This window comes from Cimex lectularius, unplaced genomic scaffold (genome assembly GCF_000648675.2).
Source record: "Cimex lectularius strain Harlan isolate CLEC.00 unplaced genomic scaffold, Clec_2.1 scaffold116, whole genome shotgun sequence".
NCBI lineage: Eukaryota > Metazoa > Arthropoda > Insecta > Hemiptera > Cimicidae > Cimex > Cimex lectularius.
Genome location: NW_019392765.1, coordinates 1,855,131 through 2,115,952, shown reverse-complemented (window position 1 = coordinate 2,115,952; position 260,822 = coordinate 1,855,131). Strand labels below are relative to the sequence as shown.

Sequence of the window (260,822 nt, the reverse complement as noted above, 5' to 3'; positions counted from 1 at the left end):
TAGATGTGCACGGGGGTAATGCAACCTTATGGAAAATCGGAGTTTGGATTTGCATCGGGTAGCGTCGCATGGCGTAGCATCGGGTAAGTGTGTTTCTGGCTTAAGGCTTATATGAATTCTTATATGAATTTATATGAAATTCAGCTCCGGACCCATATTCGGTTTCGGAATTATCTGTAAACCAGACACGGTCAGCATTAACTGGGATTCCTTACATCCAGTCTGCTCTACAAGGTATTTTGGTTAGAAATTTTTTCACAAAACTGAATTTTGGGGTCATGGCATCTGTAGGAATCCCAAATATCCTGTCTAGCTGAAAGCTCCCCTCGAAGCTTTACTTGCTCCTTGTTATGTGAGTAGGCTATTGGAGCCTGTCCCTGCATTAGTCTATGATTGTGGCCCCGGCCTCTCCCTAGATAAAGATGTGTAGTGGTGGTACTCAGAAGGACTTCCATGGCAGCTTTGGAAGTTGTTCTCATTGGCCTAGTGATGCTCAAACCCGCATACCTCTGAACAGTACTGAGGATTTGAACCGCTCTTAGCTGTAATATCTTAGTCCACCAAACCACTGATCCGTAGGCTGCCATGGGTCTAACAACCGCTGAGTACAGCCATAGGGACATTGTTGGATCCAGTCCTCAACTTTTCCCACGAAGGCGTTTGCATCTGCCAATGGCAATCTTTGCTCGTTGTGTGAGTTTTAGTTGTTGATTCCATGAAAGTCTCTGGCGAAAATAACTCACAGATATTTCGCGTCCTTAGAGAAAAGAATTACAACTCAATTTAAATGGCGTTTTCTCGGTAAATGGTAATATCTATCTTTTAATAGATTTTTGAAACTTATATATAAAAATAGTGTGTTCGTCCAGTTTTTACTTTCAGCGAGTAAAGTAGTGAAGTGTCAGATCAAAATATATGTTAAATGCAGTTTTTGTAGGCTGAATTTTTGTAATTTATTAACTTTCATATTGTCTTAGTTTTTCTTTTTGTTTAAAGATTAGAGAAAAATTAAATTTAAATCTTTAAACGAAGATCCAATAGGTTAAACGTCAACCACAGTGGATTAATAGATTTAATTATTTGTGAAAAATTAACCAAAGGGATACAATTTGCAAAGGCAAAAAACTGGTCGAATGACATTCGAGTGAAGTTTTCCATCCAAGCCATACAAAGTTTTGTTGTATATAGTGTATTTTACTTGGAGTCAGACTTGTCAAACGGCAGAAATTTGATATTTAGCATTTTTGTTGGCTTTGATGACATTTCCGAAATGAATCGATAAACAACTGGCGACATGTATGATGTTTATATCACTTGTTCGTTAGGTTGGTGAACAACTACTGCAGCATGGAATTTTCTTTATTAACAGAACGTTTTCGACATCATGACATGAGTCCTCTTCAGTGTTAATTACATCTGTATATCTATTTGACTTCCCAATATGTGGGAACAACAACAGGGAACATCACACATCGTGTGGAAAGTGGGATATACAAATGAAATTAACACTGAAGAGGACCCATGCCATGATGTCGAAAATGTTCTATTAATAAAGAAAATTCCATGCTGCAGAGTATGTTTAATATCGTAAAATACTAATAATAAATTTTTAAAAGAAACATCAAACAGATTTCAATCTTATTTAAAAAAATCTCAGATGATTAAAGTAAACTCATTATTGCAATATTCTTCAAAAAGTTTATTTGTTTATGTATTTTTTTTTTGGGGGGGGGAGATCAAATATGACTGTACTTTTAGACGTTGTCTCAACCTATAAAGATAACACTTAATTAAAACTCTAACAGCTGCTTGGCAGATTCTTAAGAAGAGCCTCGATAAACATTGATTCAACAATCGTAAAAAATTCATTTAATGAGATTGACGTTTTATTAGTAAATACGTCCCAACAATGTCCATTGAAAACCTTATTTTCCAACCAATTGACTAATGAAAAACTTTAAATTACAATTGAATCTAATTACATTTATTACATCACAGTGTTTTTTTTTTAGTATATCGAATGATCGATTGTGTAATTTGTAAAATCTATCGGTAGTCAATAACTCGCTCACCTGAGACTTTCTTCCAGCGGGAGCAAAAGGAGAACTGTTTCTCTGCTGTCAGCTTCAGGATAAAAGGCAATTGCCCCCGGTGTTTCAGGTTCGCCGCTTCCGTTACCCATTCCAGGTGACAAAACACAATGAGGTACAAAGCAATTTGGGACTGTTAGTCAAAACCGTTGCATGTCATTTCTTAACCAATGGAATAATGCGACATGCTTAATCTAGACGTTTAGCGGTACGCAAATATAAGAAGAAGAAGAAAAATAACTTTATTCTGGGACTGGTGTCCCCTTAGAATAATTTACATGAAACAAAATATAATAACCTTCTATGAAGTCACATAATTTAAAAAAAAAAAGGAAAAAAAAAAGATAGATAGAAATCGTGGCACAATGTATGCCAGTAAGGCGGGCCAGAAGAGAAAATTACGAGGTATATTAAACAAAGACAAAAATAATAAATGTTATCGTGAGGTCTCTGCTTGGAGGGAGAGGAGGTGATTATAAAGATGGGATTTAAATGAGGAGAAGGAGGCAGCGTAACGAATAGATAGGGGAAGGGAGTTCCAGAGTTTAGGGGCTCGGATCAGAAAGGATCTTTCGAAGGTATGGGTTGTATGTTGCGGAAGGATAAGGTCGATTGGGGATGAGCGGGTTTTACGGGTGTGATGTGAGGAGTTGAATTGGAGGGATTGGATGATATAAGGAGGACGACGAGTGTGGATGGACTGGAAAAGAAAGCAACCTAGGAAATACTGGGCACGGAAGGAGGGGAATAGCCAGGAAAGTTGGAAATACAACCCCGACACCCGGGATCCCCGAGGGGTGCCGTACACAAATCTTACGCAACAATTGAAAATACGCTTCAATCGCGCGTTCTCCCTCTCCGAGAGACCACCGTATGCCACACAGCTGTAATCGAAGAAGGGAAGTATAAGGGAAGATACAAGGAGTTTGCGGGTGGAGAAAGGTAAGAGAAGCCAGGACCGACGGAACAGGCAGAGGGAGGCGATGGAATGGCGAGAAATTTGGGAAATGTGAGAATGCCAGGAAAGGTTTTGATCAAAGACTACTCCTAGGTTTTTAACCGAGGAGCAGAAGGGGATGGGGTGGTTATTTAGCATGAGAGGTGGGATGCTGGGGAGGGAATTGAGGAGTTGCTTGGACCCGATAATTATGGCGGGGGATTTGGACGGGTTGAGGACTAAGGAATTTTTATGGGCCCATTCATTGATGGAGTTTAGATCTTTTTGGATCTTGAGAATGGTCGAGTGAAGATCAGAAGGGTGAAAGGATAAGTATATTTGGGAGTCATCGGCATACAGGTGATAGTTACATGACTGGATGGAGTCGGGCAGATCATTGATATACTCTGATGGACGAATTTAACGCACCGCTCAATTTATTTACTTTAAATTAAATCCATTCAATTGATACATTAATTGTAATTAGGAGCTATCGTAGTCAAAATAAGCGGTAAATAATGCTTTATTTTTATATTGATTAATCCCATTTGCACAAAAACTAGTATTATTCCCTTCCATTCTGCTACGTCCGAAGATCGCTTTCAGTTATCCTTTTTCTTTGGTTGATTTCATTTGATATTATTCTCAAGCGGGGAACACACTTACCCGATGCAACGCTATGCGACGCTACCCGATGCCTTGTCACGTTTTGGTAGGGTGTGTACATCTATGCGACGTCAAGCGCACACCTCGTACAGTCAGTCATACAGCGTGTATCACAAATCAGTATCACAATCGCAACGCCTCTTTTGTTCTTAATGCATTATTTTGTACAAAACAGTGTAATAAATTGTTAGTTAAATTTTATGAGCACAACCATGTAATAATTTGTTATTTAAACTTTATTGTTTTAAATAAAGTGATTCCAGTATTTTGATAAATTTTCTTCCTAACCTTAAATAATTTTTATAAAAACTCAAACTTAAACTTCTCGTTTAATTTGGTTTACATTAAAATAGTAATGTTGTAATTAATATAACGACAAAATTACATGTACGTAGTTCGAAATAAACTTCAAAAAATATGAGTGCCCGGTTCTGACGCTACTCGACGAAAATGGCGTAATTTTATGAGCAAAACCATGAAATAAATTGTTAGTTAAATTTTATGAGCAAAACCATGAAATACATTGTTAGTTAAATTTTATGAGCAAAACCATGAAATAAATTGTTAGTTAAATTTTATGAGCCAAACCGTGTAATAAATTGTTAGTTAAATTCATTATATACAAAAATTGTATTCCGGTGTTTTGATCAATTTTCTACCAAACCATTAAGATTAAATTTTTTTTCAATAAAAACTAATGAATTTTTGATCTCGCTTATTTTGGGTTATATTAAAATAAGTATGTTGTCATTAATATAACGACAAAATTATATATACTTAGTTTGAAATAAACTACAAAAAATATGAGTGTCCGGTTCTGACGCTACTCGACGAAAATGGCGTAATTTTATGAGCAAAACCATGAAATAAATTGTTAGTTAAATTCATTATATCCAAAAATGGTATTCCGGTGTTTTGATCAATTTTCTACCAAACCATTAAGATTAATTAAAAAAATAAAATAAAAACTAACGAATTTTTGATCTCGCTTAATTTGGTTTATATTAAAATAAGTATGCTGCAATTAATATAACGACAATAATACATGTGGTTTGAAATAAAAATATGTGTGTCCGGTTCTTTTGTCTTTGACTGTACTCGATGCGACCCGACGAAAATCTGGACAGTGGGGATCGCGTAGCGTAGAGTAGGGTAGCGTCGCATCGCATCGGGCAGATGTGCATGGGGAAAATAGAATCTTATGGAAAATTGGACTTTGCATTTGTGTCGGGTAGCATCAGGTAGCGTCGCACAGCGTTGCATCGGGTTAGTGTTTGCATTTCCCCGCTATATGTAACTATTTGAAAACCCATTTGGACTACGGAATGGCATCGAACTTCAACACAACTTTCCCATCTCCAATGTATCCAATCCCTACAATCAAAAATCCTTCGATCCATCGTCAATACTCCTTTCTATGTATCTAATCTTACCATTCACAATGATTTTATTATCCATTATGTTCTTGAAATAGTGAAAACCCGCTACAAGAAGTGTCATAAACCCATCCTTCACAACCATCTTAAATTTTTTTCAATGCTCAGGCATTTGAGTGAGCATGACAATGAACGGTTCATAACATTACTGGAGGAAAGATACAGCCATTTCGTCAAAAGACTGAGTGTATACCACTCTACAATAGGAAGGGCTCTTCTGTGCTTCAGAGACACAGGACTTCACATTAGAAAGACAGGTCAGGGTCGACCTAGGTCATCAAACCAGATAGACGATAGATTCATCTGTCATCAGGCTGTACGAAACCGTAGCGTTTCGGGAAATGAGATAAGAAATCTGATAAGACAATAATTTCCTCCAGGGCTGTAAAAAGAAGGCTCAATGAAAATATTTTTAGGCATCCGGCTCAAGGGCCTCTTCTTACAACAGCTCAGAAAATGACCAGGGTTCAATTCGCACGGGAATATGCGAATTGGACATTGGAAGATTGGGGACGAATTCTTTTTACATATGAGGTGAGAGTTGGCCTCAAATCTTCAGATGGGCGTAATTTCATATGGAGACGCTTAGAAAAAGGTAAGGTTCCATGCTGTATGGTTCTTCCAGGCGGCATTCCACGGTGGGTCATTGATGTTTTGAGGTGGCATTTCTTTGCCGCACCGAATTGTTGGTGTTACAGCTTCCTTACTGTGGCTGCACCGTAGCGGTACTGGTTGGCAGTAGCTCTCTAGTTGAAGGGAGAGACAAGTGATGGTCGGTAAGGGATGATGCAAGTTTATTTACAGATGTTATGTTGAGCGCCTCGGTATTTTTGGAAAAGGATAAATATCGAAACCAGGGAAAAAAGGAAAAGAAAAGTAGAACAAGGGAAAAAAGTGAAAAAGAAAAGAAAGCACAGATACGGTTCTCGTGTTGAACCTCAGAAGACACATGTAGCGCTTCTTGCTTCTCTTCTTCCTGATGAAGTCGCGCTTCCACCCAAGTTATAATATGGGAACTAAATAATAATTTCTTCCTTTTCCTACCGGGATCACCACCTTCTCTTCGGAGGAACCCTCCGAACCCGTAGATGAACATCACTGGAACCCGACACAGGCCACACACTCTTTTTTTCAATCTTTTCTTGTCCTTGACCAACTCTTACTCCGATCGTCTAGCTCGAACTGACTGCCGCTTTCTTTTTTTTTCCAATCACGAACCCCGAGCCTACTAGCCTAGAACCAATGTCCTCCGGATCAAGATTTTGCAGGACTCGAAATGCTTCCTGCTTCTCGCCTCGGTTCAACCCGCCACTATTTAAGTTTCATTTTTTTTCCAAAGAAGAAAAGAAAAATGTAATCTCTAACTTGACAGAGGTACTTACAAGACATAATCGAACAAATAGGCCATTTGCCCCTTCCTCGGTGAGAGATTCTTGCTGATGCCAGGCCACATAGTGGGCTTATTGTGGATGACCTGGCTGAGGTTGGAATTGAGTGGTTGGTGCCAGCTCGAAGTCCAGATTTGAACCCAATCGAACACCTTTGCTACTAACTGAAGCGACGAGTACGATGGCGAAACCCAGGTCCTTTCACCCTAGAATGGGGGGAATAGAATCTTAATAAATGGGAAAAAAAAATTATTCCTCAGGGTTTATTTATAAAAGAAATATTTTTTAATGACTGCAGAGGAGTTTAACGGATTTGATTAGTGCCAGAGGTGAAATACTTGTTATTAAAGGGGACGAAAACTTTTTTTTTAAATATATTTTCTTATTTTTCTTTACTCAATAATTCTGCTTTTATTATTAGGTAATAAATATTTTCTTTTTAAATTCTTATTTTTACAATCAAACCTACTTTCGGTATGCAAAATAAGAATAGCCTTAAATACATTAAGATTTAAGGGTGGTGTATGTTAATTTTGTCCATCTGTGTACGTAAATTTTAAAATTTGTATAAAGACAAAATTTTATTTTCAATAGAAAATCGAAAAATAATTTTTTTAAATCGACATAAATCAGGCTAGAGATTATTTTCATGGGCCGAATGTTTACTATTATAAAATCATAAACCTGTTTTTGTAATAGTTAAAACCTCAACGCCTTAAGGAGAAAATATTCTCATCCACTGAGTCAATATATCTAAAACGTTTTTGACACTTAACCTTACACCACGCATCAAGCTAATGAGCATGGTCAATAAAGGCAGCATGGGGCGATGCTTGGGAAATGACCAGCTGAACCAAACAGTATTATGTTCTGATCCACTCTAACATATTTTTTCCCACCTCCATTCTCGTGTTAACAGCGGTCCGACTAATTTTTCGCCCTATATACGTCAAAAATTACTCTTTCTGGTATTATTGTAACACAAAGTTTAAGAGTTTTTCAGACAGTTTTTCTTTTTCTTTATACAATTGAAGCAATATTATATTAAGCATTCGATCTGTATGACGAATATTATTAAGTATCTAGACGTCCGTCCTAGACCTGACCATTTTTGAACACATTTCTCCGTAATTTTTATTTTTATTTATTTATTTAACCATCCCTAACCGTACCGCAAGTCATGATGAAGGTTGTAAACAAGGATCGACAAATTTTCACTTCTCTATCCAAATCCCTTATTAATCTTGTAAATAGAAGGTGGATTTGGACTAAACAACTATGTTTAGTACTGCATCATGTTAAAATAACGATTTTATGATTTAATATGCGCGCTTAAAATGCTTAAAACATGCAAAAAGCCTGGAGATGTGCAATTAACATTTGCTTCAGCCGAGTGGTGTGGCGTCTGACTATTTGCCACACTAGCGGTTCGCGGTTCGAATCCCGACACAGCTCGTAATGATTTTTCACCACTGTTCTTTATTGACAAATTAACAAAAATTGTAAATATATTTAAGTCCTCTGCCACAAGGATGTATAAGTCCTAGACATTTCCCCTTTTATTCATTTTTTTACAAAATGTATGAAAAATTATCTATTAAATCCATTAAATTTCGTGGTCCGATTGACTAAATAACTTCTTGCAATTAATTAATGCAAGGTATTGGTCGAAATGAAAAAGCTAGTGTCACGAGCGGGATTCGAACCCACGACCTTCGGCTCAATACCCCGCTGCTCTAACTATTTGAGCTATCGTGACTTCGATCCACCGGACACCAACTTCCCACTTCAACCTACCTTTCGAATTTTCCCTCCTTTTTGCCATTTTTTAATTATCGTATAATCAGGATTCGATTCTCGGCAACAAATAAAATGGCCACGGAGAGCTTTAGTGAAGATTTTTCGTTTTACTTATTAAATCAATTATATTTCGTAGTCCGATTGACCATATAACTTCTTTCAATTAATTAATCTTTATGTAAGGTATTAGTTGACATAAAAAAGCTAGTGTCACGAGCGGGTTTCGAACCCACGACCTTCGGCTAAATACCCCGCTTCTCTACCACTTGAATTATCGTGACTTCGATCTTAATTATTATATATTAAATAAACTCCAAATTCCTATTCCAATTCCACACAGCTCATAAAATTTTAATTGATAATAATATGTAAAAGGTACTGTTGCAATAAGTAACAAGTTTATTTTAAATCTATTTTCCCATATTTTCTTTTTCTTATCATTCACTTTCCTGCTGTATACATCTTATATTTCCTCATTTGTTTTTTTTTTGTTTATAATATATCTATAATTACAAGTATTATCATGCAATTAACCCAGTTGCTCAGCTACTTTGTACAATTTCTCGTATTTCTAAACCTTAATGGAGTAATATTTTTATTATTATTTACTGTGATATACAAAGACCACTTATTTTAGATCCTTGAGAAAAGTTATATGAGTTACTATTTAATTTTTATATTACCCTCCGTTTTCGTGAAAAGTCGCAATGAAATAGATTCGAAAACATTAAGGCTAATAAGATTAGACAGACATTTTGATCAATATCCATACAAAAAGATTATCACGAGATTATGATTCCAGGAGCGTTTTATAATTATGATTTTTTTAAATTTTGAAGCTACTTGATAATTATGGTCTGCGGTCTGATAAATTTGTAACACTTCTCTTCAACGGAAATTGAACATAAAGCTCCTTCTAATCAAAGTCTGTACAATAAACTTAAGACAATGCTTTGAAAAATAAATTTGACATCGCTAGGAACACGCTACACTGTATAATTTACAGAAATATTACGCAATTAGGTATGGTTTTAGGTATAGAATTTTTCAGTCCAATGAAACTTTTTTCAAACAATTGAAACCTTTTTCCAAACAAATGAAACTTTTTTTTCATACAAATAAAACCTTTTTCCAAGCAAATGAAACTTTTTCAAACAATTGAAACCTTTTTCCAAGCAAATGAAACTTTTTTCCAATCAAATGAAACCTTGTTCCAAGCAAATGAAACTTTTTTTCATACAAATTACATTTTTTTCCAAGTAAATGAACCCTTTTTTTAAACAATTGAAACGTTTTTCCTAAGCAAATAACCCTTCTTTCAAACAAGTTAAATCTTTTTTCAAGCGAAATATTTTTTTAAAACATTTTTGTGGTAATAAAAATGTATATATACATTATCAACGTTATAATTACTTTTGCCTTTTTATAAAACACCCTAATTTTTGGATTTCATTTGCTTGAAGTAAGGTTTCATCTGCATGAAAAAAGGTTTCATCTGCTTGGAAAAAGGTTTTATTTGCTTGAAAAAAAGTTTCAATGTTTGAAAAAAGGTTTCATTTGCTTGGAAAATGGTTTCATTTGCTTGGTAAAAGGTTTTATTTGCTTGAAAAAAAGTTTCACTTGTTTGAAAAAAGTTTCATTTGCTTGGATAAAAAAATTTTATTTGCTTGAAAAAAAAGTTTCATTTGACTGGAAAATGGTATATCATTAAATGATTTGTTTTATAGATCTTGACTAGAAGGACCTGTTTGATCAAATTCCATTCAAGAAAAGTGTACTGTTAAACTCTTTATTAAATTATGAATTTGTAGTTTGTTTCTTAATTTTGATTTGCTTTCTTCTTCTCTCTTAACGACATTATTTTAATTTATATTATATTCTTTATAGTTGATTCTTAAGCATATATATAAAACACATACGTTATTTAATATGATTTTTCATTTATAGGCATGGAAAAGACAAGCGAGATTAGACGGATCGTTTTAATAAATCCATTCAACAGAAGTTTTTCTGTTAGGCGCTTTTAAGCATTTTTATAATGATAAATTTGTTCTTCATTTCTTTTATTCTACTTTTTTCCTATCTTATCAACAGTTTTTCTCTTAAGATATATTATTTTATTATTGATTATGTATTCTGCTTTGGTCAGCAAGATGATTACATAGACATGGTGAAGAAAAACTCATGGGTCATCTTCAGGGCATAGGCAAATTACAAAACATTTGTTGATTGGAAAAAATACAATATAAGATGTAAATATAAATTTTGAATATTGAATGAAATTGTATTTTTTCCAGTAATCTTAGGTTTTTTAATTTACCACTGAAGGGCCTGAAGATGACCTGAATAAAGCTGGAAACGTCGACAAAATAATGAAAAGTGTTTTTCTAAACTATCTCATTCTTGACCGCTCCTCACGACTTCGACGAGGTTTTAAAGCTTTTTGTAATTATAAATTTTTAGTGCATTTCGTAATTTTCTTCTTTTTTCTTATCAAGGTCTGCTCGTTTCTCTTAGTTTTTATTTATTTATTTTTGCTCTTAAGAATACGTATTAGTTCATTATTTAATAGCTATTTCACTAGTCAACAAAAAGACTACATTCAGTGCGGTACTACTTTTTTCCTGTCCTATTGACATTTTTTTCTCTTAATCTTGTATATTATTTTATTATTTATTAGAAACTGCATAGTCAGCAAGAAGATAACATAGACATAGAGAAGAAAAGCGAAATTAGACGGACCGGTTTGATCAATTTCCAAGAAATAGAATGTATTGTTAGTCATTCAGAAAGTTTCTTGTAATTATACATTTATTGTTTATTGATATTCTTCTTCTCTGATATTCTGTCTTTAGCTTAAATTTCGGAATCGTTATAGACAATTAATGTAACAAAGTGATACATATACTTTCCCAAGGATGAAGAAAACGATAAACATAGAAAACTATGGTACAAGCAAGCTTTAAGGTTATGAAGCACATGGCCAGCATAAAACTAAAATTACAGCTAATTACAGAAACTAATTTTAATCCTTTGTACACAGTTTGTGTAAACAACTGTAATTTTAGCTTTAAATATATAAAAAATTAATTTTTGTAAATATTCCCTGTGATCACAAAAGTACCTGTAAGAAATTGCTAGTCAGAACAAAAAAATAGATGGACCTTTAGTTATATGTATTTTTGGCGAGGTATTGTTTTACTTTACCATAAATTATTGTTTTCATTGTCTAATATAAATATTGTATGTTAATAATTACTAATAATTTAATGTTTTCACCTTCGAAAATGTATTACGCTGGCCATGTGTTCCATAACCTTAAACCCAAAACGTTCGTACAATAGTTTTCCATGTTAATCGTTTTCTTCATCCTTGGGAAAGTATGTACATCACTTTATTACATTAATTGTATGTTACTGTGTATTTGTTTGAATTTGTATTAAAATAGGCCCTGGAATGGCACTAAAAATGCCGAAAGCCTCGTGAACCCAGCATTTAGTATTTTCTTCGCCTAATGACCTCTACGAAAATTGGAGCCTTACATAGATTATCTGCAGGTCGATCAACGTACATCATACTATCAACTTCATTTTATCTATTTAAAACTAATTTTAAGCTAAAGACAGAATATAAATGCACAATAGTCAACTAAAACTAAAAACTAAAAAAGCCAAACGAATGTCAAAAACTGTATTTTTCGAACGTAACCTATCAAAACGGTCTGACTCATCTAGTTAATTCATGTTTCTGTAGTCGTCATTCATCAGGTAACAAATATTTAACGTTTTAATGTGAAACAAACTTAAGTTAAAAATGAAGGTGAAAGCTATTGTGAAAGTAATCAGTTCCTTCGAAGTGCTTTCGAGGAATGTATCCCCTTCATCAGGACTTAGTTGTCAAAAAAACTTAGTTTTCAAACTCCCTGCTTGCGTAAAGGTACAAAGATTTATTCTTTTTAACCATTGTTCACCGGTGCTTAGAGCGGTAGAGTGCGAGGAGACGGATTGATAAGCATTTTCTATCCTTTGCCGCAGTTCTTCAACTGAGGTCGCTGGGTTATGATTGGCGTAGGCACTGTTTCTTAACTGGCTCTATATAAAATGGTCGAGTGGAGTTAAATCGGGTTACCGAGGAGGCCGACAGATGCCATGAGGCCCAATCCAACTATCACGGAAGGAACGATTCAAATAACGTCTCACCTGCAAAGAATCCTGCGCTGGGCATCCATCAAACTGGAGAATCATTCTTTGTCGTTGTTACAGAGGAACTTCTTCTAATAGGTAGAATATGTAGAGGTAAAAGCTCCCTCAAAAAATTGAGGTACTGAGCACCATTTATTTTCATAGAAATAAGGCCCAATTGATTTATTTCCGAGAATTCACACCAAACTTTGATACTGTGAACCACCTGATGATGATAAGAGTACAAAATTCTCGGATTTATTTGAATTTGTAATAAAATAGGCCCTGATGATGGCACTATAAGATGCCAAACGTTTGAAGTAAAAAACATATTTTCTGTAAATAGCTGTCATTTTAGTTTTATGCTGGCCATGTGCTTCGTAACCTTAAACGCAAAACGTTCGTACAATAGTTTTCCATGTTAATCGTTTTCTTTATCCTGGGGAAAGTATGTATAACACTTTATGACATTAATTGTTAATTGTATGTTATTGTGTATTTATTTGAGCTTGTAATAAAATAGGCGGGGACGTCGGTGGCCGCAACGTTTTAGGCATTGACACGGCGCTCATCACTGTAAGGTAAAGGTCCCGGGTTCGAATCCAGCGGCCCTGCAATCGAACCCGAGATACTTACATGGGCTTTTTTTTCAAAAACACCGGCACCCCGAGGGTTGATATAACCTCTGCTGTTGCGAACCCTCGTAAAAAAAAGGCCCTGATGATGGCACTATAAGGTACCGAAAGCTAAATGAACCCAGCATTTAGTCTTCATTTTTTCACCTATCTTATGACCTCTACGAAGATTGGAACTCTACGTAAAAGTTGATAGTGTTCGGGCAATATTCATTATGAGAGAAATAATTCTTATGTAAGATAATCTGTCTGTGCCCAATGTAAGTACACGAATCACTGGATATTGAAAAAAGGTAGCAAGGTGGTTTTTTTAAAAATAATAATTAGGAAAGTATATCCTATTTAAAATCTTTCGTTCAAATTGACGGTCCTGAGGTTTTTTCTCAATAATAAATGATGCGAAGTGGCGTCCCGTGGAAAGTATAAATCGACGGACAAATTGAATTTAAAAAATCCGAAATGATAGATGTCGGTTTAGAGATGATAAAGAGGGCGGTAGAGTCTCTTTGTAAGAGGTGGAATAATACAAATGAATCTGTTTTTACCCCCCGGCCGACCGTGCAATAATAGCGGGGTAAAGCGCGTTGAAGATAATTGAAGTGAGGGGGAGCTAAACAGATTTTAGCGTGAATCTGTGAGAGTATACAGGTGTTTAGGACATTACCCATTTAGCAGGGTGAGATGGACTATACATCAAAAGAGGTGGGCCCTGGTTGGAGAAGCTTGTGCGCCGGTCCCACCCGATGGCCAATCCAACGCAACCATTTTTGACAATACCTAATGGACCGACGCCTACGGACTTCTACGCTAACACCTTATGCCCTTACTTGATCACCTATTACACCAACTCTTATTTAACGCTTAATAAACATTCTCTATAGCCAAAAATAAGAAAACATAATAAAAACTTAAAGAAATAAAGCCCAATTTTAACAAAACAACAACTACAAAACAGTATCCTTCGGCTGAACAGAACTTTTCAAAACGGTCCGTCTAATCTCGCTGTCCTTCGTGTTTATATTTATGTATTTATATTTTGTGGAAGTAAACATTCAATTCCTTCGACAAGCTTTCGGGGAATATATCCACTTCAATTTTGGGACTTTGAATCTTGAAAAATAATCAACAAGGCATTGGTAGAGCTAGGGAGGTTATTCAAAATCAGAGATCTACTTTTTCTCAATGGTGCTCCTTTTCAGGATAAAAAATGTAATTTGTTCCTTATACAATGACCGTGTTAAATAGGAAATAGTGCATCTTATCTAAGATTCGGGTTCTGCATCTAAATTTTGTTAAATTAAATAAGACACAGTTTATTTACTTCTTGTTAAACGAATTCAAAAATGTAATTAATTATTGGCACCAAGAGTTAACGTTAGACTTTAATTTTTAAACATTTTAAAGCTTATTCATTCCAAATTGTTGGCCATAATACTTTATAATCTATATTTATTGTAAATTAAACAAAAAAATATAGTTTATAATTATGGTTTGTTAGTAAGCAATGTAATTATTAAAAATTAAACTATTAATTTTAATATTTAGTTGATGATTAATTGTATTTTTGTTTTTCTGAGCCTAAAATTTAAGAAAAATGCAAAATCGACCTCCGGAATACGTAATCTCATGCCGTTAATTTACTTTAATTAATTATAAATTACAAGGCTAACATATTTATCTATAAAAAAATCTATTTTTTAGATAAATAGCCACGCTTGGCACCAAGATTTAACATTAGAATTTAATTTTTAAATGTTTTAAAACTTTTTCATTCCAAATTGCTGGCCCTGATAATTATAAACTATATTTATTGTAAATTAAACAAACAAATATGGTTTATAATTATGGTTTGTTAGTAAGTAGGGTAATTATTAAAAATTAAACTATTAATTGTAATATTTAGTTATTGACTAATTGTATTTATTATTTTTTTCTGTTGTAAATTTAAGAAAATTGTAAAATCGACCTCCGGAATACGGAATTTCATGCCGTAAATTTACTTTAATTTAAATTTATTTTAATTAATTATAAATTACAAGGCTAACATATTTATTTACAAAAAAATCTATTTACAATATTAAAATTTATGGTTTATTATTACGAATTAAATTTACAGCAAGCGAGACCAAAATCCGTCCATTTTATCAGAAATATATTTGCGAATTTTCACTGATTTATTGCACTTTTTCACAAAGTTTTTATGTACGAAACCATTTATCATATTTTTTTAAACCGCACCTTTTTTTCATTTGTTTCAATCTGAAGAGGGTCAATAATTTAGTGTATAAACTTGGTTGAAAAAAATACCGTAATAACACTAATAACAAATAAAAACTATAATACAAATACTTGAGGGTTTGATCTCGTTCACTGAAAATTCAATTTGTAATTATACTTAATTATTTCATTGGATAATACAAATATCTTCCGATAGAAATTCAAAAATTGCCCTAATATTCCCAAAAGTTAAACGAATGAATAGATTTTTTTCTTTTAAATTGGCGTTTTGATTTTAGTTTTAACTGACCATGATTCTTAATAAAAAAATATATAATTGGGAAGGCTGAAATTAATTATCTGAAAATAGAAACAAATGATTAAGAGTTGGACTGAACAGACTGACTATATTAAAATATTACTCTTGTGTTGCACGGAAATTGATCAAAATGGTCCGTTTAATCCCGCTTTTCCTCTCCGTTTCTATGTAGTCTTCTCGCCGATTGATGAAATATTATATTATAAACAATTAAATAATAATTTACTTAAGAAAAAATTGTGATAGGAAAGGAGAACAAGAAGGAATCTGGATCTCGGTATGGTCTGAATGAAAAAAAAAAATTGTACTTCTATCAAGCTTTCGACCTATTCATGGACATCATCAGGTCAAAAACTTAAAGTAAATGTCTGTAAGATGTCTAGAAATTGACATAGGTATATATTAACAAGAATTTTCAAATTTCCTTCAAAATAGACTCATTCCAATCATTGCCAAAGGATATCGCACTTAGAATAGTGGGTAAAAAAATGGTCGATTCAACTAACAAGACAGAAGAAGAAAATTAAGAATAAAAAATGTATAATTACAGAACTTACAACGACTAACAGTACGTTCTGCATGAAAATTAATGAAAACGATTCGTCCAATCTCTCTGTTCTTCCACATGTGTATGTAATCTTCTTGATGACTCATTAAATCCATATTAACTAATGTTCAATAAGTATTGTTAAAGCAAAAAATAAAATAAAAAGTAAAAACTAAGAAAAACAAACAAACAGAAAAGTATTATATTTTTTCCACATCCTACATGAATTTGTAAAATTTAAACAAAGTTTATAAATCCCAGGCACTGAAGACGATCTCAATAAAGGTCGAAACGTTGGCACGATAAAATGTTTTTCTAAAACCACGTCACACCAGATCGCATTTCAATCCATTTCGATCTCCAAATTATTATTAACTAACGGTCACTAAACGCCACACATAATATTATAAACTTAAATTACCAAAAAAAAAAATTACAAGAGAGGAGAAAAAGAATATCAAGAAGAATAAATGTATAAATACAAGAAGCTTTCTGAATCCCTAACAAAACATTCTATTTCTTGGAAATTGATCAAACCGGTCCGTCACACTTCGCTTTTCTTCTCTGTTTCTATGTAATCTGCTTGCTGACTATGCAGTTCCTAATAAATTATAAAATAATATACATGATTAAGAGAAAAAAATTGTCGAAAAAGTAGTAAAAAAGTAGTAGCACACGTGAATGTAGTCTTCTTGCTGACTAGTGAAATACCTATTAAATAATAGTCGTGGGTTCGAATCCCGCTCTTGACACTAACGTTTTCATTTCAACCGAAACCTTATCTAAAAAGATTGTTTCATTGAAAGAAGTAATTTGGTTAATAGACTACTAAATATAATGGCTATTAAATAATGAAGTAATATGAATTCTTAAGAGCAAAAGAATGAATAAATATAACTATAAAAACTAAGAAAAACAACCAAACCTTGATAAGAAAAAAATAAGAAAATAAGAAATGCACTAAAAATTTATAATTATAACAAGCGTTCAAAATGCTGAAATATCATATTACATAATATTATATACTTAAATTAACAAAAAAATATTAAAAAATAAACCTATATCTAATAAATAAGAAAGGAGAAGAAGATAAGAAAATAAATTTTCGCTTTTTATGGTATATAATACTTCACAGATTCCTCGTTTTGGTGGTTGAACCCTAAGAGGCCAAAAAAGTGGCCACCCTTAATACTTTAAATTATCTCTTAAACAATCCATTGATTACTTAACAACAATAAACACACATAAAATCAGTACCAAACGGATCTTTGAATAGACAATCTCTGCTTTGTTGGTTTTTCTGTAGTTTCTTTCTCTGACGCTCCGTTGGTTTGATTTTTTAAATTTGTACCATTTTTAAGTTTCAAATTTGTTTAATACAGATTCGTCTAGAATCCATTGTTGGAAGATGGAATACGGAAGAAGACAAACGTATGTGATCAGGGTGCTTAACATTCCCAGAACAACCCAATGGTCTTCCATCGCTACCAGCATACTGGAGGTTATTCAAGAAGGCATGGTTCAGGTAACTTATCAGCGAGATGATCGTTTTATTGTTTCCATTGTACTATTAAATCGACATTCTACTGCGGTTGAGATTTAACGACTTCAACAGTTTATATATGCTAATGTTAGTTTACGCACTTTCAAAAGCTGGATTACGTGAGAGAAGGCCTGCCACTGGTCCAGAACTTCTCAAGGGACAGAACAGCTCGGTTAAGAAATCACATCAATTGGTCTGAGCAAGATTGGAAATCTTGTTTGGAGAAGAACGGTAGATATATCCGCGCAATATTTTCACTCCGGAGAAGCTATGTACGTGGTGGTTTGGGTAGGCATTTCTTTGGAAGGTCGTACAAATTTGATCTTCATCGAGGGTTCCCTAACAGCTGCGCCATACATTGAAGATGTGTTATCAGAAGTTGTTCCTTGTATGCCACTAATTTACGACGGTTTTATTTTTATCCATGACTGTACAACGAGGGTCGTTGATGACTGCTTAGAACGGGCTTCAATGCAATGGTTCGAGTGGAAAGCATATAGTCCCGAGTCAAACCTTATCGAACACTTTAGCTACGAGTTGTCTATGAGGGGAAAAAGTCGCCCCGTGATGCCAGAGAATTTCCAGGAAATAAAAATGGCGCTATTGGTGGACTAAGAAAATATTCCACATCACTATATTCAAAATGTCATAAAATCGATGCCACAACGAATGCAAACATGATAAACGCAAAAGGAAATTTATTTTTAATTTAGTAAAACTGGTCTTATTGGACCAACCATTAATTTTACAATAATATCATAGAATAAATAAATGATTACATTTTTATAAACCCATTGGTACAATAAGATTTACATTTGTCTATTCACTATTCATTTTTAACTGCACAAGTTCATATGGCTTTGTTATTTTTAATCTTCTGATCATGTTTGGGTTATGTAAGAGTAAGGTCGCTTCCACATTCTCGTGCTGGCTGAGGCGAGCCTGGTGTTTTGCGGCAAATCTTTGTATTTCCGCCATGACCTCAAGGATCTTATGTTCCCTATGTAAGTCCTTATTCCTTACCAAGGTGCATTGACCATGTTACGTAAGATTTTATTTTGGAGTGTTTGTATGATTTTGATATTGCTGTTTGGTACACCCCCACAGTTGAATACCATATGTCCACAAAAGCTTTAAGACTTGTTTGCATAATAATATTTTATTTTGTATAGGAAGGTTGGAGCCACGTCTTATCAACCAGTAAGTATAGTTGTCTATATCTTAAACCTATTTCTGTCCTTTTTTTCTTCACGTGTTCCTTCCATCTCAGCTTGGCATCTAAGGTCATTCCCAGATATTTAGCTGTATCACTGTATCGTATAGTAGTTCCATCGATTGTGAAGGAACATGGTCTTCTTTTTTGTTTGTAAATATTAGATGAACTGATTTATCCTGATTTGGCTTGATTTTCCATTTTTTTTGTCCATTCGTTTGTCTTACTACATGCATTTTGAGGATTTCGGTTGAATGGGTGATAGCCGGTCCTAGTGATATCACCGCTGTGTCATCTGCAAACGTTCAATTTTTACTCCATCTATTTTCGGAAAATCACCATTGTTTCATAGCAACATTTTTGATAAAATTGTTTTCTTCAGTTTATATTTTTTAAATTTTTTGAGTGGCCACGTTTTTCCTCTCAATGTTGTCACTGAATGTATTTATTAGGGTGAATGTGTAGTGCGAGAGGGCTGATAGCGTAATATTGAATCCCACCACCCTCAATTAGAATAGTTAAACAATGCTGTGCTGGAGGAATATCAAATATAGGTCAGTACTAATTACAACTTTTTTTCTGTCAAAATAATCCGTTTTTAACTTAACATTAACCATCTTACGTTTTATATATATAACCTTTTGATATTATTAGTTAATATCGAGATTATCGACTATATAAAATAAAAGCCTCTACGCTCCTCAACCCAATATCGTTGCTTAAAAACACCAGTTTTACCTATCGAATTCTTATTTTTTAATTATTTAAACTACTCAAAATGTTTCTTCGTTGTATTTCCAATGAATTTAATTTACAATAAATTAACTTTCTTAACGCTTCTATAAATATATATAATTACAAATGTTGTTTGTTACTATATTTTTTTAAAATAATAATTACAGCAAGTTTAGTTTATTGCAAATATTCCATAAATTTATAAAGAAATAAGGTTTATTTCCAAATAAATTAAAATTAACAATAACAAATAAATAAACATTTAGAGGCAAATTCACACGGGCACCTTCTAGCAGGAAAGCGACCGCAAAGGTGCCCATTATGCAAAGATAGAGTATCAGTCGAGCACCTTTTCAATTGTAGAAGGCTCTTTGTTTATAGGCAATATTTTGGAATATCATCGGACCTGTGCGTAGTCTTGGGGCATGGCAGCAGGCACAAATCGCTGTACCGGTACCTCAGGGCTATTGGGATCTTCAAATGTATATAGCTTATGTGTGTTTGTGCTGTGCTTGTGTTGGGTCTGAAGTGTTTGTGTGGTGTTTATGTTAATACATTAGGATGAATGTAATTTATTTGCGTGAAAGGAAGGGGTTATTTACCCCGCCCCGAGGAATAATGANTATATATATATTTAGAGGCAAATTCCATGACATTATGTTCCTCTACTGTGTAATCTTCACTTGACTATTGTTCTCCAGTCTGGAATCCATACACTGCTCATGCGAAATTAGTAACTTCAGAGAGTACAAAATAAATGTTTAAGAATGGCTGCTTTTAAGCTCGGAATAAACCTTTCCGATTAAACCAATTTCAATTAAAGTTAAATTTAATCTCTTTAAAAACACGCAGATTACAATTCGACTTACTAATTATTTTTAAAATTATTAAATCGTACATTGAATGTACTACAATTATAAATAATATTAACTTCTCCACTAATCCTTATCAGCTCAGATAGCAGAAAAAATATATTCCACACCACAATACTTCACAATGCACTAAACAAACCTTGACAATTTAAACATATGTATTCATTGTATTTACATTTAAAAAAATTATCTTCTATCCATTTTTTTATCTTCTAGTTTATGCATTCATAATAGAACCAAAAAGTCCTAATTAACTATCGCTCGAATCTCAACAGTTCCGGAGTTATTCCCGTTTTTCGGATTTTTTTAAGATTTCACTACCTTGCTTCAAATAAACAATGACAACTCCAAAACCAAAACGTTTTGGACAAATCCGTCGATACCAATAAAAACTAAGTTGAATTTCCAATAAGATGTAATCAATACTAAACTTGTAAACGTTGTGGAAATAAGCTTTTTAGTAGCCAGAACTTTGAAAAAAAAAATTTTCAAAGTTGAAGAATTTACTATGATGAATCTAAACTTTTACATATTTCCAAACCTAGAAACCGGCAAATTTCAGCAAAAGTACTCCATTTAATTTCTTTTTAGTGGTGTAATTACTTTTTTAATTATTTTTTTCAAATATGAAGAAATTTATGAAAGAACAGAAAAAATCGAGATTGACGTCAGGTGGAAAGATTAAAAAAAATAAATTAAAAAAAAAACGTCACGGCTTTAACTTTGGTTAAAGGATTATTGTATTACTATTCCCAGGAATAAAAGAGTTTTAAAATTCAAAACGTTTTTAGTTCATCAAAAATTTCCTTAAGTTTTATTTTTTATCTTTCCACCTTACCAATCCCTCAACCACGGTTTTTTCCGTTCCTTCATCAATGTCTTCACCTTTGAAAAAAATAATTAAAAAGCAATTACACTACTAAAAAGGATATTAAATGGAGTACGTTTGCTGAAATTTGCCGGTTTCTAGGTTTGGAAATCTGTAAAAGTTTAGATTCATCATAGTAAATTCTTCAACTTTGAAATTTTTTTTTCAAAGTTCTGGCTACTAAAAAGCTTATTTCCACAACGTTTACAAGTTTAGTATTGATCACATCTTATTGGAAATTTAACATAGTTTTTAATGGTATCGACGGATTTGTCCAAAACGTTTTAGTTTTGGAATTGTCATTGTTTATTTGAAGCAAGGTCGTGAAATCTTAAAAAATCAGAAAAACGGGAATAACTCCGAAACTATTGAGATTCGGGCCATAGTTAATTAGGACTTTTTGGTTCAGTTTTGAATATAGAATCTACTGGCAAAGTTCATAACACGAGTAGCCAAACACAGTATAAATAAAAGATGCGGTCTTTGATACATTTTGATAAGTTCGTGGGGAAACTCCAGCACTGCGTCCTATTACCTATATTTTATTTTTTAACCAAGATAAAATGTTAAATAATTAATTACAAAACAATCACAAAAGTTTCATCCATATGATTATAAATAAATGTTCATGCGTGAAAAGCTCAGTGTTTTACGTTGGGACGATTATTCTTATTTTTAACAGTAGCTCAACATTAGAAATACATAATAATTTATTATATCGATTATTTCGTTTAAATTTGTACTGGTATTCCCATGCCGAGGTATTAGCTTCACAGTATCATAGAATCGTGATGGTTGTAAAATATTCCGGGAGGGTAAAAGACGAAATGAGTTGAAAGGGTGAGATGGGGCAGTACTTTGGAAATGGGAAAAGGGGAGGGATTTGCCAAATAGGGGTCCATTACCCCTCCCTCTTCGGCTAAAGGCGTGAAAATGTATTTTAGAAAACGTTTACAATAGATTTGAGTAATGCGCGACGTCCAGAAGGTGAGGACGAGAAGAGGGTGGTGGTTTCTCCAGCGCTCCTGACGGCCACTCCTTCCAAGCCGGATCACATCTCACCTCGCTCCTTCCAGGGTGGTATGTTGCCACTTGTCAATGGATTGTTACAAGGACGAGAAAAAAATCGTGGATGACGAGTCGCCCTCGGGACGTCAGAAGCCCTTGGAAGTCAGCCCTTTTTCGATCGAGAGCATACTCGGACCGAGGGCCTGCAGCCCGCTTCCTCCCCGGCATCCGGCCGGGCAAGAACAAATTTTTCCTGATAATTTACCAGGTGATGATAGCTTTATACACTTTAAAAAAAAATATTGTTAATAAAATAAATAAAATACATTATATTAATTAGTCGAAAAAATATCGTTAATACATCATACATCAATTTATTCTATATTTAAATTTATTTAAGCAAATTCACACTACCAACACTACGCACAACCGTGGCACATCTGCACAGAAAACACACACTTTGAGCCCTGAAGATGATCTAAATAAAGATCGAAACGTTGGCACAATAAAGAAAATGTTTTTCTAAACTTTGTTGAAGTCGTGAGGAGCGGTCAAGAAAGAGGTAGTTTAGAAAAACAACTTTTTTCATTTCTTTGCTGGCGTTTCGACCTTTATTCGGGTCATCTTCAGAGCCTGGCTAAATTATTTTTTTCCTACCTAGAACTACCTCATTCTTGGCCGTTCCTCACGACTTCAACTAATTATGAAACAACAGGTCACTAAAAAACACACGTTTTTCTAAACCTACATCACATAAGACGCAGCTCAGGATCTCCAAATAATAAGTTTAACAAAGTTAAAATAATAATTTTTTTCTAGATGCTGAAATTCTCATTTTTTTCTGGAAGAAATGACATTCTTTTCTATTCTTTGATTTTGATATTTTTAATCAGTATGTTTGCTTCTAGTCATCATTAATTTATTTCTGAATCAAATCCAATTCTAAACCAGTTGTTTGATCGAGACTTGCCGCAATGAAATATCATTTTTGAAGACTTCCAATATTTTATTTTTTGGTCAAAAAATAATAATAATAAACCTTTGGATAAATTGTGGTTCTACCAGGTGATGTAGCTTCATACACTTTAAAAAAAATATTATGAATAAAATAAATAAAATACTTTATATTTATGCAGAAAAAATATCGTTAATATCATACATTAATTTAGGCTATATTTAAATGTATTACCTACATAGTACTATTAAATAATTTTAGCAAACATAAAATAATAATTTTTTGTAGATTTTTTTAAATCTATTGATATACAACGATACTGAGGATAAAATCTAAATTTGACCTATTCCATCTCAGTATTCTTACTCATCCTATCATACTGAGCTGTATATTCAACGTGTATATACCAAAAAATCCTTTTAAAATAAGTGTAATATAATTGTTGTTTTTTTCGCTTTTTGAACTTAAATATAAAGGAGAAAATATGTATGTAATAAAAGTGTGATAAATGGTCGCCTGGGCTACTGAAATTCTCAGGCGACTTTTTTCTGGAAGAAATGATATTCTTCTCTATTCTTTGATTTTGATATTTTTAATTAGTACGTTTGACCCTAGTCATCTCTCAGTTATTTCTACAATAAATCAAATTCTAAAACTGTTGTTTGATCTAGACATCAATTTAGGTTATATTTAAATTTATTACCTGCATAGTGCTGTTAAACAATTTTAGCAAACTTAAAATAATATACTTTTTGTAGATTTTTTAAATCTATTGATATAGAATGATACTGACGATAAAACCTAAATTTGACCTATTCCATCTCATCCTATCATACTGAGCTGTATATACCAAAAAATCCTTTTAAAATAAGAATAATATAATTGTTTTTTTTTTTTTTTTTTTTTTTTTTTTTTAAAGGAGATAATATGTTGCTTTTACCATTAATTCTTTTTATTATTATTATAATTTAATCGTTTTTTTCTTCCCTTTTTGAACTTAAGTATAAAGGAGAAAATATGTATGTGCGTAATGTAAGTATGATAAACAGTCACCTGGCCTACTGAAATTTTCATGCTTCTTTTTTCTGGAAGAAATGATATTCTTCTCTATTATTTAATTTTGATATTTTTAATTAGTAGGTTTGTCCCCAGTCAGCATTCATTTATTTCAGCATCAAATCAACTTCTAAATCAGTTGTTTGATCGAGACTTTCCGCAATGAAATATAATTTTTGAAGATTTCCAATATTTGATATACTTATTTTAGTCAAAAAATGATAAAACCTTGGTCGCCTAATGATAAATGGTCGCCTGGCCTACTGAAATTCTCAGGCGACTTTTTTCTGGAAGAAATGATATTCTTCTCTATTCTTTGATTTTGATATTTTTAATTAGTACGTTTGTCCCTAGTCATCTCTCAGTTATTTCTGCATCAAATCAAATTCTAAAACTGTTGTTTGATGGAGACTTTCCGCAATGGAATATCATTTTTGAAGATTTCCAATATTTGATATACTTATTTTAGTCAAAAAATGATAAAACCTTGGTCGCCTAACGATAAATGGTCGCCTGGGCTACTGAAATTCTCAGGCAACTTTTTTCTGGAAGAAATGATATTCTTCTCTATTCTTTGATCTTAATATTTTCAATTAGTACGTTTGTCCCTAGTCAACATTCATTTATTTCAGCATCAAATATAATTCTAAACTTGTGGTTTGATCGAGACTTTCCGCAATGAAATATCATTTTTGAAGATTTCCAATATTTTATTTACTTATTTAGGTCAAAAAAATAAAAAATAATCCATTAGAATTCGTGGTCCGATTGACCGAATAACTTCTTCGGATTCGAACCCACGACCTTCGGCTAAATACGCCGCTGCTCGACCACTTGAGCTATCGGGACTTCGATCCACTCGGACACCAACTTCCCACTTCAACCTACCTTTCGAATTTTCCTTTCTTTTTGCCATTTTTCAAATACCGTATAATCAGGATTCGATTCTCGGCGACAAATGAAATGGCCACGTAGAGCTTTAGTGAAGATATAATTCGTTTTACTTATTAAATCAATTATATTTCGTGGGCCGATTGACCAAATAACTTCTTTCAATTAATTAATCTTTATGTAAGGTATTGGTTGAATTAAAAAAGCCAGTCCACGAGCGGGATTCGAACCCACGACCTCCGGCTAAATACGCCTTAACAAGGACCGATATAAGGTCGTGGGTTCGAATCCCGCTCGTGACACTGGCTTTTTTATTTCGGTCAATACCTTAAATAAAGATCAATTAATTGAAAGAAGTTATTTGATCAATCGGATCACGAAATCTAATGGATTTTTAACTTAAGGTTTCAATCCCCTAAAATAATTAGGCAAAATTCAATTTAATCTTATAAATAATTAATTGAATTATTAGTGTTCCTGGAAATAAACATTTTACCATTTAATACTTTGAACCGATATTATATTTCTTGGCAAAACTTCAATATTTCAATGAATATGACTTTAAGGTTTTACCAAAGTAAAACGAATCTTTTCTTTCAAAGTTTTATGAATTAACATGGTGGAAGGAATTATTATTGGTTTAATTTCCGTTGATGTCATTTTATAACTATTGTCTCAATTCTTCCAGGCATTGAAGTTCTTCCAAGTGTAAGTCACAGCGTCCCATCTAGCAATATATACAACAACCTTCAATATTCAACTATACTTTATGGCAGTTGGTTTGCAGCCGCGTCGAAAACTCAAGCGCTTTTTGGATTACAAGGTGAGAGTTTGTTTTTAATTGTGAAGTTGGTGGAATACAATAGACGATAGGAAATAAGTACAACAGATAAGCCATGAAATTTGACTGAAACGTATTTACAGAGAACGTCCATGTCCCAGGGATTAAAAGAGGACGAATGTCGTACGGCATTCCTTCTCACAAAACGATTTGTTTACAGTCGGATTAGCTCGGAAAGTAAATAGTAAGAAAATATTATCACCCATGTAACACCTGTATTTTGGTTGACTCTACAATAAGGACCCGGTTAGCGGCTCATTAGGGTCTCGGCTTGTTTGAACTGTGTTAATTTTTTTACGAGTCACCTTTCGGTGTACGTAAATCGGATTTGGAGCCGGTTTCTGTTTCAACTTTCTAATTTACAAATCATATTTATGTTGACGTAAACCATTTCATCAATGACATAATTATAAAGAATCGATGGCTAGGATTAGCTGCTTCGAATTCGACAGAAAACACCAACGAAACTACGAGGAAAGTCGACCGAAAACAAGGCTCTGATTTTAATTTGATTTAATTAAAACTCAAATTTAAACTAAAGTCCCTGTCCAAAATCTATACACTTAGTTTTATATTACTTTCAGCGCCAAAGCCGATCGGAAGGAGATCCAGAAAACCGGGAATGGACAGGAAACCACGTCAGGCATACAGTGCGAAACAATTGGAGAGGTTGGAGTCTGAATTTAATGTAATTTTTTAAATATCTTTTAATAGTAATATAATAAATTTGTTTATTGTCTCCTTTCTAAATCGACTTTTTCTCTTGTGAAACACTTTGATTTCAATTAATTAGAATTAGAACATACAAGTGTCTGGTGGTTACCTACAGTTCCCACAGTAGCTGATAGGTGCCACTACCGGTTCTGGAATAATAGCGCCCTCCACTTCACCGAATCAGAGTACAGCCGGTGCGTATAAAAGCACTTAAGCAGGGCACTGCCCAACAGGCCACAGGTCTCACTCATACCTTCAGACTCGTCAATCCGACGAGGTCTCACTCTTACCCTCAGCCTCGTCAACCAGACGACGTCCCACTCATACTGTTACGTTCGTAACAGAGTATGTACGCATTATTATTATTTAACCGGGGATGCCTCCTAAACTAAAGTTGGCGGTGAGTCAATCAAAATTAAGACGCCCTAGGATAGGTTTAGAGGAATGTAGAGGAGCGAGTCGAAGGGAGGACAGCGTGCGTCGAGACGGATATCCCTACGGCCTGGCCGGATCATAGAAAATCATAAATTCCTTGATCAACGAAGGCGACCGCAGACCCACTAACTTCAGAGAAGGTGCTCCACATTTTCCTGGAAGCGGGGATTTTCAATCGTTGGGAAAAAGAAGCAGATGGACACTGGCTCCCAGGAAAGTTTAGTTATTTAGATTTTGAGATAATTTAGGTTCATTAGTGTGTAAGTCTGTTAAAATGTTACTCGCAGAGAATTAAGATTGATCTATGTTTAATATTTTAGTTTCCTTTGGAATAAATGTGATTTTTTTTTGTTTCTTTATGTAAATATTGTGTTCTTTTTTTCTTAGTTAATTTTACTTTTATTGAATTTTCTTGGATTTATTTTCTTTTATTTACTTTTTTTACGGTTCGCTGTTTCCGTGTCATATTAAACAGCGTGGCGCCCATTTTAATTTAATATTACATTAAGTAACCCCGCCCGTCACCACGGAGCGAAGCCGGCAAATTCTCGGCGTAAGAATACCTCAGACTCGTCAACTCTACGAGGTCTCACTCATACCGTCAGACTCGTCAACCTCACCTCTCACTCTCAAGCTCTCACCAATCACTAATCGATGACAGCAGACTCGTCTCTCCAAAAAGTTCGTGCTGATCACTAATGAAGCACCTACGACGATGGCAAGGATACTCTCAGCATTTTCCTCGAACTCACCTTTTCAACATGGCCGACTTGGCTAAAGGCAAACCTCTGCACCACAGTCCCTTCAACCGATGTAGTCAGCTGACTCACGTCCCAGGACCTCACCCAATGCTCTCTCTACCAACAGGCATACGCACTTGGTCTTGACCTCGATACATCGTCCCAGTCACTAAATGTCTATAGCAAGAATAATGATTAGTAAAGCACTCAATTAAAATTTGTACCGTCATGATACAAGACGAAGTCCCTTCTGAGTCTGCCACTCTTGCAGGCTGATCCTTGAGATCAGCACCATCAACTTTATCAATTTTTTTCCCTATTAATCCAGATCAATAACAAACAGGAGTTAGTACCCTGTGACTATGGGCTGAAAAGAAAGCCAGATTTTTAAAATTTTCCCCCAAATATTGGCATTAATAAGTTATTTGTTTATTATTTATTACCACCTACAAACAAATACATTATGTAATTTGATAAAATATTTATAATTTGTAAATATCCTGAGGGGAGCCAGCAACCATTGTTGCTTTCCCAGCTTTCTGAATAGTTATTTTTGAACTATGGAGCGTTGATTATGATTCTGAGGACTTTGGATTGGAAGGACAACTAATTGGATATTGTTAGGTTTAGCAGTGCCCCACAGTTCTAGCCCGTATGTCCAAATCAATTTCAGTAATGTTTTGTGGAGTTTGTATTTTGTCGACATGTTGGATTTCCATCCAAGTTCATATGTATTATTATGTTCTTCACTGGAGTTTGAGGTTAGACCTATGTCTCGTTTGTCCTCCCTCAATTCATGCTTCAGTGAATGCTATCAACACATGCAAGTTATAAGCTATTTATACATATATTTATACATCGCTCTATACTAGAGACTAGGAAGTGGTGGTTTGTTCCCCAAGCACTGCAACCTTCTAGATTTATTGTACTTTCCATCCATAGTTCAGTGCCATTGATTTGAGCTTTCTGTTAAGGAGTTCAAGTTCACTGATCGTTGTTGCTGCAATTCCTTAACCTGGATTTACTTTGCTTCTCAGGTTATATCTACATTGAGCAGTTGCTTTGCACTCAAAGATGACAAGGGTGACTATTTCTTCCTTCTCATTGCATAACCTACAAATGGGGTCATCATTGAATATACACACATTATGTACATGTTTCCTCAGACACCAGTGACTGTTAAATAGTCCTATCATCACTCCTCCGAGTTTAACTCTAACTGACTCTAGCATTGAGTTTGCCAGTTTTGGTTAGGGTTGTTTTAACATAAGTTTACTGTATACAGGGTGAATTGCTACTCGTGCTACAAACTTCTCCAGTAGATTCTTCACCCTAAAATGAACAAAAAAGTTCATATTGTCCATGGTCCGATTCTCAACCATTTCAGAGTAATTTCGCTTTTTATCGATTTTGAAAGATATCACGTCCTGGCGTCGGAAAATCGTGATATCTTTTAATCTAAACATTTCTCTTAAAATCTATAAGCACCGTTGAAATCCCCGTTAATTTTTAGAGAGAATCAAAATCATAATTCCATTGAAATTTTTTAATTTAATTTAATGCCCATTTAGTATGTAATGCTTAAGAAGTTTACAAACAGCTAGAAGGTCAAGGAAGAAAGACCCAAACGTTTTGCCACCTTCATCTTCTTATTGAAAAATTAACGGGGATTTCAACGGTGCTTATAGATTTTAAGAGAAATGTTTAGATTAAAAGATATCACGATTTTCCGACGCCAGGACGTGATATCTTTCAAAATCGATAAAAAGCGAAATTACTCTGAAATGGTTGAGAATCGGACCATGGTCAATATGAACTTTTTTGTTCATTTTAGGGTCAAGAATCTACTGGTGAAGTTTGTAGCACGAGTAGCAAGTCACTCTCAAACATTAGCAATCCTTGAACCACCATTTTTTCTCTTTTTGTCATCAACATCTTGGTCTCACAACCACTAAATAAGAAAATGACGAGTGCGTTGGAAGCGTTATTAAATCAGGTAGTTTTCCTCAAATTTGCTGCCTTCTGAGACTAAAATTAGAAACTCTGGATTACTTTATACACTTTCCGATTTACACAATTTTCCACTCTTTTTGTAGTTCTGGCTGAAATAAAACACAAAAAATTAGCCCAAACATTTTGCCACCGTCATCTTCTTATTGAAAAATTAACGGGAATTTCAACGGTGCTATTAGATTTTCAGAGAAATGTTTAGATTAAAAGATATCACGATTTTCCGACGCCAGGACGTGATATCTTTCAAAATCGATAAAAAGCGAAATTACTCTGAAATGGTTGAGAATCGGACCATGGACAATATGAACTTTTTTGTTCATTTTAGGGTGAAGAATCTACTGGAGAAGTTTGTAGCACGAGTAGCAATTCACCCTGTATATCTGTATCTAGCGCAACCTAGAGGTTATCTATTTATCCTTTTCTCTGTTATGGATCCATTCTGTGATGGAGGATTCAATGTTTGATTTTATTTTGAATCTCATCTGAGAGAATCTTATGTGTGTTATTCTATTAAGAAAAGATATCAAGGAAGCGCTACAAAAATTGAGATATGAGTTGGCAAAATTTACTAGTTAAATTGAGTATAAACTGTTTTTAAAAATGTCATCTATTTACAATATTTGTTTATACACTGTTATTCTTAAAATAAATTAACCTTGTTAAAAAAATAATATTTTCTAATAAATAAATTGTTAACTAAATTATCGACTTAATAATATTTCACAATTTTAAGCCAATTTTTCTTGCAGACAGATAAATATCTAAGTGTGAGCAAGAGAATGGAGTTGTCCAAGGCGTTGAATTTGACTGAAGTTCAGATAAAAACATGGTTCCAGAACCGAAGGACAAAGTGGAAGAAGCAGTTGGCGTCCCGGTTGAAGATAGCGCACAGGCAGACGCCGATTTTCTTCCCTCATCAATATTCACCGGTTTTTAGCCATTCATCATCGTTTTATATGTCAAACCCTCTAACATGCCCGATCCCTGATTCACCAGATCCTATGAAACCTCTGTCTATGAGTCAAGACAATCTAGATATGTAGACATTTCTGTACATACCCGGCCATTTATTGTAAATATAGCTGTTGTAATTTTGTTGAAATTTGTTGAAAAAATTATTCGATAAAGTATTAACTTAATTTTTTCTCAATTTTTGTTTAATTGTGCAATAAAAAATTGAATTCATGAGGTACTGTATTAAGTATAAATCCTCAATTTCCTATTTTCCATAATATTTATTTGTTATTATACTACAAAAATTGCACTTTTATATATGCTGAATTTGCTGTTTGGCTCACTTGTAGGAGAAGTTGCCCAGTGACAACACTCCTGCACACTGACACCTTGTCATTTGTCATTACTGAGAATTTTCACTTTATCTTGGGGACTTTCTGGTATATTGGAAGTGACAACTGTAGTTCTAGTACATTACTGTGGATGCTCAGCACTTAACATTTTTTATAGAGGATTTTGACGAGGTACAATTGGGATGTGCAATTTGTCACGAATAGTATGATTTCAAATATAAAAAGGAGCATTTGTTTATTTACAATTTGACATTGAATTTTTGAATGAATTGAGTAAAGACAACGAGCACTGGAAATCTTGCCCCACACTTCACATTTGTATGCCAAGAAGGTGGTCTTGTCTCGTAGTCATGTAAATCAAAAGGTTTGTTTTCAATGTTTAATTTTGATCGTGAGTCAAGTAGTCTTTTCAACAATTTAATTAATAACGTCAGTTTGTTTCTTGCCTTTCTACTCTTGTGTGGTGTTATATATTAACTTCCATCTAGTTCAAAAATGCTTTACTCTTTCGAGATCTGTACTAATATATTTTTGGCAATCAAAATAATCCTCCTGGAGAAATAGTAAATTGCCAGTTTGCAGCATGTAAGTTTGGGAAGAGCATTTAGAAAAATACTAAAATAGTGTTGGGCCCAGAATTGATCCTGGAGGGACGCTGGCTTTTATAGTGACATATTAAGACATGGAGTTACGAAGGGTGAGACGAAAAGAGATAAAAATGCACCATCTTGATTTCATACTTTGGAAAATCATACTAAATCATTATGAAAAATAATCCCATCATGCCATACGGTGTTGAAGGCTTTATCCATGTCAAGGAGAACAAGAATCATGTGTTTTTTAGTATTAAAACCTACAGTAATGTACCTACTACTCTACCATGTTATAAATGAAAAATAATTTATCATAAACAAAACAAGTAGAAAAATATAAAGTTAAAATGCACAAATTTGAAATAAACATTCTTATTTAAAATAAAACTTATATGAATCTTGACTTTTAGCATCTGCAACAGGATAATTTTTTCATTTAAAATTATTAAGTAATTCAATATTAAGTATTTACCACAAGTAAAGTACAAAAAAAAAATTTATAGTGCACTGCTGGACTGTTGTGATAATTCATGTATCATGGAACAGTATGATTTACGAAAACGGATTACGAATAGCAAGTCGACAGCAAGTACTGTAACACTGTTAGTAGTTCACGGTGGTTTTGTTTTCTCAAGTCGTTATGAGTCAGACTGCAATCCTGTCTCACAAGGGGCTGATCAGTGAGTACAACATGGGATCATAATTAGGACATCAAACCAAAAATTAAATTTGGAATGCTTTGACGATAGTACATAATGAATTGTCGATGACCTGGCAGTTCTTCTGAAGAATGTAAACTCCAGCTATTTATTCTATTGTAGGTTTCTTAAATCTACTGGTACTCTACCAACAAAATGAAATCAAGTTAAAACTTTCATTTTGCGTTGCTTCGGCTGCAGTCCAGTCCAACTCCTGGAATTTCTTTCATTGGCAGAAAAACAGGCAAATGCTCTTGCTCTTTTGTAATTACGTATATTGTTTATAAAATTGAAACAATTAAGGAAGAGTTCCTTTAATCCAAACTAATTTTTTGTTCTGGGAGCAATTAAAGCCATTGTGTCAACAGATGATAAAACGGCTTCCAGTTTTCTCGCTCTCAAAGTGTTTAGCAATTTAGTGAACACATATAACATCAACTGAACCTAAGATGTGCTCAGGTTTGGAGGTTTTGTTCAACATATTTTCCTGGAAATAATATACTGAATAAACAGCTTTTGTGTGTGTGTGTGTGTGTGTGTGTGTGTGCGTGCGTGCGTGNAGAGCGTGCCAAATCGCGTACAGTTCTGCCGTGTATATGCTGCAATGGGGGGGCAGCGACCAGGAGGTGGCCACTCCTTTGCTATACACGGCACAGGCCACACCATCGCCAGTCTTGGACCCGTCTGTAAAGACAAGACCAAAACCGGCGTACTTGTTCCTAAGTTCAAGGAACTTAGTCTTATAGAGGTGTGGCGGTGTACACGACTTGGGCAAGCTCGCCAGGTCGTCGCGGACGAGTGCGGCAGGAAGGGTCCATGGAGGTGTCGGTCGGTTACCCAGCCGAAGCACGGTCCCCAGAGCCAGTCCCGCCCTCCCTAAGGCCTCGCCGATAGTTCTATTGTTTAATTAAATTTGTATCATTCCTTGTCTCTTCCTGTATATTTGTTTATTTATTCCTGTTGTTTAATTAATTTGTTATCATTCCTAACCATTTCCTCATTCCTACCCATTTCCTTTATATATATTTCATATTTCTGTTATTTAATTAAATTTTTATCTTTCCTCCTCACTTCTTAGGACCCGTGTATATTAGGACACAAAACAATATTTTATTTGTGTTTGTTTGTTGAATATGTCCATATCTTTTAATAATTGTTATACGAACATTATTATTTATTACAATTAATTAAGGTTTTTAGTTGAGATAAAAAAGTAAATGGCACAAGTGGGAATCGAACCCACGATTTTCGGCTAGATACGCCACTGCTCTACCACTTGAGCTATCGTGACCTTGATCAACTCAGACACCAACTTCTCATCTCAACCGCACCTTTTGAATTTTCTCTCCTTTTTGCCATTTTTGAAATGTCATGTAATCAGGTTGGATTCTCGACGACAAATGAAATGGCCACGGAAAGCTTTAGTGAAGTATACTTCATTTTTAATCATTAAATTCACTAATTTTGTGGTCCGCTTGACCAATTACTATATTACAATTAATTAAGGTTTTTAGTTGAGATAAAAAAGTCGAGCGGGATTCGAACCCACGATCTTCGGCTAGATACGCCGCTGCTCTACCACTTAAGCTATCGTGACCTCAAACCACTCGGACACCAACTTCCCATCTCAACCATTTGAATTTTCCCTCCTTTTTGCCATACTTAACTAATGCTCTCCGTGGCCATTTCTTTTGTAGTGCATAGCTCGAGTGGTACAGCAGAGGCATATCTAGCCGAAGATCGTGGGTTCGAATCCCGCTCGTGCCATTGACTTTTTATCTCAACTAAAAACCTTAATTAATTGTAATATAGTAATTGGTCAAGCGGACCACGAAATTAGTGAATTATTATTTATGTTTCAATTATTCATTATTACTTATGTACAGGTTAAACTCTTATAGAACTTGTAACTGGGTATATTTATTCATACAAATAAATAAATAAATAAATAATGTGCTGTTCTTGTTTTGTTTTTGACTAGAAGAAGGAGAAACTGTTGGTTTTTCTTTTGAATGAATCCAATGTGCAATCATTCATCCGTCATTGGGCGTTTCTTGAGTGGAAGAAACCACGCTAGAACTGCACAACCTTAAATAAAACGTAAGTCATAATATTGTTAAATGTTTAAACATGTAAAAAGATCAATTGGTAGATTGTAAATCATAATACAAACTTACAGAACATAATGGTGGCAAATAAGAAAATAGGAATGGCGCAGTTGTAATCTATGAGGTAGCCGAAGAAAAGACTAGCGACTAAAGTTCCCACTTTTCCAAGACTGAGGCACACACCATTTGCCATGGCACTGAAATCATCATTACAATAAAACAAAGATTTCATTTAAAAAAATTGTGGCATTTATTACCATATTTGTGAAGGGAAGAGATCTACCAAACTGCAAAACATTGCCATAGTGCTTATCGAAGCAAACGCTCCCAAAAAACATGAGAGAATCAGATTTTGAAATGATGAAGTGACAAAATACAAAGCGAGACATGATAACCCTGCAACTCCCATGCAAAACACTAAAAAATTTAAACAAATATTTATTAAATAGAAAATGCCATATTTAATCTTCCGTAAACTAAAAAAAAAACTTTTTTATAAAGGATGAATTTTGCCACATATTAAATTTGATTTTAAATCAAATGAATACTTACAAAGGAAAAATTTACAACCTAAGCGGTTGATGCACATTGAAAGCCACAAGCTTGTCGGAATGGAAGAAAGGCCAATGATCACAGAATTCTTGAATATTTCAGGATCCACTTCATTGCGGCATTTATTTGTCGTTTCTACGAAGATAGAGGCCACTTCGCACATTGATGTCGTCTGCCCAGGATGTTGGTGTTCAAAAGTGTTAAACCGCGAAAACAGCTCAGGAAACCACAACATGTACGTATAATACCTAAAATTTAAAATTCCCCTCAGATTATTTTAAAATGTTAAAATGTAAAACTTACACTCCAGTCACTCCGAATGATATTATCCCGACCAATGAGATATTTAGGAAATGCGGTTTGACAAAGAGAAGTTTGGTCTGGGTTTTCATGTCATAAAAAATCGACTGAAACGTACGTTTTGGCTTAGCAAGTTGAGGGTTGTTATTAGTGCTAATGACGCTTATGCCTTTTTCCTCCATGAGATCACACTGAAATATTAATGTTAAAAATATTAACAAATAATACATAGAATGTTTTTAATAAATGAAAAATTTATTATCTAGTTATCCTTGTTACAATATCATAATTATTCCCTCAATCTGTTTTTAATAATAGATTTTTTTTTAATTTTTAATTTAATAAATCTTTCCTTTTTTGGTATTTATTTGTCATCTATTTGTCAATTATGAAATTAATATCCAAAAAATCTCTACTCTTTCAAAACAAAATACTTAAAGTTTAATCAACACGGTATTTATAATATGTAGTTTTCTTCTTAATGTGAGAATTTGACTTGTGCATTCATATTAATTTATCCTACTTGTTTTCTTATTGTGGTGCTTTCACATTCCTATTAAATAATAGGTAACTCTTTGTAGAATATTTTTTTGATAAATGGTAAACTTTCCAAAATGATTTCTAATTTTTTATACATGCTATTTGAAAATCTTATAGAATCTATACACTATATCAATTAACGTAAGAAAGAAATTTTTTAAGTTTCTTTAATTGTGTTGTCCTGTTATTTTTATTTGTTTTTTGACTATGAATATTGCAATTACCCTTTACCTTTATAATTTTTGTCAAATGTTATTTTAAAACTTACCATAAAGAAAGATTGATGGCAACCCGTGTTGACGGAGTAGACGTATCTTAATACTTCTATGGCTTTCTCGCGTTCCCCGATGTCTTCGTAATATTTTGGACTTTCAGGAAATCCCATCGCAATGAAACCCAACATAATCATGACGCTAGCATTTGTCGCGACGTACAAATTCCAAGATGCAAAGTTGAAATATTCGCTTTCGAACCTCAAGTTTGTTGGGATGATCGCCCATGCTAGGCCTGAAAGTTTACTCATTTATATGATCAATTTTATAAATTATGGAAACAATTGGTTATTATTTCTCTTACAAGGAGACAGTATGATGCCGACTGACCACCAAAACTCCATCCAACTGACGGCCTTTTCTTTCAGCTTTATGGGTTGAAATTCAGCAAGGTAGGCTAAGCATACACTTAGAATACCTGCAAGGCTGAAAATTCCATTAGAAATTTTGAAAACAAAACAAACTTATGTAAACAATGAATCATTTTAATCGCATACCCTACTGCACTAATAATCCTAAACACCATAAAAATGATGAAGTTCGGTGCAAAACTGGACAAAAGGCTGGAAAGCCCCCCAGACAACATTGTCATGACATATATCCATTTTCTTCCATATATGTCGGCAAGAGTACCCCAAAGAAATGCTCCTATAATTGTACCTGGAATGTTAAGACAGATGAGTTTCTTTTCTTAGCATTTAAACTCTAGATCAAGGCGAGATATAAAAATTTATTCAAACAGGCATAATGCCTCTTACTAAATGTCCATCCATAAAAATGAATTAAATAATACGATACTATAAAAAAAGAAGTGATAAAACTATAAATGTGACTAAACAATAAGTTATAAAAGTGATAAACCATTAAAAAAGTTACAAGATAAATGCATACAAATTACAAATAACAATGAAATAACATACCTAGTTGAGGAAATGCAGACAAATATCCAGCATCTTTTGATGATATGTCGAAATCACATCTTGCAGCAGGTATAACAATGGAAACCACTATGGTTTCCATGCCCATAGAGCTGACCGAGCAGCCAACAAGAAGAAAGAGCAAGTATTGAAATTTGCCATATCCTGGAAATAATAACGGATGAAAAAAGACAAGACCATTTCTTTGGTTTCTTTTAAATTTGCTTTTTTAACTGCCTCATAAGTATGTCATTGTTTAAGTGAAAATTATTAAATACACACAATAATTATATTAAACGAGATAACGAACAAAATTTGCTGCTAGATAAATGATAAAATCCATTACTATTTTTTTCTGCATAATTTACCCTACTATAACCAAATGATCATTAGCATAAATTTTATTATAATTATTTAATATATTTTCCCCAATTTTTTTTTTAATTATAGAATCAGTGATAAAATCATAATAAATCACATTTCGATGAAATTTTACCTGCTTTTTCAAGAGCTGCTTCGAAAGGCACATTTACATGTGCCTCCGTTTCTGAAACAGACAAAGAATCAGATTAAAATTCAGTTTTAAAAGTTGTTTTTCTTTCCTCCTGTGATGGAAACCTGTATAAAAGATCAATTTACATATTATACTCAATGCAATTAGACTAATTTATTAATTATTGAAATTAGACTTTGTAATTACTGGTAGGCATTTGACAATGAAATTAGGCCAGATTGTTTTCAGGACAAACGTTTCCTTAGAAGATTTTTTTTTAATATGTGAAAAAAAGGAGACATGGTGCGAAGCCCGAGATATTTTTAACAATTGCCTATATCAGCAGTTTTTCAGCTCCATTTTACTGCTTGGACTTTGGATTTTGATTAAATTTGGATGTTAAATTTCAACCCAATGAGACCCAACAATAGGATTAATAGTGACTGGCACAACATCATCACCATAAAACAAATTTTTTATGCTTGTGATACTCCCAAGAGCAGAAGGGATCTAAATAAGGAAAATGGTTAAGTAAGGATTCCTGATCGTTGTCTATAATGACCGGTCGTTCTATGTATTTTTCCTATTTTTCTTCTTCTTCTCTGTTCGATATATCTGCCCGTGCCCATTCGCATTTTGTTTTATAATTTGCTGTTTTTGTCTGCTGGGACAGTCTTGTTGATATTTTGTCTCAGAAGACGTTAATTATCAAATTGTCAATCATCCAAAGATTTGTTAAAGGGTGGAGCATACGTTTTATTTCTTTACTTTTGAGTATGATTTATTATGTTTGTTTTTCCTGGGTTCACTCCTGATGACTGCCTTTCTTCTATGCCCTGTAGATGTATTGTGGATTGGACCATCCTTTATTTGAAACACAAGAATTTGCTTTAAGGTAGTTGAGCACTTTCTAGTGTTTCTCTTTGCTTATTTCTCCAATGGTTAGTGCCGCCTTTCCGCTGTACTGCTTCTGCCCCATTTGTAGTCACAAAATACGTTTCAATGTCCCTGCTGAACATTGACATTGTCTCAATTTTTCCTATTGCTTTTTTTTTTCTCGTATAGTTTATAATAATATACAAGTAAAAATTGAAACTGAATCGACGAGAGCATGGAAAGACGAAATAACGTTAAAATCGGTGACAAAAAATTTCCCGGGCCTGGGAAATTTTGGGAAATGGGCCAATTTTCTTTTTTAATGCAACAGTTTATACTAAAGTAATATTATTTTTTCCTCTCAGTTAGAGCCCTGCTTGGGCAGTAAAGTTAGGATGGATTGGAAGCTTGGGGTCGAACTTATGGATGCGGGATCAGGTTAATGACATAGTAATGATCATTGACAATTCATCTGAGGTCTTTTTGAACAGATTGGATGCCTTGGCGGAACGTCCGTGGCTTGTAAGGAGTTTCTGTCCTATAAGTCATTGTAGTTGTCCAAGTCTTTTTTAAATCTATGAGGATTCGACGTCAGACTGCTACCTAGGTATAGTCTTGTGCATTTGTCTGGAAGACGGTATTCCTTGTCAGCAAGACTGTTATTGAACAAGTACACTGTGGATATTTTCCCTTTTGCACTCTTGCCTTCCATTTTTTCAAGATTGAAATTAACTGGTATTGGTCAATATAAAAGCTTATTATTTTCCTTAATTCCTGCCTTCTGAGAAAAGATTTATTTATCAGGCTCGAAAGACATCAATCTCGAGTGAAGACAAAATGAAAGTTTCAATGTAGAGTACTGTAAACTCCAGACGATACTGTCAACCAACTTAAACTTTAGCCTCAATTAAATTCACTAATTTCGTGGTCCGCTTGACCAATTACTATATTACAATTAATTAAGGTTTTTAATTGAGATAAAAAGTCATTGGCACGAGCGGGATTCGAACCCACGATCTTCGGCTTGATACGCCGCTGCTCTACCACTTGAGCTATCGTGACCTCGACACTCGGACACCAACTTCCCATCTCAACCGCACCTTTTGAATTTAGCCTCAATGTCCACCATTTTGTTTGTCACAAAATTTGCTCCACCTGACAAGTACAGGCTAATTGAGCGTAATCACTTGGCATTTTGGCCAACCGACTTAAACGACTGGACGAGCACGCCATGTCAACATGACGTAGCCAACTGCTGTTCCGGCGAGTGTCTTGATTCATGAAGCTTCGGTTAATTTACCTGCATTTATAACTTCATTTGAGACCTGGAATATAACTTTGTTTTCAATAAATGACCTTTATTGAGATCTACGTCAAGGGCTGTTCATTTTTTATCTGAAAAATAGACTTAAATTCGCTTTTTTATCTCTTTATTTGCATGTCATTTTCTTTAATTGTTAAGCAAAAGTAAGTAATCCAAACTTATTTTTTATGATTCGGAGATACTTTCGTTTAAATTTTGAAGAACTCTGATCAACCTGAACGAACGTCCAAGAAGACGAAGACGCTTTGATTCTCAAGATGGTAATTTTAATTTTTTGTATTTGTGTATTATTAGTTTTTGATTTTTTTTTCAAAGTTCTCGTTTTACAAACGTATATTCTTCCAGTTCGGATCAGCCAAGGAAGAATATTAACACGTCTAAGGAGAGAAAAAGCATTATAATAATTTTTTGTTGTAAATAATTATTATAAATAGATAAAAATGTTGCTATCGAATAGTTGTTTTTTCAAAATTTCTGTTTTCAACTTATATAAGAAAAGTAGGTTAAATTTTAGTGAGCCAATATTACCTATTTGCCTAACTATCTTATCGTAATTCTGTATGCCATGTTATTATTTATATAATTGTTTTCCTCTTGGTCAGAGTACTGCTTGGGCAGTAATGTTGGATTGGAAGCTTGCCTTGGTACTTATGGATCTGGAATCAGGTTTGTGTCGTAGTAATGAGCTTTGACAATTAGTCTGAGGTCTTATTGGACAGATTGGATGATTGGATGAGCTGGATATTGGATGCCTTGGCGGAACGTCCGTGGTCGTAATGGCTTTTGATTGGACAAAAGAGATTTCTGTCTTATAAGTCATCCTAGTTATCCAAGTCTTTTTAAATATGTATGAGGATTCCATGTCGTTCTGCTATCTATGTACAGTCTGGTGTATTTGTCTGGAAGAAGGTAGTTCCTTGTTGGCAAGACTGTTCGTTATTGAGAACAAGTACACTGTGGATATTTTCCCTTATGCAGTTCCATTTTTGCTGTTGTAAGTGGTGTACTTGGATGTTGGAGGTTGGCTGGACAGGAAACGGGTTAGTATAAAGAATTGAGGTGTTGTCTGCATACGTGGTAATGATTGGGATGGAAAGTCTGTAGCGTTAAATGATACTGGGTGGGGACCAAGAGTGCTCCCTTGTGATACGCAGGTTTTTTGTTATCTAAAGGTGCCCCTACACTATCAAGCGGCTTGATCAAATGCTTGAACCTCCGGTTGATGGGAGCTTCAAGCGTGCTTCAATCAACCCTTCAATCTTTCGGTCAAAACATCACTGGAAGCCGTGAACTGGAGCAGTGCGTTTCGCTGTTTGATTTTTGTTTTGTTTCGGTGCTGAATGGTTTCAAATACAGATTTGGGCTTCCTAGCCTTAACATTGGTTGCCCTGAAGCAGAAAAAACAGCAAAAGAAAAAACGACGGTGGGCTAAGGAGTGATACAAACTGAGAAACCGCTTCACTCATGAACATCTTCTAAACTTTCTGTGTGAATCGGAACCAGAGGGCCTTGAACTCCCTGTTGAAGTTTGTTCTGAGAACATTAAATTTTTGTTTCAATTGCTTTACATTTTAATCCGGTTTTAGCACTTTCAATACCCCCACGATTTTCCCTAGCGCCGCACTTTTTTTACTTCTATTGAAATAATCTTTACTCTTTACTTTCCACAATTCGGGACAATCACGATATAATTCTATCAACAACTGATGAACTCTAAGCAATCATTGCTGCCCCTTACTCTGAAGCTTAAATTAAACCTAAAAGTTAAATCTCAAGCTGGAAATAAAACACTAGAGTAATATCTACGGCGTATGAGACAAGAGTAAAATTTTATTTACAGAAACGTGGTGTTACATTCTTCATTTTTAAGATTTTGACTCATTAAGCGACAATTTTTTAAACAATTTTTCAAAACACTCTGGTTGCTAAAACGATCTGGAAACAGAAAATAATTTTTCATCAAAAGTCACTTTTCAACCCTACATGGAAAATCTCATCAAGTAAGCAAAACTGAATGGTTCGTTGGTGAAAAATTGTTTCGGTTCATCAACGAAGTTCTACCCCATTTATGATAATAACTAATCCTATATAAACTAATAAACTAATCCAAGAACGATTTTGTACTGCATTTATTATGTCAAATGTTAGTTAAAAGAATTATGAAAAAAATTAAAACCATAACGGATAGCGTTCTAAAATTTAGCATCTATCGTCAGGATAGACGTTAAGATTACAAGTTCGGTTGAAATTATAAAAAAATACTACGTCAATGAAAATAGACATCTGGAGCATGAATTTTTTTAATATGTATTTGGAATAATCGAAAACTTTTTTGATATAAAAAATAACTCAAATTAGAACAAGAGGAAATAATTTGCACACGAGACAACTATAAGACAAAGGCAAGTAAAAAAATTATAAAAATGGGATTAAAAAATTTTTATACAAACACTCATGTTAATAGTTGTTCATAAATATAATTATTGACTTATTGTTTTGAATATTTAAAGTTATTGAGTTTATGTTTATGATTTTATCAATTTTTCTGTTTATTGCATCATTGTCATTTTAATTTTGTTAATTTTTTTTAAATTAATGAAATTTTTTAAATATAGTTTTTCATTCACGATACATATTTTCAACTATTGGAATATATTCCCAATTTTCATGAAATAAGAGATTCATTGGTGCGCTTGGGATTTAAACGATGGTAAAATGATTGGTAGCTTAAAACCGTTCAATAATTTAATATATAATTACTCACTGATGACGGCAAAATTTTTATCCGTGCTGTTAAACCCGAGGTCCCCTTTGAAAACATATGTGCCCGATGACATGCTGGGTGGCATCTCGACCGTACTTGTGTTTTCAGGACGAAGCCCCAGTCATTTATGGGACGTCCCCACCATAAATCTTTAAAAACGGGGGTTCTCCTTCAGCCCGTGAGCGATTAGCCGGTTCAGTTTTCAAAAAAGTACCGAGATATCGAGGTGGTCGGGGTGGGAAGTGGAACGTACCGCGAATCTGATCAAGAATCCGCGGTTCCACAAGTTTATTCCAGGACAATTGGGTGTCAGTTATACATTTCTGTAATTGTCTGGTTTCCCACGATTTTAACTTCGTTCACCCTTCACCCTACACTACAAATCGGATAACTTGTGGCAAATCGTATTCATTGTTTCGAACTGAGAAATCGGTTTTTTATCAGTGAAAGAAACCAAGTTAAAATATTACTTAATTAAATTTAATTATGAATAAATAAATTAAAATTAATTTAAAAAACTGTTATTCTGGATTATAAAGAATTTTTTTAAATTTTTAAAATTTATTTTCTTGGTGTGCCTTACAGTTTTAAAAATTTTTACCGAACAAAAGTAAACCAACTAGTTAAACAATTAAGGTAAAATTACACAAAATATGTTATATCATCCCCATAAAATCAAGAATTTTATTAATTTAAATCATTAGATGTTACGTATCTGTACGTATTTTTATATTTGTATATTTTTTATTTATTTATTTATTTTTTTTTGTAACTGGATTCTATGTTTTTCAAATGGTGAAAGGTTAATACATTCAATCGTCAATGGCCTTCTAACGTTATTGCATTTGTTAAAAAAAAAAAAAAATAAATAAATAATAATAATAATAATAATAATAAAAACATTAAAGAATAAATCTTTTTTGGCTATGATTTCATAAGTGTAATTTCAGTCGAACAAAAACTTCAAAAAATTTAATCATAAAGATAATTTAATTTAAAATAATTGTGCTTATTTTGTCTGTTTCTTCAAGTGCTATTATAGTCGGAAAAAATTCTATATAAAGGATGTAATTTTTTACTGTGTAGTATTTAGTGACCGTTAATTAATCGTGAGATGCAGTCTGGTGTGATGTAGGTTTAGAAAAACATTTTCTTTATCGTGCAAACATTTTGAACTTTATTGAATTATAAATGTATTTTAAATCCCAAGCCCTGAAGATGTTGCCAATAAAGATGGAAACGTTGGCACGATAAAGAAAATGTTTTTCTAAAACCTACGTCACACCAGACCGCATCTCACGATTTCTGAATAATTATCGATTAACGGTCACTAAACACCACACAATTTTATTAATTTAAAAAAATTAGATGTTACGTATCTGTACGTATTTTTATATTTGTACATTTTTTATTTTAATTTTTTTAAATTAGATTCTGTGTTTTTCAAGGGTTAGTAAAGGTGAACACATTCAATGGTCAATGGACTTCTAACATTATTACATTTGTTCAAAATAAAAAATAAATAAATAAAAAACATCAAAGAATAAATCTTTTTTGACTGTGACTCCATAAGTGTAATTTAAAATAATTGTGTCTATTTTATCTGTTTCTTCAAATGTCATTACAGTCGAAAAAAATTTTTGTTAAATTTGTTTACTGTGTAGTATTTAGTGACCGTTAATTAATGATTATTTAGAGCTCGTGAGATGCAGTCTGGTGTGATGTAAGTTTAGAAAAACATTTTGTTTGTCCTGCAAACATTTTGATCTTTATTTATAAATCCCAGGCCCTGAAGATGATGTCAATAAAGATCGAAACATTGGCACGACAAAGAAAATGTTTTTCTAAACTTATATCAAACCAGAACGCATCTCACGATCTTTAAATAATTGTTTTTAATATTCTGGTAGTATTATTACAATTGAAAGATATCATTAAAAAGTGGTTTAATAAAGAATACATTTTTGTTATGTTCTTCAAATACTACTATAAATGAAAATTTTTTTCTGTTTAAGAATAATTGATTCTTTTTAAACTCTAGTCATCAATCAAGTTTATGTAGCAGTTAAAGGAAATTAGATCTCTTAAAGAATAACGTTTTATTAAGGTTATACAGTTGTATGAAATCTGAACCAAAGCCTGCTAAAATAGGTGTTTAGGTTCTGCACCTTTTAGTGTCGTTGCATTTGAAGGAAAACAAATTTCATGTGTCATCAATCTATATATGTTATAGAATAAGTTTGTTTTAGAGTCTAATATTAAAAAAACACGACTTTTTAAAAAGTAAAAAATTGTTTCTTAAAGGACTACTTTTTTAATATGTTTCCTCGAGTGCTAGTGCAGTTGAAAAAGAATAAGGTTTGTATATGTTATATGTTCTTTCAAGTGTTAGTAAAGTGTTCAAGTTTAGTGACCGTTATCCAATGATTATTTGGAGACCATGAGATGCGGTCTGGTGTGACGTAGGTTTTAGAAAAACATTTTCTTTATCATGCCATCGTTTACCGTTCGACCGTTATTGAGATCATCTTCAGTTCTCAAAGTGTTTGTTGACACTCAAGAATGACACATCTACACGGAAAACAACCACTTTGAACCCTGAAGATGATCTCAATAAAGATCAAAACGTTGGCACGATAAAGAAAATGTTTTTCAAAAACCTACGTCACACCAGACCGCACCTCACGATCTCTAAATAATTATACCTACAGTGATTGAAGATGTTTAGTTAATTTAAAAAAATTGAAAGGAATAACTGAAAAATGATCTATTAAAAAATACGTTCTTCAGGTTTTATTACAGTTAAACGAAATCTGATAAGTGGCTGTTAAAGAATAATTTTTTTAGGTTCTACTCTTTCAATATTACAAACCATAAAAAAACAAATTAAAAAATGGTCCTCTGAAGATAAATGTTTTTCGTTTTTTGGTTCTTCAAGTGTCATTACACTTGATCATTAAAGTAATTGATTACACTTTAATAAGGTTTCTTTGTTGTATTTTCAAGTGCTGTTACAGTTGAAAAATATAATTGTATTTCAATTAATTACACTTTTAATCTAGAGCAATTACCGGCGTATTAAACCGATGGTCGTGGGTTCAAATCAGGTTCGAGACACTTGATTTTTCATCTCAACCAAGACCTTAGGTTGTGAAAGCGTGATTACTTAAAATAATTAGGTTCAATTATGACTTAATGTTTAATTGTATGTTAAGCAATCTCGATTTTTTTAAGATCTGATCATCATTAACAGGGTTATCATAATCGAACGATATCATTAAAAAATGTCTGTTACAGAACTACGTTCATTAGGTTAAAATTTCCCACGTACTATTAAACTTTAGCGAAGTTTTTGAAAGGAACTGTCTGTTAAAGAGCGTTTTTCCTGGCTTTACAAGAGTTATTACAATTGAACGAAATCATTAAAAAAGTCCCTTAAAGGATAAGGTTCATTAGGTTTAGATTCCTGTAGAGATTTATTTCTCTTTTATTTATATTAAATATTTTTAAAACAACTGTCAGTCAAAGAATAAGGTTTTTTGTTCTAGTTAAAATTGAACGAAATCATAAGAAAAGCCCATTAAAGAATAAGGTTTTTTGTTCTAGTTAAAATTGAACGAAATCATAAGAAAAGCCCATTAAAGAATAAGGTTTTTTGTTCTAGTTAAAATTGAACGAAATCATAAGAAAAGCCCATTAAAGAATAAGGTTTTTTGTTCTAGTTAAAATTGAACGAAATCATAAGAAAAGCCTATTAAAGAATAAGGTTTTTTGTTCTAGTTAAAATTGAACGAAATCATAAGAAAAGCCTATTAAAGAATAAGGTTTTTTGTTCTAGTTAAAATTGAACGAAATCATAAGAAAAGCCTATTAAAGAATAAGGTTTTTTGTTCTAGTTAAAATTGAACGAAATCATAAGAAAAGCCTATTAAAGAATAAGGTTTTTTGTTCTAGTTAAAATTGAACGAAATCATAAGAAAAGCCTATTAAAGAATAAGGTTTTTTGTTCTAGTTAAAATTGAACGAAATCATAAGAAAAGCCTATTAAAGAATAAGGTTTTTTGTTCTAGTTAAAATTGAACGAAATCATAAGAAAAGCCTATTAAAGAATAAGGTTTTTTGTTCTAGTTAAAATTGAACGAAATCATAAGAAAAGCCTATTAAAGAATAAGGTTATTAAGGTTCATGTGGTTTACATTCCTTGAGTACTACTAGTAAAACAAAAAACTACGACTTGCCGCACATATAAAATTATCATAATAGAGAGAATAATAATAAAAGATTCTGATCCTTCAAGAATTCCTTTAAGAATGAAATCATAAAAAACTGTCTGTTCATAGGTTTAGATTCTTGGAGTATTATTTCAATTGAATAAATATTTGTAAAAACAATTGTCAATCAAAGAATAAAGTTTTTGTTCTAGTTACAATTGAACGAAATCACAAGAAAAGTCTGTTAAAGAATGAGGTTAATAAGATTCATGAAATTTACATTCCTTGAGTATACTAGTAAAACAAAAAACTACTCCTTGTGGCACATATAAAATTATCATAATAAAGAGAATATTAATAAAAGATTCTCATCATTCAAGTATTCCTTCAAGAATCAAATCATTAAAAAATGCCTGTCAAAGGATAAGCTTCATATGGTTTAGATTCTTCAAGTACTATTCCAATTAAATAAATATTTCTATAAAATACAACGCTAGCCTGTATTGTAAGAAATCGTACTGGCATGGTTTTGATAGATACCCAAAAGTCTTTTGACGCTGTTTGCCATTGTGGCATAATCGGCAGGATGGTGGAATGTATCTTCCCCACTACATAATAAAAATTTACAAAAAATTATACTCTTAGCTTTTATCACACAATTCCGAGTTTCCTTTCCATCATCTCTTCCCCTAGAGAAATTTTTACTCCCTTGAATCCTGTTCCTTGGATATGTCAACAAAAGACCTCACCCAAAGAACGTAAAATGGCTCTTTACGCTGACGATTTCTCTCTTTTCCTTTTTTCCCTTTTTTCTTTTTTTTCCCCCTTGGAGGGAAGATACAATACTGAATAGATTAGGAAGCGTAATGCACTGCATAGGAAGTTTGTGCAACAGGTGGAAAGCGTTGTTGTATAAAAAGATCCAAATTGAAGGTGTAATTGTTTTCTGGCCTCAATTCTAGCCTTAGCCGAAGGTTCTGGTTTCGAATCCCGCTCGTGACAATAACTTTTCTCGACCACGGCCTTACACAAAAAGCATAATTAATTTACATTTTTTATTTCAAATTTCTCAAACCAATGTACTTCCTCCTTTTGTTGAGAATATACCATTGTTGTATTTAATTATTATATTTAGCATCCATTATCTACCTATTATGTTTAGCGGTTATAATTAACCTTATAAATTATTTCAATTAATTTTCTTTTTATCTAAGATCTTGGTTGAGAAGAACAAGTTAGTGTCACTAGAGGGATTCGAACCCATTGGAAAAATGTCAAAAATGAGGGAAAAATTGAAAGGTTGTTCACAATCATGAGGTAGAGATCGGAGTTGGTACCCGACTGGATTGAAGTCACGATGACTCGCTAGAGCAGCGGCGTATTCGGCCAAAGGTCCTGGGTTCGAATCCCGCTCGTGACACTAACTTTTTCATCTCAACCAAAACCTTAGATGAAAAGAATAATTGTATTTAACGATTATTTAAAAATCGTGAGATGAGGTCTAGTGTGATACAGGTTAGATAAACATTGTATTTAATGTGTGGTGTTTAGTGACCGTTAGTCAATGATTATTTGGAGATCGTGAGATGGGTGTTAAAAAAACATTTTCTTTATCGTGCCAACGTTTCGATCTTTATTGAGATCATCTTCAGGGCGGATATTGCTATCTCACTGGCACTCTCCAAACGACTCACAATAATGACACATCTACACAGAAAACACTTTGAGCACTGAAGATGATCTCAATAAAGATCGAAACGATGCCACGATAAAGAAAATGTTTAAACCTACGTCACACCAGACCGCATCTCACGATCTCCAAATAATCGTTGTATTTAAAGTAGTATCCATAACCCCAAATATTTCTAAATATTATAATTTAAAACCTTTCCCCTTGTTCCGTCTTCTCAAGATAAAGGCTTACCGAAACCCTTTACTCCCACCAAGCTAAATCCACTCCTAGACCTCCCACCATAATAGGAAAAATATAGCAAGCGACGAGTCTGTTTCCCGTAAGGCCTCCTGTACGTATTATATTTCAATACATAAGTTAATCTTCCTTTTTCCGTGTAGTTCTAGTTCTACCCCAGTCTCGACCCCACAATCATGAGGTTAGTTATCACATTAAATTGTAATTGTGTATCATTTAGATGGTCCTTAAATACAGAAGAATTTGTTCGATTTAAGCTAGTGTTCTTTAACTCTCGTTTTAATTTCTCTGCCATTTTGTCCTATATGTATATAATAAATCAAGCATTACAATTAAGTTGGGTAAAACGTGCTTTTTGACTAGTTGTCAACCTTGTTTTTATGTTTTGAGAGAATGTTTCTAAGTGAACACGTACCTCTAAAAGCTACTCGCCTTCTTGTTTAAGAATTACTTTTTCTGATAGTTCGCCAATTTATGGCAACCAACGAAAACCTAAAGATTCATTTATGCCAGGTGGCTGAGTCAGATTGTTGATTCTTTTAAAGTTAATTTTTTTATTATTTTTACTAGCAACCTATCTATAAGTATATTTCTTTATATCAATTGTTTTTAGCTAATGTTTTAATTGCTTATATTTTTATAAATAGCAGGTGTTAATGGAAGTTTCAACATAAGGTCTATGAGAATGAATCCAGCAGCTTTTTGGGTCCTTTGTTGAGAAAAACATGCTGGTACTGTGGTGTCAGTAGTTGTGGGTTTTCTATATACGGCTAATCCAATTAGGTTATTTTTATGGACAGTTTTAAATCTAAAAAGTTTAAACACCCGTCTTTATTTATTTCCAACGTAAAATTTATATGTGTGGTGTTTAGTGACCGTTAGTCAATGATTGTTCGGAGATCGTGAGATGCGGCCTGGTGTGACGTAGGTTTAAAAAAACATTTTCTTTATCGTGCCAACGTTTCGACCTTTATTGAGATCATCTTCAGGGCCTTGGATTTAGTTAGTTTAGTTTTTCAATTCACAGATTTGTTGTTTACACGATACTGATCTTTTTTGTTCTGTTCTTTCAAGTGTGATTATAATTGAAAGAAATAAAACTAAAAATGGTCTGCTAAAAATGAGTAATTGTTGTGTTCCTTCAGGTGTTTTTTACATTTTTTTTAATCATAACGAAATAATTGTCCGTTAAATGATTAGGTTCATTAGATTTAGAATCTTCAAGTTCAATTACAATTTAATACATGTTTTCAAAAACAACAGTCTTTTAAAAAATAATGGTTTTTTCTGTTCTTTCAAGTGTTATTAAAATTGAGAAAATCGTGATAAAAATGGTCTGTTAAAAAATAAGTTTTTTATTCTGCCCCTTCAGGTGCCTGTTACAGTTAAAAAAAAAATTCATAACGAAATAATTGTCTGTTAAAGAAGGTTCAGTAGGTTCAGAATCTTCAAATTCTATTACAATTTAATACATGTTTTTAAAAACAGCGGTCTGTTAAAATTTTTTTTTGTTATGTTCTTTCAAGTGTGATTACTATTAACGAAATCATAAACAAAATATTCTGTTAAAAATCCTAAATTTAATATGACTCCTTAAAAAATATTTGTTCCAATGTTATGCTGACATAGTTTTCTTTTCCTCTATGTTAAGACAAGTTTTGCGAATCTATAAATGAACACGATATTCTAGTTAAATTTTATTGCTTTCCCCCACGCGATTGCATTCAATAAAAAACTACCTTTACAAAAATACTAGCCAAATACTTTGAGTGTTGTCTTTCAATTGTGTATTCCCCCAAACAGGTCACAAATTTGTAGCTATCCTTTTGCCATAGTTTTGATCATCTTATACTTGCTCACTGCGGACTGATTTGGCTTCTAGCTATCTTCAGGGTAGAAAACGACCAGGATAACCCTCAGGCTCAAAATAAAATATTTGTTATGGAATCGTATTTATTGTTTGTTAAATAAAATATTTTTTAATAACACCCAATTTTAGGAGTCTAATTTTTGCAAGCCTTTATAAATTAAAAAAAAAAATAAAATGTTGAAAGAAATTAATAGAAGTGCCGGTATTTTTATCCTATAATCCTAAATTTTTGCAATATATCTTTATTTTTGTTAGTAAAAATATTATAAAATTATTTGTTAACAATTCCATTACTATAATAATTTACTGTCCATCAAAAAAAAATTAATTAATTAAAAAAATGCATATTTTCTCAGCCTTTTAAGTCATAGTCCTGCGTTAGGTCTCATTTTTTAGACAATTTTACGCTGAACAAAATGTTTTTTATTTCTTAGCTTCAGTCATTCATCAGTAAATTCAAAAATTCGGGAACATGTTAATTTTTGCACTTTTTTACGAAAATTTCAAATTGAGCTGTGGAGCCAGGAAATCGTCCTTGAGCGGCGCCCTATAGCAATCGATAAGAAGTTTTAATTAGCTTTCAAGTGGTCACCTTCCACTTGGCAGATTTCTCAACCGTTTTGAGTAATTCGCGATTTTTGAGGAAAAACGTGGTTTTTTACGTACTCATCGATAAAAAAAAACCGATCACTCTCTCTCCGATTTTCAAGAAAGTACAAATTTCCTTTCTCCACAGCTCAATTTGAAATTTTCATAAAAAAGTGCAAAAATTAACATGTTCCGGAATTTTTGAATTTACTGATGAATGACTGAAGCTAGGAAACAAAAAACATCTGTTTCTGCGTAATATTGTCTAAAAAATGAGACCGAGCGGAGGTCTGTGACCTAAAAGGCTGGAGATATTGTAAAAATTTAGGATTATAGGATAAGTGCAAAAGTGCAAAAATTAACGTGTTCCCGAATTTTTAAATTTACTGATGAATGTCTGAAGCTTGGAAAATATTGCAAAAAAAGCCATCTTGTTCAGCGTCAAATTTTCTAAAAATGAGACCTAACTCAGGACTGTGACTTAAAAGACTGAGAACAAACCAGGTGGTCGGTTTTTTTAAATTTTAATGAGCAGTGTAATTTCCTGAGTTAAATTGTAGATAGAGCAGCACTATATTTGTATTGAATAAAATTTGCAGTATTGAAGCAAAATAATAGTTTTTTAATTGTACGACTTAATTTGATTTTTTGAAAATAAAATTATCAAATGTTGATTAGTAAAGAGTTAATAAAGAGGCACAAGCAGATTTTTAAAAAAAGCGATATACAACGACCTAGGCAGGACAAGCAGGTTTCCCAGGTTCATGTATGTATGTATACGTTTGACAGAACTTACTCATAACGATGGGATTTGCGCTTTCTGGATGTTGGCAACGGACTGAATGGCAACATGAAAGGATGCCACCTTTTATCCTTTCTCACATTTGGTCTTTAATTCAAGGCCTTGAGCACATCACTCCTTATCTATTCTGTAATGATATTTAAATGCACGATTCTTCGTCGTCCGCTGGTGGGAGGCTTCAAACGCCATTACCTACCCCATTCGGACGTTTCCAAATTTCGGATAAAAATTTAACCACTTTCGCCTCCTCGAGTCAGCCCACTTATTAGATTGTTCGTCTACTATCGATTAATGTCGTTTTTATAGGAATTAATTATTTTAGCTGACTATAGTCTATGAAGTATCGTTTGATAAAGTGTTTTTCTTGTGGGAGATGTAACAAGGAAATCAAATCAAAATATTTACGTTGTATATTTATTTAGGTTAATCATTTTCGCCTCTTCACGTTAGACCACTTACTAAAATGTCTGTCTGTATCAATTAATTGTTTTTATAGGAATTGATTATTTTCAATATTTTCGCCGATTATAGTCTATGATGTATCGTTTGATAAACTGTTTTCCTTGTGGGAGATGTAAAAACAAAATCAAATCGAAATATTTAGGCGGAAGCATTTTCTTATTGGAAGCATTTTATTATTATTTAAATATTTGAATTGAAATTAGATTCAATAAACGACTTAGGGATAATATGTGGATTATGATCATCGTTCGAGTTTTTCCCTATGCGTTATTTGAATACAATCATCTTTGTCCCCAATCTACCTTTTGGAAAGAAAAATATTTAAACTGAGAAGGCTGATCAATCACCAAAGAAGATATTTGACACAATCAACGTCGGCAATGACATCAATGACCGACATAGTTTCATTTTAAAGAAAGAGGATTGACACGGCACTCACTGTAAGGTAAAGGTCCCGGGTTCGAACCCGACATACTGACAACACTTACAATTGGGCTTTTTTTTTTTTTCATAAACATTGGCGGCACTGCGAGGGTTCATATAACCTAGTTGAAATACCCTGGTTAATAAAAGGTCTTGAAGGAAAAAAGGCTTTAAAAGTTCTACCCGAAAGCTTAAACCTAAAATATTCCGGAGAGGCGTTTCACCATTTAAATAAAATTTAGATTAGTTGTATCACTTGTTTGGAAAACGCGAGTGGCTCATTTTTAAAAGATTGCGTATTGCAATAAAGTCAAAGTGATTGAGACTAAACATAAATTTTAAAAAAATTAATGGCATTCATTTCGAGAGATTGGACAAGAAAATGTAATGAATTTAAACAAATGGGATCATTTTTGCGATGACAACAAGTTGTAAAGTTCTGTTTGTGATCCGGAAATAATTATGAAGATGCCGAGCAACACATTCAATCAGTCTACAATGAAATTTCTAGTTTCCCCGCTACTACCGATATTTATTTATTTTTTGACAGGGGCATTTGACAGCTTGGTCATTTCAGCCCCGAACCACAAACAAAATACTCCTACACACTCTATACACAATCAAAACAATAAATACATTCATATCTATATACATTGATCGCACTCATTCTGTTTGGTAGATGGAGTACTCGATATTTCTCCATCTACCTGTTCCCTACAACAAACTAATCTAAATTGGGGTCGATGTGGTACTTTAAAAGTTGTCCGCCGTAGACCCAAGTCAAGCACGCAACATGAGCTACTTCACCATCAGCCACTCATCATTCACACTAATAAATACATTCACACCAACATACATTGATAGCACTCATTCTGTTTGGTAGATGGAGTACTTCATATTCCTCTATCTAGTTGTTCCCTACTAATAAACTAATCTAAATTGAGCTACTTCGCCATCAGCCCCTCCCCATTCACACCAATAAATACATTCACTCATGCAAGACACAGAAACACAAAACACATAACTTAACATACAAGTTAAAATACTTAATATACAATCAAAAATTCCCAATTACCCCAAAGGGCGGAACAGGGGATCCTGAAACTCGCTACCGTGTTCGAGAACCATTCTTAAATCCGGCGGCATACCTACACGCTCTCTGTATGGAGCCAAGGCATGATACGCCTCTATTATGTGGGACACTTCGAGCTACCTTTCCCTGCATAAGGAGCACCTGCGCGGGCTTTGGACCAAAAGCAGGTGCCCGTGTGTCAACCGCGTATAATATTGTGATCAGTTGATGAATACTATTTCTTAATAAATTGAATGTATACAATAAAAATATAATTTTATATTTTTCAAAGGAATAATTTAGTCGTCTGTGTGAGTTAAGAATTTCCCATCGAATAATGGCATGAAGCCGAAACGCTCGAAATAAATCTAAACCCGCGAGTCGTTACGGATCCAATAAAATGATAAAATGATTATTTAGGATAATAATCCGTATATGTTTAGCAGACATAATTGACCTATTATTTCAATTAATTATACTTTTTATCTAAGGTCTTGGTTGAGATGAGAAAATTAGTGTCACGAGCAGGATTCGAACCCACGACCTTCGGCTAAATACGCCGCTTCTCTAACAACTTGAGCTGTTGTGACTTCCATACACTCGGATTATTTCGGATATTTTTAATATCAGCCTTGAATGTTATAATTGTATATTAAAAATCAGAGGTAAGACTGATTGTAAAGAAAACCCTAAAAAAGGAAAGCTAAGTTCTTGGAGCTTAAAATTAGGGCGGCGTACGCCGGTTTTCGTCCCGTCTTCACCTAAGTATCTTAACGGTTAGGGTGTGGAGTGCGCCTTGGTTAGTCACATCTTCAACGTTGAACCCCGTCCCCCACATCCTGGCATATCAATAAATAATAGTCATACAAATTCAGGTTGTTAGACACCCTCCACAGCCTTGCCAGGGGCTCCTTAGCGTAAGGTCAGGCTTGCACCTTTTCCTCTCGTTGTTGGAAGAATGTATACCTACATAGAGCCTCACCAAAACATAAAACTTATTCCGCGGTCTCTTCTTCCTGTCATTATCTGCTCAGTGTTTCTTTTGTCAATACTCCTAATAGGTGCGTTTGTCTTCTTAGTTGGCTGTGCCCTGTCAGGATTCCAACCAGACTCTTGGTTCTGTTTTGATTACCAATAAGTTTGTAAGACTTACGGTTGGTCCTTCTATGAATTTTTCAGGTGTATCACGCGTGGGTAGCTGTTTCAGGTTTTTAGACTCATTAAGGATTCATTTTTTGTGGCAGGATGCTAATTCACAGGTACGTTATTTTTGGGCAACATATCTCCCTCACCCAGTGCCCATTCTTCCCTTTATGGTATAAGTACCTTGTTTTTTGGAGTAATGGCGTCGATCGGCAAGCCTACTGAGGCAAGGCGTCTTCCATATAACCTCAGTTTACGTCGTTCGTTGACATGGACTGTCCTTGCAGATGGTCGTCTTTACTAATGGATTTATGAGTATGTGGGCCGCTGCTCTGACTTCTCCTTGGATTAGAAAATGGAGCGGTTTAACAGCACCTCCAAGGACGTAGTTGGGTCGTACCCATGGTTCCAGTGGCACAGGAAAGCGTGTCCTTGATGCCACATAATAACTTTACCTCATATTCGTGAAGTTTTTCCATTTCTTACAAACAAAAACAAAAAACAATTTATTTAGCAAGCGATTTTAATTTAGAATGAAAAATGGCCCCTTTCTATTGATTGTTCTACTTTATTGTTCATATTAGATTACAAATTTATCTCTCACTGTATGCAAATTTTATTGGTGTACAATACGACAATACCAATGTCAAATGAAAACAAAGAAAATTATTACATACTCGATAATACGTTTGAAAATGCTTTCGCTCATCAAATAAAAAGGCCTTCAAAAGTAATTATTTATTTTAAATGTTATTGCACAAAAACATACAATTTTGATAACCACTCGAATATATATAGTCCATACCTAATTAATTTGATGCGTAGTTAGAAATATTGACGATCGGTCATCCTCCATCGGATTTTTGAATTTACCTCTATTAGACTAATTAACGCATAATTTAATAGATAAAACGTTCAATTGACTAACAAAGGGCGTCGGTGGCAGGGACGGTTAAGTCCTCGACAGGGCTCTAATCACTGTAAGGTAAAGGTCCGGGGTTCGAATTCAGCGGCCCTACATTCGAACCCGGCATTCCAAATGTGCTTTTTTATTCAAAAATACCAACAGCCCGAGGGATGATATTTCTGCTGTTGCGAATTTCCATAGAAAAAATGCTTTGAATTTTTCTTCTTGCCTTTTACTGGCCTTAGTTCGTGTTTTATGTGCTATTCTTTGTATTTTGTTGTCTGATTTTCTTCAACTGTTTTGACGAACATTTTTCCAGGTCATAAAGATCTTACGTCGAGTGATGAACATGGCAGCAGGATGAAAAATACGCGTGAAAGACCAGGAAAAGAAATCAAATTACGCAGATAGCCGGCGATGACCTCAGCTGTTTGTAATTATTGCGTGTTTGTACTATTTGAAAGAAAGAGCAGTAACCACTATTAATTCAACTTTTGTTTTAGGTCTAGTCTTGGTGCCGAATGGGCGAGAAATGTTTATAAAATTAGATGGCTATTACCAATCTGACAATTCTTCGCACGAGTTTAGAACACATTCTACCGATTGCTTGATGTAGATGTCTCGCTTGCTAAACGTTACATTACCTGGTATATCAAAAAAGATTAGTTTTAAGAACTGGAATTAAAATTTTACTGGAGTCTCATGTTGGCAGTCATACAGTTCAAATCATTCTACACTCTGTTATCTTCCGTGTGAGAATTATCAGTGGTCCTGTGTTAAAATTCATCTAATTTTTAAATTACTTTAATGCCTTACGAAATAGTGATAATGTTGTGGCTTAATTATAGTGTCAAAGCCCGTAATTAGGCACCGACTGCATAAAGTAATAGTGAATGCAATCGTAGTCTGACCAAAGGTCAAGTTGCAAACTGACTGCTGTCAACAAGCGTTGATAAAAATATCACGTCCCCGATTGTACACACTGTTTATATTGTGTACACACCTTGTAAATATTGTTGTAAATAATAAACTTTTGTACATATATTTTTTCACTGAATAAATTAAACATCGGCCCATTATGGGCCTTAGGGAAACAGATGTGGAAGTACAACTCCTTCCGTGATGATGATGCTCCACTGCTTCATCCCGTGTTGCCCAGAAGGAATAGCCTACCCCTGCGGGAAATTCCTCTAATAAGATTAAAAGGATGATAAGCACAAAGCGAAATGTCAAAAATCTCACTGTCAGATTCTTAGTACCAGCATTGCCAGCCAACTTCACTCTTCTCAATAAGTGACCTGACCTATTGGACTATCATGCCGAAAGATCTGACGGTGTAACGGCAATGCTTATTCGTAATTCCGTCTCCCTTCCTTAACCCAAGCATACCTTCCGTCTCCTTGTTGTTCTCTTCCGTCACCTTAGACACATTTTCTTCCACCTTGAGCAGCCGTGTGGGTCCTCCCAACGAACCATTCTCTAATCAGCAATTCTTTTACTTTATCCAATCTTTAGGTACTCCTTTCTTGGCGGGCGGTGACTACAAAGCCAAGCACCTACAGCGGGGATGCCGTGTTTCCATCAACGTAAGCGGACTCTTCTGAAGGCACCATCCACATCAACCTATGGCTTTATTTCTCACTCTGACCCTACCTTTCAGCCTATTTTCTCTATATCTGGTTTTTCCACTTCTCACTTTGACATTCTGACTTCTCAAGATTTACCCTCTGACCACTGCCCAGTTCTACTAACCCTAAATTCCCAACTTCTACTGTTTAGACGACCACCTTCTTTAAATACGGGACCTGAAAACCGTAACATGTTCAAATACATCACAGACAGATATATCAATTAAGTACCAATTTCAAGACGATAGAAGATATCGTTGTTGCAATAGAGCACTTAACTAAGACTGTTCAAAGAGCTGCTTGGGCTGCAGCAATTCCTCAACAAACTTTGGCATCAACACGGGACTTACCTTACCTCCTCCTGGCTTTGCCCGTCTTCTCAAGTTGATATTTAAGAGGACAGTGGCCTGTAAAGGGGCCCATAATTTTCGTCAAATCATGCCTTCTGAGAGTTAGAAGTTCCTTCGCCTTCCGTTTTGAGAGATTTATAAATCTCTCAGCTTGCCTAATATTTGGTGCGTTTGTCCAGTGTTGTGAGTTTTTCTCACTCCATTTTTCCAGTTCCAACTTAAGCATACACTTTGGTGCACTTAGTTGTGGCTTTGGTCCCATTGGTAAGAGAGCTGCCTCTTTGTTTGCTAGTTCGTCAGCTTGTTTATTTCCTTCATATCTGGGAATCCACTTTAAGGTCATCTTATTCTGTTTTCCCAGAGTCATTAGGCGGTTTAGGTACTGTCATACAAGTTTCTAGTTGAAAGCCCACGCATTGCCTTTATAAGTGCCTGGCTGTCTGAGATGTAAATCTGTGCACCTTTGATGTTGCTGTTTGTTATCCCCTGTTCACAGAGTTGTATTGCTTGGACTGCAGCTTGAAAAATCGTGGGGGCTTTGCTAGGGTGTAGTTCGGCCCTGTTATCTCTACGCCCACTTACTGTTATTCACTCCATCTGTGTACCATATTACGACCTCTTCTTAAAACTTGGAGCTACCTTTCTTCCAAAGGTCTCTATTATCTATATCCACTTGGAAGGGTTTGTCAAAATTGACTTTTCTCTCATTTTGTCAGATACCGTTATAGCCATCTCAGTTATTTTAATTCTCTCTAGATTTTATAGAGGCTCATCCTTAAATCTGGTTTTATTTTCCTATATCTGAGGAGTTTATTGACCTTTAAAAGCCTCCTTTTTTACATAAACATGTAAGGGTCGAGTGCTTTTTCCATTGCTGTAGTGGGGCAGGTATGCATTAGCCCTGTCATGTTGAGACACGCTAGTCTCTGCAGACTTCGTAGAGACAGCTCTTCTTGTTCAGTGTTTGGTCACCATGCTAGAGCTAAATATGTGACCAAGGGTCTGACTGTTGTAGTGTATAACCAGTACGCCATTTTCGGATTTATTCCCCAGTTTTTACTGCATAATCTTTGGCCAATGCTTAATAGAGCATTGGCTTTACGCAGGTTGTTGCCTATGTGTGTTCCCCTTTGGTCAACGGTTATATCAAAGTACTTTGTTTCTTTGGAGAAAGAAAGGCAATATTTATTATTTTTACCTACGATCTTGTAAGAACACGTCAGAAATTCCACACTACACCCAAACAACCTCGCACAACAACTTTCCACACGAAATCTACCTGCAAATCGGCGTCGGCTGGAAGCAATGGTCTAAGGATTTGCTTCACTGATGTGAAGCGTGTGCAGTGTGAGGGTGTCAGTGGTTGGCATCTCCCATAATGTTTAATTATATTAGACAATGAATTATCAAATTTACTTATTGTAACTAAAGTTGTATGTGTAAATAACAATAATAATAAATAAATTTATATTTTTTATGACAGGGGGCCAGAAGTTTCACCATGTTTACGCTGATGGTTGGTTGATTTCTTCAGCTAAGCTTTAGGCAGAATCGACGGGGATCAAACATTTATAGGCAAGGCATTTATCATTATTTAATTTCCAATTAAACAATTTTTTTCTACTTTTTCACAAATAATTTTGTATTTTTTAAATATCCAAACGTTCGAGATCTAATGGGTGGACATTCACACTCATAACAATAATATTTATCACATTTATTGTTATTACACTTACAAGTTCTAGGAAAATACTCAAAATCTTAGAGAAGACAAATTCTTTTCCTATGGTTAGTATACTTGTAGGGAGGGACCAATAGATTATGGGGATACATTACATAATATATTATACAAATACACATACATATTCATCAAACATCAGAGTTTATAGAATGAAAAGCTTTTCTGGAAATGATAAAGGTGGGGTGAGTATGTTGTTTAATCTCTTTAAAAGACAGTTCTTATACACAGTTTGTTGCTTGCAATATCCGTTTTTCAATCTTAAAGCTCATCAACTACTTGACCGAGTTACAAGCACGTCTCTCGACATGAATTGTAAGAGTGGTTGACATGTCGAGAGACGTGCTTGTAACTCCGTCAAAATGCTGATGAGCTTTAAGCTTGAAATGCGGATAGTTTAAAACAACAGTAAGAACTCTCTTTTAAAGAGATCAAAAGTTTATCTTCTTAACATGTAGTTCTGCTGCCCCCTACTAGTGACAAAGGAATGATAATAGAAGAAAAGAAAGAGGACACTTCATCTCATGATTTGTGGAGAAATCCTTCAAGAGTAGTGGTATCTCGTGTAGACGGTGGTTGAAGGGTTGGTGGTTGTGGTTTGAATTCTTAACTGTTGAGATTGCTGCTTGGTTGATAGTTCATTCAAAAAGTACAGGGGCTTTTGCATTTTCTGGCTTTCTTTCCAAACTTATCGTGATACCAGCAAAACCCGTTAGGTTGATGTCGCGAATGTGATTGTGAACGTGATCGTGGACGGTTTCGTAATTCAAGTTTTTTAATAGAAGAACTAAGTTGCGCAATTCGCTGTTCAAGTTGAGAAAGCTGATTTTGGAACAAAACGGTTTGTGAGGGAGGGGGTAGAATATTTTTGGTAGAGACACAAGAAGTATTCAAATAATCTAGGATTCTGTCTGCCATTATAGCCAAATTATCCAAGCTGTCAGTACTTGACTCTAGTACGTATCTTATATTAGCAGGCAACATTTGCATGAAGGCCCAACGCAAATCTTCACGGTTTATTAGAGATCCAGCAAGCGCGCGAATTTCTCTTAACAACTGACTAGGCCTTTTATCTCCCAACTCTATTTCTGTTAATAATTTCGTTAATTCTAGTCCCTGAGATTCCCCAAACTCTTGTTCGAGTCTGTCCATCAAGTCTGAATAAGGTTTTTGGGTCGGGGCTCGACGCAAGAAATCCGTTATCAGCCTGACCACTTCCGAGTCCAGCGACGCAAGGACGTAGTTAAATTTCATCGATTCCGTAGTGATCCTATGTGTTGAAAATATAGCTTCTACCTTTATTTTCCAAAGTTTGATGTCTTCCCTCCAAACAGGCGGTATTTGTATGGATCCTCTGTTGATTTCGTCCAATAACGTGGAGTCGTAGGTATTATTCGAGTCTGCACCATCATGCGGCATCGTCGTTGTTTCAGAAATTTGTACTTACTAAGTCCTAAACTCGGTGGTTACTTATGCAGATGTACAATAACGTACAAATATAGTCATATATCGAACAAAGTTTATGCTATGAAATGCACGTGGTGGCAGAAACCGTTAGAACTCTCTTCTTGACAGCAGTGTTGCCGCTGCAGTGCCGCCACAAGACTCCTATTTATTTATCTATATTTATTTATATATACATACATACGAATCAAAGATCCTTTTACAAAGAATATAAATCAGGACATAATTACAAAATAACAACAAACATTAATAATAATTCACTAGTTTTCGTGGTCCGCTTGACTAATTAATATCTTTCAATTAATTAAGGTTTTTAGTTGAGATAAAAAAGTCAGTGTAACGAGCGGGATTCGAACCCACGACCTTCGGCAGATACGCCGCTACTACTTGAGCCTTCGTGACTTTGATCCACTTGGACACTAACTTCCCATCTCAACCTCACCTTTGAATTTAATAATAATAAATTGATTAATAATAATAATAAACAACAAACTGTATTTATATATTTTATATAACAATATATGATATTTTATATAATAGAATAATTAAATTTTATATAGAACAACCCATTGAGCACAGTAAGACTTTTTTCAATCTAACCATTAACCGTCCACAATATAATACTGCGTGATTACTTGTCTTATGTGATCAAATGTATTTATTAGCGTGAATATATTGTGTCACTGGGTCAACGGTGAAATGCTACTGTCTAACTTCAACCCTAACTTAGGTTATTTTTGGGTAAGTTGTATAATGTAATGAGTAACAAAAATTTTGCTACATATGATTTTTTTTAATGCAACTTATAATGGAATAATTAAAAAGGAAGTTAGTTATACACTTAGAATGTCAAGTATGTACCTTCAAGGAACCGGATCAGGCGTTGTACATGCCCAAAACATCAGTAATCAGACTTATTAAGTAAGGACACCTTAGTCTTTCAAGCTGAAACTCATGCCATCAATAGTTGTGCTTGAAAAATCTTGAAAGAGGTTGCAATGGCAAAAACCCTCATAAGATAAGCCAAGCAGCTTTTAAAGCAATAGCCTGTAAAAAATCATATTGAAATTAATCTGTAAAAGCATCCAAAATCTCCAAAACCCGGAGAAACACAACAACCTGGTGATATCTTGGGTGCTAGAACGAAAAATAAAGAAAAAACAGGCACACTGACCAGAGAAGGACCTGCAATACAGTAAATACACCCTGACCTATACTTGGGATAACAAAAACAAACATAGAATCCTCATCACAAATGGATCCAGAAGAGGCAAAAGGAGAAATGGATAAACTCTAGGGCGCTAGACACAGTAAACTTATGCTAAAGCAACCCTCACCAAAACTCACTGCTGCAGTTAGATAGGGCTAAAGTCGGAGGCCTGATAGGACCATTTACCTATCCCTGGCATATGAGCAAACATGTACATAAAATTCAACGATGACCTCATTTGTAGGTTATGCAATGAGGAGCAAGAAACAGCCACCTATATAATCTAAGATGAGCAAAGCAACTGCTCAATGGAGACATAACCTGGGATACAAAGAAAACCCAGGGAAAGGAATTGTAGCTATGGCAGTCAATGATAGTACTCCTTAAAAGAAGGATCGAATCAACAGACTGAACTAAAGACTAAGAAAATAGGAAAATACCAGAAGGCTGCAGTGCTTGGGGAGCATAAACAACCATCTCATAGTTTCTTTCATCATCATCATCATCATGTACCTTCAACCCACTAAAATTGATAAGTACAGAGCAATGCATAGATGAGAATGAGGGTTGTGTTTAGCTTTATAACATGCATGTGTTGAGGGCATTCACTGAAGCATGATTTTATGTAGGACAAATATAATACTGACACATGTTTATTATTGATTTGGCTTAGTCTGAAAGAGAATTGACAAAGTTGACGGTGGGTGTTGGTCTCTGGGGTCAGCCTGTGAGTGTGACTCACCCAAAAGCAATCCAGTGCCAGTTCAATAAAGAATTGACATTATGAAAGTTTGGTTGGCATTTTTCCCACATGCGATACAGTTGCATGAGCTGACAAAATTATCTGGTTATATCATTTTTATTTATTTATTTTTTAGTTTAAATTCTGCTAGAAGGTCTTCTATTTACAATATTTGTTTATCCACTGTTGTTTTTTAAAATCAATTAACCTGGTTAAAAAAAAGTTTTCTTATAAATAAATTGTTATCCAAATTATCAATGTAATAAAATTTTACAATTTTAAACCCATTTTTATTGTAGACAGATAAATATCTGAGTGTCAGCAAGAGAATGGAGTCCTCTAAGGCACTGAAATGACTGAAGTTCAGATAAAAATGCAGTTCCAGAACCGAAGGATGAAATTGAAGAAGCAGTTGGTGTCCTGGTTGAAGATAGCGCTGATGCTGATTTATTTCCCTCATCAATATTCACCAATCATCAACCATCCATCATCAATTTATGTGTCACACCCACTAACATGTCTGATTCACCAGAGCCTACGAAGCTACTGTATATGAATAAAAAAAAAAAGTAGCCATTTTTGTACATAACTGGCCATTTATTGTAAATATAGCTGTTATAATTTTGTTGAAATTTGTTTAAAATATTATTTGATAAAGTATTAACTTTTTCTCATTTTTGTGTTTATTTGTGTAATTAAAAAAAGAATTAACAAGGGACTTTTTAATTGTAAACCCTCTATTCCCAGCTTTTGATAATATTTTTTATATTACATTTATTGGTTATTGACAACACAATAATATACAAAAATTATATTAGGTAAATAATTTCTACATACTATTCTGAATTTATCGCTTGAGTCACTTGTAGGAGACATTGCCCAGTGACTACATTTCTTCACACTGACACCTTGTCATTCATCAAATAGTGAGAAGACCTCGGGACATTTTTGCTTTAATTGTCTTGGTGGATTTTCTGGTATGGCTGGATGTAATAACAATTGTTCTAGTAGATTATTTTGGATGCTCAGTGTTTGACGAAATTTTTTTCTAGCAGATTTTGATGAGGTTATGCGCAAATGGGGTGTTTACGTTGTTATGAATCATTTTATTTCAAACATAAAAAAGGAGAATTTATATTTGATGGAGATTTTAGACTAATTTGATTAGAGACATTGTGAATTGGGTCCTTGGTCGAGCCCCACACTTCACAACCATAATTTTGATCACTTGACCGTCTTTTAAATAATTTATAAGGTCGGTTTGTTTCTTGTTTTTTCACTCTTGTGTGCGGATTCCAAGACAGTCGTTTTTCCAAGAAAAGTGCAAGATAGTGCACAAGGTCAGCTGTAGGCAATGGGAAGTTATTCTCACTGATAAAATTTATCTGTTATTCATTTTGCTAGGTTTATTTTCATTCTTCGCTTTGTGAACCGTACTGTTAATTCATTCATGTGTTGTAAGTGCTGAGTGTTAATGAAGGGGTCTGAATTGCATGCAAAAATCGCTTTATCATCAGCGAAAGTATGTGCTGAAATGTTAACATGTGTAGGAATATCTGCAGTGTATACTGAAAAAAGCAATGGGCCAAGAACGCTTCCCAGAGGAACACCTGGTCTAATAAGGTTAGTGTATTATTGAACTGAAAATTCAGTTCCCTGTCAGACTTGGCAAAATCGGTCCATCTGATATGATCTCAGCATGAGACAGTACGCATGAGAGAGGATGTTCTTCAGTTTCCAAAGCAGGCCGAGTGTCAGGCTCGATCCTTTTCTGAAATAATGTTTTAAGGAGTTTTTCTATAATTTTGGCAAGGATATATAGGAGGACTTAATTGTGTATATCTGATGGGGTAAATTCTTTAGGTGGAGGAGAATTACAAGTGGGTACTTTTTGGAAGCAAAACCCTGTTTTTTGGTTTAAACAGGCAGAGACTAGTTTTATTATCAATTTAAAAACAAACAAAAAAATCAGTAAAATGGCTTAATTATAAAATTTGTTAAGACAACAATATAATTGCAATACATATTGTCCACATAAAAAGAACAAAATGGCAAAAGTTAAATAATGAGGAATTTCATAGGAGCATACAAAGACAAAATACTTTTAAAAAAATGTATTGCTCACAATAAATAAACAGAAATACAAAATAAAATTTAAATCTAAGTTCGATAATTTATTATTAACAATATAAATTTGGTCTTTTCTTACACGAGCCTCTGCGTTTAAAGTTAATTCAGCCTTTAAAATTTGTTGACATATTATTTACATAACATTACCTTGAATTGAGATTAACCGTTTAACAATCATACTTTTGTATCATGCAATCATTAAGACATATATATGTATGGCATATTTAATATATAAATGAAAAATAATTTATCATAAACAAAACAAGTAGAAAAATATATAAAGTTAAAACACACAAATTTGCATTAAACATTCTTATGTAAAGTAAAAATTATATGAAACGACTTTTAGCATTTGCAGCTGGATAATTTTTTCATTTCAAATTATTAAGTAGTTCAGTATTAAGTAATTTACCCCAAGTACAAACCAAAAAGAACATTTTGAAAAACGTTTAAAGTACATCGTCCTTCTTTATTAGCAGCTGCAAAATTCAAGTAATGTACATTTTTCATTTTATTTCTTAGGAAGTCTATAAGAATGGGGATATTAACTGGTACAAGTATGAGTACCTTCAGTTCATTTGGCAAAAACAAAAAACCGCGACTGTGTCAGTCAGGGTGCATTCTCTCATTTCAGTTCTCACAATTAATGTGAATTTAAATTAACTAGTCTAAAAGCCTAAAATTAACTTAAAAAAACTTAAACTTTAAATCTTAATAACACAGTTTGAAACAATATTGCAAGATGACAAACAAAATTCTCTTAGATAATCAAATGTGTTATAAATATAACTGAAGAAATATATAAAATATCATCTCTAAAATAATTAAATGAGTAATTAACCTATAAATATAACTGAAAAAAAATCAAATTATCAGTGTTATTGCTTCAACAAACAAAGTTTTTTTTATTATTTATTTTTGATGAATGTGTCAGCCTTTGATGATATTTCTTTTGCAGTTAGAGTACCGTATTATTAAAAGACTTTTACACCCAATTATCTAATCTTCAAAAAACAAACATTTTCATATTTGAAATTAACAAGGTGTTTATTTTAATTTTTATTCTTTTTTTTAGATTATTGAATCATTCTTAAATGAGTTGTTTTATGATTGTTTATTTTATTCTTATTGTTGCTTTTGTTGCTTATTTTATATATATTGTTGTTCTTGTTTTGTTTTTGACTAGAAGAAGGAGCAATGGTCGGTTATTCTTTTTAGTGAATCCATTGTGCAATCATCCATCTGTGATTGGACGTTTCTTAAGTGGAAGAAACAATGCTATAACTGCACAACCTTAAATAAAACATAAGTCATAATGTTGTTAAATGTTTAAACATGTAAAATAAAACCTTGATATTAAAAAAAAAAAAATAAAATTAATTAGTAGGTTGTAAGTGTTAATGATGTACAAACTTACCTATCATTATGGCAGTAAATAAGAAAGTAGGAATTGTGCAGTTGTAATCTATGAGGTAGCCGAAGAAAAGACTAGCGACTAAAGCTCCCACTTTTCCAAGACTGAGGCACACACCATTTGCCATGGCACTAAAATCACCGTTACATTAAAACAAATATTTCATAAAATTTGCGGCATTTATTACCATATTTGTGAAGGGAAGAGATCTACCAAACTGCAAAACATCGTCATAACGCTCAATGAAGCGAACGCCTCAAATAAGCATGACAAAATCAGATTTTGGAATGATGAAGTGACAAAATACATAGCCAGGCATGATATCCCTGCTACGCCCATGCAAAATACTAAAAAAACAAAATTAAACAAATTTTTAATCGATGGAAAATTCTATATTTAATCTTCCATAAACACCAAAAAAAGCTTTGTATAAAGGATGAATTTGGCCAAATACTTAAATTTGGTTTTAAATAAAATGAATATTTACCAAGGAAAAATTTACAACCCAAACGACTGATACACATTGAAAGCCATAAGCTTGTCGGAATGCAAGAAAGGCCAATGATCACAGAGTTCTTGAATATTTCAGGATTGACTTCATTGTGGCATTCATTCGTCGTTTCTATGAAGATAGAGGCCACTTCGCACATTGATGTCGTCTGTCCAGGATGTTGCTGTTCGAAAGTGTTAAACCTCGAAAACAGCTCAGGAAACCACAACATGAACGTGTAATACCTACAATTTAAAATTTGCTTCAGATTATTTTAAAATGTTAAAATGTAAAACTTACACTCCAGTCACTCCGAATGATATTATCCCGACCAATGAGATATTTAGGAAATGCGGTTTGACAAGAAGAAGTTGGGTCTGCGTTTTCATGTCATAAAAAATCGACTGAAACGTACGTTTTGGCTTAGTAAGTTGAGAGTTGTTATTTCTGCTAATGACGCTTATGCCTTTTTCCTCCATGAGCTCACACTGAAATATAATTGTTAAAAATATTAACAAATAATACATAGTATGTGTTAATTAAATTTAAAGTTGATTATCTACAATTATTAAATTCACTAATTTCATGGTCCGCTTGACCAATGAATATATTGCAATCAATTAAGGTTTTTAGTTGAGATAAAAAAGTCAATGGCACGAGCGGGATTCGAACCCACGGTCTTCGGCTAGATACGCCGCTGCTCTACCACTTGAACTATCGTGACCACGATCCACTCGGACACCAACTTCCTTTCTCAATCCCACCTTTTGAGTTCCCCCCCTTTTTACCATTTTTCAAATGTCGTATAATGAAATGGCCACGGAGAGCTTTAGTGTCGCCAAGAGTCCAATCCGATTACACGACATTTGAAAAATGGCAAAAAGGAGGGAAAACTCAAAAGGTGGCGTTCAGAAAGGAAGTTGGTGTTCGAGTGGATCGAGGTCACGAAAGCTCAAGTGGTAGAGCAGTAGAGTATCTAGCCGAAGATCGTGGGTTCGAATCCCGCTCGTGCCATTGACTTTTTTATCTCAACTAAAAACCTTAATTAATTGTAATCTGTAATTATCCTGGTTACGATATCATATTCATTCTGTTTTTAATAATAAAAATTGTTAAATTTTTATTCAAAAAATATTGAATCTTTTTTCTATTTGTCTATCATGAACATAATATCCAAAACCTTCAACTTTTTCAAAACAAAATACTTAAAGCATAGCCAACACAGTGTGGCATTTTCGAAACTTTATTGAAAGATTAAAGTTTTTTTTATATTTATTGTCTTTGTAATTATTTAGGCCTTCACACACTGTCTTATTTTTGTATTTTATGTTACAAAAAGAATAGCCATTGCAAAATTGGTTTTATATGGAGTCTGGTGAAAGTTTTTTTTTTCCTTTTTACTTTGCCTAACTGTGATGAGCTCCGTGTCAATGCCTAAACCGTTGCGGCCACTGATGTCCCCTATCAAAGTTTATTAGATGTTCCATTCAATGTCAAAATTCGAATATATAAATCAGTCTTTCACTCAGTGTTCTGTTATAGTACTCAAATCTGGTTTTGTCCAGCAATATGAGACACTTGAAAAGTGTCAGCGATTTTATTACAAAAAATTACTTACTGTACCATTAGTCACCCAAAACTTTTTGGTCATTGAAACTACCTTGTCGGCTATTTTCATTTTCTCTCTCACTTCATATAAAATACTGATTAAAGTCTCTATCGCTTCCAGATTTCCGTTTCCCCAAAATTACTAAGCTTCGTATTATAGAAAAGAAAACCTTCTAGCTCAAAGAGTAGATATCATTGTCCCAAAAACATTGTAATTTGTTACATACATCCGAATATATGTCTTTATTGGGTGCTCAATTGTCACTACTCCAATCTTAAATAAGTACCAATTATCATGAAGAGTGTATGCAGCGGGTTACATTTTCTGATCAATTTTAATTGTATAAGACAATTATGACAGATTATAAAGTTCATTGCTGGTGGTACAAGAAAACCTAAATCTAGTTGAGTGAATTAGGCCCAGTTCACATGGAGGCAATCTGTACGAGAAACGCGTTTGCCAAACTGGTATGAGATACAAAAAGTATCCTGGTGACTAGATTTAATCACCTCTACTCCATCTCTTCTTTATCCTCTACCAAGTGTTTGAGGACCTATCCGATCAGTCAATACAGAAAAAGTATCAAGTAACCAAAAATCCCAAGTAACTAAAAATTGGTATCTCATATAGGTCATCTGTCAGTATCCCCATCTGATAACCTGAAAATTCTTCAAATGTCTAATATTTAGATATTCTGTATGTCTGTCTTATATGTTTTTCCTTACTATAAAAATACAGATTATCTTTAGATGGAAAATTTTCAAATATGTCAAATATTTCACTCTTTTTTTTCTTCTTTGACTAAGAGTATTCGATTACCCTTTACTTTCATAATTTTTTTTTTTAAACATACCACGAATAAAGATTGATGGCAACCGGTGTTGACAGAGTAGACGTATCTTAATACTTCTACGGCTTTCTCGCGTTCTCCGATGTCTTCATAATATTTTGGACTTTCAGGAAATCCCATCGCAATGAAACCCAATACAATCATGACGCTTGCATTTGTCGCGACGTACAAATTCCAAGATGCATAGTTGAAGTATTCGCTTTCGAACCTCAAGTTTGTTGGGATGATCGCCCATGCTAGGCCTGAAAGTTTACTCATTTAAATGATTAAATTTTATAAATTATGGAAACAATTAGTTATTTCTCTTACAAGGAGACAGTGTGATGCCGACTGTCCACCAAAACTCCATCCAACTGACGACCTTTTCTTTCAGCTTTTCAGGTTGAAATTCAGCGAGGTATGGTAGGCATACACTTAGCACTCCTGCAAGGCTGAAAATTTTCATATAAATTTTTAAAACAACGGAACTACTTATGTTAATAGTGAATCGTTTTAATCGCATACCCTACTGCACTAATAATCCTAAACACCATAAAAATGATGAAGTTCGGTGCAAAACTGGATAAAAGGCTGGAAAGTCCCCCAGACAACAGCGTCATGACATATATCCATTTTCTTCCATATATGTCGGCAAGCGTACCCCAAAGAAATGCTCCGATTATTATACCTGAGATTGTAAAATAGAGGAGTTTCTTTTGTTAGCATTCAATTCCAGAGCAAGGCGAGATAGAAAAACTTATTCAAACAGGCCTAGTGCTACTTACTAAATGTCCATCCATAAAAATCAACTAAATAAAACTACAAAAAGAAAGAAACGTTAATGTTATATTACAATTAATTAAGGTTTTTAGTTGAGATAAAAAAGTCAATAGCACGAGCGGGATTCGAACCCACGATCTTCGGCTAGATACACCGCTGCGCTACTAACTTTACAACTAAAAACCTTAATTAATTGTAACATATTAATTGGTCAAGCGGACCACGAAATTAGTGAAGTTAATGTTATATATTTTAGCATTTTGTTTTTTAACACTTTCTGTTTTAACAATTTTTTCAGCAAAATTTTTTGCTATACAAATGAAGCAAGATAGATGCATAAAATGTAAATGTAATAATGCAATAACGTACCTAGTTGAGGAAATGCTGACAAATATCCAGCATCTTTTGATGATATATCGAAATCACATCTTGCAGCTGGTATCACAAAGGAAACCACTATGGTTTCCATGGCCACAGAGCTATATGAGCAGCCAACAAGGAGAAAGAGCAAATAATGAAATTTGCCATATCCTGGAAAATACAGCATGTGAGAAGTCACGAGACCATTTATCTGGTTTGTTTTAAATTTGCTTTATTAACTGCCTTAAAAGTATGTCACAGAATTTTGTCATTGTTGAAGTGAAAATTATAAGGATAGCAAACAAAATTTGCTGCAAGTTAATTGAAAAATCAATTATTATATTTTTCTGTATAATTTGCTGTACTGTAGCCAAATGAAGAGGAGCATACATTTTAATATATGTAATTATTTAATCTATTTCACCAATTATGTCATTGTTGAAGAGAAAATGGTTAAAAACCGAGATACTAGCAAAATTAAAAAAAAGGACATTTAAACCAAATAACAAACAAAATTTGATGCAAGAAAATACTATATTTTTCTGCATAATTTGGTTATTCCATAACCAAATAATCAGGAGTGTAAAAGTTTTATTAAAATTATTTACACCATGTTCGCGATTTTTTTTTTTTAAATTGATGAATCGATAAAAATGGATGGAACCGTAAACTGATAAAATCACACTGTTTGAAATTTTACCTGCTTTTTCAAGAGCTGCTTCGAAAGGTAAACTTGCATGTGATTCCGTTTCTGAAACAGACAGAGAAACAGATTAAAATTCAGTTTTAAAAGTTTTCTTTCTTTTCTAAACCTACTTAAAAGTTTCATTTATATTATACTCAATTATAATTAGACTAATTTAATAATTATCAATATTAGACTTTTTAATTAGCACAACAATTTGGCAAACATATTAAATTGAAATAAAAAGGCATATGATATTTTTTCGTTGAGGGTTTTTTTTTTTTAAAGTTTAGCATTGCAGCTAGTAATGATAAATTTTTTATGGGGGTGCACGACAGCAGTGTTCATATCAGGCCCCCGGGTGCAAGTGTTTTTGAAGAAAAAAAGCCCATTTTGTCGAGTTCGAATGCGAGGCTGCTGGATTCGAACCCGGGAATTTTACCTTGATAAGCGCAGTGTCAACGCCTAACCGCGGGGAACACACCCGATGCAACAGTATGCGACGCTACCCGACGGCTTGCCACGTTTTGGTAGGGTGTGCACATCTATACGACGTCAAGCGCACGCCACGTACAGTCACACAGCGTGTATCACAAATCAGATCACAATTGCAACGCCTCTTTTGTTCTTAAGGCATTATTTTGAGCAAAACCATGTAATAAATTGTTAGTTAAATTTTATGAACACAACCAAGTAATAAATTGTTAGTTAAAATAAATTGTTTTAAATAAAATTATTCCGGTGTTTTGATAAATTTTCTGCCTAACCATCATAATTAAATAATTTCTATAAAAACTCATGAATTTTTGATCTCGTTTAATTTGGTTTGTATTAAAATAAGAATGTTCTAATTAATATAACGAGAAAATTACAAATATTTAGTTTGAAATAAACTATAAAAATATGAGTGTCCTGTTCTGACTCTACTCGACGAAAATGGTGTAATTTTATAAGAAAAAACATGAAATAAATTGTTAGTTAAATTTGCTGAGCAAATCCATGTAATAAATTGTTAGTTAAATTCATTCTATCAATAAATGGTATTCCGGCGTTTTGATCAATTTTCTACCAAACCATTAAAATTAATTTTGTTTAAATAAATACTAACGAATTTTGAACTCGGTTAATTTGGTTTATATTAAAAATAAGTATGTTGTAATTAATATAACGACAACAATGCATGTAGTTTGAATAAAAATATGAATGTCCGGTTCTTTGTCTTCGACTGTACTCCATGCTACCCGACGAAAATCTGGACAGTGGGGCAGAGCGTAAAGTAGAGTTGCGTTGCATGGCATCGGATAGCATCGGTTGTGTTCCCGGCTTAAATCGTACCACCTACGCCCCTAAGATGGTAATTTTAATTTTTTTTTGGTGTATATTATTATTTTTTGTATCTTTCTTTTCAAACAAATTTCTTGTTTTAGAAATGTAAGTTCTTCCAGTTCGGATCGGCGTAATGAGGATCAACGCGTCCAAGGAGAGAAAGAGCATTATGATAATTTAATTTTTTATTGTAAATAATTATTACAAATGGATACAATATCAAATGGTTATTTTTTCGGAGTCGAATTTTAGTTAGCAGTTATTTCCTATTTGCCCAACTATCCCCATCGTAAACCTGCAATGTTTCTTGGTTTGTATTCACTTTATTCTGTATGTCATATTTATTTCAGTGAGCAGCTATTACTTTTTTTTCTTCTATAACAAAACACTAGTAAAAATTGAAATTGAACTGACGAGAATTAAAAACGAATTTGCCGGTTTAGTATAACCTGAGTAACAAAATTCGCACTTATTCGGTGAAAAAAAGTTTAATAATTTTTTAAAATCTTTCCTGATACAGCAAGGAAACAAAAAATTTACCCAGCCTAGGACATTTTGGGAAATGGCCATTAAAAGTGTTAATGTTCTTTTTTAATAAATCGTTTATTTGTAACCAGTGTATTTTTTCCTAGTCACAGCACTGCTTAAGCAGTAGGGTTAGGATGATCACAATTTAGTGTGATACTTTTGGATGCGGAATCAATTCGTCGATAAAAAAAAAATCCATTTCGTGGTCCAGTTGACCAAATAATTTCTTTCAATTAATCTTTATGTAAGGTATTGGTTGAAATGAAAAGTTAGTGTCACGAGCGAGATTCGAACCCACGACCTGCTCGACCACTTGAGCTTCTACAAGCTTGAGTAGATCGTGACTTCGATCTACTCGGACACCAACTTCCCACTTCAACCTACTACTGCTCGTGACACTAACTTTTTAATTTCAACCAATACCTTACATAAAGATTGAAAAGATTGATTAATTGAAATCAATGTTGAAGTTGTGGATAGTGAGGTTAGTGACGTAGCTTTGACAATTCGTCTGAGGACAGGGTGAAAAGTTTGGATGTGTTGGATATTGGATGGCTTGGCGAAACTTTCCTGATACATATTAGAAAATAATAATGTCTTGTATAGAGTTAGTTGAGTTTTGGTGTCCAAGTCTTCTGCTAAGTTGTCTCTTAAGTGCCGTATGGGGATTCCACGTCAGTCTGTTGATAATAGTATTATAATTAAGTGGAAGTCGGTCGCTCTTTCTTAAACAATTAATGTAAATTAAGATTTCCCTCTTTCAATCTTGTCCTCAACAGTTTGCATCAATCTTTGATAATTCAAGGTGTTTTTTGGATGTTGGAGGTTCTTGGATTGGATTCGGGTTCAAAGACGTCATTCGAATAGGTGGAGATTTTTGTGAGAAGTATAGAAAAGTCAACAGTATAAATGATTAGTCCGATAATTCCCCCTTGTGAAACGAATGCTTTTATCGGTCTGGCATTTGTGCATTCGTTCGGCACCCACACTACACTTTAAATTTACAAGTTAAATCTAAGCAGGAAATAAAACTTTAGAGCAATATCTAAGATGTATAGGACAAGAGTAAAATTTTACTTACTGGAACGCGTTGGAGCAGTCTTGATACTTAATTTTTTGACTTGTTTAGCAACATTTGTTTTATATATTATTTGGAGATCGTGAGATGCGGTCTGGTGTGACGTAGGTTTTACAAAAATATTTTCTTTGCAGTGCCAACGTTTCGATCTTTATTGAGATCATGTTCAGATGGTTTTCTAAAACCTACGTCACACCAGATCGCATCTCACGATCTCCAAATAATCATTAACTAATGGTCACTAAACATCACACATTTGTTCCAAATTATTTGAAAACCCTAAAACGATCTGGAAACTGATTTTTCATCAAAACCCACTTGTCAACCCTTGGAAAATCTGATCACGTAAGCAAAACTGAACAGTTCGTTGGTGAAACATTGTTCCGGTTCATCAAAGAAGTGCAACCCCATTTATGATAATAACTAATCCTGTATAACCTAATAAACTAATCCATGAACGATTTTGTATTGCATTTATTGTGTCAAATGTTAGTTAAAAATATTAAAAGCATAACGAAAAATGTTTTTAAATTTAGCATCTATCGTCAGGATAGACGTTATGCTTACAAGTTCGATTGAGATTAGAAAAAAATACTACCTCAATGAAAACAGATGCATCCGGAATACCAATTTTTTTTTAAACATGTATTTTGAAAAATTGAAAACTTTTTTAAAAATATACTTAGAACAAGAGGAAATACGCTGGACCAAAGCCCGCGCAGGTGCTCCCTATGCAGAGAAAGGTTGCTCGATGTGTCCCACTTAATAAAGGCGTGTCATGCCTTGGCTCCATACAGAGAGCGTGTAGGCCTGCCGCCAAATTTAAGAATGGATCTCGGACTCGGTAGGGAAATGGTCCCCTGTTCTGCTTTTTAGAGGAATTGGGAATTTTTTAAATTGTATATAGCCGTCAAAATATATGTTTTGTATGAGTGATTGTATTTATTAGAGTGAATGGGGAGGGGGTTGATGGGGGAATAGCATGCCCATCGCCCCTCGGGCTGTGTACGTGGTTTGGGTCGATGGCGGGGGGGGGAGGAATTAACACGAGACAACTATTAGGCAAAGGTAAGTAAAAGAATTAAACAAATAAGATTAATAATTTTTGTACAAACACACTTGTTATAGTTATTGAGCTTATGTTTATGATTTTATAAGTTTTTCTGCTTGTTGGTTCTATAAGTCTTCAATTCGAATTTTTCAAATTGTCATTTTAAGTACAATTTCGTTGAATTAAAAAAAAATCAATGTTTTTTAATATATTTTTCATACATAATACATTAATACTAATGAACTATTGTTATTTAAAAATTCGAACTATGTGTTGGAATATGTTCACAATTTTTATGAAAGAAGAGATTTATTGGTGTGGTTGGGATTCAAACTATGGTAAAATTGTAGGCAAGTTAAAACCGTTCAATAATTTAACATATAATTACTCACTGATGACGGCTAATTTTTTATCCATGTTAAACCCGTGGTCGCCTTTGAAAACGTATCTGCCCGATGACATGTTCGGTGCCATCTCGACCGTACTTGTGTTTTCAGGACGAAGCCCCAAACATTTATGCGTCGTCCCCACCATAAATTTTTAAAAACGGGGGTTCCCTTTCAGCCCGTGAGCGATTATCCGGTTCAGTCTAAAAAAAAGTACCGAGAGATCGAGGTAGTCGGGGTGGGACAGAACGTACCGCGAATCTGGTCAAGAATCCGCGGTTTTTCCGCTCGCGGTTCCACAAGTCTTTTCCAGGACAATTGGGTGTCAGTTATACATTATTGTAATTGTCTGGTTTCCCACGATTTTATCTTTTAATTTCGTTCGTATACCCTTCATCTGTAATTGCACGAACGTCGAATTCTTGTTTTACCAATGTCGTAATTATTCGTCCAGTCGGATAATTTGTGGCATATACTCCGTTTGTCCACCGTATCCATTGTTCCAAATCGAGATATCAGTTTTTTAGCAGTGAAAGAAATTAATTTGTAAAAACATACGAATCAAAATTTAATTTAAAAAAAAATATTCTGGATTAAGATTTCAATTTTTTATTTTCTTGTTTTCAGCCTTCCCGTTTTAAAATGTTATACTAAATGAACATAATTACACCAACTAGTTAAACAATAAAAGTAAATTGGTACAAAATATTTTATATCATCCGTAAAAAGCCATTAATTTTATTAATTTAAAATTTCTTCATAAAACGTTACGTATCTGTATATACCAGAAATTCAAAACGTTTTTTGTTTTAATGCGTATGAACAAATTACTTTCTTTTACAGTTCTCATTGTAAAAGTGTACAAAATTAAACCAAATAATAATTGATTTTTTAAAACAACTGTTTAATTAAGTAGTATCTAGAGAAAATTAGATCAATTGTCTTTTATTTTATTATTATTATTATTTCTTTTTCAAATTATTAGATTTTACGTTCTTAAAGTGTTAGTAAAGTTTGACACATTGGTCTGTTAACGAATAGTCGTCCAAAAGTTATTTACCGATATTAGTAAAAAATCCATTAAAAGCGTATTTATTTCGGTTTTAATCCTACATATGTAATTACAATTGGATCAACTGTTTTTTAAAATGTTTTAATCTTTTATTTAATTTAAAAAAAGTTTTTTTATCTTTTCCTTTAAGTGTTATTATAGTTTAAAAAATCAGACAAAATAATCACATGTTAAAGAATAATTGATGTTTTTTAAACTCCAGTCCTCATGTTGTGTAGCAGTTAAACGAAATTAAATCTGTTAAAGAATATGGTTTTTAGGTTACTGTCTTCAAGGATTATGCAGGTGTATGAAATCTGAAAAAAAAACCTGTTAAAAAAAGGCTTTTAGAATCTGGTAGTCGTTATTTTTGCAGGAAATCAAATAAAAGTTTTTATGTTATAGAATACAACTTTTAGTTTCAGATCTTCAAAGTACACAAAGTTTTTACAAAACTATCGGGTTGTCCGGAAAATAATGCAGGATTTTAAGTTTTCATTAAAAAAAATCTATATAAAATATTCTGTTTACGTTTACAGGATTACTCATNTTTATTGACTTTATCAATTCTAAAAATTCTGAATTCTACTCAGACGGAATTAATAAGTTACCAACACGTTGGGAGAAATGTATTGAGAGTATGGGAAATTATTTTCATTAAAGAACATTGCTTTAAAGTAACTAGTTTCTTTTTTTTTGTTTAATACCAAAATCCTGCATTATTTTCCGGACAACCCAATAAAATTTATTTCATAAAGGATAGGTTTTTAAATATTTCTCTTCCAGTGCTAAAGAAAAGTGGCAAAATCAAAAGTGGTCTAATAAAGAATAAAGAAGCAGAAAAATAGTTGAAAAAAGTCTGTTAAAGAATAATTGATTTTTTAGAATTTAAGTGCACAATTATATTGAGTAACAGCGAAAAGAAATTATGTATGCTAAAGAATAGGGTTCCAATTGGGAATTTCAGAAAAAATGATCTATTTAGAAATAACGTTTTTTTTTCTTTAAATTCTGTTCCTTTATTACTACAATTAAATTAAAACCTTGACAATTGATATATTAAAAAATAACGATTTTGTAGGTTTATGTCCTTCACGTGCTAACAGTTCAATTAAAAATTTTCAGGTTTTGATCCTTCAAATGTCATTGAAATTGAACAAATTTAAAAAAAAATTACCCCTTAATGAATTAGCGTTTTTTTTTTACTGTTCCTTTAAGTGATATTCTGCCCTGCTAAGACGAAATTCCGCATCTACTCTTCTCATAGTTTTAATAAATTAAGCTTTGTAACTTTTCATGTTGAATGACCTCATTTAAATTTTTTAAAAAATCTATTTCTAAAAATGTTATTAAATTATCGTTAAAACAGATTGTATGCCAAAGAAAGCAAATTTTTTTTAACACTAAGGTCATTCAAATGATATTGCAATGGAACGAAATAATTAAAAGTGGTTTAATAAGTAATAAGATATTTTTTGTTCTGTACCTTCAAATGCTATTAGTTTAAAAAAATCAGAGAAAATAATCGCCTGTTAAAGAATAACTGATTTTTTTAAACCCTCAATCATGTTCATGTTGCAGTTAAACGAAATTAGATCAGTTAAAGAATATGGTTTTTTAGATTACTGTTCGTATAGGATTATACAGGTGTATGAAATCTGAAAAAAAGGCAGTTAAAAAAGGTTTTTATGATTTGGTCTTCGATATGTTTACGGAAAATTAAATAAAAGTATATATGTTATAGAAGAAGTTTCTTTTAGATTCAGATCTTAAAATTGCACAAACCTTTTACAAAACCAAAATTTATTTGATAAAGAATAGGTTTTCAAATATTTCTCTTCCAGTGCTATAACAATTGTAAAAAAATTGTCCGTTAAAGAATGTAAATTGTTTTTTAAAGTTCAGGTCCTTCAAGTTTTATAACGATTGAGCAAAATGAAAAGTGGTCTAATAAAGAATAATCTCTGTTTATTTGTTCTGTTCTTTCAAGTAGAAAAGAATATTTGAAAAAGTCTGTTAAAGAATAAATGATTTTTTTACAATTTGAGTGCACAATTATATTCAGTAACAGCTAAAAGAAATTATATCTGCTGAAGAATAGTGTTTCAATTGAGAATTTCTGAAAAAAATGTTCTATTGAGAAATAATTTTTAAAAAAATTATTCTACTAATCCTTTATTGTAAAATTAAATTAAAACCTTGACAATTGATGCAGTAAAGAAAAGAATTTTTTTGGTTTATTTTCTTCAAGTGCTAACAGTTCAAATAAAAAAAATTCAGGTTTTGATCCTTCAGGTGTCATTAAAATTGAACAAATTGTTTTAAAATAATTAGCTCTTACAGAATAAGGATTTTTGACTGTTCTTCAAGTGATATTCTATCTCGCTAAGAAGAAATTCAGGATCTGCTATTTTGATAATTTTGAGAAATTGAGCTTTGATGTTTTTCCTGCTGAGTGACCTCAGTTAATTTGCCATATTTTGTTATAGTTTTTGGCCTAGGGGCCTAATTTTTTTTTAACCCTGAAAGCTTTTTTTTATTATAATTTATAATTTATTTATAGATTCACTTTTATTTTATGTATTTGTTGGGTTTTTACGTTTAATTTAGCCAGCAAAGATTTGTGATAATAACTTACGAAAAAGAACGTACCAGAAAATAAAGTATTTTTGCCAGCATAAATTGTTTTTTTATTACAATTTGTTTTACAATGCGATAGAAATGTAACTCATAATGAAACAAATATTTAAATAATTGAATTTCCATTCACTTTGTTCGATATAATACATCTCCCGTTACGTCGGAAACGAGTTTTTCTGCCGTAAAAAAAGTGGAAAATAACATTGGCACATGCTTTAATTTCACCTTGTGAAACGAGCACTTTTTTTATTAAGTTACGACAAAATTTTGGAAATACGATTTTTTGGCTAGTATTTTCTCCAAATCGTTTTATGTACACGCACAGCACGTCTTAATTTTAAACTGAATTTTTTTTATATTTCTGGCAGGATTTATACAGATTTTATCATGTTTTCAATAGGAAAAGTATCTAAGAATGCAATGGTAAAAAAGGGAAATTCGAAAAATCTGGAGGTACGGCATTTCTTCATAGCAGGGCAGTATTACAATGGAAAAACATTTTTTTGTAAAGAATCTTAATTTTTTATGTTCAGGCGTAATGACCCATAGTAGTTTATGGCCTTTCATTAATTAAAAAGAAGTGCTATTACAATTGAACGAAATAACTAAAAAATGTTCTATTAAAAAATAATTTTTTTTATTACAGTTATAGGCATCAGATTAGAACTCGTTAAAGAATGTCTTTTGTTTGTTCTGGTCTTTCAAGAATTATAATCGGTTGAAGCCATACAAAAAAAGGTAGATTGAAGAATAAGGTTTTTAGGTTATGATCCTTGAAGTGTCATAGTTGAATAAAATCATTAAAAAGTCTGATAAAAAACAAGGTTCAATACGCTTAGATTCTTAAACTACTATTACAATTGAATAAATATTTTTAAAAACAATTGCGCTAGCCTTTAATGCAATTAATCATCATGGTATTGACTATGATACATGTTTTAGGCACATCCTTGCAGGCTCGGGAAAGATTACAAACAAATTTCATATATAACTGGAAACATTCTCATTTTATTGTACTTTATTTTACATTTTACTTGTTAATTTTTAATTGTCGCTCATGAGGGGACGAGAAATCTATACGAGTTATGAAAAAAAATGGTTGATTCGTAACATGTTTTTAAAAACCTGACGCAGATTAAAAGAACAACAACTTTGGTAAAAGAACGGGATAAATCTACACTCGAATCGATTGTTTCCCAGCTGGTAAAGTTAGTTTTTCAAAGATTCTTGAACAACCAGAACCAATCAAAGAATTGTTGATGGGTTCACATCCGTATTTTTTAAATGACGGTTTGGTGCAACGTGATGGTAATTTTATGCCAAATTGTAAAAATCCAAAGGAAAGTTACCATTCAATTTGGAGTTTACATCCGGTTGAAGGCGAAATCACTGTACTTACTCAACAGGACAGAAGGCGCATATACATAGGATTCTAATGATTCCAGTCGTTTTACCGTTTACATTTAAGAGATTACAATTCCATATTAAACTCTCTTTAACTTTTAACTCGTATAAAACACAGAGAGATACCTTTTTTTGAGGGGTGAAATTTCCTATCGCTAGATTTGTCAATATACCAAGAACCAGAAGTAAGGATATCAATTTATTTTAGCAAAAAAGGAGGAATAGTCAGAAGCATTGCAAAAATAAAAAGAACGTAATCAATAAATAAACTCTCTGTACAAAAATACAAATTTACAATTAATTATTAAAATTGTCATTTTTTACCAAAGGGGTTGGGGGTTGATGCGGGAGACAGTTCTTTCCTCCACTGCGACATATACAGGACTATTGTGGAACCCCTATAGCTTAAAACTATACCTTGGAAAGTGCGCTATTGCTTAGAAAACTGAGCACTTTCCTTGGTGCGTCTTCGTGGATTTCCTTTGGTTTGAGAAGTGTGCTGCCGTGGTTGTACCGGATTCTCAAAGGATCTTTGGTTCCTCCTGACATAGCCAGCGCGTTTCCACCTCAGCTTTACCCACCTTCTTAAAATGATAGTTAAGAAGACATAACCGGTAAAGAGGTAATTTATCTCAAATCGTGCCTGCTGGGATCGATTTACAAATCTCTTAGCTTGCCTCATACCTGTTGACACTGTTTGAGATTTTATTTCTCATGCCATTTTCCCAGTTCCAACTTGGGCACACACTCCGGAGTACTTAACTATGTTTCTGGTCCAATGGGTGAGAGGCTTGTTTTGGCTAGTTGGTCAGCCTGTTCATTTTCTTCTATGCCTTCATGTCGGGAACCTACTTTAAGGTAATATTTTTTCGCTTTCCCAGAGACATTAGGCAGTTTCCCCAGACAAATTTGGAGTTGAAGCTAAAAGCATTTACTGCCATTATGGCTGCCTAGATCTCTGATAGAGTGTGAATTCATATAATATAGCGAAACCGAGCGAAGCCAGGACAACTGCTAGTGTATCATATATAAATAATTACAATAAATTAAGGTTTTTAGTTGAGATGAAAAAAAGCTAATGGCACGAGAGGGATTCGAACCCACGACCTTTGGCTTGATACGCCGCTGCTCTACCACCTGAGCTATCGTGACCTCGATCCACTCGGACATCAACTCCCCATCTCAACTCCACCTTATGAGTTTTCCCTCCTTTTGCCATTTTTCAAATGTCGTGTAATCGGTTTGGATTCTCGACGACAATTGAAATGGCGACGGAGAGATTTAGTGAAGTGTACTTCATTTTAATCATTAATTTCACTAATTTCGTGGTCCGCTTGACCAATTAAACATTACAATTAATTAAGGTTTTTAGTTGAGATGAAAAAAGCTAATGGCACGAGAGGGATTCGAACCCACGACCTTCGGCTTGATACGCCGCTGCTCTACCACCTGACCTTTTTTTCATCTCAACTAAAAACCTTAATTAATTGTAATTATTTAATTGGTCAAGCGGACCACGAAATTAGTGAATTATATATAAATGTTTTCTTTCTAGCTGTTTGTTTTAAAATGTTTTTAAATTTTTTAAAAAATGTTTTCATAAAGCATTTACTGCCATCATGGCTGCCTAGACGTCTGATAGTGTGTGAATTGATATAATATAGCGAAACCGAGCGAAGCCAGGACAACTGCTAGTGTATTATATATAAATGTTTTCTTTCTAGCTGTTTGTTTTAAAATGTTTTTAAATTTTTTAAAAAATGTTTTCATAAAGCATTTACAACCATTATGGCTGCCAAGACGTTTGATAGTGTGTGAATTCATATAATAAATAAATGTATATATATATATTAGTATATAATGTATATGTATATATATATATATAATGTGCAGTATTAAGAGTGCACTTTTCAGATCGTTTTTTGCCTTAATAGCGCACATAGTGTGCATTATATATATATATATATATATATATATATATATATATATATATATGTTACATAAGAATGTTCAACTCGAATTGGTGTGTTTTAACGCTTTATTTTTTTTTCTGCCAAATATATTCGATATATGTTTTAATGAATGCAAGATAAGAAAATGTAAATAACATTTTAAAGGCTGAATTAACTTTAGGCGCTGATGCTCTTGTTGTTAACTATAAATTATTGAACTTAAATAAGCTTAATTATAAAATTTGTTAATAAGTTCATTGACTATAAAACTCATTCCAAGAAAAATTAACTACCCTATATACAGTCTCTTAAGATAAATTGTTATTAAGCAGCAAAAATAAAATTTGCAGCATTGCACCAAAATAATAGCGTTTAAAGTGTACGACTTAATTTGATTTTTTGAAAATAAAATTATCAAATGTTGATTAGTAAATAGTTAATGAAGAGGCACAAGCTAATTTGAAAAGAAGCGATATACAATGCCCTAGGCAGGACGAGCAGGTTTCCCAGGTTCATGTATGTATACGTTTTGTCAACATTTGACAGAACTTACTCATAACGATGGGATTTGCGCTTTCTGGATGTTGGCAATGGACTGAAAGCCCACATGAAAACTGTCACCTTTTATCCATTTCGCATATTTGGTTTCATATTCAAGGCCTTGAGCTCATCACTCCTTATCTATTCGGTAATGATATTTAAACGCACAATTCGCGCGGAGTCCGCTGGTGGGAGGCTTCAAAAGCCATTACCACCCACCCCAACCCTTCGGACGATACCAAATTTCGGAAGAAAATTGAAGCATTTTTGGCTTCTCACATAATTCTACTTATTGTAATGTGTGTCTAAATATCATTACCGAATAGATATTATTAATTTATGGCGTTTTTATTGGGATTAATAATTTTTATTTTTTTTAGACCATAGTCTAAGAAGTCTCGTCCGACTTAATTATAATATGCGGATTTAGATCATCGTCGGGTTTTTCCCTATGCGTTATTTGAGAACGATCAACGTTGGCAATGACGTCGAAAGCTTGAACCTAAATTATTCCAGAGAGGCGTTTTGCCATTTACATAAAATTTACCTTAGATGTATCACTTGCTTGGAAGACGCTAACGACTCATTTTCAAAAGATTGCGTCGTGCAATGAAGTCAAAGTGATTGAGACTAAACATTAAATTTCTTGTTTGTTTTAATGATGTTCATTTCGAGAGATTGTACGGGAACGTGTAATGATTTTAAACCGGAGTGCTTTGAATAAAAAGAAATTGGATCATTTTTTTACATGACAACCTCCTCAAGTCGTAAAGTTTTGTTGCCCAGAAAATAATACGAAGATGCTGAGCAACATAATCAGTCTACAATGAAATTTCAAATTACAACTAATAATCATAAAGTTAATATATTTTTGCTATAGGCAACGCCACTGATATATCATGTTGTTAATGAACAATATTTATTAATAAAATGTATGTATACATAAGAACATAATTTTGTATCTTTAAGAATTTCCCATTGAATATGGCGTGAGCCGAAACGCGTTTAGCCTAGGTCCTATGGCGAGGGGCTTAACGAGCGTACAGACTTATGATATGTCGTATTCCAACCGTAAGCCGAATTTGGTGAATCTCTTGCGCCACTCATTGCCTAATTTTTGTTTGTTTGTTGAAGTTTTGAAGAACATCACTAGTAAAGTGTTCTATTATGCAACTGCAACAAACCACAACAGGCCGTGGGAACGGATGGTCGAACCGTACTGAGGCTTGTCATCCGTCAAGGACCAAGTCTTTGATGTCGGCAAGCCACACCCCGTGGGAACAAGGGTGAAGCATAAACCAGCAAGGCAATACGGACCGATAAAATGGTGAAGCGTCGACCACTGACTCGCAGACCATCAAGCATCACCTATATAGCAATTATTTAGGGAATGATTAATATCAGCCTTCAGTGTTATAATTTTATATTAAAACGCCAATTTAAAAAACTCTAAAATAAGCTTTAGGTAGGTAGGCACGTTTTCGCCTCATCTTCACATACGTGTTTTCCGGGCGAGGGTGTAGCGCGCACCGTGGTGGGTCACCACTTAACAGTGAAAAGAGGCGTTCACAAGGCCATCTGCAACTCTGCCTGAATAGATCTATTGCGCTCCTCTGGTTTTTATAACTCACTGGCCAGCTTCAGGTTGTTAATTAGCCTTCATAGTTTGCCAGCGGCTCTTTCTTGTCCTAGTTGCAAAAACCTGCACCTGTTCTGCGGCCTCCTCCTCTTCCTGGCAGTATCTGCACAGTGTTTCTTGTCTGTACTTCTATCCGGTGCATGTGTTTTCTTATGTGGCAATGACCTGGCAGGAGACAAATACCATCTATGGCGGGTAGACCTCCGGGCAGGAGGGGTCTGAGAATCCCCGGAGACACCCGTTACTCGTAGGGGATAGCCTGACCACCTCTCCCCCTGAATACGCCCTTGTGGAGAAGGGTATCTGAAAATCAACAGCTCCTATCCGAGATGTGTGCCGGGCGGTCACACAGTCCTACATACGTTCCTGGTCGGGATAGGTGGTCGATTCGTTCGACGCTTTAACGGCCATCTCATTTCTTTTATCCACCCAGAGGAGCCATAAATGTGGGATTACGGTGACAATGGGTGGTACAATATGGCCTAGGCGGGGGTTGCAACCTGAAAAGGTGAGCCTCGTGTCTTCAGTCATTTCCCTTTCTCAATCCAGGTCCTACGGGATACTTCCTTGAGACCTATCATAACCATTGGTATCCAGGCGCACCATAATGGTGTAGCCTTGAAAGCGTGGCACCCTCTCTAAAGCACAAGCTAGATTCGTGTCAGCAGCGGACGGTGGGTACTGCATCAGAGGAATGCGTAGGTTAGGGTACCAGATCCTGTCTGCATAGATGGGGAGGGTGCATAACCATCTGAACTACGGGGTAGCAGAAATCCGGAGGTTTCGACGCTAGCGGAGCCCCTATACCCAGAGAAATAGAGTAGTCTTCTCTATCTAGGGAGTGCGTTGGGATACTTGGCTGATGCATTTGGGCCACTTTTGTCGGTTCCCATTACGAGCGGCACTGGTTAAGTGCACAACGTTAACCACCCCCTCGGAAGGGGCAAGCGGGAGAAGTCGGCATGTCTATTAGTCTGTGGATTTGTGGGCTTCTACACCGAACCTCGCGGAAGAAGCACATTTTCGCGCGCGGAGGTGAGTCTCTCCTAACTTGAGAATCTAAACGTGTGATAAGGCCGGAAGGCTAGGTGCGCACACTAAAGAACCTCAATGATATAAGACAACGCTCACGGGGGTAGCAGAAAATGTTCCAAGTCCAAACCCTGCTAAATTACCAAATGGACTCGTAGTAGCTTAGACTGGCAAGAACTTAGTGTGAACCTATAACTCAGGGGTACCATTATCGGTTTCCTTCCCAGGACAGATGTTCCCATCTTTACTCATGGGCGTTGAGACCCATGAGGATCTTGAACGTTCGGACTTATCCCCAAGGGGACTTCTCAGACGCCTAGTGTTGTCGAAAGAACACCAGGAAGATTTTTACATGCATGAACTTGTCACATCCCTTGGCCAGCGAGGTGGTGCAATACTAGCCAAGTTCAGAAGTGCCCTGATTGGGGCACATCCATACTGTGCCTTAAAAAAGGCAGTTTTGTGATTTCCAGCACAGCCTTTTAGCCGTGCCTTTCACAACCCCCGAACAGATAGAGAAGGCACTCTAGCTCCAACACCGGTTGGCTGGTACCCTCCAGCTAAGATAAATTTGTTTACAAACCACGCCACCACGAGTCCAACCTCAATTAGTAGAGCCGCTTGGATACTCTACTCCCGTGGTTCAGTATTACTTTTAAGGTGGGACTGATCGCCCACCCGGGAGGTCATACGAACTCCCTACTGATGCACCCGTTACCTGAGGGGTGCGGGTTCAGTAACCCAGGAATCCTCTGCCAAAGCAGAGGGGGAGGGAGGGAAAAGGAAAGGGGTAGGAAAGGTAAGAAAGGTAATAGGTCTCCATCATTGGTTACCCCCAGGCACCAGGGTTGATGGCCCCTGTGAGTAGTCCTTCCCAGGACAGTGTTCCTCTAAGGGGTGGTTAGACATTCCACTTTAAACAAAACCGCGGCCGGAGCGAATCCGGTAGTTTACGCTGGACGAGCCCCAATACTCTGGGAGATCTAGGGAGCTCGGCGGGACGACCCGATAATATTGAATTTACAGTGGTCCATATATTTGTCACACAACTTTTTAAACAAAAATCTATTATCGTATTCATGGCCTTAGACTCACACTCCGTCGATATTTCTGGTGTCCGATTTGTATCTGGATATTAATTCGTTGCCAGGTTGGGCAATAATATATAAAATAAATTTAATTATAGTACATTGGTTTTAAATTTCATTGCAAGAGGAATCAACATTTTTCTGTAAAAACATTCATTTGGAAAGACTTAACATAAAGAGTTAGTATTGCATAGTAGTATCAAATTGGTAATACGAAAAATCGAGGTTTTCTGTCAAATTAAAAAAGCCCTTTTCAAGCATAGTCATGAGATATCTGGCGTATAATTTAAAAGAACTATAGTCTAATTTTAAAAACATTTATATTAGGCCGTTGATGACGAATTGTTTGGCAAACAAATAAAAGCAATTATGTTTGCCATAAAATGAGAAATAAATCAAATTTGCTATTACATATTTAAAAAGGGGAAGACAACATTATATAACATTAGTAAAACAAGCGTGTGGCTCTTTTTACATAACATTAATTAATCTCCAAGAAATGTTTTACAGGAGCAAATATTTTTCGGGTTGACGTCGTCAGATAGCTAACAACAATAAAGTGACTCTAGATATGTAAAACGCCCCTAAACAAACTGTAAGCCGGCGGGTTTTGAAATAATTTACCGGCGAGCAGTGTGAATACGATTCAATCTGCTCTTTCACAATTGAGTTTATAGATAGCAATAAAGCCCCTTGAAATGGGGGTCGATCCGTCTCCTCTGGCTTCGCTCTTCTCTACCAGCTCCAATAAAAACACTTTCTAAACCGGGCTTTAGGAAGCAATGTGCAACGCAAATCACAACACATCATTTTTCAATATATTCGATATACAAAAATGCTAGAATATTTGTATAAATACTAATGATCTTCATGATTAAAATAGTGGCGTTTAAATAGTTTATAGTACCACTTTTTAAAAATGAAAATAAAAGTAATATTTGTAATTATAGGCCAACCTGCTGTAGGCAAAATTTTTGAAAGAATTCCTTAAACTCAAAATTTAAAAACTTTATTGTTCCAAATCAGCATGGTTTTCATTCACAAATATCTACATTAACCAATTTACTAATATTTAAGATAATAAATTACAATCTTTTTCTGTAGGACTACAAGTTGATCGTATTTACACTGACTTTTCAAAAGCTATTGATAGTGTTGATCATACGATTTTCCTACATAAATTACGAAAATTAGACATTCTTGGTAATTTAAATAATCGGTATTGTCGCATAGTTTTCTAGCAACTTCTGTAGTTCCTCAAGGGTCGCACATAGGGCCTTTTATTTTTAAAATCTATATAAACGATATCTCAGCTTCTTTTCCATCAGCGTTATGACCCTACTTTGCGCAGATGATTTAAAAGTATTTTTAAAAATGAATTCTGTTTCTGATTTCTTACAACTTCAACATGCCTTAATAAAACCTAAAAATGGTGTTCAATGAATAATTATAATTTAAATTCTGACAAATTTTTAGTTATGACTTTCCATAAAATAAAATACGCTGTCAAATTTAAACGATTCTACTACATAAATTACAAAAATTGGGCTTACATGGTATTTTAAATAATCGGTATTGTCGCATAGTTTTCTGGCAACTTCTGTAGTTCCTCAAGGGTCGCACATAGGGCCTTTTCTTTTTAAAATCTATATAAACGATATCTCAGATTCTTTTCCATCCGTTATGACCCACTTTTGACAGATGATATAAAAATATTCTTAAAAATTAATTCTATTTCTGATTGGAACAACTTACAACTTAGAACTTACACCAATACAACAACTACAACTACACCACAACTTACAACTTCACCACGCCTTAATAAAACTTAATAATTGGTTTTCAACGAATAATTATAATTTAAATTCTGACAAATTTCAGTTATGATTTTCCATAAAATTAAATATCCTGTCAAATTCACTAATTTCGTGGTCCGCTTGACCAATTAATATATTACAATTAATTAAAGTTTTTCGTTGAGATAAAAAAAGTCAATGTCACGAGCGGGATTCGAACCTACGATCTTCGGCTTGATGCGCCGCTGTTCTACCACTTGAGCTATCGTGACCTCGATCCACTCGGACACCAACTTCCCATCTCAACCGCACTTTTTTTTTTAATTTTCCCTCCTTTTTGCCATTTTTCAAATGTCGTGTAATCAGATTGGATCCTCGACCTGATCTACACGGAGGCCAACATTGTTACTTTTGATGCTATTTATTTTTATTGAAGTTATATACAATAGTAGCCATTAAATTTTTTGAGTTCTCTTTGTTGGCTGGTTTGTACAACATACGTGACATCAAAAGTCTGATCGAAAAAACATGAAAAGGTACCATCAGCGACATTTGGCGGAGGGTTTATCATGTTCTGGGAGGTCATTTCTTGGGTGACACAAACCGAGTACCAATCCAAGGCGGCCTTGAATGTCTTAAGATATGTGGTTATGCATGATCGGCCACATAAGGCAACATGTGTTTTTAAGTACCCGAACACCTGAAATCCATACCTGTCTATGGCCAGCAACCTTCCCCAAAGGAACACATTTGGGATAACTGCAAAAGAAAGGTTCGGATTAGATTATTTCTGTTATTTTATTTTGTTACTTTTTTAAATGAATAAATTCGCAAAAGTTTCATTTATTAGTTTGCTAATTGGGCAAAAAATGTACGCTTAAAAGCAGCCATTATTGCCCCTGGAGGAAAGCGTGGAAGTCAGGGGAATTCTGAACATGCCAGTGAAATGAAATGAATGAAGAGGCTTTCGTCCCGTACCAAGAGTAATTGGGCAAATCAGCTTAGATTCTCCCCTTGAAAGGTCTGTAGGTTTAAGAAAGGGAAAGGTCTTTCGTTCAAATCGAAACAAAACCGACTCAAACTATATCAATTCGATAGATTTGTTTTCATCGTAGCCCCTCTTTTTATTAAGATTAATTTCATCTTTATTAAATTAATTAATTGAAAAATGTTAATTGGTCAATCAAACCACGAACTATAATGGACTTATTAAATTAATTGTTTAACAAACCAGACGTTAAAAACAAAAACAATTCGAATATTGCAATATGTGATTTTTATATTAAAATCCATTTGTTTTTCAGGAAATCAGAAGATTAAATAAAGTTCGTTTGAAGTATACAGGAACTTGATTTAGAGAGGAAAGTCAATGACCATATTGCTCTATTTGACGATTTCATAGACTGGAAAGAAAACAATTCGCCTGAAATTTATCCGACGAATCAGCAATGGCCTCTCCCTGCTTATAACCTAAGCGCAGCTAACAGATTAAGGCCGAGTTGACACGGGTAAAAAGAAAGAACACATAAATAAAAAGAGAAGGAAGGTTAAGAAACACGTCGGTCCTTGTCCAATGAGGGGTCGAAAAGGGAAAATGTCATACTGACAAGACTACGCATAGGGCATACAAGAATAACGCACCGGTACCTTCTGGCTGGAAAGCGACCGCGTAGGTATCCGTCATGCAAGGATAGAACAACGTAGCATTTTTCAATTGCAGAAGCCTCGATTTATTTAGCCAATATTTTGGTATTTCTTTGGACCTGTGCATAGTCTTGGGGGAAGGCGTGCACAGATCGCTGTTCGGGTTCCTCAGGGCTGTAGGGATTTTTAAATATGTACAGTGTTTGTTTTGTGTTTATGTTTAATTTATTAGAATAATCAAGTTATCAGGTTAAGTAATTTATCAGCGTGAAAGGAAGGGGTTGTTTAACCCCACCCCGAGGAATATCAAGTACTCTGAAATTTCTGGTGATAGTACACCCTATTTGCAGCAACTTGCAACGTATAGTCCTTATGCCTATCTTCAGCCCCTTACGAATTGTTTTTCCATGCAAACGCTACCTTACTTGAGAAAAACATAAATATCTATCATCAGGATGCCACAGTCATTGGGGTTAAGCTTCTCGTAATTTTTGTATTATCATTGTATATTATGTTTATTAATATTGTTTATATTATAACATATTATTAGAGTGAATAAAATAATGTTAAACTATTTTACCAATTAAATTAGATGGTTTAAGAAGCAAGTTAGTACGTAGGTAAAGTAAGTAAGTAAAGTAAATAAAGTGAGTAATTACTGTGAGTAGGAACTATCTTTTTAAAAAGGATTGAAAATGCCAAAAAGTGGCCATATTTTAACCCTGAGGAATATAGAGCACTCAGGGGTAGTGTCAATGTAATTTAATAGTGTGAATGAAGTCGATAATCGTCAGTTACCCTGAGGAATAACGAATGATCTGGGAAATGTGGGAATGAAATTTATTAGCGTGAATGTAAGGGCATATCCCCAAAAACCCTGAGGAATGTCGAGTACTCTGAGGAAGTTTGAATATAGTCTGGTGTGAACGAAGGTGTGTTTTATTTTATTTTGTTTATTATTATATATTATTTTGTTTATTTTAACCCTGAGGAATAAAGAGCGCTCTGGGGTAGTGTCAATGTAATTTAATAGTGTGAATGAAGGGGGGGGGGAATCCTCAAATACCCCGATGAATATCGAGTACTCAGGAGTAGTGTGACTGTACTCTGGTGCGTGAATGTAATTTATTAGCGCGAATGAAATGACATATCCCCAAAACGACTAAGGAATATCGAGTACTCTGGCGTAGTGGGAATGTAATTTATTAGTGTGAATGAAGTCGATAATCGTCAGTTACCCCGGGGAATAACGAATGCTCTGGGGAATGTGAGTGACTGTGGGAATGTAATCTATTAGCGTGAATGTGAGGGCATATCCCCAGAAACCCTGAGGAATATTGAGTACTCTGAGGAAGTGTGAATATAGTCTGGTGTGTGAATGTAATTTATTAACGTGAATGAAATGGGTAATCCTCAATTATACCGAGGAATGTCGAATACTCTGGGGAGGGTGAATGACTGTGAGAATGTAATTTATTAGCGTCAATGTAAGGTCATATCTCCAACAGCCCTGAGGAATATCGAATACTCTGGGGCTGAGTGAATGTAGTCTGGTGTGAGAATGTTATTTATTAGCGTGAATGTAAAGGCATTATCGCCAAAAACCCTGAGGAATATCGAGTACTTTGGAGTTGTGTGAATGTAATTTATTAGTGGGAATAAAAAGGGTAATCCCCAATTACCTCGAGGAGTATCGAATAATCTGGGGATGGTGAATGAATTTGGAATGTAATTTATTAGTGTGAATGAAGGGGCTTACTATGGGTTAGTTTGAATGCTAACCAGATCATCATGTTTTATCTTTCTCTTTGCTTCCGTTTATTTCTGTTTTTATTTGTGTTTTCTATTGACGAGGTCTGAGGTAAAGAGAGAATATAGCAATAGAAGAGTCCCCACCTTTTCAATTTTCCCTCCTTTTTGCCATTTCCCAAATGTCGTGTAAGATGGGAAGTTAGTGTCCGAGCGGATCGAGGACACGATAGCTCAAGTGGTAGAGCAGCGGCGTATCTACCGAAGATCGTGGGTTCGAATCCCGGTCGTGCCATTGACTTTTCTATCTCAACTAAAAACCTTAATTAATTGTAATATATTAAATGGTCAAGCGGACCACGAAATTAGTGAATTTAAGGAATTACAAAAAAATGTTGTGTTGGATTATGTTATAATCGTATGTTTTAATGTTCAGATAGCCTAAATAGAAAAAAATAGACGTAAATTCCAGCATAAGATTAAAAGTTGACCTATTTTAGTTAAAATATATTGAAAATATTTTAATATTGTCTGTTATACCGAACTTTGTTTTCCGGTAGACCGACTAACCCGAACCAATTTTTTTCTTTGAGAAACCGCCTGCATCTGTAAGGAATAATGTAGACATGGTGCTGTTTTCCTCCTGGAAGGCCTTGGTGACGCGGGAAACTAATTGCACCTGATGCTACATTAATCACCGTGTTCTCTGGGCCCATTGCTCCGAAATGATAAAAATCATTTAAACAAAACGAAAAAGAATTATTAAAAGGTGAGTCGCATTGCAAGAGTTTTTTCATCCCCGATCATTTGAAATGAACCAATAAACATATTGTTACTAACCGGACGGTGAGGTTTATTTAAATAATGCCGAAAATAAAAAAAAAATAAAAAAAATGAATACAGGATCTTATATCTTTAAACCGGTCTCAAAAGCTAGTAGCCTCTTATGCCCTTTGTAAACAACAAGTAGGATATGGCATTGGATTCTGGGCGTGCTTCAAAAGATTTTCCAACGTCAAAATTATCTTTGAGAGTCATTCTTGGACTGGGATTCTTTAACTTGAAACAGCTCAATATAATTACAGTTCTTGGATCCTGTAAACTATAAAAACAGTTTGAGACCATAGAGACAAGTTTAAAACTCTTATCCCGCATCATGAAGGCTCAAGGCGCAAGACAAAATTCTCTACACACAAGCACCGCACAAAACTTTTTGAGCATTCAAGTTTGTAGCTAATGCTAGCGGGTAGCGCAAGATGTGCGACCTAATTAAATTTAAAATCAAGCAGGATTTAAAAAAAAAAAGCCAAAACTTGCTTCTTGAACCATGTAATTTAATTGTTAAAATAGTTTAAAGTTATTTTATTCACTCTAATAATAGTTTATAATATTATAAACAATATTAATAAACATATATACAATAATAATACAAAAATGACGAGGAGCTTATCCCCAATGACTCCGAGGAATATCCAATAATACGGGTAGTGAGCACGAAGGTGAGTTTTATTTTATTTTGTTTATTATTATATATTATTTTGCCTATTTTAAAAGCGTGAATTTTCCAATAGCCCCGATGAATATCGGTACTCAGGGGTAGTGTGACTGTCTATGGTGGGTGAATGTAATGGAAGGACATATCCCCAAAAACAACGTGGGATATCGAGTACTCTGGCGTAGTGGGAATGTAATTTATTGGCGTGAATGTAAGGGCATATTCCCAAAAACTCTGAGGAATATTGTGAACTCTGAGGAAGTGTGAATATAGTCTGGTGTGTGAATGTAATTTATTAACGTGAATGAAATGGATAATCCTCAATTATCCCGAGCAATATCGAATACTCTGGGGAGTGTGGATGAATGTGGGAATGTAATTTATTAGCGTGACTGTAAGGGCATATCTCCAATAGCCCTGAGGAATATCGAATACTCTGGGGCAGTGTGAATGTAGTCTAGCGTGCGAAAGTAATTTATTAGCGTGAATGTAAGGGCATATCCCCAAAAACCCTGAGGAATATCGAGTACTTTGGAGTAGTGTGATTGAAATTTATTAGGGGGAATGAAATGGGTAATCCTCAATTACCCAGAGGAATATCGAATACTCTTGGGATTGTGTATGAATATGAAAATGTAATTTATTAGTGTGAACGAAGGGTCTTACTGTAGGTTACTGTGAAGGCTAACGAGACTATCATGTTTTTATCTTTCTCTTTGTTTCCATTTATTTCTGTTTTTTATTTCTGTTATTTTATTTACGAGGCCCTGTGGTAGAGAAAGACTATAGCAATAGAAGAGTTGGTTACCGTTTTATAACAAAACATCAAAACCTGGCTGGAGGAATAGAAAAAAAGAACAGTAGTAGAAGAAAAAGAATTAAAAATAATTAGTAAGTTTAAATCGCAAGTGAGAAAAGAAATAGAGTCTAGAAACTCAAAGAAGGAGATGGTAACGATGACTCATTTAGTTTATCTGCCCTAAAACAAAAACAAAAATTGAATACATATAAACAATAATATTACCTACTAAAAAAAGTAAATAAGACGTCTTTAAACACGCGACTTTATCAATTATGTGGGTTACACTAAACCAAGTGGTTATAGTAACTAGCTCAGTTGCTCGTCTGGCGCGGTAGCAGCTTAGATGCATAAATAGTATTTTAACTAATTATGTAATATGACGCAGTTGTTTGATTTGCCGAAAATTACAACAATAACTGAAGACGACGTGACCATGTAAAAAATGGTCAAACCATGAAACTGTGACACCAGCTGGTGGCGCAGGAAAAATGATAAAATTTCATCTCTCTGAGCTATTTAGAAAGTGTTAATTCATAAATCAAATATATGAAGCTTCATGAAATTCAGTATGTGATTCTTTCAAAAATATACGATTTTTTTAAAAGTTTTGTATACGAAATTTTTTCTTGCGAAAAGAATATCAAGATAAAATTATATGAGGGTTAAGACAAACAAAAAAAGTCCGTTTTGCATCCGTCTGATACCTTTATTTTTATTGTCAACTGGCCATAAATGTTTGGCTTTAGTCGGGATCACGGCAGTGTGATAAGACATGTTTCTTAGCTCTAGGAGTCCGCTCAGTTGGAACAACTTTTTAAAATTTATTCATCAGCGACTTGACAACGATAAAATCGATTAAATGGCACGTTATTACTGAGAATTCAGCAAAAAAGCATTTAATGAGTGGCTTTTTTTTCAGAAATTTCAATTTACTAAAGAGCTGCTCAATCGTACACCTGAGTTTTCAGATCATTAGCTTCTATCAACTGCTCAATTTGCTGATTGTTCTTTTATGACTCCTTACAATAATAAACTTGTATTTACCTTTAACTATTTTCAAAGCACAAACTATAGTAATGAATTGCGTAAAATACAATTTAACGATGTTGCTTGTTCTGTTCTGACAAACCTCGCTGGTTTTGTCTATCAGACATATTCCGCATCCTTCCAACAATGGTAGGGTTCGATTGTCATTTTCTCAGTCGTGTTCCATTTTTGGCTAATCATTTACTGAAGGTGGTAAAAATGTAATTGCATCAGGGTAACAAAACCAGCGAGAACAGGGCAGGTCTATCAAGTTCATCACTCCACAAATTTCACAGACAGTTAAAATGTCGTTAATACTAACTATGCTACTACATTATTTTTCCTTTGCAAACTTTAATGCATTAAAGAGTAAACGTGGCAATTCATCGACACCCTAATTTTATTTTTAAATAGCTGGTTATTATCGACACGTCCTTTATAGTGGCACGTGGATGGCCATATCTCGCTAAATATTATTTATTGTGTCTATTGTCCATTATTCTGTTTAAATTGTCGAGTAAACAATTGTATAAAGTCCACATTTGAACAGATGTTTACTTTCAGCATATACATCCGCGTACCGTGTGTCACATCTCAAATTGCCTACCTTATCTTAAACAACTTTAACTATATTTAAACTCTTTTTACTTCCCCCTACGACCTACATTTCACCGATGTATCCCTCGATGTGTCTCCCACACCTCTTATACCACATCCTCTTTTTATTCATTTATGTTCATCTCTCTCACCCGCTCTTGCATTCTTTCTTAAGTAAAAAGTGCAATTACTTTCTAGACTACATATACACATAAAACAATGTAAAAGTATTAAAAAAATTTCCAGAATATCCTTAAAAATCACCTCTTATCCCGCTATGATCGATACTAAACATTCACTGTCGTAAATTATACTTTTTTTTAATATTACTATTTTGTGACTATAACTTTTATTTCCAGATTTATATTGACAATGTATAATCCCGTATTGTATTGAAAAAGTCTTTTTGTCCAATTATTGTAATTTATTTTTTAAATGCCCAATTATCCTGTTAACTAGAATATTTCTTTCAGAAGGCAAATAAAGCGTACATCATCATCACTCTCTCCCTCCTTCTCTGTCTTTAACCTCCAATCCCTCATCAACTCCTTAATATCTATTTATGATTTTCTGACTCTGCTTCTTCTTCTTCTCACTCACTCTCTCTCTCTCTCTCTATACAGGGTGAATTGCTACTCGTGCTACAAACTTCTCCAGTAGATTCTTCACCCTAAAATGAACAAAAAAGTTCATATTGTCCATGGTCCGATTCTCANTCTATCTACCTATCTACCTATTTATCTATCTCACCCTATATATATATCTATCTATCTATTTATCTATCTCTCCCTATCTCTATCTCTCTATTTACCTTTCTATTTATCTATCTACCTATCTCTATCTATCTCACCCTATCTCTATCTCTCTGTCTACCTTTCTATCTATCTATCTACCTACCTATATCTATCTATGTATCTATCTATTTATCTATCTCTATCTATCTATCTGTCTACCTCTATCAATTAAGCTTTCAAATAACATCTTGTTAGCAACTTACAAAAAAAGTCATAATCATATAAACGATTAATTAACAACTGAAAACAAAACCGCAATCAGAACTAAAATTCAACTACAATTATACAATTAAACTAACAGTTAACATAGAGGGACTTGGTTTGGATAAACAATATAGCACCAAACAATAAACACACGTCTCGTTAGGAAATTGTATACTTTCAGTTGTAGATTGTTAAATAATGATATTTATGTTGATTTTTTATATTATAAGTATTCGCAATAAGCATAATTTGTATATGGCATATGTCTCAACCTACGAATATAGTTATTCAAATCACAATCATATTTTTTTGTAAAGTTTATTATCTATCTGGGCTTTTCTACGCAGGATATAGTTGGTAATATGGTTTTAGAACAAAAGTTTGTCTGTTTCGATAAATTAATTTTTATTTGGGCCGTTGCCCTTTTGTTTAAACCGAGCTTTTCCCTTCTTTTTTCGATTTTAAAGCACCTGCAAACAAATATTTTAAAATTAAAATCCAGAGGTGTAAAGTTTTAATTTTAATTCGTCATAGCGTAAGAATATATTAATTTTCCCACTATTTTGTGACACACTGCTGTTCGTCAGAACATTTCTAGAAAAAAAAATCGAACCGTATCCAATAAAGTCTTTTAATATGGTCAGCTGTTTATTTTAATTAAATGGGTAAAAGTGTTTATGTGGGCGGGAAAGGCGGTCGTGGGTGGCGAGGGGTGCTGCAACCCCCTGGGGGTGGATAGAAGCCAGTCGGAAACGAGGCGACGCTTTGAGCGCATCGCACCCCCATTTCAGAAGACTCGATACAAGAATCGTAAGTACAAGCAATCAGACGAGAGTGGATTTAATTGAAATATCTACTTTAGACTTTATTAGAATACATTTATGCTCGGCTTCCCTCATAAAAATCCGAATTATCGATGGGCAATTTAAGCCAGGGGGATGTTGATTACGTAACTGTTTTTCTCTTAAACGGATAACCGCCTAAACGAAATAGTGCCAGCCCTTTGTAAATGAAACTACAGTGGGTCGAGGACTCACTTATTTAACCAGGGAAACTCAGACAAATACAATATTTCAATTTTACTTTGATCCAACTAGCCTTTGTTTCAAAGAATCCAAACTTTGAGCTAATTTGCATTGTGCTGTGTACTTACAAGAAGGACAAATTACTACTAAGTCCGTTAAATTGGGCGCTAAAAATTAATTTTGGAACTGCATTATTTCATTTAAGTTATGTAAATTTATAGAAAGAAAGAGTGTACATGAAAAAGAGATGGAGATAAAAAGAAAAAAAGAACGTTTTATTTGTTGATAACTCACGATTTGGTGTCAAGGTCCACTCTTACACAGGGTGTTCGGCTACTCGTGTTACAAATTTTGCCAGTAGATTCTGCATTCAAAATGTAACCAAAAAGTCCTAATTAACTATGGGCCGAATCTCAACAGATTTGGAGTATTCCCCTTTTTGTGATTTTTTAAGATTTCACGACCTTGCTTCAAAAAAACAATGACAGTCCAAAACTAAAAGCTTTTGGACAAATGCATTGATACCATTGAATTCTAAGTTAAATTTTTAATAAGATGTGAACAATACTAAACTTGCAAACGTTGGTGAAATAAGCGTTTTAGTAGCCAGAACTTTGAAAAAAAAAAAAAAAAACCAGTTTTTTTCAAAGTTGAAAAACACTATGGTGATTCTAAACTGCTATTTCCAAACCTAGAGACCAAAAAATTTCAGAAAACGTACTCGATTTAATATCCTTTTTAATTGTGTAATTTCTTTTTTAATTATTTTTTCAAATATGAAAAAATTGATGAAGGAAAATAAAAAACGGGACGGATTGGTAAGGTGGAAAGATTTATCAAAAAAAAAATTAAATAAATAAATAAAATAAAATAAAAAACAGACTTTTTTTTAAATTTGGATTCGAAATCGAAATAGTGCAAGTGTTTACTTATTTACCAACACGACTGCAACTTTGATTAAAGGATTAAGGGATTATTATTCCCCGGAATAAAAGAGTTTTAAGATTCAAAACGTTGTAGAAATGTGTGCTGATTAGTGACCGTTAATCGATAATTATTCTGAAATCGTGAGATGCGGTCTGGTGTGATGTAGGTTTCAGAAAAACATTTTCTTTGTCGTGCCAACGTTTCGATCTTTATTGAGTTCATCTTCAGGGCCTGGGATTTACAAACATTGTTTACATTTAACAAATACATTTGGGATGTGGAAAAGTGAATTTATACAATGCAAAATATTTTTTATATATTCAATCAAAGTATTTCTACTCACTCAAAGTGTTTGTCTTCTGTGTAATAGTGCCATTCTTGCGAGTCGTGTTGAGAGTGCCAGTGAGATTTTGCTGTTTTATGTTTATATATGTTGGATTTTGAAGGGGTGGGGCCTTATACAAAAATGTACTTTCTATACCGACTTCCTTCCCCACTCCTTCAAAATCCAACATATATAAACATAAAACAGCAAAATCTCACTGGCACTCTCAACACGACACGCAAGGATGGAACAATTACACAGAAGACAAACACTTTAAATGAGTAGAAATACCCTGATTGAATATTAAAAAAATATATTTTGCATTGTATAAATTCACTTTTCAAATCCTAAATGTATTTGTTAAATGTAAACAATGTTTGTAAATCCCACGCCCTGAAGATGATCTCAATAAAGATCGAAACGTTGGCACGATAAAGAAAATGTTTTTCTGAAACCTACATCACACCAGACCGCATCTCACGATTTCTGAATAACTATTCAAAACGTTTTTAGTTCATTCTTCCAAAATTTCCTTAAGTTTTTTACTTTATTATTAATCTTTCCTATTATATTAATCTATTATATTAATTTATTCAAATAAATCTACCAATCCGTCAACCACGGTTTTTCCTTTCCTTCAAAAATTTCTTCATTTTTGAAAAAATAATTAAAAAGGGAATTACACAACTAAAAAGGATATTAAATGGAGTACGTTTTCTGAAATTTTCTGGTTTCTAGGTGTGGAAACAGTTGTTTAGAATCACCATAGTGTTTCAACTGCAAATTCAACTTTGAAAAACAAATATTTTTTCAAAGTTCTGGCTACTAAAACGCTTATTTCACCAATGTTTATAAGTTTAGTATTGATCACATCTTATTGGAAATTTAACATAGTTTTCAATGGCATCTACTGATTGGTCCAAGACCTTTTAGTTCTGGAGTTATCATTGTTTATTTGAAGCAAGGTAGTAAAATCTTAAAAAATCGGAAAAGGGGGAATAACTCTGAAACTTTTGAGATTCCGTCTATAATTAACTAGACTACCTATAGGTATAGTACCTCCTTGACCAAATAACATCTTTCAATTAATTATGTAAGGTATTGGTTGAATTGAAAAATGGCAAAAAGGAAGGAAAATTCGAAAGGTTGGGTTGAGATGGGAAATTAGTGTCGAGTGGATTGAAGTCAGGATAGCTCGAGTGGTAGAGCAGCGGCGTATTTATCCGAAGGTCGTGGGTTCGAATCCCGCTCGTGACGCTGATTTTCCGTAAGCAAGAGGCCATTTTTTTAAATTTAGTAAACGAACAACAATCTTGCCGAAGCGCAAGAAGTTGGATAGATAATCGCTTAATCACTCGCACTCCCTGAGAGTAGGTCTCGGAGCAACTGTCTTTTTAGACGTCAAGGAGGATTGTTGAGAAGTGATCGGGAGGAAAGTTGTTGTCCTAGTTAGAGTTGGATTGGATGTCAGTGTTGACTTGTTGTAGCTGGTTTTCGCAACATCGTTTAAAAAGGGAAAATTTAGTTCTTTACGGGTGGTGTTATTGGAAACATACAATTAACGATGGATTCTGCAGAAATTAGAAGATTCCAATACTTCTAGTACGTTCATATTGGTTTCAATATGAGTTGTATACGACTTTTTTTTTTTTTTTTTTTTTTTTTTTTTTTTTTTTTTTTTTTTTTTTTTTTTTTTTTTTTTTTTTTTTTTTAGCGAGAGTTTAGATCTGTTGTAAAATCGGTTGCCTACATGCGGCCTCAGGTAGAGATGACGTTTTTGGTGGGAAGAGGGGGCATTATAGATTGGAAGTGAATGATTCGGCGGTGAAGGTTATGTTTGGTACTTTACGGTGTTTAGTTTGATTCGCCATTTTTTGAACCATATCATTGGAATATAGGTGCGTCTGGAGAGTTCAATGAGCTATGACGGGAATGGCAGAGTCATCAGCGTATGTTAGGATCGTGGTGTCGGGAGGAAAGGGACAGTGTATACAGGGAGTACAGTAGCAGGCCGAGGACACTACCCTGAGCTACTCCCGCGCCCACCTTACAAGTGAGGATCCGACTCTAAAGTTCCTGTCGACCTGGTAGGATTTAAGGATGTGTAAGTGTGTAGAGAGTAAAATACCATTGTCTTTTCAGAGCAACCCCAGGTGCCAGAATCCATCAAAAGCCCGTTCAAAATCGATAAAGACTCCCGAGCGGTATTTTTTCTTCTCGAAAGAGGATGCGATGATGTCCACAACGCGATGCCTAAATGCAAACTGAAGGTCGGGAATTGAATTAGAGGATTCGAGATTGGGGTGAATTTGTTTATAAATGACTTTTTCACGTTGATCTAGAATTGACAGTAAACCAACGGACGGTAGAAATTGGGAAGGCGGTGTTGTTTCTTGGGTTCGGTAATTGGGTAAACCATGGAAAATTTCCACGGCGTCGGGAAATGAATTGTACGGACAGCTGCATTAACGGTGGTTAGGAAACTATGGCTTTTTGGAAGTTTACAAAAGATGGAAGGGATAATGAGGTCAAATCCTGGAGCTCTAGGGTGGGTTTTTAATTGGACAGTTTTACATCGGAAGAAGTTAAAGGTTAAAGGGGACTGATAGAAAACTAAACACACCAAACAGATTACTAGCTGCTTTCTATTATTAAAATTATTAAATATTAATGAATTTTATAAAGTCTACATTTAGTAGAGCAAAACAATTTTACAAGTAATAATTTGCCAATACAGGAGAGATTGTTCTCAAGCTGTAATTCTAGATATTTTTTTCATATTTTAGGCTGTCATCGTTGATTTTAATACTGTTTAAACTTTAAACCATGCTGTTATCACTAAAAATAAGTGTTTAACATTTGGTTGGATTATTAATTAGTTCGTGTTAATTTGCACCATACTACGTTTGCTCAGTCAGCTCCTATTTAAAATTTCTAATATCCTTAATATTTTCTACTTGCTGATTTGTAGACATTTAGATCATCTGCGTACAAAAAAATAATACACTGTTCTAATGCATTTGTAATATTATTAATATACATAGAAAACAACAGTGCTGAGAGGGTGAAGCCCTGAGAGACTCTATGGTCCAATTTTAGAGGGAAATAGAGAGAGGTAGGTAGATAGATAAAGATGGGCAGAAAGATAAATGATTTTTTTTGCACTCCATGCACTATTACTTGCATATGCATGTTAAAAAATGTTTAATTATTTAGACAATATAAAATTTACAATTAAACTATATTTTTGTTTTACTTTTTTGTTAATATACATATATACATGTACATCTACTACATCTACACGATATATATACCAACACTTTTAAGAATAATGTGAAATTTTAAAATAATAAACAAATGAGAAAAACGCTTGTATTAATTGATGATAATAAAAATGTACTAATAGATCATAGACAACAATGCACTATATTCAGGCACTTCATTACTTAGTTCTTTTTAGAATTGGGTTTTTCTTGTTCCGGTCACTAAGAACGTCGACACACGATCTGTTTTTCCTTTTTTTTCTGATTTTAATAGGTGTAATTTCGACTATTTTCAGCCTAAAATAGAGCACTGGAATCATGTTGTTTTTAGATTTAAACAGCCGTCTAGTTTGAACCTATTTTTAGATCACAATGAACATTAATTTGAAAACGGCTTTTTTGAGTGCTAGCATAAACGTCTTGATTCAGTCACTTTTTAAGTTAAATACATGATCATTATTTAGGGATCGTGAGATGCGGTCTGGTGTGATGTAAGTTTAGAAAACCTTTTCTTTATCGTGCCAACGTTTCGATTTTTTTCAATTAATTAATCTTTATGTAAAGTATTACAATTAATTAAGGTTTTTAGTTGAGATAAAAAGTCAATGGCACGAGCGGGATTCGAACCCACGACCTTCGGCTTGACACGCCGCTGCTCTACCACTTGAGCTATCGTGACCTCGATCCACTCGGACACTAACTTCCCATCTCAACCCCACCTTTTGAATTTTCCCTCCTTTNAGTGGTAGAGCAGCGGCGTGTCAAGCCGAAGGTCGTGGGTTCGAATCCCGCTCGTGCCATTGACTTTTTATCTCAACTAAAAACCTTAATTAATTGTAATATAGTAATTGGTCAAGCGGACCACGAAATTAGTGAATTTAATAGCGACAATATTCTTCGATCGAATTAGTAATTATTAAATCAATCTATATTGTTAAAAAAAGTAATTATTGCTTGTGACAATCGGATCCTTCGTTTTCCCTTGATTTCATTTTTACTTCTTTTGAAGATAGATTCCTATTTTTATTGAGAGAACGGACAATTAAAACCAAATAGTTTCGAAATGTTCGGAATAAAAAATTTAATTTTTCCAATTTTCAATAATATTTTTATATTGTGAAATTTATTGTTGAATGACTACTTTCCAAGCTATATTCTGTCCTTCGAATTAAGAAGATTTTTAGTGAAGTCGGTAGTGTACAGCGAAAAATTTAATTCCAACCCAATAATAGAATTGTCGAATAATATAATGGTCGTTTTTATTTTGAATTTGCCGTGATAATGCTTTTTTAAAGAATCTGCATTCCGTTGTAAATCATTAATATTTCAAAGTCCTGATGAAAGCTTGACGAAGGAATTTGGCCCTAATGGATCTAAATTGTAAATGAAAATAGAATAAATTTACGTAAGCAGATAAGTAAATGTGTTCCATTTTCATACTTAAAAATGATTAAAAATAATTAGTCTTAAACTTAATTATGTTCAACTGATAGCCTTTAACTCTTAAGAAAGTATCTAATTATATATGTATTTCAACTCAAATATTTATCTAATTTATAGGTTAGTATTAACACTAAAATAATGCTAAAAAAATTAAAATTAATTTTCTGTGTCCAATGCCTCTCTTAAAATAGGATAAGAGTTAGTCCGCGACCTTCGGTACACATCGCTTATCGAAGAGAGCCGGCACTAATCCGTTGCAAAACAACACACAACTGCAGTTTCTTTAGTTAAGTACGTTCTTCTTATATCGATAAATCAGGACGGAACAGAGTAAGAGTCATGTTTAGCTCATTTCAAGCAGTGAACATGTTAGTTAGCTCTGATTTTCTGAAAAGCAAAAATATAAAAGCGTACATCCCGTCCTTTCTTCTAGCAAGGGAGGGTGTAATCCGAGGAGTGGACCCGGATCTTACTGACACTGAACTTTTACAAAGTTTAAAAAACGGAAATCCGTACATTCAAATATTATCAGCTAAGCGGTTTAAGAGGAAAGTCGACAAGCAAAAATCTGCCATGGAACCCGGTAATCTGGTTAACACTGGGACTGTTCTTATCACTTCAAAGGACAGACATTGGCCGAATATGTTACTATACATTATGTACGTTGCGAGGTCGAACCTTTTGTCAAAAATGTGGTCCTTTAACGTTAAGGAGCACTGCAAAGGATCTCTAAGATGTGCTCATTGTCTAGGAAAGCACGAACAGAAAGATTGTGATCAAAAGGATATCGAGGTGACAAGTATGTTGTAAAGGGGCGCACTCCGTATTCTCCCGAAAAGATTGCCCAGAGTATGAAAAACAAAAAAAGGTAAAAAAAGTAATGGCGGTGGAAAACATATCTTATAATGACGCCATTCGAGTTGTAACCAAAAAATCATACGCAAAAGTTACAACTGCTCCAGCTAGGAATGATCCATCAATATTCTTTGATAGAAATGTGTAGAGATTAGTGACCGTTAATATAGTTATTCAGATATCGTGAGATGCGGTCGGGTGTGATGTAGGTTTCAGAAAAACATTTTCTTTATCGTGCCAACGTTTCGATCTTTTATTGAGATCATCTTCAGGGCCTAATGGGGTGAAANACATTGAAATAAGTCCAAACAAAACATCTGGTTTAACATTGAAATAACTCCAATCAAGACATCTGGTTTAACCGTAAAATAAGTTCAATCAAAACATCTGTTTAGTTTATAATAAGTCCAACAAACCATCTGGTTTAACATTAAAATAAATTCAATTATGACATCTGGTTTAACATTAAAATAAATTCAATCGTAACATCTGGTTTAACATTGAAATAAGTCCAAACAAAACATCTGGTTTAACATTGAAATAACTCCAATCAAGACATCTGGTTTAACCGTAAAATAAGTTCAATCAAAACATCTGTTTAGTTTATAATAAGTCCAACAAACCATCTGGTTTAACATTAAAATAAATTCAATCATGACATCTGGTTTAACATTAAAATAAATTCAATCGTAACATCTGGTTTAACATTGAAATAAGTCCAAACAAAACATCTGGTTTAACATTGAAATAACTCCAATCAAGACATCTGGTTTAACATTGAAATAAGTCCAATCAATACATCTAGTTTAACATTAAAATAAGTTCAATCATGACAACTGGCTTAACATTAAAATAAGCCCAATCAATACATCTGGTTTAACATTAAAATAAGTCCAATCATGATATTTGGTTTAACATTAAAATAGATTCAATCAAGACGTCAAGTTAACCATAAAATAAATCAATCTAGATATCTAGTATAACCTAACCTTCTGTATTCTATAACTTGCTTCTTCAAATATGACACCTCGATATGCCTGATTCAAACTTATAAAATGTCCAATCTAGACACCTTAAAATTAATCTTCTATATCCGATAACATTACTCTTAAAGTAGAACAAATTTTGCTATGTATGTTAACGTAAAAATTGACAGAATTTAAAAGTTAGTTTTAACCTTAAAACAGGTTCAATCAAGACGCCTTATTTACTCTTAAAATAAGTCTAATCAATATAACTGGTTTAACATTAAAATAAGTTCAATCAAGACATCTGGCTTAACCTTAAAAAAAGTCCAAACAAAGCATCATTTTTAACATTAAAATAAGTCCAACCAAGCCGTCAGCTATAACCATAAAATAAGTCTAGAAATCTGGTATAACCTAACCTTCTTTATTCTATAACTTGCCTCTTCAAATATGACATATCTCATACGCCTGATTGAACCTTATAAAATGTTCAATCTAGACCTCTTTAAATTAATTATCTACATACGATAACTTTACGGTTAAAATAGAACAAATTTTCCTATGCATTTAAAGAAACATCTTCAATCTAGACCCCTTAAAATTACTTATCTATATTCGAAAACTTTACGGTTAAAATAGAACAAATTTTCCTATGCATTTGTCACGTTTCGATTTGAGTGTACCGCCATGCCCCTCCACACACATCTGACAGTGAAAGGAGTAGGAGCTAGGAAAAGGCTATTTTTTCCAGTCAAAAAGCAATTTCTTTTCTGACGTTGTATTGGATCTTCTTGAGGTCATTACAGGTGAATAAAGAACATCACTATTGGGTTTCACCAAGCTTACGGCGAATGTTCCGCCATCATCAGGGCCTAATTTATTAAAAAACAATTTTTTATTTATAATTAAGAAAATTGGGTTTGCACACAATTCAAGTGAGTAAATTTTATATTTTGACGTCAAAAACTAAAAATAATAATTGTATTTTAATTTAAAAAAGGGTTATAACAAAAAACATATTTTTATAAAGAAAACTAAAAGAGATAGCATTTGATTTTAAAAGTTATGTTAAAATATTAATTGTATTTTCTAATTGGTGGACAAAAATTAATAATAATAACAATAATAATTCCTTTACTTTTACCTTTCTTTATAAAACGAGAATTAACTTCGATTTTAAAATTAATGTTTGAGATCTGAAATAGGTTTTATTATAGAATAAAAGATTCTTTAAATTAAAAATAATAATTAATAAAAGAAATTGTAATCTTTTTTGAAAATAAATTGTAATAAAAGATCTAAATTTATAGAAATGATAAATGATGGAGTGAGTGTTGTGTTCAATTCTTTTTAAAAAGGATAGTTCCTACTCACAGTAAGTTGTTTTGCAACGTCCGGATTTCGAGCCTTTTAGCTCATCATCAGGTTGAAGGACTTCTACAACCACGTCTCTCGATATGAATTGCCAAAGTGAACCGCTGATACCTCCGCCAACGCAACGTTCCAATTATCAGCTGATTTTTTTAANATTCTAATATTTATTTGTGTTATAATTTCCGCGTTTCGCACGTTCAAATTGAGCGTCATTAAAAAAAATCAGCTGATAATTGGAACGTTGCGTTGGCGGAGGTATCAGCGGTTCACTTTGGCAATTCATGTCGAGAGACGTGGTTGTAGAAGTCCTTCAACCTGATGATGAGCTAAAAGGCTCGAAATCCGGATCGTTCAAAACAACTTACTGTGAGTAGGAACTATCCTTTTTAAAAAATATTGATCTAAATTTAATTAATATTTTGGTCTCGTATTTATTTTGGTTTGAATTGAATATTGGAATTTTGTATATTAAAAAAAAGGTGCCTGATCAATAAATTAAATTATTGCAGTCCGGTCCGATCATAAGAAAACCTCTGGGACCTTGTTTTCGGTTCTCCGCCCAAAACCGAAGAGACGCGCTTACACATTTAATGTAAAATCTTCAATCTAGACCCCTTAAAATTAATTATTTGTATACGATAACTTTACGGTTAAAATAGAACAAATTTGCCTATGCATTTAAAGTAAAAATTGTCAGAATTTAAATGTTAGTTTTAACCTTAAAACAGGTTCAATCATGACGCCTTATTTACCCTTAAAATATGTCCAATCAATGTGTCAATGTGTCCAATAAAGTAAAGCAGTAAAAAAAGGGATGTTTTTCATTCTAAATGCTATTGTGTGGATATTTTTCTACTTGCAGGATTCTGCTTGGTATATGCGCTTGTTAAAGAAATTATTATTATTATTATTTTCTTTTACAGAGAATGGAAAAACTTCAGGAATATCAGGGCACATTGGGCAGGCTCCACTCATTCAGGGATGAATTAAGAGAACGATATCACTCATGGAGAGAAGATAGGCTTTCAGGCGGCACGAAACAACCACCTGCCCGGGAAGATCAACCCGAAGATCAATATTCGCACATTTTCAAGTGTGTTTTAACTTATAGCATATTTATTAAAAAAAGAAATTTCTCGGTGATTTCGTTTCAGGAAAAAGACGGCCGGAGAACTTTTAAGAATATCAGCCGTGGTCATGGGGATCGAGTTTTCCTATGCTGCTGAAACGGCTTTCGTCTCTCCGACTTTGCTGACTATCGGGGTCGATCATACGAGGATGACCATGATGTGGGCCTTGTCCCCAATCATCGGGCTGTTTCTCACCCCGGTCTTGGGTTCGCTGAGCGACAATTGTCATCTATCCCTTGGACGAAGAAGGCCTTTCATAATCCTTCTATCCCTTGGAATTTTATTCGGTCAGTATCAAACACCATTTCAAAAATCTCTAATCACTAGTATCGCAGAATAATAATAATACAGTGTATGCAACAGTAAACATTACCATACATCATTTATCGATACATAATACATAAGTTAGAAGGATTATGTATATCTAGGCCTGTAGATTAGACACCTCTGATCAAAACAACGAGGATACACGACCAGTTTCAATTTTCCTAAAAGACTTAAGAAGAAACGCTATCGACTCCTTCCCCCAAGACCAATGGTGACTACTGGTCCTTGGTGTCATGGCCCAAGACTTTGCAGGCTAAGTAGCATATAAGACAAGCTTATCACTTGAGCCATGAGTACACGCCAACTGCGGCCTTGGTGCTGTTAAACCTTTCACCGCTCCATAATCGAAGGAGAAGCCAGAGCAGTGGCCTAAAGGCTCGTAAATGGACAACCATCTGCAAAGATAGGCCAGTGGCAAACTGAGGCGGGAGATACATATGTAATACTAGGCATGCCAATCGATGCCACTACTCGAAAATATAACTTCACCAACAAGTACAAGGTAATTTCACCAGAAGGGGAAGCGTGAGCACTGAGGATGAAGGACAGATACAATGGGAAAGTGGAAATTTCGGCCAATAAGAGAGCCAATATGAATCATCTATGCCCCAGAATCCTTGGCTTATAGCACCTTGACACAAAACCTGATGGAACAATACCCCAGGCATGACACAATGAGTTTCATAGAAAAGCCACCCGCAAGACTTACAAAATTACTGGACGGTAACCGCAACAGAACCAGAATTCTGGTTGGATCCTGACAGGGCACTGCCGCCTAAAAAGCACATATATCGAGTAGGAATAAAGGCAGAAGAAACACTGTACATATACTGCCAGGAAGAAAAGGAGACAACAGAAGTAATTTTATGATTTTATCAGGGTAGGTGTACATTCTTGCAACTTGGAAAGGAAAATGCGCAAGCATGAACCAGCATTAAAGAGCAAGGCTATAAAGGTTGTCTAACAACCTGAAACCGGCCAATGAGTTCTAAAATATGAGGAGCACAATAGATCCACTCGAGATGTCTCTTGTGGCCACTTCTTTTATTCTTATTCCTTCTTATATAAAATAGACAAGCACAAGAGAAAACAGCGGATATCTACATAACAATAAACACAACTACCTAACCGTTCTTCCAGGATAAACAAACACAAAACTACTGGCAAATTGTGTGAGAAGGTTATACTACTACACGATGGGGCATTGTGTTCTCACAGAAAAGAATTATTTCAATAATTATATAAATTATGTAGCATATCGTTCAGCCATAATTTGAAATTATTACAAAACAGCTTTGAAAATTTTTAGGCTTGCCACTACGCAATCCTCTATTCCCTCAAGAGGTTCTCTCTATTCGAACGAGATCCTGAGCTTGAAGAAGAACAGGTTTTTCACCCCTGCAATCAGACATGCTGCGTTGTACGAGATCGTCCGGTATCCTTCAATAACCCTCGATAGGAAAGCGGTTGAACCCGCTCGATTTTCTTTCTTAGTTTTAGTTAGGTTAGTAGGTTAGTTTAGTAGGTAATTAGTTTCTTAAGTTTTAAAGCAGAATGCCAAATTGGCACTGCATAAAGCAGCATTGGTAAAAAAGCGCCCTTATATTTTATTAAATTCACTAATTTCGTGGTCCGCTTGACCAATTAATACATTACAATTAATTAAGGTTTTTAGTTGAGATGAAAAAAGCTAATGGCACGAGCGGGATTCGAACCCACGATCTTCGGCTAGATACGCCGCTGCTCTACCACTTGAGCTATCGTGACCTCGATCCACTCGGACATCAACTTCCTATCTCAACCCCACCTTATGAGTTTTCCCTCCTTTTTGCCATTTTTCAAATGTCGTGTAATCGGATTGGATTCTCGACGACAAATGAAATGGCCTCGGAGAGCTTTAGTGAAGTGTACTTCATTTAATTCATTAAATTCACTAATTTCGTGGTCCGCTTGAGCTCAAGTGGTAGAGCAGCGGCGTATCTAGCCGAAGATCGTGGGTTTCAATCCCGCTCGTGCCATTAGCTTTTTTTCATCTCAACTAAAAACCTTAATTAATTGTAACTTATATTTTATATTAAACACCTCGCCATCAATTCCCCAGTGAATTTCGGTTCTAGACAACAAATTAACGAATTGCCCACTCTTCTGGTAAACAGGCTCTAAATCCAGGTCCTCTATCATTCTCTCTCTCTCTCTCTCTCTCTCTCTCTCTCTCTCTCTCTCTCTCTCTCTCCCCCTCTCTCCCTCTCTCCCTCTCTCCCTCTCTACCTCTCTACCTCTTCTATGTAAAATTTTCAACTTGTTTTTCATTTTCGAACAAATCACTTACCAATCCGGGATTCAATGGTTAATTTGAAATTGAAAGCTTGGAAAATTGAGACAAACCGTGGAATACTAATTAACGCATATTTTTTAAACGGCCTCCTTAATAGTCAAGAGCACGACAGGAAAGGAATTAATCCAATTGACGTCAAAATTTCCAGCAGATCGTAGTCTTTTTATTTCATCAGTTTTCATACTTGGTCTATATTTGAGATAAATGTACATTTCACGTCTGGAAAAAAATGTAAACAATGTCAGTTATATTTTAACTCATTGCATTTCGCTAATGGTGGGCATCTGAGAACAAAATGCAACTAATTTGGTGTTCAATCCCTTGTCACCAACGACTTTAAATTTTTAAATTCCTCGATCTTCAAGAGCTTTAGTTTTGTTCCCTGAAATCTCAGTCATAGTTCAATGTTAAATCATTCTGTTCTCACCAAATGCTTTGTTTTGTTTGTCTTGATAAAAAATGCGGATAAAATTGAAACGGCGACTAAGATTGTAGCTATAGTGCTTATAATTAATGGGAAGAGAGTAAACAAACAGGTTTTTGAGTTTATTGGTCCCAAATGGTCCTGTAAGGAAAGATTCAATGATACTCGACTGCCCAACCCGATATTTTATGCATTTTTTCCTGCCATGGCAAGCCTAAGACGCCAATTTAGAACGAAATGGCACATAATAATAATACCACCGGCTTGTTTATACAGCACTGATTGATCAGAACGAGCATCCGAGCGGACCCTGTTCATCCGGTTGTGGAAGGGGTTCCAATTACGTTATCAATCATGCTAGAAAGTATCTTGAAAAATAATAATAAAAATCTAATAGTTGGATGTAGCGTCAGATGGGAAATCCGAAAATTATTCCCCGTTAATGAAATCTTTGTCCCTGTCCCTCTAGCTCTATCTCTCTTTACACATCTGCAATTATTTATGAGAGTAGACGTTAATTCGTTTCGTGGACGTCAGTGGAACATAAACTACATATTCTTCCTTGTAGGACCATTTGTGGGGGAAGGAAAGGCGACCTTGCAGCTTGCAGGTTGAGAATTTTCCTATTTATTTCCTTAACTTTGCAAGTAGGAAAAATTTAGTAAAATTCTCCGGTTAATTTCCTTTCCTCATTATTACCCGAGGATTCAACAACTTTTTTAAACATTGATAAAAATTCACTAGTTTTCCTGGTCCGCTTGACCAGTTAATATCTTTCAATTAATTAAGGTTTAGAGGTTTAGATGGGAAGTCAGTGTCCGAGTGGATCGAAGTCACGATAGCTCAAATGGTAGAGCAGCGGCATAGCCGAAGATCGTGGGTTCGAATCCTGCTCGTGACACTGACTTTTTTATCTCAACTAAAAACCTTAATTAATTGAAAGATTTTTAAATTTGTTGATTCCTTGGATAATAATGCAGAAAGGTGGTTTTAACTGTACAATTTTTGAGCTTCATTTAAATACATATGAATTTATACTAATATTGAAATTAATATTTTTCGAAAGAATTTTTTTTTAATTTAAGCTCATTATTGTGGATGATGAACCACAGCAGTGGGAGTAAACAGATCAAAAATGAATGGTAACAGCAAAATGAAAAATTGTTTAGTTTTCAAACAAAATATTTAATAGAACAATTCAATTAAGGTTTTATCTCAACTAAAAACCTTAATTAATTGAAAGATATTAATTGGTCAAGCGGACCACGAAAACTAGTGAATTTAAGTAAAAATGAAGTATACCTTCACTAAAGCTCTCCGTGGCCATTTCATTTGTAGCCGAGAATCGAATTCTGACACGACATTTGAAAAGTGGCAAAAAGGAGGGAAAATTCAAAAGATGGAGTTTAGATGGGAAGTCAGTGTCCGAGTGGATCGAAGTCACGATAGCTCAAGTGGTAGAGCAGCGGCATATCTAGCCGAAGATCGTGGGTTCGAATCCTGCTCGTGACACTGACTTTTTTATCTCAACTAAAAACCTTAATTAATTGAACGATTTTTAAATTTGTTGATTCCTTGGATAATAATGCAGAAAGGTGGTTTTAACTGTACAATTTTTGAGCTTCATTTAAATAATCAAAAGTTCATTAAATAAAAAGTTACTGTAATTCCAAAAGATGATTAAAAATAAAACAAAAACATGACAAATATGGTTTTGACAATTTCAAAAAATAAAAGTAAAAATAAATAAATCGTTAAAAAAATAATAAAAGTTCCAAATGATTTTCCAGAACCTTTGGGACTGCATGACAGAAAAGACATAGGAACGATTTCGTGACGTCCGAATATTGAGCCTGCCTGCAGACTCCATGTATAGAAGCATGGACCCGAATATAACATCCAAGAATTTTCCCTGTAGAACCATATGCATTTTCTGTCATCAAATAGTTTTGTAAAATCAATTGGGCCTTTTTTTTTAAATAATTTTTATATCTGTAATTTGTTGCTTTGTTTTATTGTGAGATTTTTCCATGTGGTTTGCAAGATGATGAACCTGTCTGATGTGGATTGGTCAGATCATTGGTTAACAAAGTACTATCGAAGGGGCACATGCAGCCAGGCAGCCGTCACCACTCAGGGAGAACCAACAGGTTTCTCTGTCTTTGACACATACGTGACTGAAAGGAGCCCACGAAGTCACGATAGCTCAGGTGGGAGAGTAGCGACGTGTCTAACCGAAGGTCGTGGGTTCGAATCCCGCTCGTGACATTGACTTTTTATCTCAACTAAAAACCTTAATAATTGATTGATAAAAATAAAATAAATTTGCGACGAGATAACTGTGTTAAATTCTACTTAAATAGAGTTTTGGGATTGCAGTCAATTTAAGAGTCCAGTTTTTCACTCATTAATATATTTAAATAGCCTGTCTAGGGATGGTATTGGCTATATTACATAGTGCGTATGAGTGAGTAAAAAACTATCAATCCCTATGTCATATTAAATATTTGGCTTGAAAATTAAACCATTTGGCAATCTCTGCTTTGAAAGGATGGAACATCCAATGGAAGGATTCGACAGGCAACATGTTGAGAATGATTAAAGATAGCATACATCCTTGGAAGACGACTTGCCAAATGAACAGAAGAGGCGACGTGGTCATTTGCAGACTCCAAATTGGCCATGCATGCTTGACACATGAGTTCCTTATGAATAATATGTTGTACTTGTCGTTGTGGTGATCGCATAAGCGTTTTATACCCTCCAAAACACTGCCGTAGATTCTATACATCATCCTTAACCGTTCCACTGAGCCGAATTTTACAAGACGACCAGTAAAAAAGGTATGGTTATTAAATATGTAAAAATAATAAAACTATAAGAGGACCCAGAGGACCTCAGGGCAGAATGCCCAGGACCTCAGAGGATGTGGACTTCCCCATAGGTGTATGTTGTAAATGGTTTTTAACCACATCCTCCAAAAGGGGCTCCTTTCAGTCACGTATGTGTCAAAGACAGAGAAACCTGTTGGTTCTCCCTGAGTGGTGACGGCTGCCTGGCTGCATGTGCCCCTTCGATAGTACTTTGTTAACCAATGATCTGACCAATCTACATCAGACAGGTTCATCATCTTGCAAACCACATGGAAAAATCTCACAATAAAACAAAGCAACAAATTACAGATATAAAAATTATTTAAAAAAAAAAGGCCCAATTTATTTTACAAAACTATTTGATGACAGAAAATACATATGGTTCTACAGGGAAAATTCTTGGATGTTATATTCGGGTCCATGCTTCTATACATGGAGTCTGCAGGCAGGCTCAATATTCGGACGTCACGAAATCGTTCCTATGTCTTTTCTGTCATGCAGTCCCAAAGGTTCTGGAAAATCATTTGGAACTTTTATTATTTTTTTAACGATTTATTTATTTTTACTTTTATTTTTTGAAATTGTCAAAACCATATTTGTCATGTTTTTGTTTTATTTTTAATCATCTTTTGGAATTACAGTAACTTTTTATTTAATGAACTTTTGATTATTTAAATGAAGCTCAAAAATTGTACAGTTAAAACCACCTTTCTGCATTATTATCCAAGGATTCAACAAATTTAAAAATCTTTCAATTAATTAAGGTTTTTAGTTGAGATAAAAAAGTCAGTGTCACGAGCGGGATTCGAACCCACGATCTTCGGCTATGCCGCTGCTCTACCACTTGAGCTATCGTGACTTCGATCCACTCGGACACTGACTTCCCATCTAAACTCCATCTTTTGAATTTTCCCTCCTTTTTGCCACTTTTCAAATGTCGTGTCAGAATTCGATTCTCGGCTACAAATGAAATGGCCACGGAGAGCTTTAGTGAAGGTATACTTCATTTTTACTTAAATTCACTAGTTTTCGTGGTCCGCTTGACCAATTAACATCTTTCAATTAATTAAGGCTTTTAGTTGAGATAAAACCTTAATTGAATTGTTCTATAAAATATTTTGTTTGAAAACTAAACAATTTTTAATTTTGCTGTTACCATTCATTTTTGATCTGTTTACTCCCACTGCTTTGGTCCATCATCCACAATAATGAGCATAAATTAAAAAAAAAATTCTTTCGAAAAATATTAATTTCAATATTTGTATAAATTCATATGTATTTATTAGTCATAATTAACCATATTAATTATTTTAATTATTTATACTTTTAATCTAAGGTCTTGGTTGAGATGAAAAAAATGATTACTATAAATATTCAAAATTAATTTGAAATATAAATAAAAACAAAAAACAACTCATATGTGGACCAATAATGTTTTTTCTATATCTTATCATAGGTTTCTACAAAAAATAATTAAATATAAAATTTCTACAATAAATGAAGTAAAAAAAGTTTCAGCAAAATACAATTAATTTTTGCAGTAGAAACATATTTACAATCAAAAACTCTGAACCTATCCGGACTATCCAGTGTTTATAACAAAATTGACTATCAAATAAGAAAGAATAGAAATGAAAAAAATTTGACTATTACTTGTTCATTCTTCTGTATTAATTGAATTTTTATTTTAGGTCTAGTATTGGTGCCAAATGGGCGGGAAATCGGTATAAAATTAGGTGACAATTACCAATTGAACAATTCATCACACGAATCTAGAACAAATTCTACCGACGACACAACGCCCATTTCAAATCCCAAACACCCCTGGGGGGTTCTTTTCACCGTCTTAGGGACAATATTGCTCGACTTTGATGCAGATGCTTGCCAAAGCCCAGCAAGAGCATATTTGCTAGACGTTACATTACCTGGTATATTGACAAAGATTTGTTTAAAAAAATTTAAATTAAAATTATTTTATTTGTGACAGAGGACCATGCAAGAGGTTTGACTATGTTTACACTGATGGCCGGACTGGGCGGCTTCTTCGGCTATGCTTTAGGCGGAATTAACTGGGATCAAACATTTATAGGCAATGCATTTATCATTATTTAATTTCCAATTGAACAATGAATTTTTAATTGTTTCAAGTTTTTTCAAAATAAATTTTGCATTTTTTAAATCTGCATTTGTAGGAGATCTAATGGGTGGACATGTTAAAGCAGTATTTACACTCATAACATTAATATTTATCACCTGTGTTGTTATTACGCTTACAAGTTTTAGTGAAATACCTCTAAAAATCTTAGACAAGACAAATTCTTTTTATATGGTTAGTATTCTAGAATTAATTGTTTCTGTAGATCAGTAATTCATATTTGTCTAATTCGTATGTTTTTTTGTTTTGTTTTTTTCAGAAAAGAAATTTGCAGACAGAAGAAGCGGAAATATCAAGGAATGCGGAATCATACGGTACAATTAAAACTCCAACAACAAATGTGATGATGGTAAACTTTGCCTATAAATTGATCAAAAATTATTATTTCCAGACAAAATTTTTATTTCTAACATGAGAATTATGGACTGCGGTAGCTGACTGGTTAAGGTATCAGACTCTTGGCTAGTAGATCCCATGATCATGAGTTCGATTCCCATTGTCCCCTTTGCATTTTTCTCTGTTGGCCAGAATGAAAATTGAAATGACACTCATTAATGTATATATATTACGCAGGGCGGGTGATCAGGACCCGAGGGGTTAAAAGCCTGGGTAAGCCCGTACCCCATTCTCATTAATGTAAGGTTTGGCACGATCAGGTCTCAGAGACTCTGGATTCAGACCCCTTTCAAAAATAAGGTTCTTCGTTGGAAGAACAGAAGCACATCGGGGACTTAATTTATACATGTGTAGTTATGAGGTCCAAAAATGAACCAGGAAGAGTACAGTAAGCTGTAAAGCTCCAGTGTTCTGGAGGAACTACTCAGTTCTAGTATCCATAAACATTTTTTTAAATTATAATAAAAAAATTATATATAAGAATTCCGAGAAACTCCTCATATTTATATATTTAAAATTAGGTTTTATCTATTTCCATATTTAAACTGTTCCATAAATATTTTTAAAAAAGTGATTTATTGAAAAATAACCAATAAAAATTTGATTGTTGAAAGTAAAATTCCCCTAACAATTTTCGATGGAAGAACACAAGTACAACGGGGGCTCAATTTACACATATATAGTTATGAGGTCCAAAAATGGAACCAGGAAGAGTACAATAAGCTGTAAAGCTCCAGTGTTCTGGAGGAACTACTCAGTTCTAGTATCCATAAACATTTTTTTTAAATTATAATAAAAAAATTATATATAAGAATTATGAGAAAATCCTCATATTTATGTCTTTAAAATTTGGTTTTATCTAGTTCTATATTTAAACTGTGTTTTTAAAAATATTTATTGAAAAATAACTAATAAAAATTTGATTAATGAAAATAAAGTTGCCCTAACAGTTTTTGAATGATACACATCAATAAAATACATACATGGTGGAATTGTGTGGTGATTTGGCACGTGCTTGAGGTGACTGGAGACAATGGTGTCTCTACCAGTAGGGTCTGCGCTGACTTCCTCAGCACGAGTACTGCTTTACTCCACCATCTCATAGGGCTCTTATTGGGAGGTACCATGAGCTGGAGCGTCTCGGCAAAACGGTGGTTTTGTCTGGGTACTGGTCACATAGGTCTGGAGGGTAACAAAAAAGCGGATGAGGTGGCTAAGGTCAGGGCACCCCAACCTCCAGACTTAATCCAGCCCCATGATTCTAAAATAAATTGAAATAACAGTAAAAAGAAAATTACAGCATTGGTGAGCCAGTTTGGCTAAGACGCTCTTCCCTATCAACAGCATTCTCAATAGGTGGCCCTCAGAGGATCTGACTCGTAGAAGAAGGGATCATCCTCACCTGATTAAAAATAGGTTGTGCAACACATCAACTTGAATTTGGGCCAATGCATGTGTATGTGTCCAGCAAGTAGAGAAAGTCAAGTAGAAGTGTCCAACATAGTTGAATGGTGCCATTCCTTGGCTCCATATCGAGGGCGTATTTTTTTGAGAATTGTACTTGAGCTGGCCAAGCGAGTATTTGGGTCCCCAGTTCAGATCCTTGGAGGAGATAGGATTGTTTTATTATATATATTGATAATTTTATGTCCCTAGCATTTATTGAGAGTGAATGTATTTATTGGCGTGAAAGTAAAGTGTGAGACCGATGGCTGAATATTGAGTATCCCATCGGCCTTCAATTACTGTATTACAAAAGCTGGAATTGCTGGTGGTGCGAGAAGTAATTGACTCAACGTGTATGTGGTTTTACATCCATTTGAAGATTTCAGTTTATAGAAATCAGTAATTCAGTAATTAATGCCGATATTTTTTTTAAAAACTATTAATCAAAGTTAACTTCAGAAGACTGTTTCTTTTTAGTTATTTTATAATAATAATTATTATTTTTAGAATGAGACACAATTTCATACTGATGTGAAGGGCGTACAAATTGAGAAAGGAATAAATTCTGGAATTGAAGAACACAAAATTATAAAAACAACGGTAAATCAATTAATTTCTACTTTCTTGTGCATTAACTACTTTCTGTGCTGGTAAATAAATAGATTTCATAAAAATTATAACAGTTTTATCCAAGAATTAAAAAAAATTATCTACTTGAACAACTTGATTGACCGTCTTCTTAAATAACTTTGTGAGACAAATAAATACTTTCAGGAGTCAGACCTGACACTCACAGACTACCTCATGTCCATTGTGCACATGCCCCGTTCGATTTTAATCCTCTGTCTCACGAATCTATTTTGCTGGATGGCCCATGTGAGCTACTCGTTGAATTTCACTGATTATGTTGGAGAGTCAGTTTTTGGTGGAAACCCAATGGTAAATATGTTTTTTTTAAATATATTATTTGAAAAGTACAATACACGGGCATTTCAAGCATATTTCATTAGGTAGAAAAATAAGCTAACGGAAAAGCAATGCATATTACTATATTAGTTATTGGACAAAATAAAGAAGTATAAGTATTTGATGTATAAATCTCTTTTTTACTCATGAATAATGTAGACCTCCGTAGGGTCTGGACGAAAAAAAAAAAAAAAAAAAAATCAATTGTTAACTCCCATGCTTTTGACCTATTTTAAGGTCATCATTAATAAGTTTCCAATTTTTCTGAAGACTGACTCACCCCTACTGTAACACTAGTGTTGGTAAAAAAATTCATCAAATTTTTAAACATTCTATTAAAAACTTGATTATGTTAATTTGTAGACATCTTTAAGATTGATTTGTCCTGATGATGACCTTAAAATACGTCAAAATCTTGAAAAATAACAATTGATTTTGGTTTTTCATCCAGTCCATACCAAGATCCGGACTATTCTTGAAAACAAAAAAGACACACACCATGAAAGGACTTTGTAAAATTTGTATATATAATTGTATTTGGAAGAATTTAGCATTACAATATTTTGTTGAGGAGCGTTGATGAGGCATCGGTGGCTGGAACGGTTAAGGTGTTGACACAGTGCTTATCACTGTAAGGTAAAAGTCATAGGTTCAAATCCAGCAACCCTGACCCTTCAAACCCGACATACTTACAAATGGGATTTTTTTGAAAAACACCGGCACCCCGAGGGCTCATAGTACCTCATAATTGAAATACCCTCATTAAAAATAATATATTTAGTAAATAAATAAATAATCGTTTACACAATATGATAGATGTATAAGACTTTGACAACACATAAAGCAATTTCTACAGATGATATATGGAGGATTTATGGACTTAGGGATAGATAAAAGAGGTGGTCACAGGCCTTCTGCAACTTTGCACTGCCCTATTTTTTATTTTTATTTTTATTTTTTATAATTCACTGGCTAGCTTCAGGTGGTTAACCAAACCTCCATAGCCATGCCAGCGGCTCCTTAGTGTAGGATCTTGCTTGTGACTTTTCACATCCTAGTTGCAAGAATCTGCATATATATAGTCCTGCACAAAACATAAAATGTGTTCTACTGTCTCCTTTTCTTCCAGGCAGTGTATGCACAGTGTTTCTTCTGTTTGTACTCCTATCTGTTCTTAAGTGGCAGTGCCCTGTCAGCAATCCATCCAGAATCCTGGTTTGGTTGCAGTTGCCTTCCAGTAATTCCTTTGTAAGTTTTGCGGATGGCCCTTTGATGAATCTCTTCACATGTCTCATTCCTGTGGTATTGTTCCACCAAGTTTTGAACTCGTTAATGAGTCATTTTAAGTTGTATCTGTTTTGTGGCAGACGACCGAACGAAGACACAGTAAAATTCAGGAGCTCCCTCTTTGGCCACCATGTCAACCTTTTTATTGTCTCTATGCTCCGAATGCCCAGGGACCCATGCCAGTGTCAGGTCATTAGTGTCGTTGACCGTTGACTTCTGCCTGGGCCTCCATGCAGTTCCAAACACATTTATGGACTTAATTTATATTAAACTTTAATTTTTATTTTTATTTTTAGGCTTTAGAAGGGTCTCAAGAAAAGCTCATCTATGAAGAAGGTGTCAGATTCGGCTGCTGGGGAATGTCAATGTATTCACTATCTTGCTGCGGATACTCTTTGATCATTGAAAAGTTAATTAAGAAATACAAGTATGTGAAATGTATTTAAGAAAGTGCCATATTTCACTTTATAATTTTGTTGTTGCAGAGTTAAAATGACATATATTGGAGGATTGTGCTTTTACGGACTGGGCATGATCCTGATGGCAGTAACAAACTGTAAATTTTCCGTTATATTTTTTTCTTGTACAGCCGGGGTCTTGTATTCCACGTTGTTTACAATGCCCTATCTTTTAATAGCCCATTATCATTTGAAAAAAATGGTGAGTAGTGTCATTAATTTATAATATTTGATTTGATAATTTTTTTATTGTTGTCTCTGGTTAAGTTTGATAGCGAAGGAAATATCTATCAAAACCGAGGACTCGGGACGGATGTGGCGATAGTGAGCAGCATGGTTTTCGTTGCACAATTCACCTTATCTATGTTCATCGGTTATTTTGTAAGCGTTGCGAATACAACTGCTGTCACTGTCTATGCTTCGGGCGTTTTGGGATTGTTAGCAAGCATTTCAGCAACACAAATATTATATTTAGATTTATAAATGATAAACTGAAAGTAATTTTTCCATCTTGGGGACCACTTCAAAACACAATGTAATCCATCAATATGTTTAAAGCTTAAGTTTAATTATTTATTAAGTAAGAATCTTCTGATTTTATCCATGAATATTCCTTTTTTTATATGTGCTTCATGTGGAATAGAAATAAATTGGCATTTATTATTATTGTAATTTTTGGAAATGACCAATATAAATTATGTTCAAAAAAATAATAAAGAATAATGGAAAGTATTTTAGCCAATATTGATTTAAATAGGTAATTAAGGCATAAATTAATTTTTAATAATGTTTTTATTACAATTAATTAAGGTTTTTAGTTGAGATAAAGAAGCCAATGGCACAAGCGGGATTCGAACCCACGACCTTCGGCTTGACACGCCGCTGCTATACCACTTGAGCTATTGTGGCCTCGATCCACTCGGACATTAACTTCCCATCTCAACCCCACCTTTTGAATTTTCCCTCTTTTTTGCCATTTTTCAAATGTCGTGTAATCGGATTGGATTCTCGACGACAAATGAAATGGCCACGGAGGCTTTAGTGAAGTATACTTCATTTTAAATCATTAAATTCACTAATTTTGTGGTCCGCTTGACCAATTAATATATTACAATTAATTAAGGTTTTTAGTTGAGATAAAAAAGTCAATGGCAAGAGCGGGATTCGAACACACAATCTTCAGCTAGATACGCCGCTGCTCTACCACTCTACTACTATCGAGGCCACTATAGCTCAAGTGGTAGAGCAGCAGCGTATCTAGCCGAAGATCGTGGGTTCAAACCCGCTCGTGCCATTGACTTTTTTTATCTCAGCTAAAAATTAATTAATTGTAATATATTAATTGGTCACGTGAACCACAAAATTAATGAATTTAATGTTTTTTATGTTTCTTTCCCTAAAATCATGAACCATACATTGTAAAACCCTAATGATCAGGGGATTGACAATAAATACGTATAATAATATGTCATTATAGCCAAAAGTTCAAAAAGTTTTAATACAAAAACTAATATAAGATGTAAATAAAAATGTTTTGGCAGAAATTGTAGAGGTAGAAGTGGTGACTTTTTGAACATTGTAATTTATTGCCTCAATAAAATTATTCCTCTCTCTTTGCAAACTCATGAAATAAATTTATTAAATGTTATTTTTGTTGTATATGAATATATGGATCTTTTATTTAATTTTAATTAATTATACTTTTTACGTAAGGCCATGATTGACATTAAAAATATCTAGCGGGATTCAAAGCCGAAGGACTAGGTTCGACTCCTGCTTGTGACACTAGCTTTTTCATCTCAACCAAGACCTTAGATAAAAAGTTAATTAATTAAAATAATCAATACTACATACTAAATACATAGATGTACTTTTATTTAATGTTTATTCTGGTGAAATTCCAAAATACAAAAAGTAAAGAAAAGAAAACAGTTAATGTATCAGGTCAACGGGGTTCTTACATAGAATAAAACAAATGGTTTTAACACAGTTTACACATTTATTTGAACGACAGCAAATACAAAATACAAGCATTCGGCTTAAACCTATGTAAGGGGTTGTCGGTGGCCTCAACGGTTTAGGCGTTGACACTGCGATCATCACTGTAAGGTAAAGGTCCCAGGTCCGAATCCAGCGGCCCTGCATTCTAACCCCTGACATACTTACAAATGGCTTTTTTTTTCAAAAACATCAGTACCCCGAAGGTTCATATAACCTCATAGTTGAAATACCCTCGTTAAAAAAACATGGATCAGCTTCATTATTATATCCACCTTGTTCAATTACATATTTATTATTCGGAAATCGTGAGATGCGGTCTGGTGTGATGTATGTTTCAGAAAAACATTTTTTTTATCGTGCCAACGTTTCGATCTTTATTGAGATCATCTTCAGGGCCTGGGATTTACAAACATTGTTTAAATTTAACAAATAAATGTATGTTTGTAAATCCCAGGCCCTGAAGATGTTCTCAATAAAGATCGAAATGTTGGCACAATAAAGAAAATGTTTTTCTGAAACCTACATCACACCAGACCGCATCTCACGATTTCCGAATAATTATCGACTAACGGTCACTAATCACCACACATTACAAATTTACTTATTATTTTATACCACTTGCGCTTTGATTGTTTAATCCATAAATAGGCTTATTTACTTGCACACTTTTCCACTTTCTTCTAAAAACATTTCTGGCTACTCCACGGATATTTCGTCTGATAAATTTGGTTGAACATATGTCGAGACTACATCCATTTAATGGACATCAAGGAAAGGTTAATGTCCATTTTCTAAAGGTGGTAGCTTCAACTAAGTCGTATAACTTTGTAGGTGATATACCCCCAGGGGGAAAAATAATAATAAACCACCCTACAATAAGTTTTGAATAGTGGGCTTTTTCTAGACAAAGTGAATCTAATGAGGTTTCTAGAACGATGCTCAGAAATAACATCTTAAACCAATAAAATAACTTAGACTTACCAGTTATCTGCAAAACGAGTGTAGTGGATTCTACTCTGTTGTACTGCTCCGATTCCTGGGGACCACACAATTAAAACCATCTACATAATAAACAATACTATTATAAGGCAAATAATAAATTGTCTCTGTTGGCGCCAGCCATCTTATTTTAGAAATATGCTTCGTTTTAGATTAGTGTAATCTCTAATCCAACTCCCACGCTCCTTACAGTCCCAGTCCTGCTCTACTCCTAGATAGAAAGTGTCCTTATGCCTCTCTCTAATGTTGTATTTTTCTCTCCTTTATTAATTCAAAAGATCAAAAATCACTCGACTCTCTGAAAACCATCTATGCTTCTACATCATTCTCTTCCACATGAAATCATCGATATTTGGTGCTGAGGTCAGGGGAATCGGGCCCGAGCTCCCTACGCTTCGTGCATCCGTCATCTGAAGGAAGGTGGTAAGTCCCTTATAAATTTCACCCTTTGTTTATTTTAATTTAGAATTGTTTTCATAAATTTATTTTAATAACTTTTCATAATCATTTTTTTTTTTTCATTATTATTTTTTCTTTCTTTCCTTGGCATTGTCCATAACACTCTCAATTTTTTATCTAACATAATGCTTTATTAATAATATTTGTATTACAATAGAAATATTTTTAAACCATATAACATAGAAACTATGACAGATGATAATTGAAATATGAGAAATATATAAACTGTATGTTAATGATGGAAAAGACGCAAATTTGTATGAGCAAGGACGATATTATGTTTGTTGCAGGCCTCAATAACATCGTCATCATTGTTCGATCCAGCCGGGCTTCCAATATAGCTTACACCACTCTGTTTAATTAAGAAAAAATAGTTATAATAAAATTTAATAAAAATAATTAAAAATGTTTGACGTACGAGTACAGCTCTGTTGATGTTGTCGCTAAAAGGAAAGAAAGCGTCAGAAGAAAGAGAAACGCCCTTTAACTGTTTGACCCAGTCAGCCCTCTCCTGATCTGTCAGCAATGATGGGACTTGATCGTACTTAGATTCCCAAGACTTTAGGTCCATGTCTTTCCCTGGAGGAAGTTATAAAAAGATTAGAGCTAACTTGTACTTGACGAAGCTAAGATTTTATCCGTACCAAGTGAACCGTTTACATAGTTATCAATAGCGTTCGATATCTCAGCTCTTGTAACACCTTTTTTGAACTTCATTCCAAGGACTTTAGGGTGTTGCCTCAACCACCTATCGACATAATTTAAATACAAAATTTCATTAACATGTTCACTGATTTTTAAAGAGGCTCAAAAAACGGAGAAATTTTTTCAGTTTTTAAATCTATCTAGTTTACGAATGACCCTAAATTAGAATTTTGGTGAGAATATTGTTGAAACAAGTCCATATATGAGGAAGGTGAGGTTAGTCAAACCAACAATTGAAACAACTAATTAAGGTTTTTAGTTGAGATAAAAAAGTCAATGGCACGAGCGGGATTCGAACCCACGATCTTCGGCTTGATACNCATATATATATTTCAATTAGGTTATTTATTATGTACAGTTTTAAGTCTAAAAAGATTAAACAACCACCTTCATTTATTTCCAATGAAAACTTTATATTATGATGTAAATAATTAATTTATTGGAGGAATTTTTATAGATCCTCTAGTGTTCCCGTATAATCGTATACATAGAATATCATTTCCACAAAAGGACAGATATAATTAATTTATTTGATTTGAAAAGAATTGTTTTAAAGTTATCCATGGAATTTCGGCACTCTTCATTTTGGATTTGGATTTATTAAAGGCTCAAATCCGCACATGTACATACATACATACAAACATAGTTGAGCCTATTTGCTTCTCGTAGTCCAGCAATTCCAGCTTTTGCTACAGTAAATTATCAGCAGATTTGAGAATCGTCCACCCTGGGTGTTGGCAGTCCGGGGGTAGACCTCAATCTTATCCATCGAGCAAGTGAGCTTGGGATCCAGGGAGGCTGTCAACAGCTAGTTCAGTTCAGCACCAAAACCAATTTATATTCACGTTCATTCTTAAATACATTCAATTCTAGTTACATAACCATGCAATTAGGGTGATGTAGTACTCGTTATTCCTCCATCACCATTTACACATCTTATACAACTAACCTAATTGAGGGTCATGGGATACTCAATTTCTGCCATCGACCCTCTCCCATCACACATTCATGCTAATAAATACATTCACTCTCAACTATTACTACTATGTACAATTGAACAACCCCGTTTTCTCCAAGAATCTGAACAGAGGACCCAAGTACTCGCTACTGTGTTCAAGCACAATTCTCAAATCAGGTGGCATTCCTGCGCACTTTCTATATGGAGCCAAGAAATAAGGGAATTGCATCGTTCATTGAGAAAGGACATACCAAGCAAGTTTTCTCTGCATGCTGGACATACAAGGGCTTTGGCCCAAAAGTAAGTGGCCTTGACCTATTCTTAATCTTCTATGAGTCAGATCTTCCGAGGGCTACCCATCGACAGTGCTCAGCCCATTGATGCTGCCTTTTAATCTTTTAATCATGATTTTCATTACATTCTTAGTGTCAGAGGGCCAGGTCCTAGTGGTTAAGTCCAGAGGTAGGGATGTCCCGGCATTAGCCACCTCATCTGCCTTTTCATTACCTTCCAGACCTAAGTGTCCAGGTACCCAGACAGCAACCCATTTTGCCAAGAAGCTCCAGTTGTGGTATCTCTCCAACAAAAGCACTACAAGAGGGTTGACGGAAAACTTGTCACTAACCACAGTAACCGTGCTGAGGGAGTCGGTGCAGACTAGGTAGGCAGAGCCACCACTGTCTTGAATCACCCCAAGCACTTGCTAAATCACATACAGTTCTCTGCCGTGGAAATGCTACAGTGCAGTGAAAGCAACCACAAAGTTGCGATACATGGCGCATGCCACACCTTTGTCAGTCTTACACCTTCTGTAAAGACGAGCCAAAAACCAACTTCGTTCCAAGCTTCAAGAACTTAGCTCAGTAAAGGTATGGCGGAATAGACTACTTGGCTAACACTGTAAAATCTTCCCGGACAAATACAGCTGGGAGGACCCAGGGCGGAGGTGGCCGGTTGCCCAGTTTGAGAACCATTCCAAGTGATATCCCTGCCCTCCCTAAGGCTTCGCTGAAGCATATTCCTAGAGGTTGCGCCCGGGTCTGAAGTCACTCGTATATTCTACTATACTGGCATCTAAGGTTCTCACCCAAAAGCGGATGCCCCGGTTGGGCAAGGAACCCCAGCGCATAGCTGAGGGTGAGCTGCTCCCTCGAAAATTCAGCAGCAACACTCTTGCACTCCTCACTTGCAAAAAGGCTGGCCAAGGGTCAAGAACAAGCCAGCGTCCGCTGACCCTGAAGATTCTAATAGTAGAGCCTATCAAGCCTCTGCAAGTGCATTTTTTTTGGGCTAAAGTCCTTTCATTTCATAAAATCTCTTATTAAATTTATATCAATTAGATAGTAGACATATACTGAAAAATTCTATTATATCATTTTTACAGTTTGTTGATAGAGTTCTACATACATTTTTGTATTTTTACTTTACTTTATTTGAAATAAATTATTAATGTCAAATGACACTAAAACACAGTTGTTAGGTACATCTGTGTTCTTTAACTGTTTTATCAATCCTAAAGAATTGTTAATACCAAATGTAGGCTTGAAATTGGTGGTTTGGAGAATTATAAAAGGACACTACTGGTCTTATAGGTTTGTTTTCCTTGTGAATTTTGATCGTATAACATTGGGGGTTTCAGGTTCAGTGGTATAAGTTTTTGATTTGCCTCCTATTTTAAGCATGTACCTAAATAATATTTGACATACAAATTAATCACTAGTTTAACATTATTTTCTTAGAGATTTTGTTGGGATAATATTTAGACAGGTTATAATTTACGCATTTTTTCACACATTCAAAATAAAACGGCATAAAAATCAGCTTCGCTTTAGAGCATTAGAATGTCGCGTTGGCGATGGATCACCTGATTCACTCTTACAATTCATGTCGAAGGATGTGTTTGTAACTTCTTCAACCTGATGATGAGCATTTAAATCTCAAAATCATTTACAAAAAGTTGACAAAGGTAGAGACCTATGAAACTGACATTAATCATTATTGGCGGGCGCTTGAAGAACAAGCTTTGTCTAGAAGAAGTGTGTCATTTTGAAACAAAGTCCGTATAGGGACAGGTATATTGGGTCCTAGAACAATGTTCGAAAAGAACGTCTTAAACCAATAAAATAACTTAGAATTACCAGTTATCTGCTTTTTCCCCTGCAAGACGAGTGCAGTGGATTCTACTCTGTTGCCCTGCTCCGATTCCAATCACCTGTCCATCCTTTGCATAGCAGACTGAATTGCTCTGAGTGTATTTTAAAGCAATGGTTGCGACAATGAGGTTCCTCATTGCATCATCTGGCAACTGCCAATTTAAGCATATTGTAAAATATGATTGATTTTGCTATGTACATTTTTTTCATTAACATACTGTTTTATTTTTGGTGACAATATTGGAGAAGACGGATTTATCAATAACGCAGTCGTTCCTCCTCTGTTCCATCGTGAGGCCAAAAAGGACTCGTCTTTCAATTGGATCTGCCTCATACGTGGGATCGATTTGCAAAACGCAGTAACCTCCGTTCTTCTTCTTTTTCAATATGGCAAGGGCTTCGTTTGTGAAACCAGTTGCAATTATACCATCCGAAACCTAAAATTTATTTAAAATTTAATAATTGAAATAATAAAGCTTTTAAAATACACCTGTACCTCTCTGGAAATTATTTTAGCAGTGATTTCATCGCAAACATCAGAAAGGGCGACAAAATCACCGAATGATGACATTCTATCAGCACCTCTCGCTCTTGCATACGCTGTAGAAACCGGAGTGAGTTTATCATAGAGATCATCGACCATGCAAAGTTTAGCCTTTAAAATGTCACAGTTTTAAAAATTTTCGTACAAAAGATTTTTAGTACAAATCTTACATGTTCCTTTGAAAGTGGGACACCGACAGCAGCCCCAGCCGGGCTCACATGCTTGAAAGATGTGGCAGCCGGCAAACCGAGCGCCGATTTAAGTTCCTTGACCAGTTGGTAACCGTTGAGAGCATCGCATAAATTGATGAAGCCGGGGGCACCGTTCAACACTAAAGCATTAAATCAAATAATGTTTCCAACAAACCAAATTTTAAATTTGTTTTACCTGTCAAAGGCAATTTGGCTAGAGTGGTGAATATCTGTGCTGGCTTCTGATGTGGGTTCATTCCATAACGTAGCGTCATTTGGGAAACTCCCGCACTGTACTGTTTACGAAAATAATCACTGATTGCTTGGTCATATTCGCAAGTGTGGGTAAAAGCTTTGAGAGCTAATGTTTGCCTAAAAATAAAACCTCAATATAATAATAATAATCCATATTGTCTAGTAAATAAATATATATAAATAAAGGATTTAAGGACATCTTCATTAGTGCAACTGATTTTAATTTTAGATAACGAAGAAAAGCTTTACTGTTTTATTCAGACTTTTACCCTGAAGGGTTGTCACTCATCGATGTGCTGATCTTAGTGCCTACACATCAGGGAGTTCACTCACCCCATGTGGCGGGGTCACTAGTATCTCTCTTAAACCAAATGCCCAAGAGATCGTTGCTTCCCTACCAACAGAGTTAGGCTTTGACAGGAGCTGTCGATATCTAGGTCATTTCAGCCTCAAACGCATGCAAACTATAATTTAGCCTAATACCAATGAAATTAGATAAGTCAGTCGCACAAATAAATACATTTTTGCATTGTACTCATTCTGATTAGTCAGTGGAGTACTGGTTATTTCTCCATCGACCTATACACAGTATTAATAATCTAACCTAAATTAGGGTTGATGGGATACTTTTATAAATATTCTGCCATCAACTCTAATATTTCTGGAAGGGTGATGGTAGCGCTATATTTTACCATCACCGCTCACCGCTTACACTAATAAATATTCAAACAAAACACATCGAATATAACTAAATACAGTAAAATTCTTCCAAGTCCCCTAAAAAATGGAACAGGGTACCCAGAAACCGATTGCATGCTCAAAAACCATTCCTAAATTTTTCAGCATGCCTACACACTCTCTGTATGGAGCCAAGGCATGACACGCCTCTATTAGGTGGGACACATAGAGCAACCTTTCTCTGCCCAGGGGGCACCTGTGCCTTTTGGAAAAAAAGCCTGTGTGTATGGTGTATGGCCAATCCTCAATTGGGTGAGGATGATCTCTGGTTCAGGTTCTCTCAGGGCCGTCTACTCTTTTATCATGTTTTCCACTGTGAGCTTGGCATCAGAGCGCCTGATCATAATGGTCCCATTTGGAGGGTGGGACATCCTGGCTTTCGCCATCTTGTCTACATGTTCATTACTCTCCAGGACAACGTGTCTAGGAACCCAGATAACAATCACTGTTTTTCCAAGGCCTCTAGCTTTTATTGTTTTTAAGTTACCGAAGTCAAATGTCACCAATGATGATTAATAAATTCCATATTTCAAGTTATTTTGTTAATTTATTTCACAACTGCCTACATAATTGATCATGGGGCCAACACACCTTAATCGCCAAATAGGGTTATTGGGAAGAATTCGTGAGGAAAGATTATGGATTAAAGGACTGTAGCGGTTAGTTAATTTTGAGTAGTTTTCTATATAGGTATTGGACTAGGTCTTTAACAAATGGGATCAGGATCAGAGTAGTCTGTGAGGTTAGAAACATACATGGCAGTGTTAACTGTTGTTCTCAATACTTTTTTAAATTAATTTATTTTTTATTTTTTAATGGCCTTATGAACTTTGTATACTAGATAAGGAATTAACATATCTCATGTGTGATTATCTGCCTAAAATTTCATTATTGGCGATTTTTTGAATTAGGAGGTGAAGGGGTACACTGACATTTTTATCGAAAATTCACAACTTCGATTAGCCATTCAGAATTTTCGTACATTATTTCATTCAGTAAGGGGTAGAAAACAGTTCAAGTTGTGAATTCTCCATAAAAATGTCAGAAATGGTGAATTTTGTGTACCCCTTCACCTCCTAACTTCGAAAAATTGCCAAAAATGAAATTTTAAGCCGATCAGGCTGGTTTTAATCTCATTCGATGCAGAAATTAATCCTCTACAGGTGTTGTTTCGAGCTGTTTTACGGTCAGGATAACGGTTTACTAACAATTTCACGAATAAAGTCAAAAAACGTGGTTTTTCATGGTTTTTTGCCTGTAGCTAAGGGTTTGCGGCTGAATCGATTGGGGCCACCTTGTATATTTTTCTTGTTTAGTAATGTCAGTTTGGATCATTTATCAGCAAGTCTTTTCAACATTTTATATCTATGCTTTAGTAAGTGTTGGTATTCCGGGTCATTCGTTTGTATATGAAAGTCCAAGATATTGCACTTGTTTCTTATTTTGGATAGGATAGTTAAAATAAATAGGTGGGATGATTTTTCTGAATGCTATGTGTTTGGATTTTTGTTCTTTTACCTTGATTCTTCACCACAGGACACCGCAGCCAGGGTTCACGGGCAAGATGTTTTTGTAGATTATAGATTGCTCTGACTGGATCGTTATGAAGAGACAGAATTGTATCGTCAGCGAAGTTAAAGGTATTCTGGGTGGGGTCAGCCGTATAAATTGTGAATATAAGAGGAGCAAGGGCCTTCCCCTGTGGGACTCCAGCTCGAACAGGGTAAATAGAGGAAGAAGAAGATATTTGGGTGACATAGAGATATCAATCAGAGATATTTAAAGATGAGGTACATAAGGCAGTGGGTAGGATGCCTTTTAACTTATACAGCAGCCAAGAATGCCACAACATTTCAAAGTTTAAGCTATATCAAGGAATACACAGTGATGTGCTCGGTGGAAGTACTTAAATTATTTTTTATGAATCAGACATTCTCAAAATTATCCGTTACCAAAATATGTAAAGTAAATAATATTGTACCTCGTTGATAATGAGACTTCTCTTTTAGCACTATTTTTTAACTCTGAGGTGACTTTGTCATAATCATCTGGATCGCAGAGAACTGTCACTCTGGCATGATTCTTAGCTGCTGCTCTTAATAAAGTCACACCTCCTGAAATAATAATAACAACAATAATAAAACAACTAACATGAAAAAAAATTGATTCTTGCCTATATCAATGTTTTCGACAGCTTCAGGAATAGTGACATCAGGCTTGCTCACTGTTTTAGTGAAGGGGTATAAGTTGCAGACAACGACGTCTATCAATTCGAAGTTCATTTTTTTCATGTCTGCCGCATCACTATCTGTGTCTCTTGCGAGGATGCCTATAAATTAAAATTTTCAAAATAAATTATGAAAATTCAATTGTATAAACGGTCCTACCGCCGTGGACAGCTGGATGCAAGGTCTTGACTCTCCCTCCGAGCATCTCAGGAGCCCCTGTCACCTGGGATACATCTTTGACTGCGAGGTTGGCATCACGGAGGGCTGTCGCGGTACCTCCGGAGGCCACTAGACGAAATCCCAACTCATGAAGTTGTTTCGCGAGTGGGACCAGGCCTCTTTTGTCTGAGACGCTGAGCAAAGCTAGATTAACAAAAAAAATAGTAATATTTCTTTAATTTTTTTCAAACAAAACTCAAATGCAAGGCTTACTACAAAGTAGATTTTAGGTTATAGACCTAACCTAATAATTGCGAAATAGTAGCAGTCTATTAACTAGTAAAAAGGAAAAATTAACTTTTATAATAGAGATGAATAAAATGAAAGTGTGGGCAGAAAAACCATAATATTAAAACATCAAATACAATAAAAAATAAACAAGTACTTTGTCATTGAGAAACACAAGAAAGTTACATGGGATAAGCAAAACTAGTACAGTAATTATTTAATAATAAGAGGAATTGTATGAAATGATATTGGATGTATAAAATGTTAAGGAATAAAAACAGATGCTTCCTGTAAAGTAATTCATTTTTCCTTCAACCACTACGGGTCATTTGGGCTTGTTTCTTGATAATGGGGTTAAAATGTTCCTGTTCAAAAAGAGGAGGAAATGAAGAGGCTGTCAGTGAACAAACACCACTTAAGCACAGCCCACAGGATGTGTAAGCACTCATCTTTTTGAGGATCCGTGCTCTTTTAGGATTCCGGGCAGTTTTTGTGAAATGTGGATAAAAACCACTTACATCACATGCATTATGGAAAAAGTCCACATCCACCCAACTGATGCGGGGTTAAATCTGCCCAGGGTGTTTACCCATTCGACTCGCCAAGTATCCCTGACTGAACCACCCACCTGAGGATGCACTGCCCCTCTATTGTCACAAGTCTATTTCTTTTTTAAGCTACGTTATCTCTCCTTATACAACAATTAAGCGACTCGAAGTGAGAAAGAATGACATTTCCGTAATAAAAATTATTAACAATTAATAGTTACATTAAATATATCATTATAGATTAAATAGATTTAAGAAAAGAGCAAGAAAACATTTTAATTGCACTTTTTTTTGTCGAACTACAAACTCTTTTGATTGACTATCTCATAATTCTTTATCAAAATAATATCTACTATTTTTAACTACAGAATTAATTGGGCTGAAAAATATATAATTAACCTCTTTTTCTTAGGATTTCATGCTAGTCCGAAGCTATTTTTGACGAAAAAAACATTGGCTTAGGATTTTTATCTTGAATGTATTTATAGGTAAATACAAAAATATTTCTACACTTTTATAGTCAGATTTTCAACTATAATCCATTAATTTTTATGTTGAACTGGCACAGGGTCACTTGCTAGGTCTGTCTTCTTTCGTGGTTATGCATTTTTTTAAATGTATTTTTTCTGGGTTAGTTCGTACCAGAAAAAGTTGAGATTGTTTTGTCTATGGTGGTTGCGATGTGACTTTTTGTCCTTGTATGACTGAAGGTAGTAGTCCTGGCTGTTTCTGTCTATTATGGCTTGGATTGCTTGAATTACATTACGTTCTGTGTTGGTGGAATTTATGTTGTGTTTTAGTGCTTTTTGAAATAGTTTGGTTTGGCTGATGTTAAATTTTGTTTGTATGATGTTTATGGGTTTGTGCTTACTGAGGATTGTTGGATTCTTTTTTAAAGTTGTATACTTCTGTTGACAAGACCCAGTACATAACCCCCCCCCTCAGCCGGTTCAACCGTATTAATTATTTTAATTGATTCTACTTTTTATCTAAGCTCTTGGTTGAAGTGAAAAAACTAGTGAGATGAGCTGAATTCGAACGACCTTCGGCTCAATATGCCACTGCTCTAACCACTTGAGCTATCGTCACTTTAATCCACTCAAACACAAACTCCTCGTTTCAACATATTTTGTATTTTCTCCCTTTTTACCAAATTTTCAAATGTCGTGTAATCAGGATTCGATTCTCAGCGACTTATGAAGTGGCCACGGGGAAAAAAAGTATTTCTGTAATTATTATATTAATCCGTATATGTTTAGCAGTCGCAATTGACTTTATTAAATATCTTAATTAATTATAATTTTTTTAGTCTAAGGTCTTGATTGAGATGAAAAAGTTAGTGGGATGAGCTGAATTCGAACGATCTTCAACTCAATATGCTGTTGCTCTAACCACTTGAGCTATCGTCACTTTAATCCATTCAGTCACAAACTCCTCGTTTCAACATATTTTGTATTTTCCCCCTTTTTGCCAAATTTTCAAATGTCGTGTAATCAGGATTCGATTCTCAGCGACTTATGAAGTGGCCACGGGGAAAAAAAGTATTTCTGTAATATTATATTAGTCCGTACATCTTTAGGAGTCGCAATTGACTTTATTAAATATTTTAATTAATTATACTTTTTTTAATCTAAAGTCTTGGTTGAGATGAAAAAGTTAGTATATTATGAACCCACGACCTTCGGCTCAATTCGCCACTCTTTTACCACTTGAGCTATCCTGACTTGGACACCAACTCAATTTTTTTTTTGGCGTTATGAACTATGCATATTAGCCATGTGACAAATTCGTATATGTGTGTTCAAATTTGGGGGGTTATTGGGAAAAAAGGGCCAGGGGCAACGGTGGGAATCGAACCCACGACCGCGGCGTGAGAGTCTCTCATGCTAACCACTCGGCTACCGCGGTCCCCTTGTAATCTTTATCATCTCACTTAATTCTTTATTGGTAATTATTATGATATTTGGGATAATTACTAATTAGATTCAGATCTTTCTGATTTATCAAAAGAGTTCTGCTATGAAAAACTAATTAGCATTTTCTTTCAGTTAACTGTTTAATTTACCAACGATAAAATACAAGTTTATATTTTCAACTCATTTTTATCTCTTCCACCTTACCCTTATATATTATTATAATTTTTTTCTTAAAAATTTACAAAAAATAAATAATGAAAAATTAATCTTATTTCAAATATGTGACGTATTAACATATTTATTTTTAAAAAAAAGGTGTCAATTATTGATTTACTTACCAAGGTTGGGACTCATTTTTAGGAGAATCTGTCTTTCTTGGCACCGGCTAGAGATAGAATAAGAATCTTCTCGCTATCTAAAATCAGATACAGACGTAATTGCGGGGTTATCAAGACCTTATACAATTATATCATGTTCATTTGATTCCATATAACACATAAATGGTTATTCAATAAACAGATAATAAAAATCCTTGAAAAAGGTCAAAACCCAACCTGCAATTGTTAAACGTATAAATGAAAATTATTTATTTAAATGTTTTGATCTAAATGTGTTATCCATAGAATATATGTATGATGTATGGTTTTTGTTTTAATTATTAAATATTATACATTCAATATGTAATCAAATTTCTTCGTAAAAGTATGAAGGAAAAAATGTAGTCATCATAATTTAATAAATATAATATAATCAACAGATGCTCTCGTCTCTAGAGAATAAAGACTATTGCTTGGGTGCATTCCTAGATGTAGCTCAGGATTTTGATAGGGTCTGGCACCTGTGCATGTTTTATAACGTTACAAGCTTCCTAGCCATTCCTTATTACCTTATCATATCTAACTGACCGCTGTTTCAGAGTGAGGCCGTAATGAGTTCCCAGAAGTTAGACAGATACGAGCCGGCATCCCTCAAGGGAGCTTTCTTGGTCCCATACTTTGTATGCTTTGTACTACTGACCTGCTTATGTACTCAAATGCAATCACCACAATCTAAGCAGATGGTAACGCAATGTTGTCCTAACTCGAATCGCTATCCAAGCTACCTCCAACATCCAAAGAACACCCTGAGCTTATTGAAGACTGGTGAACAACTGAAAACTGAATGAACAAAGAGACACCAACTTCCTAGACAGCAGACTGGCGTGAAATCCTCACACCAGATATAAGAGACAACAAATTAACATAAAATTTAGACAACTACGAAGATTTCTAGGACCAAAATTGTACTTCAACACTAAACTAACCTTATACAAGACTTTTCTACAATTACTTTGGACATGGAGAGAGACACTGGGGTTCTGCCAAACCATCTAACATTCAATGAATCATCAACATTCAATCCTTCCTATCAAAAGTCCTCAGACATCTCATCAAGAAATCATGATGACTTTACCATTTCAATCATTAATAGGATCCCTCATGTACATAGCGGTCACTACACAACCTGATATAGCCTATACGGTGAACTCTCTCAGCCAATTCAATAACTCCTATAATGAGGAGCATTGGAAAGCCGCAAAGTGCGTGCTACGCTACCTGAAAGGCACACTAGATTTTGGTTTAAATTGTAAGAAGACTGGCAAACCTATTGGGGCATGTTGTGACACAGACTGGGGCAACTCATTAACTGATAGAAAGTCATACACAGGACCCATATTCAAATTAGGAGCAGCAATTTCATAGGAAGCCAGAAAGCAACAGACAGTTTCACTATCAAGTGTTGAGGCTGAATACATGTCGTTGACAGAAGCAGCAAAGGAGGCTGCTCATTTCAATTCACTCCTGAATAACGTGTTGGAAAATATATCTCCAATCACAATAAAATGTGATAGCCAAGAAATCCTATCTACCATTCATGCACGAAGCACATCGACATAAGACACCACTACATTCGACAAGCCATTGAAGATGGGAAGATAAGGATTGACTACCTGCCCACTGAGAGGATGCCAGCAGATGTAATAAAGGACTTCCAAAGAAGAAACACGATTTTTGTCGCAAAGAATTGGAAATTAAAAGGATAATTAATTAAATAATGGAGATTTGATTGAGAGGGGGTGTTGAAGTTGGTGACGTTACACCAGCTGATACAATTCTCTCTCCATTGTTTGGAATGGTTACGACTAGTAAAATTAGAGTGTCTGGTCTTTAAATGTATGTAACTTGTAATATTGATGTACAATTAAAATTAATAATAAATCTTATTTCTGCTTTTCACTTTTGCCCCTTAATATCGGTTATCTCATCACTAACTCCACTATCCACGATAACCTCAACATTCCTTCTGTCTACGAACTGATGCATTCCCAAAACCAAAAGTTTCACAACAACCTCTTGATCCATCCTAACCCAACAGCTTGAGCCCGCTAAAGACCTCCTTGACCCTTAATTCGTCTGAGGCCAGCATTGGCTGGTTTCTCATGGCATGTCCTTCGAATACAGCACTGGCATTAATATTAGTGCTGGGCTCATATGCAAAAACATGTAATACATACAAATATGTGTAGAGTACAAATAAAATAAAAAACAAAATATCAACAGAAAAGGGGACCATACAAGAGCTACTAACTAATTGGTTAGGTTACCAATTAACCTGATCTACCAGTCCTTGTGTGTTTTGACTTTTCATCCCCTTTAATGATGACTGATGCTTCTGGCTGGTAAAGATAAGACAGACCATCTATGGAAAAGGGGAAAACTCATTTTTCAACAGAAAAAGACCGGCTAGGAAGTAAATAACCAACTACAGGTTCATCTTCCAAACCACAAAAATACACTGATGGACAAAATTTATGCACCACCTTTAAATTTTAATGTTTTTAGGTTTATTTATATTTGCAAATATATATATAACAAATGTGAAATGTTCTACAATTAGCACATGTAAACATGCCAAAAGAGGGTGTTTCACCCCTTTTCCCTATTGTTCACAGTTATCAATATTTAAGGTACATTATACTATAATCTATTCATTTGGCATAGAAACTACAAACTGTGGAATAATAAACCACAATTCTTACTATTGCAATAAAAAAAAAAAAAAAAAAAAAAAAAAAAAGGAGGATAAATAAAAAGAAGGTTTATTGCTGTTTTATTTTTATTATTATTGTTAAGTACCATTAGTGCAGATAACGATGAGCCTGTGTTTATTGTAGGCCATGGGGCTTTGGGAAATGTTTAAATTATGGGACAAAAATTCGAAATTCTAATTAAAGAACAGGAATAAAGTTTATAATTTAAAATGACCTTTTTGGATACATTTGGCCTGCCAAATTAAAGCTTTGAATGGCAATAGGATAGATTAGTTTGAGTGGATTTGGAGCTTTGTGGCATTCAACAGAAGAGATATAGCTAACCTAAGATAAAAGGTTTAAATGTTAGGGCAAGAAATGATCTTAGCCGTTAATACACCGTTAAAAATTAATAATAATATATATAAATTTATGTATATTAATAATAATACTCTATGGTATATATGCTTTTGTATTGTAGGTATTGATAAATTACTGTAATATACTTATATAAATGGCAGAGAAAAAAAATGCGCATCCCCCGTATGCGCATATATATAATGCTTAAATATAATAAAAAATTCTCTATTCTCTTCTGAATAAAGATTTTTAAAGTAATTAATTTGTACCTAGATAGAGAAATATAGAAACAAAACCATCAAATTATGCAGATCACCACCTTGCAGACTTCAACACAATATTTGAAAATAAACAAGACAATTGTACAAGTATTTGTATTTATTTGTATTTGTACAAGACTCAAAAAAAAATAAAATAAAAAAAATAAAAATTAAATAAATAAAATAAACATTGCAACTTGGATAAAATTGCAGTTAAAACAGTTTTAACCCAGAAAATGTGACATACAAGAAGAGACAAATATTTTAGACATTTTAAATCAAAATTTTTGCATGAAATTTTCAAGTCAATTCTTGCCATCAAAGAGAATGAAAAGCTCAAGTAAGGAAAATTAATAAAATCTGAAAAAAAAAACCCTGTAAAAATGAATTATTCTAAAGAAGAAATCAACTTAGCGCATATCTGCATAGCCACAAGACAGTTAAATGATGGATTTTCTGAGTTAAAAAAAGAAAAAAAAATTGAAACAAAATTCAATATTCTAATTAACGAACAGGATAAAACTTTATAATTTAAAATGGCTTTTGAGGATTCATTTGGCCTACCAAATTAAGTATTTTGAAAGGATAAGTTAAAGCTTTGGACGGCAATAGGATAGATTAGTTTATGAGTGAATGTTTGGAGTCAGAGCTTTATAGCACTCAGAAAGCATATAACTGACTTAATTTAGAAGTTTTAAATATATCGGTTAGGGTATCAAATGACCTTAGCCATAAAACGCCCTTAAAAATTAATAATAATAATTAAAAATGTTTATAAATTTATGTATATTTACAATAATACTCTATATGCTTTTGAATTGTATATATTTTTGGAATTGATAAATTACTGTAATATACTTATGTAAATGTCAGAGAAAAAAATGCACATCCCCATATTCGTATATATATATATAATGCTTAATACAATAAAAAATTCTCTATTCTCTACTGAATAAAGATTTTTAAAGTAATTAATTTGTACCTGGATAGAGAAATATAGAAACAAAACCATCAAATTATCCAGATCACCACCTTACAGACTCCAACACAATATTTGAAAATAAACTTGTACAAGACTCAAAAAAATAAAAAATAAAATAAACATTGCAAATTGGATACAATTGCAGTTAAAATTGTTTTAACATAGAATATATGACGATAAAGAAGAGACAAATAATTTAGACATTTTAAATCAAAATTTTTCCATGAATTTTCAAGTTGATTCTTGCCATCAAAGAGATGGAAAACTCAAGTGCCAAACGAATTAATAAAACTGAAAAATATTTTAAAAATGAATTATTAGACAGAAGGAATCAACTTAGCGCATACCCGTGTAGCCACATGACAGTTAAATGATGGATTTTCTAAGTTAAAAAAAAAAAAATGGAAACAGAATTCGAAATTCTAATTAAAGAACAGGATAAAACTTTACAATTTAAAATGGCTTTTGAGGATACATTTGGCCTGCCAGCTTAAGTATTTTGAAAGGATAAGTTAAAGCTTTGGACAGCAATAAGATAGATTAGTTAATGAGTGAATGTTTGGAGTCAGAGCTTTATTCGCACTCAGAAAGCATATAACAGACTTAACTTAAAAGTTTTAAATATATTGGTTAGGGTGTAAAATGACCTTAGCCATAAAACACCCTTAAAAATTAATAATAATTAAAAATGTATATAAATTTATGTATATTAATAATAATACTCTATATGCTTTTGAATTGTATATATTTTTGGAATTGATAAATTACTGTAATATACTTATGTAAATGACAGAGAAAAATGCACATCCCCCATATTCGTATATATGTAATGCTTAATACAATAAAAAATTCTCTATTCTCTACTGAATAAAGATTTTTAAAGTAATTAATTTGTACCTAGATAGAGAAATGTAGAAACAAAACCATCAAATTATCCAGATCACCACCTTGCAGACTCCAACACAATATTTGAAAATAAAATTGTACATTATTCAACAAAATAAAAAATAAATAAATAAAATAAACATTGCAAATTGGATACAATTGCAGTTAAAATTGTTTTAACATAGAATATATGACGATAAAGAAGGGACAAATAATTTAGACATTTTAAATCAAAATTTTTGCATGGAATTTTCAAGTCAATTCTTGCCATCAAAAGGAACGAAAAGCTCAAGTGATGAAAAATTAATAAAATCTGAAAAAAATACTCTAAAAATGAATTATTCTAAAGAAGAAATCAACTTAGCGCATACCTGCGTAGCCACAAGACGGTTAAATGATGGATTTTCTGAGTTAAAAAAAGGGAAAAAAAATCTAGGTGTAATTAGAGAGAAAAAAAAGGGGGCGCCAAACGATCTGAAAAAACAGGTTTCTCTGGGAGTGGGACGTCGTTCCTCATCCTCCCGTAATCCCTACCACTTGATGAATTACGCAATTTTTGATATCAAAAATCCGATTCATTATCGATTCTATAAACCAAATTTAGTCCTTTTTTTCTCGTTTTTTTAAGTTTAATGAATGATTTTTGTATTTGTTTATGTTGTCGATGTTAAATTATGAATAAGTCGGTGTTTAGAATCAATCTGATTGTTACAAGATTGAATATTTTATTTTTTGTTTTTAAGTTTAATATTTGTTTTTTATTTTTTTATTTTCAGTATTGCAAGTCAATAAGGGGTTTATTATTATTGATTAAATGAGATATTTAATAAATTTTTTTTTATCTCTTATCTTTGGTGGTGTGCGTTTTCCCGCTTAAAGGCGGGCCGACCTCTCGTTTGGCGCTAGGCTAAATGAACAAGCAACAGGTTTCTCTACTCGATATCGTCTCTTGTTCATTGTTCCTTTTTATTTAAAGTTCTGTGAGCTTTTAAGTTTTTTATTTTATTTTTTGAAAAGTAAAGGAAAAAATGGACATAGCCGAGGCTCAAGAGGGTCAGTCGAAAATTAGAGACGAAGTCGGAATCCGGTGTCAGAAGCTGTTCCAAGATTTCTTGGCCGAGTGAGTGATTTTTTAAACTTTGCCTTTTCCCCGATTATATTTGTACTGGAAATAAAATAATATCTTTCCAGGTACCGGGAAGACGGTGAGATCAAATATCTAGATTCGGCGAAGGAGCTTCAGTCATTGGAGAGGTGTACACTCGAAGTCAGCTTCGAAGACATTGAGAAATACAATCAAAACCTTGCCACTGCGATAGTCGAAGAATACTTAAGGTATGCTTTGTTCGATTGGAGAAACGTTCTTCTCTCACTGAAAGCGTTTTATTTTAGACTCTACCCATATTTGTGCCAAGCGGTGAAGAATTTCGTCAAAGACCATGGAGAAGTCACGGGCGACAGGGATTTCTACGTCGGGTTCACGGATGTACCTACGAGGCACAAAATTAGAGAATTGACGACGACTAAGATCGGCTCGCTAATAAGGATTTCGGGCCAAGTCGTAAGGACTCATCCTGTACACCCTGAACTCGTTGCTGGCACATTTACCTGCCTCGATTGCCAGACAGTTGTTAAAGATGTGGAACAACAATTCAAAGTAGGTTTGATATCGTTTTGACGGTAAACTGGTGAGATTTAGTTTGCATGATTATTCTGCTGATGCTCTGTTCTTGTTCCAAAGTATTAATATAGTCGTCAAAATGTGTGGTGATTAGTGACCATTAATCAATATTTATTTGTAAATCGTGAGATGCGGTCCGGTGTGATGTAGCTTTCAGAAACATTTTCTTTATCGTGCCAACGTTTCGATCTTTATTGAGATCATCTTCAGGGCCTGGGATTTACAAACATTGTTTACATATAACAATTGAATTTATACAATGCAAAATATATTTTTTATATATTCAATCAAAGTATTTCTACTCACTCAAAGTGTTTGTCTTCTGTGTAATTGTGCCATTCTTGCGTGTCGTGTCGAGAGTGCCAGTGAGATTTTGCTATTTTGTGTTTATATACGTTGGATTTTGAAGGGGTGGGGAAGGATGTCTGTATAGAAAAGACAAAGTAGAAATACTTTGATTGAATATATAAAAAATATATTTTGCATTGTATAAATTAACTTTTCCACATCCAAAATGTAATTGTTATATGTAAACAATGTTTGTAAATCCCAGGCCCTGAAGATGATCTCAATAAAGATTGAAACGGCACGATAAAGAAAATGTTTTTCTGAAACCTACATCACGCCAGACCGCATCTCACGATTTCCAAATAAATAGTCTTCAAAGTCGTACTTATTCTAATTGCTTGACGACCTTTTGTGTGGATGAAGGTAAGGTTCAAAATCCAACAGGTCAGAGAAATATTAAAAAACATTTATAATTTATTGAAGTCATCAGTAGCAGTCAAGAATGAGGTAGTTTAGAAAAACGCCTTTTTCATTTTTTTGTTGATGTTTCAACCTTTATTCATGTCATCTTCAGGGCCTGGTTAAATTTCAAAACATGTTGATAGGAAAAAATACAATACAGATGTAACTATAAATTTTGAACTAAGTATTTCATAACATGAATTTGTATTCTGCTGTTTTTATATTTTTGTGACAGGGTGGGGGACAAGGTAAATCTGGGAAAATTTCTTTTATCATAGGCGGTTTTATTTAACTCAAAGAAGGTCGAGGATGTAGATTTTCTAGATTATTCAATATTGGAAAGGAAGTTAATTATTAAGGACGATAACAAAGGAAAGGGAAATATAAAAATAAATTAATCCTTAATTGTCTAGTGGTCACAATTTACCATATTAATTATTACAATTAATTATTCTTTTTATCGAAAGTTTTGGTTGAGATGAAAAATTAGTGTCACGAGCGTGATTCGGTATTGTTATATAGATATATATTAAAAATATATTACTTTCTTTTGTTACAGTACACACAACCAACATTATGTAGAAATACGACATGCACGAACCGAAGGAGGTTTATGATCAACGTCGACAAATCTAAGTTTGTCGACTTTCAAAAAGTCAGGATACAGGAGACCCAGAGTGAACTACCTCAAGGGTGTATTCCTCGAAGGTAAGGCATATTTTTATACATCGGGTATTTCAGGTTCGAAGCTATTGTTTTTGTTTAGCGTCGAAGTAGTATTACGTGGAGAAGTTGTAGAACTTGTCCAAGCGGGCGATAGGTATGACTTCACTGGGACGTTGATCGTTCTGCCTGATGTCGGAGCCATTGCACTACCTGGAGCGAAAGCTGAACCTTCTAGAAAGAATAGTGAGTACAATTAAACCTTTTTTTATTTTTTTGCCTTTTGTCCTTGTTTTCTATGCAGGTACAGTCGACTCTTGATAACTCGTACCTTACTAACTCAAATTTTTTTCAAATCCCCCTTATTTTCCTATAGTTTTTGCTCACTTTTTTACCTCTATAAGCTGAACGTTTCAATGAAAACTTGGATTAAGCGGGGAACATGAAATGCTAACCTACTCTATGCTACACGATGCAACCAGTTTCCCCACTGTCCAGATTATCATTGAGTAGCGTTGAGTACAGTCGGAGACAAAAGAATCGGGCACTCATTTTTATTTTAAACTAAATGTATTTTCATTGTTATATTAATTGGAACATGCATATTTTAATGTAAACCAAATTAAACAAAATCCAAATTTCATGAGTTTTTATCAAAATTATTTAATTTTAAGGGTTTGACAAAAAATTTATAAGAACAACGAATTCCATTTATTGATAGAATGAATTTAACCAAAAATTTGCAGTTTTGCTCATGAAATTTAACTAACAATTTATTACATGGTTTTGCTCATGAAATTTAACTAACAATTTATTACTCATTTTTGCTCATGAAATTTAACTAACAATTTATTACACGGTTTTGCTCATGAAATTTAACTAACAATTTATTACACGGTTTTGCTCATAAAATTTAACTAACAATTTATTGAACGGTTTTGCTCATGAAATTTAACTAACAATTTATTGAACGGTTTTGCTCATGAAATTTAACTAACAATTTATTACTCGGTTTTGCTCATGAAATTTAACTAACAATTTTTTTTACACGGTTTTGCTCATGAAATTTAACTAACAATTTATTACATGGTTTTGCTCATGAAATTTAACTAACAATTTATTACACGGTTTTGCTCATGAAATTTTAACTAACAATTTATTACACGGTTTTGCTCATGATATTTAACTAACATTTTATTACAACGTTTTGCTCAAGAAATTTAACTTAGAATTTATTACACGGTTTTGCTCATGAAATTTAACTAACAATTTATTACATGGTTTTGCTCATGAAATTTAACTAACAATTTATTACACGGTTTTGCTCATGAAATTTTAACTAACAATTTATTACACGGTTTTGCTCATGATATTTAACTAACATTTTATTACAACGTTTTGCTCAAGAAATTTAACTTAGAATTTATTACACGGTTTTACTCATAAAATTTAACTAACAATTTATCATGGTTTTGAGGAATGTGTGTGCTGTGGAAACCCAGCTTTAAGCCAGTAGAAGGCATTAAGAAAAAGGGCGACATTGCTAAAGGAGGACGAAATTTTTTCAACTCCCACAAGAATACAAGGCTTCCCTACATTTGGCAGTTTGGAAGGAAAAATAGGAAAACCTCTTTTATTTGAAAAACATGATAACTCCAATTTTTGAATTTCTCCGAGTTATCGAGAGTCGACTGTGTAAGGATAATCAGTGAGATAGTATTAGCCATGAAGCAAGAAAACTTTGCATTAAATTACTTCTATTGGTCAAATGGTGTAACATTTAGGCCTAAATTAAAACCTAATCCTATTTATGAGATTATTTGCAAAGTTCATTAAATTTCTGACAGTTCTAAGTTTAAAGTTATGGCACTATGGCTATTGTTCTCTCAAAATTGTGACATTTATCAGTTATTCCTTTATTTTTACTAATTTTTTAGATTAAAATAAATTGTTTCATTTAATTTTTATTTTTAAGAATATGGCTCTGATGGTGTACGAGGATTAAAATCCTTAGGTGTTCGCGATCTAAAGTATAAAATGGCCTTCCTTGCTTGCAGTGTTACTCCAACAAGCCCAAGGGTAGTTAACTGGAAAAAATCTCTTTTAATTCAATATTTCCCAAATAATTAACTCTTAATGTAATAGTATTCAATTTTCAGTTCGGTGGCTGCGGTGAACTTTTAATGGAGGATGTAACGCCTGAAATGATGAGGAAAAATATGTCTGAGGCCGAGTGGGCTAAAATTTATGAAATGAACCAGGACAAGAACCTATACAAAAACCTCATTAACAGTCTTTTCCCGTCGATCCACGGCTGTGAACAAGTCAAAAAAGGTACATCAGTCATTTTTAAACTGAGCTAGTCTAATATTTCTTTTTAATCTTGTTAGTCATATATTTAAAAAATTAAATTTCACTGGTTTTTTTTTTTTTTTTTTTTTTTTTTTTTTTGTAAAAATAGGTGTTATGCTTATGCTTTTTGGGGGTGTCCACAAGACAACAACTGAAGGGACCCAGTTAAGGGGTGATATAAATTGTTGCATTGTAGGAGATCCAAGTACTGCTAAATCGCAATTATTGAAACAGGTATTAAAACATTTCTATTTAAAATAATTATTTTTAATTGTTAACACGTGACTTTTTCAGGTTGCTGATCTATCACCAAGAGCGGTTTATACATCTGGTAAAGCTTCTTCAGCTGCTGGTCTTACAGCAGCAGTTGTGAGAGATGAAGAATCAGGTGATTTTGTAATCGAAGCCGGAGCACTCATGTTGGCCGACAACGGTGTTTGCTGCATTGACGAATTCGATAAAATGGATCCACAAGATCAAGTCGCCATCCACGAAGCCATGGAACAACAGACCATATCCATCGCCAAAGTCTGTTTTTAAAAATTATATTTTACATTCAAGATTTCAATGTTCTTTCTTTAAACTTTTTAGGCTGGGGTAAGAGCCACTTTAAATGCTAGAACTTCAATATTGGCTGCTGCTAATCCAGTCGGGGGGCATTACGATCGTACAAAATCTTTACAGCAAAATGTCATGATGTCGGCACCGATTATGTCAAGATTTGATTTGTTTTTTGTTCTGATCGATGAGTGCAATGAAGTCAGTTTTTAACTTAATTTTTTTTAATCTCCCCATTAGAGGCGAGAGTAGTTTTATTTTTTATTTTATTTTAGGTGATTGATTATGCCATAGCTCGTAAGATCGTTGGCTTGCACAACAATATGGAAGAAAACGTAGACAAAGTCTACAGCCAAGAAGAGGTTTTGAGGTATATCACATTTGCAAGGCAGTTCAAGCCTATGATTAGTGAGGTAAGAACATCAAGCGTATTTGAACTAAACTCATAAACTAAATAAATGTTTTTTGTAATATAGGAGGCTGCAAATGTCATTGTTGAATTGTACACCATTCTCCGTCAGAGAGATGGTGCCACGGGAGGCAAATCGACATGGAGGATCACTGTGAGACAATTAGAAAGCTTGATACGTCTTTCAGAGGCAATGGCAAAATTGGAATGTTTGGATGAGGTACTGATAGTATCATTCATTTTATTAATTATATATATTTATTTTTAATTAGCTTACTAAACACTTAGTCTGATTTGCCCTCTAACATCCTATTGTTTCACACTATTTTTTTCCCCAAGGAATACTGACACAAAAAAATTGCTTGTAGCAACAACAAACTAATAAGGCTTGAATGAAAATTTGAAAGACAAAATAAAATAAACAGAAACTTGTATTAATTTAAATCCCTGTTGGCCAACTAATTAAGTAAAAAATAAAATAATACATGTAAGCAGGAACGCACCCGATGCAAATCCAATGTCCAATTATTCATAAGATTCTATTACATGTGCACATCTGCCCAATGCCTTGCAAAGCTACCCTATTCCACACTAAGCGATGCGACTTAAGTTCCCTACTACTGTCCAGATTTTCGCCAATTAGCTTTGACTACAGTCGAGGACGAAAGAACTGTTTGCACATATTTTATTTGAACCTATATGTATTTTTGTCCTTATATTTGCTTTTGTAATGTACACCAAATTAAAAGAAATCAAAAATTCTTAAGTTTTCTACAAATTATTTAATTTTAATGGTATGGTAGAGAATGTAATCCCATTTATTGATAGAATGAATTTAACTAACAATTTATTACAAGGTTTTGTTTATAAAATTTAACAAACAATTTATTACACAGTTTTGCTCATAAAATTTAACTAACAATTTTTTACACGGTTTTGCTCATGAAATTTAACTAACAATTTATTATACGGTTTGGCTCATGAAATTTAACTAACAATTTATTATACGGTTTTGCTCATGAAATTTAACTAACAATTTATTACACAGTTTTGCTCATGAAATTTAACAAACCATTTTTTACACGTTTTTCTAATAAAATTTACCTAACAATTTATTACACGGTTTTGCTCATAAAATTTAACTAACAATTTATTACACGGTTTTGCTCATAAAATTTAACAAACAATTTATTACACGGTATTACTCCTAAAATTTAACTAACAATTTATTACACGGTTTTGCCCATAAAATTTATTACACGATTTTGTTCATAAAATTTATTACACAGTTTTGCTCATAAAATTTAACAAACAATTTTTTACACGTTTTTCTAATAAAATTTACCTAACAATTTATTACACGGTTTTGTTCATAAAATTTAACTAACAATTTATTATATGGTTTTGCTCATAAAATTTAACTAACAATTTATTACACGGTTTTGCTCATAAAATTTAACAAACAATTTATTACACGGTATTACTCATAAAATTTAACTAACAATTTATTAAGCGGTTTTGCTCATAAAATTTAACTAACATTTTATTACACAATTTTTCTCATAAAATTTAATTAACAATTTATTACACAGTTATGCTAATAAAATTTAACTAACAATTTATTACATGGTTTTGGTAATAAAATTTAACTAACAGTTTATTATGCGGTGGTCTTGCTCATGAAATTTAACTAACAATTTATTACACGATTTTGCTCATAAAATTTAACTAACATTTAATGTACACTGGAGATGGAGGGGATCGGCACGATATGCCTTTGTCAACTGCAGTGCCACTCAAAAAATTGAGTTGAAACTGTAAAAAGTTGAAGGAAACTCCTTTCTACCACAATAAAGAGAAATAGAAAAATATTAAGATGGCTTATTTATGTATTATTATGGTTTATTGAAATACTTGCATTTTTTATTTACACCAAGTTAACTTATGGTAATAAGTTAACATTTTTGAGACACCAATTTTGTACATAAATTAAAGTTAATTTTAAAAAACTTGAAAGAACTCACTTTTACATGTTAAAGAATAGAAGCCAGTCATTAAAAAATGGGAGATTTTATCAGGTCCAATTTTGGAACATACATAAAAAAAAACAATAAAAAAAAAACTTGTGAGGCAAGGGGTTAAGTTCTGATTATCAATACAATTTTTGTAATGACAGGTTCAGGCGAAACATGTCAGAGAAGCTTTTGATCTACTGAACAAGTCAATAATCCGTGTTGAACAACCTGATATTCACCTGGAAGAAGAAGAAGCCGACGATGCTCTGGGAACGGAAGAAAGTGGGCTAATTGCCTTTTAATTTGATCATTTATATTTACTGGTTTTATATTGTTATAATTACAGCTGCGATGGAGACGGACCAAGCAGAACTTCCCAAAAAGAAACTCACCCTTTCATTTGATGAATACAAAAAACTATCTCAACTTCTCATTACTCACCTCAGATCCGGAGATGTAGAAAGTATATATCTTTTAAATAATTATTTATTTTCTGTTATTTTATGTAAATTTTATTTTTAAGAGAATGGAATAAGAAGAAGTGAATTAGTCAATTGGTACCTCGAACAAATAGGCAATCAAATTGAATCCGAAGAAGAACTGGTTGAAAAGAGAATACTCATCGAAAAAGTCATAGACCGACTTATATACCATGTAATTTTTGATAAAAGAATTTTTATATGTATTTAATTGACTGTTTTACTAAAAAACGTTATTCTTTGTTCCAGGATAATATTATTATTTCGTTAACACAGTCAAAGGAAGAAGAAGAAAATGATGCTGATGGAAAGGAAGATGAAGATATGATTGTTGTTGTTCATCCCAACTACATTCTTGATATTTAGGATAGAAATGTGCTTTTTTTTGTGTAATGTGTAAATCCATCACATTTCTTTTACAATATGTTTTTGTACTCAGTACTGTAAATAAATCCTTTCAATATACTTTTTACTAATGTGTTCAACCTTTCTTTTTTTAAATTTACTTTATACCTTTCCTCTTAGTATACTGGAGCAATAATAAATAAACAAATCAATCGGTGGTTAGAGGGTGAAACTAACATAAGCCTAACTTCAATATGTCAAATTCATAGTTAAGTCGTAACAAATTATCTGATAATAAGGTTAATAAATCTAGAAATACCAGGAAGAATAATAACTGAGAAAAGTGGGCTTTTGAGAGGACATCCATTTCCATTAGTCCAACTCTTGACTGGACAGTCATCACTCCTATGAGTCAGTCAACTTTAATTTTTTACAAATTTATAACTTATTCTACTATCATTATGCAGCCATTACGCCATAGTATCTTGCAGTTTGCCTCTTTCCCCCATTGTTCGCAAACTTTTTTTAAAAATTAAACATTTTATTTGAACCCTATACATATTAAACATATGATTGCAAAACGTTTTTTCACACGGTGACAGCACTAATGCCAACAGGTAAGCCAAAACAATACTCACCTATGAAAAGACTGAATGGGCTATTGACAACTGCAGCCCATACAAATCTCCAGGAACAGATGGAATATATATTATATAATAAAAACCCCTTAATAAAATATTAACATGGCTATCAGAAAGGAAAATCCTGTGAATCAGCACTACACCAAATAAAATAAATAAATGATACACATAGAGGGTTCACTGAACAACCAAGAAAAAGCATTAGGAACCTTCCCAAGAAGGTTGCATTGAAGGAGCATTTTATAATACTACTTTGAAGCAATGGTTACATCATGCAAACAGTGAGGAACTGACAAAACCTGCTGCAGATGGACGGAATCAATGCTAAAAAGCAGAAAAGTGCAGGCCTCCATGTTCAACAAAAAAGTAGAAGCAATGGTGGCGAGAGGATGTCTGCAAGGAGGAATACTCTTGCCTCTGCTGTGGATTGTGGTAGTGGATGACCTCATGTGCAAACTAAATGAAAGTGGAATTTGTATCCAAGACAACACCCAAATAAGGAGGAGGAAACAGCCACCCGCATCATCTTTGAATGCGAAGCAACTGCTCAATGGAGATTTAACCTAACATACGAAAATAGTCTAGGGAATGAAATTGTAGCGGTGACAGTCAATGACCTGATACTTCTTATTTGTATACTTCGTATTTGTAAAATTTAAACAATGTTTATAAATCCCAGGCCCTGAAGATGACCTCAATAAAGATGGAAACGTTGGCACGATAAAGAAAATGTTTTTCTAAAACCTATGTCACGACCTCCAAATAATAATTGTAATTTTTTTTGAAAGAACAAACTTTGCTTGGAACTTTGGGGATGGGGTTAGGGATGGTTAGGGGTTTTTTTTTAATGGCTTTAGGTACTGTGCATATTAGCCAATGCCAGACAATATATTATGTGTAATTCGTATTGGGGGTATCGTGAAAAAAGGGCTATTGGCGACGGCGGGAATTGAACCCACGACCGCAATGGCACCATCCTTTGGTACACAGATGGATCTAGAACGCAGGAAGGTATGGGGGCAGGAGTGTTCGGACCCGGAACCAAATACTCAGAACCCATGGGAAAGCACACCAGTATCTTCCAAGCTGAAATTCATGCAATTGAAAGATGTATCCAATTCAATCTAAATAGAGGATACAAAAACAAGAATATAGCTATCATGTCAGATAGCTAAGCAGCCATCAAAGCACTAAGCTCAAATACCATTAGTTCAAGGATGGTGCTGAACTGCAAAACCAGATTAAATGTATTAGGCTCGCAGAATAAAGTCAGCCTCTGCTGGGTCCCAGGACACATGGGAGTAGAAGGCAACGAGAAAGCGGACACCCTTGCAAGAAAAGGGGCTGCCACACCGCTAATAGGACCCGAACCCTTCTGTGGAATAGGAATACACACTATTAACAAATACCTCAGACAGAAGGACAAAAAGAAAATGAGCGAACTTTGGAATTCACTTATTGGACATAGACAATCCAAGAATCTTCTAACCAATTTTGGCAAGAAAGAAATCACAGAATGTGTCAAAGGAAGCAGGAATAGACTGCGAATCCTAACAGGATTCCTGACAGGACACTGTAGATTAAATGAACATCTAAAGAAAATTGGAATAATCCAAGATGGCACATGTAGATTCTGCAAAGAAGTAGAAGAGACACCAACACACTTACTAACAAACTGCGGAGCTACACTAGCCCGCAGGAGGAAGTGTTTTGGGATGTACAATGTGACCATAGAAGAACTACAACCACTGAAACCGGGCCTATTAATCAAGTTTCTTGATGAAATAGGACTCACCGATGTGCTTTAGGCAGAGCACAGGGGATACAATATCTCTTAAAGGGCGCAGTATACCATACCCTGAATTATTATATCTCTATTGGGGGTATCGTGAAAAAAGGGCTATTGGCGATGGCGGGAATTGAACCCACGACCGCGGGGTCTTCGGGGGTTCAATTCCCGCCGTCGCCTCTGGCCCTTTTTCAGTCTGGAACTTGAGTTAGTTGTTTAGGTCTAGTCCTGTACTGTACATGACGGTTTTCTGTTTGTTCCTTCAACTTTAACCCGTTTTTGAAGTAGCTTATAAGTACCGGGCACAACGGGTTGTAGATCTACAATAAAACTGAAATCGCGAAAAAATCGAATTTTTCGTACATGAGGAGTTTCTGAAATGACAGATTCATTTTTTGTATTTGTTTGTAATGGTTTTTATTTCTTATAAAAATCTTGAAATTCATTTTACTAGGCAAAAATTTATGGATTTTGAAAATAATTTAAGCGTTTGGTTATTCGAAATTATGCCTTATTTTACCGCTTATTAGTAAACATCATGGTATTATTATTATTGGGAAGTTCAAACCAAGTGTTTCGCTATCCCTGCTTTGCAGAGGCTCTTGTCTGTGTGGCAAAGGCTAACAGGTTCTCTGTGACTAATTTATGCAGCAATATACCATAAGAGAAGATCAAAGATGGCTTCTGCCTCCCCCCCCCCCCATTAGTTATTGTCACAATGGATCCAGCATCCCGAATATTGCCCGCATCCCTCTTAGCATTAATTCGCTTACATCTAGCTATTTGCTATGATTTATCGGCGTGATATGAAGCAACAGATGCCTTGCACATTGCAGACGTCCGTTACGCCCGAAGGCTTCTGTGATGCATGCCCGGGATTGGAAGGGCGTCGTCACGGGACCCTTGTTGCACCTAGACAAATAATTTTATTGCTTAATTAAACAATTGTTAGATAAATGATAGAGGATCTGGGTTTGGTAAGGACGCCTACAGCCACAGGCAGACCAAAGTGATCGGAAACTACCAAATTTTGTTATGATTTATGTCAGAGTACCATCGAAATTTGTAAATCAACATAAATTATTTAGTGATAGTTTTATGATTTTAAATTTTAACTGGAGCAAGGGGATGCTGAAGAGCAAATAAAATAAAGTATTTGGGACCGTGCCAAGCTGAAACTATTGGGTTGTCCGGAAAATAATGCAGGATTTTGGTATTAAACAAAAAAAAAGAAACTAGTTACTTTAAAGCAATGTTCTTTAATCAAAATAATTTCCCATACTCTCAATACATTTCTCCCAACGTGTTGGTAACTTATTAATTCCGTCTGAGTAGTATTCAGAATTTTTAGAATTGATAAAGTCAATAAATGCATTTTCCAGTTCCGTTTGATTTTTGAATATTATGTGTTGTAAGTAGTGGTCCAGGTGTCTAAAAAAATGGTAGTCAGTAGGCGAGAGGTCCGGAGAGTAGGGTGGGTGAGGCAAAGTTTCATAGCCAAGCTCCAATAATTTTTGTGACGTTACACGTGACACATGTGGTCGAGCGTTGTCATGCAACAAAATGGGCCCTTTCCGATTGACCAAAGAGGGCTTCATTACTGCCAATTTCTGATGCATGGTATTAATTTGGTTACAGTATGATTCAGCATTGATGGTTTCGCCAGGATTTAAGAAGCTGTAGTGTATTAAACCAAATGAAGCCCACCATACCGTAACCATTACCTTTTTTTGATGAGTTGGGGGCTTTGGAAAATGTATTGGAGCTTCTCCTTTGTCGAGCCACTGTCCAGAATCCACTTTTCGTCACATGTAACAATTCTGGCCAGAAATGGGTCATTTTTGTTTCGACAAAGAAGTGATGCACAAACATCAAAGCGCTGATTTTTTTGGCGATCGTTTAATGAGTGTGGAACCCAATTTTCGAGTTTTTTCACTTTTCCAATCGCCTTGAGGTGGTCAGCGACGGTCGTTTTACTGACTTTGAGTTGCTCTGCAAGTTCTCGAACAGTTGTTTTGGGGTTTTCTTCCACCACTGATCGCAGAACATCATCATTAAGAGAGGAAGGCCTTCCACGACCTTCTTCATCTTCAAGGCTGAAATCTCCCTCCCGAAATTTTTTAAACCACCTTTGCACAGTGCACTCATTAACACAACCCTCGCCCCAGACTTGGTTAATGTTTCTAGCCGTTTGGGCTCCGCTTCGGCCGAGTTTAAACTCGTAAAAGAAAATCGTACGAAATTCTCGCTTTGACATTATAAGGATGACTGAATTATTTCCAAGTAGCGGAATGCTACAGAGGTAAACAAACAATATCATTTGGAAGAGGATTAATAAGTGTTGACATTCATACAAATGAGTAATCCTGTAAACGTAAACAGAATATTTTATATAGATTTTTTTTAATGAAAACTTAAAATCCTGCATTATTTTCCGGACAACCCAATACTTTGAAGGTTTATTTATTGGGCTGAAAATAATGCCCTTACTCAATATTTGGGGCCGATAAACTTTAAGTTCCTACTTGCTCACTGCTAATTACTTTTTAATTCATATATAGTCGACTCTTGATGGGGTACCCAAAGGACTACAGAAATAATTCGAATTATCAAGTGGAAAGATTAAAAAAAATTAAGAGTTGATATGGGTGGTAATCCCTTCAGAGAAGAATGCAGGTTTGGTTTGTGGCAATCAGATGATTCCGTGTATGGAGAAGATGTGAAGAACGCTTTGCTTCATGTGCCATGCTTGAGCCACAAAATTTTCAATGAAAGTAATGGTGTAGCCGGGAACACCTATGCGCCTTGGTAGGGTGTGCCCATTATGCGACGTCAAGCGCACGCCACGTACAGTCACACAAAGTGTATCACAATAATCAATATCACAATCGCAACGCCTCTTTTGTTCTTAATGCATTATTTTGAGCACAACAATGTAATTAATTGTTAGTTAAATTTAATTGTTTTAAATAAAGTTATTCTGGTGTTTCGATAAATTTTCTGCCTAACCATCATAATTAAATAATTTTTATTTAACTCATGAAATTTTGATCTCGTTTAATTTGGTTTCCATTAAAATAAGAATGTTGTAATTAATATAACGACAAAATTATATATACATAGTTTGAAATAAACTACAAAAAATATGAGTGTCCTGTTCAGACGCTACTCGATGAAAATGATGTAATTTTATGAGCAAAACCATGAAATAAATTGTTAGTTAAATTTATTCTGTCAATAAATGGTATTCCTGTGTTTTGATAAATTTTCTTCCTAACCATCATAATTAAATAATTTTTATAAAAAGTTATGAATTGTTGATCTCTGTTAATTTGGTTTATATTAAAATAAGCATGTAGTAATTAATATAACGACAAGAATACATGTATTTTGAATAAAAATATGAGTGTCCGGTTCTTTTGTCTTTGACTGTACTCGATGTTACCCGATGAAAATCTGGACAGTGGGGCAGCAGCAGATCGTAGAGTAGGGTAGAGTTGCGTGGCATTGGGCAGATGTGCACGGGGGTAATACAATCTTATGGATAATTGGACATTAGATTTGCGACGGGTAGCATCGGGTGTGTTCCCCGCTTATTCTTTCAGGAAAAGGTTCGGTTTTTTGCCTGGCGAACAACGAAACGCATGTCTCAAGGTGCTTTAACTGCTGTCGCTCAGTGAGCTCATGAGGGTCCATAGATCAAGTTTTTTGATTTTCCCTCTTCCTTATTTGTCTTGACACGGTAGTTGCGCGTGCATTTAGTTCTGCTGCGAGTCCTCTGACTGTTTGATAGTGGCTTTTATCCACCTGAAGCTTAAGGACATCGTTGTCAATTAAAGTTGGAGGTGTTCTGAATGGCTGGTTTTCCAATTCAGTATTCCCTTCCTCAAACCCTTACTGATGTTTCTTGCAGTCTCAAGCTGCCGAATGACCGAGTTTAAACTCGTAAAGGAATAGTACACGAAAATCGCCTGTTTCCATGACTAGACTAAAAAGTCTGTAATGTATTGGGGAACTCATCATTATAAACAAAAGTGGATAATTAATAACTGCTTAATTATAATATGTAAACAATTGGAAGTAAACAACAGAAAACCGATATATCCTCTCTGAATATCTGAAACTATAAAACCGGACATTTCATGTGAAACAGCCCAATATTTTCATACATTTTCTCCAAGTTGTTCAGAAAATTAACTTACTACTTTAAGGCAGCTAAATATTATCAAAAGATTTTCTATTTATCTATTCTGCCATCCTACACGCAAAATTAAAATTAAAAACAAAATTCTTTTAAATTCAATATATACTTGGCTTCAGTCAGGTGGCAGTTTTATTTGATTTTTTATTATTTTATTTTAATTATTTTTTTTACAACTGCATTGTTAAGTGCAACTAGTAAAACATATAGTCTATACAAAATAATAATAATTAATAATAACAATAATAATAAATCTTGGGTCGTCCGTGGCCCCATCGGTTTTGGCGTTGACACGGCGCTCATCAACGGTCAAGGTCCAGGGTTCGAATGCAGGGCTGCTGGATACTTACAAATGGGCTTTTTTTCAAAAAACATCGGCACCCTGAGGGTTTATATGACCTCTGCTGTTGTGAACCCTCGTAAAAAAAATCTTTATTTGTAAAAATGTTCATTACATATAAATTTACAACAAAAAATATTATTTTGGTACATTCCTGCCTGCTGTCAAAAAGCAACTAGACAGCAGGGATTTTCGGAGCTCATCAGAGAAATAAACAGAATATATCTTTATAAAAGTATAAGAAAAACAAACAAATAAACAAACATATACAGAATAAACATGTAGCATGAAAAACAACAACAAAAAAACAAAATTAAATCTTGGCTGTAAAATGTCTTAACTACAATTTAAAATTTTTTGCCTTCTTTGTACTTTTTGAAATTTGGAATAATGATCCTCTCTTTATGAAAAAACCACGTGCCATGTTCAATGAAAAATTATAATATTGCGTGTTTTTGACATTGTAAAAATGTGAGTTAGCCAATGAATTGTGTCTTGTGTTTTATTCACTGATATATTTAGTTACAAGTTTATTTTTATATATACAAACATGAACATTTAAGAAAGATTTGGTATAGATTCATGACTTTAAATTCACTGTATAATTTTTTCGTATTATACCTATACGGTTTACGTAAAATAATTTTAAGAAGTGAGTTTATAATTACATCCAGAGTCTTAGTGTAGCATTTATTAGTAAACCCCCCCCCCCAAAGGAAACAATATCATAGGCTATTATGGATTGTGCAAGTGAAAAATATATTGCCTTTAAGATTTCAATTTTCATAAAGTTGTGTAAAATTCTAAATTTATAAAAATGCTTTCTCAGACAGGAAACCAAAAAATCAATATGTAAATTAAATCTCGAATTTGAGTCCAATGTTACACCAAGATATCTAACACCGTAAGCAACATATAAACAATAACATTGAAACATGAACAGCAACCGTCAAGTAATCGATGCCGTTATTACATCAATATTATTAGTGAGATGGATTCCATCCTAGGAGACCGACGTCAAATGTTGTCGGGGGCCATCTTAGTCTCCTGTCAGGATGATTAGGTAACCTGGAATGGACCAACTTTTGGTTTATGTAACAGTGATGACTTCAAAAAAATATTATTATATCATGAAGTACCTCGGCTAATAACACATTTTCCCGAAGAAAGCGGGTACAGGATCTAGACGGATATCACATCATAAAAGAATACCGTGCTCCTGGAAGAGTATTTCTACAAAGGACGTGGGTTCGAATCCCGCTCGTGACACTTCATTTTTCATCAATGTTTCTAACATGGACAATTATCCGTCGGTTTCTCAAGAACCAAATCAATAAATAAAGTTTCTGTAAAATAACAAATTTGCAATTAATTAATCAAATTTTCATACTACCCGAGCGAAGGGGGCGACTGCTGGCTTTTGTACTGTCGTTTACTCATAAATTTCTGATCTCGTTTAATTTTGTTAACATTAAAATAAGTACGTTGTAATAAATATAACGATAAAAATACATTTAGTTTTAAATAAACATCAAAATACATATGATTAAATAATGTGTGTAAAAATTGAGTAAAGATTTCAACAAGGAAGTAAAATTGTTTGGTTTTTATTAATCAAATTTTCATACTATAAAAATATTTCGGTTTCTCAACCAAAGACTTCAAACATCGTATAGACCGAAGGGTCCGTCTATCATCGCTGTTTTTTTCCCGGCTTGCTGCCAGGGCCATTGCCGGCAGCTCACGTTTTTTCCACATCGCGTTTTTTGGATAATCAATAAGGGAAATAGGGCGCTCCACTAGAGTAGATAGGTGATTTATTTTTCTGATAGAACTGGTATAATTTACAGTCGGTAATGTTTAACCCATTCACACGTAGTGGAAAGGCCCTGAAAAGCCCAAAGTAAAAAAAAAAAAATAATAATAAAAAAATAATAATAATAATAAAAATACACTCACATTATGGAAATCACAGTCTAATTTCAGTGATATTCAGGGTATGTCATACTTCTAAATGAACTATTCTGTACCTTAGATGTGAAAAATCGTTCTTTTTAATGATCGGATCAAAACAGCTCACTCAGTGAAATAAATCAGCTCTTTTTCATGCCCCTCACAGCTCGCATTCACCAAATTTATCAACTTTGGTTTTTCGAATTTCGGTATGCCATCGCCAGAGCCAAATGTAAATTGGGTCATATCATCTCTCTGTCCCGTCAATAAATACATTCATTGCAGACGTTGTGGCAACACTGATTGGTGGCGTTAGTTTCCAATTTTTTAAACTACTAAATGCAAAGGAATCGCGAAGAAGGGCGATAAAGTCCTTGATGATGCTACATTAGCTAGAGCCATAGGCAGACTGGTTGTTACAATAAAATGTTCTAAATTTTAAATCACCGACTTTGTCGCTATAAAATGGGCGTATCAATAAAGGAAATTCTAATAAAAACTTTCTAAAAGTTATTAGAAAAATGGAAAGTGTCGGTACTCTTTGAAGATCGATCCGCGGACTGCAGGGACTGCTTAATGCTTCGGTTACTATGGATGCGAATTCTGACGAAATTTTGTTCTGACAAGTTCTGACGAGTTCGTCCGAACAAAAATGCTTGTTTTCCAATGGGAGTGTTTAGGACATGAACGACAAAAAATATCACAACAGAGCTATTTCTCGGCCATAGTGGGTGAAAGTGGCTCAAGAAATCAACACTAGGAATAAGCCATATTTGGTTAGTAGTCATAACTGACCATATTACTTATTCTAATGAATAATTCTTTTTAACCAAGGTTTTTGGTTGAGTCGAAAAATTAGTGTCACGAGCGGGATTCGAACCCACGACCTTCGGCTCGATACGCCGCTACTCTAACCACTTGAACTGTCGTGACTTCGATTCCCTCGGATACCAACTTATCTCAACCTACAACCGTTCGAATTTTCCCTCTTTTTGCCATTTTCAAATGTCGTATAATCAGGATTCGATTCTCGGTGACAAATAAAATGGCCACGGGGAGCTGTTAATGAAGTGATACTTCTTTTACTTATTAAATATAAATCCATTTATGTTTTAGTGGTCAATAGACCAAGTTACGTCTTTCAATTAATTATTTTTTTTATGTAAGGTCTTGGTTGAGATAAAAAAGTGTATAAAAAATAGTAGTCATAATTGACCATATTAATTATTTTAATGAATAATTCTTTTTAATCAAGGTTTTTGGTTGAGACGAAAAATTAGGGTCACGAGCGGGATTCGAACCCACGACCTTCGGCTCAATACGCCGCTACTATAACCACTTGAACTGTCGTGACTTCGATCCCCTCGGACACCAACTCATCTCAACCTACAACCGTTCGAATTTTCCCTCTTTTTGCCATTTTCAAATGGCGTGCAATCAGGATTCAATTCTCAGCGATTTATGAAGTGGCCACGGGGAGGTGTTAGTGAAGTGATACTTCTTTTACTTATTAAATATAAATCCATTTATGTTTTAGTGGCCAATTGACCAAGTTACTTCTTCCAATTAATTATTCTTTTTATGCAAGGTCTTGGTTGAGATAAAAAAGTGTATAAAAAGGTGTCGGAGAGGATCAAAGTCACGACAGTTCAAGTGGTAGAGCAGCGGCGTATTTAGCCGAAGGTCGTGGGTTCGAATCCTGCTCGTGACCCTTACTTTTTTATCTCAACCAAGACATTACATAAAAATGAAAATTAATCGAAAGAAGGGACTAGCTATAAGTTTGAAACCCTCCCTTCTCGTCTCTTGTGGTAAATAAGTGGTTAACATGCCCTGTTTTCCCACGACCTATCAACAATAATTTAATCAACGGACTTTTAAGAAAATAGAACTCAATAAGTTTCTTCCATTTTGCTGGGAGGCAGAAACGACTGACTATCAGCAAACGCGCACAATGTAACCACCAAACCGAGGATTTCGGACATACTCGTCAGAACAAAAGTTCGTCAGAATTCGCATCCATAGTAACCGTAGCCTAAAGCCAGAAACACACTTACCCGATGCTACGCCATGCGGCGCTACCCGATGCTACCCGACGCAAATCCAAATTCCGATTTTCCATAAGGTTGCATTACCTCCGTGCACATCTACCCGATGCTATGCCACGCTGACGTACCCGACGCTCTGCGATCCCCACTGTCCAGATTTTCGTCGGGTCGCATCGAGTACAGTCGAAGACAAAAGAACCGGACTCTCATATTTTTATTCAAACTACATGTATTATTGTCGTTATATTAATTACAACATACTTATTTTAATTTAAACCAAATTTACTGTGATTAAAAATTAATTAGTTTTTATTTAAAAAATTAATTTTAATGGTTTGGTAGAAAATTAATCAAAACACCGGCATACGATTTTTTGATATAATGAATTTAACTAACAATTTATTGGCGTAATATACTAAAATTAGAACAATTTATTACACGGTTTTGCTCATAAAATTTAATTAACAATTTATTTCATAGTTCTGCTTGTAAAATTACATCATTTTGTAATGTCGGGTAGCATCATAACAGGACACTCATATTTTTTGTAGTTTATTTCAAACTAAGTACATGTAATTTTAATGTAAACCAAATTATACGAGATAAAAAATGCATAAGTTTTTATAAACATTGTTTAATTATGATGGTTAGGAGTAACTTATAAACAAACTTATAAAAAATTAAGTTTAACAAACAATTTATTAGATGGTTGTGCTCATAAAATTTAACTAACAATTTATTACAAGGTTTTGCTCAAAATAGTGCATTAAGAACAAAAGATGCTTTGCGATTGTGATAAACGCTGTGGACTGTACGCGACGTGTGCTTGCGTCGGATAGATGTGCACACCCCACCAAAACGTGGCAAGGCGTCAGGTAGCATCGGGCAGCGTCGCATGGCGTAGCATCGGGTAAGTGTGTTCCTGGCTTAAATCAGCCAGTGGCGAGAGAATAATGCCAACTGAAAACTTCAATGAAGACTCAATTTAACTTATTGACAGTGACGTACAGAGTAGAATCAGTTTATTTAATTCAAACGTACAACCTCGGAGACATACTGAAGATGTCGATATGACGAAACGCGTCTGAAAAACGCGCGAGCATAGGCAGACCTATAATACCCAATCTTTGTATTTTAGGATTTTATTTTTAAATTCGACCATCAATTGTAAAATCCTCGCTGTGTTTCAAAAGTTGTTTAAAACCTTTAGGTAGGCCATAAGGTAAATTTGGCATTTCTACTGCCTTGGAAGGTAAAACACTCCACCGAACGGACGAAGGGGGTCAAATTGTTAAAGGCAGGATTTCCCCGTCCTATTTCCGATCGTTCTAATTGGTAAGGGAAAAAAGGCCCGTTGGGGCAATCCCTTCGGGAATTTTAATGTTGCCCCGGATCTACATAACTTAGCACTCACACACGCGCCCAAGCGTACACATTTACCAACGTTCGGTCCTAGGAATTAAGGTAGGGACAAAAAACTCTTAAAAAAGATACGTACAGGGCTACAGCCTTTCTTTCCTGTCGAAAGTATTTTTATTAAGACCCTTTATATCCGTCTAAAAATATGACTAAATACGTGGATTTTTTATTGAATAATATATAAAATATATCGTTGAACGTTGAAACTTTCGTTTGTAATCATAACTGAAATATTGTACTGTTAACTTAAATAGGTATATCAAGAGAAAATGTACGGACTTTATTGCATGTTGGACGTAAAGTAATTAAGCACGGGAGATACAAAGAAACCGACGAGTAGAGGGTTGTTAATGGCAAGGGGGTTTAACAGGGCCTCAGGGTAGTTCTCTCATTTCACAGACAACTACTTTCCCAAGGTTGAGAAAACAACAATCTCACGTTGCAAGTTTAAGCCGGATTATTGGTGTCTATTCCAAAGGGGAAACTTAATACATCAAGTAATTAAATAACGATTAATCAGTATAAAAAATGAGTTTTTTTTAAACAAAACAATATAATAAAAAATTATTATTGTTTTAGGTAGAATGATAGTTTTATATCACATCTAGCAGGGAAAAATATTTTCTTTCTTTTGTTTAGGTTGTTTTTATCGGTAGCGTTGAAAAGCTAGTATGGTATTTGACGCTGAACGAGAAGGTGGATATTTCATGAAATCCCTGGCTTTGCCCTGAGAGATTTTCATGAATAACATCGCCCATCTTGGCCCATTTATTTATACGGAATTTATCCAACAGTTCGAAACCGGTTTGATCCAAAACTTAATAAAGTATGACGTGGTATGTTTGCCCAGTAGGCGAATTCTAGCAGTAATCAATTGTTCAATTCACTTTCTGAAATCGCAAGTTTCAGTATTGTAAGTAGATGCTCATAATTGTTAACATTGCGAATTGTTAATAGTAGTTTCAAATTCGAAAGTCCTCGAAAGCTTGACGAAGAAATTGAGTGTATTCCTTTTCTTTCAAACTGACCTTGTCTTTAATTTTTCATCACAAAAGTATAGTCACAACGCAAATATAATAAATAAAAAATATAATTTTAACTTATAAATAACTCACTATTACAAAAGTCACAATAACTATATATAATATTCAAATTATTTATAACTTTTCTATAGTTAAAATGAAAGCTTCCATCTTTATTTGATTTCTTTGATTACCCTTCTATCAATATTTGTTTGCCCATAATATGGCGGTACAAGAGGGGCAATTCAATTTATATTAAATTGATATTACGAAATTATATCAGAGATAATTAGGATTATAAGCGTAATCATAAACACAAAGCATTACCATAAAAAAATTAATATCGTTCTGACAACTTTCCTGTTTAAATTATCATTTCTAAGAAACTTTTACTTAACAGAATAAGGAAAATTTTTATTTCAATATTTGGCGATTTTCAATAACAACACAAATAAGAAGGATTAATAGAATAATATCACTGATAAAGATAAATATTAGGTAGATAGTTAGGTGGTAGATAGATAAAATGGATAGATAGATAGGTAGATAGATAAATAGATAGATAGATAGATAGATACATATATAGAAAAAGAGAGAGAACAGTGTGAGAGAGGGGGAGAGAGAGAGTGAGAAAGAGAAAGAGAGGGAGAGAGAAAAAGAGGGAGAGAAAGAAAGAGAAAGAGAGAGAGAGAGAGAGAGAGAGAGCGAGAAAGAGAAAGAGAGGGAGAGAAAGAAAGAGAGGGGGAGAGAGAGTGAGAAAGAGAAAGAGAGGTGAGAAAGAAAGAGAGGGGGAGAGAGAGTGAGAGAGAAAGAGAGGGAGAGAAAGAAAGAAAGAGGGAGAGAGCGAGAAAGAGAAAGAGAGGGAGAGAAAGAAAGAGAGGGGGAGAGAGAGTGAGAAAGAGAAAGAGAGGGAGAGAGAAAGAGAGGGAGAGAAAGAAAGAGAGAGAGAGTGAGTGAGAGAAATAAGGATGATTTTCATTTCAGTATTTGGCAATTTTCAATAACTACCAAATAAGTGGCATTAATAGAATAATATCTCAGACAGAGATAAACATTTAGTTAGATAGATAAATGGTTGGTAAAATCCTTTTTTCAAAAAGTTAGTTCCTACTAACAGTAAGTAGAGAATAGAAGAAGAAAACAATCTATTAAACAAAGGCTTAAAATTTGTCCCTAAAACAGAATTGTATACAAAAAAAAACTACTATCCCTTGGTTCATCGGCAGATTGTTGTAACATAAATACAAATATAAAATATAAATGTGCTGAAATAATTAACTTACTATAAATAGGAACTATCTTTTGTTAAAAAAGGATTGAACACCGCAAATCATTCATCATTTCTATAAATGAATAGGTAATTAGATAAATAGTTAGATACATAAATAAATAGAGATAGAGATTGAGGTAGAAATAAATAAATAAATAAATAAATAAATTAAATAAATAAATAAANACGGACTTGGTCAAATTGGTCAAATGTATTCAGCATCTTGTGATGGTTGATTAATGTCCTTCATTTTACGAAACGCATTTAGCCTCCCCATTTCAAATTCCAGCGGTTCACCATAAATCATTTTGCCCCAAGGGCGAACACTAATGTTCCCAGGCTAAGGGTGAAAATCACCGTCGAAGTTAAAGGTGCAATAAATAGAGCAGTTTATGCCCAATAAACGTCACGATTCTAAAATGATGTTTGGCCGAGGTGTGGGAACAATCGCAATTTATTTATAGCAACATCAATTCGACGTCCGGTTTCCAGGAACCTTTAGCAATTTAAGTATTTATTACTGCAGAGTGAACACAACAATACATCTCCATGACGATGTAACAGAAGTACCATTTAAGGAAATTGATTTTATCTTTTGCATATAGCTTTAATATTATCAGAAAGTAATAGAAATAAGCGGCTTACTATATACAATATCCAACAAAAGAAATTGGAAATCGTGACTTTTTAATATTACTTTTTTACGTTAAATGTTATATTTGAATGAAAGACATAAAAAATATGTTTAGATACAAAAATCTAGCTGTCTATACACCCCATGGGATTGGGCTGAGAAAAAAGGATCCGTTCGGATGAGCGCTTCCAAAATCGCAGCAGGTTCTTCGTAGGAATCAAGGTAAACCCGGAAAATAATCGCCGTGTATTATGTAAATCTAACTTTCATGGACAAATAGGTAGAAAAAACCGTTCATCAGTCTAATAGAAAAAAAGCGGCTAAGCTTTGCGAAACGACACGTTGCTGGGCCGAATTCTTTCTGGGGTTGAGATCATTTTTGTGGATGAAAAAAAATTAACCTCCAAGAAACCGACAGTATTAGAAGTATGGATAAGAGTTAAAGGAGAATTCAAACATCAAAATACTCTAGTATTATAGCAGTAAAATAATACTCGGATTTATTGCTTTAACAATCGGGTTTTACGCAACTTTCCGCTCGCTCGCTCTCAGATTGACCTCAATAAATTGATGTTTGGGTTAGCCATAAAGCGAAACGTACCAACAGGGGGCGTAGCTCAGATGGTAGAGCGCTCGCTTAGCATGCGAGAGGTACCGGGATCGATACCCGGCGCCTCCAAAGCGTTTTTTTTTGCCAAACAGTAATTGTAGGAAAAATATTTTAATCATTTTTTTTCCAGTTAATTGGGTCTAAAATTTTAAACAGAAGAACTTGTAAAACTGCGGAAGATTTATGACCGTATGGCGCCATCCCTTGCTTAATACTGACTCAAGACCAGTGCGTATTTTCGCAGTTCTATAATCGTCTGTGTTAAGTACGCCAAATGTATTTTTATATAAAGTTATGTTTAGAATTATCCATTTATTTTGACAACATGTTTTTTTAGCAAATGTTAACTTACTTTAACTGGTTCACCAATGACCATCCGAGGCAACTAACCAGCCTCCTAACCGTTTTAATTACCATAACAATTCTTTAACAGTAAATAATAATAATTTCATGATGTCACAGGTAGTCTAAAATTATTCTTCGAAAAATCTGCTGTCCATTCGATAGGGAAAGAAAATGTTCAATTTCAGGGAAATCGTAAAGCTAGGACCAAAAGTGATTTAGTTTTCGAAACGAAGCTAAATTTCAAGGTAAATTCAAAGACAAATTTTATCGTGTAACGGTATTTAATATAGTGTTATTATTTAATTATTTAATTTAACTGTGATATCATAATTAGGGAGAAGACCTCCTGTTTTCTGCCTGTACTATGGAGCAACAATACATAAACAAAAAAGGATTTTGTATGTTGAATAAGGATTTTAAAAACTTTCTACCACTACGATCTACTCAGATCTTTGGTAAAACTCCTATAAATTATGACCATACCTTCGACATTAGAGAGTTAGTGTGTTAGTTGTGTGTCGGACTCGTTGTCGCAGTTTTCGTGTATTTTGTCAGTATGTTTGTGTCAGTAGTCTCTTTGACAAAGACGAAGGGATACAGGTTTATTATATAAAAAGAAAGGTGTTGTTATGTGTAGCATACATTTTTTATTCTCCATGTTTATCTATCTACCTTGTTGCTCTTACTAACTACTTGTTTCTAATTTTGAAAATAATTTTTATTATATAAAAAGAAAGTTGTTGTTTTTTTGGAGGATTTTAAAAAAACTTTCCTCCACTGCGACCTATTGTATATAGTTTGGAACCCCTTTAAATTGTAGCCATACCAGACATTGGAGAGTACAATTTTTCTTAGTTCTATTTTCCTAAACTAATTAAGATTTTTAGTTGAGATAAAAAAGTCAATGGCACGAGCGGGATTCGAACCCACGATCTCCGGCAGGATACGCCGCTGCTCTACCACTTGAGCTATCGTGACATCGATCCACTCGGACACTAACTTCCCATCTCAACCCACCTTTTTGAATTTTCCCTCCTTTTTGCCATTTTTCAAATCCCACTCGTGCCATTGACTTTTTTATCTAAACTAAAAACCTTAATTAATTCTAATAAATTATATTCCCACTACAAAGTGTAGCGTAGGGTCACTTGTTCGGTATATCTTTACTCGTGGGGTTTTTGAGTTATTCAATCGCCATTTCCTAAATGTCGTGTAAGATGGAAAGTTTGTGTCGAGTGGATCGAGGTCACGATAGCTCAAGTGGTAGAGCAGAGACGTATCCAGCCGAAGATCGTGGGTTCGAATCCCGCTTGTGCCATTGACTTTTTTATCTCAACTAAAAACCTTAATTAATTGTAATATATTAATTGGTAAAGCGGACCACGAAATTAGTGAATTTTTCTAAATCCTTTCCTTGGTGCCTTCGCGCACTTTTGGTATGGGAATTGCTAAGCCGAAATGGGTGTACCGTAACCGGGAAAATGCTTCACATTCGCAAAGGTATTGTTCGAAGTAAATCAAAGTTCATGTGCCCTCATCTCCGGAATTCGATTAATACAGGCTTAATCGTTAATTTCTACTGTCGCCAATGCTATGATAAACTTCTAGGTGATAAATGTTTTAATATGGATCAAGACCATAAAATCAGATATCTAAGCCTGGTTTTAGACGACCGTTTAAAATGGTACAAAAACGATTTCAACATCGATTAAGAAACATTTATTTTCAGTGTAACAAACAACTTCTCCCTTCTACTTAAAATATATTAGCCCTCAACAATCTAAAATTCAGCATACCTTTGTATGCCGGGGAAGGCATGTAAAAATGCAAACAAACTAGTAACAGTTATATAGAAAAAAAAATGGTGCTATGCTTTTTGCCATACAAAATGGAACACTTACTGCCACTCTTCCTCAAATATCACATTTTACCAATACCGTACATTTAGCTTTTCTGAACAGTGAGGATGTTTTTGAATAGAAGTGGAATAATCCATTTATGTTTAGTGGTCTAATTATTTCAAATAATTATTCTTTTTATGCAAGGTTTTAGTGTCACGAGCTATGTCGATGGTGGCAACACTAACTTTTTATCTCAACTAAGACCTTACATAAAAAGAATATTTAATTGAAATAATTAATCGATATATTTGGTAGGATGAAAAAAAATGTTGAACTACAGCTGGTCGGATCACCTTTACATCATTGAAATAATTAACGTTTATTTTGAATTGTTTTCTCTATGTAGGCCCTAAGTGGTTCCACTTGATCCTTAATGAAATCAAGTGTGAATTAAAGCCCAAAACATTTTCTAAAATAATCAAATACTTGGTTATTTGAGTATGTGCCAATAAACCAAAATAAAAATTAGGACCTACTATTTAAAAAGTAAAATTCTCAGTTTTTCATATTTGTTTAAACTATTCTCACTACACTTTAGTTGTAACTATTATTATTTCTATTTTTTTTTCTCTCCTCGTTTAATAACGTTATGTTCCATTCACTTGCTTCCCCTGAACCCTTATTTTTATAATCATTTTACTTCTGGGAAGCCTTAAACAGGATCCACCTCAAGGGTGCCTGTAGCCCCAACTTTCATTATATAAATGTATATAGGTTTCTATTGTACTAGGAAATTTGTACCAACTGTATCTTTTTTCTAGACTATTTATTAGTCTAATAAATTTGGTGAAAAAAATCGGTTTATATGCATTCACCACTGTCACATATATTCAAATAAGTTTTCCCAATAATCGTTGCAATTCATTAAGACTTTTTTCATCTGAGGGTAGGTCACATCGTTTTGTATGGATTTTTAAATGTATATTATTACTGTATATTATAGGCTGTTAGTCGTATATGACCGTATAACACATATCTGATATTTATCATCGCTTTTTTTGTACTAAATGATATGCGATAGACTGAACACATAAAATAGACGTTCCATGTTATATCAATTCAATTTATACGATTTTTTAAAAATGTTTCTGAATTTTTGCCCGTCGCATCGGCGGAATTTGTCTCGACCTCTTCCGAATCTCCTTTGCTTTAATATTTAAAGCCGAGGGATCCAATTTTCTTTAAGTAGTACTTAACAAGGGCCTGCTTTCTCATAAGGTCGCTTAAATATACTTTCGGTTGAACGCAAAGCTGGCACGGTGTGCTTTCAATAGTGGGCAAATTTACTAAATATATGAACCAATTAAACTTTTAAATAAATATTGAACAAATTGAACATAAAGATTGGGTTTTAAAAACATTCTAGTTGTTCATTTTAAGAAAAAGAAAACCTATTCAACATTAAAGATAATCCATTTATATTTTAGTGGTCAATTGATCAAGTTAGTTCTTTCAATTAATTATTCTTTTTTATGTAGATCTTTGGGTGAGATAAAAACAGAGAAAATTCGAACGGTTGTAGGTTGAGATGGAGAGTTTGTGTCCGAGAGGATCGAATTCACGGTAGAGCAGTGGCGTATTTAGGTCGTGGGTTCGAATCCCACTCGTAACACTGACTTTTTCATTTCAACCAAAGACCTTACGTAAAAATAATTAATTAATTGAAACTAGAAAGAGTGTTTAGTGGAGTTAACATATTTTATTAAAATTTTAACTCTCAGAGAATCTTCATTAATGAAAAACTTAGTGATAACACTGATCACTGCTTGAAAAACTGATATATGACGAAATGCTTTTCTATTGAAAAAGTACACAAAATATATATTTTCCCGTAAAATTTCATACTTGTATTTGTTTTATTGAAAGGAAGCTATTTTCGGTTTTCGACTTTTAGCTTCTAGTTTTTCTTGTGGTCATTAGCAATAATAATTAATTCATTAAAGATAAGCCTTAGTATGTAAGTTCTTGGTCGAAATGAAAAAGTTAGTGTCACGAGGGGGATTCGAACCCGCGACCTTCGGCTAGCCTAACATTTCCTAACAGAAGATGTCCCAATGGCGATAAGCGTTTAAGTAGTTCAAAAAACCCGCGAGTGAGGGCGGATCCAATAAGTGACCCTATGCCTGTTCAGTATGAAATCCTAAGGCACTTTTTCTACCGTCTTTTGAAATATTTAAACTCTGTTACCTCGTTAAAGGACATTCACCTTAATTTATATTAGAGAAGATGTTTTTAATAAATAAAATTTACGATTAAAATGATTTATTAATTAATACAAAACTATGCGTGAATATGAAATTTGAATTCACAATTCGATATCATTTTTATTGATTAAGTAGAAGATTTTTTGTGTATTATCCTTTTAATTATGATATAATTAGTTATGAATATTAAATATTATATATCAATTACTAATTATACTTTTTATGTAAGGTCTTGTTTGAGACCCACGACTTTTGGCTGGTTCGAAATCCGCTCGTGACATTTTTTTCATTTCGACCAAGACCTTACATACAAATAATAACTAATGGAAAGAAGTAATTTGGTCAGTCAGACCACTATATATAATGAATTTCATAATTAAAGATAATGCTTAATAATAGTTTAGCTTCAAAAAGTAAAGTAAAACTTTCAATTAATTAAGGTTTTTAGTTGAGATAAAAAAGTCAGTGTCACGAGCGGGAATCGAACCAATGATCTTCGGCTAGATACGCCTTTCTCAACTAAAAACATTAATTAATTGAAAGTTATTAATTGGTCAAGTGGACCACGAAAACTAGTGAATTTAATAAGTTAAAATGAAGTATACCTTCACTAAAGCTCTCCGTGGACATTTCATTTGTCGCCGAGAATCAAATAGTTTACACGACAGTTTAAAAATGTCAAAAAGGAGGGAAAATTCAAAAGATGGGGTAGAGATGGGAAGTTGGTGCTCGAGTGGATAGAAGTCACGATAGCTCGAGTGGTAGTAGAGGCGTATCAAGCCGAAGATCGTGGGTTCGAATCCCGCTCATGACACTGACTTTTTATCTCAACTCAAAACCTTAATTAATTGAAAGATATTAATTGGCCAAGCGGACCTCGAAAACTGGTAAATTTAGTAAAGTAAAACAATTTCGGTCATGCAGGACAAAACAAAATTTTTGTTAATTTATAACTTTCTAAGGTGGAGTCAGAGGAGATTAAGAATTTTAATGCAATATCATATTATCGTCAATATATTGAACATTAAATTGACGGAAATGATGCTGGGCTGATCCCCCAAGATGCAAAATTAATTCACAATAAATTAGCCCACGTCTGCTGACTTAGCTGAGGTCTACATGTGGAATAAAAAGAAAGCATTTAATAATTGCATTATTGATATTAGCTTTAACAAGTAAGAGAAAAAGAAACGCAGATGGAAGAAGGAATGGTTAAGAAAACGTCATCAGCACACTCACTAAATCCCAGGCCCTGAAGATGATCTCAATAAAGATCGAAACGTTGGCATTATAAAGAAAATGTTTTTCTGAAAACGATGTCACACCACACCGCATCTCACGATTTCTGAATAACACTTATTAAAATTGTGTAAAAAGTAAAGTAATTAGAGGGCTTAATGTCCAAATTCTCTCGTTGGGTTCGCGACGAATCGTTAAACCACTTTACAATACTTGTTTCATACTATTCTGAATTAAAAATCTATGGTCCGTGCCGGTGTTCGAACCCGGAACCGCTAGCGTGGCATGTGGCACATCGGTCCCATTTTAATAATAAAAATTAAGTATTTTTTGTTAAATGTTTATATAAAGATTACAGAAAGAGAGAGGAAAGTATTTTTTTTATAAAACTTTATATAAAATGACATTTCTTTTGTGGTATTAGATACACCGAAGTAATGGTTTTCTTTCTTAACGTGAAGTCTGTGTGGCTTATTGTGAGTCCCAATAGGCCGAAAGACATAAAAAGGACAAGACAAGGGCTATAAGGTGTTAACACGTAATTGAGTAAAGATGGTGAAAGGTGGGCAGTTTTTGCCCGCATGCCCCCTTTCACCCACCCCTTAATCTCTAAGGGGCTATTTGCATTGCAAAATCCCGAGTACATTTAATGTCGACTGAGAGGAAATATCAGTTTTTCCGTTCTGGGCACTGGCCAACCCTTTACCATCACTGAAATATTTATGAGAACCTATTGGTAAACCCATGGAATTTTAATTAAGCGGAGTGAGTAAAGTCAACATTTTTCACCAGTTGTTCCAACCTGAGGTCGAAGTTTTTAAAACTCTCCCAGCTACATTGGCAAACTATTCAATAACAGGCTACAATTTCATAGTATTTACTTGTACATTCAACGAGTAAAACAAATGTGTAAATAATTAATAATTTTTTCTGAGCGAGTAAAATTATTATTAAAAATATATAACACAAAACTTACAACAAGATAAATGTTATTATTGATTAATCCATACATATTAAGCGGTCATAATTTTTGACCATATTATTACGGCAAAATACGAAATAGTTGAAAAATGGCAAAAAAGGGCAAATTCGAAAGGTTGTAGTTTGAGTTGAGCAGTTGGTGTCCGAGTGGATGCAAGTCACGATAGCTTAAGCGGTTCGAGCAGCGGAGTATTCAGCCGAAGGTCTTGGGTTCGAATCCCGTTCGTCACACTAGCTTTTCCTTTTCAACCAAAACCTTACATAAAAATATTAATTAATTGAAAGAACTAACAGCTATCGTGACTTCAGATGAGTGAAAGCTCAGGTGGTAGAGTACCGGCGTATCAAGCCGAAGGTCGTGGGTTCGAATTCCGCTCGTGACACTGTCGTTTTATCTCAACTTAAAAACCTTAATTAATTGAATGTTATTAATTGGTCAAGTGGTCGCGGACCACGAAAAATGGTGAATTTAAATGAAAGAATTAATTTGGTTAATGAACACAAAATATAATGGATTATTATTTTATATTATTCTTTACAACAATATTTGTTAATATTAAAATGGTAAGCTTTGAAGTTGTATTTTTGTGTGTAAGTTGTCTATTTTCAAGGGTTTTAAGTGATGAATTAGCGAGATTTTTGATATTTGTTCTTCCTGACTATTCAGTTTTTCTTTAAATTTGTTTATTTAAATCCATCCATTTTGTGAAAGGAGGAAATTTCCATGCAGCAAACGTAACGAAAATTTGAAATATAGTAAATTGTACATTTAAAAAGTCAAACAGTCATGCACCATGTATTTTAAATCTGGTTCTATTTATCTATGGTCGTAGTCATTTCATAATTATCAAAATAATATATAAATAAATAATGAGAATTAGGACGTTTTAAGTAGCGTGTGAGCTTTGATTAAGGGTAATTCAGCTTGATTTCTAGAAAACTTTTGAAATATATCGAGAAAGGTTGTTAATGGTCAAATCAAATTGATCGATATGTTCCGATTGATCAAAAAAAGCGATTAATTCAGTTTGAGAACAGTGGCTACTTTCTAATAACAGCCGATATGTTAACAAAGCATATCCCTCTTTTCCTTAGCAATTAAGCAATTGCCCCTTATGCAGAGAAAGGTTGCTCGATGTGTCCCACATAATAGAGGCGTGTCATGCCTTGGCTCCATACAGAGAGCGTGTAGGCATGCCGCCGGATTTAAGAAGAGTCCTCGAGCATGGTAGCGAGTTTCAGAGTCCCCTGTTCCGCTTTTTAGGGGAAATTGGGGTTTTTTATTGTATATAGTATGTCTTATGTGTTATGTGTCTATATGTTTTGTCTGTGTGCATGTATTTATTAGCGTGAATGGCGAGGGGTGAGGGTGAATATAACGTCATCATCGCCCCTCGAACGATGAAAGCGAGTGAGTGTGTGTTCGGGGTCGATGGCGGAATATTTATAAAAGTACCCCATCGACCCCAATCTAGTTTAGTTTAAGTGTAGGTCGGTGGAGGAATATCAAGTACTCCACCGACCAAACGGAATGAGTGTACTGTATGGATGTATTTAAGTGTATAAATGTATTTATTTGTATGAACGTGTATAGAATAGACTTAGTGGGGGCTGAAATGACCTAGATGTCGGAAGCCCCAGCAAAAAAAAAAAAAAAAAAAAAAAAAAAAAAATTAAGCAATTAAGATTTTGATAACAGTGGTGCAAAGTGGTTTGCAAAACCGCCAGCATTAGTCCGGCTGAAGATAGGAAACATCCGGTTTCCATGTTCCAGGGGTTAGAAAATAGTTTTCAATTTACGTCCTTCGGCTAGATTGTCATACTTTTTCAATTTTTTCAACAGCTTCGTTAATAAGAACCATAATTAACAATTGTTCACCTCATTCACACAGCATAACCATTTTTTGACTTGCCGATCCAAAAACATGTCTATTTGTCGTTGGAATTTTCTAAAAATAAAAATCAAATAAAACAACCTTTTATTTGTTTTATGCATTGTAATATCATTTGCAAATGGTCTTTAAAGTTTGTAACGTAAAATTGTTTTCATATTTGACTTATTGGTAATTAAATAATCAAATAAAGTTTAATTTTTTAAAACCGCATAAAACCTTTTAGAAAAATTCACTAGTTTTCGTGGTCCGCTTGACAAATTAATATCTTTCAATTAATTAAGATTTTTAGTTGAGATAAAAAAAGTCAGTGTCACGAGCGGGAATCGAACCCACGATCTTCGGCTAGATACACCGCTGCTCTACCACTTGAGCTATCGTGACCTCGATCCACATGGACACCAACTTCCCCTGTCAACTAACCTTTTTGAATTTTCACTCCTTTTTGCCATATCCCAAATGTCGTGTAAGATGGGAAGTTTGTGTCCGAGTGGATCGAGGTCACGATAGGTCAAGTGGTAGAGCAGCAGCGTATTTAGCCGAAGATCGTGGGTTCGAATCCCGCTCGTGATACTGACTTTTTTATCTCAACTAAAAACCTTAATTAATTTAAGAAAAATGTAAAGCATTTTAACTTATTGATAATACACAATCAGTTTTATTGTTTCATAATTTCTATCATCTTGATTTATTTATCTTTGCTGATCTTGTTGGTTCAGACGCGTTTTTAACACGTTTTTAAAACGAGCTGCCACCCTGTATATATCAGATTAATTTCTCTTCAACGACTCAGTAAAACTTTATTACTGTATAATTAAGCTAAAAAGAATTTGATTATAAAATTGTATAACGTATAAGATCAATACTCGACAGGGTTAAAAAATAAGACATCGTTTTATTAAATAATTATTTTATTATACATATCAAACGAATGCATTCTTAATTTAGACAAGTCGATGAGATACCAATTGATTGATTCACACAGCATAACCCTTCTTTTGACTTGCCGAAGTCAAAATCAATGTTTTTAATTAAGATTAGCTAGGCGAAAAGAAAACATATGAATCCTGTTTAATAAATACATTTATTATATAACTATTTGTTTGAAATACGAAAACAAAAGAAACAATGCGTCTGGAAGTTTGATTTTCATATATTAAAAACCTGTAAACACTTTTTGTTTATATTAACTTAATAATGTAAATCATTTCATATTAAAAGTCAGAGGAATGGCAAATTTGAAGGAATACATTCATTTCCTTTATCAACTGTTATTTCCTTTTTTCATTACATAAAAAGGGGTTAAAATAAATGCTAAAGCCTTCCCCCCATTAGGAAGTAATGTGTAACCCTAGCGAAAGGAAAATCAGAGAAAATAAAGCATGCAAGTGATGACCGGTCATATATAAACTAGGATTGATTTTCTACAAGAAAATATTAACTTAAAAATGAAATCAAAACGGGAAAATTGTGAAAAACAACTGACGAGGATGATAAGATGGCATAGACAGCAGACAAGTCGAGTCCGGCCCTACAAAACGGACTAAGAATAGGTTTAGCCGGAGTTTCATCAAGGACGAATTTCCTACCAATGCAATCCTTAAATCAATAAATTATTCTATTAATTTATAATAAGTGTAGAGGGTAGTGGGGAAACATAGAGTACTCCACTACCTTTGAGTCAATGATGTATATACCAAAAAATAAAGAATCCATTTAAGAATTAGTGAGAAGGTGCCTAGGTTTAATAATTGCATATGTCAGGGGCTGAAAAGGCCAAGCTGTCGATTGCCCCAGGAGGGTAGATTGGATTATAGATAATATTTTATAGAAGCCTGTCTCTTTATGGCCTGTGAACCGCGTCCAGTATTGGTCTATGTGCTTCTTCATTTTTTTATCTAGGGGTCCTCGTTTAACTTAAGGCTTTTTAACAGACACAAAAGCTTTTTCAAGAACTCCCGTGTATATCCTTCACCCCAATAAAATATGGCAACATCATAAAGCCAATAAAAAATTGAAATAAATTAAAAAATTATATTATTTGAAATAATCAGGATTTGTAATCCAGAGAAATTGGTTATAGTTGGATTCCTTTTTTGGAACTGATGGCCATTAGGGAGTGAAACGTCTGTCAAAGGCCTAGAAGATTTATTTGATTTGGATTCTTTTCTGTTTGTTAGGCAGGATCTTCTTGACGGATAAAACCGAGATTTGTAAGCGAATAAGGGGAGCTCTTCAGGTAAGACCTATTCTCAACCAAATATGGCCAATTTTGTTCGGTCCGTTTACAGAAAAGTCATTAGCTGTTGGTATAATCAACCAAATATTCATTATATTTAATCGTATTTTTTCTTTCCCTTTACAAATCTTTGTAAATCTATAGGGTAATGTAAAATTACCGAAAAAAAATTCCCTTCTTCTGCCTAGTTCTTTGTGTTCTATTTCTAAACGTTTTCTGGCACATCCGTTCGTTCAGTAACAAAGTAATGAAAATACTTGACTGATAACCACCTTCACTTACTATTTCCACAAGTACGTTTTAATGAAAAGTAAAGCAAATTAAAAAAAAGGATAAAAATTTGGCTTTTATAATAATAATAATCACAATAAAATGAAAATTATTTTCAAAATTAGAAACAAGTAGTTAGTAAGAGCAACAAGGTAGATAGATAAACATGGATAATAAAAAATGTATGCTACACATAACAACACCTTTCTTTTTATATAATAAACCTGTATGCCTTCGTCCTTGTCAAAGAGACTACTGACATACTGACAAAATTCACCAAAATTGCGACAACGAATACGAGACACAACTAACACACGAACTCTCTAAAGACTATAGCATGGTTATAGACCATATGGGTTTTACCATAGATCTAAGTACATCGAAGTGCAAGAAAGTTTTTAAAATCCTTATTCAACACTCAAAATATTTAAAAAAATGTATTGTTGCCCTATAGGACAGTCAGACAACAGGGGTGTTCTCCCTAATTTTTATATCACAGTTAAACTAAATTAAATACCGTTACACGATCCAATTTGTCTTTGGATTTACCTTGAAATTTAGCTTCCTTTCGAAAACTAAATCACTTTTTGTCCTGGCTTTACGAATTCCCTTAATTAATTTTTCTTTCTCTAGCGAATAACAGCAGATTTTTCGAAGAATAATTTCAGACTAATTGCGACATCATTAAATTATTACTATTTGCTGTTAAAGAATTGTTATGTGAATTAAAAAGTTAGGAGGCTGGTTAGTAGTCACGGATGGTCATTGATCAACCAGTTCAAGTAATTTAACATTTGCTAAAAAATATGTGGTCAAAATAAATGGATAATACTAAAGATAACTTTATATAAAAAGACATTTGGCGTACTTATGAACACAGACGATTGTAGAACTGAAAAAATACGCACTAGTCTTGAGTTAGTATTAAGCAAAGGATGGCGCCAGACGGTCATAAATCTTCCGCAGATTTACAAGTTCTTCAGTTTAAAATTTTACAACCAATTAACTGGAAAAAATGATAAAATTGTTTTTCCTACAATTACTGTTTGGCAAAAAAAAAAGAAAAAAAAGGCAGTAATGTAACACTGCAAAACCACTAAGTGAGGCAGAGGAAATTAAGAAATTGTTAGATGAATTAAACTATTGTGAAGCGAAATAATTATAATTGTGGATAATTTAAGGTAAGGAAGCAGCTGTCCTACTCTTTAACCCGTGACGCCCCCTTGTATAAGAAGAGAGAAAAAAAAATTTGGAGGCGCCGGGTATCGATCCCGGTACCTCTCGCATGCTAAGCGAGCGCTCTACCATCTGAGCTACGCCCCCTGTTGGTACGTTTCACTTTATGGCTAACCCAAACATCAATTTATTGAGGTCAATCTGAGAGAAAGCGAGCGGCTAATGGCGCAAAACCCGATTGTGAAAGCAATAAATCCGAGTATTATTTTACTGTTATTATACAAGAGTATTTTGATGTTTGAATTCTCCTTTAGCTCTTATCCATACTTCTAATACCGTTGGTACCTTGGAAGTTAAATTTTTTTCATCCATAAAAATGACCTCAACCTAGAAAGAATTCGGCCCAGCAACGTGTCGTTTCGCAAAGCTTAGCCGCTTTTTTCTATTAGCCGGTCTGATGAACAGTTGTTTTTCTAGCTATTTGTCCATAAATATTTTCCCGGTTTACCATAACTGCAGAAGAAGATCTGCTGCGGTTTTGGAAGCGCTCATCCGATCGGATCCTTTTTTCTCCGCACAATATCATGGGCCGTATAGACATGGAGATTTATGTGTTTTTTTTAAAGTCATTATTTTTTCTTCTAGAAAAACAACGTTTTTCCATCGAAGAAACGTTGTATATTTTCGGCATTTTTTTTATACAAACGAACGGCCGCACGGAAAAACGAGAAATATAGTCTTGGCTATATGCAATAAATACAAGAAAACTAAACGAAAATCAGTAAACGAACTCTAATTCCAATTATTTTTCTGGTCTGCTGATTGTATCCACATTTACTTTTCCATAAATAATTAAAAATAATGCGAATACCCCTAAGATATATATACATGTTTTATACTGGAGTAACGAGAAAGTTATAATATTTGAAGGCGACAAAATGGGTTTTAATATGTTTAATTATACCTTTAGCAATGTTAGTAATTTTGGAATGATTGATTATGCCTCTCCTATTTGAGCTGTTAATCAAGCCACGGTGATGGCATAGCGAGGAAATTCCTCTTGTTGGAATAGACGGATCTGGATATTCTTGTCTACAAATTCGAACTGGCATTATTTACGACAATATCTCGCATTCGTTACGTAAGAAAAATTGTATATTACAGCAATTTGAGTTTGCATAATTTAAATGTTGTAGTTATGATGCAAGCCCAGGAAATGCGTTCTCCCCGAGTCGGTGAGGAATTGCTATTATAATACTGAGTAAGCATTACAATGTAAATAGTCCTTACCCAACAAAGCCATATCCATCCTTTTGTGCGTTTCCCCTGCGCTATTCCACGAGGACCTGGAAAAACGCGATTTTTTACCTTCGTTCCTTTTACGGGTTTCGTTCCCGTTCGAAAATAAAGTTAAATAAAACTTTCCTGTCGTTTTCACGTTCCGACCGGGGAACAATTAAAAGAGTGTATCTGTGCCCTGGGGAATCGTCCCATTATTAGCATATAGACTACTAACTTTTGACAAGTGTTCATCTACATTAACATCGCTTTTTTTTTTATCGATGATCACATGTAACAAACATCCATTTAATATAATGTAGATGAACACTAGTCGTCAAAAGTCAGTAGTCCATGGCTTTCACAATTGGGTTTTGCGCACTTTGCACCTTGTTTTCTCTCAGCTCTCAGTGTGTCCCAATAAATTGATATTCGTTGTAACCATACAGTGAAATGTACCAACCAATACCAATGTGTTGATTGATATANTCTCATCGCCCCTGTGATACATAGGTTTGCTAATCTTTGTAAGCTGCCTAATGTTTGGGTAGCTACTTTTTGCTGAGCTTTGTTCCACCAGATTAGTGATCCGTAGGTTATTCTGGGTCTTATTACTGCCGTATATAGCCAATAGGCCATTTTCGGTTTTAGTCCCCAGGATTTGCCTAAGGTCCTTCTTGTGGTCATTAGCGATATTTTGCTTTTTGCTACTGTATGTTGCAGGTGAGGATTCCAGGTTAGTTTCTTGTCAAAGATTATTCCTAGATAATTGACCTCATTTTTTAAAAACAGCATTTCATTATAGAAGCGTAATCCTTGTATTTCTATATTTCTTTTCTTGGTGAAAGCAATTAAGGTGGTTTTTGAGGGGTTTACTTTAAGTCCCCGCTTTAAGCACCATTGTTCCACCAGGTTTAGTGCTCTTTGGGTGAGCTCTTTTAATGTTGAGTTGAATTTTCCCCTGACTAGTATGACAATGTCGTCTGCATAGCCTTGGGTGTAAATTCCACTTTCATTTAGTTCGCTTATGAGGCTGTCCACTACCACATTCCACAGCAGAGGCGAGAGTATTCCTCCCTGTGGACACCCCCTCGCCACCATTGCTTCTACTTTTTCGTGGAACACGGAGACCTGCACTTTCCTGCTTTTTAGCATTGATTCTATCTATCTACAGCAGGTTTCGTCTGTTCCTCGCTGTTTGAGTGATGTAACCATTGCTTCGAAAGGAGTGTTGTCAAATGCTCCTTCAATGTCTAAGAAGGTTCCCAATGCTATTTCTTGGTTGTTCAGTGAATCCTCTATCTGTATTGTTAGTTGGTGTAGTGCTGATTCACACGATTTTCCTTTCTGATAGGCATGTTGATGTTTATGAAGGGTTTTTTTTTGTAAAGAGCTGCCCCTTACATGTTTTTCAACCAGCCTTTCAAGTGTCTTGAGTAGAAAGGATGTTAGACTAATCGGTCTATACGATTTTGCATCTGTGTAGTTGTTCCGAGTTTTTCCAGTTAATTGGTTGTACTGAAGAACTTGTTAATCTGCGGAAGATTTATGACCGTCTGGCGCCATCCCTTGCTAAATACTAACTCAAGACTAGTGCGTATTTTTTCAGTTCTATAATCGTCTTTGTTAAGTACGCCAAATGTCTTTTTATGTAAAGTTATTGGGTTGTCCGGAAAATAATGCAGGATTTTAAGTTTTCATTAAAAAAAATCTATATAAAATATTCTGTTTACGTTTACAGGATTACTCATTNGAGAGTATGGGAAATTATTTTGATTAAAGAACATTGCTTTAAAGTAACTAGTTTCTTTTTTTTTGTTTAATACCAAAATCCTGCATTATTTTCCGGACAACCCAATACCTTTAGTATTACCCATTTATTTTGACCACATATTTTTCAGCAAATGTTAAATTACTTGAACTGGTTGACTAATGACCATCCGAGGCAACTAACCAGCCTCCTAACCTTTTTAATTCCCATAACAATCCTTTAATAGCAAATAATAATTTAATGATGTCGCAAGTAGTATGGAATTATTATTCGAAAAATCTACTGTCCACGGTAGAGAAAGAAAAATGAATTAAGAGAATACGTTAAGCCAGGAAAAAAGTCAGTTTTCGAAAGGAAGCTAAATTTCAAGGGAAATTCAAAGATTTAGTTTAACTGTGTTATAAAAATTATGGAAAAAACCCCTGTTTTCTGGCAGCCCTGTAGGGCAACAATAAATTTTTTTTTAGAATTTTGTATGTTGAAAAAGGATTTTAGAGACTTTCTCCCACTACGACCTTCTTAGATCTATGGTAAAACTCATATGGTATATAACCATACTACAGACGTTAGTGTGCTAGTTATGTTTCGTATTCGTTGTCGCATTGTTCGTGTATTTTGTCAGTATGTTTGTGTCAGTAGTCTCTTCGTCTAGGACGAAGGGATACAGGTTTATTATGAAAAAGATAGGTGTTGTTATGTATAGCATACATTTTTTATTCTCAATGTTTATTTACCTTCTTGCTGTTACTAATACTTGTTTCTAATTGTTAAAGTAACTTTCATTTTATTGTGATTGTTATTATTATAAAAGCTTATAAAAGCCAAATATTTAGACTTGTTTATTACATTTTGTGTATTTTGCTTGCGGAAATGGTCAGTGAAGGTGGTTATCCGTCAAGTCTTTTCGTTAACATTACTGAGCCAGAAAACGTTTCGAAATAAAACACAAAGAACTTGGCAGAAGAAAGGGAATATAACATTGGGTTTTTTGACAATAAACCATTTACAAAGATTTGAATAAATAAATAATACCAACGGCTAATGACTTGTCTGTAAACGGACCGAACGAAATTGGCCATATTTGGTTGAGGTCTTACCTGAAGAGGTCCCCTTATTCGCTTACAAATCTCGGTTTTATCCGTCAAGAAGATCCTGCCTAACAAACAGAAAAGAATCCAAATCAAATAAATCTTCTAGTCTTTTGACAGACGTTTCACCCCCTAATGGCCATCAGTTCCAAAAAAGGAATCCAACTACAAGTTCAACTACAACCAATTTCCCTGTATTAAAAATCCTGATTAATTCAAATAATATCAATTTTTTAATTTATTTTATTTTTTTATTGGCTTTATGATCTTGCATATTAGCTAGCGGATAAGTTGTAAGATGCGTATATTTTTTGGGGGCCCTACACCAAAAGCCAGGGGCGATCGTGGGAATCGACCCAAGACCGCGGGTTGTACATTACTCCCATTAAATATTTAATAATTCTTAAATCATTATTTGTGAATAATTAGCAATATTATTTAAAAAAAAACATTTGGATATACATGAAATATTAATGGAATATACAAAATGTTGTTTGCACCCAACTAATTAACTTAAATGTTTGCCAAGCAAGCAGGCAATTTCTTCAGCAATGAATTTAGTTTAATAGAACGTCAGAAATACAAGCAGTAATTAATTTCATGAAACTACCGTATAATAATTAATATTCATTTATCGGCCGAAGCGTCAATGGAACTATTCACTAATGAAAACTTACGATAAGTCGAGAACGATCAGTATTGATTACCCATTTGTATCATTAAACACTATCAGAACTTTCATGACCCTCACCGAATGAAGTAACAAATCAAAAAATTTTTTTTTGTTTATTTGAATTTGCCGGCTTAAAAACTAATTTTTGCTTTACTAAGTTGCAATAGTGCTACAGCTCGACATGCTTTATTGTTTCTTTTTATCAATTTTGTATTATAGGATTATAACAGTCAAGAAATTACTCTTTGATAACAATTCTCAACATTATTTACATTCCTCAATAGGAATTTGCATGAAGGTCCAGGGTCGTCTGCAAAATATGAAAGGAGGGTAGATAGAGGGTGCATTTGGGAGTCTGAGGTGTAGATGTGATACATGAGTGGTTCGAGGACACTGCCCTGTGGCACTCCCGCTCCCACAGCACAGCTTTTTGATTACCCATTTGTATCATTAAACACCATCAGAACTTTCATGACCCTCACCGAATGAAGTAACAAACTAAAAGAAAAAACATATAATTTTTTTGGTTTATTTGAATTTACCGGCTTAAAAACTAATTTTTGTTTTAGTAAGTTACAATAGTGCTAGAGCACTGCAACCTTTTTTTTAAAAATGATTTTGTATTATAGTATTATAACAGTCACGAAATAACCCCTAAAAAGAAATAATAATAAACTCAACATTTTTTACATTCTTCACTAGGAATTTAGTTGAAGGTTCAGGGTATTCAAACTTTTGATTATTTTTTTACCCCCAAGAAGTTAAGTCTCTTTGTTAATGGAATTTTCTAAAAATAAAAATCAAATAAAACAGCGTTTTATTTGTTATATTTTTTGTTTTATGCATTGTAATATCGTTCGTATATGGTTTTTAAAGATGGTAATGTAAAGTTGTTTTCATATTTGACTTATTCAGATCAATTTCTCTACATTGACACAGTAAAACTTTATTATTGTATAATTAAGCCAAAAAAATTTAATTATAACTTTGTATAACTTATAAAATCAATATTAGACAGGGTTAAAAAATAAGACATCGTTTTTGTTAAATAATTATTTTTTTATTTTATAACAAACGAATGCATTTTTAATGTAAACAAGTCGATAATATACCAATTGATTTATAAAAAGAAAACAATCGACAATAAATTTAAATTCTCAACAAAATTGTCAACATGGTTATTCTTTTTAACAAAATATAAACTTGTGTGCTATACTCTCTCAATAAAAACAGACACGTTTTGTCATCATTATTGAAGAATCATATATTACTTACTATATACACAAATGCATTTTTTTATTTGTTTAATATGTACATCCATACATGTACGTGTATAATATGTATATGCATATATAGTTATATAGCAAGTATGTACAACAAATACCGTGGCACAAAAATATCAAACAAATAAATAAGCAATTTTTTTTTAATTATTTTTTTTTGTAGAACTAAAACGAACATTCATGGCATTGTCCTAATTATTCAAAAAATGACTAAAATAAACAATTCGTCTGCTAAAGTCTGATGAATGTAAGAATACATTCGCAATTTATTTTGCTGTCCATCCTTATGATACATTGTAGAAAATCATCTATAAAAGTCCCAATTCTAACCAGAACATATTATGAACTACACGATTTTTTTCTTATCTTTTTCTTTTTCAATGTGACAAATGTGTGTTTGCACTTAGGTTTGCATTCCATTTGTGTAAAAATTCGTCCCTTATCACTTATAGTAACGTTTTTACTTACCTAATACCAACACACTATTAAACATTTGCTCAATTTAACTAAGACCAACATAAAAACATACTTTTTAAAAATTAATTAACACTTTTTAACATTGCTATAAAGTAATTATTCAGAAATCGTGAGATGCGGTCTGGTGTGATGTAGGTTTTAGAAAAACATTTTGTTTATCGTGCCAACGTTTCGATCTTTATTGAGATCATCTTCAGGGCACAATAAAGATCGAAACGTTGGCACGATAAAGAAAATGTTTTTCTGAAACCTACCTACCAGACCGCATCTCACGATTTCTGAATAATTATCGATTAACGGTCACTAATCACCACTCAATGCTATAAAGTTTGATACCAAACCAATATTCTTCCGTGTATTTTTTTAGTGTTGAACTTTTTAAATGAATTAATCTTTTTATGTAAGGTTTTTCGTGAAATGAAAAAGTTAGTGCCACGAGCGGGATTCGAACCCAGGACCTTCGGCTAAATAGGCAGGATCGAAGTCACGATAGCTCAAGTGGTTAGAGCAGCGGCGTATTTTTTAGCCGAAGATCGTGGCTTTGAATCCCGCTCGAGGCATTGACTTTTTTATTTCAACCAAAAACCATAAAAAAATAAATTAATTCAAAGAAGTAATTTGGTCAATAGACCAGTATAAAGGATTTTTAATTGAACTATCTGAAGGTGATGAGTTCCCTGAATGTGCTCAGTCGTTCATTAAGCCCGATTAACTCCTGTATTATTTTAAATTAAAAATAAACAATCAAAAAAGTATTTTGCATTTTACGAAAAATTTATCTAAGTACAATAATTTTAAAATGACAAATTAATTTAACAAAGAAAACTAGCCTTGTTGCTTAATGTCGATACCAACTACAAGACTTCTGCCACAGTCATTTCAATTTTTTCTATAAATATGTCATAATTGAGGATTTATTTACAATTCACCATTGATTGTTAAAGGTTTCTTTTATTAATAACAACAAAATATTTTTGCACATGCAATCCCTAATTTCCGGTTTCATTTTGATTTGAAATAGGAGTCATACAATTATAATAATGAGCGAATAGGAGTCATCTAATCACAGGTTATAATGCGCTTTCAACAATAATCTGATGTCAACGACAGTACTGAGGGTTATTACAAAAATATTTACACGCTTCGTCGTACAAAATGGCAACGTTTTATCATTACTTTTTTTTTAAAAACCAAAATAACAATATAAAATGTACATTTGTTTTATGTGTCAAAGAACCTTTTGAATTTTTTTTCCTTTTATTAAGACGGAAACAGAGATGTTGACTAGAATTAGTCAAAATGAATTTAAAAATCGATTTTTCATTTACAAAAATCATAGCCCGATGGTTTTGACTGACTTGATCAGATTAATACAGGAGATTGGACAGAAAATGAAGTTTTGGACCAGTAAGAAACAAGTTTTTTCTTTTATAGTTTTTTGTGTGAAATATTATAATATGTTTATTGAAAATAATGTATTATCATTTAATGGAATATAAATTTTCAACAAAAGCTTCAACTTTTCTGTTATACTGTTGATCATGAAAACGATGGTTGTTTGTACATTACTGTACCGTTTTTGTAATACCATAATGATCTTGTTTGACAAATAAAGAAAAGTTTTACCAATGGGCATTTTTTAACAATTTAATAATTAATTAGTTTATTTTAAGTCAAGCTAATATTTTTTTGAGTTAAGCTCAATAACCTTCTGGCTTTTATAAACGCTTTTGAAAATGATTTACATGATTGTGATTTTACTAGTGTAGTGATCGAGGTTGCGGCCAGGGTTGGCGGTGTTTCTTAACTGAAAGACAGTTCTGCCATGCTTCCGACTTTAATTGAAGTCATCCTCAACAAAAATTACAAAAACAGTGAAAACAAACATTTCAGGATATTGATAGTACCATAATTAATTGATTTTTATTTCAATAAATTAATCTTTATGTGAAGTATTGGTTGAGATAAAAAAGTCAGTGTCACGAGCGGGATTCGAACACACGACCTTTGGCTAAATACGCCGGCGCTCTACCACTTGAGCAATCGTGAGTTCGATCCACACGATATTTGAAAAATGGCAAAAAAAAATGGAAAATTCAAAAAGGTTGGTTGAGATGGGAAGTTAGTGCGATCGGTAGGGGGTTCGAATCCCGCTCGTGACACTGACTTTTTTATCTCAACTAATACTTCACATAAAGATTAGTTAATTGATAGGGGTTATTTGGTTAAACGGACCATGAAATCTAATGGATTGAGTTTTATATTTTGCTTATATATTGTGTTATAAATAATTAATTACAGAAATTATCTTTCTTCTCGTTGTAATTAATCTACTCTTTTACTACTAATAAAATAGTAATTATACAAAGTAATCCATGACTAAAGGTAGGCTCTTTAGAGAAGATAATGCTTGGTTAAAATTTTTTAGATTTAAACTCAAGAATGGAGGTGGTCATCTCATTCATTTTTTCAACAACAAATTTCTTTTTATTTTTAGATGTTGTTCTTTGTTGTTATTGTTAAAAATGGAAAATAGTTGTTGTTTTACTGGCTTTTCTGTTTTACCATAAAGCCGCCGTTTTTATTAAGGTAGTTTTAAGTAGTTAGTAAGTTCGAATTAATCACACAAAGAATAAAATAATTTATATATTTACTTATTTATAAAATATAATAGAATATAAAAATTAATTTAATATCGTATTATTAGTGTGCTGAAGTAGCTGAAATTGTTTTTATTTTTGTAAATCAGGCCCTGAGGACGACTTCAAGGAAAGTTGAAATTTTGGCAGAACTTTCTTTGGAGAACTTTTTTCTATATTAGTATAATTTCAACTGTTGGTCGATATTAGCAATAATTAACCATTTCTGATTTGTCATTATAACGTATAATTGTTAGTATTTAAAAAATATAAAGTATGGGTTTGTAAAAGACAATTTTTTGCTAAAAATTTTTAAATTAAATGGGTGCACTGTAGAAGTTGATATACCGTGTATAGGAGAGCCTGTTAATGAGTAGTTCATCTTTTTTCGGTTTTATGTATATTTTGGCTTTATTTTTTGTTATTTTACTCTGTAAAATTCTATCAAAATTTTAAGGGCACAATTGAGGCAGGTATAAATAAATGAAGAAGATAAAAAAGAAGTATTTATTTTTTGTTGGATTATCTTGTTAGATTCAGTAACGAATAAAGTATGAAAGATTATGCTGTTGTTGCGTAAACATACTGAGTGTTATGTTTTAAGGAGGAATTATTTTTCTTTCTTTCAAAATCGCTTTATCCCTGATTTTTTATGTAAGCTTGTCATCAGATATAATGTTTTTTCAAAGTATGATTAGGAATTTTTAACCAAGCAATTTATTAATGAAATTTGTAAACATTTATTACAAGGTTACCAACATAGCCGCAAATTTTACAATGTCGTCGTAGAGGAAGTAATGATTTTGTTCATTTGGCCGTTGATGGGCATCTTGAAACCTGGGGTTGACGGAGTCCCATTTTTCTCTTGGATCCTCTCTCTTTTTCTCTCTCCCTTTCTCTCTCTCTCTTTCTCTCCTGGGATAGCTTGGAGAAATCTCATGGACGGTGAAGCGAGGGCACATTTGTCGCCGGACTACCTCAATAATCAACGAGCCGGCCGACGAGCAGCCCCGCTGTCCAATTTTCTACCTTGTGTTTATTGCATATTCCACTTTATGGGTGGCACGGTTCTTGCAGAGGATCTACCGCTTTTTGAGGAAAAACTGAAAATTGGCCGGTTCTTTTACTCGCAGAAAAGGAAAGAATGCGTTGGATTACAATTCCGGTGAAAGTCGCATCGAATTTTATTTCAATAAAAAAGATCCATTTATTAAATTAGCCCGATAAAAAAATTTTTATTTGTCAACAAGTTTTTTCTACAACCTGCGATTTCTCATGAATTTTAACAATCAAATTTTGTAAACATTTTACTGACAAGAAAAAAATTGTTAGGTTTTTATGTCCAGATTTATTTTATGTCATCTCCCTTATTAAAAATAGTCTATGCGATTAAATTTAATTCTGCTCGCTCCTGCATTCTCGTTATAAGATAAAATGAAATTTTATTTATCACAGAAACGCTTAGAAAATCAGCTTCTTTGGTCTATCATCGTTGAAACAATTAACATCAATGATCTGAGATTTTAAATTCAGGAGGGTTTTTAAAGATCAATGGAAATTCAATTAGGTCTGATTCAGTTGTTAGTCGCCCTATTGTGTTAAAGAAAGTAATTGCGCTAATGATTTTAATTAAATTAAACGTTGTTTGTAGTAAACATCTCTGTAATTAATTAATCAAAGGGTTGTCAATTTGGTAGTCGTTTATACAAACTTTGCATTTCGGAATAACGCAATTCACATTTTTGAAAGGTTATTGTCTTAATATTTAAATTATCAGATCAAATTGAAAATAATTTTTATATATAATTTATATTTAATTTTTTTGGAGGGAGAAAAAGTAAGACATTTGGATTTTTATCAAATAACTATTTTATAATTTACAAATTTGATCTAATTGAGCATCGATGACACTAAATGTTTTTTAAAATTTTTAGTAAAGCCGAGTGTTTCTATTTCGAGTATCTGGAATCATGTCACTATGTCGTGTGCTACTTGAAAAACGTGACTGTATTAAAAAAAAATGAATGACATAAACATAAAAACATTTCTCTAGTTTTTATTTTAATTTTTTAAGAGCATGTGCTTTTAAAATTATTGAGCTTTTACCATTTATCCAATTGTTGACTTATTGAAGGCAGTGAAATATTGTGAGACGCTACTACACGGTGTTTTCCAGTTCGAGATATGTCACATAGTGTCTTTGAGGTTTTATCAAACATTTTTTCATAATTTATGTTGATCTTTATAACGATTGTCGGTCATACAAGCGTTTCGCTCCTTCGCGGGCCGCGTCTAGTACCGGTAGAAATAGGTGCGGTCGTAGGCGGTCGGCTCCGGTGAAGGAGGTTCCCTCTGCTAGCTCACGAACGAAGATTCTGCTTTGAGCGCTCTCGTCAGCGGAGGAGACTGCTCCGTTGGAACCTCCTCCCGAGGCTTTCTTCAGAGCGTCAGCACGCCCGGGTTGACGAGACGCGAAGGGAAAATCGTGAAGATGAAACAGAATAGAAGGAGGATGAAAGCCCCTCCGAGCAAAAGGGCCGACCACCACACTTGACAGCTCCCTGAAACAAAGTTTTGAAATATACCATTTAGTTTATTTTACATAATAAAGTTATGCTACGTAATTGAGAGATGTATTCAATTCAATTTAAACATAGGATATAAAAGCAAACTTATAACTATTTTGGCGGATAGCTGGCTGCTTAATGAGCATTAAAATTTAAACATCTTTAGGTCGAGAAAGGTGATTAATTGCAAAACCAAACTCACAAAGGTGCAGAAAGTTGCACTTTACTTACTCTCAAGACAAGCAGGAGTTGAATGGAACATATATTATAAAAAGGAATGAATCTGCTACTCTGCCGATAGATTCTGAGCTCTTTTGTGCCATAGGTATTCATACTATTATCGATTCTTTTGGGGCTTAGGGATCCATATTATCAACGACTGTTTTGTAGTAAAGGGATCCAAACTATCAACGACGTTTTTGTAGCCTAGGGATCCATACTATTATCGACTCTTTTGTGGCATAGGGATCTGTACAATCAACGACTCTTTTGTGCCATAGGGATCCATACTATCAAGGACTGTTTTGTGGCATAGGGATCAATTCTATCAACGTCTCTTTTGTAGCATAGGGATCCTACTATTAACTACTCATTTGTGGCCTTGGGATCCATACTATCAACCACTCTTTTGAGGCATAGGGATCCATACTATCAAGGACTGTTTTGTGGCATAGGGATCCATACTATCAACGTCTCTTTTGTAGCATAGGGATCCATACTATTAACTACTCTTTTGAGGCATAGGGATCCATACTATCAAGGACTGTTTTGTGGCATAGGGTTCCATACTATCAAGGACTGTTTTGTGGCATAGCGATCAATTCTATCAACGTCTCTTTTGTGGCATAGGGATCCTACTATTAACTACTCATTTGTGGCCTTGGGATCCATACTATCAACCACTCTTTTGAGGCATAGGGATCCATAATATCAAGGACTGTTTTGTGGCATAGGGATCCATACTATCAACGTCTCTTTTGTAGCATATGGATCCATACTATTAACTACTCATTTTTGGCCTAGGGATCCATACTATCAACTACTCTTTTGAGGCATAGGGATCCATACTATTATCGACTCTTTTGTGGAATAGGGGCATAGGGATTCATACTAACAACGTCTCTTTTGTGGCATAGGGATCCATACTATTATCGACTTTTTGTAGCATAGGGATCCATACTATTATCGACTCTTTTGTGGAATAGGGGCATAGGAATTCATACTATCAACGTCTCTTTTGTGGCATAGGGATCCACACTATCAATGACTCTACGACGATGCTACCCGACGCAAATCCAAAGTCCAATTTTCCATAAGATTGTATACCCCCGTGCACATCTGACCGTCGCAAGCACACGCCACGTACAGTCACACAGCGTGTATCACAAATCAGTATCACAATCGCAATGCATCTTTTGTTCTTAATGCATTATTTTGAGCAAAACCTTGTAATAAATTGTTAGTTAAATTTAATTGTTTCAAACAATGTTATTTAGGTGTTTTGATAAATTTTCTGCCTAACCATCAAAATTAAATAATTTTTATAAAAACTCATAAATTTTTGATCTCGTTTAATTTGGTTAAAATAAGAATGTTGTAATTAATGTAACGACAAAATTACATATCCATAGTTTGAAATAAACTACAAAAAATGTCCTGGTCTGACGCTACTCGACGAAAAAGGTGTACTTGTTTGAGCAAAACCATGAAAAAAATTGTTAGTTAAATTTTGAGAGAAACCGTGTAATAAATGGTTAGTTGAATTCATTATATCAGAAAATGGTATTCCGGTGTTTTGATCAATTTTCTGCCAAATCATTCAAATTAATTTTTTTAAATAAAAACTAATAAATTGTTGATCTCGCTTAATTTGGTTTATATTAAAATAAGTATGCTGCAATTAATATAACGACAATAATACATGTGGTTTGAAATAAAAATATGTGTATCCGGTTCTTTTGTCTTCGACTGTACTCGATGCGACCCGACGAAAATCTGGACAGTGGGGATCGCAGAGTGTAGAGTAGGGTAGCATTGCATGGCATCGGGCAAATGTGCACGGAAGAATACAATCTTATGGAAAATTGGATTTTGGATTTGTGTCGCATAGCGTTACATCGGGTAAGTGTGTTCCCGGCTTAATTGTTTCACCGGAAAGCCTGAAAAATTTTGTCTTTTTTTGTCCTGAATACGAAACAGAAAGAGAAAACGTTTTAAATAGAATCGTTTAGAAGAGTGAGGTGATTAAATCTTTTACTAAGAGTGCTTGTTGGCATCAGGGTTTAAATGATTAAACGTAACTGATGCAACCTGCGGTGGTCGGGTGGAGGAACGCTCAGGGCGAATTTTGCTCTGGTTGCGTGGAGGAAGTGGATTCCCACAGCGCAGTAAAGCGATGTAAGTGGTTTTTATCCACATCCTCCAAATGAAGTTCGGAAATGTTAAAAAATGTAAAGTCTAAAAGGCGGCGCTCTGGGCTACTTCTTGACTGCGGTTTTGGTCGGCCCACACGGATCGGGCAGGTGAGGTCTCGGGCAACGAGGGTCACTGGTCATATGTATAAAAGAAAAAAATTGGCTGCTCACATATTTCAAGTAGTATAATTACATATGTAAATATTAGCGAGAATATTGGTTGAATGACTCTCGACAAAGCAAAAAACAAAAAAAAAACTTTTTCGATTTCAAAATTGTCTTTTCTCTTTCTCATAAAGTTTTGTTCAAGTTCACTAACAGAAAGCACTACATTTTTTTCGTTGGTACACAATCTTGTAGTAACGATTTTTAATATTGGAGGCAGTGTAACTTTCCATAAGCTTTTATCTAGAGAACATAGCAAGAATATTCCCAACTTGTACGTCCAATAGATTTAAAAAAAAATTTTTTAATTATTCCTTTCAAATATAGTAAAAGAATCTGGCACATCGAGGGCACAGAGCTGTTCGGACACTCGGGGTTATAGGGATTTTGAAAGTTGTATAGAATTTATGTTGCGTTTTTGTTAATTTATTGGCATAAATATAATGTATTACCTTGAAAGGAAGGGGTTTGTTAACCCCACCCGGAGGAATATCGACTACTCTGAAGGAATGAATGTGACTAGACTTCTATGTTTTATTTATTAAATTGAATGTCATTTATTAGCGTGAAAGTAAAGGTTGTTAACCCCGCCTCGAGGAATATCGAGTACTATGGGGAGTGAATGTGAAACAAAAATCTATATTTGTTGTGATGTATGTATGTATGTATTGTAAGTTATGTGTTTGTCCTTTCTTTGACAACCTGAGGTACAAATGAGAAGTTAGAATTTTATGACATCGACTTAGTTTTTATATAAAAGCACAGACTGAGTAACAGTTCGAGACGCTCAAATTGCGTAAAATTCTCGCGAAAAACAAGAAAAAGGTAAAAACGCTTAGAGGAGGACATCACTATTATAGTAAAATTGTACTCTGTCCATAAAAAATATTCTCGTCGTGTTCAATTTTTGTTATACGCAAATGAAAGAAGTTGCATACAGCATATAAATAATTTAGCCTTTAGAGAAATATTTAATTTATTAAATCAATTACAATTCGTGGCCCGATAGGCTTAACTTTTTTTCCATTTAATTTATTTTTGAACTTGAACCAATATATAGGCTTTCCCCACTTCTTTACAAATATTTCAAATTGAGCTGTGGTGCCGGCAAATCGTCCTTGAGCGGCGCTTTATAGAAATCGATAGGAAATTTTAAAAATTGTTCAATTGATCATCTTCCACTTCGCCTAATTTCCCAACCGTTTGCGGGTTATTCTCGATTTTCGGGCAAAAACATGGTTTTTTATGTGCCCATGGAAAAAACCGATCGCTCTCTCTCATTTCCTGGTCCCACAGCTAAATTTGAAGTTTCCGTAAAAAGCGCAATAATTAACATATCCCCGAATTTTTTAATTTAGTTATGAATAACTGAAGATAGGAACACATTTACAAAAGCCATCGTGTTCAGCGTAAAATTTTCTAAAACAATGAGACCTAGCGCAGGTCTGTGACTTAAAAGGCTAAGAAAATATGTATTTCCAAAGTTGGCCATTTTTCCTGCAAAAAACCAGGTGGTCGGTTTTTTTGATGGACATTGTTTATTGCTGATTGTTTTGTAAGAACAAGGTTTATAAATATTTTTGAAATTTGTAGTTGTGACCTTGAGAATTCGCTCTGTTGCTCTTGTTTGTGTTATCCGCCAACTGGTTTTTTAAAATTTAAATGGCTTTAGGCATAGTTTTAAGCGTTTGTATACTTTATTCCCATTTTGAAAATCTTAGCTGTCCAAAAGTAGTGTGTAAAATAGACCAAGTGCGTCCAAGTGTTTTAATGAACAATCTGGTGAAAATTTGTTTGAATGATGTGAAATCTCTATTTTTTATTCATTCAGATGTTCAGGATTTGAACCATAAATAATGGGTTGTTATCTGTTCTGAGAGATATTCATTGATTATAATTGTTATATTCTCAGAGAAATTATTAAAACTACCATGATGTTTGATATTCATTTGGAAACTTGTATATTTATAACAGCAATATAAGTTATATAGAAACAAATAATTAATGGTTTTCCATGGAATTGTCTATATTGTGCAGTATGTCGCTGCAAGTCTCGGATGGTTCAAATCCTTCGGAATTCGTCTTATTCCTTACAGTATTATTTGCCGAGGTGTATATTACAGAAAGGATATTGCCGTCTGTCGTTCAAAGGGAACGCTTCTCCAGATTCAAAACCGCACAGTGAATAAAGCGACGATCAAAGGATTTCTAGTCTTTAACATGTGCTTCTGTCTTGTTTACATTAACCGGTTTGCTGAATAACAAAACCAGTTAATAAAACGGTAAAATGCTACGACTAATGTTAATGGATGTCGGTTGTACAATCAAAGAAAAATCGTAGTTATGTTACGAATGATAAAAAATAAATTAAAGTTAAAATCATTCAGTAAGCTTGTTGATGTTTTGACAACCTTATCATTTTAATTAATCGAAGCAGAGCTTTTTCAGTGAGCTTTGAAAATCGCCAAGAAGTATCAACGGCTGTCGAAAGCTTCTACCCTTATTTCATTCACCGGCTGATATCCCTCCTATAATCAATAATCATCTTCAATCCGTTATATCGTCCTCTTCATCTAATTTCATTTTGAAGGTATTTTAACGTCTAATTCATAAAACTTGAATTTCGTAAGGTAATTGTACGCTTATTACTTGTACTGGCTTTATGACGATCAGTTTTTATAATACATTTTAATTACTGTGTAGTGTTTAATGACCGTTACTTGATGATTATTTGGAGGTCGTGAGATGCGGTCTGATGTGACGTAGGTTTTAGAAAAACATGTTCTTTATCGTGCTAACGTTTCGATCTTTATTGAGATCATCTTCAGGGCCTGGGATTTATAATCATTGTTTAAATTTTACAAATACATGTAGGATGTGAAAAAATTGAATTTATACAATGGTAGAAAATTTTAGATAAAAAAAAAGAATTTATACAATGCTAGGAAATTGTAGATAAAAATAAAATTTTCTAGCATTGTATAAAATCATTTTTTTTAATCTAAAATTTTGTAGCATTGTATAAATTCATTTTTTCTGAATCTAAATTTTTTTTGCATTGTATAAATTCAATTTTTTTTCACATTCTACATGTATTTGTAAAATTTAAACAATGTTTATAGATCACAGGCCCTGAAGATGATTTCTAAAGATCGAAGCGTTGGCATGTTAAAGAAAATTCACTAGTTTCGTGGTCCGCTTAACCAATTAATATCTTTCAATTAATTAAGGTTTTTAAATGAGATAAAAAAGTCAGTGTCACGAGCGGGATTCGAACCCACGATCTTCGGATAGATACACCGCTGCTCTACCATTAGAGCTATCGGAAAATTCAAAAGATGTGGTTGAGATGGGAAATTGGTGTCCGAGTGGATCGAAATAACGATACCAAACCGCATCTCACGACCTCCAAATAATTTTAAAGAGCTATACTGTTTATCTGATGTCTTGGTTGAACACCGAAAGCATGGGTTCGAATCCTGCTCGTCACTTGCATTTTCGTCTCAATTAAACCATAGGTAAAATTGTAAATAATTAAAATAATTAATACGGTCAATTAGGACTACTAATTTCAGAGTTGGATTAATGATGTTTTCTTATATTTTGACCTCAACAGTTAATCTTATGATTCTTCCTTCTTGAAGGTGGGATAATAGGTCATCTTTTTTTTTTTTTCACTAGAAATTCTTCCGTTTCTTTCATTTAATAGATTATCTAGTTTTTTATTCAGTTTTAATTTTCGTTTCTTCTTTTCCCTATAAATGAATTCTCTCTGTTTTCTACTAAATTCTATAATGATATTGGGGGAATCTTTCCATTTAATTCATTTTGTTTGGTAGCTATGTCTCTTTCAAATCCTTTAATCTGGGAATAAGCAATGCTTATATCAATGTTTCAGATTTTATTTTTTGAGTTATAAAATATGGAATCTAGTTTTTTGATGTAAGTAGCTGTGCTCACCGGTAAAATATGTTTGTCCACTTTTAACACGTTATTAAGATAATTAGGAAAAACATTGTTTCTTCTACATTTTATCAAGAATTCTTTCTTGAGTTGAGCGTTTAATAACTTATTATTTAGTGAAGACCATTTCTTCAGACTTAACATTACTTGTGTTCCGTGTTCTTCAGCGATCTGTCTGTAGAACATACCACCTCCCCGATGGGTAGTACTGGTATGTCCGTTGATATCTCCCATGATTAGAGTAACGATGTTTTCTTATATTTTGACCTCAACAGTTAATCTTATGAGAGATGACCTATTATCCCACCTTCAAGAAGGAAGAATCATAAGTTGGATTAATTTTATAATATAGTATATGAAAAAAACATTTAAACATTTAATGAATAATGTGCATTACTATAGTGCTTGTCAACCTCTTCGATAATTCTAGAAGGGATTCTTAACAATATCGATCTGGCAGATGCATTTTTGATTATTGAAATACATAATTTGTAACCGAGCGGCATAGAAAAGTAGGTTGAAATATTTGTTTGAAGCAAAAAGCGACGTTGACAGTAGTTTTTCGCCCGCAAAAACTCCTAAATAAATTTTGGTTAAAAAAATATGCGACGTAGGGAAAGCATGTAAAAAAATTTTTTTTTTAAAGCAAGTTGTAAAGTTTATATTCGACTTGGCATCCCAAAAATTCATGAATACTGTAAAAAATATCGGCATGTTTTGTACCGGTTTTAACTCTGCAAAGAACAAAAAGATGAATTATTATTACGTTTGACAAGTCTTCCTTTATATACCACTTTCTTAGAGCAATTCAGCAGTTAGTAACGGACTAGAACGTGCTTCCTAAAGCCAGAAGAGCTCTTCTTAATGATAATTAAGTAGATGATATCTTAATGGTAACTGACTTCATTCATGAGAATCCAACTACAAATGGGATTGTTTGATCTCCTTATATGAGTGATTATCTTTTAATGTGTACGGCAATTCGGCTCATGGCCTTAGCAAATCCCTCCGTATATTGCCGAATATAGAAGAGGTCGAAATGTTACCGTAAAATTACAAGTTCTGATGCGCTAACTCGCGGGACTTTCTCGGGGGTGGGCGGTATACTCTCAACTAGTCTCTTGTCGTACCAATAGACGTAAAATAAACGCGACATTTAGATGTTTATTATTGGATTATCTGTAGGTAATAACTTCTACTATATTCATCCAATGACGAAATTGGATTATTTAGATAGGGGTACGAATGAATACTGTGCGTCTCTAACAGCCTCTAATACCCAACTCCGATTTTCCACCTTCACGAAGCTGACGTGCCCTGTGGGGACAGGAGCTGAACCTGACACCTTCTAATCCCAAATCCAACATCTTACCCCTCTTCCCACTTTAAACTCAATCCGAGCCTCACATTCCAGCCCCAAATCTAAGATGTTATGCGACCCGTGCCGATGGATGAATGGTACAGGGATAACTGTGCCAATAACGGAGCCTCAAGGGCACCAAGTGACACCTTTGAGTAAGTAACCTTACATTCATGATTGCTCAATTTATGTGTTTAGTAGTCATAGTTGACCATATTAATTATTTAAATTAATTATATTTTTGATCTAAGGTCTTGGTTGAGATGAAAAAGCATGTGTGACAAGCGGGATTCGAACCCACGACGTGAGTCACGATAGTTCCATAGTTAGAAAGAATATATAAGAATCACAGTCCAAACACCGAGGCGAATTTTTAGCCCTGAGGTGGATAGTTATCCCTTTGATGAAAACCCCAAAGTACGAATTTTAGAAATTCACTTTTGATTAAAGACCAACATGGCAGTTCGGTCGTGCAGGTTTAGCTGAGCGAAGTGCCGTTTTGGCGATTCCATTTTAAGATGTTGTTAAGTGTGGCACCGTTTTTGCTGTGGAACTCCATAATGGTGTTTTTTATAAATAAATATAAGCCTTTAGTTCCATCACGTTTATTTACATGGGAAGCTTTTCAATTATTTTATAACCATCTTCAGCCTGTAACATCATAAAACAATGTCATTTTCTTTCCCCTTGTTAATTCAGTTTTACGTACAACTCAACCCTTAACGCGCAGCCTGTTATTTATATTTTTTCATATAACACTACTTATCAATTAATAACATTGACGTCCCTTCCTCTATCCGAGCTCATGGTTCCCATTATGCCTCACTCCTGACGTTAGTGTCCTCCAGCGAGTAAACAATGGCGAATCCAAAAAATCCAACTGGTCGTTCAATGTTTCCACTTCTTCGTTATAATTTGATAAGCTTATTTCTAGGGTTTCCAAGATGTTAAGTCTTCTACCAAACTTTTCTTTATGGAGGACTTTAACGTTTTCTTTGGTGATGGTGTGGCCCGTTTGAAGGTGTGCCTTGCTATCTTGCCTTCTTCTTTGCATTTTTCCACCTTTCTTTGTAGTCCTTGCAATTCTATTTTCTTTTGTTCTAGGCTGTCTTAAAAGGTTCTTATTTTGCTTTCCTTTCCTTTCTTTCCGTTGCTTCCCGTATTTTCTTGGTGAGTGTATTTATTTCTTCTTTCACATTCTCAATTTTCTTTTTGTGGTTTTCTATCTGTACTATATTGGGAGAAGTGGCAGAAAGATTGATGTAAGAACAAATGAATATTTTGGGGTGCTCACAAGGATAGAAAACCACAAAAAGAAAATTGAGAATGTGAAGAAAGAAATAATTTTTTTTTCTTTTTTTTTCGAGGGTTCGCAACAGCAGAGGTCATATCAACCCTCAGGGCGCCGGTGTTTTTGAAAAAAAAGCCCATTTGTAAGCATGTCGGGTTCGAATGCAGGGCCGCTGGATTCGAACCCGGGACCTTTACCTTACAGTGGTGAGCGCCGTGTCAACGCCTAAACCGTTGCGGCCACTGACACCCCGATGAAGAAATAAATACATTCATGATTTATGTGTTTAGTAGTCATAGTTGACCGTATTATTTATTTAAATTAATTATATTTTTTATCTAATGTCTTAGTCAGAGTTGGGAAAAATCTAACTAATTCAGCCACGATTAAGAATTTTGATTGAAGTTTAATCATGATTGAATTAGTCGTGAGTAAATTAATCATTATGTGATTTAGTCATGATTAATTCAATCATGAGGTATGACTAAATCATACAAAGATTAATGTACTCATCACTAATTCAATGATGATTAAACTTCAATCAAAATTTTTAATCATGATTGAAGTAGTTAGAGCTTGCCCAACTCTGGCTACAATGACCAACTTACCAAAATCCAACAGACTCCGGATAAAAATTTTGAGCTGAGAGTCGTGCTCAAGGCCAACATTCAAAAAGTGTTATCATAAACAAAAACCAAAGTTACATAATTATTCTACATGTCTATTTTATTACATTCAAGACCCCCTAGATGGTGCATTTTCGAAATAATATTAATAGAAATCTATCCTTTCAAGTGGAATAAATTTTAATTCAAAGAAATGCTTTTCCATTAATCGGTTATGTAAACATGTAAAGCGTAGCTTGTTCTAAGATTTTATTTTATTTTATCATTATTTTTTGGATTTTCATACCAACGTAGTTTTACTTATAATTGGAAGATTGATTTTTGTTAAATAAGATGTTTTGATGAAATAGATTTCTGTTTGAAATTTTTTAAAAGTGATGAAGTTGTATATTTTTCATTTTTTGATCACCCATTTGAACATGATTTATCGAAATTTAGTCATGACTAACTATATTGTGACTAAATTAATCATGCCTCGTATTTAATGTTCTATATTCTATATTCTAAGCATGGCTAAATTAGCATTCAATCATATATGGTGACTAATGACTAAATTAGTCACTTACTATCAATCATGACTAACGGTCTGAGTGATCAATCATTAATCATTAGGCATGACTAATTTTTGGCCAACACTGGTCTTGGTAGAGATGAAAAAGCATGTGTGACAAGCGGGATTCGAACCCACTTGTGATCCATCACCCACCATTCATTTGAGATTAGAGACCCACGTGGCAGTTCGGTCGTGCAGGTTTAGCGGACCTAAGTGCCGTTTTGGCCATTACATTTTATTACGTTTATTTTCCTTTTTTGAAATTTTTTGAAACTATGTCACACGTAATTACATTGTTTGCACAAAGTTTGTTATTGGCTGTTTACTATGCAAATTATAATGAAAGAAAAAGCATACAAACATCACGTACAACAAATCTTATCTTTTTCGATTTGTGCGAACAATACATTAAAAATAAAATGTTTCATTTTCCTCCTTTGAGGAAGGTCCTTTGAAATATGATAATTGAAACTCATTTCAACTCACTGCTGAACATTAACTAATCCTAAGGCTTGATGACGGGTGTTGGTCTGAGAGTCGGCGAACTCACGCGGTATCTACATAGGAGGCCCTAGCGATTTCCACCGGACCCAATGAAATACATAAACTCAAAACGGACAAAATGATAGAAATTTCTTCACTGTGTAAGCTGACAATAGCATTGTACTATTCATCGTGGAGGGTGAGTGGTATTACTAACAAACTGAATTGTAAACTCCACAAGATCTTTTTATCGTACACGGAAACAGGCTAAATACTACAAAAACAGGCAACTTTTCATAAAACGATATCCTAAACTCAGAGAAACTAGAAAAATTGGTGACTCAAATGTTACCTGGAGTAATAGGGTTCAATACCTTGGTTTACACATCGTTAATAAATTTAACTTTGGTGTCAACACTCGCAGAAAGGTAGAAAAAGGGAAGTGTTTCACCAGGACCTATTTACTCTTTTTTGTAGAGAATCGGGAATGAGCCTCGAAAATAAGTTAATTATTTATAAAACTACAGCTAGACTCATGCTGTTATACGCTTCTTAATAGTTGAGTTATACAACATGAGGTAGAACATAGGAGAGTACAAATATGACAGTAAAAAAACAAAAACAAAACAACAGGAAACTATAACCTCCATCAAACACATTTTAATGTAAGGCGAATTTTCATTTAAACACATATATTTATTAATTAAATTATTTAATAATTAATTAACTTATGTATGTATTTGTATGTTTGTTGAAGTAAATTTGTATTTAGAATTTAGCTTAGAAATTGTAATAATTTAATAGTTTAGTCAGACAATGGTGTGGGTCCTATACGTGTTGTGCAGTTTTTTTAAATTTTTTATCGTATTGTAAGCGGTATTTTGTAAATAAATTTTTCTCAACTTTCGATTTATTTATTTAGATTAAATCAGTAATTCTTGTAAACATATGTAAATTCCTCTGCCACTAGAAAGTACGACGGCTCTGGCCTTTTTCCTTTGTATTCATTTTTTTATAATGTATGTATTACATTAAGAATAAGGAAAAATAATTTATTTTGGGACAGGAGTATCCTCTTAGATTACTGCATAGATTAAAGTAAAAATTATTCACTATTTGACACAAGAATTTACACAAAAAAAATAGTACAAGAGTCTTATATAAAACATAACCTAAAATAGTTACAAATAAAATGAGTTACTCTGAAAATTAACATAGTAAAATACTGAGTAAATTTAAACTGCAGTTAAATTGACTCGGTATGGAGGGAAACATGCACAAGAGATGTTTAAAAGACGTTAATGAAGCGGCATTGCGGATAATTAAGTGGACGGAGATCCAGAATTTCGGTGCTCGGAAAGGACATACCGTTTGAAGGTACATACATAAATACATTACGTATTAAATCAACTTTTACTAACATTTCCTCACCTAAGATGGCGCAATGGCGATAGAAGTAGTTCAAAAAGCCTGGGAGTGAGGACTGACCAATAAGTGACCCATGCCTTTCAGTATGAAATCATAAGGCACTTTGTATACCGTCTTTTTGAAATATTTAAATACTGTATACATCACAATTAATTAAGGTTTGTAGTTGAGATAAAAAAGTCAATGGCACGAGCGGGATTCGAACCCACGATCTTCGGCTAGATACGCCGCTGCTCTGCCACTTGAGCTATCGTGACCTCGATCCACCCGGACACTAACTTCCCATCTCAACCCCACCTTTTGAATTTTGAAAAATGGCAAAAAGGAGGTATCTCGTGTCATTGACTTTTTTATCTCAACTAAAATCCTTAATTAATTGTAATATATTAATTGGTTAAGCGGTCCACGAAATTAGTGAATTCATGAATGCATGACGATGAAATTAGGATTGGTCACAATTCGATATCATTTTTACTGATTAAGTAAAAGTTTTTTGTGCAATATCTTTTAATTCCTGATATAATTAGTTATTAGTATTTAATATTATATATATTTCAGTTAATTATTCTTTTTATGTAAGGTCTTGGTTGAGATGAAAAAGTTAGTGTCACGAGCGGGATTCGAACCAGCCGAAGGTCGTGACTCTACCTTTTTCATCTTAACCAAGACCTTACATAAAAAGAATAACTAATTATATCAGTATAAAAAAAATTCTACTTTATCAGTAAAAATGATATCGAATTGTAACCAATCCTTATTTCATCTTAACGCATAGTTTTGTATTAATTAATTTATCATTTTAACCGTATATTTGATTTATTAAATAAAGACGGAACATAAAAAGAATAATTAATTGAAATAAGTAATTTAGTCAGTTATATCACTAAAACATAAATGAATTACACACACACACACACACACACACACACACACACACACACACACACACACAAAATTTAGTCCCTTTGTCGATAGAATAGTCAGGTCATGTTTGATCTGGTTCTTTGCAAATACAATTTTTTAAAGCTAGTGTTGTACTTCAAACCTGATATTTTCTTGTTTAAAATTTTTTTTTTAATTATTAAGTTTTATTTCAACGTTTTGATGAAGTAGATATTTTCCTCGAAAGCTGGACGAAGGAATTAATTATAATGCTTATTCGTATGAATTATTAATTATGCAATTATTAATATGCTAGTTGCTGTATACGCTCATTCAGGTTCTGCTGTTAAACTTAACAACGCGGTCTTCCAATATTTTCCAGTTGGAGATGGGGTTAGGTTAGCTGCGTCTTTAGATTTTGTTGTTATCATTATTTATTAATGACGTTTCTGATGCTTTAGATTTTGGAATTCGCTGTGCTAGTTTAATAATTGAAACCCTTCTCTATTCGGACCACCCCTCCATCCGCCTTGCAGAAAAACATTGACCCTTTAGAAAACTATTGGACTCATTGGTACCTGACAGTAAATTTAAAAAATGGAAAATCTTAGCTTTTCGTAGAGTGGAATAAGATGGCAAGTAGGGAGGGTTGCTTCTGTATTTGCAAAATTTGCATAAATTCTGTCTGTTCCAACCTTCTCTCAAACTCTTCTGTCAGCTAATATTAAGTTCAATGTTTTTAAGGTACTGTGTCGTTCTATGATATGGTAAGGTTTCCAGGTTTGAGGATTTCAGAAGTACCATATGTCAAATTTTTTCAGCATATTTTATTTATTCCTAAATTATTTCACTTACCAAATTTTATGCCTATTTACATGCTATACTTACCATCAAACTCCACTTTTCATATGTAAGCAGGACGCTTTCACTGTCTGACTTTATAATTACGGCGGTTGAAATAATTAATGCTAATTTATCTTGGTTTAAGGCGCTCATTTAACTAGGATATGATTTTAATATTAACTTTATTTTCTCCAATTATTCAGAAATCGTGAGATGCGGTCTGGTGTGATGTAGGTTTCAGAAAAACATTTTCTTTATCGTGCCAACGTTTCGATCTTTATTGAGATCATCTTCAATTCAAATCATATTTAAAAAAATAATATATATATATATATATATTTTGCATTGTATAAATTCACTTTTACACATCCTAAATGTATTTGTTAAATGTAAACAATGTTTGTAGAGCCCAGGCCCTAAAGATGATCTCAATAAAGATCGAAACGTTGGCACGATGAAGAAAATGTTTTTCTGAAACCTACATCACACCCGACCGCATCTCAAGATTTCTGAATTATTATCGATTAACGGTCACTAATAACCACACATTTATTTTCTTTTTTAACAGCTTAGAAGGATGGTGCTCAAAACTTTACAAATATTAGCGAACTTATCTACCTCAACTGCATTGAGAGATTATACGACCTCTTCTATTTTTTGGCTGAGTGTCCCCTTCGTTCAGAGTTTTGGGTTTTATTTTCAGGAATAGTTATAGTTTTGAGAGCGTTTTGATTACTCGCGTTATTCAGGTCTGGTTGTTTTAGGAAAGGGGTATCACAGTTTAATTTTTGATTTTGTATTGGTAAGCGTTAATACACTTCCCATAAAAAACCGACCACGTGGTTTTTGCACGAAAAAATGACCAACTTTGGAAATGCATATTTTCTCAGTCTTTCAGGTCATAGACCTGCGTTAGGTCTGTTAAAAAAAAGTTTACGCTGAACATGATGGCTTTTTTAAATGTGTCCATATCTTCATTTATTCATAATAAATACAAAAATTTGGGGACATGTTAATTATTGCACTTTTTACGAAAACTTCAAATTGAGCTGTGTAGGGATGAATTCGTCCTTGGAACGGCGCCCTACAGCAATCGATAGGAAACTTGAATAAGATCTCAATAGGCCACCTTCCACTTTGCCAGATTTCTTAACCGTTTTCGAATTATTCGCGATTTTCGGGCGAAAAACATGGTTTTTTACGTGCTCATGGAAAAAACCGATCGCTCCCGCTCTCCCAATTTCACCATACATAAACCAATAGGTTCAATACGTTATTCCAAACAAACTGGCACAAAACATGTGAAATTGGAAAAAAATTGAACTTCCATAATGAGGTAAACAAATGGTTGTTGATAGCAGAAGCATTCCGCATCCCAAAAGGTCAAAGTAAGAAAAAGTAAGTAATTGCAGCTTCCCTGTTCATTTTTTTGAAAAATTTCTCGGAACAAAAGTTGTAAATCGTAAAATTTGCCAAAATATTTATGTTTTCTTGAAAATCGGGAAAGAGAGTGATCGGTTTTTTCCAAAAAATTGCGAGTAAATAAACGAAACCTAGCGCAGGCCTGTGACTTAAAAGGTTGACAAAATCAAAAGTTGGCCATTTTTTCTTGCAAAAACCACTTGGTCGGTTGTTTTTATAGGCAGTTTAGTTTTAATTTAGTTTTTCTTAAGTTTTTATCATAGTTTTTGCATGTACAAGTCTTCTATCACATGAATCTCAGCCGACAACCACCTTCAGCAGACGGTTTTAGTAATCAATGCTGTATAAAAACGGTTTTTGTTTTAATGTGTGTTATAATTTTTGAAGAAAATATATTTTATTTTTCTTATATACACTTATATATTTATTCGTTCATTAAATTTAAAATGATTCGCATTTTGGCAGATTTTAATTGGCCAACGGGCTGGAAAGCCTGTTCATTGCTGTAAATACATACTTAAAAGTTCCGCCGAACATACTGAGCTCTTGTTCTGTTGACCTATAAGTTATACAAGCAAACTTTAGTCTACGAGGGCGTTGAAGTTTAAAATATACCTACACCGTCGGTCGACCCGAGGCCGCCCTTTTGTTTTCGTAAAATACATTTGTTCTCAGTTAGTGTATTTACGAGCTACAATCAGCGACAGTTATGCCAAAGTGTATGGTGCAAAAAAATTGTCTTTTGTACTAAATAAAATTTGATCAAGTATGTAAAATTCAAACCAACAACAAATGATATAACCCACGTGTCTGTTGTTAAACTAGTGGAGTTCAATTGATAGAATCAGTTGCAGTTTGTTATGAAGTTTGTTCAATATTTGTTCTTACAAGCATCCAGGGGAATTGTTAAAACTAGTGTTTTTATTTCTGTTTAGAAGTTCTGTTTAGTCGCATGAACGACCAGGTCTATATTTAACCTCAGTTTTGACAAGAAAAAAAACTCCCCGTCCTAAACAAGTGTTTCTCTATTTAGGGCAAAGTTTGAATAGTCCTGAAAGGAAATATTTTCAAAAAGAGTTTTTACTTTGTTTTCACCATGTTAATTAGTACGTTTGGCACTGCCGGTGTTTGTGACAAGTTGGAATTGACTCGGAAATTACTTTAAAAATTGTACTCTCAACTTAGAAGGGGACACAATTGGGTTTAGAAAATAAATAGGAAAGTTAATTAAGGTTTTTAGTCGAGATAAAAAAGTCAATGGCACGAGCGGGATTCGAACCCACGATCTTCGGCTAGATACGCCGATGCTCTACCACTTGAGCTATCGTGACCACGATCCGCTCGGACATTAACTTTCCATTTCAACCGCGCCTTTTGAATTTTCCCTCCTTTTTGCCGTTTTTCATCTTTGTCTGAAATATTCAGTATTTTGTCTGTTTATGTGCTCATACAGAGAGGTAGAGTGGTTAGTACTACATTGTGAACAGAAATCTCAGAAAATATAAGAATTGTAAACTTCTTTTAACTCCAATTTTTGCTTTAAAGTCCACTATAGGAAAGATAATAAAATAAAATTTTTCATGAATTGTTTTTGTCCTATTATAATTAAATGCGGTTGCAAATCTTTGTTTGAAATATTCAGTATTTTGTCTGTTTATGTGCTCATACAGAAAGGTAGAGTGGTTAGTAGTATATTGGGAACAGAAAGCTCAGAAAATATAAGAATTTTAAACTTCTTTTAAGTCCAATTTTTTGCTTTAAAGCCCACTATTCTCCGGGAAATAGTCTAGTCGCCGACTTTTGTATTTATTTACCGTCCATCAAACTTTTCGACAGGACTCGGATTAATTGAGAACAAACCTGTGCCAACAGCTGTTGCAAACAACAAATACAAAAAGAGAATCTACATACTCATCCCACCTTCCTCATTTCTATTCTAAACCTGTGAATGCCTGATATTATGATTTAAAATATTAATATGAGGCCAGTTTATGCAAAATGTGGAGAGCTAGTAGTAAAATAAAGAAAAATAATTTACAGCACACACACACACACACACACACACACACACACACACACACACACACACACACATTTCATCACATTCATTTTCATCGCATAACACAACTGCAATACGCCAATTGTGTAGAAAATTAAAGGGTTATCAAGAAGATTATTTATCAGTGCAGGTAAAAGTGCCCGGATTTGTATGCCATTGCATACATTTTTGCTAAAATTTATGATAATGATGATCTGATATTTTATCTCCTCTGTGGTACAGTGAGTCGAATTTCATTCGTTATAAATTTCCATATTTGAAGAATATTGCAAATATAAACATTTTTGATTGTTTAGAAAAATAAAAATAAACTTGATAACTATAAAAATAACTACTAAAATGGGAGGGAAAAGACAAGAGCCAAAATGTCTAAATAAAAAAATTATTAGTCAGATGATGTCTCTGATATTCATCACGAGTATTTTAATATTTTTTGTGCAAATTATAAGGTATATTTAATGGTTTGTTGAGCATAAAATATTGTGCTTTTGTGAAAAATATGGGGAATTTTTAAGGATTTGTATTGCATATGAATCCGGGCACTAATCTGGATAGATAAGAAAATAAGATTTCCAAAAATATGATTTTCCTATCACATATTGCTTTCTACTTCGTTCCTATCGAAATTCCAAACTTGTGGCTGTCATAAGAGAGAAATAGGCCTTGTTCCGTAACAATCAAAGAAAGGAACAAATTTGAAAAATCAAAAACGTCCTTTAAAATTAGGCAAAAGTTAAGAGGACATGGCAAATCCGCTGTCCATTTAAAACAATTCAGGCACATCTACCTTGAAGATTGTTCCTGCAACGGTTATTCACCACAAGCTCTTGCAATGTATGACCGAGAGCTGGTAATGATGTACTGTTGAAAATTGTTTTTCCTGCCCCTTGAATTCATCGAGAATGGAAGAGTTTTTTAACAAGTCACGGGGAAAGTCCAGCGGTCCCACATTCGGCGTAATTACAAAAGCCCATTTTTTCAAAAATACCGCCACCACGTGGGTTCATATGACCTTTACTGTTGCAATCCCTCGTTAAAAAAACTATAAAAAAATTGGCAGGAAAATAAGAAATTCTAGTTCACAAAAAAAATACACATAATATTAAAGACTAAGCTATATACCAGTAGAAAAGCGGAAGATTTTCATAGAGACAACTCATAACTTGGAATTTAACGACGGTTAAACTGCAGACAGTTGAGAGAAGTTTATCTTTGTGATGTCTTTTCAGCATGACAATACAGAACTAATTTTTTGTACGGACGATGATTGATGATGCTATGAAACTCTGAGATAAAACCACAACTTCGACACGACTTCAGTTAGAGCGACTCTTATTTAAAAAAATATGAGCAGCTAATCTAACATATATAATTTTTTAAATTAGTAATTCAATAAAAAATTCCGTCATTAAGTCACACCTGTAATCAAAAGTAAAAATGACTGGAAAATAGCGTGAAACCTTCTAACCCGGAAAATAATGGTGTATTTTCGATCTATGATCTATTGCCAAAGGTGGCTAAAAGAAAAACGGAACTTTTGATTGAATCGAAAATGTCTATAAGCGGAGGGTGGGAGAGAGAGAGAGAGAGAGAGAGAGAGAGAGAGAGAGAGAGAGAGAGAGAGTGAGAGAGAGAGTGAGAGAGAGAAGAGAGAGAGAAGAGAGAGAGAAATAGAGACAGAGAGAGAGAGAGAGAGAGAAAAGAGAGAGAGTGAGAGGGAGAGTGAGGGAGCGAGTGAGAGAGCGAGTGTGTGTGTGTGAGAGAGAGAGAGAAGAGAGAGAGAGCGAGTGATGGGGAGAGACAGACAGACAGAGTTACACCGAAAAACTAAAACTTTTGATTTGTCAAAATGTCAAACAAAAAATTTTCTCAGGGCTTTTTGAATATAAATATATAAAACAATATGAGCAGTTAATCTAATATATATAATTTTTATAATTAGTAATTGAATAAAAAATTCTGTTAGTAAGTCACACCTGTAATTAAAAATAAAGGTGAAATAGCGTGAAACGTTAATAACCGGAAAATAATCGTGTATTTACAATCTATTGCCAAAGTTTACTAAAATAAAAACGAAACTTTTGCTTGAATCAAAAATGTCTTCATGAGGAGGGTTCTTATCAAGTCAAAAGTTTGAGGGGGAGAGCAAGAGGGAGAGGGAGAGAGAGGGTGAGGGAGAGGGAGAGAGAGAGAGAGAGAGAGAGAGAGAGTGAGAGAGAGACTCACACCGAAAAACCGAAAATTTATTCGTGTTATACCTCAACCTTGTCAAGGCGTTTTGAAACAACGTTGCAGCTCCTAAACTTGGAGAGAGGTAAACAATGGTATCGAACTACATCCACGATATCAATTTCCCAATCAAGAAACTCGGTCTTAAAACGGAAGTTTAGCACTTTGTAAACTGTCGTCAGTAATACATTACCTTGCTAGACACCTTGTGTAATTGTATCCTTTTCCATCGCCAATTTCGTTTATAAATGTTATCTGGATAAAGTAAAAAGGCAACTCATTATTTTACACGGCACTTTTCACTCGCACAAGTTTACAACGGTGTAGCCTTTCTGAGGTGAGCGTATTAATTTCCTATCCTCATTAAATATTAAATGCTTGTTATTGTTCAAATACGGCGGAGGAAAAACTTTGATTAAAATTTCATGCTAACAATTTCTTTATAATTGCTACAATTATTCCAAGAGAAAAAACATTAATGAATACGGAATTAGCACGGGAGAATACATAAACACCTTTGCCTGAACAAAAGAAGAGAAAAAATGTTTAAACCCTGTATGTTTTTTTAATGGTCTTAAATATGTGGTATTATTTAAAAACAAGTAATACATGATGGATTGTTCATTTTTTAATTGCTGAGACCCCTCTATTTTTGGAAAAAATACATACATATATATTGAAATATGGGAGGTTTACGGTACATACAGTCTGAGGTCATCGATAGCTCTCTGCGTGTTTTACTTTTTTTTCCTCTGTCACGCGATTATTCTTAACTACAGCCATTTGAGCGTCTCGGTCTGGATACTGACTTTCTGCTCTTATATGTATGTCCATATTCTAAAATGCTAGCCTGTTTTTGAACCTTAGGTTGTCAACTATCAAATAGTAACGAAAACATGTATTTACAGATAGATGTGCGAATCCGACGACCCACCGAATCAGACACCAGGACTTTTATTTGAGATCTTAGGCGCTCGACACGGTAGAATACGTCGGAGTGGAGACCTCTACGTCACCTGGTAACCCATCATCACCCGATACAAACATAAAAGTCCGGTCATATTCACTCGCTAATAACGCACTTTTACTATTCAAACGTCAGTATCCCAGATTAATTGATATTCCTCGGGGCGTGATCTAACCTACTCCATTCTCGCTAATAACTTACTTTTACTCTTCAGACGTCACACTCACGCCAGGGTACTAGATATTCCTTGGGACGTGGTCGAACCCATTCCATTCTCGCTGATTACTTAATTTTACTTTTCAAACGGCACATACTCACCAGAGGAGATGATATTTCTTGGGGCGTGATCTAACCCCCTCGATTCTCGCTAATAACCTTCGTTTACTCTTCAGAGGTCACATAGTTACCCCAGAGAACTAGATTTTTCCTTGGGACATGGTGGAACCCATTCCATTCTCGCTGATTACTTAATTTTACTTTACAAACGTCACATACTACCAGAGGAGATGATATTCCTTGGGGCGTGGTCGAACCCATTCCATTCTCGCTGATTACTTAATTTTTCTTTTAAAAAGTCACATACTCGCTAGAGGAGATGATATTCATCAGGGCGTGGTCGAGTCCACTCCATTCTCGCTAATAACTTACTTTTACTCTTCAGACGTCACACTCACCCTAGGGTACTAGATATTCCTTGGGAAGTGGTCGAACCCATTCCATTCTCGCTGATTACTTAATTTTACTTTTAAAAAGTCACATACTCACCAGAGGAGATGATATTTCTTGGGGCGTGATCTAACCCCCTCGATTCTCGCTAATAACCTTCGTTTACTTTTCAGAGGTCACATAGTAACCCCAGAGAACTAGATTTTTCCTTGGGGCATGGTCGAACCCATTCCATTCTCGATGATTACTTAATTTTACTTTACAAACGTCACATACTCACCAGAGGAGATGATATTCCTTGGGGCGTGGTCTAACCCATGCCATTCTCGCTGATTACTTAATTTTACTTTTCAAACGTCACATACTCACCAGAGGAGAAGATATTCCTTGGAGCGTGGTCTAACCCCCTCGATTCTCGCTAATAAACTTCGTTTACTCTTCAGAGGTCACATAGTAACCCCAGAGTACTAGATTTTTCCTTGGGACATGGTTGAACCCATTCCATTCTCGCTGTTTACTTAATTTTACTTTTCAAACGTCACATCCTCACCAAAGGGCTTGATATTCTTCGGGGCGTGGTCGAGTCCACTCCATTCCCGCTAATAACTTACTTTTACTCTTCAGACATTATATGCTCACCCCAGAATATTCGTTATTCCTCAGGAAAGTTTGCTTTTAAAATTTTTCTATGATTTGGACGGGTTCTCAACGATACAGATTCATTGACTAGTGATAACAACCCATTATGTATTGTGATTAAGGAAATGCGGAAATAAAGGCAAAACGCCCTACCATCTCCAGGAACACACAATCTTCAGAAAATAAAGCTCAACTACAAGCAAAACCAGGGAAAATCTTAGAAGTTTGAGAAGCTGGTAATATACTTGGGGTGTTTTAGGTCGAGTATTTCAGTGTGCGTAAGAAAAAAATGTTATCGGTACTGAGCTTGTAAAGTTAGTGTTGGTCGTGGGACTGGAAATCGGTCATCACAAGTTGAACCGAAATTGGGCTACTTATTGGGTATTATTATTATTATTAATTTTTTTTGTAGTTATTCAAACCAGTTTCGGTGATTTCTTCAATTAGGAACGTGTTTAAATAAAATAAACAAACCCACGTGTGTGGACTGACTTAAGAAGAAACCCAGTTTAGGTCAAACTTGTGTTCATCCCCTCCCAGAACATGAACCCCCATTAACTTTACAAGCACAGTATCTATAACAATTTTTCTTACACATACTGACAATTTTTTGTGACATTTTTAATTTCACAAACCTCTACAACTTTCCCTTTCTGCCATACCACTTTTTCTAAAACAAGTCTAACAGGGGAACCCTGGAAAATGAAAAGTCCTTGTTACTACATAATTGCTCTTAAAATACTATGTCAACTCACCAAAAATCAATAATCACTTAAATTGTCCCCAAAACTTTCGTTTGCATTACCCATTTCTTCAACCTATAGAAATTCTGTTTTATAAGAGTAATTTTTGAGCAAAAACAACTCACTTCTCACCTTCCTAGTTATTACAGACCAATTGTTCTTTTGTCCATAATTGGAAAGATATTAGGAAAAATACTGTTGTTCCGCTCGTATAATGCAATTCTTTTCACTTTCATCATTATTCCTAATTAATTAATCTTTATGTAAGGTATTGGTTGAGATAAAAAGTCAATGGCACGAGCGGGATTAGAACCCACGATCTTCGGCTAAATACGCCGCTGCTCTACCACTTGAGTGACCGAGTAAATCGAAATCACGATATTTCGATTTACTCGGACACTAAATTCTCACCTCAACCCAACCTTTTTGAATTTTGAAAAATAGCAAAAAGGAGGAAAAATTCGAAAGGTTGGGTTGAGGTGGGAAGTTAGCGTCCGAGTGGATCGAAGTCACGATAGCTCAAGTGGTAGAGCAGGGGCGTATTTAGCCAAAGGTCGTGGGTTCGAATCCCGCTTGTGACACTGACTTTTTTATCTCAACCAATACCTTACATAAATATTAATTAATTGAAAGATGTTATTTGGTCAATCGGACCACGAAATTTAATGAATTATTCCTAATCAAAAATGCTACTTGATTTATAAAATACAGCTTTTCAGGAGAAGCGAATTTTTGACACAATACCCACTTCATAAAATATTTTAGCTGAGAGATAATTTTTGCCACTGTATATTCATAAAAAGTAGAGACTTTAAACAACATACAGAAAATTCATCAAGAAAATATATGACAAAACACAAAAGAAGTTGCTATAAAACTAAACGAAAAAAATCATAACTTACACATTTAACAACAGATCAGCTTCCGCATGAGTTAAAATTGTTAAACCTTCTACTAATCCCCCTCGTACAGGATGATTTTAGAGGCCAAGATGAGAAAGGCCGGTGCAAAAAGAGTCGAATGCGAACGACGATGATGTATTGAGGTCATACGGCTCTGCCAGACGCAAAATCGATGCTATCATAAAGGACCTCCAATGAAAAATGTAAATCTGATATTTCACCCCGTAAATAAAATCGTCGGAATATAATTAATTTAGGGTTAAATTATTACTGGTAAGGTTTTGACAGTGCTAAACCGGATCCGATATCAATTTACGTATGGATATCGACTGGGATAATGAGTTTTCGTAAAAAATAATTTCCGATGTTTTCAAAAATCGTTTTATTAAACGGACCGAAAATTTATAAGGGTTAGTAATAAAGGGTTATAATTATTTTAATTCAAAGCGAGTACATTTGTTGAGCATTGTGTGTTCTTTAATGAAAGCATAGCCTAATGGTAAAAAAAATATCCTTAAGGAAAGAATGGAATCGAACTTTTGCATCATTAATCTCACAGTCTGGGATTTGTTTCTTCGAACTTTCCTTTGAAAGTTAACAAACTGGAAAAATGAATCAAGATACCAGAAAAAAAGTCGAACAGTCGAATCGAAACAACAGGTGTGTTTTAATGTTTCAAAAACTAATTAAGAATAAAACAGTCCGTTGAATATTTTATTTAAAAAAGAAAAAGAACTTTACGCCATGAGTATTCTTAAATTTTCCCAGATGGAAGATAAATTCATATATATATANATATATATATAGTTTTTTAGCAAGGCTGATTTGAAAGAAAATGCTCAGGTCCTTCGCCGAGATATATCGGTGAATACATCCCCTTAATTAGGACTTGGAAACTTTAAGTAATAATATTTACAAAGTTAACAAATACAATTTACCTATGGTTTCAAGTCTAATGAAATTACTAATTTAATTTACCGAGAATGAGATCAAACACAAGTCTATTCTATATTAGATATATAACCTACATCCTGTTATCTTATACTGCACCTAACCTAAATTTTCCAACTTAATGTCAGAAACAATATGCATTTTTGATGCAGAATTTTATAATCGGATTTCGTTTCTTCAGGATGCAAATTAAAGCCGTCATGATAATCATCTAAGATTTTATATACGTAATATTGACAGTGGGGCGCGTTAGAAATTGCTAGTATAATGATGTGAATTCTAAAATATATGAGATTATGTTGACAACATGGTTGAAAGAAGTTACGAATTAAATTTAAATTTAACGAGATTAAATATGATCCGTCCATACACCCAAAGACAAAAATAAAACCGGTCACTTGTATTTATGTGTTTTCCATAATAAATTGGCACAACGTGAACTTTGGGCCAAAGCCCGCGCAGGTGCCCCCTATGCAGAGAAAGGTTACTCGATGTGTCCCACATAAGGCGTGTCATACCTTGGCTCCGTGTCTCCGTATAGAGAGCGTGTAGGCATGCCGCCGGATTTACAATGGCTCTCGCACACGGTAGCGAGTTTCAGGTTCCCCTGTTCCGCTTTTTATCGGAAGTAGGAACATTTTATTGTATGTAGCCGACAAAATATGTGTTTTGTATGAGTGAGTGTATTTATTAGAGTGAATGGGGAGGGGTTGATGGTAAAATAGCATCCCCATGGCCCCTCGAGCTCTGAACCTGGCTTGGGTTTATGGCGGAATATTTATAAAAGTACCCCATCGACCCCAATTAGATTGGTTTGTTATTGTATACAGCTCGATGGAGGAATATTCACTGCATCTGTAAGGTTTCGTGGTCCGAGTGACCAAATAAATTCTTTTCAATTAATTAATCTTTAATTAAGAGAGGTACAAAGTGGCTACCTTTAATAAGTTTTAATTATCTCTTAGACTCTCCTCCATTGACTCAACAATATTTGGTACGTTTTAAAGGATTAGAGAATAAAATACAGATAAAATCTTACACTTGTGTTTACAATTGGATTTTATAAATAAATCTTTCAATAGTCAATCTCTTTTTTGTCGGTTTTTCTGTCAAGCTTCTTTTATACGTTCCGTTGGTTGATATTTTATAAATTCTAATATTTATATGTTCATTATATTTAGTGGTCTATTGACCAAATTAATTCTTACAATTAAACAATCTTTATTTTTAAGATTTTGGTTGAGATGAAAAAGTCAGGGTCACGAGCGGGATTTGAACCCACGACCTTCGGCTATACCCCGCTGCTCTACCATTTGAGCTATCGTGATTTCGATCCACTCGGTCACCAATTTCCCATCTCAACCCCACCTTTTAAATTTTCCCTCCTTTTTTGCCATTTTTCATTTTTTTTTATCTCAACCAAAACCTTAATTAAAGATTAATTAATTGAAAATATTCAGTTCTCCATCCAGAATAGAATGAATGCAATGTATATAGGTGGGAATGTATTTATTTGTGTGACTGCGTATTGAACGTGTGTTGCAACATTTTGCATGGGCTCGGGGCTGAAATGACCAAGCTGTAGGATGCCCCTTTATTAAAATAATAATAATAATATTTAATGGAGTTAGTTTAACCTTATACTGGTTTTTAATATAAGATTATAATACTTAAGACTTTTGATATTTTTATGCAAATAAAAACGCACATGGTTGCAGTATGATTTGATTTCATATCCAAGAACAAGGTAGAAAGCCCTTATTCAAGTCATTTTAACAAATTAGAGGAATTTAATGAGATTTAAAACCATAGAGATCTCACTGTTTGTACATTAACTGTTTAAACGTTTTTTTCTTTTTGTAAATATAAACATTCAAAAAAATTATGTTTATGTAGTCTGTTGATGTTTTAACACGCGGGTTTGCCTTAAAAATACTTCCAGTCGCTATTGATTTTATTTAAATGGGCGAATATTCAGCGTTGTTTGTTAGGTTGTCAAGATTCGCTGAGCCAGCCTAACAATTTAACTTCGTGCTGAAGTACGAATTTACGAAGGATTTTAACGTCGGCATGAAATACATTTTTTACTTAACGTTTTAGATATTGGTCATTCAGTAAGGATCATAGGGAAAATGTTCCAAGAAAGCTGAAATAATTTTCATGCTGAACCTGCGTAAGGACGGTTTTGAATATCCCTTAAGCCGGGAATACACTTACCCGATGCAACGCCATGCGACGCTACCCGACGCAAATCCAAAGTCCAATTTTCCATAAGGTTGTATTACCCCCGTGCACATCTGCCCGATGGAATGCAACGCTACCCTACTCTACGCTCTGCGATCCCCACTATCAAGATTTTCGTCGGGTCGCATCGAATACAGTCGAAGCCAAAAAACCGGACATTCATACTTTTATTCAAACTACAAGTTTTATTGCCATTATATTAATTAAAACAAACTTTTTTTAATATAAACCAAAGTAACCGAGATCAAAAGTTCATTAGTTTTTATTTTTAAAAATTTTTTTTAATTGGTTTCGTATAAAATTGATCAAAACTCCGGAATACAATTTTTTGATAAAATGAATTTAACTAACAATTTATTATACTGTTTTGCTCAAAAAATTTAACTACCAATTTAATCAACAACCTAATTGAGGGTCGGTCCAATGTACTCAATCTCTCTCATCGGCCCTCTTACGCTAAACTTTCACACTAGTAAATACATTCGCTCTCAATACATGCTAGGGACACAAAACTGTACGCTCTATGTACAAGAAAACAACCTGATTCTTCCAAGAATCAAAAAAGGAGACGATACAAAATCGAGTGGCGTTGCTACACGCTCTCTTTATGGTCCCAAACAGTTTCACCTTCAATTAGGCAGGGCACATCGAACCATCTTTCTTCCTATTTTTAATCGGGCCTATTCTTAATTTATTTGTTGAAATGTTTCCCTAATTTAATTTTAAACGAACTTCCATCTTATTCCAGAGAATAATAGTCGAAAAAATGTAGTTTTAAATGTATATCCACGAACGGTAAAATATAAGGGGCTTCATTTTATTTTGATAAACTGTAGTTATTCTTTTTTTAAGAGGGAAAAGGGTTTAATGGAAAGCCAATTTTCAACCAAGTTGACCCTTTTAGGTCAACGTTGTTTTGCAAGCCCCAGGTGCACCTTTCGATTAAGTAATATCTGAGCAGGATTATAACGTTCTTCCTCCACCCGGGCTTCCTTTCAAATTAGAATTCGGGAAGAGAGGAAAAAAGAAGAAAGAATTACGGAGCAAAAAGAGCAGCTCTCTTTTATTTCTTAATTCCGCACGATTTACAACGAGATTTAAAAGGATTCCAATTAATCTGCTTTGGAAATAATTTTATTAAAATATTACCAGCTTTTGCAGTTGGTCATCCACCCTTATTCGATGTGCCTTTTTTTATCATAAACATGTTGAATTTGGTTATTTTTCTAACCAGCATAACTTTAATTTATAAATTTATATAACTTCAATCATATTTGTTCTTTCTCGAAATATTAGTTAGATATAAAAATTCGTTAGAGATTTTTCTATCACAGATTTTTAACTATCGGTCTGAAGTCTGCCTATCCATCAGGCACTTACTTATTTTCTATATCACAAATAGGTTAATTTTTCCTAAAATCGTGATAATAATACTAAGAACTTGTTTTTACATAACTAAATAGGTAAAGATTTTTTTTTCATTTTGTTTATTGATTTGAACGTCGCTTTTATATTTGTTAGGTTACCATCATGCGCACACACATACATATAATTGCCAGTGCTAACTGTGATTCAAATGAACGGATAATCAATCAATAGCCGCAGCATCTGGCAGTGCAGGATCTGTCGGGTTTACTGATTTATTGTAGACATTGTAGTGGGTACCTCCAACTCCGACAATATTCACAGCCAAATATCTGCCATTAACACACAGCGTTCATCGTTTTTTATTTGTTCCGTGATTTTTTTTTCTGGTTTTATCGAACGGTACTCTCATATCCTAGTAGGGGAAAAATCCACCGGTTTTTGAGGGAAAACGTTTGTAGACCTAGTAACATCTGTATTTTAGACGGATTTTACAACAGAAATGTAGCTCTATGTAGCAGTTGTAATACTAAAACAGATTCCAATTTTCTAATGGCATTGTAAGGTTGGAAAACATACATTTAAACATTAATTGAAATAATTAATTAAGGTTTTCAGTTGAGATAAAAAAAGTCAATAGCCCGATTCGAACCCACGATCTTCGGCTTGATACACCGCTGCTCTACCACTTGAGCTATCGTGACCTCGATCCACTCGGACACTAACTTCCCATCTCAACCACACCTTTTGAATTTTCCCTCCTTTTTGCCATTTTTCAAATGTCGTGTAATCAATTTGATTCTTGGCGACAAATGAAATGGTGTAATCTCACCTGTGATGAACGACCAGCTGTTTAATATTGATACTTTGGGATCAGGGATGAGGTCCAAGAATGGCAATTATTGCACTACCGCCAACCTTTTGGAATTTATTATGACTTCCTCTGAGCTCAACATTTATATACAATAATGAGTATGAAGTTTTATGTTCCTGTCTTCTCTTAAATATGAAATTTTATATATATATATATATATATATATATGTGTATAAATATATAATTAAATTTACAATTTAAAATTATTTCGGTGAATGAGTTTTGGGTATTGGTCGAGGAGAAAAAAAACGATACAAAATACGAAATTTATGGGATTCTACAGGAAATTTAGTAGCATTCAGATTTTTCTCTCTACTTTGGCTGATTTTACACTCCTCTTAAAAATATTTTGCAGTAGAAGGCAAAATAAAGTGGTTTCGACCTAACGCACTAGAACAGCATTCCGGCTATTTTCAAAAAATCATATCTCCGGTTATATTGTACTGATTTTAATCACTCAGTGCTCATTCGTCTTGCCAAAAAATCTAGTTTTAAAGAAAAATGTGGAAAATGGTGCTTATCTTTTAAAATTAGGAATTTGAATTCGACTTATTATTATTGCCGGGTTAAATATCAAAACTGCGATGGTGGATTCACTAAATAAAACGTAGTTCAGTGTCATCTGTCATCAAAACAAGGTTTCTAACTTGACTCTTTTTTCTTTTTTTTCCCTTGGATACCAGGGACTGGAGAAGTTCCCTCCTGAGCACTACAGCTGAGCTGTACAGCTTATTGTACTTTATCCATGGCTCCATATTTTGGGGGAGGGCTCGCAACACAAATGTGAACTTGAGCCCCCGTTGTACCGGTGTTCTTCCATCCGATCACTGAGATCCGATCCCGCCCCTTCCATTGATGACTGCCGTGTCAATGTCTTTCAATTGCGGCCACCGGTCTCCTTAGGAGTCAGAAAAAGTCCAGAGGCGATGGTGGGGATCGAACCCACGACCGCGGGATCTACTAGCACAGAGTCTGACGACTTAACCACTCGGCTCCCGAGGCCCCCCAACTTGACTCTTACTGCCATATTAACATTTTTGTTAAAATCAGATTTTTTTACAGGAAATTAGTAATTTCTCCACTTTAGCGTCATTAAAATACAAATCAGGCCTTCATTTCGCAAACTACATTAAATTTTCCACAAGATAGCAACATTACTGTTGAAGAGAGAGAGAGAGAGAGAGAGAGAGAGAGAGAGAGAGAGAGTGAGAGAGAAGGATATTTCGGACAATCGATGTTTCATCAGGATTGGCTTTTCTCCATCAATCCGTCAAATCCGCATTATCCGGGCGATAATAAATTAATCCAGGTCTTCACATCTACAAAGGAGGAATCTAAGCGGAAGCCAGACAATCAATAAAAAACTAAGGGAGGTCTACCTCTTTCGTCTCCAATATTTGCAACCACAACTGTCGCATTTCAAATCCATTTATAACTCAACGCTGGGACAGTGACCAGTGACTAACTCTAAACTGTAATTGATTCGTGATCAATTGACCAGTGTCACTCAACTACCGGTCCGGTTTCAACTACTGATTGCCCAATGACTATCCTTTTCGTTGCACCCGCTCCATATTTGCAAACCTCTCGAGAGGGTTCTACGGGTGGCTTTCTTCCCCGTGGCAGCTACTACCCTGAGACTTCACTCACTAAACTTCAAGCAAATCTTTCAATAAAAAGTTGTTTTTCCTGAAAGGTTTTTCTTCTTAAAAAATAATCTTCTGTATTTAATTACCTAATTTGTACGGAGAAGAGTGACCGCAGGCGTCTTTGACTTCTCTCGTGTCCCAGCCCATAGGGTAAATTGCACATCCACCGCAGACGAGCAAAGCTGAAACAAAAAGCAACAATTTGTTATTCAATTTCTAAATATATTTTGTAGGTCAATATCGTTAGCATGTACTTGAGTGAGTTTAACTTTTGTTCTCTTTCCAATGGGCCATTTTGGGCAAGTTGGAAAAGACTTCGTTTTTCCGCAAAAAATATTTCCAATTTTTTTCCCCGAATAGCTTCAGAACTGTAGCTCTAAATTAAAAACCTTTTGCAACGTCCATTTCAAAGTTAAAAAATCTTTAAAAATGTAAATTGATGGATACGTTGATCTTGGAAATATTTAAGCCTTTATTCGTATTCCTGTACTCTGGTGAGTTAGATCAAAACAGGTTGACTGGTGGAAGAAACTAGACAAAATTTTTTTTAAGTTATCAGGGTTTTTTCCAAAAACATAAGAAATGCTGCATATCCAGAATGCGTTCAAAAATTGAAAAGACCCGCCTTTTCTTGAACAATTTTTTTGCTATTGGCCTTTGGTTCTGGGTAGCCTTTTACCACAGCACTTTTGAATTTTTCGCATGTACCCCAAATTTCGAAGCATTATTTTTTTCGTGGTTCTGGTTTGCTTCCGAGCCGAAGCAAGACTGAGAAATATTTGAGCGATGGAAAATGAGTTTGACAAAGTCAGACTACTTTAAACCTTCGTCTTAAGCTCTTACATTGACATACAATATGGCATTGAAAATCCTCTGAACCTCGATTGTTTAAAGTGCTGACACACCGACGCTCTTGTCATGATATAATTTTGGAAAAAGGGTCTGAAACCAGCTGGGACGCAGCTTAAGAATGAGTAAAGGAAATACCAGACTTCATGGACATGACGTTAGACAACAGACTTTTATTATTATTTTATTTGCCTTCAACTGCACTTTGAATAATGGAACAATGAGCAAGATGTGTATGTATACACGTAAATTAAGTACATGCGGAGGAATGCCATTTCTGACCGCTTGACAACTTTCTTGGAAACTGGTGTTAGGCGTCTATGCTGTCATTTCAGTCCTGATGAGGATGTTGTGGAGAATGCGTGGATTAGCTTTTTTCGATTATAAAAGTGTTCAGTTGCCATTCGATTTGATTATTCCTGGCTGCTCCTTGCTTCAATATTTCCAATGGAGGTAGGTTTAGCAATGTTTCTAGTGCAGGTGGCGGGACTGTTTTCATTGCCTCCGTGATAAGTTTACCAATCTCGGGATGCTGCCTAATGTTTGGTTAACTTGTTCTTGCTGAGATTTGTGCCCCCCCCCCAGATTGCCCTATGGTCTTATTACTGGTGTTTTAGCCTGTGGGTCATTTTCGGTTTTAGTCTCCAGCCTAAGGTTCATCTTCTAGTCATTATGGATATTTTACCTTTTCAATTAATTATTCTTTTTATCTAAGGTTTTTGACTTACATGATAAATTAGTTACAACCGTTAGAATTTTCCCTCTTTTTGCCATATTTTCAAATGTTGTGTAATCAGGATTCTATTCTCAGCGACTTATGAAGTGGCTGCAGGGAACTGTTAGTGAAGTAATTACTTTTTTAATTATTAAATTAATCCATATTTGGTTAGTGGTCACAATAGATCATATTAATTATTCCGATTAATTATTCTTTTTATGAAACGTTTTTGGTTGGATTGGAAGATGGTAAACAGACTTTTAGAACAAACCTTGTGCAAACAATGTAATTACGTGTGACGTATTAAAAAAAAAAAAGAAAATAAACGTATTAAAATGTAATCGCCAAAACGGCACTTCGTTCCGCTAAACCTGCACGACCGAACTGCCAAGTGGGTCTTTAATCTCATGTGAATTTCTAAAATTCGGACTTTGAGGTTTTCTTCAAAGGGCTAACTCACTGCCTCAGGGTTAAAAATACACATGGGTTTTTGGACTGTGATTATTCTATCTAGCTATGGAGCTATCGTGACTCACGTCGTTAGTGCAGCGGCAGTATTGAGCGAAGGTCGTGGGTTCGAATCCCGCTTGTTACACATATTTTTCATCTCAACAAAAAACTATAGATAAAAATTATAATTAATTAGAATAATTAATATAGTCAATTGTGACCACTAAGCAAATATGGATTAATTTTATTTTTTGTTAAGATGTGCTACAGCTGAAAGTTCCAGGTTCATTTTTTATGAAAGATTATCCCTAAGTATTTAATCTAGATTTTTACTTGCAGCATTTAATGATTAAAGCGTAGACATAGGCTTTGTATTTATAATAAATATACATAAGTTCACTAATTTTCGTGGTCCGCTTGGAATTTGGACGAAAATTAGTGAATTTAATAAAGTTAAAACGAAGTATATCTTCACTAAAGCTCTCCGTAGCCATTTCATTTGTCGTCGAGAATCAAAAAGATTACACGACATCTGAAAAATTGCAAATAGGAGGGAAAATTCAAAAGGTGAGATTGAGATGGGAAGTTGGTGCCCGAGAGGATCGAAGTCACGATAGCTCAAGTGGTAGAGTAGCGGCGTATCAAGCCGAAGGTCGTGGGTTCGAATCCCGCTCGTGACACTGGCTTTTTTTTAATCTCAACTAAAAACCTTAATGAATTGAATTATAATTTATGTAGTCATCTACCAACATTTTTTTAAAATGTCTGTGCATTACGGGAAAAATAAACAACATCCCAATTTTCATCAAATGACTAAATATTATAAAGTCCATGTTGACAAAAAAGTGTCTAAATCGTTTCTTAATATTTTAAAATCCATACCATCGCTGTTTCATTGAAAATTATTATGTTTTTACGGAAGGAAAATTTAATTAATGGATTTTGAAAAATAACAAAATAATAGATTTTAATTCCATAAATTTGTTTATTGGACACAATGATATTTTTAAACAATTAATATCGTGTATAAAGTCCTCTGTTAGCTAAAACCTCTGTGCACCTGTTAGGCATAATGTGAATAATGTACTCACTAATTTCATAAGGAATTTTACTCCAAAGATTTTGCAACGCTGCACTCAGTTTGGATGGTGATCGAAAAGCCTTCTCTGCAACGCATACCACGTGTGCTCAATGGGATTGAGGTCTGGAGACAATGTGGAAGCGGCAGATAGGAAGTTCCCACGTTTTTATAACATTGAACTACTCTGCCTCTATGAGGTCTGGCATTGTCATCCAGAATTCAAAAATACCTGCCAATGAGATCCCTGGTTTGAACGTTATATTCTTCGATTATTTCTTGGACAACGGACTGCGGTGAGGTTGCCTTTAACATTATGGAGTTGTTAAAGTCCGGTTCATCCTCCAGTGTAAATCCCAGCACAGACCATTATACGACCCCTTCAAACTGCACTGGGAGCAAGAACTGGGGCATTGGCGATTCTTCGGCCCTGCTATCACTATAAGACAAAAACGAGACTCGTCATTTTACATACCAGCATTTCAACTGGTGTTCTCTTCTAGACCTCGCTGCACCATATTCTAGAGTTGTTGGTGGCGGGCTGTTGCTGCACGTCCTCTCTCAAAGGAGGCGATGGAGGCCAACTGATAAAGGCTTTGCCAAAACATCTGGTACTTGATTTAGGATATGGCAGGCATTATGCAAGGATTCCTTCTTGCAGCAATGACAATATTTCTGTCTTCCGTTAACGTCGTAATATCCAATACTAGGCCTCCTAGCGGAACTTCCAGTCTCTCAGTATCGGGCTAAAGCTAGGAAGACGACACTCTGAAAAACGCCATCCACTCCTGCGACATCCACCTACCGGTGACCTCGATGACTCATTCGCGAATAATATGGTGAACTTCTGGCTCAAGATGATATCTTTTTTATCTCACCTAAAATCCTTAATTAATTGAAAAATAATAAGTTTATTTTCTAGGTAAATGCAATTAATGAATTTTTTGAGAGATATGTTTTAAATCCGCGTTGTGAACACTATTGTCCTACCAACATGCTTACTGACATAATAACTAAAGGTATCGTAAAATAATAAGGTATAAACAAATTAGCAAAAATTTGAAATTTTAATGCTAATTTCACATTAAAAAAATCTGAGCAGGTTTTGACAATGAAAAAAAATTAACGTATTCAAAATATATACTTTAATAAATATTAATGTAGTGTTATTATTTAATTAAATTAATTTTAAAATGTGGCATTCTCTCGTCCGTTTGTCCTCCTTGTTTTGTTTTCAGTGATATTTTACGGTATATTCACGAAATAATAAAAATAAATCAAATGTATCGCGAGTATTCGTAGACTTGTGCGGGGTTTCATGCAAATTGACTAAATTTTAATTGCGTACCTAGCGTTTAAAATTTAAATGGCACCCTTTTAACCGCTTAAGAACAATACGTGCGGGAGCATAAGCATGCACCCTGCCTCCGCCTGGGTATCAATTTCGAGGGTATAAAATAATGGAATGCTATCAGAATCTCTGAGCAACCACATTCTTGTAATTAGTTGTACGAAGTTAGTCCCATCTCGCGGTCTTTACGTTGAGGCTGAATGCGTGCTAAAGTTCTAACCATGTGGTTTCTGCAAATGGTCCATTCTACAAAAAAATATATGAACAGACAGAAACAGTTTTTTGTCCCATTGTTACAGTTAGTAAAAACCAAACTGTTTAATTAAATGAAAAAAAAACACGAATTGATAGCGTCAAGAGTTTTGTGAGTAACTGTTACAATTATTTAAATAGTTTTCAATGAATTAATCTTTATGAGTTACGATAGCTCAAGTAGTAGAGCAGCGGCGTATTTAGCCGAAGGTCGTGGGTTCGAATCCCGCTCGTGACACTGACATTTTTAACTCAACCAATACCTTACATAAAGATTAATTAATGGCAAGATGTTAATTGGTCAATCACACCAATTTTTTCTATTGTCTTTCAAATTTTTTTAATTGGTAAAGACATAAAATCAATAATTTACTCATCAATCAGAAGTAGCGCTTAGGAGGCGTTTAGCCACATTAAGAATTTGTTACTCACATAAATAAAATAAGATTAATTAGTATCTTTTAGCTATCAAAAATCTTCTTCCATTATTTCGTACATATAATTATTTCATTGGATCCCTATCCTTGTTAGTACATATTATACTTACACGGAGAGAGAGAGAGAGTGAGAGAGAGAGAGAGAGAGAGAGAGAGAGAGAGAGAGAGNCACCTATATATATATATACATATATACACACACACATACATACATACATACATACAAAAGTGAGAGAGAGAGAAGAGAGATTTTTATTGCCGGCAATCTTATTATTGTCTTTTTGCCAAGTTGGGTAATAGAAGTTTTTACTGTTTCAAGATAATGTATTTATTTGCGTGAATACTTGTGTAGTACAAAGAGTCGTTCGTATGTTAGACTAGTAGAGTACTATAGGTGTTTGTTTGTGTTAAATGTGATGAAAAATCGAGTACTACATCACCAGAGTATCATCAGCCACATGATGATGTAAGAAATAACGTTTTTAAGAACGAAATAGGGAAAGAGAATTTTATGTTAAGACGGCCTGAATTTTTTATTTCATCACACTATAACAGGCTATTAACTTACAATTTTTTTAAATTGGTAAAGATATAAAATGTATAATTTATGTATAAATCAATCTATAAAACTGGTAGTTAGCACCTAGTCAATAAAAAATGTAATCGCCTTAATAAAAAAAAAGAATCACAATAAGCAAAGAGGATTTTGTTTAATGGTAAATTATAAAAATGATATCTGAACGTTTTTTTTGGTATATATAACTTCCAGGTTGTTGCCCCCGGTAGATATAATACATCTCGTCAAGGCGATAACAAATTACGGGGCCGTAATGCACCGCAGAAACAGTGCCTCGGCGCCTCAAACAAATGGCGAGGAAAGGATGCTTAATGCCATCAGCACCGAGCCGTTATGATATTTTATTTACGATTCAAGGCCTCTTGTATTTTTCAAAAGGGGCTACTCCAGATAGATTTCCCGGGAGGAGCCGACGTTAATGAAAAGTTGCTGGATCGGACAGGATTTATTAACTAATGACCGGAGCCGAACCAATGAATAATTTACCTCCCGGGGCGGCGATCAATCAAGTGGCCGACTTAAGAAGAGTGCACTATCAAAATCAGCGATATATTGTTACAAAACGTTTTTATTCCCTGCTAAATCACCGTTTTAAAAATTTAGAAAGAAATTATGCTAAAAAATATTACTGTAATTTTTTAAAGCCGTATTGACGATTTTGTTAATCCTCTGTTCATCTAATTATCACCAAAAGGACTTGACGTCAAACAAAACCAAAAAGAGACACCTTTTCCAGAAGCTTTTATTTTACGATCTTTTTCGGACCGGGGAAGCAAATTTGCGTCATGCAGGAGTGGTGTTTGAGCCGTTGGACTGTAACTAGATCATCTCCGGTCCGCCTGTTCTCGCTGTGAGTGTCGAAGGAAGAAAGTTACCTGCTTGACGGCATTAACTACGTCTTCAACCCGAAAATGGATCCTATAAAACTTAACTTAATGATGCAAAATGATAGGAACTAAAGAACGGACAACGAATTGCTCACAAAAACAACTTATTATGTTTTCAATGGCCAGGACAAATTACTCGAAATGTTTTAAAATCTGCTATCATTGCAAATATTTTTTCTGACAATTTATAAACGGATTCACGACTTTGATTTAGTCAGAATGTTTTATTCTCAAATACAATTAATTGGCCATCTACAATTAAAAAGCCACGTGAAAAGAGTATTTGCGGTTGCTTTCCCGTATACTCGGTCGTCCTTAAAAGGACATGAGGATCTTTAACGTCCGCACCTACCCGTATGGCCTTATCGGAGGTTTTAAGCCTCAGGATGCGAGATGACGCACCTCTGCTCGCGACTGGGAGGTGTTACAGCGGCACGTTTTTGTGTAGAAGACGTCCCGGTCTCGAGGGACCAGGACGAATTTTACTCTCAGCTTGTCCATTCCGAGTGGACCTGCATTAAGCACCAAACCGTGTGCCGCCCGGAATGGGAAACCCTAGTAGGCTGAAAAGCATCAACCGGCTTCTCTCCGCACTCCCTGGATAGAGAAGGCAATTCCATCTCGCAGAGTGCTGGGACTTCTTTAGCCTCAGAACGATTGGATCCGCTCCGACCTCGGTTTAGTTTAAAATGGAATTTCTAACCATCCCTTACAATAACTCTACATTCGGAAAGGTAATCAAGAACGGTCCTCCCCGAACATCAAGCTCCCTCTAAGTTCTCGCCAGGAGCCTCACCACTAAGCCACTACGAGTCCATACCCATGCAGCTGGAGTTGGACTTGGAACATTATGCTATCCCACTCCCACTGGGGTCGCAAAGTCATGTAACATTGAGGTTCTTTTGCGTACGCACCAAGCCGTCAGGCTTTATCATACGTTTAGATTCTCAAGTTAGGAACCGCGCACGGAAAATTTGCTTCTTCCGTGAGGTTCGTTGTAGAAGCCCACAAATTCAAGGACTAATCGATAGACATGCTGACTTCTCCCAGTTGCCCCTTCCGAGGTTGGTTAACGTTGTGCACTTGTGCCGCGCGTAAAGAGATACCAGAAAATCTCGGGGGGGTCTCCCACGCCCTATTATGCTACTCCTCTAGTTCAGTTATGCACCTCCCCCCTCTGTGCAGATATGATCTGGTGCCCCAACCCCCGTGTGCGACTGATCCAGCACCCGCCGTCCGCGGCCAACTCAAAAGCCAATAAATAATTCCATGAATGCATTCGATGAACTCAGGAAGCGTAGTCTTCGCAACTCGCATGTTATACGTTCCGATCTTCTACATGCACGCTGAGGGTGCTTACGGAATACTTGCGCATAGGGAAACACGAATAAAATTTAGGCTTTAGAGAGTTCAAGGCTTCACTATTATTTTGTGTCTGGAACCCCCCCCCCCCTTGCACTCAAGGTTTGGGAGAGGTCTGAAGGAAATATGCCGTAGGACCTGGATCGAGAAAGGAAAGTTCCCTCGAAAGCAATGCTCATCTTTTCACGTTGCACACCACACCCCGGGCACATGATGGGATTACAGGGACCCACGGCTCCTCTGGGTGGATGGGATTATGTCACATGAGCGGGTATTGCACGAGTAAAAAGAGTATTTGAATCAAATGGGCTGGATAATTGCATTCATCATTTTAGGCGCTTATTTTGCTCCCTCCCACTAAGCCCTCTATAAGCAACACAGCTGTAGTCGAAGAAGGGGTAAGATGAGGCATAGACCTGGAATTTACGGGTGGAAAACGGTAGAAGGTGCCATGACCGTCGGAATTGGATGAAAGAGGCAATACTACAGAGTTGATTTCACAAAACAAATCCCACAGACCCAACACTGAAGATGCCCAAACACACTGACAGACCAAACCCGCAAGAATTTGGCAGAACCAAATGATCGGTACCGACAAAACTATATTTCTTCATTAAAAAACCGCATCCTCGGAGAGAACGTTATGAAGATATCCAGGTAAACATATATAAGGACAGGTAAAAACTAACGAAGCCTTTTTTTAAGTTCACCCCTTGTATCAAGTATTTTCATACGATTTGGTTGCCATTAACATTCTACTTTCCGCAGTAGGATCCAACCCTCTCACACTGATTGGAGTACACCTCCAAATAATTTTCAAAGAATTAAGCCTATCCGAATTTTCTCAAGGACTGTTTTAACACTTGACGGACAGAGGAGCATTAATTTTATGTAGTTAGTATATAGGTTGAGGTCCCGCGTCCCCCTCAACCACTTTCACTCACTCTCTCTATCCAAACAAATTACTTATATATCATGGTATAGCTGATTACTTAAAGCATAGAATGTAAACATAGACATTCAGTTATAGTTAATGATAATTCAAAGTGTTCAATCGAACTGAACCGAACTAATTATAATCATGTTTTCACTATACTGCTTAAATACAAAGCAGAGCAGTAATTTCAGACATAACTTCGTAAAACATAAACCATCCTCAAAATAGCCACTTGATTTTTCTTGTTTCAACAAATTCGCTTCGACCCGCAGGAGGTATAAAAGGGGTCAACTCATTCCGAGGAGGGTGTACGAGAAAAGTTTTAGTGGATTGCCGAGGATTTTAACGACTTAGGGTAGTCTTCACCCCCTCCGGCGGGGGTTCTTCTCCGACGTACGTGAGAGTGTCTAGTCTTTGCGGGAGTTATCTTCCCGTTACAACTCCCGTTATCCCTCGACGGGAAGATCACGTCGAACGAGTCGCTTCCCGGAAACCACGGCTTGTCTACTTCAATTTGACTGACTTTGAAAAAAAATCGTCGACTTGTGTTGACTTTTAATCAAAAGTTGTTATTCGATTAAAGTCTAAGGAGAAAATCCGGTAGTACATATTTTAAGTACAAGCGCAAAATGTAAATAATTATCAAAGTAATTAAACTAATTATATATATATAAATAATTCTGTATAAATAACAATGCAAATATAATTAAATGTATGACTAAGTCCTGTTAGCATTAATCGTGTAAAAGCAGCACGCTTCAGACATTTCATTTCTCTTGGAACCTAATATTTTAGAGAAATTCATGGATTTTGATTAAATTATTTTTTTTATCAGTTATCTTTTAATCGTTCATGTATGAGATGGAAAGGGATAGTTGTTCAAAAGAAAATCTGCCCACTCCGTCAGTAGAGCAAACGATGGAAAAACGGCTTTTTTTCCCCCGATGTGGAATTAAGTCGGCTGGATGTATGTGGAGGCGACAGCTTGTCCATCCAGCTTTAATCCGTAAGCTTGACATCACTCATATAAACGCGATCCTCCATTTTAGGGCCATTTTTACACAAAGCCGAGTCATTTCATAAAACACCGGCCAATTTTTACAATCCGGCTAAGTTGAATTTTTTTTTTCGTCGTCTTAAACTATTTAAACATAATTGTAAATCTCATTTGGATAAATTTTTTTGAATAGATTTTGAAAGTTTATTTTTACTTTTTTAAAACTTTATAGATAAACGACTTTTATAGGCGAGAGAAATTTGTATGATCAGCAATTTTATAATGTTGTGTGACAACTCTCTTAGTTCTTTATCTTGTTGCTAGCCTCTCTGTGTCTCAGGAAATCTTCAATTGTAGATAAAATAGCACAGATAGCAAATACAAATATACTAATAGAATAGAAAAAGGATAATTTATAAAAAAATTTATAGTCCTGTTAAGATTCACATTATTCCAGAGTAGTTTTTTTTAAAGTTTATTTATTTATTTATTAGATACTTTTACATACATTTTGTACAAAGTGACTATAAGGGGAAATGTCTAGGACATTATACATCCTTGTGGCAGAGGGCTTAAGTATATTTACAATATTTGTTGATTTGGCCTAGAGAAATAAGAACAGTGGTGAAAATTATACTAAAAACCACTTGCAGAAAGAATACATTAATAAATATGGAAGTTACAAATAATTACATATATTATAAATATAAATCATAAGTCATTGACTACATATGTACAATAGATAAGTTTGATAAACAACACATTTCTTTAGTATTAGCTAATTTCATAAATAAGTTAATAAATAAGCAAGTTAATAAATAATTACTAATTATTATAAGTTAAAATCATTGAATAGACTTGTACAATAAATAGTCTGACATTTAATAATTTGGTAAATAAATAAATAAATACATATATAAACAGTAAAATTAATAATTTAATAAATAATATCAGTGATTAAGTATTCAAAGCAGTCATACTAAAATGTGTTTGATCCTCCTGTGTTTCCAATTTTTGTTGTGGTTATAGTTTCCTTCATTCTCTACTGTAATATTTGTACTCTCAGCGCTACGTTCATAAAAGGAGCTAGTGATCCTTTTGATATAATCCTTAATGTATGGGATGTTTAAAATTTCGTGCATATAATTTATACGAACACTTCTTTTAGAGGATGTAATTAACCTTAAAAATTTATTTTGAATTGTTTGTAGGCACTTTATATTGGTATTACTTGTGAAGCTCCATACCTGACAGGCGTATAACAGCATTGGTCTGACTATGGTTTTATATATGTGTTTATTTTGGGGGCTCATCCCAGATTCTCTACACATTAAAGGGAACAGAATCTTGATAGCACATTTCCCTTTATCAACGTTTTTACAAGTTAAGCTTGCTATCGAGGTATAAACCAAGGTATTGAACACTATTGCGCCAAGGAACATTTGAGTCAATGATTCTTATAAATTCCCTATGTATAGGATGTCGTTTTGTGAATAGAATTGCCTCAGTTTTTATTGTGTTTAACCAGAGTTTCCATCTGTGGCAAAACCTAACGAACCTATGGATGTTTCGGTTCAATTTGTTAGTAATAGCACTTACCCTCCACGATGAACAGTATATTGCTATGTCATCAGCATACATAGCTATTTCACAGTCTAGCCTAGGGAGTGTATTCAAAAATATATGGAACAAGGTTGGCCCTAGAACCGAACCTTGTGGGACTCTAGCGGGAATTTTACATGGTGGCGAGACAATTTCATTGGAGGTTACCCTGAATGTCCTTTTTTGTAGATAACTATGTATTACTCTAACAATGTAGCTTGGGAATTTGTCTTTTATAAATCCAGAGTAGGCGATATTCCTTGGATAATTGGGGATAAGCCATTTCATTCACTCTAATAAATTTCATTCTCACAAACTTATGCTATAATTTTCCAGTCTGAACTCATAGCGAATGAAAATTGCCAGAAAAATAAAAAGACTAGAAAGACGTTCCCGGAAGATAGCTATTTTTTCTGACAGCCAGGCAGCTCTCAGGTCCTTAGCCTCGTGCGAGGCGAAGGCAAAGAGTGTTTGGAAATGCATGGAGGCTCTGAGGGAAGTAAGTGACACTAATGACCTGATCCTAGCATGGTTCCCTGGACAGTCGGGGCATAGAGACAACGAAAAGGTTGACATTTTGTCCAAAAAGGGAGCCAACATGGACTCTCTGGGCCTAGAACCCTGGGCCTAGCTGCCTGCCAAAAAAGAGGATACATCTTACAACGGATCCTTAATGAGTCCAAAACCTGGAATAATACCACAGGTATGAGGCACGTGAAGAGATTCATAGAAGGATCATCCTCAAAACTTACTTACAAAAGAATTGCTGGAAGGTAACCGCAACAGGATTTCTTCTGACAGTGCACTGCCACCTAAGGAAGAACATGCACCTGATAGGAGTACAGACAGAAGAAACACTGTGCAGATACTGCCGTTTTATGCTTCTGGGAAGGTCTATGTAGGAGCAGGTTCTTGCAAATAGGACAAGAAAATCTAAAAGGTAGATCCTCCATCAAGGAACCAATGGAAAAGCTGTGAAGGGTGGTTAATAACATGAAGCTTGCCAGTGAGTTATAAATAACAGGGGAGTACAATTGATCTATTCAGGTCGAGGTGTAGTAGGCCTTGTAGCCGCCTCTTTTGTCCCTACCCTACCCTACCTTAGAGTACTCTCGGGGTAATGGAAGATATGCATGCTCCATTCACGCTAATAAATTACATTCGCACATTCATTCACACTACCCCAGAGTACTTGATATTCTCCAGAGTAATAGGGTATATACCCCCTCCATTCAAACACATAAGTTACATTTAAACATTCATTCTCACTACTCAGGAGTAATCGGTAGAGTGAGTAATATTTTTCGGGGTAATTGGGGATATACTACTCTGTTCATGCTAATAAATTACATTCACACACCACAATTCATTCACACTACTCCAGAGAGTTTGATATTCTCCGGGGTAATCGGGGATATGGGGTGTGGAGTTGGGAAGAAGACGATGCGCCTGTCCACTCGGACACGCTACTATGAACGTCTTGGTGCGCAGTTTCTCAGTTTGCGTCGTTGAAATAGTTAGAAAATGCTCACGCCCCAGGCCGCAGACAAGTCTCAATGGCTGATTCCCGACTCCCAGATAGAGAAACTAATAGCGCCGGGTGTCGTCTTGCACGGCACCTCTTCCGTAGACTGAGGCCCGTCCCTCCGTCCCCAAGAACTCGTTGACCGCACTGCGAGGGTGTCCTTGGAGAAGCCTCCTATACTAATACTCGCAAATATGGTCGACGCTTGGATTGACGCGGACGCTTTGCCCAGCCGCGGTACGTTAACTGTCAGCGCCCGGCATCTTTTTAAATACAGCATAGTCGCGAGCAAGTGATTCGTCACGGGGTCTCACAGGCGACGCACTATTACGACCTCGCGGTCGACTCGAGGACCCAGAGAGGTGCCTCGGGCGTCAAGGTATTCGATCAGACTGTAAAGCTTACGACAAATGTGTAAACACACTCTGTGCTACCCTCACGAGGGGCACGTTACTAGCCTACGGGCAAAAGGATTTTGAGAACTAAATAAATGATATGCACGCGCCCGGCCTCGAGGAGCTCGGTAACGCGTGTTTATAACAATCAGTTGAATGATGTCGGGGTATGCGGCGGTGGACGACGGCTGAAGCCATCGGGTATACCGTCTCACACTATCCGACATCGGCTAAAGAACGAAGGTTGATAGACGAGTCGGGTAATCGGGGATAAGCCTTTGAGTCACGCAAATAAATAATTTCGTAACAATAAATAACACATCACATACACGAAGGTACAGAGAAGTATATTCTATTAAAAAAGTTTATGGTTATGACACGGATCATCTGTGCCTGCTCTCCTACCTCAAAGCCGCGCATAGGTCATCACTTTTAATGTTTTAACAAACATTGCCCTGGCTTTCATTCAAAAGTTCATTAATTTGTTAACTTAATGATATAAAATTATCGAAATATGTACTCAACGTAAATAATAATTATTATTAAAAAAATAAATTTAGCTATATATTTTTTAAATTAAGTTTATTTGGTTCTTTATTGTATGTGAAAAATGATAATAATGAATTACAAAGAAGATAATGGAAAACTTTAGAAATTGACTGGGTGAGAAAACGACGTGATAGAATCGTCGAGGGAGAACCAAACAAATTCTCGAAGAGTGATTAAATTTAATGTTTTATTGTCCTGTGTTTGATCTTTTGATTGGGTTTCTTTTGTGTTTTCATATAGCTTACCTGGTGGTTCGGAGGAAAAAATTGTTATACTATGATTCATTTGACATCGTAATACTCGACCATTCATAATCCTGTGTGAAATTCAAAACCCGCTGTACATTTTATTAATTTTCAAAATCAATGCTTATGAAAGCAAGTACAAGAAAAAAGTTGAACCTGTTAGAAGAGAATTTGTGCTTTGTAAAGTGAAGTTGATGTGGAAAAAGAGAAAAGGTCTAGGTGACACCCTTCCTGGCCCTTTGATCCCGTATAACTAACCTCGAGATCATAGCTAATGGTAGACAAACACTCAAACCCACCTTTGACATACTCACAAACGATACATCTTTTTTGTATGTTCTCGTTTGCTATCAATTTCACCCTTGTTGGTTTTAACTGGGAATTAATTCATCCGAAGATGTCCCGTAATCGATAAACAATTACCTAGGATTAATTGAAAGATATAAACCGTCCGAAGAGATTGGATTGGATATCTCCAGAAATAGAATCCGCGGGATGTTTGTAAAATCGGGCGGGCGTTTAAATTTTATGGATAGCTCATAATGTTAAATAATCGAGTTTAAGACCGAAATAAATGGGGGAAATGAGGAGAATAATTCCAACCTTCCTGTTCCGAAGCATAAAGCGGTTCGTTTAATAGGGGCGGATCTCTAAAATTTTACTCAAGCTTAGTATAATAGTCCCCTCTTTTATTGCTGATTTTCATGTCGCAATAAAAACGAATGAAAAATTATTTGGTTTCATTTATTTATTTAGCCGAAGGAGATCGTTACGTTTCAAGTAAACAAATCAAATAAAATATTGGCGGAATATGAAAGGGCATTGATTAGATTGAACAGAAACAATTGATTTGTAAACATAATTATGTAATTTGATTATTTGAAGATAGTGAAATGCGGCCTGGTGCGACGTAGGTTTAGAAAAATATTTTCTTTACCTGGCCAACGTTTCGATCTTTATTGAGATCATCTTCAGACCAATGCTAGAAATTTCTACACCACACATAATTATTTAATTGGATCTAAAATATTGTTTTTATAATAATAACTCACCAATCTTTTAAAAACATTTTAGTTTATCATAAATCGTTTTATGGTTATTAAAACGGTTATGGTTTATTACTCGACATAATTTTTACTATGAGAAGATTACTCAACCTTTTAAGTGTAATGTAAATGAATTTAATTATAATTATCAAAACTGATAAATTGGCGATTTTTCTTGTTGGACTTTTGGAAGCAACGCAGGGAGTTTCCATGAAACATAACGTAATGTTTATCAGTTTTAGAAAATGCTAATTATATTTTATTTTAATTAGGATTGCACGCAATTAAGAACGTGATATTGGTAGACGGTTTAGAATTATATCAAACAATAAAAAAAAATTAATCTAACAATAAAATTTAACTGCAAATTTCTTTTTTTGTTTCTTCATGTTATGATCTTGTATGATATAACGTGAACCATCTCTTTTTTTTCTTTATCGTATTGATAGCCTCTTACCTCAAGGCTTTATCAATTGTAGATTGAATAACACAAATAAAAATACATAGAAACACAGAAAAATATAAAAAACATTATGGTCTGGTGAGCTATCACATTACCCCAGAGTACTCCATATTCCTAGGGGTAATTGGGGTTATGCTCCTCCATTCACGCTAATAAATTACATCCATACACACCAGTCTGTATTAACCTACCCCAGAGTACTCGATATTCCTTGGGGTAGTTGTGGGGATAAGCTTTTTTATTCATATTACCCCATAGAACGGATACTCCTCGAGATGGTTGGGAAAAAACCCCCTATTTACTCTCACTAATTTACCTCAGAGTACTCCACATTTCTCAAGGTAATTGGGAATATGCTCCTTCATTTAATAAATTACATCCACACAAAACAGTTTACATTAACCTACCCCAAAGTACTCGATATTCCTTGGGGCAATTGAAAATATGGTCCTTCATTCACGCTAATAAATTACATCCACACACACAAGTCTACGTTAACCTACCCCAGAGTACTCGACAATCCTTGGGGCAATTGGGAATATGCTCCTTCATTCACGCTAATAAATTACATCCACACACACAAGTCTACGTTAACCTATCCCAAAGTACTCGATATTCCTTGGGGCAATTGGGAATATGCTCCTTCATTCACGCTAATAAGTTACATCCACACACACAAGTCTACGTTAACCTACCCTAGAGAACTCGACATTCCTTGGGGTAATTGTGGTGATAAGCCTCGTTCTTAACAATACAAATTACATTCATACTACCACAAAGAACTGTATACTCCTCGGGATGATTGGGAATAAACCTGTTCCTTCATTCTAATAAATTACATTCACATAAACCAGTAATTATATAAAACAATAAAAAATTAGTAAATCTTGAAATTTAACTACTAATTTCATACGTTAACATACCCCAGAGTATGCGATATTCCTCGTGGTAATTGTGGTGATAAGCCTCGTTATTCACACTAAAAAGTACACTCACACTACCTCAGAAAACTGGATATTCCTCGGGATAGTTTGAAATAAATCCTTTCATTCAGGCTAATTAATTACTCAAAGAAGCCGACGCCTTTGTCAAGCCAAAAATGTCTTTTCTATACCGACTTCCTTCTCCATCCCTTCAAAATCCAACCTATATAAATATACAACAGCAATATCTCACTGGCACTCTCANATATATGTATATGTATATATATATTTTGCATTGTACAAATTTTCTTTTTCCACATCCTACATGTATTTGTTAAATGTAAACAATGTTTGTAAATCCCAGGCTCTGAAGATGATCTCAATAAATATCGAAACGTTGGCACGATAAAGAAAATGTTTTTCTGAAACCTAAATCACACTAGACCGCATCTTACGATTTCTGAATGACTAATAAATTACATTCAAACTACAAATGTAGTATAGGGTCACTTGTTGGTATATTTTTACACGTGAGTTGTTCTATCGTGTTTCGGCATTGCTCCATCTTCAGTGAGGAACTCTTCTAGCACTACGTCGGTTCAGCATTTCACCGAATCGCAGATCAACTCCCATCATTAACTCTACAACAGAGTTCTGTTCACCCGGAAATTCCCAAAAGCACAAGTATGTTACGTTTCGGAATTTGGAGGTAGTCAGCATCATCTCAAAAATCTGACACATTGATACACCATCAAGAATTTTCATTTGTTATGCTTTATATTCGGCGTAAGGTTTAATGCGTGATTATTTACAACTCGTGAACATTATCTCTCTTTTATTGTACTCGAAATTTATTTAAATAATTGTTTTGACGCATAATGTATGTAATTAGATTAAGAGTACGTTATTATTTGTGTGTAATTGTTGTCATCATGTAGTAGGTACTGGTGCATAAGTTGTATTTTGCTAGAGTCTTTAGTAGTGTTCAAAAGTTGACATACTTATCAAAATTTTGACTCCTGGAGAATCTGTATAAGGAAAAATTAGTTGTGTCTGCCGCTGCCTGCCAAAATCCTTGTCTATTGAAAATAAAATTTCGAAATGTATTACATATTTTTTATGTAAAATTTCATGTTGGTTTTGTTGAAATTTAATAATCAGCGATAGCAGTTAAAGGCCTTGTTACCTTAAATGTCAGGTGAACAGAAGTTCAGCAATAGGTTTGAAAAATCTTCAAGACCGGCCATGGATATGGGCGGGTTATTTATAAGATGAGAAAAGGTGATCGTATGATCTATCAGTTGGAATGATTAATAAAGAGGAGAGATAGGACGCATTCTATGAGAGAAAACGTCTGACAGCTGTAGTGGAAAGATTAGTGGGATTCGCATCAAGGGGCAAATGTGGAATGGAAAATATAAAATATAACAAGAAATATCAACACGTGAATATTATAAATTTGTATATACAGGGTGAATTGTTACTCGTGCTACAAACTTCTCCAGTAGATTCTTCACCCTAAAATGAACAAAAAAGTTCATATTGTCCATGGTCCGATTCTCAACCATTTCAGAGTANTATATATATATATATATATATATACACAATATATATACAATTTATTCTGCATATATACAGAATGGCAATAAAATCCACTCAATTGTTGTTGGTTTTTCTCGATAAAAAAATTCTGCCCTTAATTTATCTCATTGTTTTTACCAATAAATATTTGGTTATGCTATGTTTTAAATTGGGAATATCAATTAGACGTAGACAGATTTGATCCATTATCCAAAACAAGGATAAAGAATTTTTCAATGTTTAATTTTTACGGAATTTAAAATGTTTATTCTGTCTCATTTGAATTCTGAAGCAATGTACTGTTTACTTTTCATCTTAGATTTTTTTCCAATTTTTAAACTTAAAAATGCGATTTAGCGCTGAGGATGTTGTGCGTGGTGTGGCACTTACTGACGATGGACGTTTCATCACGTATAGAACACGTAGAAACAGCGAGACGCCGTTAGACGTTTTTGACCAACTGGGTAGAAGGCCCGGGTTTGGATGTCCTAGGATAACAGAACCACAGGATGACAGTTTTTTGACTTTGAGAATTTTGGAAACCGACACCTTCCTCAGCGATTCCTCAGGTCCAGGATGTTCGAGGTGTACAAATTTCTGAACGCACAGCTCGAAGAATATTAAATCAGTATGACTGATAGCTTTTCGCACCGTAACAGGACCAGAATTAACCAGAATACACAGAATTGCACAACTCGCACTTGCTCTAGAAAACAACCATTGTTCTTTAAAAGATTGGTCTGCTGTACATTTTACAGATGAGTATAGATTTGCTCTACGATCTCCAGATGGGCGTGAAAGAGTGTGAAGAAGGTGAAATGAAAGGTACGAAGCTTTTAATTTTTCCTAGAGCCAACTTTTCTAACGTAGCTCAATGATGGCATGGACGGGAATTTCAATGGAGAGTCGCTGGTTGTTGTTCGTGGAAAGTGTTTGATGCCATTCGCTATGTGGATGAAATTTTGGAACATCATGATTTGCTTATCCTCGATGAAATCAGAGACAATCTTATTTTAATGCACAATAATTCCTGTCCACATGTCCTTCTGATTGTACAAACGTACCACAGCATAACATCAGGGTCTTAGCTTGGCCAGCCCGTTCTCTAGACTTGAACCTCATCTAACATTTATGTCATAACCTCAAAAGACGAATAAGTGGACGTCCATCAATTGCTTATACACTCCACGATATTGAAACGACTCTTCGTGAAGAATGTGCTAACCTCCAGCAAAGAAACATTAGATTACAGTCTGGTAGAAAGTATGCCGAGGAGTCTTGGCGATATAATTAAGGCAAGAGGCAAAAATACGCGATATTAACATATTAATTAAAAATCTAAAACAAAATTAATACAAATTTTATATGTCATTTTTTTTTACTTTCAATTTTTTTCATTTTCCTTAGCAATTTACATATTTTTTTTACTTTATTCGACAAAGTGTCGCTTATTAAAGTTAAAAAAGTGAAACTTTGATTAATGTATAAAAATATATGCAAATCAAGTTATACTACAAGTTTGCGGAATTTTTTGCCTGGTAGTGTATACTTTTATACTATAAATAAAAGAAAAATGTAGTTTAAAAGAAACTCCTAAAAAAATCTTAGAACAAAATTCACTAGTTTTCGTGGTCCGCTTGACCAAAAATTATCTTTCAATTAATTAATCTGTATTTAAGGTATTGGTTGAGATAAAAAAAGTCAGTATCGCAAGCGGGTGCTCGTGATTTGAAAAAAGTATCACCGTGGAGCACATATCGACAGACCTGCAAAGAACGAAATACGACATCCCGAATGACCTATGCGCGGCCGTGGTACACGCACAGTTCTCTAGTCTCATATCACAGGGTCGAAATTATTTTTATTTGTGTATATAGATCTTTATACCTTCATGTGTTGTCGAAAGGATCCTACTCTAATGCAAGATAATGGCCGTCCACATGTCGCTCGCATAGTACAAACCTTCAACTCCATAACATCAGGATCTTAGCCTGGCCAGCTCATACTTCATTAAACCCCCATCGACCCATGGGATAACCTCAAAAGACGAATGAGAGCACGTCCATCACTGAAAGTTGAAAAAAATATCTGCCTATTCGTCTATTCAAGCTATTGAATTATACCAGCGGAAGTTTGAATGTTTTTGTTACGAAAGTCAAGTATCGCTAATGACTTCATTAGATGTCCATTTTTCAAGAGTGAAGAACTTTTCTTTCCCGATACACTCCACGATCTTGAAAAGACTATTATTGAAGAATGGGCTAACCTCGAGCAAGTAGACATTTCCAGACTGGTAGAAAATGTGTGAAGACGTCTTCGAGATATAATTAACGCAAGAGGATAAAATACGCGATAATGAAATGTTAATTAAAAATCTAAAACAAAATTAATACAAATTTTAGCTGTCCTTTTTTTGTACTTTCAATTTTTTTCATTTTCCTTAACAATTTACATTTTTAGACAAAGACTCAATTATTACTACTACTACTATTACAATTAAATAAGGTTTTTAGTTGAGATGAAAAAAAGTTAATGGCACGAGCGGGATTCGAACCCACGATCTTCGGCTAGATACGCCGCGTACCTAGCCGAAGATCGTGGGTTCGAATCCCGCTCGTGCCATTAAATTTTTTTCATTTCAACTAAAAACCTTAATTAATTGTAATGTATTAATTGGTCAAGCGGACCACGAAATTAGNTCAGAGAAATGTTTAGATTAAAAGATATCACGATTTTCCGACGCCAGGACGTGATATCTTTCAAAATCGATAAAAAGCGAAATTACTCTGAAATGGTTGAGAATCGGACCATGGACAATATGAACTTTTTTGTTCATTTTAGGGTCAAGAATCTACTGGAGAAGTTTGTAGCACGAGTAGCAATTCACCCTGTATATTTTAATATAGGAGCGCACTGATGTAGCTTTATGTAAGCACATCATAGATCATATCTTTCTGAACGTTACATTCTTTTCTGTGACATGATATTTATTTATAACATATGAGGTTATTTTTATTATAATTTTAAAATGTATTAATTTCAAACATATTGTCAAGCAGAACGTGTTTTATTGTTGATTGGTGTAATTCAATATTTAAAGCTGACCACGTCGCTTTGCTTTGAGTGAATGCCCCCTCCACCATTTTCATACTTTTGTAAAAAAAGCCTTTTGTACTTTATTCACTTTGAGCAGTCACACACGGCAACGTACGCAGGAGGTAAATCAGTCTAATATTAAAAGAACAGCGCTACCCTTAGTTCTAATTTCAACCAAGGGCCGTATAAATTGTTAGAAACGTCTGCGGGCCACGGGACTTTTATGCTAAAGCTCCATCCCAAGGGTATATAACCTACTCCATGAGTTTAATGATTCAACCCTTATTATCCATGTCTTATTTCAGTCTTTATTACTAAGTGATATACATATATATATCAAGAAAGAAAACCTAAGAAAAGGGTTCTTTTATTGCCCCACTAACAAGCATAACGTTTTTTATTCCCTGTGGGTTTGTCTCAGTTAGGAAACAGAAAGGATTTTCAACGAGTTAGGACTTTTCTCTAAATTAAGTCTGAATTCTCACTGGTTCCCCGTTCAAGCAAAATACAACGAGGAAATGTTTAATGTCATAGTTTTTTGAACAAGTACAAAACATTGTATGGGTTGTACAAAGCGTTTTCTTTTACGTTTACTTAATAATCTTTCCAGCTAAATCCCATTGTCGATAATGATGATGATGATGATGATGCCCTCTCTAACTGTAGAGGTGATTTTGCCTTTGTTGGAGAGAGGTTATTGACATAAATTTACAGTGCCAAGCCCCTCTCAGGTTTTTCCACTTCTGCTTTTGTCTTTTTAGAATCCATTCTTTGTTTGTGTTTGCTATCACAAAAATAAGGGCCTATATATGGTGTGGCCATGTGTGTCTGCCTTTTCGTCATCCGAAATTAATTTGTGTCTTGGTACTCAAGATATGAGGTGTTTCTTCAGGTTTTGGATGCATTAACTGACTATTTTGATGTGATTATTTTATGTATTAATGCTTTGCTACATGCTTGGCTATCTGATCTTATGAGCATTGCTTCGTCAGTGTAAGCACTTTTAAGATTTTGTAAGCACAAGCGTTGATGGCATGTATTTCAGCTTGAAAGACCGAGATCTACTTCTCTAATGAGTTTGATCGCTAAGATAATCCGGTTCCTTCGTTTGTTTTGGAGACTCCTCTTTGTAGTCTGTAGAGACATTATAGGAATAGTGGAGAATCTTCAATCTTGATATTCCAGGATCTTGAAGTCAGATCCTATTTCAAAGAAAAAGTTGTCTTATTTTATTAATTACTTTTGTGTACCAGAAATGTTTAGTTTTCGTTCAATTTGATTGTTTCTGGACCCTAAATTAGCTTTCCCTCGTTTCTCCATGTATAAATATTTCAAATGGAGGTAGGCTTAAGAATTTAAGCACTTATTTAAATTTCTAGTGCTGTAGATTGGATTTTTTACCCTGTGATGCATACGTTTAACAGTCTTTGATTGTTGCTTCATTTTTGGGTAGCTTGGTTTTATTGAGCTTGGTCCGCCAGATTAGTGAGCTATAGGATAATTTGGGTTTTATTACTGCAGATAAGGAATTAACCTGGAACCACACCTGCAGCGCGTAATAACAAAAGGCACATTATCGCTAATGACCACAAGAAAAACTAGAAACTAAAAGTCTAAAACCAAAAATCTCTTCCTTTCAATAAATCAAATAAAAGTACGAAATTCTACGGGAAAATATATATTTTGTGCACTTTTTCAATAGATAAGCATTTCGTCTTGCATCAGTTTTTATCAGTAAGTTTTTCTTTAATGAAGATTCTCTGAGAGTTCAAATTTTAGTAAAATATGTTGACTCCACTAAACACTTTTCCAGTTTCAATTAATTAATGTTTTTGTATAAGGTTTTCGTTAAAATGAAAAAGTTAGTGCGGTATTCGAACCCACCATCTTCGGCTAAATACGCCGCTGCTCCACCACCTGAGCTATCGTTACCTCGATCCACTCGGACACCAACTGCCCAACTCAACCTACCTTTCGAATTTTCCCTCCGTGTTGCAATTATTTAAAATCAGGTTTAAAAAAAAGGCACGTACTGATATGTATATTTTAACCGAAATAACCTATTCACTTACGTTATTTTTCTAAATTTTATATTATGTGTGGTGTAAAACAAATGTGTTTTTTTCTTCTGAGCGAAAAAAACAACAATTTTTTTCTGAGCGATTAAAATTATTATTAATTATGTGTGGTGTTTACTGACCGTTAGCCCATGATTATTTGGAGATCGTGAGGTGCGATCTGGTGTGACGTAAGTTTTAGAAAAACGTTTACTTTATCGTGCCAACGTTTCGACCTTTATTGAGATCCTCTTCAGGGCCTGGGATTTATAAATATTGTTCAAACTTTACAAATACATGTAGGATGTGAAAAAAATGAATTTGTACAATGCTAGACAATTTTTGATAATAAAATTGAATTTATACAATGCTAGAAAATTTTTGATAATAAAAATGCATTTATACAACGCTAGAAAATTTTTTACATAAAAAAATGAATTTATACAATCTAAATTTTTTTCTAGTTTTCTTTTTATTTAAAATTTTTGAGCATTGTATAAATTCATTTTTTTAATTTAAAAATGTTTTTAGCATTGTAGAAATTCATTTTTTAATGTAAAATTTTCTAGCATTGTATAATTTTTTTTCACATCATTTTTTTATATTATGTTGTTTTTAAATAATTCCATATTGTTAATGTTTAGAGACAGATATAGTTAGAAAATTTTGTATTCAATCAAAGTATTTTGAATGAGTACAAACACTTTGATTGAATATAAAATTTTCTAGCATTGTATAAATGCATATTTTTTTCACATCCTAGATGTATTTGTAAAATTTAAACAATGTTTATAAATCCCAGGCCCTGAAGATGATCTCAATAAAGATCGAAACGTTGGCACGATAAAGAAAATGTTATTCTAAAACCGCATCTCACGACTCCAAATAACAATAAGAAAATTTAATGTTTGAAGCGATTGTAATATCATTTGGTTAATTATTTTGTTTTGTTTATAATGTATATAAAGAGAGGTATCTCCGAATAACATCATTTGTTTTAAAATAAATAAATCAGCCGCGCATTGTAGTAAGAAACATAAGCTCCCATCAACTTCAAGTCTTGATTAATACGTGCGGCTCCCGAACTATCGTGCGTCATGCGTATTGTTCTGGAACGGAATAAATTTTCCGCTGGGAAACAGGCGGGATGTGACGTCAATAGAAATTTCCATTCATCCTCAAAGAAGATGATGATTTATCGGCGCGAGGAGTCCTGACTAAGAAATATCCTTTGTCTTTCCAAAGGGATTTTCAAACGAAAAATAGAGGACAGTATTCTCAAGCTTTCAACGAAAGAAACAAACGAATAATCAATTTTGATTAAAAAAAGTATTTCGTACGCGTTCAAGTTTTCTCGAAAAAAAAAAGTAAAACCCCGGGGCTCGTTTTAAGAAGGGAGATAATATAATACAGTTTTCACGTGTAACAGTTGAATAAAATGGATAAAGTTTCCCTCGAGAGACGGGCCCGCCTGGTAACAAGAAGGCGAATAACTTTAAGAGGAATTTTGAAAATTCATTGGATTAGTGCTTGGGGAACTGTTGGTGTTCACATGCAATATCCCTTTAGTGACCCTTCAGATGGACATTATGCGAACCCAATGGTATATAATTTGAAGGGAATACACGCTTTTGAATAAACCGGGCGGCTATGAGTGACTGCCGTCCATTATCTGATATCGACCTATAGATTAGAACAATAAAGGCAATTTTATTGCTATATTCCAGACGGTCAAGAATAGACTATCCAACACGATTCAAATTAATATCCCAATAAGTTATTTAACAAAAAAATTTGTAAAAAAGAAAATTTATATTTAGACATTATTCAATTTGGAAAAATATTCTACTATAAATCACAGAAGAAAATGATTTTTTTTATTTACAAACAAGGATTGTTATTCTTATGCTGACACTTTACACATATATGGAATTTTTCGTTTTCGACTCTGTTTTTGGACCGTCCCATAGATTTATGTATCATGATAACAACCGTATTGATTGCTGGTTGTCAGATCTCACAATCCTGCGCTGAGAATGCTGAAGATGGTATTTATAGCCCGAAACATCGATCTGTAAATAACTTAAACTACCACTGAATTCCTGTTTTTTTTGTTTATATATAATAGTCTGGTTATTCACACTATGCCAGAGAACTCGATATTCTTGGGGTAACTGGAGATAAATTCCTCCATTCTCGCTAATAAATTACATGCATATACCACAATTGATTCAAATTACACCAGGTATACTTGATATTACTCAAGTTAATGCCTGTTCATTCACGCTAATAAATACATTCTTTCCAATAATCAAATACGTGAAGGTATAAGATCTATATATAAATAAAAATAATTTTGGCCCTGTGATATGGGAACTATGTCTCCTACCATCCCTCAAGACCGCGCATAGGTCATTCGCAATGTCGTATTTCTTTCTTTGCAGGATGTCGTTGCATTCCTCATTTTACATATCACTGCTGAATATATTATGGCAAATTTTGAATAAACAAGTACTAGTGTTGGCAATCAATCCTATAGATGGATGGAAGTTATATTTTTGATATAAGTATTTAAGGTATTGGTTGAGATAAAAAAGTGAGTGTCACGAGCGGGATTCGAACTCACGATCTTCGGCTAGATACGCCGCTGCTCTACCACTTGAGCTATCGTGACCTCGATCCACTCGGACACTAACTTCCCATCTCAACCCCACCTTTTGAATTTTTCCTCCTTTTAGCCATTTTTCAACCAAGTGGTAGAGCAGCGGAGTATCTAGTCGAAGATCGTGGGTTCGAATCCCGCTCGTGCCATTGACTTTTTTATCTCACCTAAAAACCTTAATTAATTGTAATATATTAATTGATCAAGCGTACCACGAAATTAGTGTACTTATGTATTTTATTGTGTTCATGTTAGATACTTTCAAAATAAAGTACGTTTCGTGTTCAAAATATACTTCAAGTGCCGGAACCCCTATTTCTTTAATGAACTTCAAAGGTTTCTTAAAAGGGTAAGAGGTAAGTTAAATACTTAAATAAGGTAAGTTCTTCGTCAACTTACTGAACGTAACAAAGAAAAAAGTATGATTGTCGTCACATCTTAGCTGGTTATAACTTTTCAGCCTTGAAAGTGGTGACCTAGAAACACGAAGTTTGTAACTTTCGCAATCTAATATTTTCCTCTGTGCAAGCGAGATGCGCACCCGCTTCCATCACAATTTCATTTTCATCTGGCTGAAAGACTAGGGTTTAACCTGAAAAAATTCCTAGGCATTTTTCTAAGTCGATACGCTGATGCATTTGCGCTCAAGCAATAAATAACATTCCCCTTTCTCGGCCGGGGGAAAGGGAGAATCTTTTTCGATCGGATTTACCGTCACTCCCTGGATATGATCTCGAAAAATGCCTGAATTTATTCAGCCCAATATGCCCACAAAGACGAAAATCGCTTTCGAGGTGATTTATGAAACGATCTGCTTTGAATAGAAATAATCATTTCCAATAATATTAATTTTTTCTTCTGTGAAGGAATGTTTATATTTTATCATGATTGTACGAACTGAAAGCTTGTCCTATGTACACTGACAAGCAAAAAAGTGGCTACCCGTAATAATTTTTAATTATCTCTTACACACTCCTCCATTGATTACAACAATATTTTGTACATTCACTATTTTTCGTGGTCCATATTAATTGGTCAAGCGGACCACGAAAAATAGTGAATTTAATGAATTAAAATGAAATATACTTCACTAAAGCTCTTCGTGGCCATTTCATTTATCGCCGGGAATCCAATCCGATTACACGACATTTGAAAAATGGCAAAAAGGAGGGAAAATTCGAAAGGTGGGGTTGAATTAGGAAGTTAGTGCCCGAGCAGATCGAAGTCACGATAGCTCGAGTGGTAGAGTAGCGTTGTATCAAGTCGAAGGTCGTGGGTTCGAATCCCGCCCGTAACACTGACTTTTTTATCTCAACTTAAAAACTTAATTAATTGAATATTATTATTATAAATAAAACTGTAGAAAGCTTCTTTATTTAAAATTAATTTTTTTTTAAAAATGGGATTAATTCACAGAATCCCCTGTTTTCTTTTTTCCCCATATCAGAGTGTACAAAGAGATTCAAAAATTTTTGCTATCTCAATATGGCCTAGTAATAATTTATAAAATATTTCGGTTTTTGTCGGTTGAATGAAATTTATTTTGTTGAAATTTCTTTTGCAATTGCGGGACATTTGAAAAATGGCAAAAAGGAGGGAAAATTCAAAAAGTGGGGTTGAGATGGGAAGTTAGTGCCCGATCGAATCGTGTAGGTAGAGTAGCGGCTTATCAAGCCGAAGGTCGTGGGTTCGAATCCCGCTCGTGACACTGACTTTTTTATCTCTACTAAAAACCTTAATTAATTGGACAATATTTGGACGTTTTAATGGATCAGAAAATAAAATAAGATAGAATCTTCCACTTGTGTTTACAATTGGATATTACAAATAAATAAATTTCAATAATCAATCTCTTTTTTGTCAATTTTTCTTTCAAGCTTTTTTTTACGTTCCCGTGGTTGATATTTTACAAATTTTACTATTTATAAGTCCATTATATTTAGTGTTCTATTGACCAAATGCCTTCTTTCAATTAATTAATTTTTATACTGAAGGTTTTGGTTGAAATGAAAAAGTCAGGGTCACGAGTAGGATTCGAACCCAGGACCTTCGGCCCAATTTGCCGCTGTTCTAACCACATGAGCTATCGTGACTTTGATCCACTCGGACACTAACTCCTAATCTCAACCTACAACATTTCTTATTTTTTGTGATTGTTCAAATGTTGTGTAACAGGACTCGATTCTCGGTGCTAAAATTTCCCAGAACAGCAACCGAAGATCTTCCGTCGCTACGAAGATACTGGAGGTTACCCAAGAAGGCTCTTGTCGGACATTGTATCACATTTCAGGAAGATGATCGTTTTATTGTTTCGACTGTACTTCGTAATCGACACTCTACCGTTGGGATCAAGCAGCGACTTCGACAAGTTAGAACAATTAAGGCGATGACTTTCAGAAGCTGGATTTCGTACGAGGAGGTCTGCCACTGTCCACAACTTCTCAAGACACAGAACAGCCAGGTTAAGAAATACATAAATTGGTCTGAGCAAAATTGGATTAAATACTGATTATGATGAGTCAAGGTTTTGTTTGAGGTCTTCTGACGGCCGAGAACATTTGGAGAAAAACAGGAGAGCGCTATATCCGTTCAATATTTTCACTCCGGAGAACCTATGGAGGTGGTGGTAATCGTAACTAGCGATACGTTGAAAATATGTTATCAGGAAAATTTGTTCCTTACATGCCACTAATTGGCGACATTTTATTTTTATGGGTGACACATGGTCGTTGGTGATTACTAGGAACGGACCTCAATTCAATATTAAGAATGGCTCTGTTGGAAGAGTATGAAAATATTCCAAGGCACTACATTCAAAACCTCATAAAATCGATGCCACGTCGAATAAAAGCGGTGATATACGCAAGAAGAGAAAATACTCGGCACTGAAAAGAAAACGAGGGTTGCCACTTTTTTTTGCCTCGTGTATTTTTAAAAAGGTTTATTGTTCGTCATAATTGTTGTACGTCGCATAGCATCTTTAAAGTTTAACTCACTTTTACATTATAACAAATATAAAATTGAAGAGTAAAGTTGAATGAAATGTTCCAATTAAGAAAACATTATACACAAAATATAAAGTTATCCTGTTTTCTTTTTGTGTATCCACAACTTTTACAATAAGAGTCTAATTGGGTTGAAATAACATGGCTCAAAAGAGATATACTTCGCCGATTACTTCGGACATAGATTCTACCTCAGTTGTACATGCTCAGAAGTCGGCGGTTGCAACGGTTGCGGTTGCACAGACATCGCGCCAATTAAAACCACCTGCGTCTCGTTCTGTTGTTTCAAAACCCCATAAATAACAGCGGTTCATTTGCGTTCATATTGTTCCAATTAGGAATAAAATATAATGTATGAATATGACAATAATGTAATACAGTATGAGTATATTTGATACTTGTATAACTTAAAATATATCTACACATACACAAATTAACCTAAAAATCTAATTTAATTATTAGGAATAATATATTGTCTTTATTATGCAGACAGATGTTCGTTGTGTGTGAAAAATAAAATAAACTATTTTGAAAAGCTACAAAAAATACATAGGACATAATTATTTGGAGATCGTGAGATGCGGTCGGTGTAAAAGAGTACAAATAATGATTACTTTATTGCAGAACATACGGAAAAAATATATTAGTATTATATTATCAATTGGTATTTAGAGACCTTTTTTTTTACAATGGATACCAGGGACTGGAGGCTCCCTCCTGAGCACTGCAGCTGAGCTGTACAGCTTATTGTACTTTATCCCTGGGAACAATTTTTTTTTTTTTGGGGGGGGGCTCGCAACACAAATATGAACTTGAGCCCCCGTTGTACCGGTGTACTTCCATCGGAGAAACTCATTTTTGAAGGGGGTTGGGACCAAAATTCAGGGTCGCTGAGATCCTATCCCGCCCCTTCCATTGATGAGTGCCGTGTCAATTTCTTTCAATTGCGGCCACCGGTCCCCTTAGGAGTCAGAAAAAGTCCAGAGGCGACGGTGGGGATCGAACCCACGACCGCGGGGGTCGAAGCCGAGAGTCTGACCCCTTAACCACTGGGCTATCGCAGCCCCCCTTAGTGGCCAGTACTTACTGATTATTTGGAGGTCGTGAGATGCGATCTGGTGTGTCGTAGGTTTTAGAATTTTTTTTTTATCGTGACAACGTTTCGATCTTTATTGAGATCATCTTCAGGGCTCAAAGTGTTTGTTTTCCGTGTGTCATTCTTGTCTGTTGTATTGAGACAGACTACGACAAGAATGACACATCTACACGGAAAACAAACATTTTGAGCCCTGAAGATGATTTTAATAAAGATCGAAACGTTGGCACGATAAAGCAAAAGTTGTTCTAAAACTTACATCTCACCAGACCGCATCTCACGATCACCAAATAATCATGGGATAACGGTCACTAAACACCACACATTGGACATAGTTAATCAAGAATTATATTGCCAGTTTTAAAGTTTACGAAGTAAAGCAAAATAAAATTAATCATCTATCATTATGTTCTTGATTTATGCAAAACATAAAACCAATAAATAAAATACGTTCAGAAATTAACCAAAATTAATAACGTGACGATTAGAGCGAAGGTTACTACATAATTAAACGATGTCTATAGGGAGCGAGTAGGAATCTTGCCCAATCTAAGTATTGCGCTCGAGGAACCTTTCGGTTCCTGTTCCGATTCCTAGTGGAAATTATGGTAATTGGGTATACATAGAGCTGTATTACGTTTTATATAATCGCAAATCTACAAATAATACAGATACAAATAAACACACACACACACACACACACACACATATATATNCTTTTGCGATTTACTATAAATTGCCAGAAGGCTTCGAGAATCACCCACCTGGGCGTTGGCAGCCCGAGGGTCAGACCTCGGTCTTATCCGTCCAGCATCCGAGGTTGTGCTCTAGGGAATATCAACAGGTAGGTCGTTTCAACCTCCAACGCAATCAGTTCCTAAATCTAATCACACTCTCGTTCACCCTTATATAAATTCTTTCGTGGATACTTGGAATATTCCATATTCCTCCATCGCCGTTTACTCCTTTTATATAACTGACGTAAATGCGGGTTGATAGGGTATTTAATATTCCGCTCTCTTCCCTTCATGTACACGCCTATAAATACATTCATTCTCAACACGCGCAAAATGCAAAAACAATCAGTACTGCACACAATAAAACAATATGTTTCTTACGAAAATCGGAACAGGGGACCCAAAAATTCGCTGCTAGTGCACAATTCTTATATTGGGCTGCATTTCTACACGCTCTCTATATGGAGCCAAGGAATGACAATCTTCAGTTATGTGGGACAAATTTAGCACCAATTCTCTGCATGCCGGACAAATACGCGGGATTTGGCCAAAAAATAAGTTATCGTCTGTCAACCGTCCCAGCCTCTTCTGCACGTTCGTTGGCTTCCAGCCCGATCTGTCCAGGTACTCAGACAACTCCTACCAATTTTCCGAGGCGCTCAATATCATTTTCAGTCTTTCTTTTGTTTATTGCGGGCAAATATATTATTAGGTATATACTGAATCTGGTGATAGATGTTTCTTGAAAATGTATTTATACGCGTGAATGTGTGTGTCCGGTTCAAAAGAGTTGATGGCGGAATATCAAGTCCAACCCACTCGACACTCGTGCGTGATAAAGGAATATCGAGTCAATACCCTATTAAAGCGGGGAACACACCCGATGCAACGCTATGCGACGCTACCCGATGCTATCTACGCTACGGCAAGCGCACGCCACGTACAGTCACACAGCGTCTATCACAAACCAGTATCACAATCGCAATGCCTCTTTTGTTCTTAATGCATTATTTTGAGCAAAACCACATAATAAATAGTTTGTTAAACTTATTTGTTTTAAATAAATTTATTCCGGTGTTTTGATAAATTTTCTTCCTAACTATAATAATTAAATAATTTTTATAAAAACTTATGAATTTTTGATCTCATTTAATTTGGTTTACATTAAAATTGGAATGTTGTAATTGGTATGGTATGGTATGGTAGAAAAGGATACTAGGAAGCGGGGTTTGCACTCCCCGGGCACTGCAGCCTTCTGGCTTATTGTACCTTCCCAGTTCCCTAGTTTAGTCAATAGACTCAATCCTTCTTCTCAGAAGCATCAAGTCATTGACTGTTATTGCTGCAATTTGGTTCCCTGTGTCTTTTTCGTACGCTAGGTTAAACCTCCATTGANTTAAGTCCCCGCTTTAAGCACCATTGTTCCACCAGGTTTAGTGCTCTTTGGGTGAGCTCTTTTAATGTTGAGTTGAATTTTCCCCTGACTAGTATGACAATGTCATCTGCATAGCCTTGGGTGTAAATTCCTCTTTCATTTAGTTCGCATATGAGGCTGTCCGCTACCACATTCCACAGCAGAGGCGAGAGTATTCCTCCCTGTGGACACCCCCTCGCCACCACTGCTTCTACTTTTTCGTGAATGTTGTAATTAATATAATGACAAAATTACATATACTTAGTTTGAAATAAACTACAAAAAATAAGAGTGTCCTGGTCTGAAGCTACTCGACGAAAATGGTGTAATTTTATCAAAACCTGAAATAAATTGTTAGTTAAATTTTATGAGCGAAACCGTGTAATAAATTGTTAGTGAAATTAATAAAAAAATCATAAACCATAATTTTTGTTCTTCGTTTAATTTACAATAAGTATAGATATATAAATTATTTTGTTGTTTTGATTAATTTTCTTACTAACCATCATAATTAAATAATTTTTATGAAAACTTACGAATTTTTGATCTTGTTTACTTTGGTTTACAGTAAAATAGGTAAGTTGTAATTAATATAACGACAAAATAATTAGTTTGAATACTATACTTAGTTTGAAATAAACTACAAAAATATGAGTGTCATGTTCTGAAGCTATGAAACTATATGACCAAAACCATGAAATAAATGTTAGTTAAATTTTATGAGCAAAACCGTGTAATAAATTGTTAGTTAAATTCGTTATATGAACGAATGGTATTCCGGTGTTTTGTTCAATTTTCTATCAAACCATTAAAATTATTATATTTTAAGTAAAAACGAATGAATTTTTGATCTCGGTTAATTTGGTTTATATTAAAATAAGTTTGTTGTAATTAATATAACGACAACAATACATGTAGTTTGAATAAAAATATGAATGTCCGGTTCTTTTGTCTTCGATTGTACTCGATGCTACCCGACGAAAATCAGGATAGTGGGGATCGTGCAGCTTAGGGTAGGGTAATACAATCTTATGGAAAATTGGACTTTGAATTTGCGTCGGGTAGCGTCGCATAGCGTTCCATGGGTAAGTGTGTTCCCGGCTTTAAGTGAAACGTTTACATACGAAAGGGAACTTATTTAAGAGTGATAGAGACAAAAGTTAGCAAATTAAAAAATAGTAAATATGTACATGTTTTTCTGAAATGTCTATTAATAATTCTGCCGTTGTTAGTTTTAACTAAAATGTAACGATAATAAATATTATATAATTTAATAATAGTGTGTAATATACGCATATATCATGTCGTCTCGGTTTATAAGGTTCAGAATCTCATCCATCAGAAGGAGTAAGAATTTATCGATTCATGGTTGGGAATGTATTATAATTTCATCTCAGTAAAGCATATTTCAGATTCTCATTTTATTCTCCTTTCGCATAGAGTGTTAATTTTTAAGATTTCTAGACCCCAACATTTCACGTGTTCTTTTACGGTTCTTTTAAAATAGTATATGTAAGTAGGGGAATAGATTCTGATATAAAAAATAAAAAATGAAATTTTTTATTGTTCATAAAGGAAACTTATTTTTGTATTTCTACTTAAATGTAGATGATCAAAATATGATTTGGTATTACAATTTCTCTCTCTCTCTCTCTCTCACACACACACACACACGCACACACACACACACACACACACACACACACACACACACACACACACACACACACACTTGCGATTTTAACTTAAAGATAAAATCTCTTGAATGTGATATAATTATATATCTTGGTCTTTCACAACTGAACGATACTACAAATCATATTTAAACGATGCTAAAGTAAAATACTACTTAAATAGCGCAATCTACAATGATCAATGCTGACTATGCCAAGAAGTGATAGTTAAACCACATGGTTTGTAAATTTTCGGCGTTATTGAAAAGGCATTTTACCTAGGTTTTAGGTACTTGGAGAAAGAAATTTCTGAACTTTAATTACCTCTACACCGTACTCTGAGAAAAATTCAGTGCGTTATTAAAGTAAGGAAAATAATGCAGGAAAATTACTTCAAAATGTTTAAATGAGAGTATTCATCTTTAACTATCAAACTTCAATTAATTAACAATTGAGACTTCTCATGTACTAATATACATTTTAATATTGTCAACCAATCGGATAAAAACTGAAACACCCTTCTTTATAATTCCGTAATTAAAAAACATCGCTCACCCTGACAAGGGTAGTACAGAAAAACGCCAACGAAGACTTATCGTGACAAACCTAGTATGTTTTCCTTGTAACTTGGATATAAATAATGTGTTGAAAGGTGCAGATGAAAGGAAGGCCATAAGTGGAGAAGTGAGATATTGGCTACGTGCTTTGACTGCCTAAAGGCTTTGTCATTCCCCTTGTTTTACAAAAGACCCTGTTCACCATCATATCGATTAATAAACAATACCAAGTGAACTTCCTTGTCCAACTGGAGTAGACTAAATTATGTTGGATATTTGTAAAAGTAAGAAAACGCAAGCGTTAAGAACAAAAACAAAAACACCTTTCGCGATAATAATAATGTGAATACTTGAGAAAAAATGACTAAATGTCGTAATAAAATAAATATAAAGATTAAATCCCAATAAATGATTTTTTTTTTGGAGGGTACATAAAAGAATAAAATGTATATACATATTTATTGTAAATGTTTTTAAAAGTTATTTACAGTGAAATGAAATCATTGGTCCGAGGTCTGTCGGCAGCTTATATTTTACGTAAATTTAACCTTACAAATAAATGATTTCCAGCGAAACGGGCCAAAAATCGAACTTGTCTGTCACAAACTGGTCTTTGGGGTATTAACGGCCGGCAGTATAAAGCGTATTAATTCTGGAAGAAAACATTTTCCACAAATCTCCGAAGGGCTGTAACAAAACAAATTTAAATATAAATATGTCAATTTCATGCTCAGCATTTGCATCTCATTATTTTAAGTATGGTGAAAACCTTTTAGTATGTAAGACACGTTCTACCTCTTTATTTTCTAAAAGAGGTGTTTTATAACATTTTCTATCGATTAGCAAAATTCTCGTGTTCAAATTTGAATATTGTCCCTAGAGAGCCTAAACCGCAGAAGAAGGATTTTCCAGAATCGATTTAGAATCGGCCATACGCGGATGACACGCGGTGTGAGTATCAGTCCTGTGTGCAGGGAAAGGTTGTACTACTTAATCTAAGGGAGTCATTTCACACAAATTCATGCTAGGTGGATTTATTCTGAGCATATAACTAATCTAAATTGACCATGATATTAAGGCATATACAATGATGTGAAAAGCTAGTTTTTCTATCACCATCAACTAAAGTGCACTTTTGCAATCTGCCAAAATCGTAATGTGATAATTAGAAAGACGAATTGGGTATCCCAAAGCCTAATTTATAGCACTAATTCGGCCGTATAGACAGAAGCGATATTAGCTGTGTTTCAATAATCGCGTCACTGAATCCCAAACAGCACAACCTACACGTCCATTTATTTTGGTCCATCTGTACAAATTACGTGACCAACTTTTATCATTACCTGTTTTTACCATTCTCGGATATGTGTCCTTTAAGTCCGGAATATATTTTTACATCGGCACATAGGGTATCATAAAGAATTTCGTAACCATCCAATTTCGAATCGAATTTAATATATACAGTTATATGTTGAGTGTTCATTGTGGAATGTTAAATGATTGCGAAGAAAATAAAACCCAACCAAATCCAGTTGAAAAGAGGAAAAACACAGTCCTGGCTTACCTTGACAATAAAACCTCAAAAAATATTTGTAATGATTATTTGGAGATCGTGAGATGCTGTCTAGTGTGACGTAGGTTTTAGAAAAACATTTTCTTCATCGTGCCAACGTTTCGACCCTTATTGAGAGCATCTTCAGGGCTCGAATTGTTTGTTTTCTGTGTAGATGTGTCATTTTTGTGTGTCGGTTAAGGTCCCTGTGGGACAAATCAAATAAAATTTTGTTGGAATATGAAAGGACATTGATTAGATGGAACAGAAACATCTGAGTTGTAAACATAATTATGTAATTTTATTATTTGGAGATCGTGAGATGCAGTCTGGCGTGACGTAGGTATAGAAAAACATTTTCTTTATCGTGCCAACTTTTCGATTTTATTGAGATTATCTTCAGAGCTCAGATTGTTTTTTTTTCTGGGTAGATGTGTCACTCTTGAGTGCCGTGTTGAGAGTGCCCTGTGGGACAAATCATATAAAATATTGTCGGAATATGTAAGAACGTTGATTACATTAAACAGAAACAATTGATTTGTAAGAATAGTTATGTAATTTGTCTATTTGGAGATCGTGAGATGCAGTCTGGTGTGACGCAGATTTCTTTATCGTGGCAACGTTTCGATCTTTGTTGAGAGCTTCTTCTGGGCAATGCTAGACATTTCTAATAAAGATCGAAATGTTGGCACGATAAAGAAAATGTGTTTCTTCCCAAAAGTCATTAACTAACGGTCACTAAACACCACAAATATTTGTAATCTTATTTATTTTTTCTATGTCGGCGTTTCTTCGTGCTTTTCTTCAAACACATGCATTTTTAAAACGCAGCTCATATTATTTCGCTCTTTGTTTAATTCCTCTTTGAGAGGGTAATCGTTTCAGTTGAAAAATCCAACCTGACAAAAGAAAATGTACGGGTTCAATGTGTCCAGTAGAAAAGTGGTAAACCCGAATAAAGTGTTTACTTCATGATGGAATCTCACATTTACCCGGTTGAGGTGGAAGATAAAACGACTACCCGGACGTGTAGAAAATCAATCGGGTTTATGATCAAAATAACCCACATTGGGAACCAAAATATTACGTACACACCCACACTCATAATCCTCGGACTTGAGGAAAAATTTCTTTTTCCCATATGAAATCCATTTGAAAACAACACTAGCTGAAAGATGCAATAAAACTTTCACAAAAACTGTTCAATTGAATGAAAATATTATTACTATTATTAAATTATTTTAAATTATGTTTATAGTGAAAGTGCAAAGGTAATAAAACAATATTTACAGCCATTTATGAAAGCTGCATATACCATGGCGAAATAAAAACAACAATAATTCTAGGCCTACGCTTGTACAACATTAATACGAGTTTTGTTTTCTACAAGTTTTTTTAACGAAGTATATCAAAAAAAGAACAATCTAATCAATCAGAAAAAATTGACTAATAATTCTTTTTTCTCCAACCACATATGGATTGATTATCATTATAATTAACTAAACAATTAAATAAAGCGTTGAAACGTTTGTTGATTTTAATTGCATACCGACAGGAAATGGACTCCATTCAATTATGAGAGTTGATTGGGAAAAAACCAATTAATGCCAAAAACAAACGATTTTCTTTTATGAAATTTTTTTTAGGAAACTAAACGGCAAACGCATCTCATTTTCATTTCAATCCTTGACCCAAAGTGTTTGAAACGTTCGCAATTCTCCCTTTTTTTAGAGAGGGACAATTTCAATTCAGAATCATTCAGAGTGGATGAAAAGACAATGCTTTCTCAAACTCAGTTTTTTACATTATACTTTTGTCTTCCGACAAAAGGTAGTAAAGCGTTGTGTTTATGCGAGAAATCGAAAAAAAAAATTCTAGCCAAAAAATCAAAATTTCCACTCGCATTTTGCGTTTCAGACCTTTCTGAACAAATTTGGTTCTGTTCTCTCTGTTGTTTAATTTAATTACATATAACCGGCAAAACCTCGAAACCGTGAGGCCAATTTTTATGAAATTTTCTGAGATAGTGCAGATTGGTTTTTATATGGTCCGCTATGAATTGACCCAATCGGATCAACGATATCGCCTGACCATGCGCAAACATAAAATCTCGTACACTAGTACATGTCTGAAACTATTTGTCGGATTCTTCTCCAATTTTATAGAGATTATGCGGGTTCCGTTCTAGTCGAAAACGTGAGGAAGCTGTACTGCCCACCATTTGGCCGACTTTTTTTTTTTTAAACTCACCTTTTTGATTTATTTATAAAGAAATTAAGCTATTTCAAAATATATTGTACTGTGTTTTTATTTTATTCGGAAATCGTGAGATGCGGTCTGGTGTGATGTAGGTTTCAGAAAAACATTTTTTTTATCGTGCCAACGTTTCGATCTTTATTGAGATCATCTTCAGGGCTCAAAGTGTTTATTTTCTGCGTAATTATGCCATTCTTGCGTGTCATGTTGAGAGTGCTCTCTCGTGTGTTTTTATTATTTAGAAAACTTAAAAATTATAATAAAATAATTTACAACACTCATCAAGACTGACAAATTCACTACTACAGTTAGAGATGACAAACTCAGGAGTACTATCTACCACCACATCTGAGAAAATATCTATATACCATGGGTATATTCAGTGATTACTCTACTCGCAGTTCATGCAATGAGTACGAAGAAAGTTCCAACATATCATCTTCAAGCAACCGCCCAATATAAACATAACCTATACATAACCTGGGATACAACGAAATCGAATCGATTTTACAGAATTAACGAACAAAAAAAGTACAGTAAGCCATTAGCCCGAAGTGCTTGGGGAACAAAAACCTCCAATTTCATTGTAACCATCAACATCATCAATAAAACAATTCAGAGTAGAGAACGTAGATATGTCTATCAGCAGTACAAAATAAATGAAATTTCAGTGCTTCCCATTCCGGGGAATACTTATGGCCAAAAACCCCCGGACCGAAGAGCACCCAGATCCACCTTTGCAACCATACTTCAGCCATTTTTTTTTTCATTTGTTATCACTATGTCTGATTATCTGTTTTATATATATGAAGATAGGTTGGTTTTCTTAAAAAAATTCATTACCTTGATAACATAATGGTGTTGTTCCAAAAATTTTCGCAAAACGCTATAATATATTAAAACTTTTTTTATCGTCTTCATATGCTTTACAGCTTATCAGAATGTGTACACTGTAACTGATTTTCCACAAGTGTCACAGATCGGAGCATCCTCCCTGACCTTTGTGTGAAGCTTGTGAGCCCTATTCGCAGTCAGCATGAAATTTTTATTCGTGAAGATAGAAAGGAGATCTCCAAAGATTTGACTTGGGGTTTAATTTCTCTTAATTTTACATTCGCATTACCATCCCGACTTCATTTCCTTAAAAGAGCTTTTAAATGACTAAATTTGTCGACGTCAACTTTATTATATTAAAAAGTTATTAAATTATTAAATATTCTAATTACTATTAAAAATAATAACAATTAAAATAACTAATGTAATTATTTGGACGTTTAATATTATGTATGTACATATTTAAAATGGGAGGTCGATCAAAATCTGTTATATTATTAATGCATTTATCACCATGTTCAATTTTACATTTTTTAATTTCAAATTTCTCAAACCAATCT

The 260,822-nt window shown here is 34.4% G+C and overlaps 6 protein-coding genes, 1 long non-coding RNA gene and 4 other non-coding genes across 16 annotated transcripts; 5 read left to right on the top strand and 6 right to left on the bottom strand.

Moving 5' to 3' along the window:
• Positions 1 to 22,419: 22,419 nt before the first annotated feature.
• On the top strand, positions 22,420 to 31,180 carry LOC112127108 (T-cell leukemia homeobox protein 2-like). The gene is made up of 4 exons (XM_024227502.1): positions 22,420 to 22,723; positions 26,046 to 26,180; positions 26,783 to 26,886; positions 30,850 to 31,180. Exons 1-4 carry the CDS (start codon positions 22,546 to 22,548, stop codon positions 31,141 to 31,143), a joined length of 711 nt encoding a protein of 236 aa, XP_024083270.1. The 5' UTR covers positions 22,420 to 22,545; the 3' UTR covers positions 31,144 to 31,180.
• A 3,418-nt stretch (positions 31,181 to 34,598) lies between these two features.
• Positions 34,599 to 52,348, bottom strand: LOC106663781 (synaptic vesicle glycoprotein 2C-like). 2 transcript variants are annotated; one of them, XM_014388873.2, is made up of 11 exons: positions 42,845 to 42,953; positions 37,884 to 37,934; positions 37,391 to 37,552; positions 36,968 to 37,130; positions 36,775 to 36,896; positions 36,467 to 36,705; positions 35,662 to 35,849; positions 35,359 to 35,606; positions 35,064 to 35,223; positions 34,876 to 35,003; positions 34,599 to 34,786 (listed from the first exon to the last, which is right to left on the bottom strand). In XM_014388873.2, the coding sequence occupies exons 1-11, from the start codon at positions 42,927 to 42,929 to the stop codon at positions 34,728 to 34,730; spliced, it is 1,605 nt and encodes a 534-aa protein (XP_014244359.1). In that variant the 5' UTR covers positions 42,930 to 42,953; the 3' UTR covers positions 34,599 to 34,727. The 2 variants fall into 2 exon arrangements, with proteins under 2 accessions (XP_014244359.1, XP_014244360.1); XM_014388874.2 differs by lacking the exon at positions 42,845 to 42,953 and adding an exon at positions 52,240 to 52,348 and having other exon boundaries at positions 34,625 to 34,786.
• On the top strand, positions 48,968 to 59,802 carry LOC106663782. Its single transcript, XR_001340088.2, has 4 exons — positions 48,968 to 49,166; positions 56,572 to 56,685; positions 56,756 to 56,899; positions 59,714 to 59,802. It is a non-coding gene; the product is annotated as an uncharacterized LOC106663782 (long non-coding RNA).
• Positions 59,803 to 64,735: 4,933 nt separating this feature from the next.
• On the top strand, positions 64,736 to 122,175 carry LOC106663694 (proton-associated sugar transporter A). Of its 4 annotated transcripts, none has more exons than XM_014388735.2 (12): positions 64,736 to 65,007; positions 108,607 to 108,776; positions 108,838 to 109,100; positions 116,464 to 116,700; positions 116,760 to 116,861; positions 116,965 to 117,101; positions 117,187 to 117,276; positions 119,277 to 119,369; positions 119,544 to 119,708; positions 121,319 to 121,449; positions 121,508 to 121,682; positions 121,748 to 122,175. In XM_014388735.2, exons 2-12 carry the CDS (start codon positions 108,610 to 108,612, stop codon positions 121,961 to 121,963), a joined length of 1,776 nt encoding a protein of 591 aa, XP_014244221.1. In that variant the 5' UTR covers positions 64,736 to 65,007; positions 108,607 to 108,609; the 3' UTR covers positions 121,964 to 122,175. The 4 variants fall into 4 exon arrangements, with proteins under 4 accessions (XP_014244221.1, XP_014244222.1, XP_014244219.1 ...); XM_014388736.2 differs by lacking the exon at positions 64,736 to 65,007 and adding an exon at positions 98,263 to 98,313; XM_014388733.2 differs by lacking the exon at positions 64,736 to 65,007 and adding an exon at positions 107,001 to 107,115.
• On the bottom strand, positions 65,491 to 83,713 carry LOC106663695 (synaptic vesicle glycoprotein 2B-like). Of its 2 annotated transcripts, none has more exons than XM_014388739.2 (11): positions 83,651 to 83,713; positions 71,697 to 71,747; positions 71,006 to 71,167; positions 70,382 to 70,544; positions 70,187 to 70,308; positions 69,881 to 70,119; positions 67,719 to 67,906; positions 67,416 to 67,663; positions 67,116 to 67,275; positions 66,932 to 67,059; positions 65,491 to 66,807 (listed from the first exon to the last, which is right to left on the bottom strand). In XM_014388739.2, the coding sequence occupies exons 1-11, from the start codon at positions 83,652 to 83,654 to the stop codon at positions 66,749 to 66,751; spliced, it is 1,524 nt and encodes a 507-aa protein (XP_014244225.1). In that variant the 5' UTR covers positions 83,655 to 83,713; the 3' UTR covers positions 65,491 to 66,748. The 2 variants fall into 2 exon arrangements, with proteins under 2 accessions (XP_014244225.1, XP_014244224.1); XM_014388738.2 differs by lacking the exon at positions 83,651 to 83,713 and adding an exon at positions 76,057 to 76,155.
• Trnad-guc lies at positions 103,650 to 103,722 on the bottom strand. The gene has a single exon. It is a non-coding gene; the product is annotated as a tRNA-Asp (tRNA).
• Positions 122,176 to 122,316: 141 nt separating the features above from the next.
• Trnad-guc lies at positions 122,317 to 122,389 on the bottom strand. Its single transcript has one exon. It is a non-coding gene; the product is annotated as a tRNA-Asp (tRNA).
• A 2,658-nt stretch (positions 122,390 to 125,047) lies between these two features.
• On the bottom strand, positions 125,048 to 141,656 carry LOC106663705 (bifunctional purine biosynthesis protein PURH). Its single transcript, XM_014388754.2, has 13 exons — positions 141,551 to 141,656; positions 135,961 to 136,037; positions 132,871 to 133,074; positions 132,657 to 132,812; positions 132,465 to 132,597; positions 129,687 to 129,862; positions 129,470 to 129,630; positions 129,252 to 129,410; positions 128,974 to 129,192; positions 128,741 to 128,907; positions 125,584 to 125,687; positions 125,358 to 125,518; positions 125,048 to 125,291 (listed from the first exon to the last, which is right to left on the bottom strand). Exons 2-13 carry the CDS (start codon positions 135,974 to 135,976, stop codon positions 125,172 to 125,174), a joined length of 1,776 nt encoding a protein of 591 aa, XP_014244240.1. The 5' UTR covers positions 135,977 to 136,037; positions 141,551 to 141,656; the 3' UTR covers positions 125,048 to 125,171.
• Positions 141,657 to 142,044: 388 nt separating this feature from the next.
• LOC106663744 (DNA replication licensing factor Mcm6) lies at positions 142,045 to 150,452 on the top strand. Its single transcript, XM_014388819.2, has 16 exons — positions 142,045 to 142,299; positions 142,371 to 142,514; positions 142,572 to 142,836; positions 144,170 to 144,318; positions 144,377 to 144,519; positions 146,249 to 146,352; positions 146,433 to 146,607; positions 146,735 to 146,859; positions 146,920 to 147,153; positions 147,217 to 147,384; positions 147,459 to 147,596; positions 147,660 to 147,812; positions 149,769 to 149,889; positions 149,954 to 150,070; positions 150,131 to 150,261; positions 150,336 to 150,452. The coding sequence occupies exons 1-16, from the start codon at positions 142,208 to 142,210 to the stop codon at positions 150,450 to 150,452; spliced, it is 2,376 nt and encodes a 791-aa protein (XP_014244305.1). The 5' UTR covers positions 142,045 to 142,207.
• A 15,902-nt stretch (positions 150,453 to 166,354) lies between these two features.
• Positions 166,355 to 166,427, top strand: Trnaa-agc. The gene has a single exon. It is a non-coding gene; the product is annotated as a tRNA-Ala (tRNA).
• A 12,252-nt stretch (positions 166,428 to 178,679) lies between these two features.
• On the bottom strand, positions 178,680 to 178,752 carry Trnaa-agc. The gene has a single exon. It is a non-coding gene; the product is annotated as a tRNA-Ala (tRNA).
• Positions 178,753 to 260,822: the final 82,070 nt, after the last annotated feature.

What these genes read in the sequence shown, in the direction of transcription:
- LOC106663695 (XM_014388738.2), bottom strand. Translation starts at nt 76,138, where the DNA reads ATGGCACCGAACATGTCATCGGGCAGATACGTTTTCAAAGGCGACCAC. An exon ending in TAAAAAATTAGCCGTCATCA is followed by an intron (nt 71,748 to 76,056) that starts GTGAGTAATTAT and finishes TGTCTGTTTCAG; the next exon opens with AAACGGAATCACATGCAAGT. An exon ending in TCATTCGGAGTGACTGGAGT is followed by an intron (nt 67,664 to 67,718) that starts GTAAGTTTTACA and finishes TTTAAATTGTAG; the next exon opens with GTATTACACGTTCATGTTGT.
- LOC106663705 (XM_014388754.2), bottom strand. An exon ending in AGCCAAATTGCCTTTGACAG is followed by an intron (nt 129,631 to 129,686) that starts GTAAAACAAATT and finishes TTAATGCTTTAG; the next exon opens with TGTTGAACGGTGCCCCCGGC. An exon ending in TCCCACTTTCAAAGGAACAT is followed by an intron (nt 129,411 to 129,469) that starts GTAAGATTTGTA and finishes GACATTTTAAAG; the next exon opens with GCTAAACTTTGCATGGTCGA.
- LOC106663744 (XM_014388819.2), top strand. Translation starts at nt 142,208, where the DNA reads ATGGACATAGCCGAGGCTCAAGAGGGTCAGTCGAAAATTAGAGACGAA. An exon ending in AATCGCAATTATTGAAACAG is followed by an intron (nt 146,860 to 146,919) that starts GTATTAAAACAT and finishes TGACTTTTTCAG; the next exon opens with GTTGCTGATCTATCACCAAG. An exon ending in TAGACCGACTTATATACCAT is followed by an intron (nt 150,262 to 150,335) that starts GTAATTTTTGAT and finishes TCTTTGTTCCAG; the next exon opens with GATAATATTATTATTTCGTT.
- LOC106663781 (XM_014388873.2), bottom strand. Translation starts at nt 42,929, where the DNA reads ATGCCACCCAGCATGTCATCGGGCACATATGTTTTCAAAGGGGACCTC. An exon ending in AGCAGCTCTTGAAAAAGCAG is followed by an intron (nt 37,553 to 37,883) that starts GTAAAATTTCAT and finishes TATTATTTCCAG; the next exon opens with GATATGGCAAATTTCAATAC. An exon ending in AGGATTATTAGTGCAGTAGG is followed by an intron (nt 36,897 to 36,967) that starts GTATGCGATTAA and finishes TGGAATTTTCAG; the next exon opens with CCTTGCAGGTATTCTAAGTG.
- LOC112127108 (XM_024227502.1), top strand. Translation starts at nt 22,546, where the DNA reads ATGGATTGTTACAAGGACGAGAAAAAAATCGTGGATGACGAGTCGCCC. An exon ending in TTTTCCTGATAATTTACCAG is followed by an intron (nt 22,724 to 26,045) that starts GTGATGATAGCT and finishes CAATTCTTCCAG; the next exon opens with GCATTGAAGTTCTTCCAAGT. An exon ending in GGTTGGAGTCTGAATTTAAT is followed by an intron (nt 26,887 to 30,849) that starts GTAATTTTTTAA and finishes TTTTTCTTGCAG; the next exon opens with ACAGATAAATATCTAAGTGT.
- LOC106663694 (XM_014388735.2), top strand. Translation starts at nt 108,610, where the DNA reads ATGGAAAAACTTCAGGAATATCAGGGCACATTGGGCAGGCTCCACTCA. An exon ending in ATCCCTTGGAATTTTATTCG is followed by an intron (nt 109,101 to 116,463) that starts GTCAGTATCAAA and finishes TTTTTATTTTAG; the next exon opens with GTCTAGTATTGGTGCCAAAT. An exon ending in CTGGGATCAAACATTTATAG is followed by an intron (nt 116,862 to 116,964) that starts GCAATGCATTTA and finishes CTGCATTTGTAG; the next exon opens with GAGATCTAATGGGTGGACAT.